At 34.8% G+C, this 243,793-nt stretch overlaps 1 protein-coding gene across 2 annotated transcripts; it reads right to left on the minus strand.

Annotated features, from left to right (window-relative positions):
* Positions 1–58,306: 58,306 nt before the first annotated feature.
* Hap40 (Huntingtin-associated protein 40 kDa) lies at positions 58,307–239,984 on the minus strand. 2 transcript variants are annotated; one of them, XM_090404771.1, is made up of 11 exons: positions 239,914–239,984; positions 209,949–209,995; positions 206,214–206,286; positions 175,673–175,964; positions 167,968–168,025; positions 135,390–135,449; positions 102,855–102,943; positions 95,374–95,455; positions 90,377–90,423; positions 81,395–81,450; positions 58,307–58,902 (listed from the first exon to the last, which is right to left on the minus strand). In XM_090404771.1, the coding sequence occupies exons 1-11, from the start codon at positions 239,973–239,975 to the stop codon at positions 58,830–58,832; spliced, it is 939 nt and encodes a 312-aa protein (XP_090260897.1). In that variant the 5' UTR covers positions 239,976–239,984; the 3' UTR covers positions 58,307–58,829. The 2 variants fall into 2 exon arrangements, with proteins under 2 accessions (XP_090260897.1, XP_090260906.1); XM_090404780.1 differs by lacking the exon at positions 58,307–58,902 and adding an exon at positions 61,165–61,397.
* Positions 239,985–243,793: the final 3,809 nt, after the last annotated feature.

Consider the following 243,793-nt stretch of genomic DNA (forward strand, 5'->3'; position numbering starts at 1 on the left):
CAAACGAATATCGGCAAGACTGGCTGCGATTGGTCGAACGTGATAATATTGACACTGCGTTAGATCGCAGTGTATTTGTTTCGTAATCTAAAGCGTTAGTCGTACAGTTCCAATTATTAACTATTCAATCAGTGTCGAAACATAAGATGTAACCTTTAACATGTTGTACTGCATTTATATAATGTTGTAAGCATTGTTATTATTTATAAACACAAACAAAATTTAAATTTTTCATTTTATCCTTGGGGGGGGGTGCTGCAGTGTCGCAGTACTTATGTACTACGGGCCGACACTGACTGGAATACTACGGAACAGTTAGCAGCGTACATTCATTCCCACTTTCTTGGAGGCCTGATTTAGCTTTAAAGAGTTCCACGTCTGCCTTTAGAGCAGGATTTCTAGATTACATGAATTATATGGAAATCTCAGTAATTACTGAAACCTTTTTTTTAAATCTCAGACCATTGGCAGCAATAATAGATGCTGCTCTCTTGGATAAACTTGCATTAAACTAAAGGATAATAAAAGGACACAGATATTCTCGCTTCGCCATGAAAGCTGCAGTCAAATTAGTTCTCTGTATAGGGAAGTTGGACTGGTTGTTATCATCCCCAAACGACGTAAAGGTTCAGATCAGGATGATCTTTTGCTGGCCAGTCTGCATTTCCATTTTTTTTCAAATTATATCACACATTCCTCGAAGTATTATGTGATCAATGATCATACTATTTTCATAGAACCAACATAGCGTGAATAACACAGATCTGTCTGGAATGTCAATATAATTTTCGGTGCTCATTTCTCCTGCACTTTGATAAGGGGGATTCTAGTCTACGCCACAGGAAGCATTTCCTACTAAAACAAGACAGAGAACTATCTAACAGATGGGAAGATACCTTTTGTTAAATAGCTTTCAAAAACATTATAGATTTTGAAACTATTCGTGTGTATGGTGTGATACATTTAAAAAAAACATCTCTTGATTTATATATTTCTATCATTTTTGTATCTTTTTGTCTTATGTTGGAGAAAAAAAATTGAGGTTCTGCATTTTTTAACATACAGTCAATAACGTGCAGAAAACAGGTTGAACCTTTATCGAAAATAACAGCGAGGGGGGGGGGTTAAAGTAGCAAATTTGAAGTTAGCATAGACTCACAGAGTTTTCTCTACTAACTCTGAAATGGGTTAAGAACGTTCTCTCTATTAACCAATTTAAAAATGCTCTTTTTAACAGCAAATTTGAGCTCCTTTATTCTTTTAATATCCTACTGCGATACGCAAAACTAGTTTCTTAAATTCCTAACTGTTGACTCCTTCAGGCTAAGCCGCTTTCTCTCATCCTCAGAACATCCTTAATACCTAGAATGGGCGATAACTCTCTCTCTCTCTCTCTCTCTCTCTCTCTCTCTCTCTCTCTCTCTCTGTTAGGAACTTACCATAACAAAACACAGCATGAAAAATATTCAACTTTTACGATGTAATTTTACCATTAAAAAAAAAAAAATCTATGTTTTTATGTAACTGCTGCATCTCTTTTGGGTAAACAAACCGTAGTTAAGAGAATTATTGATTACAACTATGTCAGGCCAACATAGCAACCACGTTACAATTTAAAAATGGTTGCTAAGTTACGCCAAAAATATGTCCATTCTTTATGGTCTATCATGAAAATTTCTCGGTTATGGCGAGCGTCTCCGTTTTAAGTCTTCACTACTCGATGTTTACGAAAAGGATTACAGAACTGGTAATCAAAGCTCAGTGATGGGCTTTTCCAATAATAAAAACTTTTTCTTGGGACTTCAATGTTGTCGATTTTGTTTTCGTAAAGGCTCTGAAATGACATGACAGGGATAGTTTTTCGACTGATAAATCACCAACATAGAAATCAGAACGAAAAGAACTGTTTCTTCATATTTATGGTGGCATAAAGTTTGCTATCATAAATGCGAAACTGGTGGTTTCGCTTTATATGAAATCTTTCTCAATGCTTACAAACATGAGTCATCCTATATCTACTACACTGGAGCCCAAACTCTTCTGAATGACAGCACTATGTTGTTACTACTCGATATGTTTCCTAGAAAATCCAATATCCGATGTGTTTGCTTAAAATGTTTTGTGTTACAACAGAATTTTTCCTACGACGATTTAGTCTCTTGACAGCTGTTATCACATAATTATTTTATCCTTTATAAGTATGCTTTCCGTAAGCAAAAAAATCTATCACATAACATAAGTATGTCTTCTATCCTTCCTCAAAACCATTTGAGCATATGAATCTATGAGTTTCATATTCTGTCACGGATCATCTTAATACCTTTATAAATTATCTCAACGCAATTTTAGAAACCGTTATGGAGATAATTCGTGGCATAAGAATTATTATTTTATATAGACTGGCTTACTTTCATCCATTAGTTATGGTCAGTTAGAGGACAGGCTAATGATGAGACGTTCGACCTATAACTGATTGTGTGTGTGTGTGTGTGTGTGTGTGTGTGTGTGTGTGTGTGTGTGTGTGTGTGTGTGTGTGTGTGTGTGTGTGTGTGTGTGTGTGTGTACAAAACGAAACGATTATGGTATGACCAAAAAAAATGGAAACAGTGACACTTTTCGATTAATATGGCGTTGGTCGTGGGTATCTAGTACAGTCTGTATTCTTCGAGAGAGATTCTGTCAGTGCTTTGAACTCAACAGGGGGGGGGGGGGGGATTTTACACCATTCTACTGTTGTGTAGTCCTCTGCCTATGATTTGATACCATTGGACGCGAGGACGTACGTTGATGGGAGTGATCAAATGCTTGTGTATGTACGGCTATGATATCCTACTCGGTTTAGTTCCCGTTTTTGTTGAAAGGGTTTCTCACGACCTGTGTTCAATTTCTCATACAATTGTTCAGTAGTAGCCCGCTTATTTTTCGTGGTACAGCGCACTAATGCTCGAACGTCCCTCTCTTGAAGTAAACACTTTCGTCCACTATTGCATTTCACTGATGATGTTTGTCCTGTCGATTGTCATGCTGACATAACCTTAGCGATTATTCCTCGACTAACATGTGTAATTTCAGCTATTCTGGTTGCAGATGCACCTGCCAGCCTGGCTCCAACAATCACGCCCCTTTCAAAGTCACTGAGGTCCTCTCTGGATTCCATTCTAACATACAATAAAGCAAGCTTCCGTTTTCCTTTATTCACACGTCCCTTGGAATGTCGGGAGTACATTTGCATATCAACTGCATCTGTGTTTGGTGCATCGTAGATGCTGCATTGCAAGTATCGATAACGCAACCCGATAGCTCAATGTTTCATATTAATCATGAACCGATTTGCGACTGCAGCACAATTAAAGCATTTGAGATCAACTGTGCTTAATATTAAACGATAGAAAAATGATGATGGTGAGAACTACATGAAAGTAGATGGAAAGGTATAGACGGGTTCATCAAAGAGTTGTGTAGCCTCCTAAGGATCGTCAGCCGATTTCTTCAACTAGTAGTCAAGAGCGTCTACAACTCTCCATAGGACTGTTACGTACAAGCCAAATCATCACGAACAAGACAGCGCAAAATATGTTCTGATTGGAAAGTAGGCTCGTCAAATAAATTGGACTTTTTTGTTTGATATACGGTGGCTAGTATCAGCACATGTCGTTCCATTTGTTATTTGTGACAGCTAATGTGATATTGTGATGTGCGTATGATTCTACTGATTTGGACTTAGATCCCTTGTTACAGTGATAAATGAACAACGAATGTCACATCAACATTCTACACAATTTAGTGTTCATTATGCTATGCTAGTCATATGCAACATTTTGGTTGATTAGTAATGTGATTATGCACCGAATCATAGTACAGCGACTGTGACATGGGTTCAGAAAATGGACATATTAAGGTTACTGGCCAGTACATTCCATTCTCAGCATATAACTCATGAAATGTTCTAACACGTGCAAGCACACACACACACACACACACACACACACACACACACACACACACACACACATGCACGCACGCAATTAACTGGCATAATATACTAGTGGGATAATTTTACCCCCAAAACACAAATTCTTTTGCATTTCTATAAAAGGAGCAACACTTTTTATTTCATCATTTACCTTTGTCTTCTTATAAGGTGCAATAACAAAATATATACGCATCATATCCGCTGAGAGGAATCTTTAATTTTTTTTTTTTGCGATAACACGCGCAACAGAATAAAATCACTTACTTTCATTAAATTCACCAGGCACTGCAAAGTGTTACGTATTTTATAGAATCGAATCAATATGAAATTTTATTTATCTGAAGCATGCCGCTATTACTATTGAATTAGATTGTGCATATTCAACGGAAGAAATTCTTATCCAAAATATTACTTCGTCCTGAGAATCAGGATGATTTTCTGAATAAATTTTCCTGTTTGATTTCATTTTTGTTGTAGTTATCGGTTTGTATACGAGGCCTCGTGTGGCGCTGCAGGAAGACACATGCCAATTGGGTTGGCAAGATCTAAGTTTGAATCGTAGGAAACATGATCTCTCTCTCTCTCTTTCTCTCTCTATGATCTTAGCGGTTTCAGCTTTAATACAACTTAACTTTTTTTTTTTAGAAACTATCTTGAATTAAATTAACCTTTATAAATAACATTCGCTTTTTTTTTGTTTTAAAGCAGAAAAATAAAATTTCAAAAGCTCCAAACAAAAAAAAAAAAAAGATATACTTTTAAAAGATTTACTTGACGCTTAAGTTATTTGTATATATTCCTGAAACTTGTAATCCAGGGAATAACAGTTATGTAAGAACTACGAGAACTACGAAGAACTAGTATTTAAAACGGGCTTTTATCAATTAGTATTTTTCACAGATAGAAAACAAGTTCAATATTGACATACTACACAAGTTGCTTTGAAGCCATATAGGTTGACAATACGTTACAACACTTTTGCCTTCCAGCAATCTAGTCACAGGAAAAAGTAGAAAGAGTGTGTGTGTGTGAGAGAGAGAGAGAGAGAGAGGGGGGGGGGGAAACCGTTGTCTGTTTTACGTGTAAAAAAATGAGTTTTTTTCCCCTCAAAAAAAGAGGGAACTCTCCAATCTCAGTATGAAACTAATTAATATTCATTTGTAAAAATTCCTCAGGTCCTAGATTCGAACACAGTTTTTTTTCTAAACAAAGAACATGAGCCATTCTTCCTTATTTGTAATGTAGAGACGCCGACCAGCATCTTACTTCTGCCAACTTACTTCCTCATACTACAGCCCAAAAGACTTAAATAGGATTTACGACGAACCATGAGGAAGAGGGGGGGGGAGAGTATTAAGTGCGATTGGTGTTATTTCATCATGCACCGAAATATACTTCTCGGTGTAATGTAATGATTTTTAGACTAATAGATTTTTAGCAAACTTATACTTAAAACACACTTTAATGACTCAGTTACAGACTCTGATTATACGAGTAAGGCACTAAAACAGTGTGAGCATTCTGTTTCAAAGAATACTAATCATCTTAGAAAGCGTTGCTGTTTTCAAGAATTCCAAAATTAAAATTAGCATTCTCTTCTACAAAGGTAGACCCTTAGATAATTTATTAAACGAATGTAAGTAGTCAGAAAAAGAAGCAAGATTTTTTTTTCTGAAATTTGATATTTTATGTTTTAATCTCACCTAGAAAGTTCTACATCAGCTTTTACATCCGTTCCGAATTCAACACTGGACACGTTCTTAATTGTAAGTGTGCTTCTAATGAAATTCTGGACCGCTTTTAGGAACCTCTATTATCAAGTAACTATTTCTTGTTGTCCATGTTCTCTTTCTCTACGTTATATGGCGAAGATGCAGAACATGTGTGTAGAGAAACAGAATACGACACTGGGGTTTCTACTCCATATCATATTTAGTGTTAGCAGGATAACCTGCTGTAGTTTGATGTGATGAAAAATTTAGAGAAAATTCACCGAAAAGGTATTTGTCCGCAGGTGCTTAACTATCGGGAGGATATTGATGTTCAACTGGGGTGTGAAGGTGACCTTTACCGGCTGTAAGTTTATTCTCTGAGCTTAACAGGTTGTCTTGGAAACGCAAGCGTGCCTGTATAAAGGGGAAGTTAATTCAACAGCTGATCGCGCTCTTTGTGTTTCGGTGAATTTTTAGCTGAATTCTCTACTATAGTGCGATTGACTGTATTTGATTACGTACAATGTAGAAGCGCTACTAAATAAAAGTTTTACTTTTCAAAAAAGATAAGATGGAAATGCAAAAGAGAGAATTCTCGATTGTCGCGAAGGGATTTTAGGATGGAATTTATTCAATACGAGGATAAATCGAAAATTGTGAACACCTCAGAATATCCAAATGAAAGATGAATCTTTAATGTGTTTTTCCTATTTTTCGACAGGTAGTGAAACTGCAAGAGTTGTTACTGCATTCTCGAAAATCGACTTTTGTATCCACGTCCATGCGAAAGAGACAACGAAGTATTATGTGATATTTGTGATGATCCCAGTATGTCTCACAACGTGACATTTATCGGCAGGTCCGTGTTTACAAAAAGATATGCTTGTTACTTTGGATACTAAACTAGGCGCTCGAGTAGTTCAAACTTGTACGGAAGGTAGTTGATCATATCTTTAAGATAAATGCATTTTAAAAACTGTAAAACAATGAAAGAAATGGCTCCATAAATTTGAAGATTTGCTGGGGGATGGGGAAGTTCCCTGTTGTGTATATTAGTTGTTCATTTTTGTAAATAAAGTTTTCAAAATCTGATACTTTTAAAATATTACATTAGGATTCACTTCAAAATTCAAATCCATGCCATTGTTCTGAGATATTTGAATTTTGTAGTTCCAGTTTTTCTCCTCAATTCATAGCCTTAACTGTCTAGGTGTAATTCAAAAACAACAAAAACAATCTAGTTGGAAAGGCTTAAAAAGAACGAGCATGAGAATGTTTCTTTATACTGCTTTTCGAAGTTTTATCTATCTTTCGAATCACATTACCAACAGGAAGTACTTAACTGAAATGAGGATACATATCGCACTCCCATGCAACTCTTCTAAGAATTGACTTTTTTTTTTTTTTTTTTTTTTTTTACAGTTTCGAGTTTTCAAGTGAGTCCTGACGAAGGTGTTGCATTCAGTTTAGAATCCATCAAGTTTATTTTTTAATTAAACGAGATGTATTACTGTTTTGAATAATTCTACTTGTAAAATAATTCATACCATCCTGAATTTTTTTCAGTTGACATTATGTTGATTATATAAAAAATTATATAAGAAAAAAAAAACAGAATAAAAAAAATTATTCTGTAGAATAAATAAGTAACTCAATGGTTCTCTGTGTATTCTGTTTCTGTGTGTGTAAAATAAAACGGCTTCATTGACTACGACGAATAACTAACATCCGTTTGACCAAAAACTGATGTTACGTCATTCTTCATATTGCCACCACAACAATGACACTATATTTCTGATGTCAGACTATTGCACTCACTTCTATGTTTCTGTGGTAAGTATAGTAGGTGGAAATATACATTATATACACTATGTTGACAAAAGTATTAGGACATCGTACGTGCCATGAAAATTTCGGATCCTACCACATGCAAATATTAAGGAGTGTCTGCGTCTCTCTCTGATCTTCCTTTTCAGCCGTTTCCGGCCGTAGGTGACTTTGTAGGCATTGCTCACAAAGTATTTCATGAAGAGATTTTTACAGGGTAGTTCACCATTGCTTCCCCCACCCCTCAATTTTATCCGAACTCGGGACCGGCATACGGCTGGGACGTATTCATGACTGTAATCCATGTGTGTTCACGGGGACCGGTTTGCCTATTCTGGGGACGAAAAACCCGAGTTTCCGGGTGGAAAAACCCTACCTCCGTAGGAGACCGACTAACTCACCTTTAGTCGAACCAGATAAAGGTTCCTCACGTCACTGACGGGAATCGAACCCGGGTCTTTCTGACCAAAGAGCTTCGTCTATACTGACTGAGCTACGGAGGCTCAGTGTCTGCGTAAGTCTGGTAATAAAAGGTGGGATGTGCTGCATGTTTTGCACTGTACTCGATGTCAAGATACCGAACTGACAGACTTCCAATGTGGGACGATAGTTGGGGTCACATCAGTGATCTTTCTGTCTATGACATTGCTATCCGTCTCAGTATATCGAAATCCACCGTTGCTTATATCATTTGTAGGTGGAACATTGATGGTGCTACCACGGCAGGAAAACGTCCTGGAGGCCACCGACCGAGATCGACGAACTCTGTCTCGGAATGTTCGAGCATCCCGCACGTCATCAGCAGCAGACCTCGCAGTCAACCTAGAAAATGCTGTAGGGATGTCTGTTAGCACTAGAACTGTCCGCAGAGAGTTGCATACCTTAGATTACTACTGCAGAACTGTCGCGAACTAGTCACACATGATCACCCCCTTCAACAGCAAACGAAGTTTGAGCTGGTGTTCTTCAGCCATTCCTGGACCGTAGATGATAAGAAAGAGTTCTGTGAAGGGACGAATCACGCTTCCAAATGTTTCACTCTGATGGTCGTGTTTGGACCTGAAGATTACCCGAGGAATGGTTCCGGTAGGATTGCATCATTCTAACTGGGAAGTTTGTTGGAGGCTTGGTACTGAGAGGGGTGTTTCAGTTGGATGGGATTTAGTCTATTGGTGGACGTGCCCAAACCATGATGTTGATGGCTACTTGGACATCCTGGACAACTTTATGCTTCCGACTCTGTGAAAGTACCCTTGCATGTTTCATCACAACAATGCTCCATGCCATGCTGCACTGCTTGTCCGAGACTGGTTTCCACAAAATAACATTGAAGTGTTGGACTGGCCAGCTGAAAGTCCAGACCTCACTCTATTAAATAACTTTAGAGTGAATTTTTGCACGAGGAATGGAAGAATATTCCTGTTGCATTGTATTCAGAAATTGTTGAAAGCATGCCTCGAAGGTGGTTGCTGTCCATTACGCTTCCAGTCCTACTCGGTAGTAGAAATGTAATTAAAACGCATTTTTTTACTACAAATAGGTGTCCAAATACTTTTTGTACAAAATGTATATGTCAGTTATATTTCTATTAGAAAAAATTCTTGATGTGGAATAAAGAAGTATTATAGAATATTTTATTTTAATTTATAGATCGTAAGAGCTTAAATAAAGTATACCGTCAATAAAGCAAGTATGACCTCCGAACTTTGTTGTCATTTGAATAGACGCCTTTCAAGTACCTTATTGTTCATAAGTACTTGAAAGGAAGAGACTTGTAAATGTGCATTCTTTCTGTGATCACATGAAACGCAAGCAAAGTTAGAGTTATTTGGACATCGACAAATCCTTAGATGTGCAAATCACGTAGAGCATTCATCCTACTGAATAAACATAAGATTTCCGTTTCAAGTATTTCATTATTCCATAATGTTTTCTACTATTTTTGATCTTTTTATCTCCTCCTATAATTCATGACACAGCTCCTAAATTGACTTTTCTTAATAAGATTTAAAAATTATAGTCACCCTAAAATGGTATCTTGCACAATAAATAAAAAAAAAAGAAGTTTAGTTTGTTGACAAAGAAGGATGGGATGTAATGCTTCCGTGAAATCTATAAGTAAAGTCTATATTTCCATAATATCTAAGTAATGGAATATACAAGTAAGAGAGGTTTGACGTAATACTTCTGTTTCCATAGTAACAACAGATTCTGCTTTTCATTTATATAGCGATGGAGTCGATGTATGTTTCATTAGCTTTGTGATAAAAATGGATATTTTATCACCAACAAAAAGTTCAAAATAAACTATATTTTAGCGCAGCATGCTGCGCTAAATAGTTTAATAATAATCATAATAAAGTAAACTCTTTAGGTTTAATTTGCAAACTTTTTAATTCTGAAAAAGGAAATGAAGTCTCAGTTAACAATAAATTAAACTAAATTCTGATTTTCAACAATATATGTATGCTTTATTTCTGAGTTCTGATTTAGGTTTTAATCTGAAATTACAGTAGACAGATTCCTGACTTGTCCAATATTTTGAGAATTAATGATTAAAATACTCTGTGAATCGATCGGGAAGGGTAGGCAGGAAAACGTCAACTTTTAAATGCGGCTATAATTTGATCCAATAGTGGACATTATTTCTTTAGCTAGAAGTTAATGAAAAGTTACCCAAACTGTTTAAAATAATGATCTTTATGTCGAATAAATGTTGTTTATTCGACATAAGGATCATTATATAATACAAAACAATTTAGTTTTCATCCGAGCATCAAATAAAGATTCAAGTGCGACTGATTTTCATCTTCTCAACAGCTGAGTCATGTGATCAGAACTGATGGGAAAAGATGATTACGTAGTAAATTAATTACTTCGAGAAGATTACTTTTGACAGATTTGCTTGTACAACAGGAACACTAATTCTCGAGGTGTTATGCAGAATTTACAGCTGACTTTGTTTAATGTAATTAAGAATTAATCGTTAAAGGACCTCCTTCAGCTGAAACGATTGAATTTTACATTAAGCGCCTCTTTCAGATTACACTGTTGAATTTTTCTAATAAGTTCGACCCAGTTAGTTAAATAAACATACGAGACAAGAAAATATAAATAAAGTTCCAGCAGGGGTTTTCAAAAAATGATCTGGGAATCTCTTACATAAAACAAATATATGGTTGTTTAGTTGTTTTTCGATAGTGGGGATAACTACGATCATCTCCCCCGACAACAAGATTTTAGTGGGTTCTTCTCACTCTAAATATATTTACCTGATTTACTAAGTCTATTCTTTCAATCATACGCTGTGTGATTCTTAACCGGTTAATTCCTCCACTGCATTTCGAGAAATTTTAACCCTCAAAAGTACTAATACAACCAAATTTTGTAAGTTCCCTGTTTGAATGTGGAAAGACAACGATTTATGTTAAGACTCCACCATTTTGTCTCTCGTGGGCAGTTTTAATCCCACCTCAAGTGAAGTTAAGAAGGACAATAGTGTTTTGGTTGATGTACGTTCAAATCCGGTCTACATCGTGAAGAGTCATAATATATATATATATTGAACAGTCAGTCATGCGCATCATCAGTCTGTATATATTGTTGTAAACGTTTAGATGATTTCTAGGCATAACAAAGGTCCTGTATGAAACCAAAGATAAGTCTTTAATTTGTGTATGTAACAACATCTGGTCTGCGCGGTTAGCCTAGTGGCTGTGCGCTTCGCAACCATATGCCTGCGGAAGGAGTATCCTAGGTTCGATTCTCGTCGGAGACGTGAGGAGTTTAAGGATCTTCCTCAGCCATAGCCGATCTTGGGCGTAGACAGCAGGGTTTTTCCCCCAGTTTATCCTGCAGTTTTTCATCCCGCAAACAGGCAAACCGGACCCGTGAACATACGGATACAGCCAGAGGACATATAGACGAAGACAGAAGAGGAGAGATGGGAGCCATCTGTCTTAATTCATCGCCCAGTAGACATTCATGGCTCAGCCATGAGTGACCCAACGGTCTATTAAGGACTATGAGAGGGGATAGGAATGACATCTGGGTTCGTTTTTCGTGCCATCAGTCACCTTAAACAACACAGACTGCTCATGATGTCTAATGATACGCATGATTGACTATTTAATATCCTTCAATTAAAAATAAATAAGTAAGTAAAATGAAGCGTTTAAATCGTTTTGTATATTCCTTGTAAATCTTCCTGAAGATGCTATTAGCTAAAGAAAGACAGCGAAACATGTAGAAGTAATATTTGTATTGAAAAAACCCTACACGTTCTAATGTTTATGGTTCTTGGAAATATATTTTCAAAGCATTCGTGGTTTGGTTTTCATTTTTTTTTTTAAATTTTGGGATTAATTAACTATCGCTGTTATCTGATATGATGTGTTTATTTTAATCTTAGGTGTAAGATAAAAATTACAATAAATTAATCTTCCATAGAAAGAAACAATATTACGAAAATGAATAGACAAACCCAGAATATCATAAAATCAGAAACCGAATCTCTTCCATCGTAGAGCAGCTTGCAACCCTCATGACATGTCTGTAACTCTACTAAGGGAGAGCTGAAAATAAATTGCTACAGACAAGAAAAAAACATTTAAGAAACGTTGAATCACAAACCTTAAGGAGCAAAAATAAAATAGTTAAGCCACAACGAACACTAATGACAGAGATAGAAAAAGACGGATGAAGGATGGTGACACTAACCGAAAGTAGTCACGGAGATTGAGGAAAGGGGCGGGGGATTAGGAAAAGGGGAAAAACAGAACCCATTACAACGATAACGCCAAAGCGTTGCCAATGGTTACAAAAATGGGGGTGTTAATGTTCTAAGACAGTATGAGCGATTTTTGCGGTAACGTAGTGTGATATTCGGTCTTGTCACAGTGCATGCATTGTTAAAGAAGACAGATGAGTTGCTGGCGGCAAGAAAAGGAGTATTTAAAATGTAAGTTAGTGCGGCTTCAGAGTGGAGTCGACACACTTCTCCTGAGTGTATTAACGTGTGGGTAGCACACAAGGGGGGTGAAGGAGGAAGAGAAGATGTATGGCTCTGTGGCTAGCACCAAATGCTATTCTAAATATCATAAGAAAACGAAATATTGTAAGAAGGAAAGATTTTTTTTTTTTGTGGTTTTAAAAGTTCGGTTTGCTTATGATTAATGAAACGATGTGCAACTAGAAGTCAAAACTATTCCTCAAAAATCCAGTATTGTTGAACAGTAATTAATTAATTGAGTGAAAGTTTAGATAAATCCTATTTAATATTCAAAGCAAATTAAATAGCTATCAGTTAAAATGAAACCTTTTTGATTTAAAAATTATATATATATATATATATATATATATTCATGAACGTAGCTAATGAATACCGTATACGAAGTAGCTTCAGTAATAGTAAAGAAATGTAGTCTGTATAATACTATATATTCAAATAAAACATGGCTTGGTTGAAATTCTCGAATCAGTTTTAAATCTCACATTTAACTGCTTTCTTACATACACAGATATGGTATTCATTTCTACATTCCAATCCTCCCGAAAAGCATACTTGCTTACCAAAATTATTCAAACCCATCTCCTGAGTTTTTATGCCCTATAGACTTTTTTATAATCCGGTGGCTTAATGTAACTCACAATTGAGGTATGATTTTGAAAAAATTGATGTATTCTTTTTAGAAAAGAATCGAAGATTTGTGAATTTTGTTTAATAAGTGGCGGATGGATATGTAGATATTATATTCAATGCTAAATATGTAAGATGAATTTGTGTTGGTAGTAAGAAGCATAAAGATATTTAACATGTGGAAAATGTTTAGGATCCAAATTATATCCTTGTGCATAATTGAAGATTTCCTCCTGGAAGCTTATATTTCGCAAAATTAGCATATTGGCCAAAAGAATACAGTTAACTGTAACAGACATAATGCAACTACTTCATAACCTTAGTTATTCTGTTGTAATTGTAAAGAACCCAATCCAACACCCTTGTGGATTTATTTAAATGAAGTGATGTTTTGAACAATATCTTCTTATTAAAACAATAAACAAAATTGATTGAGCGTTGAACTGCAAGATAATGTTTCTTTGCCCGGGTGTAGTTAGCTTCCATTTTAAAAGCCAAAGTTCCAAATGAAACTGGCTGGGTAGAAACGTTGTGCGTATCTATTGCAATGCGCAAAAAATGAAATCACTGTCTTGTCTTCCACCGTTGGAGAGACAGGATGTGATCAATCCTATCAGTGTTTGATGTCCAAGTATGGGTGCGTCGTCGAATTTTCTGGAAGCAGATATTGGTAATAACTAATCTGTTATCATGGACAAATTCCAAGTCTTTCATCACGGACCTGACGTCCTCCGAGACCAAACCTGCCACATTCAAGCCTAATTGATATATCCTTTCCCATTTTTCCACTGAAGTTCCTTAAGATGAAAAGAACATCTCCCCTTGGTGGGCAGTGCAAAGCAGCCTATAGGTATTCATAAAACTGTTCAGTCTGTCTTCATCAGGCCTATTTAAGTGGGATGAAAACAGTCCCGATTGACACACTGGTTATGATGCGCCTAAGTCTCATAAACATTTAATTGACTTATAACCAAGAAGAGTCCATGTCAGATCTTTCCTCAGTACCACAGCTATCCCATGATCTTTTCAATCACCTCCTGAATAAACGACTAACTTACCATCCTACTTTCTGAAATGACCTCCTCCATTCCATCTATCGTCAATAATTTCCAGGGTATTAAATCTATGCCTCTTCATCTCTCCCGCTCTCTTTCTCTCTCTCTCTCTGAACAATGTCAAGAGCTGCAACTCGTACATTTCATGTGCATATGTACAGTTCACCTCTAAGGCTAATCCCATGTCTTCTGTGTTATTTATTTAGTAACACTGACTTATGTGCGACTACAATATACTTCTCGAAGAGACCCTCTGCCTAAGCTCTAAACGCGGTTTTGATTATTCTGCGCGACAGTCGATGCAGCATAAGATTCGTCATAAGGCACAACCATATTAGGATTCTGGAGTGAAGTCACTCTAAGAAAAAGTGGTAGGGTTGCAGAGGCCCTTTCCACAGAAAGGGTAGAATACCCGCTGATCCCATCGGTCAGGCTTCTTATTTTTTATTTGAAGTAATCCTTTTAGGGCTACATCCTCCACCTGAGAGACACATCTGGTATGAGTGGGTCCTCCATCGAGGACAACGAAATACAGCATATGAAAATGATAGGGAACCTTAATTTTCATTCTTTAGTTAAAGTTAAAACACTCGTTGCATTAAGAAAATAATGACATTGATTATTCAAATAAAAGACCATCGATGTGCATGAGAGTTTTATTTCTATCTTTTACCTAATAAAAAAATTTTAAAAATTACTCTACAATAATGTCTTAAGACTGGACTTCGATACTATAGGATCCAGTCTTAGAATAAAACCATTCATAATTTTCAATAGTAACAGAAGTGCAGACACATCACAACAAACCGAAAATTAATTAGCTGTTTTATTTTGTTGAGAAATTCCAAAATGTCCAATAGACTTACACTTAAAACATTTCTGAGAACTAACAAGGCATGAGCAGCTGTTTCACTAGCGATGTTTCCTCAGAGAGCTGGCAGAAAACTCATGAGGAATTCCGGTCAGAAGTTTATTAACGTAATCATTGATGCGAGAATCCATCTGCAGGACTTTGAAATTTCTCAACAAAGTTTAACCAAAGGTGAATATATTTGAAAAATCTTGGTTAATGGCCTTTCTGACATCATTTATAGGAACGGAAGAAAGCTGATCTTACTAGTTTGACTTAGATAACTGTAAAGGTGGCTTTTACTTGCATTATTTTTCTGTAGATGACGTAAATTAAATCGATGTAACAGGTTATAACCTCAAAAGTCCATTCTTTTGTTTAATTTTAATTCAGAATGTCATATATAGTTCCCCGCATTTCTTGAGCATAGGAATTGGTGTTGACAGTGTATCGAACTTGCATCAAACTCGTCATGCAGGCACTCTAGTGAGGGAGAGGGGGGGAAGTAAATTATGACTTCCGTTCTTTTTCTAGTGCTACGAAGACCACCCTCCTCCCTTAAGAAATTCCCTTCCCGAGATCTCGATTAATTCATAGGTAAACTTTTCATTAAATATCTTTACTCAGGCTTGCCTTTTATTGGACATCTTTTAAATTAAACAGAAATCTTCTTGGCTGGAGGCTGCAAAGAAGCATCTGTTAGAAGGCAATACGGTTTGGCGTTTTCTCAGCTACTGAAACCGTTGTGTCGTATCGCCTTCTCTCATCAGTTTGTTATTTGCAGATCGATATATCAATATGCAGAGGTATAAGTAAGGTATGTGTGGGTGTGGCGCATGCGTACTGTTTTCCTTACCGCACATGGGCACTCTCACTTGTAAGTGAAAAGAGAATTAATCATTTTGAGTAAGAATACCTTGATTAATATCATTAACGTTACGGTTACATCGGTGGTTGTCAAGATAAACAAGATTTGTATGATGTTTAAGCAACTCCAGAAGCGACATTGAAAATGTTACGTTTTAATTAAAGTGTCTGATGACAACGTTTCAATTTTTATTGTGTATTTCTCACTATTATGAAGTTAAAATGTTTACGTAAACAAGAGAAGATGAAAATTCTTAATCCAATGCAGTAACTGAATTCGATTTTCTGCCAAAAAAAAATCAAAACATTTAAATTATTAAAAAATAAAGTTTGAACGAGTTAAAATAACGTGTTTTTTAAAATATTGCAAAATCGACTATCTTTCTTAAACAGGCACAAAACTACAACAACAATGCTCGCAATTTTTATTTTTATATTTAGTAAAGTCTTTGTTATTCTATTCCCAAATGTAGTAGCTGGTCATAGGAGGACGTTTTTTCAGAAACAAGCCGATGAACACACAATTGATACTATAATAGAGTGCACTTCTTTGCATTACTTTACTTGTCGCTATTTGTGAACAACCAAATGAAATCTCAAATTTTAATTGGATTCCTGAAAAATAATTTCTAAGAGAAACTCTTAAATTAATACTCTGCTATCTATACCATTCATTACTTTCACTATTTCTATTATTTCTGATAAAGACTGCGATATGTACGCATTTTGATGCAAGTGTATAACAGCAGATGTCCTTATTTGTCTACTAGGAGACTATAAATGGAACCGTCTGTGTATTTGAAAAAAAGTCATAAAAATATAACTAAAACTTTACGTTTATCGCATGGTCGTGTATTTTTAATGAAGAGCTTAATAATATAATGACAATAAATAATATATTTGAGTATCGATTCACAACAAGTACATTAATAGTGGACATGTAAATTAAAAATTGGCTTATTCAAAGATCACATCACCTTCTTTTTTTTTTGCTCTAAATCTTAGAATCTAAATCAATTAAAAACTATTAATTTGAGTCAAATATAGAATTATGGACACGGTTACTTCTTTTAAGTACTGCGATACGAAGGAAATATATCTATGAAACATTTCGAAATTTTTAAATTTCAGACGCTGTTAAAAATTACAGCTCTTCAGATCATTCACGTGGGATTTTTTTATTTGTCTTGGGACGATTAAAGGACCACTACAGATTTCTGTCTTTAATTTTCCACAGATTGTATGAGTTTATCACTTGAAGACTATAATCCCCCGCTCTCCGATTCCTACTTATCTGTTAAAAGAAGTAACGAAATGGAAAAGTTGGTAAAAGAGTCCAGAAAGGATTCCTTACGCATAGGGATCTGGATTTTACTTAGCAGATGAGTTCGCGCATCGACTAAGAAACGTTAATTCAAATTGTCCTTTAAAATAATGGAAATTCAGAAATACAACACGCTAGGTAAATGATTTTCATGGCCGTATTGAAATCCTCCTTACTGAAAGAAGTTTAAAATAATCTAAAGAATATGTTTAGTCTCTAGATTAACTTTCTCAGATTATTTAACCTTTACCACGTGTTACTACTTACACTTAATGGAACCCCCGTTTCTCAAATAAATAATTTTTTTGCCATTTGTATTTTTCTGCTTATCGTAAAGGATCGTTTGGCCACACACTGAGTTTACTATGCGCAATTTTGCCCGTATTTGACATACGGGAAAAATTACTGTCCCTATTTACGATCTTTAAAGGACCGAGGCAAAACAGAGTACAGTAAACCCCCATAAAAGACTAATAAAAACCCTCTCTCTATATAAAGTAGAACTGTTTCAAATCAAGGCCATAATGTAGGAGTAAAACACATTGCACTTTGGTAGAGAACAATGTTATAATTAAGTTTGATTTAATATCAAAATACTCCTAACACAATCTAATTTCGCCACTCCTACAATACATTCTATGGTGTAACAACATACTCCTTATCCACTCATTCTTTTTATAGTCTTGTTGTCCTCAAGTTGTATTGCCTACATAACTACCGCTTATAACAAGATGCAGAACTCACACCTGCAATTTGATGTTTATCACAATGATTTTCATACCGTAAAAAAAATGTTCTGCACCTTCCACTAAATTTTAGTATAAACAATAGACTTTGTTGTCCTCCCAGGAAGATGAAAACACCCTCTTGCACGACTTTCTCAGAAAAGGAGAGGCTCGCCTCTTAATAGAATTTCACCAAAACAGGTTCAACAACTTTGAAGTGATGTCGCCCTTCAGTGGAAATCATAAGACGACTATCTCGTATATTGCAAAACTCAGGACATCCGACGAAAGGATATCCTTAATTGAAACCCGATCTCTCTCTCTCTCTCTCTCTCTCTCTCTCTCTTTCAAAATTTAATGTTAGCTCATTTTACTGAACCCAGTAGGGGGAAAAAAAAACTTTATTTAACCCAATTATCTAGTTGCGCACGCAATGTAACCCTGACCGATGATCATCATCCATGACAAAGATTGCAAAGGCAGCCTTCATTTCTCTACTAAAGCAGAATTTAATAAAACAGTGTAAGAATTATGATTCATCTTACGGAATGCTGTCAAGCAGAAATTTATTAGTTATTTCAAGTACTCGCATAGCATGTGAGCGCTAGGCAAATATTGTTTGTCTTCTCCTTAAAGCAGCTGTGTTCCCTTCACTCTTGATAGCGCACTGCACCGTTATTACTCTGCAAGAAGAACCTAAGAGGCGCATGTTAAACCCTCAGTATTATATTCTCACTAGTTAAAAACCGTATGGTAATAATACCCTGAAAAAACAAGAAGTGTTTTATCTCTTGAAATATTAGACTCGATTTTTTAAAATCGAGTAATATATATATAATTATTTAAAACATTAAAGGAAAAGAAAAACTTAAATAATTTTACCCATTATTTCTCAGCATGCCTAAAACGATTCTTTATCGGATAAATAATGCATGAAACTGTTGTTATATAGATTTAATTTACAATTAACAGAAAGATGTAAACTGATTGTTAGCATATGATGCCAAGGTTTAGAACGAAATCACGCACCACTAATAACAGACCAGCACTATTATACGTTGAGCATAGATTTGAAATCTAGGTATTCTTCCCTTTACAATTTGAAAAGCGAATACTACAAGGGATTAACATTTTTATTCTTCAGTCATTCCAAACTAAATACCACAAGACCTGAATTCAGCCTCTAGCTTGATCACTTAGTTAATTAAATACAGGTGAAGTCAATAAACCAATAATTTTTACAATATCCTGTGACATGCAAATATTCAGGGAGTGTCTGCGTAAGTATGGTAATAAAAGGTGGGATGTGCTGCATGTTTTACCACTATACTCGATGTCAAGATACCACGTTCACCTGAACTGACAGACTTTCAACTTGGGATGGAAGCTGGGTGTCACATCAGTGGTCTTTCCGTCTTTGACATTGCTGTCCGTCTCAGTATACTGAAATCCACCGTTGCTTATGTCATTCGTAGATGGAAAGTTGATGGTGCTACCACAGTAGGAAAACGCCCTAGGAAACCACCGACGCTCACTGATTGAGATCGACAAGCTCTGTATTGGAATCTTTGCACGAGGAATAGAAGAATATTCCTGTCGCGATGTATCAGAAATTGGTTGAAAACATGTCCCGAAGGTTAGTTGCTGTTATTCAGACCAAAGATGGTTCTACTAAGTACTAGAAATGTAATTAAGACGCATTTTTGATAACAACTAGGTGTCCAAATACTTTTGACAATATAGTGTATATTGTTAGAGCTAAAAGAGGTGAGCTAACTTCATTTGAGAGTAAAAGACATTAGTGAATTTATTACTGTTTTAAATATTTAAATAGCAACACTAAACTGATCATAGATAATAATGAAAATAAATAGCTGAATGGCTCTGATAATGAATAACATCTCTCGTATATACGAGAATGCTACTGTAAATCGCACCTTTTTTATAATTGTCTCCGATCATTTCCTTACTTTGCGTTCGAAATAAAAATGACCAACATTTCTCCCATATCTGTAATAACATATACACAGCGAGCAATTAAAAATAAGTGTCCATCGCTATGAACACACACACACACACACACACACACACACACACACACACACACACACACACACACACACACACACACACACACACACACACACACACACAAATAAAGAAACAAACCCTCTGTTCTCCCTTATAACGTATGAACATATAAAGTCTCATAAAAGCATAAACTGTGAAAATCAAGTAAAGAGGAACCCTTCATTATGGAAGGTAGTGAATCTTTATTTCCTACACTATGGAGACTGCGAGGTGCTGCTTACAACTCGCTTCTAATCTTCACCACTTCCACTTTATAGGGCAATTGATATATGAAATTCACTAGCGTTGTCATTTTCTCCCCCTCTCCCTCATGTTGCCATCTTCACCAGTAAAGCGGATGGTGAGACAATGACGTACAATCGTATTATTGTCCTCATTCATGCTTTTTTTTCTTTAATAAATCGATAGTGAAAGTGGCAACTGTCTGGAAATGCTCCAATTTCTCCATCTCTTGGCCGGAAGAGCTTTCAGAAGGCATCTTTCAGCCATAGAAAAGAGCAATACTTACGTCGTGTTGTCACATTATTCAAGAAATGTGTGGTTTCTCTGATAACAGATCCATTGTAAGCACTATCCGACAAGACACTCCACGAGTTATGCTTTGGCGGTGTATCAAAAATCAAGTGTACTAAAAGAAAGGAACTCATGCGATAGCATAAAAAAAAAAGTTCATCGAAAAAATGCTAATGTTCAGTTAAATCTAAGAAGGGTGATCAAAAAATATTAGCAAAAAAGCCGGTTTTATTTTATTATTATTTAGAAGGAACTTAACAGTTTTTTTGCTCTACAGTTTTGTACATTGTCATCCAGCTCAGTGAATCCAACAAATTCTCTGTGTGCAAACCAAAAGAACAATACCCTCGTAGTCACAGGCAATGATTAAATTCCATTTCAAGTTGCTTGTTTCTCGCAAAATTATTTTTCAGTCATAGAGACACTTGATAGCGCAACTCGTGGTTTGATTTTTCAACGGCTTCGAAAAGTTAATTCCATGTCTTGCCTAAAGCCAAGCTGCGACATAAGAAAGCACAATTTTTCACTGTGATAGATCCAAGTGATTGTTTTCTATACCACTAAATAGCCCTCTCCTTTTTCACTTAAAGGTTACATGAATTACAATCAACTATTGCTGTGCAGTAGGACTAATACAAATGATACTACTGCTGCCATCTACAAGCCATAGAGACAGTTTCGGATTATGAGCATTAATAACGTACGAAAACGTTACAACTACTTTTACCTTAACCTTCGTATACAAGAAAATAAATCACGAATACCTTAATCCTCCATAAATGAAAGAACGTGTTTTTTTTTCTTATTTCGATATTATACGAGAGATATGAAAACCATAATTCAGGTTTAGCTGCGTGGACTTGGTGAAAATCAAATGTCAGTATTTTTAGATAAAAAGTGAGCATGCAAACTCAATAAGGTATTAATGGCGATAATACCACAACGGTTCCTCTTACAGATAATTATTATTAATCAAGCAAAGTTGGATGAAAAGATGACAACGAAAAGGAAACCCTCAGTATCATCTTTTCACAAAGTTTGTGTTTGATTGATAATAACTGTCTGTAAGAAGAGATACGTAGCTATCATCGCCAGTAATCTAAATTGTAATTCACCTTGAAATGTTGGATTATCGTTAACGCTGGGGAATTTTTGATCTATCTTTCTTACACTGAGAATATCTAAGAAAATACTTCCAAGAGAAACTACAGATTAGATGAAGTCTTTAAAAAAATCCTTATTGATAAAATTATCTGAATTATTCTGAACTATCTGTAAATTATAATTTCATTCTTGATTAGGTTTCCTTTTCCACTCTCCTGTTGTGTTATTTACCGATCCAAATACACTTGTGAAGATTTTGTTTTCTAAGATTTGCATGGTTTTTCCATCTTGGTCAGTTACGTTCCTTATAAAAATAGGTCTAATAAGACGTATGTTTCTATTTTAATTCGTTTGAAAGAATTTTAGAATATAATGAATGCTAAACTCTATTTGACCTATGAACTGGTGACTTCCCTCTTGGTTGCTATTTACCTAATTAATCCTAATTTTTCAGCGGTACTCTTAAAATTCCTGAAGGTGTCGTTCTAATGCTATCAGCACTTTCTCCATCTTAAGCAAATACTATCAGCATATCCAAATATTATTATTCTACCCATGTTTACATTACAGTTTCTTGAATAAATTTCTTCAAAGCTAAATAGGATTGGTGAAAGGGCTTCTTCTAAATTCCATCTTAGTGAAAGGTTCGGATCTAATTTCATTTGCCAATATCACTCTTGATTTCTCTGATGTAAATTTTGTTTAAATTTATTATCATATATGAAATATGTCGAGTTCATTTTAATAATACTCTCCAAAGGCTATAAAGGCTATCTATAATATATATATATATATATAATATATCCTCAAAGGCTATCTATACAGAATATAGATTTGATGTGATAGAGACGTTTGGGTTGGTGAAGGGATTTTATCCGATTAATTCAGAAGAGGTGATAAAAGTGTAGAGGGAGAAAGAGGACGAACCACAGGCCATCCCTGGAAGTTGTGTAAGAGTGTGGTGCAGAGAGGTGTGAGGAGTAGAATTTTTACATGGAGAATTGTGGCTGAATGGAACGCTTACCGGAATATGTTGTTAATGCAGAGAGTGTTAAAGCTTTTAAGATTCAGTATGAAAAATTTATCAACTAAATAAATCTCCTACAATGAGTCTGCCGACTCCATGGAGGTTGTAATGCTACTATTACTACTACTACTACTACTACTACTAAGATTCATTTAGTGTAATATTAGATAAAAGTTTTGTGACATGTGGACAAAGGATTTCTCCCTCTCTCTCTCTCTCACTCTGAAAGTTGTGTAATTTGAGATTATTTTTCTATTCTGAGAGTATTTCATTTTCCCGTATTAAATTTATCAGTATATTTGCTGTATTTCTAGAGTTAATTCCCAGCTTCTATCTTAAATAAGATCGGCAACTGCTCCATTGTTACTTGATGCTTTCTGTGACTTTGTGTAGCGAATGGCCTGAGTATTTCTAGGTGGTATGATCGGATATCTCTTCAAGTCTCAGAACAGACTCCACGGTTTTTCTTGTAACAAATGTTTTTCCATTGCTGTTGTTGATTACTTTTCGTATGTTGACCAGTTTTTTAGTATAAAATTTCAAAGAAAATTTTTCTTTGGTTATTTATCACAGAGTATTTTTGGATTTCTTCAAATCGCTCATGTAAATAATTTCTTTTTCGTTGTCTAATTATTTTGTTTTGAGCTTCAGTTGATTTTAATGGAGCTCTTTGGTTGGAAGACTTAGATTCGAATTTAATCTGTGACGTTAGGAGCCTTCATCAGGGTTTTTCAGTTAAAGGTGAGTTAGCCGATCTCACACGGAGTTGGAGGGTTTTATTCCCAAAAACTCGGGTTTTTCTTCCCTCGAATCAGCCAAATCGGGCCCGTGAATACAGACATAAAATATATGTCCTTGGAGAACAACTCGGCAGCATTAATTCCCTTACATCCCTAATTAAAGGATTCATCACGTCTCAGAAGAAAGAGACATGGATGAAGTGGTCGCTTTATTGGATTTTTTGCTGATCCCTTTGTATCTTTAATTAACATAAATATGAAATAGTTTATTAAGTCAACAATTTCCATCTTCCTTCTTTTTTTCTTTTTTCTTTACTGCTAATTCACATATTTCGTTAACCCAATTATTTCGCTCTCTTTTTGCTCTGGATTCCAATGCTCTGAATAAAGTAGAATATATTAATAAAATTCGGAGAATTAGCAATGCTGCCAATACCTATGAAATGGTTTATTAAGATCTATTCATTCACAAAAATAAAATAAATCTAGTAAAAGATTTGCTAAAAATCATTCTATAATTAAAAAAAAAAAACATTTACTGAAAATTAATTCCTTCGCATTTACTCGGTTTCACTTAAAAATCGGAATATTCTTTTCATAAGCGTTCGCTGCTTAATCAAAAACACAAGTCCAAAAAAATCAATCAATTTTACAAAGTCCATTTAAATTCAGATTGTAGATAGAAAAGGTAAACATAAGAAATGAATTGAGCAAAGATATAAGTTTAAAATTAAATCTGTTTGCTTCTATAAAGAATCCATGATTCTTTGAGATCAGAAATATTATAGAAAAACCGAAACATTTCCTATTTAAATCCATTTATAAATAGGAAAAAAAAAAAGATTGAAGATTTCTCTCTCTCCCTACTCACTCACACACACACACCCTCAGAGAGAAAGAGAGAGGAAATTCAACAACAGCGCTCTTTCCCCATCAATGTACACAGTTTATACTTGGTTAGAATTTCAGGTCGCTCGACTACATCATCAGTTAATGGCAGTTGAATTTCCGGAAGATAATTACTCAGTGACAAAAACAGAAGCCAGATTTCCAAATAAAGGTAACCTTCACTATCTCTATATTGAGAAAATGAAACTTATTAGCCTGCAAGATGGCAGTAAGTCAGTCAAGCAACAACAATTCTGCTGATGCATTAAAATAGATATTTCGCATTTTTTTCCATTATGGTAATTGTTCGTCTCTCTAAAAGTAAATAATTCAAGTGATGGTAATTTTATGATCATCAATCTGCCTGTCTAGGTGGCTGAGTTGCTAGCGTACCAGCTCTCCGACCAGCAGAGTGTGGGTTCGAATTCCACTGGTGGCATGGATGTTTGTAATTATCAGTCAAATTTACGTCACGCAGTGTGAGATTACAGTACAGCTTATTGGAGGCCTGAAGTGGCTAGAAAAAAAGTTCCATGTATGATCTCTAGAGAAGAATTTCCAGATTATGCAAAAATAAATAAAATATCTAAAAAAATAAGTTAAAAATAATTTAAAAAATCCTTAGTCCCCCCCAATTCAACTGTAGGTTAGAATCTTTGATGGAATAACATAAAAAAAATAATTTTATTATTTTTTTAATGTTTTTTTTTATTTATACTTTATCATCTTTCATCGGATTAAAACCAATTTTAATCCAATGAATTGCCTAAAAAGTGTGCATCTAACATTACTATTGGCGTGTGCATGCGTACGTTCTTCTTTATTATTTTCCCTTCCATATACATTACGTAGAAATCATGCGAATGCATTAGAATCTACAGTTACTTCTTTAGTTGTTTTTATGCTTTTCACAAAAAATGTGAATTTCGTAATATCAGTGACGTCATCCATTGTCACAAAAACAGAACGGTTCTTTCAATTGTGATAATGAATCCATCGAACAAAACTATGTCTGCATGTGTGTGTGTGTGTGTGTGTGTGTGTGTGTGTGTGTGTGTGTGTGTGTGTGTGTGTGTGTGTGTGTGTGTGTGTGTGTGTTTATAGACAATTGGTTTTGTCAGCTTTCCATTGAGTAGTCATTTGGGAAAAGTGACAAATAACATTCCTAATGGCATTTTTCTGTGCTTAAGAACGATTTTTTTCAATGGAGACTTTTGGATTGAACTATTCCCAAACTGTCTTATTACTAAGTCGCTTACAGGTAGATAAACATACAAATAAAGATACGATCCACGTCTTAAGTTAAGTTAGGTTGATTTAAAAATAATTACTTAACTTAAGATAATTATTTTTAATTATTCGCATACAAAATACTAAAACTAACGGATAGTTCGATAACATACTTTCTTCTTATAAGTATAAATGTTAAGAACGTTCAATAGGATTAATTTAACAGCATATAAGATCTTATAAGATCAATTTATTATAGATAAGCAAGCAGTACTGATGTGGGTATGCTATTTATGATCTTGTTTTGCTCAGGCGCAAAAGAAACGTACTGTTGACAGTGAGTGAGAAACAAGTTGCCGGGGGGGGGGGGATTTCACCAATCGGAAAGCAGACTTCATCGTGATCATATCAGAGAAATAGCTATAAACATAAGCGTATCTCATGAGAAACAATTCTTACACGCAATTTCAACTGTGACTCGCCAGTCAAGTTCGTCGTGTGAGGAATACAAAGAAATGCATCGAGAGAGAGAGAGAGAGAGTGGAAATTCCTCGAGATACTTCTTGTAGTCTGGGATCTTAAAGCACAATAAAATATAATGAAGTGATTTATTTATATGACATGAAAATGAATTCCAGTTATTCGCAATTTAAATTCTGATCTTGCGTCCAAAGAAAAAAAGAAAAAATCAATATTAAATATATTCAGTGATTGGGGCCTTAAAATGTTGCGCCAAGAGAGATTTTTAATTTGAACCGAGTTCGGTTCTAAGATCGGATATCAGGTGCGATATGATGCTCGATCCACACAAGACTTCTGGACAAGAAAATAAAATAATAACATAGAAGAGTCTTCACTCTTTTCATCTATTTTTTATAAAAGAATAAATACCTTAGTAAGGAAGAAATAATATAATTATGCAATCATTAAAATTACAACAAAAATATTAAATATAAATACAAATACAAAACCGCAAGAGGAATTTCCAGAAGCGATCATTATAATCGATGTGTGTGTGCGTGTGTATCTGTGTATTTCGTCCTAAATAAATTATCTTTTTTAAAAAATAAAAATAAATAAATAAATAAAAATCAGGTGCCATATTTCTTGTTCATATTCGAGTTATTCTAACGAATAAATTATTTTACAAAATTTGTTTTCTTAGAGAAAAGCCGAAAGCACTTTGTAGCGCAGCAGGGAGAATAATGTGATAGGCACCTTCTTCGATATAAAAAAGGCTGAATTTTAATCTCATCAGTGAAGAAATATTTATAGAAAACAAAGTTCTCCCAAATGAAGGTAAGCTTGCCTGTTTCAAAGGTAGCAGGATTTTTTCCCCTTCCTTCCAGGAAAGCAGGTTTTTCATCAGTAAAAAAGAAAGACTGACCTTGGACACAATGCATGTTGAGTCATAAATATGGGAATTACAATAGGACCACATTCCACTGTGGTCCCATTGTACCGAATGAAATTGTATTTATAAATTTATATATACAAATGCAAATGTATTTAACTTCGTAGATTACATTTATAAAGGCAACTGGGGGAAGAACTCAAATTTAAGACGGATAAAAGGGAAAACCCGAAGTTAAAAGGTACTAAACCAATCTGGTGCTTTAGGGAAGACGCTACATCAGCATCCCTTCCTTCCCATAGATTATCCAACTAACAACAAAGCCAAACGCAACTACTTAGACTAAGTACATATTTTCAGACAGTATCTAATAGTTTCAATACACGAACATGGATTATTTCAAAAAATGAATTTTTCAATTATTATTAAACTCGCTCTAAACCAGTTATAATTTATCCCAATAATGAACGAAACTGCAAGTTTCGGAGCATTCTCCAGTGAAATTATGTGCAGGGAAAACAAAGCTTTAATTATGAGAATAAATCGAATCATAGGATCGCTATTCTTTAAAGAATTTCTGGCAATATTTTTGAAGGAGGCGAAGAGCGTTTCAGTACAGCAGAGCGTTTCCATTACATTCTTTATCTCAATGAGGGAATCTAAAATCGAATAGTAAGAATAAAAGTAATAACTCTTTTTATGTAGTATATTAAATGCTTGCAATCAAATTTGTGTTATGCTGAATACGGAGAGACAGACAGAGTGAGAAAAAGAGAGATTACTAAAATGCACGCTGCAACAGAAAATCGTCTTTCTATCACTGCAGTCGACGATCCAGACTATCATAAAATTTAATTTTTTCCCATTTATTAGTTATTTTGTATTTATTTATTTCGTAAAGGATAACCTAGTTTCTTGAAAACAGCTTGCTACCAAGAAAATACTAGAGATTTAAGTAAATTCTTCTTATTCATATTAAATATAAAGTGTGTACTCTCCTATTTTAATATTTCTTACATAGCATTTAAAATAATCGAATATCATAGCGAACACTTTGTGACATTCACACCGATTATTTTATATGTTGTGTAAAACTATCAACTGAAATTTACTTCAGTAAATGTTTCATGGATTTCATCAGTATTTCTCCTGTAAATGTGTTTCCTCGGTAAATAGCAGCGTATTGTGGGAAAGCTACAATAGACTCTGAATGTCGAGAAGAACGTGTGCAACTTTCCCACAATACATTTGACTATAAAGAAGAAAGCATAATCTTCCTATTATTCACTCATTTCTCTTATAAAGCGAAAATCAACTTTGAACTTAATTATTCCCAAAAAAAAATAGAAAGAATTAAGTTCCTTGTTATAAAGATAACTCATGATATCGAGAACTATGAGACTGTGCTTACTGGGGAAAAGAAAATCAATACATTCTTCATCAGAAAACACCCTTGACTTTTCTCTTCAATATCAAGGCCATTTCGATTAAAAATCGACATAATCAGAGACATTAATCTGTAACTGATAGATATCAAATCTCTTTACTGACTATACATTCATAAATTTAAATGTACATTTATTCGCATTCATAAATTACTACTGTAATAGGTCATTTACAAATTACTGAAATGATAACATTTGTGGCTTGTAACGTACCCGCAGATGTAAGTTCTAATACAAATATACATATCGGTTGACTAAATGCGAGGTTAGTAATTATAAATGCAATTTCAGGTCGCTATTTATAACAAAACAAATCTCTATATATAAAAATTCAAATACAACCAAGAGAATAATTGCAATGATGAAAAAAACATCGATGTAAGGGTAAGGATGTCACTTTGCCTCTTTACAAAGCCTTGATACGACCACACCTGGACTATTGTGCACAGATTTAGTTTACTGGGTTCGGAGGAGATAAAGAAGAGTTTCTCTCTTTGTGTGTGTGGGGGGGGGGGGGTGCGCGCGCATCTTCACCGTGCATTCTCTCATAAACAACTCAGAATGTATAAGAATCAAATTAAATTATGAGAAATCTTATACTTACAAATAATTGCCCTTATAACGTACATCATGGAAAATATTCTCTAACTCAATGGAAAATTCAATACTCCGTTAAATACCTACTGCCTGGCTGCTAACAACAAGCGTAGATGTAATAGATATCTTAATTTACTGTAATTTATTGCTAATGAAATATAGTAGTTTTCCTCTTTCAGCTATTAGCCAAATCATTATTGACTAATGAAGACCAATAAAGGAGGATATGTTTACCATCCCCAGTTTTTTTCTGTATTTTAATTAAATGACTCCGTAAACACGTTTTTAATCACTGAATATATGATCATCTTTAGTTACAGAAAGAAAGCATTTATTTGATTAGTTCTGCAAGAAAAGTTGCGATTCCCTGACGTGAGTCTGATAAGGTACGCCGAGTATTTACTGTGTAAAGGCAGACGCAAAATTGATATTTTCTTTTAGTTTAAGCGACTAATAAAACCTTATCACGAGTGCCAGAGGCACGTGTCTAGACAAGTACTTCTGAAAGCTGGACTTGTTTAGAAGTGAAAGTCACGCGACACACGTGTGTGAAACATGCTGATATGGTTTGCTATCAATTGGATTTCGTGCAACTTGATGTTTTCTATTTGAGTTATTATAAGGAAATTTAAAAACGTAATATTAACGAGATTTGTGTGTGTGGGGGGGGGGAATTGGAACTCGCTACTCTGTTATTTTCTCTAGCATGTTAAAAAGGTATAAGTAAATACACACATTTATCGACTTAGTATTAATGACATGGGTCCAATTTATTTGGTTTATCAAATCGACCTCATGCAAGAAGTAATGCCAAATCAATTATGCACTGTTCTGCTCCATAATGGATTTAAATTTCCATTAATAAATGTGCGCTAATTCAACATTTAAACATTTTGTTTCATCACTTAAAAATTATTAACAGTAATAATTTATTAGCTTCTGGAAAACGATATTAAAAAGAAAACAAAAGTTAGTGTACAAATACCAGCAGCCAGAAGCAGTTACATAAATCCATTTAATTTATATATTACTTGCAATGTGACAATGTCAATAAAATACTACTGAATGCCTTTAATGATCGTCATATAAATAAATATTCTAATTCAAAATAATGAGAGAGATAGAATTCCACAAACTTGAGAACCACAGATCCAACTAAACATGTAATTAAACATTAATTAATGTCTCTCTGTATATTAAAAAATTCGTATGTTGTTGATTGATTGATATAAAATATTTCATATGAAATATATATCAAAATCACGCTTCTGTGAAATGATATTTATATTTATTTTTTTAAGTTTATTTTTATAATTATATATAATTATAAAACACAGTTATGCTTCCTGAAATATGCACATGAAATCACGCATCCATGAAATATGCATGTACGCATATGCTTCTGTGAAATATGCAAGTACAGTCGTGCTTTCATGAATATACAAATGACGTCATGCTTCTATGAAATATGCAAACTAAGTCATGCTTCAGTTAAATATGCAAATAAAATCATTCGTTTATGAAATATACTAATAAATTGCGCCATAAAGAACGAGCAATTGACTATGACATATTTTACAGCAATCTGTGTATTTTTCTTGACGATGCAATTAGATATTAGGATCATTTAGAGCGAGTTTCTTTTTTCTTGCAATTTTAAAAACAAACTCGCTTTGAAGGAGGAATAATTTTTACGAAATGTTTCGTATTAATTTTAACAGTCTAAGAGTGCACGAAGTGTATCAAAATTCAATTTGACATGCATACGCACTTCATCTAATATATAAGAAAGTATACGATAAAGTGAACGGAAAAAATTGTTAGAATTTGCACACTTTCATGAGAAAAAAATTGAAAAAAAAAATAATAAAATCAGCCATAATGGTTTTACTTTGCTGAGTAGTTTACATGCATTCCTTTAGTGTTGAAGTCATAGTGTTGAAGGGGGTTTTGCCATTATGACTAATGTTTGCTTTCCAAGTGACGTCTCATTCTCGGCAGTCAGAATGGCTTCTGTATGCCCTGAACTTTTATCTGTAATTATTATTGAAGGCATTCTCTGTTTTCACAATAATCGTTGTGTACTCATTGGTTTTTATTTTCGAATAGCATTTTACCCATGAATATTTGTTCTTATTCAACCTTTGTATGACCTTTTGATTACCTTAGGGGCAATGACTTAACAACCGAATACAGTAATATCTTGTGCATAAAGAAAGCGTTCGATTAACCGAAAAGATGAGTCTTTATTCTAATAGAAATACACTTTCCTAATAAAGTATTCTAATAAAAATTTATTTTGAATGGATAAATACCAATAATGTATGAGCAGGTGATTCTACGTACCAAAGATGTTGGGTTTTATCCATTGAAATTAAATTTTTATAGCTAAATTTTAAATTTAAATTTTAATCGATTAAACTATTTACCAGAAAGGTAACTTATTGCACGTGACTACATCGAACTACGTTAAAAGGAGGGAGGAGGAGGGAGAGGGAGAATTCTGTAGTAAATGGGTTCATTGAAAACGTGTTTTCCTTTGTACTTCTGGCACGAAGCCATGTGATAGTGTTAGAACGCGCTCTCTTTATAACACAAATGATAAATAACGAATACGTATATGAAAAGGCAAAAAAGGTTCAATAAAACACACTTCAGGTTCTGAATAGCGGGAACTTTAAACAGTATGAAAAACTATGAAATAGCACTTGAAAATCTCGACTTTTTCTCAACTTTACATTTCAATTTCCTCTCCACTTCGTCTAGGTTCTCTATGTTTATTCATGCTCTTAACCTCTTTCACCTTAATTTTGTTCTCATCTTTTTTTATTTGATTTTTAATTTTCATTTATGTGCAAAAAATAATACCAACAAGTTCAACCGTTCTAATCCACTATAAAGAATTATCGATAGTGAACCATCACATAATGAATAATATTTCGTAAGATAATTCTTCTCAGGGAAAGTTGTAAACTTGTACATAATAAAGGACTGTTCAAAAATGTGATAAATACTCATATTAACCATCCTGAATCCCTACGGTATAATACTGATTATGAATAGACTAAATTCGTCGACATTAACATTTTACTGATTTCAAAATATATAAAAATTTATCTACGTATTATGTGATATTTTACCTTATTTTCATCCATAATATTTATCTATTTTATTCTTAAACTAACCGAATTGTCTGCATCAATAACCCGAGTTTTAGTAAGAGAACAGATAACCCACTTTTAGTTGAAAAGTCCTATAATGACTCTCCCTTCATAAAAAGATTCAAAATCCACGTTTTTTATCTAAAGACGCATATAATGTCGTCCTTTCGATCTACTCTACGAAGCCTCTATTATACGTATGTCCTCCCCCTCTAAGATTTTTGTTTCTCCAACCGCTAAATTCGGATGAGGTTTTATATGCGTGATTTAGTACATAAATGATTATTTGAAATGTTGCTAATGCTATAGTTGTTTATATCGAATACAAAAGTCATTGATAATTGGCACATATGCATTTTATATTATTAGATTCCTGGGTTTTAAGAATTTAATAACGATTGATAGTTATTATTTAATGTTTTAGTGACGTCCTTTCAAATGACGCAGTCTTCCAAAAGTCCAGTGACAACGTCGATCATTCCCACTTTTTTCATTAAGGACATCAACGGGTGTTGCTACAAATGTGTCTTCGTCCCAGGATTTGTGACATTTTTTTCTTTATCTGGGTGGAGCTCCATCACGGAATTAACTTCAAGTAACTCCAGGGGAAAGAAGAACAGATCTAGATTACGCCTGTCAAAAGGTTTGAAGACGCCTTAATTCAAATCGAAGAACCGACTAGTGGCGCCATCTCCCACCAAAAATATATACTAATGGAATATAAGCGATATTGATTGCTGAATGAATTCCTATATTCAGAGATGTACAAGGTATCTTTTAGGTTTGAAAGAATGTAATAAATACTGGTTCAGAATTCAAATTAGTTTGTCGATAATTAACGGATGTGTTTTTCTTTTCTTTTTTTTTTAAGAGAAATGAGTGAAAAGAAGCTTTATTAGTGGATAATAACTCTGCTCTATAAGGAATGAAACATCTCACACACCCCTTTTTTTTTTCTTTTCTGAGTTCACTTAGAAGACGTAAGTAGTCATTGCTATAAGGATACTAGTGATCAGTGAGAGAGATAATGACTGAAATAATGATGTAGAACTGAAAAAATTGCTGAGACTCCGTGCTACATTAACAAATGTCTGCCATTGCACTGTTATTGTGTTCATATTCTGCTAATGACTGGCGCTTCTCCAGATGATCGACGCCATTACATCTAGACTATACCGATCGTGCAAAATTCCTTTATAAAGCAAAAGGGAACGTTCACAAATGTAAAGGACTTTGCTATCTTAATGATCAATACACAAAAACCAATTTTAATATCGTTAAGAATCGCAGACTTAAAAATAATTTAAAATAAATGTTCTTATAGTTTTTGATGTAATTATATCAAACCACTGCTATCGCACTACAAACAGATTTAAAAAAAAAAAAAACGTAATAATCCTAATATAACGGGGTTTTTTTTATTATTATTTCAAAACAGCTTATATCAAGTTGTTATCAAATAAACTTTGCCAAAATATCGCTGATCCAAACAATGGAATAGCTCATTTTCCGATTCCGACTATGCGGATATTCATGTAATGATCGGAATCAATACCGTCGTGATTCTGTGAATAAGATCGCGTGTGTACAAGCAGTTACTCTTCAATAAGGTAAGTTATTACATAAAATATAGGCAGCGTTTTGACAAAGATAACTGCATTTTAACAGTAAACATTTTGTTTAATCTCTAAAGAGAGAGAGAGAAACAAATGATAGAGACAGAGACGTGGTAAAAGCGAAACTTTACATACGAACAGTGATTCTCCACCATATCAAATGACAGGAAAAGAAACCTTCAAGCCGCTAGTAAATATGACAATAATCTCAAATAAAACAAATAAATTCGTCTAAAGACTTTGATCAACATCCATTCCTGCAGAGGGATGTTGATCAAAGTTTTTGATCAACATCCCTCTGCAGGAATGTTGATCAAAGTCTTTGATCAACATCCCTCACAACACCAAGATTAGAAATGTTTCGTTATTTGTTCCATCTATTGTTTTCAATGAGGACAGTGCTTCCTTCCTAGTGGACAATAAAGCTTTTGGAAGGACCTTCAAATGATAGATATCAAGGATCTAGCACTAATTGAGAATTTAATTGGCGTTGCCTATCGTAGATTAATATAACATTAACATTATGGCAGCTAAACATTGTTATATAAAAATAATAATTATTACAACCCACTACTGTCCAAATAGTGTGATCCTCATTAGGTTTTCCAAACTTAGTGGAGAACCGAAAATGAGACAACTCTCCTTCGTTGTCAACTTGGAAGAAAGGCTCAGCAGGTATGCCAGATATATGTTTATTTTATTTAATGGTTCTGTGATATCTAACTATCGTATACGGAAGAGAAAAGAGATATTTCAAGAGTATTCAAATCTCTCTTTCTCCTCAATAATATGAAATATCGACTGTTTGAATGTTAGAAGCAAGTGTTGCAATTTATAATAATATTCGAAGAAGTATTTTATTCTATCATTCTCTACTTCTTTTGAAAAAAAGGTTTATGCTTTTCGTGTTTTGTTTTTCAGCCATCTTTACAGGCTGGGCAACAAGATAGTCAATAGTCAAAGCTGATATTTCAGCTTTGAGAACAACATTCCAAGAAGTTATTAGCAGGTCTAGTTTCTAAATGCTAGAAACAATATAAATTCCTCATACAGTGAAAGAGTGAATTTCCTCTAAAGATACCTGATAAAAAGTTTATTGATCAGGATACATTAAAAGAATAAAGTAATAGGTCTTGCTGAGTTTGAGCTTTGTCTCCGAGAAAGACAGGAAAATCCATTCTCCGACTGGATATTATCTCACTAATACATAAATGTGATTAACCGTCAAATCCAAAATTGAACTAACCTCTGTTGCTCGGATGAAGTAAGTTCGCAGTCACTACAACTACAATCCAGAGATTACTCACAAACCGAAATTCAGGCATTAAGTCATTAGAGCCACATCAGTTTTGCGGATTGACATTAGTGGAATGTCACTTGTCGGACTTGTTTAAACATGCTTGCAGACTTTTGTTCTTCTTGTATGTCTGATTAAATACTGCATTTGATGGAAATATCGTAGAAAAGAAGTCAGTCAGTAGTTAAAAGAGCACGTGATCATATAAGATGTATAATCACAAGGTTCAACTTAATAAACAGTTGATGTTTTGCTACTCAAAGCATTAAATCACGTGCAAGAGCGCCTGCGCGAAAGAATGTGTGGCCTACCTCATTAAACACATCAAACGTGAAGTACAAAAGCACGTCTCAAAGACTGTCTAGAATCGAAATTTGTTGGTGGTGAGAACCATGTAGAAAATTAAGCTTGCCTTTCTATTCCAAAAATGATGGACATGTCAGTTCTCCTTTTTAAAAGCAAAGGGTCGTCATCTGAGAAAACTCTACTCTACTCTTAGCTAGTTAGAAATGCCATATCACGGGATATAAACAACTGAAGATTATAACGTGGCTTACCTCATCGACTTGACATCAGACAGAACAAGTGTTTATAATGGACTTAGTTCGTGGTAGGAAAATACATCCATTTTGTAGCAGTCATAATTTTTGATTGTTGGGTATACAGTACATCAGTAAGATGAGACACTCGAGCAGTTTGAATTGTCGCCATAAACGATTGCACATGATTGTTCGTTTACGAATAGCCAAGCGCATAAATGAGGTGTGGATGATGGTCATAAAACATTATTTTTTCTACATCGCCCGTTTGCTTTTGTAAAATGTTTCGCCTTGGAGACACATCTGATCTTGGGTTCCTGGATCACCTTACAATTCGGAATATTATAGTGGGTAAAAGTACACGTTTAAGTGAATATCATCATATTCACTTAAACGTGTACTTTTACCCACTGTTATTTTTTTAATTATGCCTTTCTTTCTTTCTTTCCGGGCTGATATGACCGTTGAAACAGATCCTTGCATAGAAGAAAGTTTAAGTAGTTTGAATCTTCATAAAGATAATCGAGCCTCACTTGGTATGCATATTACAAAAAGTTTTCCTGCCGGCGAATACACGCAATTAACAGACACAATTATACTGGCCTCGTAGCCTTAGCTGCTTCGGTTATAAATGCAACTAACGTCAGCATTAATAGTATCTGGCGATTGACGAAAAACCTCGTTGTTTTCAAATAGTTGTATCCCCCCCCCCCTTTGTACTTATACTAATGCGAAATATGAAAAAAAGAAATGATCAAGAAAATTCGTTGCCTTTCTTGTTGGAAAACATTACAGCAATAACATTAATATATTTAAAAAAAAGTGTGATCTTCATATACGGTATAATGCTTTCTTTTTCTTTTTTTCATAGTACAACTTCGGACTGATTCAAATCGGTTACACCTACTGAGAAGTGATACTGGCCGACTGAAGAAATTTTGACATCATTTCAAAAACCGACATTGGAGATATATTCTTCAAAACTATCTATTACCATATGTAGAGTGCATAATTATGAATGATAAGCCTGATCATCGGAAACATACCTTTCCTAGAGCTTGACATTTAATCACAATATCTACAAGTTACGACATGTAAACCCATAAAACGTCTACTAGGCAAGTTACTATTTCTATTACAAAATGTGACTTTCCTTTTCTTTTATTATTTTATTTATTTTTATTATTATTTTATTTTTTTGAAGATTTTTTGCCGCCCGAAAAAGGTGGTGAATCACTTAGCTGTCTGTACCCAAGCTATTCATTCCTCATTTACGGACGAAGAGAAACAAGAGCACTTAGTGTACAAATTGGAATATTTCACAAATGTAAATGACAAATTACTTAAAAGGTAATCGCATACCAAAAACGGGAAGTACAGAAGGTTGAGGTTTTTTTTTTTTAACGTTTTTTTGTCACTATTTTCATATCTCATTTCCTTCGTCTGTCTTCTCTTCATCTCTGATTTGATCTTGAAATGACACAAAGATATGAAGATTGTTAAAAAAAAAAAATTCACGAGATGTGCGTCAAGCGAATGATGGCAGGAGGAGAAGGAAAAGAAAAAAAAAAGACGTGCTAGATGTCGGAAGAAAATTTACTTAAAGCATCATAAAATGTGCATATAAGTTGAGGAGATGTATTAAAAAAAGAAAATCTGACAGGTAATGTGTAGAGTTAGAATATGAAAATCAATATCAAAAGAATATTCAATCATTAGATTTTAATCAGTAGTCATGCAAACGATTATAGTAACGAAGAAATATCAGGATTTTCTTGTGTATTTTTAAAGCCTTTAAAATTTAAATGATCGGCTTTAGCAGCAGAGTAAAATAATAGAAGATTGTGTTGGAAATAAAGTAAAGGCTGTTCTTTGAATAAATAAGTATTATAATAATAAACAAACCAACTACTCCTGTACAACAACAACAACAAAAAAAAAACAATCAAGAAATGATCGGTGGTTTTTGAACCTTAAATAAAAAAAGAATATCATTCATTATAAACCATTCAAAAATTGAATTTTGAACAATGGATTATATTTGCTAATCTCCAGCTGTAAGAATACAGTATAGACTTAGTGGAATGGGTTGCCAGTGTGTTCTGGATGCCATGACTGTGAATGAGTTCAAAGCAAAGTATGGTAGATACTGCGCAAATGTTCGATAGTGTGCTTAGTATGATGATATTTAGGGCCTCCCTCTATCAGTCTAAGGACTCCATGGAGTTGTCAATAATAATAATAATAATAATTGCAATACATGCCAGTTACGATTATTTACTACTATTATTATTACGTGACGCCTCTTCGCGGGAGAACACGCCAACTAAGCTACCTTCCACACTACTCAATTCTCTATCTATCGCCCACAAATAGTTTTATCGGTAAATGCGTGTGTTCTGTGGCCGATTTTCTTATATGACGGATGAAAAACCCGTTTCATGGAGGAAAAAAAAACATTCACTTGACAAAATCCAAATAAAGATAGCTTTCGTTACGACGAAAATTGAACGCAGGTCTTTTTTTTTTTTTTTTCAATGGAAGGGAGAAATGTCCTATCATTCTTTCAACTGAGCTACAGAGGAGCAACAGTTCTAACGAAAATAATGCAAATTATCGAAGTATTATGTTTTTAAATCATTAAATAATACAATTATAAAATACTTAACAAGAAATTACAGTCTAATCCTAGACGTTTCTATAATGAAAATCAAATAGGCGAAATAAAAATAAAAGAGTTAATGAGTCAAGTTTCACGTTGTTTCATATTTAAAATTTGACAGATGGATCAAGCAATACGGCCAAAGTAGCATTAAAGCGACGCAATACTAAGTATGGAGAAATAATTTCTGGAATCCACATACACTAGAAGAACAAGCTATATAGCTTACTACTATTTCGCTATGTCATATTATAGTTTGTATATTTTTGATCAGTTAAATCACAATGACTTGCTTCGTTCATAAGGTATCTGCTATTTGTAATTTTCTTTAATCAAAAGATACTCTCATTGTGGAGGTGTATTTTTCTCTTTTTTTTTTTTTTTTTCCGATTGACCAGATACTAAGCTGTGGGAAAAACTTTTTTTTTTATTTTATTGCTTTGTCTTTTGTTGTCGTTTTCTAAATTTTATTATAAAAATACTTCCCCCCCCCCCCTTAAAATTAGAAAATTCGTGCAAAAAAAACACTGCATTCGAGTTTAAAAATTAGGCTGATTTGAGATGCTGCAGATGGTATTTAATAGCGAAGCAAAACCGCCTTAAATACTTTGTCTGAAATTTTACAAATGAATTGAGTAGATAATCTTTCTCTCCAATTTATTCCTAGCAAATATGCTTCACACAAATATTTTTAGAAAATTTTTCTATGTCTTTATTCTTTAATTTTGCCATACCAATTCTTCTGTCTTTTTATCTTTCTCTTTCTGTAAATATTGCAGTAATCAGCGTGTTTTATTACAAGCCTATGGCAAGTGGATTTCTCAATATAGACATGTATAAAGCGGGAATTCTTCTACACAATCCCTTGTACATACATGAAAAATGAATGTGAAATTATTGTAAACGAAATCCCGCACTGGCTCATAAGTAGATCAGTAACCTTTGGAATGATGTCGCGGTGTTTTTATTTTAACCCTAATAGTTGTTGGACAAAACACTATCACACTGGATGGGAAATGACAAAAAGGGGGACATTTACTTACTAAATTATAATTCGCGTTCTTCGCATAGCAATTCCAATAATTCTAGATTATTTAAGTATTTTTAGTTTTATTATGTTCCGCCCTATTAGTATTCATGGTTAGAATGCGTCAGTGAAAGAATGCATGCGCAGTAGTGGCTTTCCGTCGTTTGCATCTTTGGCACGTGTATAAAAATGTCATTGGTATGTTTTTCTCTAGTTTCGTGCGAGGAGCCCGTGTATCGTTCGTTCATTGGTAAAATTATCTCCCTGTTTACGTATACATTTTGTCTAATTTTCTAAGCTTAGATGTTGGTAGTCGTCTTATCAAACTGGCGTCCATTGAATTTCGTTTTCAATTTCAAAAAATAAAATAAATAGATAAGTCCGCAGGTGCCAAATCGTTGAACAAAGCAAGTTTTCGAATCCTGTGGTAGATTTGGAAGCGAGAAACTGTTTCCCGTTTAAAATGAGTACTAACACCGTCTCCCTTAAACAGCGTCTACGCAAAACCTAATGAAGTTGCAATGCGCATGTGCATATTTGTAAAAGCACATTTTAGGGGCAAGCTAAAATTATATACTATTTTGTTCAATTTTATTTACAGCATACTCGTATAAAAAAAAGTCTCTCATAATTAAGAGACAGACTAAAAAAAAGTCTTATTTACAATGACTGTGTGCGTGTGTGTGTATTCGTGGTCTGAAGAAAATTTACTATATGCAGCAGAAGAAAGTAAAATTAAAAAGGTAAATGCCCAATGAAAATGAAGATTAAGCAATTAATCTTTTTAAAAAAGATTACGTCTATCCTCATCTGTCTTAAGAATGAAAATATCCTTGTAGCCTATATTCAGAAAGTAGTGTATTAACTAACAGCAAAATCTATTCATCATTTATTCTGTACAAGAAACAATAGTGCATCGATTTTAGAAATAGCTTAAACAGTACGCTATTGTTGGTTGCAATTATTGATGTCGTTTAAGCCTATAGAAGACAAGGAATTTCCACTGTATGGGACATAATCTATGAATCTACATTAATTTATGATACATTTAAAGAATGATTTTTTTAAATAGCTTTCTTAATGCTTTTTCATTTCACACATATTTCTGTTGCGCGTTTAAAGTTTCAGCTGTTTCCTCGTGTTTTTAATGCTGTTAGTTGGTTAATGTTTCTTAGATCTTTATTTTTTCCATACTGTTTAATTTAGGCAGAAACCTAAATAAAGCAAAAACTTATGCCTAATTGAAGCAGGTCTTATACTGTAGTAAATGATTATGCACCTACAGTGTTCACTTATCATGAATTTAACTTTTTGACATAGGATTGCTAAGGTTATTCGGAGTTTTTGCGCTATTTAGTTACCTGATGAGAACCAACTGTTCAAAGCAGCTGCCAGGCGAGTGAAACCTAATTTAAGTACTAATATGCGGGCTTCTGAGCAGAGCTTTCTTTGAAGCAGCTCAAACCCCATTCGAGCTCTGATAAATTTCAGAACTTATCTATATTTGGATATAAGATATGGATGGATCCATAATATCTTACATTTTAATAATAAAAGTTCTGTAACTCATTTTATTACCAAAGAGAGTAGATGAAGTTCTTTCAGTCCTAAGTTGTGAAAATCTAAGACAGCCCTTCTCACCAAAAGCTGAGTCCATGACCATCAATTATTTTACAGCTATATTTTAATTCTAATGATTTTAAATCTGATGCGGGTTAAGAATCTGAACTTCCAGGAGAAAAATAAAACTACTTGCCTGTGCCAGAGATTGGCTCTCTCTCTTTCTCTCTAGGCGAGTTTACCTGTTTTGGAGAATGAAACATCCAGTTTCTTGACAGAGAGAAAACCCATGCTATCCTCGTATGAAACTGGATATCCCATTTTTAGATGGGGGGGGGGGGGAGATTCTTATAAAGGTTTTACGCTTACATGGAATTTAAACCCAGGATTTTCAAACCCAAGGACATCGTCAAGACTCATGAAAAACAAAATGGGCTTTGTTATACATACTGAAACAACTGCAGGAGGTAATTATCTTGCAAAATATCAACAAGAATTGTAAAAAAAAAAAAAAAAACTTTTTTCAAGAATCAAAAATAGGAGATGCTCAAACTATTAAGCGATTTGCAAAATCTTGGAAAGCTCTGGATAAACTTGCAGTTCTAGTGAGTTTATTGCAGGATAGCTTTACAAGTTTGGAATGAATTCACATGTTTAACAACTAGTACGATTCTATGAAAGAATAAGATTCTTTCAGAGACTGCAATGAAGTCTCGCATAAACTCAATTACGTCTCTGAAATAGTTGATATCAAGATTCGCAGTTTGTAGAACAGCGTGGTAAAACTGTGTAAATCTAGTTTGCCTTTGAAATAAGTTTAAGGCTTCATATGAGAAAAGATTTCTAATAAAACCGAACGAACTCTGAAGTTGTGCTTTAAAACTTTAAACTTGGATTGGAAGGGCAAATTACAGTCCGTAAACATGCAGAAAAGGAAACTGAATTGGAGCAAATAAAGACAAACTCTATAAGTAGCAGCCACAGATTTAAAAAAAAAAAAAAAGAAAGAAAAAGCTAACTTGTCAGATAGAAAAAAAAAATTGCAAACTGAATAGGCAGAAAGAAAAAAGAATAAAGAGAGAAAATCTAGTAGTGAACAGTGATTCGACGCAATAAGTGAAATAGTGGTAGGATAAGGTAACAGATTTAATTTATCACTGAATTGGAAAAAATATTACTGAGAGGAAATTTGTCTTTGCTTAGCTTAGTGTTACACTAAAGTCAAGGAGGATGCACTTAAAAAACTGATAATCACGTAGAAAGAAATTGCATGGGTTTTAAGTTATGCTACTTAAGCTCGTTTTGAGAACATTAACAGTGGGCTATTCAGAGAGAGAGATCAGTAAGTGCTAGAAATTGTGTTTAAATACAGTTTAAAAATAAACTGCAGATGCAATGAGAAAAATGTAAGGTAATGTAACATGAGACGAAACTTCAAGAGCAGTAACTGATTTTTTAAAGCTAGTTTAATTTAAGTGCTCGAGTTAAATATTTTATTAACTTAATTTGTACCAATATCGGTAAGTTTGTATAAGCATATTAAGTGGATTATAACGACATTGTGGATAAATGAAATTAGACATTTTCTTTTGAAAATAAAATAGTGAAATATTCCTTATGTTAATTTTTTACAGCATAAGAATGTGCTTTATTTTATTTAAGTTAGCTTGAAAATTGGAAACAAAATTCCACACAAGAGCTACCACATACAGGACTGATGAAAGGGGGTTAAGGTTCAGATGGAAAAAAAAAAAATTCACTGCTTCTCTTGGCTACCAAGAAAGATAAAGGTGTGCAGAAGAGTCATGCCCCAGTAACATATATCTGCTTACCCATTGCTCTCATTAACCCTGATCATATGGCACCAGGAGAACATCAGCTAACATAGATAGTCAAACTCATTTCATGATGATTTGCTGACTTTTGTTAATGTTCTGTTCTGCCAGAGTACACTGAATTTAAGACTGAGAGGTTTGTTTTTGCTCATTTTTTCTTTTTCAGAAAAAAAACGTAATTCTGCACTTGACAAAAATATTTTATTTAATAATAGTATTATTATGAAATAGAATAAAAATAAATATCCCAAAAAAGTTAACTCTGTATTTTTTCCAGTTGGTTCTTGATTATTATTATTATTATTATTTTTTTTTTTTTTGTTACCAGGAACTCAGGTTTTTAACTCCAAAACTTAGAAAAAATCAACTATAGACCTCATGCTATTTCAGACAGTATGAGTTAGGATAACATATCTGTGTGCATCAGAGAATTTTTTATGATTAATAATGCTAGACCATTAGTCAGATTCTAAGCCCTTTTTTTTCCAGTCAGTTCCAGAGGTATTTTTTTTTCCTCGATTTTTACGGGTAAAAAAATGGTATAACTTTGAAAAATCGACTGCTTCATCACATGCTGTTCAATTAAAATTTAAAATTGTAGTGTTGTATGAAAGCAAAAATTAGTTTCACATAAACTAATTTACAACTTCTTCCCTTTTTCTTTTTTTTTCCCCATAACACAATCAGGCATTAAACAAATACCTGATTTTTTTTTATCAATTCTGATCAATGCCATACTCAGTCTCCTAGAGACCCTTATCTAATTTATGCACATAATATTTCCAGATCACACGTTCCCTGACTTACAAAAAAAAAATAATAAAATATATATATATATATATATATATATATATATATATATATATATATATATATAACTGTACATAACAAAATATTCTGCATTCAGTATATATATCTTTATCTATTTAAATATATCCTGCTTGGGTATTTAATTTTAAAAAAATGGCTGGGTAATTTAGCATAGCATTTTTTCTTTTCAAGCCTCTGTAGTTCAGTCGGTATAGACGAAGCCTTTTGGTTGGAAAGACCTGGGTTCGATTTCCATCCATGACGTGAGGAACCTTTATCTGGTCTCTTTCGACTAAAGATGAGTTAGCCAATCTCATATGGAGGTTGAGGATTTTTTCGCCTGGAAACTCTGGTTTTTCGTTCCCCAGAACAGGCAAACCAGCCTCATGAATAAATGCATCTACAGACATAGGACATGCTGGGAGGCATAAGGCTAACCACCTTATCCTCGGGTTACAGTTGTGGTTACGAGGTAAGAATACTTACCTCGACGAGTAAAGTAATAAAGTGATTTTTTTCTTTTCTAATGGCTTGAATATGCATGCATTACTGATTTTTTTAAATGGAAAAGAAGGAGAAAAAAAATATGAACAGCGAGTATAATATGGGCATTTTTTTTTTTTTTTATTTCAAAGCTAAATCATGACAATGGGATAAAGGCTTTTTTTTTTTGTTCCCTTAATGGCATGTATGCAGTGATTCAAAAATCACAATTCATACATTGAATTCCAGTTATTTCTGTTAAATAAGTGAACAAAAGAAGAACAGTATCTTAAAAATCCATTCGATCAGATTCAAAAAGACATGTTATGCCGCTAAAATTTATAAATTTCTCATTTTCCCTTACATATTAGGTTCAATGGTCTGTCATGGCCAACTTGGCTTCTTTGAAACCTAATCAATGTGCAGATAATTCTAATTGCATAGTGTATCATGGCCATTTACTGTGTTCTTCCAGCCAGTTTGCCTGTTTTGCAGTGAAAAAGCTGAATTTCTGGGAGAAAAATTCCTGCTTCTTTTATAAGTGACTGGTCTGGTTAAGTCACCTTCAGGTGAAAAATCCAGATAACAGTTCATGTCTTAAACACGATATCTTGTTTAGGACATGAAATTATGTGAAATAATATAACTATTAAGAAATTATACACATTTTCATTGTACTTTACCTAGCTAGCATAAAAAGCAGAGTAATGAAAGTTTCCATAATAAACATTTTCACAAACCATTTTTCAGAGAAACCGGTGAAAACCAAAATGTCATTTCTTGCTAAGTATAACATATTATTTGATAAAGAAAAACGGTTTTTTTTTCATAAATTCAAGTTCAAAAATAAGTACTTTTAGTTCAAGTTTATGAAACAATAATTCTTATTGTTTCATTATGGATACGTAAGCATTTTCAAATTTCAGTTATTTTTTATGGATGATTGGCCGTTTTTTTTTTTTTTTGGATAGGTTTAGCAAAACTTCATTTGTTTCTTAAGTATTTTGGATTCAAATTAGATTAACAAATAACTTTTGTTTTCTATTTCCTTCTGATATACCAACTAGCATGCTGAATGAGTCTGGATTTCTCATTTCAAAGGAATCTGATATAGGCTTTATGGTCTCAGTTTAAATTTGGCTTCTTTATTTGGTAGATGAAGGGCACTTTTTATAAATTCATTAGTAGCATCAATGTTTTCAGAATAAGTCTCTCATCAATTCTTTATGTATATTATTGCCATACAAAAAGTGCTTTGTCTTGTTTACTCCATAATTTTCATTACGTTTTATGATTTTAATAACATCACCTATTTTTTTTTTTTAAATGGAAATAAATATATGGATAACTGATAATTGATTGTGCAGTGGCTGCTGTTAAATTAGCCTCTTCCATTTTAGATATCAGATGGAATTTTGGAATGTCATTTAAGTGTTATTAAATTATGTGCTCTTCTGAGAAAATGAAGTTTTCAGTTTTCAGAAAGTGTTTGAAAATACCCGCTTATGCACGTAGCTGAATTAGGCAATCAATGAATCCAAGTATCAAATAATGGCAAACTCTTACAGCTAAAGTAATGAATGCCAATGTGTTTAGTAAAAGTATTCTCCATTTGTCAAAAGCTTTAAAATAACTAAAAACAAGTAACAAGCAACAAACTGTTTTACAATTTTCTATTACTAGGGTTGTGAATCAGTTTATCAAATTGCTCACATGTCAATTCTTAACATTCTTCTGATCCATTAACACCTCTAATGATCCAAATTATGCAAACAGATTTGAATATACATAACCACTGAATGTAACATACATTCAGCTAGAAGTAACTAGCAAATGTAACATACAGATTTGCCCACATATCTGGTTGAACTGCAAAATGTTTGTGAGCAAATCTGTATGTAACATCTTCCAAAACAAAATCCTTTCATTTTAATGCCTCTTCAAATTGAAGTGAGCAGAGAAATGATCCCAGCATCATATGAAAGTACATATCGTGCTTAATGTAATTGTTTATCCAGATCTTATTAAGACTAATGAGTTAATCTCACACTGAAGTGGAAGCATCATGACAAATGGAATGTGGGAGTGATGTCAACCAAAACAGATCAAAGGATAGTTCTTCATTTGCTTCCAGCAGACTGTAGGTTCAACTCCACTGTGATATCGATGCTTGCAAGTGCATTCGGACAGCAGATGATTTTGGTCAACTGATATGGGAATACCACTTTTTGCTTATTGCAGGTCTGAAGAGGAGTTTAGAAAAACTGTTTGATCCCTTTAGCATTCGACTGTTATCTAACCTCTATCATCAGGGTATAATGCTAGATTTACAGGATTTTTTTTTGGTAGATTTTTATTTATTATAACTTTTCATAATATGGATATTTACTAATAAAAAACATCACACATTAATTTTTACTAAAATAAAGAGCCAAAAGGCTTCACTTTGGCAATGCAAATGTATATAAATTAAGTAGATATTAAATCCAACATCATTTCAAAGCCGAATACAAAAACTATAAAAGTTTCATGTGAAAATTGACAAGAGCGCTTGCGGGAATACAGTCGTCGCCATACTATGAGTTGCCCTAGCTGAACCTCATAATAGACATGAACGTTGGCCCAAGTGCCCATATATTCACCTCCTATTGGTCCATTTTGATAAGGCTTTACTGTCCTAACAGCTGTTTCAAACTCATTCGTTTTCGTCAGAGAACTCTCGGTCAGTGTGTAAAGTATTTACTAAAATAAAGAGCCAAAAGGCTTCACTTCAGCAATGCAAAATTATAATAAAAAAAAATAAAAAACACGAAACTTTTATAGTTTCTGTATTCAGCTTTGGAATGATGTTGGATTTAATATCCACTTAATTTAAATAATTTTGCATTGCCAAAGTGAAGCCTTTTGGCTCTTTATTTTAGTAAATACTTTATGCACGACCAAGAGTTCGGTTATGGAAAATACATCACTCTGACCTTCAAGTTCCTTAGTACTGAGAGTTTTTGCTCTCTTAGGTTTCTGCCTGGTCTCTGATGAAAAGAATGAGTTTGAAACAGCTATCAGACCAGTGAAACTTATCAAAATGGACCAATGGGAGGCGAATATACAGGAGCTTGGGCTAGCGTTCGTGTCTCCTATAAGGTTTGGCTAGGGCAACTCATAGTATGATGGCGAGTGTATTCCCGCAAGCTCTCTGGTCAATTTTCGCATGAAACTTTTATAGTTTCTGTATTCGGCTTTGAAATGATGTTGGATTTAATATCCACTTAATTATATAATTACACATTAATACTATCTTCAATTACTGCAAATTTCCTGGGTAACACTATGTAACTTAATTGCCAGAGTTATTTTTATGTGAATCATGCTCATGTAAAGTTGCAACATACAGTACATTAGTATTAGTAGTGTGTGAAAGCAAGGTGTTAGATATTTTGAAAACCCTGCTTAAGATCAAATGTGGAATTTTTCAAGCCAGTTCAAGGCCTCCAAATAAACATCACTTACTGGAGGCTGTGGCACTGAAATTCATCTACTACTTAAAGATATTTACAAACATCCATTTCCATGGAGAGGATTAAAACCCAAAGATTGGAGAGTGGGCATACTATCCATTTAGCTAACAAAGCTGGTGAAAACAATAGTATGATTTCAACAATACTGCAGCTTGTTTACTAAACTGCATCTGCTTAATATAATTTTGTGTCAACTCATATAGTACTGTGGCATTTTCTCACATTTTAAATCATTTGGCAATAAAAATTTTATTGTAAGGTATTAAAGATTACTTCTAATATGTTTACTAAAAAACAAATCTGCATTGTCTGATCACCTGAAAACATAAATGGTGGATAAATTAAGCAACAAATTGCAATGACACATAATAATCAATAATTATAATGGTGGCATAATTATAAATATCTTATGGTCTATAAGTAGAAAAGCAGAGTGTGCTGCATCATATTTGAAGGAATATTATGATAAACATTATACAAGCAAATTTCCTACTGTCTTTTTTTTTTTCTTTCTCTCTTCCTCCTTCCCTCCATTAATGGCAGCTGTTATACAGAAATGTCTGGAATACAATGACAACTAGATTCAATGGAGAAGATTGTGATGGAATATGTTTAAAAGCATAAGCACAAAGTGGAAATGTGAAAAATTAGTGTAGTGTGCTGCATAAGACTAATAAAATGAATAAACTAAGAGCAAAATTAATAACAATAAATGATACTGTGAAAGAAACACAAGTATGAAGTGGAGGCACACGTCAGTTTTAGTGTATAGATTAATCCACACAAACTACTTAAATACAAAACACCTACAGTAGCAAACAAATTAATTCAAATACTCACATTTTAAAGAAAAATCTTAATTTTGCAAGAAAATAAGTACAAAAATTAACCTTTACTTAATAATTTATATGTGTTCCTCTGTTCCCAATAAGTTCATTAATTCACTTAGGCATGCACTCTACCAACGTAGAACACGTTTTTCTTATTTCTGCATCTCGAAACCATATTTTTATAATGGATTGTATTAAGGTATCCTTTGTATCACACTTTAATTTGCCAAGTCTCTTTTTCACTATGACCCACAAATTCTCTATTGGATTAATGTTAGGAGAATTGCTTTGCCACAAGGAATTGGATGTTGTGATTTTTTGAGGAACTCTTTCACTTTTTTTTTTTTTTTTGAAGTGTGGCATAGAGCAAGATCTTGTTGGAAGACGAGTTATTTGTCTTTCTGGATCTGTGGGACCTCTCTTGTCTCCCATATTTTTATGTATTGGTCACTTTTTATCATACTGTCAACAGGCACAAGTGATCCTGAACCATCATATATAAAAACAACCCCTAGCTGCTGATTTGCATAGGGTACTTCACTCACTTTGGACAAAGAAATGGCTCTCATCTCAGAATATGACCTTTCACTTCTCAACAGTCCAATCTGTACACTTTTTCCCACTGCAGCCTCGTTTTTTACATAGCCTTTGTCAACTGTTGTCTTATTTTGGGCAGTCCTCCCTGCTTCCAACAATCTTTGATGGACTGTCATATCAGAAACATTAATACCACTAGCTGCCAAGTCTCTATTTAAGTCTACAGCAGACAACTTGGATTCATTTTGCTTTTCCTAACTGGAAAATGATCTTGAGTAAGTATAGTTTTCCTTTTAAGCCCACATTTTCCTTTTCTGTCAAGAGAAAAGTAGCCATCATCCTAAACCTCTTTAAAATTGCATGAAGAGTACCCAAACCAACACTACACTAATTGGCCATGCTGAATAAGAGTACATATTTTTGAACGCTTTCTTGGAGATGTTCCCATTTTATAGCTAAACAAAATGAATAAAACATTACGAATGTCAACTTGTTTACAACATTAAAAACACACAACTCTATTAATAAACATCGTAGAGACAGTTAAAACACGCAGCACTCAACCAAAATAGTGAACTAAAACTGAAAATAGTAAACCAAAATTATTGTGAAGTGAAACCAAAACTAAAAACTTCATGAAAATTCAGCTTGCTCAGATTAATTTGTTCACTACTGTACATGCAAGCTAATTTTGTATTCTTCATTTTAAAATTAACTAAAGATATACACAACATTAGCATCAGGTGAAGACATCATATCGGGGTAACTAAATACTTAAGGAATTGACAGCGTAAACTAGAAATATAAATTAAATCAACTTTAATATATATACTTTCTGATATTTCGGCAACGTCACGTTGCCATCGTCATGGGAACTTAAGATAAAGACAAGTGCATGCAAGTACTACATAACAGCAAATGAGAAACGAAGCAAGGAAGCTACCGTTTTCCACATGGTGCCCCCTGGCGGGCTATATTAGGTGTTCTTGGCCTTTGGGCTGAAGTTCTTCTGATATATGTTTCCCAAATTTGGGGCAGTCTCCAACCAAATTTATTGAGGTTTGGCATGTTCCTAAGGGCTGAGGCTGATTCCATGAATAGTCTTTCATATTTGAACTTGCTGCGGTGTATTACTGTGGTTTTTCTTCCACCTTATTCTGTGGCGAGTATCCAGAGCATGGTCTGCAAGCCCAGAGTGGCTGTACTGGTGAAATCAGATGTAGTCCTTGTGTTCTGATATTTGCTGTCCTGCCTTTTTGGCCAAAGTAGGACAATTTACAGCTGCAAGGGATCTGGTATACACCAGGTAGGTCTAGGGGAAGTGGTTGGTCTTTAGTGGAGCAGATAAGGGATGCCAATTTTCTATATCTGACAAGAGGTCAAGTGTTTTTTTTTAAGATTTTGTTGATTTTTTCCAAGGTGCCTCGGATGTAGGGAATGGTGATGGATTTAGAATAATCTTTTTTGTGAAGTAGGAGGAGGTGTGTTGTGGCTAACTGGTTTTAGTATTTTTTGGATTTTTTTTTGGGGGGGGGAGAGCCACTGGTTGAGAAAATGTTAAGGATGTGATTTAGTTCAGTGGTGTGGGCTTGGTCATTTGAACAGATTAGTTTGCCCTGTTCAATAGTGTCTTAATAACTCCATATTGTTGTGAGAGAGAGAGTGGTGGGATTGTCAAATATCAGAATCTCAGAACACAAGGACTACATCCGATTTCGCCAGTACAGCCACTCTGGGCTTGCAGACCATGCTCTGGATACTTGCCACAGAATAAGGTGGAAGAAAAACCACAGTAATACACTGCAGCAAGTTCAAATATGGAAGGGAATCAGCCTCAGCCCTTAGGAACATGCCAAACCTCCATAAATTTGAATGCATGAGACTGCCCCAAATTTGGGAAACATATATCAAAAGAACTTCAGCCCAAAAGCCAAGAACACCTAATATAGCCTGCCAGGGAGCACCATCAGGACTATAGGAACATGGTAGCTTCCTCGCTTCGTTTCTCGTTTGCTATTATGTAGTACTTGCGTGCACTTGTCTTTATCTTAAGTTCACATGAAGATGGCAACGTGATGTTGCCGAAATATCAGAAAGCATATATTAAAGTTGATTTAATTTATATTTCTAGTTTACGCTATCAATTCCTTAAGTATTTAGTTATCATATTTAACCAACATATAAGCCTTTCTACAAGAATTATTATCATCCATGGAGATTTCATCGCACGCAAGGCACGCCATTACGGCAAACTGAAGCTGAAGTTATCTAAACAACTGAATAGTCTGACCTTCCTAAAACGCTGCCGGAATAATTAGGTAATAATATCAAATTGTGTAAAATTTAAGCACCGTTTCGTTTCACAGAAACCTCTCTTTTTTCTACAACTGAGCAAGCCAGGCTTTACTTCGGGAGCAAATTAACGCTACATGTGGTTCCCTAGCTGACGTAAACAGAGCTATTTTAGTGCTAGAGAATGAGCTTTCAAATACGCTAAATCACGAACTTTGGTCAATTCTACATGACGTCTCGTGCACTGCGGCAAATAAAGAATTCAAACGAATATGGAGTCGACATATCAACAAGTTTGATAAATTAAAAAAGAACTCAACGTCCAAACCAAAACTACAAACCAACACTGAAGTTAACCTTTCTTCAGTTATCTTGAAGCCTGAAGCACTCAACGCTCTGTCATGTGGTCACAACTTTGCAATTGCTCCTAGGAAATTACCAGCCGAGGAATTAATGCTCCAGATTGAACGTGGGATTCGCCACCTTCCAAACCACATCACCAACGATATTAGATTGGATGTAGCCTGTGTTCTCACAAAAGCAAAACCACCAAAAATCAACATATCCATTAGTGAATACAAGTCTCTACAGGAATTGAAGAAAAACAAAGATATAGTTATCACCAAAGCAGATAAGGGGAACGCCACTGTGGTACTCAATCACAATGACTACACAGGTAAGCTTAGGGCTTTACTATTAGATCAAGCTACTTACCTCCCCATTGAATACAATCCTACCAACTCACAAATTAGAAAATTCCATAGGCTCCTTAAGGTCACTTCTTGGCCTGTGGAGATTACTAACAGACTAAAACCATATAACTCTAGACCCCCACCCCCACGTATATATGGGCTCCCAAAAATACATAAAGAAAATGTGCCATTACGTTCCATAGTGGATGGTACTGATTCCCCCATTTACAAACTAGCTAAATATTTAGCCAAAGCACTCTCACACTATGCTGGCAACACACATAAAAAAACTCAGCCCACTTCAAAGCCAGTATGTTGAAAGTTTATTTTTCACTTGGTTAGAGTATAATAAATTTAGTTTAATCCTTTATCCAAGTGTGAGCAAACAAAGTTTGCACCTGAAAGTATCTTCAGGACTATGGTAAGGTGGTACAACACTAGGCACTCCTTGCAAAGGTGGAGCAAGCTACCAACACCTTACCCTAGTCCTGAAGATACTTTCAGGTACAAACTCTGTTTGCTCACATTTGGATAAAGAATTAAACTAAATTTATTATACTCTAACCAAGTGAAAAATAAACTTTCAACATCTTTCTCTAAATCCAGAGTAATTTATTAAAAAAGGGTGGCACACCATTTGGCAACTCCTATAGGTAGAGATGACCTGCTAATGCTTCTGCCTGGTATCTCCACTTGGGCCTGGCTCCCACTGAAGAGACCTCAATAAAGGTCGAAACTAGTCTGGGTTGTCGCCCTTCCCTTAATGCATAACATTAGACATATCCGCAAGGAGATGTGTTTTGCATTATGGGAGATACTGAGATAGGAGTGTTGGTAGCTTGCTCCACCTTTGCAAGGAGTGTCCTGGTGTTGTACCACCTTACCATAGTCCTGAAGATACTTTCAGGCGCAAACTTTGTTTGCTCACACTTGGATAAAGGATTAAACTAAATTTATTATCAAAGCCAGTATAGAAAACCTTGCACTCCAACATAATGACATAATGGTCAGTTTCGATGTCTCCTCCTTATTCACAAATGTCCCCCTCAAAGAAACCTTAGAGCTAATCCAAGCTAAATTTCCTCCCGATATCTCAGTCCTATTTCAGTTCAATGAACTCAGGCCATTTCATTTTGCAGGAAAAATTCTACAAACAGATAGAGGGGCTAGCCATGGGTTCACCACTTTCCCCACCCTTGGCCAACTTCTTTATGGAGACTTTTGAAGAGAAAGCCTTAAACTCTACCCCACAAAAACCAACCATATGGCTTCGCTACGTTGATGACGTGTTCGCTATTTGGCCACATGGCCGGATACGATACACTCCTCTCCAAAAAATTCAAATCAGCCACAACCCACCTCCTCCTACTTCACAAAAAAGATTACTCTAAATCCATCACCATTCCCTACATCCGAGGCACCTTGGAAAAAATCAACAAAATCTTAAAAAAACATCACTTGACCTCTTGTTACAGACCATATAGAAAATTGGCATCCCTTATCCCTCCACTAAAGACCAACCACTTCCCCTAGACCTACCTGGTGTATACCAGATCCCTTGCAGCTGTAAATTGTCCTACTTTGGCCAAAAAGGCAGGACAGCAAATATCAGAATCTCAGAACACAAGGACTACATCCGATTTCACCAGTACAGCCACTCTGGGCTTGCAGACCATGCTCTGGATACTCGCCACAGAATAAGGTGGAAGAAAGCCACAGTAATACATCGCAGCAAGTTCAAATATGAAAGACTATTCATGGAATCAGCCTCAGCCTTTAGGAACATGCCAAACTTCAACAAATTTGGATGGAGACTGCCCCAAATTTGGGAAACATATATCAGAAGAACTTCAGCCGAAAGGCCAAGAACACCTAATATAGCCTGCCAGGGAGCACCATCAGGACTTTCCTTGCTTCGTTTCTCATTTGCTGTTATGTAGTACTTGCGTGCACTTGTCTTTATCTTAAGTTCCCATGAAGATGGCAATGTGACGTTGCCAAAATATCGGAAAGTATATATTAAAGTTGATTTAATTTATATTTCTAGTTTATGCTGTCAATTTCTTAAGTATTTAGTTATCATGTTTAACCAGCATATAAGCCTTTCTACATATCTGGGTAAGTTCCAAGCATTCTCCTTTCCCTTTAATCTGGGATTTGTCATTCTGTCAAAGTTAAATGTCATTTTAAATCAGGAATTCATTTTATTTCTTTTCAGATTATATCACTTCAGAATCAAGCACTACATAATAAGACCACATGATTATTAGCTTCAAATTTTCTTCTAAATTGTTATTTAGAAAATACTTCCAAATGTTATTTGTCAGTCTCCAATACTGTTTGATCTAACGTGCACTTGTCTTTATCTTAAGTTCCCATGAAGATGGCAACGTGACGTTGCCAAAATATCGGAAAGTATATATTAAAGTTGATTTAATTTATATTTCTAGTTTATGCTGTCAATTTCTTAAGTATTTAGTTATCATGTTTAACCAGCATATAAGCCTTTCTACATATCTGGGTAAGTTCCAAGCATTCTCCTTTCCCTTTAATCTGGGATTTGTCATTCTGTCAAAGTTAAATGTCATTTTAAATCAGGAATTCATTTTATTTCTTTTCAGATTATATCACTTCAGAATCAAGCACTACATAATAAGACCACATGATTATTAGCTTCAAATTTTCTTCTAAATTGTTATTTAGAAAATACTTCCAAATGTTATTTGTCAGTCTCCAATACTGTTTGATCTAACATGTCCTCTTAGGTATTAAGTCTATCAATTCACTTATATCTCAGTCTTTACCTGGATCTTTTTCCTGATGATGCCTGGAATCTTGCCATCCTGGCATCAAACATTTGCTATGCTAAAACCTCTCCCATTCTATTTTGACAGTACCATCTAAAATCTAAAATTCATTCTTGAATGCAAATGATGTTTGGTTATTTTTAATATAATTCTGCACTGATACCATCTATTCCCTCCCCTAACTGTCCTTAGAGCACTCACATTTATGGGTTTTTTTCTTGCTGTAGTTTCTGACTTATTTCTAATCCAAGTTACAAATTGTTAAGATAAAATTGGTTACAGTCCTGTGTACTGCTAGTTTAGCTTCTGGATAATTTCTATTTCATAAATTTATTCTACTAGCTTATAATTATATGTCCATTTCCATATTATCTATTATCCATTTCACCTGATTTTGTCTTTTTGTTATCAATTTTCATATCAATTTTGTTATGGTAATTGTTCAAGTCAGTTAAAGTCCCGTAGATTTGTACCAGATATACCAGTATAACAAGAATTAAGCAAACAAGTAGGAGCGAAATAGATGAAAAGTGAAATCAAGCAAGTAGTAATGGAAAATATGTTATAAAGAGGGTACAAGGTAGTCAGGAGTGATTTGTTATATGAGGAATATAAAGTGCAGACTTTATATAACACCCTAACTGGGTGTTAGGCCAAAAATAACTGAAGAGAATTCTTTCACTATATGGTAAGCAAGAGGAAGAATAATTATGGGATAACACTTGTGGATAGTAATGGTAGCAGAGTACCCATGGCAAGGGAGTTATTTAATGAGCACTTAATTGATATATATATATATAATACTGGTGTAAAGGATGCTGTGCAAACATGTAGAAATGAGGCAAATATTAGGGGAATCAGATGTGAAATCAGAGTTATATCAAGTGTTGTTTGGGTTAGATGTTAAGGCTGTGGGAATGGATGACATCCTATCATGTATTGTTAAGGAATGTGCAATACAGTTAGCTATGCCCTACCTGGTTATTCAATAAAAGACTTGCAGTGAGCAAAATAATACCATACTCCAGAAACATAGTTCTAGAGCAGACAATTCCAAATACAGATCACTCTGAATATCTACAGTTATGGTCAAGGTAATGGAGAAGTTGATTAGGAATAGAATACAGGGCTGGAGTAATGGATGGGAATGGATAATAGATTGCATAGATGGATTGCAGATTGGCTCTCTAAACAATAGAGTAGTGTCTCAAAAAAAGGGAAGTAACTAGGACCTAAGAGCAGGGAATTAGAAAGGAGCACTGCTGATATTAATTCACTTCAGGAAGATTTGAATACATAATTTTCATTTGAACAAGTAAGCGGGGTTGTAGTGTTAATACTAATAACTGCAAAGCATAGGCCTCATCTCTACACCCTAAAAGGGTTATACTCTGGAGAGCAGAAATATAAGACTGTGTACTGTTGTTGGAGGAACTGTGTTGTAGAAGTAGATCAGATTCAACATCTGGGGTAGTGGTTGACAGTGAATGGAAATTTAGAAGGCAAACTGCCCCACACTGCTGCTAGGATAAAGAATACATTGACAAGTAGAGATAAAGAAGCATTTGTGCCACTGTATAAAGCAGTGGTCAGACCATACTTGGACTATTTTGCTCAGATTGGTCACCCAGTTTTCAATGTTATGTGGAAACATTGGAAAGGGTGCAAAAAGGAATGACAAAAACAATATCAAGACTTTGGAATGTTGGTTATGGAGAGGTAAAAAGAATGTAAATTGCAAAATTTGGTAAATAGGTGGAAAACAGGTGATTTTTTTTTGTGTGGGAACACATGAAAGGCAGAAGAGTCATTTAAGTCAGTGAGGTGATTTTACTATATTAATACAAAGGGAATTATATAAAAAAGATGAGAAGGAGAGAGAGGAAGAACAAGAGGCTATCCCACAAAATGGTAAAAAGTGTAGTGAAAAAGTATGCAAACAGTAATTTTTTTACACAGAGAATTGTGGGTAAGTGGAACACAATTACCAGAATGTATTTTGAAGCTGAGAGTGGTAAGGATTTTAAGATTCAATATGATAAATGTTGTTGTTTCTTGAGTGAACCTCCCACGATGAGTCCTCTGGCTGCATGGAGGTTGATGTAATAATAATATCATCTACATAAAGAAAAAAAGTCAAGGTTAATATCTCCAATTCTGATATCCAGTTTAATGCACTTTCCTTCATAATTTGATCTATACAAATGATGAATAACCATGAGAGAGCATGCATCTTCTCTTACACCTGATTTTACATCAAACATTTTCCTGTATTTCATTTAATTATAACTGCTAAATTACAACTTAGCAGTCTTCGTAGCTTAGTCAGTTTTGACAATGCTCTTTGGTTGGAATGACTTTGATTTGAGTGCATCTAGGACATGAAGAACCTATATAAGGATTTTTCAATTAAAAGTGAATTAGCTGGTCTAATTAAAGAGACACAGGGTTTTTTTCTTCCCAGAAATTATGGTTTTTCATCCTGAAAAAACAGACACATCTGATAACCAGAATACACTATGCAGGTAGGATTAACCACTCTATCAACAACATCAAAGTTTCAAAGGAAGTTACTTGGCTTTCTCTTGTATATTTGACCAATGAGTCTAATATACATGGGAAAATGAGATATAGACTATGTGGTGATCTGTATAATGTCTTGTTTATCTCCTGTATAAGAGTAGCATTGAGCAGTTTTTCTCTTGGCACATTGTCCAAATCTACAAAACTTAAATGTGGGTCACTGTTAAATTCCCTTGATTCCTTGACTATTTGCATCAAACAGATGGTCATCTAAACATCAAACAGAAAGTTACTAAATGTAAAAGTAACTTACTCTGAACTTTCCTTAACTTACTCTGAAGAGTAACTGTATTGCTAAGTTACCTATGAAAACATTCCTTTTAGGAACAGAGATTAGTTATCTATTCAGATATTTCAGAAACTGCAATGCTTCCATTTGCCAAAAGACATTGAGATATCAAAGACCATATTCATTTCCATTAGCAAAGCAACTGTAATTTTATTACATAGTGCTGTCCTAATACTGAATATATATTCTCGATCTGATTTTAAAACATAATTATGTTCTGCAACTCTAAATGTTAATAATGGATTGTAATTCCATAAATTTTTCACAGTTCTTATATATTATTAGTAGTGTAGAATATAAAAGATATCTTATTTAATCTTTCTTACCAATGAAATCAGAAAATTAGCATCCTCCTTATTATACCACTTCCTTCCCACAAATTTGAGTGTCCCTCCCATTATGAATGAGTGATCTTCATATCTTTTGTTTTCTGAGGAGCAAATCTTAAAATGGGATCTTTGATGTAAAGTCTCAGATGGATGTCGTTTAAATACTTTGCTTTTTAAGTATTCAAAATTAACACAATTGCCTACCAGATATGGTATTTGTCTTATATCGTTCACTTTTCTGTTTTTTTTTTAATTGCATAATTATATGCTTTTTAATTTCATGTGTTAATCATGTCCAGCTGTCCTTAGCTGGTCCTTGAAAGTTTCTTTGAGGAATCACTAAATTTCTAAGTGAGCAGAAGCAGACTTTTCTTAAAATTTTTTTCTCAATCTATTATGATTGCAATTTATATGCTTGGTGTGTTTAATTTAAGAATTGAAATCAGCTGTGTCACTTACCAACTAATAAATCTGCACCTGTACTACTTGCAATGAATACATTTATTTGAAATATCTCTTGAAGGCATATATTATAAATAACGCCTATAACAACTTTTTATTTTTCCACAGGAGTAGATACTCTTTTTGTCCTAACCATTTGAGAATCAGCAGACAATTAGTCTTGAGGCCTATCCATTACTGTTTTGCTAATGGATCTGAAATTACTTAATACAGCATTATTTTAAAAGGCATCTACTGATTTTTTCTGATTCTCTACTTTAATAAGTATATTAAATTATTTACAGCAATAAATATCAAACAAAATTATTATTTAAAGAGGTGAAAAGACACAATCAGGAAAAATAGGTAATATATAAACAACAGCAAAATCACTATTCACAATAGTAATCCTATCATAATTATAAAGAATGCATCACAATCTCACATATTTAACCGAGTCTTCATAAAGGGAAAAAAATCATGTTTTCAGAAAATTCAATTCATTCAAGTTTGCTTCACTCAAAATTTTAAATTATCATTTACAGTTGCAGCTATTCACATATTTTAAACAACAGTATCACACATTTCTCCAACTACCCTATGCAGCAAGTCATTTTGTTGGGCAGTAAGCAATGGCCTAGAAGCAACAGAAAAATAAATCCATGTTAATCAAAGTATCAAAAACATTTTGAATGAAGTTTATTGTTAGAGAGGTCATCACAGTATGAATATGCTATATAGCATATTATGTATATGCTAATTTAAATTAAAAACATATAATAATTATAATAACATTTAAACACAATCACTCACTTTTCACATGTAAAATAGAATACAGGTAACCCTCGATTAACACGGTTAATTAATCCCTCGATGTTACCGCGTATAACAAAATTATGTCAATCAAGTCTAATAATCAATGGTAAAAATTACAATTCGTCCATGATCGATTACTGTATTAATAATTCATTTTATATAGTACTCTTTTAGGAAAGATAAAAAAAATGAATGCAAAGTTTAATAAATACTTCTACCTACATTATTTACTGCAATTTTTTTTATCAAAAGAAGTGATCAAGAGTCATTTGAACAGTTTTAGTTTTTTCTTATCGGCATAAATTCTACAATAACAAGCAAAATGACTCTCCAGACCTTGGCAAACAAGCAATAAAACAAAGAAAAAACACTGCAAATATAATACATGATGGTACAAATTAAGTGGATATTGAATCCAACATTATTTCACAGCCAAATATAGAAACTACAAGAGTTTCGTGCCGAATATATAGAAACTAAAAGTTTCGGCGGATGCAAGCATAAGCAACCTTATGGGCAACTCGTAGTAAAGGTGAAATAAGCTCCAGATCACTTTCCTTAGTATTTTCCATAATGCAAAGTACATCTCCTAGAGGACATGTACAGGGTGTTCGGGATAAATTTGACATATTTATAATTAATTATATTTTTCCGTAAGTTACATGTATTAACACACACTTCTCTTCATTTAAAAGTTTGGACCCTTCTTCATTCATATACAAGATGTCAGAAAGGATGGATAGCTGGAACCCACCTGAATCATGGAAGAGAATAACTTGTATCATGATGATTCGTGCCCGCCATCAAAATAAGGATATTACGACTGCTGCCCAATGCTCCCTGAATACAGTAAAAACAATCAGGCATGAACTAGAGACTTGCAATGGTGACTACGAGGATGTAGCAAGAAGAAAGATCCCTAGCAGACGATCTGATTGCGTTCGTACAGCAGAATTCCTCGCAAATCTGCAGGAACAGGTGTTGAAGAACCCTGGCATTGGAATTCGGGCTTTGTTCGTGGAGTTGCTAACTGTAGTCAAGCCCTGGATAACAAGGGTAGCCAATGGTAGGCCGTGTGTATGGCAGCAGGATTCGGCCCCTTGCCACACCTCTGGGAAAAGTCAAAAATGGTTGTCTGAAAATTTCTACGACTTCACCAGTCCAAATGTTTGGCCTCCAAACTCCCCAGACCTTAACCCCATGGATTATTTTGTATGGGGCGCAGTTGAAAAAGACACCAATCGCACTTCCAGTAATACAAAAGCCCAGTTAATGGATAAAATTAAAACAGTTTTTGCGGCCCTTCCCAGGGAGACTGTAGCATCAGCTTGTTCGAGGTTCCAAAGCAGAATTGAAGCTGTGATCGATGCTAATGGTGGTTATTTTGAGTAAATCTTGTTGATAGTATTGTAATTAACTCTGCCTGTAATGTTTTTTTGTCAATTCATTAAATTTAATAGATACAAAGAAGATTTTCTTTTTCCTTACGAAACTGTCAAATTTATCCCGAACACCCTGTATGATAAATAAGCCTTTGGCTCTCTATTTCAGTAATACATGATGGTTTATTTATTTTCAATTACAATCGAGAAATTATTGAACAAAGAATAAAAAATAAAAAAATAAAAAAAACTAAACCATACTATACTGACATCGGAGGTCGCAGTATCTCTCAGATACAATTTACAGTCAAATATCACAAACCTTTACATAACTCTAGCTACTCACTAATAAGACCTCGATGAAGGTCGAAAACGGTCTGGGTAGTGACCTCCAACCATAATGTATAACATCATACATCTCCTAGGAGATGTGTTTTACATCATGGGAAATACTAAGAATAGTGATCAGAGCTTAACCCACCTTTGCTACGAGTTGTCCTAGTTTGTGCTACGTATTTTGGACTATGTGATTTAGCTTATGCTAGTAGTCGCCGATACTTTTATAGTTTATTATATATTTGGCACGAAACTCTTTGATTCCATTCTTTAAATTTCCAATTCGGTTTTGAAACAATGTGGGATTTAATATCCCCTTAATTTAAATATTGTTTACATAACATGTGTTAAACCAAACTGACAGCAAAAAACAGTGCGGAATATCACTACATATGAATGCACAGCTACTCATGACCTCCAAGCTATACACTGAATTGTGTAAGAATATTTATATTAAACATTTTGCATGTATCTGTCAGATCAGCTGCGAGCTCCGCAGGGTTAAAGGTGCATTAATCAAAACTCTTGCTGCATATATCAAGGGATTGCCGCAATTAATTTTGCCGCATTAAGCAAAACCGCGTTAAGCAAGGGATACCTGTAATTATAAAAAAAATCAATAATACAAAATTAACTGAAAATGAAGTGGCATATGCCAGCCAAATGAAGGTCAATCATTAGCTACCATATAAAAAAAATGTGGCATGCTGAACTCTTTAAGAGATACTTAACTAATAAGCAATAAATATGCTATGCACATACAAATGAGCAAAAATAATATATAGAATTATTTTGATAAAATAAGTTCTAAACTGAGATTGATTTGAAATTTTATTTATATCAAAACTTTCTCAAAAGATCCTTAAAGTGTTGTACAGAATGTGATGACAGCTGTGTTAGGTATTTAATTTTGTGAGCAATTACTTTTTTCTATCTTCTAAAGGAATTCTAAACTGCATCATTCCATCTCTATGTGGTAATTTTCTTCTCAGGCAGCCTACTTGCTAACTATTTACCTCTCAATCTATTTAAATTGTCAGCTCCATCTTACTAAGCACACATTATCCCCAGTTTGTGAGAATTTTATTTCAACGTCAGCTCTCAGATTCATACATTAAAACTGATTTAAACACTTTAGTTAGGATTTCTGAGTATCAGCTATTTTTCTGTTTTGGGACTCAAGACATCCGGGGGGGGGGGGGGATGTCTTGAGTCCCAAAACAGTCCCCCCGGATGTCTTGAGTTCCCCCCCCCCCCAAAGTCCTGGGAATTCCAGAGACTACACAATTTTGATCATAAACAAATTTTTAAGCATATTTGTTATTTATTATATTTTTATAAAATCATCAATAACTGCTAAATAAATGGCATGATTAAGGCAGAGCAAATTTTTAACCAGGTTTCCCATTCATCACTCCATCTGTCATTATAGCCAAAATATGTTATTTTTTTCAAAATTATTCTAAATTCTAGCACTCATGAGTCCACAATATTTTGAATATCAGTTGATAAACATTTTTCCAGGTACAGGAACTAATTCTAAATTAAAAAATCTTTGCTTTATCTGAATAAACAATACTGAAATACCTTTTATTTCCAATACCAGTCCAATCAGCCAAAGTAAAACTAAAACAGTGATCGGATTCTATTAATTCTTTAATTTTTCATATTTGCTTTTGTTTTTTGTTTTTTTTTCCTGTTCACAGAAAGCAAAAATTAAATTTCAGATATCTGACTGCTTCCTTGGTAATCCATCATACTTGCTCTGAAATTAATTCCCATATAAAATAACTATTGGCAGTTGCTCAAATTGAGATTCCATCTTCGGCAGTCAATCTAGATATAATTTCACTTAAATTTCTTGTTTTACAAAAGTTTAAAATTGACTGCTTAATTTTTTTGAGCTACTTGAAGGCTCCATATTCCCTTTAACACGTCTTCTTTTAAAATGTGATTCATGCATATGTTCTAAATGCCTCATCAGTCCACTAGTGTCCAAACTATAATGTGAAATCTGCTTTGGACAATAATTGCACTGCTCTGCTTCGTCATTTTTATATTTCTTAAAGTGTTTCTAAACTTTGGATTGATTTCTTTTCATTTTGAAACTAAGTGTAAACATTAAAATTATAAAATTACTAAAAATTAAAATTATAAATAATTTTTATCTTATCAAATGTGATCCAAATGTAAAAGTAAATCTTTAAATCTACTTAAAAATAAACTGCTGAAGTTATAAAAAATAATACTTTCAGGAACAGCATGAATGTCCACTGGCTACTGGTAGTGAGCTTTTGTTTTTATTTAACTAACAAATGCCTGATAAAAGGGGTAATTCTATGGAAACTAACTTGGGGCAGCAAGTGTAATAAAAATATCTATTTACATGTGGCTGTTTCATTGCACTTGATTCATAATCATATATTGAAATTATTGAATTATATTTTTAAAAAAACATAAACAGATGTAGAAAATAACAAATAACATTGTATTCACTGCAGTCGATACATAATTTAATCTGTAATGAAATTTTAACCATTGTCTACAATCCTTATGATACAATATTCATGTTATGTTACTAAAATTTAAAATATAATAAATTTGACTCTTTTCTATTAAGTTAGCCGACCTGGCTGGCCGAGTGGTTAGCATATCAGCTCTCCAGCCAAAAGGCTGCGGGTTCAAATCCTGCATGGGCATGGATGTCTGTGGGAAAACTAGTGGTGGTGGTCGGCAGGGGATGGCATTGAGGTAGTTGTGGTCAGTTGGTGGATAATTAGTGAATGAGTGGTGGAGACAGTTGTAGAGCAGGTGCCCTCCCTTGATGAGTCTTTGGACTCCCTGGAAGTGTCATATAATAATAATAATAATAAAGTTTTGTAAATATAAATTTATGAAATGCCTAGAGTCTCCAGCTGTTTTTCCTGGGATTCAGTACCAGAAAAATTGGAAAATTTCCTGAATTCCATCCTGGGACAGAAACTCTAACTCTAGTCTAGTCCGATGTTTTGGCTGACTTCCCTCTTGTTCCATATATATAAATACGTTTACATGATAAACTGACATTTGAATTCCAGATGTTATGAGATATTTTTAGCAAAATTTTTCATCCTTGTATTACGACCAACTTCGGTGTCAGCAGGAAAGGTTTATAGTAAAACATAGGAAAAGAGTCATCACCATCATCATGTCATCTCCACAGCGGTTGAAGACTCACTGTGGAGTCTTCAAACTCTGGTCAGTAATTTGCTACCCCAGTTTTAAAGCTTCTTTTATGCAATGGAAGTATTTACTCCTCTTTCCACTACCTTGGGACTAACCCAGAGCTATGACTTAAATTAAACAATGTAGTCAAAAGGACTGCTAATTCCATAGCACCTTCTCATAAAACTTGAGCTGGTGTACCATCTAATCTCATTTCTGTATTCACATCAAGGTTCTGTAACATCACCTCTAGTTAATTTATCTCTATTTTCATATAAGTCCTGCCCACTCTTGTTACTACAATATCTCTACCTAGATGATATCCCCATGCAAAGTGTAAGTGTTCACTCAGTAATTCAACTATTTCATCTGATTGTTACCTCCCTATCAGCATTCATTAAAATTATTCTGCCATAAACATTCTTCCCTTTACTTGCAACATACCGAAAAAACTCACTGGGATTACCTTTGGCCTACTGCTAATTTCCTTTCATACACTGGATGAATTACACTTAAACTGATTTGAAGTTAAGTACTTGGAGAAACTGTTGTTCAGTCAAAGAGTGAATATAAATAGTCAGGGAAACCAGATATGTCAGGGTGGCTGCTGATCCTAAAATGGCAGGGCAGGGTTAGTTTTATTAGACAAGAAAATTATTAATGCTACAGTGAGACAGGAAGAATGTATTTGAGGAATCATCTGACTACTTATATGAAATTGCCAGGTTTGAAGACTTACTCTGAATACCCACTAGCCTGGTGAATGGCTTTCATGCCTGTTAGCCACCTAAGTATCAGGCTGCTGTTTGACAGAAGAGGATATCCTTAAAGAATACAAGTACAATCTTCAGGAAAAACAGACAGTTTAGGAAGGGTAGGTACAAACTGTAGATGAATTAAATCCAAGAAGAGCAGAAATCTTAAATGGGTTTGAAGCTGTTTGGTGTGAGATACAGGGTTAACAAGACAAAATACAGTGTTGGATGCTGATATACACTTGGATCATCTGAAGTGGACTTGAATTGCATAGATAGATAAGCCTCTTGGCTAGCAAGAGGACTCTCATTATGAGTGATTTGGAAAGAGGAGGAAGCATGCAAGACAAGGCACAGAGAATTTAGTTACTGTGGGATAACACTTTGACCAGCATGAGGAAAGGGAGACTAGCTGAGAATACTGGATCTAGCAACAGCATCTGAGAATCTCTCTTGAATGTTATCCCTCCAACTGGTGAGAGCATGATTATGTGATTGAAACCTAGAAGGTGACAAATGAAGTTGTTCTTGGGCATGAGAAACTGCATAGAAGAGGAATTAGCAGCACATGGAAAGTTGTCGAAGGATTCCTGAAAGAAGCTATATCTGCCCCAGAGGTAGAAGAGTAATTTCATGGGAATTAATGGCAGGAAAGAAGAAAAAAAATTAAAAGCAAAGCTGCATAAAAATAAAATGTGGACCCAATATCAGGAGAAAGGTGAAGCTCAGGATCAGTAGAAAAGTAGGCTAGGAGAGTAGCAGCCATTGTGAGGAAAATGAAATCAAACTATGAAAAGAGTTAACTGAATGGCCAAGGGAAATCAAAAGAATTTTTTACTTTATGGCAAGTGAGAGGAAGAATGACTACGGAAGAACAGCCTTTTCTGAATATAGATATCAGGAAAGTATTGAATGCATTAGAAACAGATGAATTGTTGGGTAATCATTTTAGTAAGGCACAGATTCCAAGAAGACCCATTAGCTCTTTGGATACTGAGGGTCAAATGAACAGTGGTAGATGAGTTAGTTATCAAAGCTATTAATAGCAAGAGTTGGTTTAAACACAGCAGTGGGATTGGATAAGATATTCTGAAGTGCTTATGGAATGTGCCAAGAGAAATTCTGACCTAACTCTTCAAATATGAGAAGGATTACTAATGAGTGAAAGGAGAGAAAGATAATTCCATTACACAAGGACAGAGCTAAAATTGAAAAAACCAATTATAGACCAATTGGTATCTCTGGAGTGACATTAAGTTACTGGAAATAGCTAATAAGGACTTCATCCTGGGGAGAATGGATAGGTACCACTTTCATCCTCTACGAGGACAGAATGTTTTTTTTTTAAGTCTTGCTTTTGCAATTTGCTCATATGCAGCATCAAAAGAATCAGTTGGTGGAATGGATATATCATGCTACTTCCTAGATTTTGCAAAGGCACAGGCATCACAAAGTGCTGTATGGAAGTACTAAATCTAAGAGGCCAACCAGTGAGGTACCTCAGGCTTTTATAATTGGACATTTGTTGTTTAAACAGTATATTAAGGATAGTGAAGATGGTCTACAGCAGGGGTGTCAAACTGGTGACCCGCAAAGCAATTTCTTGCGGCCTGCAACACCTCAAGAAAGATACAAAAAAAGGATGGTTGCTTTTATAATAAAACACAAATATCAATTTAAACATTCAATTTGTTCGTTTTCCTACAACATTTATAGTTACAATATGGATGCAATGACCTGTATATAACTATAATATAACTGCAATAATAAAAATTTATATTTCAATTTATATCGCAATGCTAGATCTGATCCGAATCAATCATAAACTATATTTATGCTTTCATTGTTAATTTATAGCACGTTGTGGATAGCACACTGAAAAAACTGAATTCTATTGGCTAGCAGCTGTTCATGTGACCAAAGTGATGTGGATATTCACATGGATGTGTATCCATGCAAATCCAGGCTGTGTGAGTTTATAATTGCCTGCTACAATCAGTGATATCTGAATCACACGTCAGTGCATCAAATACGATCCAATGACATGAACAACATAATCTAGCTTTGAGAGAATCCCCCCCCACCTTTTTTTTTTTTTTTTTTTGCAATAGTATCATGAACTGGCCTACAGTTTTGCGCATTTTTATTCAACAGATTTAGTTTTAATAATGTAAGTAATTATATAAATACATTTTTATAAAAATTGCTATTAATAATATTTATTTACCCAGACAATGTTGCTTTCTAAGACAACAAGAAAAAGAAAATTGCTGATGAGGAGAGAAAATTCCAAGAAAAATGGGAATTGAATTACTTCTGCACTGAAACAAAGGACAAAATTGTGTGCATTATTTGTAATGAAACAATTAGTGTCACCAAAAAATATAATATAAAAGAGGCACTACGATAAAATTCACAAAGAACTGTATTCATGCTTTGAGTGTAAACTGAGAAAAGAAAAATTAAAAAGTATGAAGAATTCACTTCAAATTCAACAAGTATTTTCAAAAATTATGAACGACAATGAAACAGCAGCGAGAGCCAGTTATGAAATCAGCTATTTATTGGTGAAACATTCCAAACATTTTAGTGACAGTTCTTTGATTAAGGAGTCTATGATAAAAGCAGACGAAAAAGTCTGTCCCAAAAATGTGCAAGTATTTCGTGCTATTTCTTTGTCCAGAAATACTGTGATCGAACGAATAACCAAAATGGCAGATAATCTGTGTGACCAGTTGCAAGAAATATCCACAAATGTACAGTACTTTTCAATTGCACTTGACAAAAGTTTCAATAATCACGACGTGGCTCAAGATGCTGTTTCTTTAGGCTTGTGACGACAATATGAATATTACTGAAGAGTTCTTGGAAATGATTCCCATCCATTGAGCCACTACAGGGGGAGATATTTTTGACACCATGTGGAGCATTTTGGAAAAATACCAAGTTCCTCTGAACAGGCTCGTAGCTGTGACAACTGATGGTACTCTAGCAATGACAGGCAAAAATAAAAGCTTTGTATCAAAACTTGCAGCAAAGTTAAAGAAAATGTATCTGGACATTCCAAAACTGCAATCTTTTCACTGTGTTATTTAACAGCAGGTCCTGTGCTCCAAAGTATTGGAAATGAGCAGCGTACTCAAGACTGTGAACTTCATCCAGGAGCCTCAATCACTGCCAGTTTACACAATTTCTTAAAGAATTGGAGACTGAATTTGAAGGAGAAAATGAAGAAGGAGACTACCTTATTACAAGATTCAGTGGTTATCTTGTCATAAGATTCTAAAAAGCTTTTTTTTTTTTTACTTTTAGAGGAGATAAAATTGTTCCTAGAAATGAAAAATTGTGGTGGTGTATTTCTTAATGATCATGGGTACAAGATCTAGCATTCTTAGTTGATATTAGAGGACATTTGAATGATTTAAATATCAAACTTCAGGGGAAAGATCAGTTAATAACACGCATGTATGATGCACTGGCAAGTTTTAGGTGTAAATTGGTTTTGTTTCAAAATCATTTAAGAGATAATATTCTAAATTGCTTTCCTATGTGTGAACAGGTGAACAATAAGAATTGAAGTTTTACCTTTTCTCAATATTGTCCCAAACTAGAAAAGATTAAAGAAGAATTTGATAGGCAGTTTAAAGATATGAAGGAGCAAGAAGAAGTCTTCCGGCCTGGTTAGTGTATCTGCTCTCCAGCCAAAAGACTGTGGGTTCGAGTCCCACCGTGGGCATGGATATTTGCGATTATCTGGGAAAATATTAGTGGTGGTGGTGGGAAGTAGATCACGTTGGTGTAGATGATGATGGTAGTTGTGGTTCATTGTAGTTGGTGGAGACAGAGTTGTAGAGTAGGTGCCCTCCCTTGATGAGTCTTTGCACTTCCTGGAGGTGTCACATAATAATAATACTCATTTTTTCCCTTTAATTTCGAAAAAGACTTGTATTCAAATGGAACTTATTGATTTCCAAAATGATTCTATTCTAAAAGAGAAATACCAAGAAGTCAGTATTCCAAAAATATAAACTTATTTAGGTCAAAAATATCTGGAAATAAAAAAGTTTGCAACAAATATTATTATTTTAACATATTTTATTGCAACAAATACAAATCTTATTTATGCGAACAATTATTCTCATGTATAAAAGGTAACGAAACGGCCCAGATCAAGACTAACCGAACTTCAATCTTTCTGCCATAATGAAGGTCATATGTTCTCAATCTTTGAGTCCAAATTTTGGCAAGCTGGTTAATAATAAACATTGTCCAGTGCCGGGAAAAAAATAAAACACTACAATTAAATTATTAAAAATGGTCACTTATATGGTCATTTAAACAGAATGGGCAAGGAAAGATTAGCAAAACAAGTGTTCTCTGCCAGGTTGGCAGGAAAACAACCCAGAGGAAGACCAAGATATAGGTGAATTGATATGGTACAAACTGTCTTAGACGATAGAAATATAAGATCTGATAATGTTGGAGTCTTGACAAGCATCAGACTGATTCGGAGGAAAACTGTAGATAGGAAGTTAGTAGCAAATTTTTCATGCAGTACTATCATATTCTGTATACCCCTTGAGGATACATGGCAGGAATTTGATGATGATTATGAATTATTAAAAATACTACAATTAAATAATATAAAAAATTCCTCAAAATACACACATTTCCCCCAAAAAATAGAAGTATTTTATTTCAACACAAACAATTTCAAACTAATAGGAGGCTCTGTAAATTTCTGCAATGGTTATTAATAAGACTTTATACTTTTTTAGACTGTATAAATATTTGATTTGTTCAAATAATATTTTAATTTCCGTTTAGTTTGGTTTAAATGCTATATATTATAAATATTAATATAATAAAAATATAAATATTCTTACTTAAATATAAAGAGCCAATAGGCTTCATTTCAGCGATATAAACATTATTTAAATTAAGGGGATATTAAATCCCACATTGTTTTAAAACCAAATAAGAAACTCAAAGATTGGAATCAGAGAGTTTCATGACGAATATAGTAAACTATAAAAGTATCGGCGATTACTAGCGTGAGCTAATGCAAGTGATCCTAGTACGCAGTACAATACTTAATGGGTGCACCTGTTTGACAACTCGTATAGCAGAGTATATAAGTTCTTTTCGCTATACCCTTTGGTATTAATTTGGTCTAGTTACTCACTGATGAAGCCTCAAAAAAGGCTGAAACTGTTCTGGGTAGTGACCTCCCACCATAATGTAATAACAGCATACATTTCCTAGGAAATGTGTTTTTACATTATGGAAAATACCTAAGAATAGCGATCAGAACTTTACCACCTTTACTGCGAGTTGCCCGGTATTGTACTACGTACTAGGATCACTTGCATTAGCTCACGCTAGTAATCGCCAATACTTTTATAGTTTACTATATTCGGTATGAAACTCTCTGATTCCAATCTTTGAGTTTCTTATTCGGTTTTAAAAAACAATGTAGGATTTAATATCCCTTAATTTAAATAATAAATATTCTTTATTTTTTTGAGTTGTCATAATCATTATACTATTATTTTATGTCATTTAAAATAAATTAAATTTTCATTATTAATTTCCCAATTTATTTGTGCTCATTCTTTCACTTCCCTTCAATTCTAACTAGTGCAGCTTAAAAAAGCTGTCGAAAATGTTGAAAAATTTTTTGCAGCCCACTCGAGATGCACTTTTATGGCAAATAGCTCGTGGTCCAATTGAGTTTGACATTTCTGGGCTAGAGGATAATATTCAGTTATTTGCTGATGATGAAAAGCTGGGTATAGTAATAAGGGACATAAGAATCTCTGAAGAAGAATTCAAATGGATAGGTTTCTATGGGCAAGTGATAATGAGAATGAATGTTGAAAGTTTATTTTCCACTTGGTTAGAGTATAATAAATTTAGTTTAATCCTTTATCCAAGTGTGAGCAAACAAAGTTTGCGCCTGAAAGTATCTTCAGGACTGGGTTAAGGTGGTACACACCAGGGCAACTCGTTGCAAAGGTGGAGCAAGCTACCAACACTCCTATCCTAGTATCTCCTATAATGCAAAACACATCTCCTTGCGGATATGTCTATTGTTATGCATTAAGGGAAGGGCCACTACCCAGACCGGTTTCGACCTTTATTGAGGTCTCTTCAGTGGGAGCCAGGCCCAAGTCGAGATATCAGGCAGAAGCATTTGCAGGTCAAATCACACTTGGATAAAGGATTAAACTAAATTTATTATAATGAGAATGAATGTTATGCATCTTAGACTGAAGACACTGCAGTCACAGAAATATATTAATGAACATTTGTTGCAAACCAGTTATCACAATGGGCAACAACAATGGTGAAAAGAACACTAATTTGTAAGAAGAAAGAAGTTATTATCCACTTTACAATGCTTTGATAAAGCCACATCTGGACTACTGTACTCAGATATGGTCACCTAGGTTCTGTGGAAATATATACTACAAGTGACATTTCGCAGGTCATGGCAGGTGGGTTCAGAACTCTGGAAGCTGAGTAAGGGTGTTAGGAAACGTGAGATGCAGGTTCTTTTCACAGTCTGTAGTAAGTGTGTGGACAAGAGGTACCATTGGATGTTGTGAATGCATTCAAGGAGAGAGAGAGAGAGATGAAGATAGAGTGACACAGAAGAGGACTGTCACTCAATGAATCCATAACTCCAGCAGAGTTATGGATGATGATGATAATCATCTATTCTAAATTTTGTGATACACAATATTGTTATTCATTATATTATCAATGCTTAAAAAAATAACGTCATTATTTAACACAGCATATCATTCACATCAATGACATTTCAGAGTCATTAAAAAACTACAACAACCTTAACAACAAAAATTTTTAATGTCCACATTAAGAGTATAATAATATTAACTGATTAGTTGTCCTAAAGATAACATGATTTGTGTGTTATAAGTTAAAGGGCAATTGTGATTCCTACAATGCATGCATGCACAAAGATCCATGCAAATTAAGACTAAATATACCATATAAATACATTACAATTCTGGGAGATTAGTTCTGAAAAGGCATAAGCATAAGTAGTCACCAACATAATAAATTTTCAGCTTTAAAAAATAAATAAATAAATAAATTTCAGCTTATTTTGTTCAAGAGTTAAAACAGAATCTATTTTATAATTAACATATTTATATTAAAAATACATGCAACCTACACATTAAAAAAAAAAACTCAGCTCAGCTATCAGCTAACGCCTTTTTATTCCGGTATACGGGAGTAGGCGAGGCCATTTAGCCCTATCTAACTTTTGGAGACTGAGTGGGCAGTTCAATCTCCACTGGTACCCAATCAGAGACAGATGGCCCAAGGCTATCACTAATTAAGCGGTACGCAGTGAAGAGAGACGGCTCAAATGTGCCGCCATCTCGTGGTCCCTAACCCTAACACAATATATTTAATGTCTGAAATAATGTGGGTTCTACGGTCGATTTTCTTGAGTTTACAGGACGAAAAACCCGAGTTTTCCGGGAGGAAAAACCTGCTTGCCCGTGCCAGAGATCGACTAACTCGGGAACCGGTCGAAAAAAGGCTTAGAAAAATTTCCTCTAGTCGCCGACTAGACTCGAAACTAAGTCTTCCTTCGTGCGGCCAAGCACGGTGGTGTGCAAATGCCACATCCACTGAGATACACAGGCTCTACTGACACATTACTGACAAGCAATGATGCACCATAACTGCGCATGCATAAAAAACACATCCGTTTATAAGAAGCATCATAAGATGCACCAGTTCATAAGACGTATTCAGCTTAGGATGCATCCTAATTTTCAGATAAATTTTAGGTACAAAAAATGTGTATCATGTATGATATATTACACAAAAAATGTGTTATGAATTTTGTACAAATTAAATTGCAATACATTTTTGGCAAGAGTTACAAATTTCCTAAGGATGTCAGTAAGGAATTAATGTCTAGTGCTTACAGAAAACTAGGGGCAGAGAGACATTTCATTATGGAATATATTCACCCTGAACTGTGATGCAGTTCTCACAACAGTGTACCATGTTAGCACCAAGGGATTCAGGAGTTCTTGAGACAAACTGACCAACTCCACCTTCAGAACAAGGATAAGGCCTTGTTTCTTTGTTTTCTGCAGGGGAATTTCAAGCAGCAAGAGCGTGCCTCCCAAACATGTTCTATGGGGGTTGAGATCTGGGAAGCATGCTGGCTTCTTGATTTAATTAATATCTTTGATCTCCAGAAGTATCTCCACTGCTTGTGTACAATGTGATGTGGTGTGGCATTGTCATCCATAAAAATGAATTCTCCTACAACACCACAGAACAATCGAACATCACATCAAAGAACTTCATTGCCATATCGTTCGCCAGTCATAGTCTCTTTTTCCAGCAGTTGTAGCTCGATGTATCCATTAAGCATAATGCTCCCCCACACCATGACAATAGTACTGTGTATTTATCCCTTTCAAGAACATTCTTGCAATGGTAAGCAGTACCACTTTCATTACCACATTCTAGGCGACAGATCAAGTGTCACCTAGAATCGGATGAAAGATTAAAACAATTCTCATTTGTAGAGAGTATATTAGCCTATTGGTGTCTTGTATGGATACAACACTGCTAAAAACATGCCATTTGATAAGCTGTGAATAAAGGATGCAGACTACAGGCCTTCGGGTGTATAGGCTTATTTGTCACAGTTTGCTGAGATCTGCATACCTGTGCTTGAATGGAGCTGACTTGTAAACTGACCTGCCATGCTGCATCTACTATGTTTTTTGTCTTCGTGGAGCATGAAGACAAAAATCTGTCTTCATGCTCCATGATAGAGCAAGGGCAACCTCTTAGCAAATGTCTGGGACATATTCCATTAGTTTGAAATACTGCCCAGAGACTGGACAAACACTATGTGAGATTCCAATATCAATAATTCTGTGACCTTCTTCAACTATTCTAATAATTCTTCCCTGCATGATGCCTTTGACTAAGCTTGCAACTTTATTCCTTCACAAAAAGAGCTTCCTTTAAACACAATTCACTTAGTGCAGCCTTCTGTCGTTTATCATGTTGAATGATACCACCAGGTGACCTCTTTGCAATTGGAAAATTTGAATATGTATCTGCTTTCTACTCAAAATCGTCAGTTATACAAATTGCCACAACCTGATTCATCTTAATTTGCAGTTATAATCATCAGAAATAGTGTTCATCCTTAGGTTTTGAACACTAGTGTACATGTTATGAGCAGTGTATGATTTCATTTAACAATGATTTCACATTCGTTTTCTATGTATTCTAAAAATTGAAGCACTGGAAATGTTTCAATTCTTTTTGAGGACACCATTTTTATTACACTGTTGTCATTAATTTTTAATGACACCAATGTAATTTAGGAGTGTGTGTTTTGGTTTAGAAGATGGAACCTTTTGGTTTCTGTTGAGGAATTAAGACTATTCAGATATATTTTGTTTGAAAGTTAAAACAGACTTTACCATCACGTTGCATCTCTGAACAACACTAGTTTGCCTCATAATGAAATCTGTTAGGACTTGGATGTTCAAGTTTTCAAAATGTCTAATTTTTAGACAGGATAGTGATACAAAGTGGCATGTATGCACCTACCAGTATGCATGGGTTACTTTAAAATGAACTGAACATGTGAAATTACCATTCATCTCTCCCCTTTTCATGAAGGAAGCAGTTGAAGTTCTATAAAGCACTTTTAACTGCAGAACTATAACTTAACTGTAACTTTAAATGTGGGTGACGTGCTTTAACTTTTCTTCATCACAGCAACATTAACAACAGAAAACTACCATGATCACATATCTAAAATGAAGTACATGGCTTTGTTTGTTTTAAGTTATTTCAGATTGTCATATCTTTTAAGTGCCTAGAATAATGAAAGCTGGAGGTAGTAAAATACTGGCTAGTAAACTAGGTGGTAGCTTTAGTAATTAAGTATTTCAATCCTATTTCCAGAAATACAGTTGTTGTTGCCCCCCCTCAGTAAACTCTAACATAAATGCTATTAACAACTATTACAACATGAATACAAAAAAGTTCCCTAACAAGATTCTATTTGTAGTTGTGAGGCTACTTTTAATTATATATACATTATATTCAAAATGTCTATATTTAGAATTTATCTGTGAGTAATCATTTCTATCTTTTACATAATAGGCTTTTTAAAATTCTGAATTCAAGTTTCAAAGAACTAATACAAGAAAATTCATAGATTTAAGTACTCAATTCCATAGTAATTACAAATGAAATTTACTACCAGGTACAATGTACAATATGCAGTATTACATTTTCATAAATTTATCTTATATAGAATTTTATATTTTCTAATTCAGGATTAATGCAAAAATCTGTATGTTATTTCTTGATAATGTAAAGAAAATCAACACAGTCATTTTTATCTTTAATCTAAAATGAAATTATTACCCATTATTTTAAAGCTTAACTGTAAGCTTTAAAATAATGTGGTATGTATGTTGTGGTATGTACCCTCAAAAGGTGCATTATAAATCATCATCTCTTGATCAGGGCTTTTCAACTGAAAGTGAGTTAACCAATCTCATACAGAGATGCAGGGTTTTTACTTCCAGAAATATCAGTTTTTCATCCTGCAAACATGCAAATCAACCTGCTGAACACACAGACACAAGATACTTACCCATAGAGGGAAGCAGCAGAGAAATGGCAAGCTGTCTGCATTAAAACCCTTAATCAAGAGAATCAACCCATCTTGGATAGTGGAGAATTGAATGGCTGAATGGATATCATCACATTCTTGACATGTACCCTTGAAGGAGTGTACAGGATGATAGTAATAATGTAAATTGCTTATTTATTACTATCTGTTAAGAATTTTCGTGTAAATTACTCTATCCATCGGAATGGTACACTTTCAGCATACATAACTGCTTTTGAAGTTCTCCAGCAAATTCTCCTTTAGAACTCTAAGCAATGATTTCAAAATATGATTTCCAAGAAATAACATTAAGGGTCAAAGCTGTATAACTGAGAGGAGACCTCCACATAGCCTTTAAAGGAATGCGGAGAACCGACCAGGGCTTCTGACCTAATGTCCAATCCTCACCTTCTCGTGGTGCACCCTGTTGGGTATCTACTTTGATACTGAACGAACGAGGATGGGCTGGCAATTTGGGATTTAGCCGACCAAATTGTATTCTTATTGGTTAAACCAAAATAAAAAATGATGGTACAACATGACAAAATTTCATGCCGGCTGGGGCGTTGCCCGGTTAAACAAGGCCCCCGTTGTTTTCGCCAGGGAACCAGGGCGAACAGCGAAAAGTCAGCTACTGGAACAAATCTGGAAACAGACCCCAACTCAACATCACCAGAGTTAAAAGATCGGTACTATCAACATGAGAAGCCTGAATGGCAAAGAAATGGAGCTAGCTGAGGAATTAGATAAGTACCAGATCGACATAATAGGGGTGACTGAAACAAAAAAGACCAAAACTGGGGAGATCTTTCTGAGCAATAAATACAAAATGTTATATTCAGGCAATGACAATCAAGGAAAAGAAGAAGTAGCCATAGTATTCAACACAAAATACGAGGCTAATCTTCTTGAATGGCAGTCAGTCTCAAGTAGAGTAATGTGGGCAAATATGAGAATGGGGAACTGGACAATGAGACTTATTTGTGCCTATGGTCCCACAGAAGGTTCTACTAAGGTAGAAGTGGAGGAATTTTTTGAGGCATTAGAAAAAGCAACTAACACAATGAAAAAGGAAAAGTTGGTCCTTGTTGGGGATCTAAATAGTAGAGTAGGAAATGATTGTGAGACATACAAAAATATTTTGGGAAAATTTGGAGTAAAGAGCAAAGCTAATAATAATGACAATATCTGTTGGATTTCTGCTCAGGACATGGACTGGTTATTACTAACACCATGTTCCAACATAAAAATGTGCACAAATTCACATGGAGAGAAGAGGCTAGGAATAAGAAAAGTCTCATTGACTATGTTATTGTTGATAGTGATGTTTTCTCCCTGGTGCAGGACACCAGAGTGTACAGAGGATTTGAAATTGGAAGTGATCACTATTTAGTCTTGAGCAGGATAAAATTGAATTTCATATTGAAAAGAATAACATGTAAGAAAGTTTTAAAGCGAATAAAAGTTGAGCAGCTCTCAGATGTGAACTGTAGACTAAAATACAGAAATATTATTGAAAAGAAAATGAAAGAGTTTGAGAACAGGAATCAAACCTTGGAGATTCAGTGGCAAACTCTGAAGGAAACATTGATTCTGCCAGAGAGGCATGTGGTGAGGTTGTCTGCAAGGATAAAAAAATCAGAACTCCCTGGTGGACACAGGAAGTTAAAGAGGCAGTGAAGGAAAAGAAGAAAGCATATCAAAAGTTCCTGGCAAATAAGTCAGCTTTTACTCTTACAGAATACAGAGACAAATGTAAGAAAGCTAAACAGTGTGTAAAACTAGCTAAACAAAAGTCATGGGAGGACTTTGGCAAGAATATAGAAAATAAATATCAAGAAGGTGGCAAAATATTCTGGAGGTTGTTGAAGAAGCTTAGGAATGGAGGAAAGAGTGCTGTAAAAGGAATTAGAGATGATAAAGGTGAAATGAAAACAGGAGAAAAAGATATCCTTGAAGTATGGAGTAATTACTTTGAAAAACTGCTAAATGAAACAAGCAGTGATGACAGCACAGTGATAAAAAACACTGACCAGGCATGCAGTCAGGAATACATATCCATACTTGAAGTAGAAAAAGCCATCAAAGGCTTGAAATGTGGAAAGGCAGCAGGAGTAGATGATATTCGACCAGAAATGCTGAAGTATGGTGGTATAAGAGTCTTACAGTGGCTGCACTGCATAGTTCAGAAAGCCTGGACAGAGGGACGAATTCCCGATGATTGGAGTAGAGCTCTCATAGTACCCATATATAAAAAGGGAAATAAAACTGAATGTGAGAATTACAGAGGTATTTCCCTACTGAGTGTTCCTGGCAAGATCTATCCAAGTATACTTGAGAAACGGTTGAGAAGAATTGTGGAAGAAAAGCTTGGTGAAGAACAAGCTGGATTCAGGCCAAATAGAGGCTGTCAGGATCAGATCTTCACTTTACGACAAATAGTCGAGAAAGCATGGGAATATAACAAAGATCTGTATTTAAGTTTTGTCGATTTGGAAAAGGCATATGACAAGGTGCCAAGAGAGAAGCTATTCAATACGCTGCAGTTATATGGTGTCAATGGGGCATTATATCAAGCAATACTTAGTTTTTATTTGAGTTGTGAGTCAGCAGTTAGAATTGAAGGAAGTACAGGAAGATGGTTTAATGTTCAATCTGGTGTGAGACAAGGATGTACATTATCCCCTCTGTTATTCATTATCTATATGGATCACATTATGAAGGAATGCGGTATTAAACCTGATATCAAAATTGGAGATGTTAATGTCAGCTCTTTGCTTTATGCGGATGATGTTATACTTCTAAATAAATCCGCTACAAGTCTGCAAGATTCTCTGACTAAATTGAATAGCTGTTGTAATAGATATGGTATGAAGGTAAGCAATAAAAAGACAAAGACAATGAAAATAGGCAGAATCATTGAAAATGTCAACTGTGTTGTGAATGGAGAACCTGTGGAACAAGTAAAACATTTTAGCTACTTAGGCACAATTTTTACTGAAGATGGTAAAGTAAATATAGAAATAGACAACAGAATCAGCAAAGCTGGTATCGTGGCAAGTCAATTGAATAAATCCATATGGAATAAGAAAGAAATAGTCGGAACACTAAATTAGCTGTATACAAGACTGTGTTCAAACCAATTTTAACTTATGGATCTGAGAGCTGGGTCAGAAGTAAAACACTTGACCAAAGACTAGAGACCGCAGATATGAGAGTCCTGAGAAAGATTAGAGGCGTGAACAGATGGCATCAATGGCAATATCATATTAAAAATGAGGATATTAGGAAAGAACTTGACATTGTCAGCATCCAGGAATGCGTTAGCAGAGCTAATCTCAGATGGTATGGTCACTTAAATAGAATGGGAGAGGAAAGATTAGCAAAACAAGTGTTCTCTGCCAGGTTGGCAGGAAAACGACCCAGAGGAAGACCAAGATATAGGTGGATTGATACGGTACAAAGTGCCTTAGACGATAGAAATATAAGATCTGATAATGTTGGAGTCTTGACAAGTAACAGACTGATTTGGAGGAAAATTGTAGATAGGAAGTTAGTAATGATGTAATTTTTTCATGTAGTACTGTCATATCCTGTACACCCTTTGAGGGTACATGGCAGGAATTTGATGATGATGAGAAATAACATGACTAACTCTTTGATGAAGTAAGGTTTTTCTTTCTTTTTTTTTAGCAGAGGTCAGGCCAGTAGTGTTAACAGTTGACCAAATTAGTGTGACCTTAGCATAGTATATAGACTGACACAGCTTATTTCTTGTAAATATGTGTATACTCCAGATGACCTTGATATGAAGGTTGAAATGTTGACTGATGATTTTAGTTTATATTAAACTGAAGTGATGGTTGCCTCTGCTAGAGACTTCTCACAGCATCTGTCTTCATGAGATATTTGAAAAAAATAAATTTAAAAAATCCATTTAGCTAACCAATGTCAGTTACAAATTATCAGCACATTTTTCTGGAAAGGACGTTACTGACTGTGACATTTTAAGTTCTTCACGACTGTAACATTTTAATTAACCTAGTAAAATTTGTCCTCAGAATTGATAGTTTTATTATTAGAAAAAAAAAAGAACACTGTCTGTGTGTGTGTCCCAGATTGGAATGAACTTATGAACAAGTAAGCACACTCATTGCATTAAATATGTCCTAATTTCTTTTTTCATATTGTTTGATTTTTTCTGTCATATTTATTGAATCCTATTTGATATGATCAAAGTTAATATGAAATATGATTTTCTTACTTTAGTGTATGTAGTAAGGGAATATACTGTTTCATAAAATTTTTGTTTTAGTTTAGTATGTGTGTGTGCACACACACTGGGTTGTTAAAATGTTTTTTATTGTAGCTCACAGTCAAAAAAAAGTTTGAAAAACACTGTTTTAAGGCACTTACTTATAACTGCATGAATCCACATCCTCCTCTGGGTCATTTTCTTGCCATCAAGCACCAATTTTGCTAACTTTTTCTCTTCCATTTAAAGTAACCATACAATACTACACTACTTGAGATTAGCTTTGCTTTCACATTTCTGAATGCAGTCATGCCAACTTCATTCCTAATATCTTCATTTTTAATATGATTCTGCCATGCATATCATTCTATTCACTGCTCTAATTTTTCTAACAATATAACTGATATCTCATATCCATGATCTTCATTCTTTGATAACTGTTTTATTTTCAACATTTTAACATTTAACTATGTAAAAGTATACGTATTTCAACTCTGCTCTTAGATCTATAAGCTAAAATTGTTTTGAAAACTATTTCATATACAGCTAGTTTAGTGTCTTTTGACTAATTTCTCTCTATTCCATATAAATTTATTCATTTGACTCCATACCAGCTTTGCTTATTCTGTTTGTTGATTTCATATTCAATTTCCCATCTTCACTAAAAACTGTGCCTAAACAGATGAAACGTTTTACTTGTTCTAAAGGTTCTCCATTCAGGATTCAAGCTAATGTTTTCAACGTTCCTGCCTATTTTCATAAACTGTCTTTTATTGCTGATTTGCATACCAAATGTATAAAGAAAAGAATCTCCAATTCTGATTTTATTTCATCATTATCCTCTCTGATTCTAATTACAGTATTCTTTCCTTCATTTTTTTTCAATTACCTCCAGAATATTTGCATCTTCATGATATTCATTTTCCCTATTCTTAAAAGTCTTCCCATAACTTCTATTTAGTTACTTATAAACATACCCTTATGTTTATAAGTGGCTAAATAGAAGTTATGGGAATCACTCTACTTGAAAGATATAACCACTTATTACTATAGCCTCTACTAGTTTTCCATGTCCACAGGCACAAATAAGTTTCATTGTCCAATTTTGCATTTGAAATTTGTTCCTATCACTCTACTTGAAATTTACTGACATTTAAAAAATTTATTTTTATGTTCAGTGCTAAATGATTACTTTATCATTTCATCTGCAATAATCAAATTATAACTCTAAAAATGTAAAATTGCATGTTTAAATCTATATAAACATACAACTTTAATAACAGAAACAAGAAGATATGAAAAACTAGAATATTATAACAAGTAAAACCGTTAAATTGGCAACTAGTTACCTCAATCCATCTATATAGAAATGGATACTAATTTAATTAAATTGAGAATTAAAAATGATGAGTCGGAGAACGGATTTGTAACAAATGTGTCCTCTCCCACCTAGTTGAATCCATCATGATTCAGCTAAGACCATAAATATGTATACTTTTACATAGTTATATAATAGTTTTAGATAATTCATTATCTACTATCTACTGTGCTTATTATAAGAATGTTATGTACAGCTATAAGTCATACAAAGGAAGAGCTGAATACCAAGCAACAAAGTGAAAAAATGAAACATTACAAATAAGTATCCAAAATATTCATTAGGAACTTACCATAAATCTCTTTGCAATATTTTGAGTGCATCAACATCATTAGACTGGCATGCCATCTAGTTTAGAAAGTTTAAATAGGAAAATGTTTATATCCATAACTTCAAGATACTTTTCATTATTAGCACAGTAACTGATATATGAGATATAACCACTTAATATCTAACTTATATTACAGGCTGGTCTCACATATTATCTGTAATATGTGAGACCAGCTCATCAATAGTGTGACTACTCAAATCAATATCTATTGGAACCTAGCACCTAACGAAAAGAAGAATATCTAGATAATATAAACCTCCAAAGCAATACTAATCAGAAAAGGATTCAGAGATAACTTTAAGAATCAGAATCAGCTGCTTATTTTCCCATCCATATAAAAAGCAGGCTGGAACATACTAGTAAAAGGCATTAACAGAGAACAAGTAGAATTCAGAAAAGGTTTCTCCATTAATAAACATATTCAAGTCATCACCCAGATGCAGAGCATGCAGAATACGTTTGTGTTTTGTTAAACTAAAAAAACTTTCAACACAACAGAACATAACATACTCCAATAGGCACTGCACAAATAATGCACAGAACTTACACCCACTGATGTAATAGAGAAATACCAACTACTTAAATCAGCCTCTTTGAATAACCTATCACTAATAATATACAATGAGAAGTAATCATTTTACCACAACATTTTTAAGCATCCTTTAAAGCACACTAGAAGAATGGAGCTAAAAGGAGAAACATACACTTAAAGTGAAACCTTGTTGGCTGAGTAGTTAGAGTATCTGCTATTCAGCCAAAAGGCTGCGGGTTCAAATCCTGCCATGGGCATGCATGTTTGTACTTGTCTGTGAAAATAACAGTGGTACTGGTCAACAGTAGATGCCGCTGGTGTAGATGATGAAAGTAGTAGTAGTTAGTGAACTGAGTGGTGGAGAGTTGTAGAGTAGGTGCCCTCCCTCGATGAGTCTTTGGACTCCCTGGAGGTGTCATGTAATAATAATTAATAATAATAACCTTCCCAATACTCATGTTTGCTGATAAGAGTTTCCCCCTCCTTCTTTTGCTCTCTCTCTGTAACACAACCCTAGCATAATAAAAATAAAACCCATGATACAACACAAGCTAATGTTACTATAGCAAGCCATAAAACTTCCTTAGACAACTTGTGTGGGTGGGGGGGGGGGGTAAATAAAAATAAAAATTAAAAAAATTCTCTCCTAATGATACATTTAATTTCATAATAAGCATCTACCATAAAATAAGGTGAGTCCTGCTGTTACTTGGGCCAGACTATTAAAATGGACAACAATATTACACAATATGACAAGAGATGATATTGATAAGAAGGAAACTGGAAGCACAACTCTCCTACAATCATACTGAATCTCACCACTGCATGCACAAAAAAAAAAAAATACACATCAGAATAAGAGCAACCCTTTTTGATAACAATATTCTCACATCCCTGACATGGTTCTGTGACATGGATTACAGTAAAAAGATGAAAACCATCTCAGAATATTGTAATGTGCTAGAACTACAATATCAAAATAACATACAATGAAAACCATGAGTATAAAATTCAGAGGCATTAAACAAAAAGTGGAGCAGACACACAGAAGTAAAAAGGCTATAAAAAAAATGGATGTACAGGATAACTAAATAGTAACCTAGAGATATGTCACTAGGATTCTAATGCAGTAATTGCAGAAGGAAATTGCAAAGAAGACAAAAATGGTATGTTGGTACATGAAATAAAATAAAAAAAAAAACAAAGGTAAAAAAATTAGAATTTTGCAAACAAAGAAATCTAGTCATTAATAACACTTTTAGTTGAGTTCATGCAAGAAAACAGATGCACATGGAAAACGCCAGGAGATTTAAAAAAGATACCAAACTGGCTACATAATAAATAAGCAAAGATTTCAAAACCAAGTTAAATTGTAAAAACTTACACAGGAGCAAATGTTGACAGCAATCATAATTTAGTCATGGCTAAGTGTAATCTCAGATTAAAATAGTAAACTAAAACCTCATAAATGAATGTTTATTTTATCATAAACTAAAAATTACAACTATAAAAAATGAATATAGAACTTTTGGAGATGATGAAATCATGCAGAATAAAAATTTCTGGAAAAAACATAGGGATTAAGGACACAAAAGACCAAATAGCACAGAAATGTCTGGACAAAGTAAGAAGGAAACCTAGAAAATCTTTGATAATAAATAAAGAGATAAAAATGATAGAAGAACAAAATAAAATGGTAGGAAAACATCAAGTGGAATGATTTGAGAAAGATGTAAGATTAAGGGACAAAAGAACTATTTCAGAGTGCAGAAGACTGAAGGAAAAGTGGATGCATAAAGATGCCAGGAGACTGAAAATGTGATGAAAAAAAGGAAAAATAGACTGCATATACATAAATAAAGGAAATGCAATACTGTGGGAATATCAGAAGTACTGTGATTAAAGATCAAAATGCAAAATGATAAGTTCTTAAGATCCAAAATATATTATTATTATTATTATTACATGACACCTCCAGGGAGTCCAAAGATTCATTGAGGAAGAGTACCTACTACTACAACTCTGTCTCCACCATCAATTCACCAACTACAACTACAATCATCATCTACACCAATGCTATCTATCACCTACCACCACCACTAGTATTTTCACAATCACAAACATCCATGCCCACGGCAGGAGAGCAGATATGCTAACCACTGAGCCAAGCAGGCCAGCAATGAACCACAACTACACCAATGCAATCTAGTGCCCACCACCACCACCACTAGTGTTTTCACAGACAATCACAAACATCCATGCCCACAGCCGAATTTGAACTTGCATCCTTTTGGCTGGAAAGCGAATACACTAATCACTCAGCCAACCAGGCCGAAAAATGCATTTAAAATATAAAAAAGGAATGAAGAGAGGCTTGGAGAAAATATACAATGGACAGGATTTACATATGAATGTATTAGCCAAGAAAGATGATTCAAGCAAAGATAGAGAACCTAATATTCAATTTCTCTATCTGTGTGGCTAAACAATGGAAAAGCACATGCAGGTCAAGATCATATCAAGATGATATAAGAGCAGAACTGATAAAGGAAATAGGTGACATGATAAAATTTGAATTGTTTGAACTTAAAGTTACAGAAAAGAGGAAACAAACTACAAACACAGTATTGTGATCCTAATACCAAAGAAGGATAATGCTATAGATTGCAAACTTAGAGAAAGGATTGCTTCCTTTGGGAAGCGATTGTTATCCCTAAGGCAAATCACAGAAAAGAAAATGAAGATAGTGAAAGACACATACTTTGGATTCTTTGGATTTGTAGAAGGCATTGTGTGAGCCAAGACTGTAAAAATTGTTTATAAAGGAAAGACATAGCATGAACTGAAGGGGGGGGGGAGAAGAGAAAGAGGCTATATATGACATACTCAGAAAAAACAGATAGATCTGAAAGCTAAAATACAGAGAAGTCAGATGAGAATCCTCATAAATGACTTGTACTCTGAATCAGACATATAGATGACATTGCAGCTATTGCTGATTCAGAAATGGAACTACAAAATGTTTTGAAGATTATGGAGAGAATTTAAAAAAAAAAAAAAAAGACTGTAATACCAGTAAAACCAAAGTCCCAGCTCACAAGTGAAAATCCACTAGTTACTGCTAAGATCTCAGTGAAAAGTGAAACAATACCTCAAGTTTTAAATATTTAGGGAACACGATAACAGAGAATGGTTGAAGCGAAAGAGACATGACTTAGAACGCAATGGCAAAAAAAAAAAAAAAAAACCTTATGGCAAAGGAAGTCTCAACAAAGATGAAATATCTATTCTTCTCCAAAATAAATTTAGAACTTTGAAAAAATATTCATATAAGCACATGTCTAGAGGTATTGTTCATTATGAAAGTAAAGCATAAACCTTCTCATAAAACACTAGTGTCTTATTGATGTCAGTGCATAAGAGTCTTACTAGTGTTTTAAATCCTTACATTCTCTTAGTGTCTCAAAAACACTAAGAGAATGAAGAGAATATTTTACAGTATTTATCTAAACTGAATGGCTGCTGTAACAAATCTAGCATGAAAATCAGAAACTAAGAACACTGGCAGGAACATTAAAAACATCAACTGTATTCTCAATGGAGAACTACCTAAAGAACAAGTAAAATATATTCAGATATTTAGGCATGAATTTTAGTGAAGACATCAAATTAAACATACAAATAAAAATTGAATAAGCAAAGACAATTTTTATTGGGAGCAATGAATAAATTTCCATGAAATAAGAGTAAAATTAAACACAACTACATAGACAATATTCAAATAAATTTTAACTTACAAATCTGAGAGCTGAGTTAAAAACAAAAGATCTGATATTAAGAAGGAACCTGACATTCTTGGCATCCAACATTGACATTCTTTTTCCTTCATTTGGAAAAGACCAAAAAGAAATCCTAGACTAAGTGGATTGGTGCAGTTGGAGTCCCAACATTTAAGACTAATCGTGCACACCCCTGCAGGTGCAATATCAGGAATTTGATGATGATAGAAATTAGGCTCTTCTTTACTGCTGCACATCTTGTAAAGTTAATGTGCCTCTATGAAATTGCAGAAAGGGCTAATCTATGATTTGGGGGGGGGGGTTGGAAATGCTTTGCAGAAAACTAAAAAAATTATACAACAGATTGTACTCTTTCATTTATCCAAATACATTAATACTATTGTATTAATGTATTTGGATATCTTGTGGAAAACACTTCAGACGATACTCAAAATATGATAAGAGATCAGTGCCTCACTAATTAGATCATCTGGCACATATTCTATCATTGCCATGAAATAATGAAATGATAAATAAATTTAGTTTAATCTTTTTTCCAAGTGTAAGCAAACAAAGTTTGTGCCTGAAAATATCTTCAGGACTGAGGTAAGGTGGTGCAACACCAGGCAACCCCGAGCAAAGGTGGACCAAGCTCTCATCACTCCTTGTCTCAGTATCTCCCATAATGCAAAGCACATCTCCTTGCAGACATGTATATACTGCTATGCATTAAGGGAAGGGCCACTACCCAGAACCGGTTTCGACCTTTATTGAGGTCTCATCAGTGGGAAGCAGACCCCAACGTGGAGATACTAAGGCAGAAGCAATAGGAGAGGTCATATTTACCTATACAGTTGTCTCAGTATCTCCCATAATGCAAAGCACATCTCCTTGCAGACATGTATATACTGCTATGCATTAAGGGAAGGGCCACTACCCAGAACCGGTTTCGACCTTTATTGAGGTCTCATCAGTGGGAAGCAGACCCCAACGTGGAGATACTAAGGCAGAAGCAATAGGAGAGGTCATATTTACCTATACAGTTGCCAACAGGCGTACCACCTTATTATTGAATTACTCTGGATTTAGTTGTGTTGCACCTCCTTACCTCAGTCTTGAAGATATTTTCAGATGCAAACTTTGTTTGCTTACACTTGGATAAAGGATTAAAATAAATTTATTATAGTCTAACCAAGTGCAAAATAAACTTCCAACATCTTTCTCTAAATCCAGAGTAATTCAATAACATGGCGGTACACCTGTTGGCAACTTGTATAGATAAATATGACCTCTCCTATTGCTTCTGCCTTAGTATCTCCACGTTTGGGTCTGCCTCCCACTGACGAGACCTCAATAAAGGTTGAAACCGGTCTGGGTAGTGGCCCTTCCCTTAATGCATAGCAGTATACATGTCAGTAAGGAGATGTGCTTTGCATTATGGGAGATACTGAGACAAGGAGTGATGAGAGCTTGGTCCACCTTTGCTCAGAGTTGCCTGGTGTTGCACCACCTTACCTGAAGATATTTTCAGGTGCAAACTTTGTTTGCTTACACTTGGATAAAGAATTAAACTAAATTTATTATAGCCTAACCAAGTGCAAAATAAACTTCCAATGAAATTATAAACTTTCTGCCTCTAGAATGAATAGGAAGTCTTCATTATCATATAAAATTAAATGATTCTGATATAAATAGAAATTTATCTAAATACTAGTTTGAACCACTTAGACTTCACCTTCAGCAGCAAAACTGTTGGCTTCAGGAATAAAAATTTCTTCTTTTAGAAACAGAAACAAAATTCTAGCTTCATATTTTGAAATAAAGAAAGGAAATTGTTATTACTGCAGTAATGACATGATTTTTTCCCAGAGAAATGGACTTTGTGAGCCAAAAGATTAGGATTCCTCTCTGACTCTTTCCAAAATGCATCTTTCTTCCATAATAGTAATGAGAGGCTTTTGATACCTCTTGTATGTGCAGACTTTTAAAAGATAAGTCCAAGATGATGAAAGTAATAAGATACAAGGGCAAACACTGGATATTTATGTTAACTGCCAAAGTAATTACCATGCAACTGGGTATGCAAGGATTTACAGAACACTGCTGTTTTTTGTGCTTATGTAACAGCAGAGCAGCAATGACAGAACATTATGTCAAGAAAATATAACTTTCCTGAAAAGATTTTACATCAGGAAAAAAGAACATAAAAAATACCCCCCCCCCCTTGTTGAAATATTTTCTTAGGGAAAATATTTCTATCACCATTGCATATTAATATAACTAGGTCTCATGAGAAACTTTTGCAGACTCGGTGAACAAACACTGACTTCAATCCCAGTACCTAACTGCAGGATTTCAAAAAATTTCAAAGGCCAAAGAAAGACATATTTGTTGGTCCTAAAATTAGCTAGTTCAAAGATGAATTAAAAAATGTCTCATTAAAATAGAATCGTTCAGAGATGTTGTTGAAGTCTTTGGGTAAAAATGAAAATTATAAAGAATTAAATAATTAGCTTATAACAAAAGAACCACAAAATGTAGGATAGGATTCATTTTCACCTAGACTTCATTTCTGAAAATCCTGGTGGAGAAAAGTGATAAGATATGAACAGTTCATTTGCACATCATAGTAATATTGAGGTAAAAGTCCACCCAGTTAGCCTAGTGACTTTGCGCTTTGCAACCATATGCCTGGGGAAGGAGTGTCCCAGGTTCGATTCCCATCAGCGACGTGAGGAATTTGAGGATCTTCCTCAGGCATAGCCAAGTTAGCCGGTCTTGGGCGCAGGCGGTAGGGTTTTTTCTGCCAGTTTATCTGGTATTTTTCATCCCGCAAGCAGGCAAACTGGCCCAGTGAGCATACGCTTCTACAGTCAAAAATATATAACCCCCCCCCCCCCAAGCAGCAGACCAGGCGACAGGGAGTGGTACTAACAAGAAGTTGCATCTAAGTAACACGTGGACCCTGCATAGGAAGCAGGAATAATGCGTAGTGAAAGAAAGAAGTAATAGTGAGGTAAAAATAGAATGCTAGTATGACAGGAAAGTACTGTCATACTAGCATTCTGTTTATTTCTTCAAAGAGAGTCATGTAAAGTTAAACAAGAAGAAACAAAACACTTATAATAATTTCTAAATGCAACATATTTTTAACATTTTTATTTTAAATTTTATTTTTTTACTTATTGTAAATATAGTCTGAGGAAACACTCCAAAAGTAATGGGCACTGTACTCTTAGAGTGTGTGAGTAGCCTCGAAATGTGTCCATGACAGTTTAGTATACGGTGGCATACGATCAAAGTTGCATTTCTCTTGTGATAACAAGAGAAATGCAACTGCATTGTTAATCAACAAAACTAACTAGCCACCAATTATTATGAAGTTTTTATGGTAACGCAACATTAGATAAGAGTACTATACATCGATGGACACAAAATCAAGAAACAGCAACGACAAAGTTGACATTAATGACACTAAGTGAACAGCCAAAAATATCAACTGTAGATTTCCATTAGCTGAAAATCTGCAAATAAGTGAGAGATCATAAAATAAGCATGAGTCAATGAAGTCATTACAGAATGACTACAATAAAGTGTGGATATCATGTCTATTGAACTAATGAAATGAAAGTGAGACTAAACGTTTGTCACCAATTGCTTCAATGTTACCAAAGGGAATGTACATCACAAAACTGTGACTCGAGGATGAAAGTTGGTTCAATCATTGCAATAAAAAAAAATAAAAATTCAATACATGGAATACTGCAACCCTACTAAATGCAAAATTTTACCATCTACTGGAAATTACAAGGCGACTTTCATTCAAGACAACAAAGGTGTCACTCAGCATGATAATAAGTGAAAGAGACAACAATAGATTTGCAAAGTTATGTGAACACCTTGGGAAACTGGAAACAAAGATTAATCAACGCTTGTGCAAAGCAGTAGCTGTTGCTTTTGCAACATCCTTTCCACAATCTGGCCTTGGCTCCATGTGACTTGGTTATTTCTTGAATTGAAATGAAAATGGTTCTGTAAACAATCCCCTGGGATTTTCCTATGATTTGGAGAAACTTGTTATATACTGAAGAAACGGTACTTGAGAGAGAGAGATTATGTCAGAAAATAGTGTATGAAAATAAAGTAGACTTAACTACTTTTTATTTTCATTTATTTCACAGACATCTCTTTTGGGTGGGGAGTTCTCACGAATGAGGCTTTACTTTTTGGAATGTTATAAAATATTCAAGACTTCAATATTAGCATTTGATATTCATTTCACAAATTTCTTAAAATTTTTTGAAAATTGTATTTCTTTTTATTCTTTTTACTTTTTATGGCTAAACAATTCTTAACAATTCAAACAATTTTTATCACTAAAAAATACAAGTGTATGTTTTGGCATTTGAAACAAAGAACTGTGACATACTGCGAGGAAAGGGATTTTTAAATTTTGCATACAATACATAGAATTCTTGTTAACCAGTATTACAGATATTTTCCAATTTGTTTCTTCTGGACTTCTCAGTGGTAGAGAAAATTATTTATTATTTACAGAAAACAGAAAAAAATAATTATTTAACTATTAATTATTTAAATAAAAGAAAAACTGATAATCAAAAATAAACTCACAACAACTGACTGAAGTAGTAGAAACAAATCTTCTGAAAGAAAATTCACTGAAAAAAAATAAATAAAAATAAATAAATATATATATATATATATATATATATATATATATATATATCATAAATGAAATATCTGTGGATATAATAGATAAATTCTTAATTTACAAAAGGAAAAAAAAAAAAAGATGATTTTAAATATTAGAGATACTATTTTCCTATCATTTTCTAGTATTTTCTTTTCTCTATTATAGTATCATGGCACCATCTCTATTATAACATCATGGTTTTAGTATATCTGCTCTCCAACCAACAGGATGCAGGTTTGAATCCCCACTGTGGACAGACAGGGTCCAACAAATATGCTAACCAGTAGTGAGTGGATTTTGCTAGCTGGCAAGTAGCTGTAGGATGAACAAAATAGAATATTTTTTATTTAATAAAAAATAAATAATTTCTTCAAACAGATTACAGTACTATTAATCATTCAATGGAACTCCTGCTTGCTTATTGAGGATGTCATTAAAATATTGGGTGATCTTGGGCAAGTAAATTTTTTTTGTGGCAAGTAGAGTTTTACATAATTTGTTAACCCTCTAGGCATGGATGTTTGTGATTGTCTTTAAGTGGGAGACCACCACCCAGCTTATTGGAGGTCTAAAGTAGCTTGAAAAAGTACCATATTTAGCCTCTAAAGCAGGGTTTCCAGACTATGTAAAAAAAAAGAAGAAGAAATTCTCTACTAATCTTCAGCAATGTATCTAAATAGCTTGGAAGATATATGAAAGTTTGTATTTTCATTATACACAGTCACTACCTATGCAGACAAAACAAAACATTACATTCATCAGATGAATAATGGTGTTAATATAGATCATCCACATACAAATTTACTTGACAAATTTATGCACACAAACATGCTTGAAAGTGCCTAGTACTACACTTGACTAAGCATTATCACATATACAGCAATGGGATGGCAAATTCAGGTATACATAAATGCATGTGTGGATCCTGATATAAATATACATATCTGAATTGAAATATGTATTCCAGATATAAATAGTTTATTTTTATTCACTATTTATATCTGGGATAACTATTTATAAACAGCAAAAACAATTCCATAGATTTCTACTCTTTTCTAGTAGCAAAAATATCAATATTTCGCCACTTCAATTTCCTAAAACTGACCATGTTCATTGAGCGACTTGACCTTTTCTAATGTCTTCACAAATAACAGGCTTATATCATGAGTGCTAGAGCATCACACCATTGCTCAGGAATAACACATGAGGTTGAAAGTTTTTTCACTTGGTTATACTAAAAATTAAAGATACCAAGAAATTATATTCTTAGTTTCATCCTTTATCTAAGTGTATGCAAGCAAAGGTTTGCATGTGAAGTAGCTTCACAACTGGGCTACTTGTATATAGAGACAAATGACTTCACATCAATTGCCTTAGTATCCCATAATGCAATGCACATATACCAAACCTTTATTGAGGTCTCATCAGTGGAGCTAAACCCAGCAGTCCAAGGTTGAGATAATGCAGAAGTCATTTTTCCCTATACAAGGGGTCAAAAGGTGTCATACCTTATTACTAAACTACTCTGGATTAGAGACAGATGTTGAAAGTTTTTTCACTTGGTTATACTACAAATTAAAGATAACAAGAAATGATATAAGACATGATAGCATATCTGCTCTAGCCAAAAGGCTGCGGTTCGAATCCCACTGTGGGCATGGATGTTTGTGATTGTCAGTGAGAATACTAGTGATGGTGAGCAGTAGATGGCATTAGTGTGGTTGCATTTTCGTTGTAGTTGGGGGATTGAGTGGTAGAGACAGCTGTAGAGTAGGTGCCCCTCTCGATGAGTCTTTGGTCTTTCTTGAGGTGTCACGCAATAATAATAATAAAAAAAAATAATATTCTTGGTTTCATCCTTTATTCAAGTAACAGGCTTATATCACAAGTGCTAGAGCAACATCACTGTCCAGGAATATACACATAAGGTCACATAATGTTCAGAGTTTATTCACTTGGTTATACTATAAATTAAAGATGCCAAGAAATTATATTGCACATTAAGTAACTTCACGACTGGGCTACTTGTATATAGAAGCTAATGACTTTACATCAGTTGCCTTAGTATCCCATAATGCAATGCATACATCCTTACAGACATGTATAATACTATGCATTATGGGAAGGACCACTACCCAGACCACTTTCAACCTTTATTGAGGTATACAGTTTGGAAAATTATGGAGACAACTACCATGTTTGAGTAAAACTTTAGTTTAATATAAACCAAAATCAACACTCAACGTTTCGACCTTCATATCAAGGTCATCTTCTGGAGCATATACACTATATACAGAGAAACAAACTACACTACAATCATGGTTTGCTGTTACTGACCAACTGTTGGTCAGTAACTTTGGCAAACCATGATTGTAGTGCAGCTGATCACCGTGTAAGCCTAAAAGAAAGGTTTATTGAGGTATGTTAAAGTGCAGGGATATCTCTCCAAAAAACTCAAAAGTGATTTACACGACCACTCAACCTCACTGAGTGACTCTAAAGGATCACTACTAAAGTCAGGAGCAATGAGTTTAGTAGTGATCCTTTAGGTTCTGAATCACTCCAGGACAGGAAACTCAGTAGTGGCTCCACTCAGAGAGAAGAAAAACCTGCCATCAAGCAGAGTCTCTCTACTCCCCAGGAAGCAAGCAAATCCCAAGACAAACATTATGAAATGCCATCAATACCAAGATTGAAGTAATGCAGAAGTCATTCTTCCATATTCAAGTAGTCAAAAGATGCCACTCATTATTACTAAACTACTCTGGATTAGAGATAGATAATGAAATTTTTTCACTTGGTTATACTACAAATTAAAGATGCCAAGAAATTATATTCTTGATTTTGTCCTTCATCCAAGTGTAAGCAAACAAAGTTTGTGCATGAAGTAACTTCACAACTGAGCTACTTGTATACAGAGGCTAATGACTTCACATCAGTTGCCTTAGTACCCCATAATGCAACACACATCCTTATGGACAAGTAGCCCAGTCACGAAGTTACTTCATGTGCAAACTTCGTTTGCTTACACTTGGATAAAGGATGAAACGAAGAATAACCAAGTGAAAAAACTTTCAATATCTATCTCTAATCCAGAGTATTTTAGTAATAAGTTTGACACCTTTTGACTGCTTATATATGGAAAAATGATTTCCGAGTTACTTCAACCTTGGTATCACTGCTGGGTCTGGCACCCACTGATGAGACCTCAATAAAGGTTGAAATCAGTCTGAGTAGTGGTCCTTCCCATAATGCATAACATTATACATGTCCATAAGGATATGTGCATTGCATTATGGAATACTAAGGCAACTGATGTGAAGTCATTTGTCTGTGTATACAAATAGCCCAGTCCTGAAGTTACTTCACGCGCAAACTTTGTTTGCTAATACTTGGATAAAGGATGAAACCAAGAATATCATTTCTTGGCATCTTTAATTTATAAGGTCACACGATTCTTCTCATAAAGCTCATCAAAAAAGAAATTTTTTTTATGTTTAGAACTTCAATGATTAATGAATGAAGGAAACTTAATTTTTTTTTCTCCTTGCATAAATAAGACAAAAATTCAAAGCATTTTATTAATGATATTCTAAAACACTCCTCTCGAGTTTCTTACTCTAATACAACAGGGAAAGAATTCCTGCATCTCTAGAAGTAATCATTAATTATTAATGGTATAAAAAAAATAAAGAACACATTAAAATATATTTTAATTTTTCAGAGAGAACCATTTCTAAAAATTCTTAATAATAATCACTACTAATGTTAAAAAACTTTTAATTTTCTTGACCAAAAAGCTCTGGAAAGACTTTTAATGGGATTATATTGATCAAGTGCATATAATAAACAACTAAGTTATACCAACTAGTTTCATCAACTAAGGCTGTTGGCATCTTCAGGGTACATAACTGATGTAAGGCACTAAAAAGTAAAAAACTGTTACAAACTATAATCAACCGATTCTAATTATATTAAACAAAGAACAGAGCACGTACAATACATTCATAGAGCGTGGATGATATCACTTGTTGTTATTTAGGAACGTTCTATAGTTGGCACTATAATGCAGTTCTGGTGAGTTGAAGGATCTGATAAGGGTCTTCCAGATCATGGACAAGATTAGTCCTTGGTTCCACTTAGTATACAGCGGGCAACTGTTGTGGCCTCCTTAAAAATTCAGGAGTGGAAGTCCACCTCCATGTAAGGAATGTAAGGAATTGTGCTTCTATCCCACTCTATTGTATGGTTCATTCTTGAGAAATGAAAACCTAACCCCGATTTTTCTTCTCTGTTATTATTGATGTCAATTATGTGTTCTTTTTGCCTAATTTCAAGGCTCCTTGAAATTAGGCAAATCCTGAATTTTTAAGGAGGCCACAACAGTTGCCCGCTGTATACAAAACCTTAAGAGGAACCAAGGTTAATCTTGTCTGTGATCTGGAAGACCCTTATCAGATCCTTTAACTCACCAGAACTGAATTATAGTGCCAACTATAGAACGTTCCTAAATAACAACAAGTGATATCATCCACGCTCTATGAATGTATTGTACGCGCTCTGTTCTTTGTTTAATATAATTGGAATCGGTTGATTATAGTTTGTAACAGTTTTTTACTTTTTAGCGCCTTACATCAGTTATGTACCCTGAAGATGCCAACAGCCTTAGTTGATGAAACTAGTTGGTATAACTTAGTTGTTTATTATATGCACTTGATCAATATAGTCCCATTAAAAGTCTTTCCAATAATCACTACTTTCTGGTAGGTTTCTGTACTAATATTGAATTTTTTTAAATTAAAATTGGAGCACAAATTCACCTATAATATTAACTCCATCAAACAATAAATCTGGTAAAATGACTTGCTATTATGTCATCATAAAACTGATTTATACATAAAATAATTATATTTACCTGGTGTATCACTCCCTGGTGTCTCCCATGCATATTTTTCCAATGTTTGGGCATGTTCAGCTCGAAGTCTCTGAGGGGCTGGCTAATAATAAAAATTTATGAATTATCAAATACCACTCTCTCCACACCAAATGAATGCAATAAATGTTCATTATCAGGGCTCAAATACAGCTTAAATCTACTAGCTACAAAAAAAATTTTACTTGCCCAAAGTATCAGTCTCCTTTACATAAATATTGTTATAAGTGATGTTTTAAAAAACTAAATGTTATGATAACAAAATAAAGCAATACATTCTTTAATTCTTAATTCTTCACACATTACACTACTATTATACATTATTACACACATAATTATAGAGAAATATCCTTTCTTTTCAATGTGGGTTTTAAATGTATGCCCACTAATACTTACTTCATCAACATGTCTTCCAGTATGTCTTTTCATTCACATGATGAAATACTTTCTGGTATAATGGCTACAACTTCAAGCAGTTTTGAGAGAAATGGAAACCTGTTCTTAATAATTCTTATTACTCATTGTTCTGACATAAAGATATTGTATGTTAAACAATCGTATGTTAAAACAGATGAAGAAAAACTTCATTTGTTTTTCTCACAACTTTGTGAATTCATCACTAATCCACTAAATTTACTGAAACTATTTCTTCATTATCATCAAAATATTTGCTGAAATATTTACCAAAAATCTTAACTTTTTTTTTCTTTCTCCAAATCTTCCGAAACTTCAAGGCCAGATACTCATACTGGCCTCTGAATTAGAAACTTTATTGCAGATGTGCACAAACATCGCTTACACAGCATATAATTTATAACACTTACACGTGCATGCATCACCACATTCTAGGCAACTATTAGAATTATTACATTAAGAATGATGCTAGTCAGTAATCATCAACAGTGTTGATCATGATGGAAAAACAAAGGATCTTTCAGTATTCAATAAAGGGCTGTTTGGCTGGAGTCATGATTTTGAAAACAGTACAGCTGACTGATTTCTCAAAACATGAGATATCCCGGGTGTTTAATTAGTGGAAAAATAGTCGGCATTGCTTGTCTAAGAGATGTATCTCTGGACCTGAGATCGCTGTCATCTGAAAAGCCTTGTGTGGATAAACAGAACTTCCTGTGTGCAGCAATTGACTGAAGCATTTAATGAAGGTTGTTCCTGATCCATATCTCACCGAACTATTGTGCAGAGAATTGAAGAAGATCAGTAATGGTAGTCACATGCCTGTATGGAAACCACTTTCCATACAGGCATGTTCATCTACAGTGTTAAGGAAACACTGTAGATGAACCAGAAAGTTCATCTACAGTGGTGTTAAGAACACCATGGCTGAACTGGAAAACAGTCATGTGGTCCAACAAGTCCCTGTGAACCTTGTTCTGCACCAACGGTAGGCAGAGAGTTTGGCGGGAGCCCCATGAAGCAACGAATCCAGCTTGCCTTGTAAACACAACCCAAGGTTCTGGATGTAGTGTCATGGTCTGGGGCATGTTTTGTTGGTACAGAATGGATCCCCTGATATTGCTGGAAGATTGGGTAGTGTCCTCCAAGGAATATCTTAATACTGTGGCCAATCAAGTCCATCCTACAATGTTGACTTTTTATCCAGAAGGTGACAGTTGTTTCATGGATGATAATGCTACTGTCTGCTACACAAGAATTGTTCAGTGAGCATGACAACGACTTCCACCATCTTTCCTGGCTACCACAAAACCTGGATCTAAACCCCACTGAGAATGTAACATGTTAGAAAAGTAGTTCTGGGAGCAAAGTCCTCTTCTGTCAAATCAATTAAAGGACTGTGCGGTGAATGCCCGGCATGTAGTAGACATAGATGCAATCCAACACTTTGTGGAATCTATGCCAAACTGCATATGTGCTGTAATTTGGGCTAAAGATGGTCCAACACGGTATTAAATAAAGTTTCTAAATCAGTGGCCAGTATATGTATAACTTCATCTATTAGATTTTTGGTTCAATATTGGAATAGCTCTCTGTATGCATTATCTGAATACCATTGTATGTTTTTAATTTTCTTTCTTTAACAAGCCTTTTGATATTACAGCATCATTCCCTTTTCCACTGGTTATTTCATCCAAATGCACTGCCAATCCAGAGTAATTGTTAACCACGCTACTGGCCAAGGTTATCATGGATGCGAAGTGCATATTAAAACTGTAATACCACTGATATTACATTGAAATATATGATGGATACAAAGCATATGAGGATGCGTATTTGATCCATAATAGGGTAAGGTAGTTAACAAGTGCCCTGCTCTATTAGACACCCATCTTTATGAATGTCAATTCTTGAACATAAGGATTTTTGTAACAAGTAACATGGCTGCTAATTTTTCCAATATGTTCCATCTTTTTTGGTGAATTCTGGTAAAAGGTATATAATTTTTACTACTGTTCCAGTTTCAGCAACAAAGAGAAAATCGTCAATTTTCTCAGCAAATTATGTGCAATATAATGTGTTGGTATAAGATCTGGCATGTCTCTAATTTTGTCACTAGCCAATTATTTATTCCCAGCACGTTACCTGTTCCATCTATTCCAATGCCTACTAACCAATTACAAGTTCTTCATAAGCAAACAAATTTTCTGTGTAAAGCAACTTCATGACTAGGCTAACTGTATATAGAAACTGTTGAATTCACATAAATTGCCTCACATCAGTAGTAGTCTAGTTTTCAACATACTTCATATGCAGACTTTGTTTCCTGGTATGAGCTGTGCATTATGGGCTACTGAGGCACAGATAGCTTGCAGAGGAATAACAGTAATAAATGTCTCTTTCAGTTTCCATTTTTATCTATGTATCCCATATAATGGACAAGTTATCTTCATTTGAAATATTTGTAGAAGCATCTAGAGCAAGCCTAACTCTATTGGAGTCTTTGATTTCCTTAACCAATTCTTGTTTAATAACATCAGCAATAGCTGACACATCACTTTGGCACTGGCTAAATTAAATTAACAGCTTAATTTCTTCATAATTACGTAAGATTCTATCTCCTGGTTGGAAATCTTTAATGAATTCATTGGAAATCACTCCTGATCAAATAACTTGATATTTTAAACTAAAAAAAAAAAGTGTAAATTATGCAAAGAAAAGAATATATTTTGAACTAATTTAGAACTAGGCTGAAAATTCACTCTCCACTTGTCTCTGTGGACTGACTGGGGATCTTCACTTGTTTGCTGATAATCCAAAGAACTATAAGTAGCACTGTTGATGTTTATTCCCCTTCAAGAAAATTTGAATAGACTCTTGACTTGGACAAAGGAGTGGGGTTATAGTTTTAATACTAATAAATGCAAGGTGTTGCATTTTGGGCAGAAATATAAGCTGTGTACTATACTGACAGTGCTGTAGTGCAGGAAATGGATGAGATTCAAGATTTGGGAGTGATAGTTGATAGTAGACCGAAGGTTATAGGGCATACTGCAAGTGTTGCAAAGACTGCACATCATAGTGCTCTTATGATAAGAAGTACTCTAACATGTAGGGATAAGGAAATGGTTTTGCCACTGTATAAAGCACTGGTCAGACAACACTTGAACTATTATGCTCAAATTTGGTTACCTGGTTTACAGTGTGATGTGAAAACATTGGAGACAGTCCAGACATGAGCAACTAAGACAATATCAGGACTTTGAAATGTTGGTTATGGAGAGAAAGATTGAAGAAATGTGGATTGGTGGATAGGAGGAAAAGAGGTGATATGATAGAGACATTTAAGTTAGAGAGGATTTTATCAGATTAATCCAGATGGGATTATAAAAAGAGTAGAAGGCAAAAGGGGAAAAACCAGAGGCCATCCCTGGAGGTTATGTAAGAATGTGTGGTGAAGAAGGTGTGAGGAGTAGATTTTTTTTTAGATAAAAAATTGTCAGTGAATGGAACACATTACCAGAATGTGTTGTTAATGAAGAGAATTAAGGATTTTAAGATTTGGTATAATAAATATGTTGTCAGTTAAATGAGTCTCCCACGATGAATCTGCTGACTCCATCGAGGGTGCAATAGTGGTGTGCAAGCAAGTAGCTTTCTGGAGCCCTGTTAATTACTATCCATAGAGTTCTTTAGATGTACACTACATTATGCTCTGTAACTTATCAATATGAAGTCTGTAAAAAATATCACAGCAGTGATTTTGAAAACTGTCATATCATATTCATATTACTCATTTACATAAAACATCACATTTAATCATATATAATGATATCATCAGCATCACTCTGTCCATCTGTAAGGAAATAAAGTACAGGTAACCCTCATATAATGCGGATGTTAGGTTCCATAGAAATGCCACGTTATGTAAATCGCATTACGTGAGACTCAGATCACATAGAAAAAGTAGGGTTATGTTCCGAAATCGTTTTTTTTTTTTTAAATTATATAAACAACAACTACATATCCAACAAAAAATATTTTTATTTAATTCAGGTAATTCATGTAAGTTAAGAAAACATATAAACTATGAAACAAAATACATAGTGTAAACTTATAAAAATATAAATTGTACATAAACTTCATGGCCTATAACGCATAAATGTTTTAGGCAAAATAAAATAAAGTGCATAATTTAATCATCATCACTGTCTCTGAAACGAACATTTCGCAAATGTTCTTTATTTACAAGTGACTGGACATCGTCACCACTTGAAATCTCTTGGACATCATTTGTATAATTCTCATTGCATACTTCAGCTGGTTTAGTTATGAAGAAGTCAGTAATAAGACCTTGCTTACCACTATGATGCAATTTTTTATTAAGTTCATAATACGGAGCTAAACAAATATCCAATTGTCTCATGAAATTTCAGGAGTGCTCCATTGAGTGATCATTATCCATAAAATAACTTTCTTGCTGAGTTCAATCCTTCTGCTAATTTCTTTAAACTGAATTCTTTAACAGATTCATCAGAATCTTTGGCAGAACTTTCCACGCCATTTGGTTCGATGTCATCTGTTAATTGTACTGGTTCCTCCTAATTTAAATCTATTTCCACATCAATTAATTTACTAATTTCGTTTTCAACCATATCGCAAAAGCGCTCTAAGTGGCCATTACTATAAAAATAAAATGTTTACATAAAAAAATGCATTACATATTGTATGTAACTCACCAGAAAATAAACTGCTCAGTTTGAGATTAACACACTTATGACTTTTAATGCGCTTTCCTGGCAGAAAACGAAGACAATTTTCAACAATAAACACTTTATACCGAAATTGACAATAATGCGTGGTAAAGGGTATTTCCCCTAACATAAATTCGCTACTTATAACTTGCTCAATACGGGCAGACACAAATTTAACAACAATAAAAGTTAATTTTTAAGGAGCGCAGTAAAAAAAAATATGAAAAGGTTAGTACAATTTGTAGATCGTGTTTTTATCAAAACCGTGTTGTATAAGTACCGCGTTGAACAAGGGTTACTACAATTTTCAGACTGCATTATATCAAAACAGTTGTATAAGTACCACATTATACGAGGGTTACCTGTATTCTGAGCAGGAGAGATTCTGATGAAATTTGACATTATTATATTCAAAATTTATAAACAGTTTTTAAAGTGAACAGTGTAAAATACCATGACCAAACATTACATAAATCAATTAGTTTAGCAATTGCTAAGAACATTCAACAGTGGTGATAATCATTTGTGTCATTATGAAGCAATGCTAACATTTTCTCTAAGTGCTTATCCTACTTTGCACTTAGCATATTATAAATAAAGCATGATTTGTCTATGTATAACATTGAGCAGTTTTAGTGAAAATAAATATTATTAAATGGACATCTCCATGGATGTCAGAAGAGTCATCACAGAACACTCACGCTAGCTTTTATGCACACACTACCTATCATACCTTTTCTCACCTTAAGGGCAGTCAAGCAATCCATTTCACTCATTCATCACTCTACAAGCAAAAAAAAAAAATTTTAAATTAAAAAATAAATAAAAAAGTAGTTCGCAGACTCACTAAACATGTTCTTACATAATTTCCAGGGGTGAACCCTAGTTCTCTCTCTATTCATCATGTACTGAAAAATTTCTTTTGTGAATCAATCTTATAGATTATAAATCAATCTTATAGCACCCCTTTAATAAGTTTTTATTGTGTTTCCCTCTATAAAAAAAAAAAAAACATTAAAAGATCTGGCATCCAAGTTGGAAGAAACTGTATATCATTTATGTTTACCATGTTTGAATACAATACACTGAAATATGAATTAATTATAAATTACTTAAATAAAAGTATTCATTTTGTTTCATAGCACAATTTGTAGATTACATCTTCTTCTTCTTGATAATAATGATATTTGAAATCTTATATTATAAAACACATTACATTACAAACATTTAATGCAAGTTATGCAGTAGGGATGGGATCTTTGATGGGACCCATGTGGCATGAATAGACAGTAACCTGAAAATACTGCAAAATGGAAGCAGCATTGGTCACCAATGATCTAAGTAGTGTGAATAGACAATCACCTAAAAATACTGCAGCACAGTGTTAAAAATGAAGATATTAAATGGAAACTTGACATTATTGTTATTTAAGAATGTTTGAATAGGGATAATCTTAGATAGTATATTCACTTAAAGAGAATGGGATAAGAATGGTTAGCAAGACAGTGTTTGATGCCAAGTGGTTTGGAAAAATCTCAGAGGATCTAACAAAATCTTGGTGGATTGATACAGTTAGTTGACGTAGTTACTCTAGAAAAGTGAAAGGAAAAAATCTAGCAGTGCTGAAGACCTAAGAATGAAAAACGTAGAAGAAACATAGGAAGGGTATAATAATGTAAACTTAATATGTAGTACTATCACAGTATTCTGCAATTGCAATGTGTGAAAAATACACATACCGGCCACTGAATTAGAAACTTTTATTTTACATATAGGCATGCAACTGCCAGTACCGATCCTCTTCAATTTCCTGCACATAGTTTAGTGAGATATAGGTGAGGAACAGACTTCATTAAATGCTTTGGTCAATTGCTGCACACAGGAAGTTCTGTTTGTCCATACGAGCCTTCTCAGATGACAACGATTTTGTTCCTGACAGACTGTCCTAGGACCACAGTTACACCTCTTAGACAAGTAATGTGGGTTATTTTTCCACTGTTTAAACAACCAGAACATCTCACCCTTTGAGAAACCAGTCAGCTCTGCTGTTTTCAAAATCGTGACTCTTTCAAATAAGCCCTTTAACAAACTCTGAAAGATCCTTCCTTTTTCCCACTGTGATCAACACTATTAACAATTACTGCCCAGCAGCATTTTTAAATAGCTACCTAGAATGACCAAATATTTTGCATATGCACTGCACAAGTGATGTTTACATACATCTGCATAAAGGTTTCTAATTCAAGGCTGATATATGTATTACTTGCATGATCTTTCATAGAGGTTCAGACTTACTTGAAGCAGCAGTAATAGCAATACCCTTGTAACTTCGGATTGAGCAAGAATAGAAAGAAACACACCTATCGGCTTACCACTGGCAATACCTACACACAAAAAAAAAAATTAATAATAATAAAATAAAAATAAAAGAAATAGTTTATCATAACATCTCATTAAAATAGTACCTAACCTTTCAGATGGCTGATGCATTCAGATCATTTCAAACTTTCATGTTTATTTAAGTGACAAATTTACATTCTGTAGAGATCAAATTAAAGCCTTTTAATTTCTCATAGGTCATTAGAGATATTTATTTGAAATATGATCCCAAATATTTATATGAGATGAGGGACTAAAACAAGTCTTTATTGTATTTATTTTTTTGGAGGCTGAAAGTCACATAACTTTCTACATGTAGCAAACTATCATTTATCTGGTCACTTAAACATTGGACTATGCTCCTGGACTTCAAGTGGTTCTAAAATGAATTAACAAGTCCAATGATAAGTTCTAGAATAACACATTTTCACACAGCACATGCTTTCGTGTGGATTAGATTCAAAGTTCAGTACTACTAATATTTTATATTAAATATCTACTTTATATCAGTAGTGTAACTGTAAACATGTAATGTAACAAGAAATGAATAAACACAATAAAATGAAAGAGAGAAAAAAGCATGATTCTGTTCATAAAAACAATTATGACACTTTCAAAAACATTTCCGTCACTTTCTTTAAAATTACATTGATAATTAGGTGCTGATACATGTGATGTTCATAATAGGTTTTTAACTAGTATGAATGTGAATTTAAGGAAGCCTATGAAATTCTGATCAATCATCCTAATTTAAACAATAATGGTGGCCTAAAAATCCCAGGAATATGGATTTCACACATTTAGCCCACATAACTTCAGTTTCAAGTTCTCTAATTAACCCTCGCTTCAAGACTAAGCAATAATTTTAGCTCTCATTTCATATTTCATACTGGCCACCACCAATAATTTTCAATTTGTCTGTTAATAATCTCTAGCCAAACAGATAACAGGACTCCAGCTTTGATGTAGTTTTTTTTTTTTTTTTTAAACCAGAAGTCAAGCCAGTTGTGTTAATGGTTGACCAAATTAGTGTTAATTTACTCTTTTTAAAAAAATTATATTATACGAGGGCTGTTCAATAATTCCATGCAAAAATGAAGAAAACAATTTATTTGGGACAAACATTTTTTATTTTTCAACATAGTTTCCTTCGAGGTCTATACAAGTAGTTCAACAATACTTGGGTTTTTTGATCCCGTCCATATAGTATGATTTATCCAACTCTTCAAAATAGGCAGTTGTTTCGGCAATCACCTCATCACTTGATGAAAATCTCTTTTCTGCCAGCCATTTTTTCATGTTTGGAAACAAACAGTAGTCCGAGGGAGCCAAATCTGGAGAGTGGGGGGGGGGATGTGAAAGGATTTCGTAGCGTAAATCAAACAATTTTGCAATCACAATTCCAGAAGAGTGAGCGGGTGCTGTTGTCGTGGCGAAAAACATCCACTGTGATTCATCCACTGTTACGGAACAACGCAAAAATTCTTCTGGATTCCGTTGAAACAGCTTCAAGCTGTCCTTGCAACAACACTTCATTCACACGTTGACGCTTCTGATCCAGTGCGAGTAAACGCGGCACCCATCTTGCTGACAGTTTTCTCACATGTAAATATTCATGTAAAATATTATGTACGCAGTCATTTGAGATGCCCACAGCCTTAGCAATTTCATGCACCTTCAAAAGAGTGAGCGATTTCATGCACCTTCAGAAGAGTGAGCCACCATATCATGGATTTTTTTCAATAATTTCTGGAGTAGTGACTTCAACTACTCAGCATCACTTATGCTCATATGGCCACTTCAGAAGTTATTAAACCACTTATAAACCATTCTAATCAGGGGCAAATACTGGTCTTGAAATTCACGCTTGCTCTTGTTATCATTCAGGGAGTGAGAGTTGTGATTTAAGTCTGATTAGTGGAATAATGAATTACTGGCCATTTACAACTATATATTTAGAAATTTATGTACATTTAATCATACAAATACAACATTTATTTTTATTTTTCAATTTAGCTACTTGAATAAATATTCTACCCCACTCTTTATGAACTGGTCAATAACATAAAAAGTTGGATGTAACTTAATTTTCCCAAGCAACATGCACCCTTGTAAAGACTGGCTGAAACTCACTGGCTAGAGCTGCATTGACTGCATATGGCCTTATGTTTAAGACGACGTGAAGGAAGCGGATATGGCTATGGCGTGCATGAAATCACAGTGCTGCAGCGAGGACCTGGAAGCTCCTACAACTGAGCAAGCCAAGGTAGCTTTGACTAGACGCAAGCATCAGCCTTCGATACACAATGCAAAGCTCAATTATTGCCACGCAAGCTAAAGACGTCTTCTGTCTACAAAAATAAAAGCCTAAATGGAATGCTTATAAATGTATGCATTTATTAACAAATAAATATTACTTCTTTCTCAATTAATGAGCTTGCGCAGCAAGCATGTAGAATTCGCCACTGATTCATCGAAGGTGCAGACTCACCATAATATTTATCAAGCTTAGCTTTGGTTTCCTGAGCCATCTTGCCTTTCAAAAAGTAATGTTTAATCACTACACGAAATTCTTTCTCATCATTTTTCACAAATCACGGTACTTGATCGATTCAAATGAACACCAAACACAGTGTAATAGATCTATTTGATGATATATGACAAAATAAGTGGATTTAAAATATTACATAACATTTTTTTTTCTTGTTTTACAGAACTCAAATTTTCTGGCATTTTTTCTAATACAATTTATAACTGCTGAATTTGCACAGGAAGCAATAACAGTATGGCCTGGATAATTTTTTTCCTTCTCTCTTTTATAATTAAGCGTGTGTGATTTGCCTCTTAATGAATTTTAGTCTATGTTTAGAGTTAAATTTTCTGTTTGATTTGCCTGTTTCATAGGATGAAAAACTCAAAAACTGTGTCTTCACCATATGAGACACATCGGGAAATGCTGATGATAATAAATTAGAGCATCTTAAATGAAGTTTATCAATAATGATTGACTGGTTATCTGCATGGTCATTTGTTTTTGTTTTAACATTATTGCTATCAGAAGGCTAAAAATATCAATTACTGTATTTTCATGAATAGTGATTTTTTAAAAAAAAATTTTTTTTTTTTAAAGACACCAAAAATTATGGAGTGCTGAAGGAATGATATAGAGTTTGTGGAACTACAGCCTAAGTTCGATGGATGGAAAGATATTTGTACAATACTGATGGACTGCACTTAAATAGATTCAGAGTTAGGTGTCTGGAGAGAGAAAGAGAGAGCTTTGTTCACTGAGAGTGTGGAAGCACAAAGTCAGGTAAACTAAAGCAATTAGGACATGCAAATGAGTGTGTGAAGGTAGCAATGAAGCAATAAGTATGAGAATGATCAACAAATGCAGAATCTAGTCTCTCAAGCAAAAATATTGAATAAGATAGTCAATTCAGGAAGTAAAGGTGGTTGGGGCCTAAAAGGATGATGCAGTTTCTATATATTAATGCCAGAAGTATCAGGAACAGGAGGAAAGAGTTTGGGGCATTGGTTACTACAACCTCACCAAACATTATAGGCATTAATGAGACCTTGGCTAACAGCAGATGATGAAATTACAGGAATAAAATAGAATGGATTTAATATTTTCAGGAAGGATAGATAGACAAGATGTGGGTGAGGTAATGTTGATGATAGCAGATGAACTGCAGCAACAAGATTCAGAGTCAGTCTGGAAGCTGACAGTTCTTTTGAGTCAATCTAGTATAAGATCGAGGCCAACAGGACAAAATATAAAATTGGTTGCTGCTATAGGTCGGGGGGGGGGGGGGGGAGTCTAGAGATGATATGGAAGATAGGCATCAGCAGATTAGTGCAAGCTGAGTAATTATTATGGGGGACTTCAACTTTGAAGACCTAGATTGGGAGGAGGAAAGATCACATGGCAGGAAGGAAATGGAATTTATACACTTACTGAGAGATAATTACTTGAAGCAGAATGTGACGGAAGAGACTCTGGGTATGAGAGAGTGTTGAATCTTGTTATAGGATCAAAAGACCTGTCCATAACTAAGGCAGCTGCAGTTCCCCCAATTGGAGAAATTGATTATGTGATCTTGACTTGGGAAGTAGCAAAACATGTGGAATTTCCAGTTAAGAAAAGGTACATATGGAACTATAAGGTAGGTGGTTATGAAAAGCTTCAGAGACATCTTGAAGCAGTACCATGGCATAAAGATCTACAAAGAAAGGATGTTCACAGTGCATGGTAAATACTCAAGGGATGTCTGGAGGAAGCAATATCATGCTGTATACCAAAGCTCAGGAGGGTAAATCGGGTAGGAGTTAGATGGATGAGTAGTATCATTAAGCATGAGCTGTTTCCTAAGTGTGTCAAACCTTATTTTTTCATTATGTGGCAAGTAGGAGGAAGAATGACTATGGGACGATAATTTTAATGAGTGCAGATGGTAGAGAGGTAACAGGCAGACAAAACTGTCGAGTTACTGAGTGATCATTTTGCAAGAGTATATCATCCAAGTGAAGATATGGTTATGACAGAGATGACAGGGACTGATGTGAGAACAGTGGTTGATAAAGTGGAGGTACTTAATATATTGTAGAATCTGAATGCAAATACAGATGAGGGATTGGATGAGATATCGGCTTGCATTTTAAAAGAACATGCAGGGGAACTGCTGATGCCTTTGATTAGGCTATTTAATTTAAGTCTCAGCTCTGGCAAGGTCCCAAGATAATGGAAGGAGGGAAAAATAATTCCTTTGTATAAAGGAGGATCTAAGTCTGTGGTAGAAAATTATAAACCAATCAGTATCTCAGGAGTTGTGGTAAAAATACTGGAAAAGTTGGTTAGAAGAGAATTCAGGAGCAGCATGGCTTTGTGAATGGTACGTCATGCCTTAGTAATCTATTAACTTTTTATAATAGGGTAACAGCTGAGTTGGATAAAGGGAATGGCTACACAACAATACTGCTGGATTTCACAAAGCATTTGACAGGATACCACATGGAACTCTATTATGCAAATTGAAACAAATGGAGATGGATATGAAACTGGTGATATGGATAAAAAGGAAGGTGATGGACAGATATCAAAAAATAGTATATATATGGAGGAGCAGAATCTAGGGCTGCAGGGCTCAGTGTTTGGACAACTGCTATTTAATTTGTACATAAATGATGTAGTAAATCATTTGTAGAGAGCTTGCAGGGTGATGTAAATCGGTTGACTGTATGGGCAAAACATAATGGATGTCAATTTAATATGGAAAAGTATAAATTTATGCATTTTGGGATACAAAGATCACAAGCTGTGCACCACATTCAGGGAACTGTATTCCAGGAAACTGATGAAGCCAGGGATTTCGGAGTAGTAGTAGATAGACAGCTGAAGCAGAGGACATATTGCTAAAGCAGCCAGAGCAACTCGCAGGATTACTTGTTATTGAAGAGAACACACTAAAAAGCAGAAATAAGGAAGCCAGGAATTATGAAGAGGAATGATAAAGACTTAATATGACCACATCTGAATTACTGTGCTCAAGTCGGTCACCTGGGTTTCTTAGGAATGAGGAAGTGGTGGAGAGGGTCCAGAGGTGAGTGATCAAGATGGTAAGTGGTCTGTGGAATACCCCCTATGAAAGTTTGTGGATTGCAAAAGTTGGTTGGTAGGCAAAAAAAAAAAGGGGGGGGGGAGGGATATGATAGACACATTTAAGTTACTTAAAGGATTTTATAGGATTGATGCTGGGAATGTTTCAGCACTTGGCTAGAAGAAGTAGAAAAGAGGTCATCCCTGGAAGTTGGATAAGAGTACAGTTAGCATGGGCATGAGGACTAGATTTTTCACTCGGAGAGTGGTGAACGAATGGAATGGGCTGCCTGAGTGAGTTGTAAGTGCTTTTTCTGTTAATGGTTTCAAGAAGAGGTACAATAGATATTGTGTTGATATTTTGGGTCTCCTATAATGAGTTTTAGGACTCCATGGAGGTGCACATACAATAATAATATCCATGCATTTTTTTTTCATGGTCATGCCAGTAGAATAACTTGTGATCAAATCATCGTTTCTTTAGCTTATTGTGTGTAATGTAACTCAGCTTGTACTTATATATACTCCAGATGATGATCTTAATTTATTTCATTTAGTGTATGATGTACAGGTCTCAGGATAATACATACAAATTATATAAAACAGCATAAAAACAATTGTAAAAATCATATTAAAAGGCGTACACTAGGTTGAAATGATTAAACATCAAAATTAAGAATCAGGAGCCAGAGCTTAATCCTTAAATCTGGATCCACTCCAGGGATTCTGCGGTCAGTTTAAAAAAGTCGTCTTTAGAACCTGAGAATGAGTAGATAGGGCACTCAAGCACAATATGATTGAGGATCTGGATTCCTCTTCCGCATTCACAGTTTGGAGTATTGGACCAGCTCCATTTATGTAAGTCCTGTTCATCCCATGTCCTGTTCTGATCTGATTTAAAGTGGTCCAGATATGTCTAGGGAGATTGAAGCCCTCCAGACAAGATGTCGGATTTGAAATGGGAATTTGAAAACTGGAAGGTTAGGAAAGGTTTTGAAACCAATACTCTCCCCATGACTCGCATAGATCGAAGTTTTGGTCGTTTATTTGTATTGCACTCCTCCAGGCAGGGTGCCTGGATTTCAGTCTTTGTGAAGTATGGAAGGAAATGTCGTGGTGGATAGGTAAGAAACTATTTCCAATTATTTTTGTCCATAATTTGCTTAAGGCTTGGGTCCTGCAGAGCGAGGGAGGGAGGGGCTATATTACTGAGAGTTGGGAGTCAGTAGCTAGGAGTAGATCTTAAAGCTCCAGAAATTATCCTCATAGTTTGATTCAGCTGGACATCGACTAAAGAAACGTGTGCTGTTCAGCCACACAAGAGCACAACATTCTGCTGTAGAATAGACCAAAGACAGTGCGGTAGTACGCAGTATGTTGGCATCAGCACCCTAAGAAGTACCAGCAAGTTTATGCATTATATTATTACGAGTTTTTAATTTTCCAGCAATATTTCCTAAATGATATTTAAATGTCTTAATATGATGATAATAAAATGATCTTAATATGAAGATCAAAACGTCAGGAAATTAAAATAGTTATTTATAACATGGTTGTAAAGTCCATAATTTCTAAAATGAATGCTGATCACCGTGTAACACTAAAAGAAAGAATAATATCCATGCCTTTCACTTTTTGCTTAATCATGTGCTGTTATCGCCACTTCCTTCCATCTCCTATGCACTGAATGAAGGTACATGGAACATTAATCTGTGAGTGGACATTAATCTGCAGGGCTTTGTGTACTTTATCTGTTTAGCACATCTACTGTTGGGATGCACTGAATTTACAATCCTTCTGTTCATGAAAAACTGAAGATAATTAACCTCCCTACTAGCTATGTCAGGTATATCCATCGACCACATATTAAGTTCAGAACCTCAAAATGTTTAATTGCATTAAACTCACATTCACATATGCATCATCTAAATACCAGCGTTGTTGAAAGCAGGAAACATGTAGTTACTTACAATATGTTGGAGAGCTGTAATTTAGGCAAGACTCATTAGCCTGACTAAATACATACAGTATTTTATATTTCTAATTATTTTATCATTTCTTTTATGTGAGCTCTCCAACTCAATCTACAAGGCCATTAACAAAACTGAATTATATTGTGTCAACAACAACAGAACAAAATGAAATGGTGTTTGTGTGAAGTAAACAATGGAATTTGCTTCCAAAGAACTAGATTGCCAGAAGAAAGACCAATATAGATTCGATTCTAGTTGCCAACTAGAACTTTTTCTAGGCATTTATTTTGACTAGTTCTAAGTCAGTCAATCTTTGGCACAGGAAAGTAGCATTTATTATATCAAAAATTAGGATTTAATAATCATGTAACAAACTGAAAAAAACTGCCCACTGAACTCATGCTATTACAGACAGGATATGAAGCCACAAGATTGCAGTACTTGTAATTTGCTATAATCTACTCCCTGAAAGTCTTCATCCACTGATAACCTTGAACTCAGATGTTGATGGCTAAATGGCTATTCAATGATCTTCAAAAAGTTAGTTAAGCCTAAAGGAGCGCCACCTGCTGACTTCTTTTGGAAATAAAAATTATTTGTTTTTTTTTATGAAAAAGTTAGCCATGATGGGTAATGTAGCAATTGTAATCATTTACTGCACAAAAATATTCTATTAGCTTATAAAAGCAATGTTAGAATCAATTTTTTAGTGTTATTTTCCTTAATTATGCTTAACTGAGAGAACATTTCTGGTTCTCAAAGATTACTTTAAAGAAATGGTTATGTTATAAACAGAAAAACCTTAGAAAGCATTTTGCCAAATATACACAACATAGCCAGACAGATTACTTTATGATCATATTGTAGACAGAATTGAGCAAAATAATACAGCCAGGCCACACTTAACATGAGCTCGATTAACACATTTTTCAGTTATTGCAATTTGAAAAAAATTAAACCACTTTTACTTTACTAAATGCAAATTTCCAGTTAATGCAAATTTTTTTTTAATGCGGTAGTTGAAAAAGATCTGAATCATTTACTAAGCTCACTGCACATCAGGTGGGCAATAAACAAGTGTTTGCTTAATCACTGGAAGAAGGAAGCAGATGTTTTGCTAAAGCCTAGAGAAACTTGTCTACAATTGAAAATTGTACTGGAAAAAAGGAAAGCCAATACTGTCCAATAGACTGTGTTCAAATATTTCCATAACAAATAGTTTCTTCACTGTGTATTTTATGCAATAAACATTTAATTCTATAGTTAGTGGATTTTCATTATCTTTTACATAGTATAGTTAAAAGGTTATTCACAAAAGATATTTTTAAAATTCTTTATGGTCATTCCTGAAGATCACAGACCAGTTATAATTTTTCCTATTGATTATTATATTTGATTAACACATTTCTGTTTTGCACAATCTGCTCACATGACGAATTAATCATGTCACTATATAATTTCAATTGTATATCATTTTAACTGATACAGTGTGTTCTTTCCAATGAGCACATGCACATTGCAACAGTTTCATTAGTCCATGTAGAAAATGAATAAGACAAAGCTAGTGCCTTGTATCGAAAATGGAACAAATGTTGATAAAATTTTACTTTAAACTATGCAAATCTGCCTCAAAAACATTTAATGATCTTAACATGGTGTACAGGTGTGACTTTCTATCACATGCAAGAGTTTTTGAGTGGTTCACACAATGTTGAGATGGTCTCAAGTGAAAACAATGCTGACTGTTTTCTTCAACATTCATGGAACTAGTCATAAGGAATTTATTCCAGAGAGAAATGGTTAACAGTCCTATCTCAATGTCATGCAACATTCTGAATGAATGCATGAAACAAGTGAGAGGGGAGCAATAAAAAACAAATTGCTGGATATCATTGCACAACAATTCATCTGCACATTGTGAATTAAATGTGAATCACTTTCTTGCTTCAAACATCCACCATGTTTGCTGGATTGGCACTGGCTGGATCTGGCAGAACGTTTCTTTTGTTTATGAAATGGAAATTTAAAGGATGTCAGTTTGGCTCAGTGGAGGAAGTCATGCAGAAGAGAGTGAGTGATTAGCCAAGACTATACCTTTGGATGCCTATCAGTGGTGTTTTGAAAATCAGTAACAATGTAAAAACATCGTATTGAGTTAATGGAAAATTTTAGTGAAAATGAACAAATGACTCAGCTTCCTATGGTTGCTCTTTATTTTTACAAAAATTTTGTCCCATTATTTAATGGACATACTGTGTGTACAATTTCTTCACTTCTACAATATTTTGTTCAGGAAACAAAACACAAATCTTTATGCATTCTTTGTAATATACTTTTTATGTGAAATTTATAATAAAGCAATTCAAAGATCAAAAATCAAGCATTTCAAAGATTTAGGAACATTATGGCCTGTTCCTCAGAAGACATTGGCAAATCTTTCTATTTGCATTCTTTTAACATGACAAAGCTGGTATATTATACACCTTTAATGTAGTTTGTCTTTGCACTGGGTTAGATTTAAGCACATAATTTATTTTATATCTATTACTTTTAGATATTTGATAATTTTCATATTTATGTTCTTTTCATCTTCATATGAAATCACATATCCTAAATAAGTAAAAGAATTTAACTTGTTCCAAAATTTTGGTATTTATTACATTTTTGAAAATTATGGAGACAACTACTGTGTTTGAGTAAAACTTTAGTTTAATATAACTAAACTCTACATTCAACGTTTTGACCTTTATATCAAGGTCATCTTCTGGAGCATATGTACTATATATACAGAGAACAAGCTACACTACAATCTATCTGGTTTGTTAAAGTTACTGACCACCGTTACAACAATTGTTGGCCTGACCTCTAGTGGAAAAAAAAAAAAAAATATATATATATATATATATATAGGGACTTCATTTACAAACAAAACCAAGGCCTAGCAATGGGCAACCCTTTATCCCCAGTTCTAGCAAACAAATTTCAGAGCAAAATATTTGGATAATTAAATATCTTTCTTGTGTTTACGTACTTGAAAAAGAAATTCTCTCCACAATCTCCCCTAGACCACCTATATGGTGGAGATATGTAGATGATATTTTCATTATATGGCAAGACAGCTTAAAATCGTTTGTGAATAAACTCAACTCAATACATGACAAGATAAAATTCACTCTGGAAGTGGAAAACAACAGCCAACTGCATTTTTTAGGCATCTTGATAAAGAGACAAACAAATAGTGTCAAATTATCTATTTACAGAAAGCCTACAGACACTGGAAGATATCTTCATTACACTTCAAACCATCACAGGACACACAAACTGAGCATTATCCACATGTTGAAAAATAGAGCTCGAAAGTTTATATCAGAAGAGGAGGATACACAGACTGAACTCTCACTAATAGCCAACACATTATCACAAGATGGATATCCTCCGAACATCATCAAAAAATATCTATACGGTGACAACCCCAGACAAGAAGAATCAAGCTCCCAGCACATTTCTACTATAGTGATCCCTTTCATCGAGTCAATTTCTTATCAAACAGCCAGAATACTAAGAGCCTGCAGCATCAGAGTGGTCTTCAAACCAACCATCAGCATCAGACAGGTTTTAGGATCCCCAAAAGATGGGGTACCATTCTACAAATATCCAGGAGTATATTACATTCCTTGCTCCTGTGGTCTTGCCTACATCGGACAAACTTCACGGAGTTTAGAGATCAGACAACAGGAACATGTTGGTGATGTAAACTACAACAGAAGTATTTCTTCCGGCTTAGCACATCATTTCTGTACGTCTAACCACACGATAGAGTGGCAAAACAGCTCCATGCCATATTTGGATGATGACTACAGACATCGTTTATTCAAGGAAGCCACGATAGTGTTAATAACTGGCGGAAACCTCAACAGAAATCAGGATACTATTCTAAACAGTTCATGGAAAAACTGATCCTCTCTCTAAATCCATCTGAACTACAGCTAGCCCGTAATCACGTTACGCATTTACAACAAACACGCATGCATGATAATGAATAAGAACAATAAGTCCTTTCAGTCTCTGTCACGTGAACATGTAACCTTAGCTACTAGATTGTTCACAATGTTTTTTATGTTCCTTTCAATTTGCATTTACTATTTTTTTATGCTTTTCTGTCAAGGCCTTGATAAAGCTAGACAGTTTGCTAGCGAAACTGGTTGGCAAAGAATGTAAGATGTTTGTACGCATTACAATATGGTCAATATTAAAACAATAAATTTGTATGTTTAATTATCAAACGACCAAATATGTTTAATTTAAATTTTTATTAGTCGTCATCATTTTGTAAAAATTTAGAAATTCTGTTAAGTTCACTGCTTATATTTATCATTTCTCTAAAATTTATACTTGGATGCCCCAAAATTTTACATGCAGAACTATTTTATGTTTATCATGTTCTAAATTATAAACTAATCTGTTCCATGATTGTGCATGCCTTTTTATGACATCTTTAATAAGGCTCTTGCTCTTTAGCATTCCATTTTTTCTTAAACCTTCTTATCTTTAACTGCTTAACCATGTCAGGTAGGATTCTTTAATTTCACTTTTTTTTTTTTAAACAAACTTTTTGTGTTTACTAGACTTTCGTTTGCTACTGTATTTAGCAGTGTTTTTATATTATGCCATTCCTTTTCTAATTCTTCATATTTTTCTATTTCATCTAAGCATTTGTTAATTTTTTGTTCATATGGTGCTGTATACCTGTATCATTTAATAATCTAGTTTTATAATGAGATGTGTCATACTTTTTTCTGGCTTCTTCATTAAATGCAGCCATTTAAGTGGTGATCTTATTTTTATTTTATTAAGGAAGTTAGTGCATATTATAATTCAAAAACAGTTTTTATTTGCAGCTTTCTCCCCACCATGACATCAAACTTATATAATAATAATTTTAAAAGAAAGTGTTGTTTATTATTATTATCATTAAGAGAGACCTCCAGAGTCAGAGACTCATCGAGGGAGGCCACATACTACACACACTAGCTATCATACTTATTCTTGAATTCATTCACACTGCTTGCACTCACATCATCCAATAGTAATCCATTCCAATCATCCCCCCCCCCCCCTCTGAGAGAAAAATCTAGCCCTCATCCCCTTCTTAGTGGCTTTCATTCTCAGGTTCCAAGGCTGCCCTCCTGTCCTTTCCCCATTCTCCATAAATTGAAAAATTCCATCAATTGAAATCCTGTATGACCCTTTCACAAGTTTGTAAGTCTCAATAATATCATCCCTCTTTCTCCTGTTTGCTAGTGTCTGCAGTCTACAAATTCTCAATTGTCTTCATAATCAGTATTCGACAATGCTGATATCATTTTTACCACTCTCCTTTTACTCTCTCCAATATATCAGAATCACAATAGAAACCAGGAGACCAAACCTGTGCACAATATAGTCCAAGTGAGGTCTTATCAAGGCCTTGTAGAGAAGCAAAATAACATCCTTATCTTTACATGTGAACATTCATTTCAACATTGCAATTATCTTTTGAGTTGTATTTTCAATCTTTGCCACAGGGCCATGTGGCAACTTTCTATCTATTAACACTCCAAGATCCCTAGCTTCATCGGTTTCTTCTAGCCTTATCCCACCAATATAATACGATATGGAATATCTAATCATGCCGAAGTGAATGACTTTACATTTACTGACATTGAACTGACACCCATTTTCCTATGCCCACAATTATAGCCTATTCAAATCATTCTGCAAGTACTGCAATATCAGCAGCATTCCTGATTACCCTGCCTATATTTGCATCATCAGAAAATAGCTGTCTGTCGCTTGTCAAATCCTTCCAAATATCATCAATGTATAGACTGAATAACAGTGGACCAAGCACTGATCCTTGTGGTGCACCACTTGTTACTTTAAATCTTGCAGGCTCACATTCCCTATATACCATTTTTTGATATCTGTCAGTCAGCCATCCTCTTATTCATGCTAATATTCTAATAAACCCATTTTATCCAATTTAAGAAACAGTCTACCATGCTGTATTCTGTCAAAAGCCTTAGCAAAATCCAAAAGTATCATAGTGTATCCATTTCCCTTGTCTAGTTCAATAGTAACATTGTTATAGAATGTGAGCAAGTTGCTAAAACATGACCTTCCCTTAGTAAACCCATGTTGTTCATTGCAAAAGAGAGATTCACTGTCAACCCATTTCTGAATGTGAGCCCCTAACCAATTTTTCCAAAATCTTCACCACCACTCCTGATATTTAGTATCTCAGGAGTGGTGGTGAATATTATGCTTCTAATTATTTTGTAATCAATGTTCAGTTTGCATAAACAGCAAGAAAACAATCTCTGTGCACTCTGTTTTGAAAATAATAAAAGAACATTGTGAATACTTTTGTATAATGAATAACTGAATAATTGCGAATATTCTGCAAAAGACAATATTGCATATTTCACGAGAAATACATTCACCTAGTATTGAGAATACATCAATATTCATATTTTTATACCATTATTGCATCTTTATATACTTGACACATATACTTTCATACATCAATAATTTCAGTTATTTCATTTTTTTTTTTATTTCTTCAACACTGGGTTATGCAACTTATTTACAGATGCTAGTATTTGACAAAATATAGTACATGTGACCAAAATCAAAATAACATGAGGAGAATTTATATTCAATTAATGAATGAATATAAATTGTAAAAAGGATACCCGCTTAAAAATCACATGATAATTTGGATTCGGAATAACCATGTGTCAATCTTCTTTCATTTTTGAAATTATGGATTCTACAGCCGTGTTAAAATAACTCTCTATAAAAAAAAAAGTTATTTTAACACAGTTGTAGAATCCATTATTTCAACGAGGAACACCCCCCAGGATCGAGTAAAAAATTCCACAAATTTTAATCGTAAAAGTGATTGAGATATGTAACCTTCCCCTTGACCATGGGATGCTTTTTCTGTCTTAAAATTTTATTATGGGTTGGCCTGTTTCAGCCTACAGCAGGGTAACCATAGAACATCTTTTATTGTAGCAATAAAGCACGTGTTCCTGTTTTTGGTTCATCTTTTTCTGATTTGTGAAAAAAATGTTCATTACTATTGTGAGCAGCAACCAGTGTTCATTGGCCCTCTGTGTCTAGTGAATCACTGAGTGAAGTGTGAATTGTAAATTTATAGTGAAACAAATTTAAACCAAAAAATACATTTTTAAAAGCTAAGTGTATGTAATTTAATATTATTTTACTTGCTAGTTTTATGATTTTTTTGCTTTTAAACTGAAATAATTTGATTTAGGGATTAATTAATTAGTTGATTTTTAATAAAATATGCCAGTCAATTTTATATATATATATATATATGTGAAATTTTGCTAAAAACTGTATTAATTCCGAATACTTTTTTTTCCCAAGAATTAAAGATCATTAAAATCTGTGTAAAATGAAAATAATGTATTTATGGTTTACATTGACAAATAATTACATCAAAGAATGCTAAAAGATGTTTATTGATGTAATTATTTAATTACATCAATAATTATAAAAATTTATTGATGTAATTATTTGTCTCCAAGCTCCCCCCCCCCCCAGAAAAATTTCTGCAGGCACCCATGCATACAGTCAAATTGATAGTGCGGGTTGCATAACCCACAGGACAGCACACCCAACCGAAATGGGCATGCAACGCCACTGATATATATATATATATACAGTAAAACCCCTTTTTTACACTTTTCAGGGGACTGATGGAAAAAAGTGTAAATAGCAGGAAATGTAAAAAAACATAAAAAAAAAAAAGGCTAAAAGATGACTTACTGCTAGTATGTGAATCTACATACCAGATTACAAATTTAATAATTGAAAATAAATGAATTTAGAATTACGTACATTTATCTATTTAAAAATCTTTAATTGTTCATTGTTTTTGCTTTTTCTGCACTTTTATAAGTTCCACCTGCCTCTCCACAGTGTATAAGGCATTAAATGCCCCATCGTCTCCTGATGCACTTGCAATATACCGCCTCAAAACAGAGAGCTTCCATTGCTTCTTTACTAGTAGGGACAGGAGGGTCTTGATCACAGTCTTCTTCAACCACTTGTTTCTCTTCTTCTTCACCAAGGTGGCTGGAAAGGATGTCTTCCACATTTGTTACCATTGATCTATCACACCAGCATCAACATAGTCTTGAAATGAGGAAGCCTCATCCATCACATACCAGTTGTTGGGCTCTGACATATCTTCTTCTTCTTCTTCTTTCTCCTATAGTTGTTCCTCCCCATTCCACAAACGTAACTCCTGCCTTCCGAAAACAGTTGGTTATGGTTTCAGTAGTAACATGCAACCACGCTTTGGCCACATAATGCATGGCATCAAGGATTGATATGGTGATTTGTTTTGGGTCCATATCATTATCATGCATAAACACAGCTTTTTCAACAATTTCCATTTAAATGTATGGATGATGCCCAGATCTAATGGCTGAAGCTCACTTGTACAATTAGGGGGAAAGAACACTAATCTAATATTTCTGAGCTGTAGATCTTTAGGGTGTGCAGGACATTTGTCTAGCAGTAGTAATATTTTGCAGTGATTTTCCCCCATTTTAGCATCCAGAGCATGCATGGTGGATGTGAAGATGCTGCTGGTCATACATGCTGTGATTTTGGCATCATACATAATAGGCAGATTTTTCACGTTCTTAAAACACCTTGGCTTTTTAAATTTACCAATTACCAGTGGAAATAATTTTTCTGATCCATCAGCATTGACCATGAGCAAAACAGTTACCCTCTGCTTGCTGAGTTTTCCACCGTGACACTTCTCTCCTTTAAAACACAATGTTTTACTTGGCAGAATGTTATAAAAGAGCCCAGTTTCATCAACATTGAAAATATTTTTCGGTTCATAGTCCTGAATAATAGTCTTTAGTTCATGTTTCCACTGGTTTAGTTCGCCCTGCAACACTATTACTTTCTCCACGCACTTGATTATACACAATATTGTGAGTCTTGAAACGATCGATCCATCCATTTGACGCAATAAAACCATTAATCCCTAACCTTGCAGCAAATTCAAGGGCTTTCGCTCGGAGTATAGTACCATCGACTGGAATACCCGACGCTCTCGTAGAAACAAACCACTCCGCCACAAGTTTATCCAATTCATCATATGTCGATGAATTGGATAAACTTGTGGATATACTGTATTTTCGTGTTTTTTTTTGACATAGCGCCAGATTGCCTTGTATTGAGTTCAATGCTCGACCTGTTTTTTATTATCATGTTCAAGGTGGGCACAGAGAGTCCAAGATCTTTTGCTAAATGCACACATGTTCCGGCATGTCAATCTACACATCACAGAATAGCCATGTTTTCTTCTACTGAAATACATTTTCTGTCTTTTTTCTCCATGTCACTAACATGGATAATCCACCACAACTTGAAAGCAACTTTTACATGCTAAATTACGTAGCATGAATTCTGTAATATCAATTTGTACTGTGATTGAAAAATCACAGTATCATTGATCACTACTGCAAGTCACCGTGATGGCAGAAACGAAATTACAGCCAAAAGCAATGCCATCTGGAAACAGAAAAGTGCACATTTCCGCAGAAATCGATTTGAATGAGAGGAAATCTATTCGAAAATCAGTATTGCCACCAGAGAAAAAAACGTAAATCATGGGAAATAAAGTCCACATCAAGTTGTTAATGGCAGGAAAATAATATAGCTTAAAAATAGGCCTTAAGACGTGACCAACAGAAAATGACATAAATGGCAGGAAAACGTACATTGCTGTACGTTTTCCTGCTATTACATTTATATACAGTAAAACTCCGTACAGGGTTTTACTGTATATAGAAGAAAATATAGGATAGGAAGGTAGTGATTAAAGTTTTTAATTAATATTCTAGCATACGTTGTCATTTCCTGAAAAATTAAAAGCTATGTATAATCAATGTATAAACTTATCTACGAACTGAGAACTCCATGAAAATAATAACACCACAACTAAAACAAAAGTTTGGTTTTCATCCTATTTTAACATCTGAAAGAAATTATCCCATTTCTGTATTTTCAGATTGAAGTTTCTTTCAAAGAGACCATTCATTATCTGACATATAAATTACTTATTAGAAATTTTTCTCACACTGAGTCACATATATTTGTTAACAAGTTTGAATTCCTCTCTATCACATACTCCACCAGGTTGTGCATAGAGGGAGAGTCTGAATAGTGGTATATGGAAGGTAACTGTTGAGGCCATGATATGGCAAGGATACTCACTTTATTGGTGTCATGTGCAAAAGTAACTCCTCTCATTGAATATCCCCTACTCTATTTACCAAAATAACACATACAATGACATTACGATCAAAACAAATCTCCTGCAAAAATGAATTCCAAGAAATAAACCAAACCAAGCACAATATACAAAAACATGCCATAATCCTTATTTAAAAAAAAAACTCACATTCACTTAACCAAAATCTGTGGCATAAACTCAGACATAAATGCCACAGATCATCACTTACAGACAGCCATACCTGGCTTTCTACTTTTGATAGAAACCCAAATTACAGCTACATCAATCACAGATCAATTACAGTCCACCTTCAATGTCCAAAAATTACACACTTCATGATTTCTTTCATCACAAGGGTAACACTTATGTCTTTGTGAGATCCAGCAATGCCTGCCAGAGAATGCTTAATTTAGAATTCCCTGCTTTTAACCTCTTCTAGCTCAATGTTTCCTTGCTCCATTCAGCAACAGTCACCTGCTGCATTTACTGTTCTCCAAATTCTAAAACCACTCTGACCTTCTTATTCATCAAGCTCACCATTCTACAATCCAGCTATCCAAACAGTGAAGTCAGCTTCCTAGTTGACCTTCATATCCACAGCTCCAACTAGATCCCAACACCACTGACCAAGCTGGATATGATGTCGAAATTTTTTGCAATAAGCGATGACCTAACAAAAATTGCACATCTATTTACCTGAATTCCACTACAACTCTCCCAATGCCCAATCTTTTTTTTTAAATCAGCTCTCCTTCCCTATCAATAACCCAGATCATAATCCTGTGCAAGTTTTCTTTCACACAGAATGCCCTCCTTCGAACTATTCCCAAACTCGTCCTTTGGATGCGACCTCCAGAACTTCTACTCTTCCTTTCATGGTCTGACTATGACCCCACAGAAATTATTCTCACTCTCATGAAGGCCTTCTTCCTAAATTCTACAAAAATTCTCATCCACTTTCAAAGCTATAGTTTAACAATAGATATAACCAATGCTGTTGAAGTTGAAAAAAATCAGCTTACTGAAGGCAGCTTGCAAAAGAACACTAGCTTCACACTTAGCCTATATGCTGAAGTACACAATAAATGTAAAAACAACCATCAACTAATCCACTGACTTTGTAAAAGAGCCAATAGCAGAAAACCTGACTCCTGTCCAAATGGAAGCCATGCCTTTTGGTCCCTTGCAGAAGCTATTGGAAGCAACTTTTGTTCACCTGTGTCCATCTATCTCTCTCTTTCTCATCTATTCCTGCTGACCAAGGGACATTGCCTCTTATTATATGAATAGATCAGCATCACATATGCCTCCATTTTTGTTTTTTTTATTTCTTTTTTTTCCAGCCTGTAACTTTTCCCCACTGCTGGGGTAAAGGCCTCTCCCATTGCAAGGAGGGTTGGAGTGGGTCACCATGGGAGAAGTACATTCACTTGTATGAATGAAGGTGGAAGACAATCACAAACATCCATGCCTAGGTGCGATTTGAACCCACAGCCTCTTGACTGAAGAGCAGCTGCCTGAATGGAGGATTTTCTAAGAAGTTGTTCATTCAGAATCTAACATGAAAATTTTAACTAATTTGAGATAATACCTGCACACAAGCAGAAAATAATAAAGACCTTGTTTGTTGTATATGAGAATGTGCATTAATATGTGTAATGTATTAGAAATATTTGTAGTCAAAACGGAAAACTAAAATAGAGAATTATGTCAAATTAGTGATTATATGTAAAGGAAACATTGGCTTAAATTTGTGTCCTATTAAGCTATCTAAAATAACGTAAATTGCCAGACAGTAATGAGTAACAGTGCAAAGGTCGCGTCTGAAACTCGCGTATTAGTCATAACGCCGGAGGCTATGTACACAGAAAATAACGTAAGCGCGCTTTCCTCGAAGACAGCACCTAACAGCAATAGGGAGAGTAAGGATCATCTTAATGGCATTAAAACTAAGGATTGTGTGAAAAGGAATACGAATACAGCAAAAAGAGGGTGCTAGAACACAGAACATAAGGCAATGCACATCATATTGCAGAGCTTTTTCGTTTTGTTCCGGATTTCATCTCGAGGATTCTTGACCGGTGGTTGGACAAAGGACGAACAAGAGATCTATGATGTCGGACAGCGGGCCATTTTCTTGATTATGCTGAAGAAAATACCACACAAAACCGTACACGAATCATCAGCTTATGCAGAATCATGCTGGTCGGTGGATGTCCCATCGGAAAGGAGCGGAGATAGCCCTCAGTCACAGAAGAAAATAGTTCGAGTCCGGTAACAGTAGAAATGACAACACAGCCATAAGCCAAGTGCCGAAATAGCCAATCGAAGGATGACCAGAACAACACGTGGTAGTTAACAGACCTTCGGAAAGAACTGGGTAACGTAGAGATCTTTGTTATTTGTTACAGAAGTGATAGAAGATAGAAATTTGTGTTTGATTAAGTTATGTGGACAATCCTTAGAGAATTTTGATAAGATTTCGTATTTTGAGACAGCAAATTCTGTTGGACAAGGAATTGTCAGGAATGAATCTAATTGCATGTGACTGAAGTAATAAATGTATTTTGTTTAGTAGATAACCTTAACTGAGATAACAAGTTGTGTGATATGCCTTTATGAATTGCATGCATGAGAGGATCTTAATTTATTGTAATATTGTCATTGCTTTCTATTGTTTTCTGTGATTAACATTTTGATCTATCTGAGTGCATTTGATTAATTTAGAATTGTTTAACTATCTTAGCATGAGATTTTAACTTTGCTAGAGATTTAGAAGTTTTAGCATTTTGATTCAATTTAGTGGGTCAACGCTGTATAACTGAGAGGTAACTTCCACATAGCCTTTAAAGGAATGCAGAGAACTGACCAGGGCTTCTGACCTAATGTCCAATCCTCACCTTCTTGTGGTGCACCCTGTTGGGTATCTACTTTGATACTGAACAAATGAGGATGGGCGGCAATTTGGGATTTAGCCGACCAAATTGTATTCTTATTGGTTAAGCCAAAATAAAAAATGATGGTACAACATGACAAAATTTCATACCGGCTGGGGCGTCGCCTGGTTAAACAAGACCCCCGTTGTTTTCACCAGGGAACCAGGGTGAACAGCAAAAAGTCAGCTACTGGAACAAATCAAAAACACACCCCAACTCAACATAACCAGAGTTAAAGATTAGTACTATCAACATAAGAAGCCTGAATGGTAAAGAAATGGAGCTAGCTGAGGAATTAGATAAGTACCAGATCGACATAATAGGGGTGACTGAAACAAAAAAGACAAAAACTAGTGAGATCTTTCTGAGCAATAAATACAAACTGTTATATTCAGGCAATGATAATCAAGGAAAAGAAGGAGTAGCCATAGTATTCAACACAAAATACGAGGCTAAGCTTCTTGAATGGCAGGCAGTCTCAAGTAGAGTGATGTGGACAAATATGAGAATGGGGAATTGGACAATGAGACTTATTTCTGCCTATGGTCCCACAGAAGGTTCTACTGGTAGAAGTGGAGGAATTTTTTGATGCTTTAAACAACTGACACAATGAAAAAGGAAAAGTTGGTCCTTGTTGGGGATCTAAATAGCAAAGTAGGAAATGATTGCGAGACATACAAAAATATTTTGGGAAAATTTGGAGAAAAGAGCAAAGCTAATAATAATGGCAAATATCTGTTGGAATTTCTGCTCAGGACATGGACTGGTTATTACTAACCACCATGTTCCAACATAAAAATGTGCACAAATTCACATGGAGAGAAGAGGCAAGGAATAAGAAAAGTCTCATTGACTATGTTATTGTTGATAGTGATGTTTTCTCCCTGGTGCAGGACACCAGAGTGTACAGAGGATTTGAAATTGGAAGTGATCACTATGTAGTCTTAAGCAGGATAAAATTGAATTTCATATTGAAAAGAATAACATGTAAGAAAGTTTAAAGCGAATGAAAGTTCAGCAGCTCTCAGATGTGAACTGTAAACTAAAATACACAAAGATTATTGAAGAAAAAATGAAAGAGTTTGAGAACAGGAATCAAACCTTGGAGATTCATTGGCAAGCCTTGAAGAAAGCCCTGATTGACTCAGCTAGAGAGGCATGTGGTGAAGTTGTCTGCAAGGATAGAAAAATTAGAACTCCATGGTGGACAAAGGAAATTAAAGAGGCAGTGAAGGAAAAGAAGAAAACATATCAAAAGTTCCTGGCAAATAAGTCAGCTTGTGCTCTTAGAGAATACAGAGACAAATGTAAGAATGCTAAACACTGTGTAAAACTATCTAAACAAAAGTCATGGGAGGACTTTGGCAAATATCAAGAAGGTGGCAAAATATTCTGGAGATTGTTGACGAAGCTTAGGAATGGAGGAAAGAGTGCTGTAAAAGGAGTTAGAGATGATAAAGGTGACATGAAAACAGGAGAAAAAGATATCCTTGAAGTATGGAGTAATTACTTTGAAAAACTGCTAAATGAAACAAGCAGTGATGACAGCACAGTAGTAAAAAACACTGACCGGGCATGCAGTCAGGAATATATATATCCATACTTGAAGTAGAAAAAGCCATGAAAGGCTTAAAATGTGGAAAGGCAGCATGAGTAGATGATATTCGACTAGAAATGCTGAAGTATGGTGATATAAAAGTCTTACAGTTGCTGCACTGCATAGTTCAGAAAGCCTGGACAGAGGGACGAATTCCTGATGACTGGAGTAGAGCTTTCATAGTACCCATATATAAAAAGGGAAATAAAACTGAATGTGAGAATTACAGAGGTATCTCTCTATTGAGTGTTCCTGGCAAGATCTATGCAAGCATACTTGAGAAACGGTTGAGAAGAATTGTGGAAGAAAAGCTTGGTGAAGAACAAGCTGGATCAGGCAAAATAGAGGCTGTTAGGATCAGATTTTCACAATACGACAAATAGTTGAGAAAGCATGGGAATATAACAAAGATCTGTATTTAAGTTTTGTCGATCTGGAAAACACATGACAAGGTATCAAGAGAGAAGCTATTCAATATGCTCTACAGTTATATGGTGTCAATGGGGCATTATATCAAGCAATATTTAGTCTGTATTTGAGTTGTAAGTCAGCAGTTAGAATTGAAGTAAGTACAGGAAGATGGTTTAATGTTAAATCTGGTGTGAGACAAGGATGTACATTATCCCCTCTGTTATTCATTATCTATATGGATCACATTATGAAGGAAAGTGGTATTAAACATGATATCAAAATTGGAGATGTTAATGTCAGCTCTTTGCTTTATGCAGATGATGTTATACTTCTAAATAAATCCGTTATAAGTCTGCAAGATTCTCTAACTAAATTGAATAACTGTTGCAATAGATATGGTATGAAGGTCAGCAATAAAAAGACAAAGACAATGAAAATAGGCAGAATCATTGAAAATGTCAACTGTGTTGTGAATGTAGAACCTGTGGAACAAGTAAAACATTTCAGCTACTTAGGCACGATTTTTACTGAAGATGGTAAATTAAATATAGAAATAGACAACAGAATCAGCAAAGCTGGTATAGTAGGAAGTCAATTGAATAAATTCATATGCTATAAGAGAGAAATTAGTCTGAACACTAAATTAGCTGTATACAAGACAGCGTTCAAACCAGTTTTAACTTATGGATCTGAGAGCTGGGTCAGAAGTAAAACACTTGACCAAAGACTAGAGACTGCAGATATGAGAGTCCTGAGAAAGATTAGAGGCATGAACAGATGGCATCAATGGCAATATCATATTAAAACCGAGGATATTAGGAAAGAACTTGACATTGTCAGCCTTCAGGAATGCATTAGCAGAGCTAATCTTAGGTGGTATGGTCACTTAAACAGAATGGGCAAAGAAAGATTAGCAAAACAAGTGTTCTCAGCCAGGTTGGCAGCAAAACGACCCAGAGGAAGACCAAGATATAGGTGGATTGATATGGTACAAAGTGCCTTAGACGATAGAAATATAAGATCTGATAATGTTAGAGTAACAGACTGATTTGGAGGAAAATTGTAGATAGGAAGTTGATGAAGCTAATGATGTAATTTTTTCATGTAGTACTATCATATCCTGTACACTCCTTGAGGGTACATGGTAGGAATTTGATGATGATGATTGTCATTTAGTTCCAATACACTTGTTTTATTGCATATGCCTGAATTCGAGATATCAAATTACCACTTATGAAATTAGAACAACAGCAGGAGAAATTCATCCATCCTAAATAGATTCTACCTAGGGATATTTCCTTTTCAGATACTGGCAAATTTATATTTATACTGCACCAGCCAGTATCCTATAACCGGAATTTATTCAAGTTCAGGGAAATATTCCTAAATTCAGTGGCATTCACTCTAGCACACACTTAAATTGATATCGGAACTATCCCTAGGTAGAATCTATTTAGGCTACACATAAGAAAAGATAATAGAGGTTAAAGAAGTATATAAGTTAAGAAATAGAGAGAAAACAACGATATTTAACAATGGATAGGAGGAAAAGAGGTGATATAATAGAAATGTTCAAGTTAGTGAGGGGATTTTATTGGTTTAATCCAGAGAAGATTATAAAAAGAGTAGAAGATGAGAGGGGAAGATCCAGAGGCCGTCTCTGGAAGTTGTGTAAGAGTGTGGGATGGGGAGGATGTGAGGAGTAGATTTTTTACATGGAGAATTGGCAGTGAATGGAATGCATTACCAGAATATGTTGCTAATGCAGGGAGTGTTAAGGATTTTAAAATTCAGTATGATAGATATGTTGTCAGTTGAATGAATCTTCCATGATGAGTCTGCCGACTCTATGGAGGGTGTAATAATTATAATAAAGTCTGTCGTCAACTATTGTACAATCATCATCACTTAAATCATCTCCAAAATAGCAGAGAAAGTCATCAACAGCCAACTTCTCCACTGCCTAGACACCCACCAGTTCAACAGTGACCACCTGTATGGATTCTGCCGATCTAGATCTTTAGATGACCTCTTAGCCTTCATTACCCACCATTAAATAAATGCTATGGAAAGGTTCAGAAAAACATGTGTTGTTGCTCTTGACATTTACAGGGCTCCTGTTTGGCTTTGAGGCCTATTAAGCAAACTGCCATTCTTTGGTTTAACTGCTCCCCCTCTGTAATTCACCCTCCCCCCCTCTCTCTCTCTAGTCATCCAATGTGTGTGTGTGTGTGTATGCGTCATGGTGGAAAGCATCCTCTCTGTGAACTTCACCACCAACAATGAAGTGCTTCATGGCTCTGCCTATCACTTACTTTCAATCACCACTAATCCTATCAAACTATTTACTGATAACAACACAATCCATTCATCCTACTCCTTCAACAAACCACATAGTGCTCAGACATATCAAGTTTCAAGATCATCTGCAACTGATGTCATCAACACTGATATTCATACACCCTTCAATGCAGCAAGGATAAAATGTCACTTTTTCTCTTATAAAAGGGATCTTAGTTCCCCTTTAATTACCTTCACTAATACTCAATTCACGATCTCTCCCCAGACTAATATTTACCTCCAGCCTCTCCTGGCATAAACACATCACATCAATAACTTCCTTGGCCTATAAAAAACTGGCTTTATTTTCCATTCAAGATGCTCTTTTTTGCACACTCAGCTGCTAAGTCTATGTGAATCCCAAATCCATCCATCCTTAAAATACTGTTCACAATTTTGGGATGATGTACCTAAAATCTCCCTGAAACTTCTCTGTGAGGTTCCAGAGGAGAGTCATTCAGCTCACAGATGATCTCTTCACCTCACAGACTCACTTTAACCTCTATCTCAAAGACATGATTTCAGCAATGTTTTTTCTACAGGTTCTTCCATGGTCACTGCTCTACTGAATGGTTGCAAACCATTCCTCCATTGTTTAGCTGCTTTTATAGATTACTTTGCTTTCTTACATTTTTCTCTGTATCACAGCATATGCTAACTTACTTGCTAGGAACTTTTAATATGCTTGTTATTCTTCCATGACTGCCTCTTTAACTATGTAAGTTCAATTAATTTCACTATTTAACAATGAAGGTACTTTGACTGAATTGGCTTTGATTTTGAAAAATGAATATATTTCTTGTCTCTGTTTTTAAATCCACTTCTAATTCTCCAAGATAATCATTTACCATTTCTTAGTTTGTATTAATTTCTGTTTCAAACTCTTCTACTGAATTATACTTTTCTTTGAAAATTTGTTCTGTGATCGCTTTTGCAGGTGGTATAATTTCAGTTTTATTTGCCATACTACAACAATCCTTATTTTCCTCATTTAAACAATTAGTGATACTAAGACTTGATCTCTTTGTCAGTTTAAAGAATTGCTGTTTAGTTCCTTTTAAAAGCTTCTTACTCAAAACAGACTTTTGTTTTTCCAAATTATGAAAGAGAAAAATGTAAAAATTGCTTTACCTGTCAGTAACTGATGTGAATTATGATTGCTTAGAGCTTCAACTGAAACTCTTATGAGTTTTAGACAATTTAACATATTTTCGGCAATTGTATTCCAACATATTTTGCAGTCAAAAAAGACTTGAAACTATTTTTTCACTCTTTATTATTTCTTTTTTACAAAATAGAATTTCTTGTTTGAGAGTGTACAAACAATTTAACAATTTTTCTTATACTATTTTTTCTTGCCATGCCATTAATATGTTTGAGATGACAATGAAATCCACTTCTTGATTATGCTTTGCACTGCAATGTTTTTGAACACCTTTGATAATGAAATGTCTGATTTTTTCCATTTTTTTTTAAAAATACTGCAACCATTCCTCATGCATGTTACTCATTGTTAGGGATGACTACAATAAAATAAATGAAATTAGTATTTATTCAAAAATAATTATTAATGATTAAATAATTATAATTATTTTATTAACCTTGAAGCATACATGAAGGAACCGAGATTATGGTGAACTTGGGGAATACTCCAATTATTTGATTTCTTATGCAGCAAGCATGGAGAATTTCAGATTTTAAAAAATCTCAAATTTCTCCGGAAATATTTCTACTATTCTGGTAATCGGAAATTTTAAATTTACAAAATTTTTCTGGGAATCCTTGAGAAGAAATCCTAATCACTATCAACAACAACATAATCATTGAGACTTTTCTTATTTCTTTTGTCTTCTCCCCATGTGAATTTGTGCACATCTTTTATGCAGGAACATGGTATTAGTAATCATGTTCTCTAAAGAAATCCAGCAGGTGCTTACCACGGTTATTAGCTATATTCTTTTCTCCAGATTTTCCCAAAACATTTATCGTTTCGATTCAAACTTAAAGTATTAACACAACTATCATTTACATGCTTAAAAATCTGATCTGTTATTTCTCATAGAACCCTAACTGTCCACCTGATAATCCAAATTTTATTTTGCAGATTCCTAATCCTACCATAAGAAAGGCAATATATGGGCATTTCATAGATCTGCTATACTATGCTAGAGATTACCAAACTTAGAATCCTCTCTTTATGATCTCCTTTGGCTCAAAGTTTCCTTGCCAAATTTTGTTGTTTTCACCTGTTTCCTTTACTACTCTAATTCTGACAACTCTGATCTCCTTTATTATTTATTTCTGAAAATTGATTTTCTACAGCTAAATTATCCAAACAGTGAGCTCCACTTCATTGGAGACATCAATGTTCATAATTCAAACTGGCTTCCCATCTCTAACACAGATCAGGCTGGAAGAGATGCTGAAGTATTTGCTCTTAGATCATCTTAGATAATCTAACACAAATTGTCCAACCTCTAATGAGTATAATGGGTGGACAATTTGTGTTCCAGCTAATGAGTATAATGTCCGTGCAGTTAGCTTAGTGCTTCGCAATGTGCTTCTATGTGCTTCGCAACCATATGCCTGGGGAAGGAGTATCGTGGGTTCAATTCCCATCGCCAACGTGAGAAGCTTAAGGATCTTCCTCGGTCATAGCCAAGTTAGCTGGTCTTGGGCATGGACAGCAGGCCCCCCCCCCAGTTTATCTGGGATTTTTCATCCTGCAAGCAGGCAAACTGACCCCCTGAACATATGGATCTACAGCCATAAATACTTAACCCCCCATGAGGGGGCTCAACTCACCCCAATAGAGACGGGGGAGAAAAGGGAGGAAATTACATATGAATAAATAAATGAGTATAATCAGATAATCCTTATCATTCTCCCAATGTAATGGAAACTTTCAAGAGGAAACCTGTAAAAGTAAGGTTTCCTCTTGAAAACTCTCTGATACTGCCTACTTTTTTAAAGATCAATCTTCACCTATCTGATCTCAGTCTGTATTCTCTAATATTCAATGATGCCAAACAGGATATCTCTGTGATTTCTACTTCTCTTTTCTGTGGTGTCACTATTGTTTCCATACACACACCTGATCCAAACACTGTTCTAATTGAATAACTGAAATAATTCTTGCTGGGTTAGTGCAATTATTCAATTAACATACCCTGGTTCTTCAACAAGAGTGTAAAGCAATTCGTGATATATAAAAAAAAAAAAAACTCAGCATATATCAAATGGCTAAAATTAAAATCCCCTGCTTCACACTCAGCATACAACTAGAGCCCACAACAATTTAAAAAATAAAATTAAAAAAAAAAATATTAAAAAAACACTTGTCTCCTATTCAAATGCAGATGTGACACTAATTTGTAGGGGATAATCAATTTCTTCAATTACTAATCACAAATATATTCCATAGCTGAGTTAGTATAATGATGTCCAAGATGAAAAGACTAAGATTTGAATCTCATCTTTGCGTAAAGAACTTATATCTATATAAAGACTTTTAAATGGAAAGTGAGTTAGCTGGTCTCATACAGAAGAAGTGGCAGAGCTTTTCCTCCTACAAAGCCAGACAAACTGGTCAGAAAATACACAAAACAGACAGACTATGCAGATAGGATTAACTATCCTCCTACAAAGCCTGACAAACTGGTCAGAAAATACACAAAACTGAGAGACTATGCAGATAGGATTAATTACTCTACAGTATTAATTAGATTTCGGTGAAGTTACTTGGCCAAGGAAGATCACTACACTACAGTATTAATCAGATTTCAATGAAGTTACTTAGCCAAGGCAGATCACTGAGCCTAACACATAAATGGAATATGAGATATCAGCTGCAATTAGTCTGAGATTTATCTTTGGGCATCCAATGTATCATGGAAAGAGAAAACTAAAAGTTTTTCTTTGCAGAATTTCAGTTGGTTTGGAGATGATGCTTTACTAATTCAGTTAAGACAGCTGTGATTCAGTGGGATCTGAATCTATAACACAAATACTTATGATGACATTCACAAAAAATGGCTTAATTGAATTACTTGACAAAGTCATCTTTTGAAATTGTAAAAAAATTTTAACCCCACACACAACAGTTTATGAATATATGAGCTGTCCTTGGAATCTTAGGTTTTGTGAATAAACTAAAAATGCCACTGGGATTTGTATTCGAAGTGACTGACTGTTGTACCTACAAATTAGTTGAAGATTTAGTCCTTATTAAGTCAGTGAAACATGGACTCTGACTAAAAAAAGAATGACCAACAAGTTGAGGATAACCCAGAGGAAAATGGAAAGATCATTACTCGGTATTACTATTCTAGATAGAAAGTGTAATACTTGGATCAGAGCTCAGACCAGGATGAGAGACAATATCTCAGCCATTGAAAGATCCAAATGGCAACATGCAAGTCATAAGTAGTAACTCAAAACTGGACAAAAGTGATCTCTGAATGGTATCCCAGAGATGGAAAGAGAGCTACAAAAAGACCAAAGAAATGGTGGGAGGATGAGATTAAACAGATGGCCAGAACTCAGTGGCATAGAAAGGCTTAAGACAAGATTGAATTTGAGTTTGGGGAAGGTCTTCATCCAGTAGTGAAAAGAAAATAGCTGAAGAAGTCAGTGACCATATCCCTTCTCCATGTTAAAAAAATATTCTGCACTTGAAAAACTAAAAGCCTTTGAAAGTATCACTGTTTATGAATGTACCTTTAAAATAACTTGAAACTCCCCAACAGGATTTTGCTCTTTACAAACAAAAATAAAGGTATGGGCAATGGCTGTCATATGGATTATGTTTTCTCATTTTCACAAAATCAGAAACAAACATTGTCAGCAATCAAAATAACATATACCCCGGAAATAATTTACAACTAAAAGAGAATAATAAGTCTCCAATTCCTTGAAACTTTATTAACAATTTCTCCATCCCAACCACCACTACCCTCCATCTGTCATATCTTTTTAGTTAATGGCAATCCTCCCACAAAAATCCTAAATAATGAAGCTTGCAACCCCCTCAACAACCCACATTCACCCCATATATTTGAGAAACTTCAAAAAACATAGAATTTAAAAAATATGGCAATCACACAACATACAACCATAATAAATTAAAACCTTATTTGCTCTCCTAAAGACCTCTTTCCATCCTTGAATTATTCCTGGGTGAAGTAGACGAATATTACATGCATAGAACACAAAATATGTCAAGTACTACCACAATTAACATAACCTATCTCTGGTATTGCAGAACATGTCTTACATTCTCTATATGAGATATCATGGAAAAACCTCACTAATATACAGAAGCAAATACAGGGCGGCCAAAAAGTCAAAAATTGAAGGCATTTACATGATACAGTTTTTCATAACTAATAAAAAAAATATGGTGATGTTAAAAAAACTTATGCAGTTGCTTCAGCAGGATGGGCCTTTCCTATGGCATGTTCCATGACTTATGGGCCACCCTATACAAATATGAAAGACCTTTCCTAGAATCAACCTCAGATCTGAAACAAATTCCAAATTTATACATATATGGTTGTCTCAGACTACCAAATATTTGAGAAATTGTAATCCTGAAGACCTTCCTCTTAGAAATAATTACTGTTGTCACTATAGTCATTCCTATGAGCTGCCCCTCACTCCTCTTCTTTTCTTAATACTGCTGTGCCTACCTAGCCTTAGCCATGGCCTTAGTACATAAAAATGTTCAGTAGAGTATTAAGTTATCTTTGTAATTTGGTATTACAATGAAATGTTATAATAAAAACTCTTCCCTGTTAAAATGCATAAATCACTCATTTACATACAAATGTATCATTTTGTGTAATGTATGCAGATGGAATCTGCATATCTTTCATGCAAGTGGGTGCTATGCACTTCATTTAAAGAATAGCTACTGCTAAACAAGGGGAGTTAGTGACTATTAGTGGTTGTGATATAGTCAGACAGCCTAAACCAGGATTAGATATAAAGATAGTATTTAGGAAATAGCATGAATATATTTGGAACGTGACCTTGTCTTTTAAAAACAAATCATTTCCTTGATATGCTCATGCAGTTTTGGTAACTCCAGTATTTGATTAGAGGTCACTTTCTTCATGCTGCCTACAATTATCGCAGTTCCAAATGGTGGCAAGTTACTCTTTTGTTAGTATTTCTTCATAAGCATGTAGAATTATTTCCATTTCTTAATAAAACTGGTTCAGATAATCTACAAGATCTTTCTTTTATGTATCAACTCTAAACATTAGTGCCATTAACCATGAAGAGAGATTCCAGACTCCATTCTCATTTTAGTGTGAGTGATAATTTGTTTTATTTTGATAATTTAAACTTGACAAGAATAAGGAAAGACAGATATATTAGTAAGGCTACAAAAGTTAGAACCGTTAAAGCATGGTATTTCCACTAGTGATGTATAAATGTGAAAGCCAGATCATTAAGAATAAAGAAAGCAAACTGATTCATTTGAATTATGAACTGCAAAAATGATTAATAAGAAGGTTTTAGAAAATATAAGTACAGAATGCTCTCTGGAGGGAATGACTAGAGCATTCTCTGGAGGTAGTCACTGCTCCCAGAGAATGCTCAAAAAAAAGTCCAAACTACAAATAACCTTTAATGTACTTTGGATATATTATGCAAACAGATGAAGAATTGGAAAAGGTAATTATGTTGGAGAAGACTGAGGGCATGAGAATAAAAGGAAAACAATGAAAAGTTGGATGGACAACATAAATGAACTTCCTAATATGCCGAGTGAAATGGAGAATCTATGTTCACAAGATCGCAAAAGTCAGACACAACTAGATAGTATAACACTGATTATTGATCTTATCTAGCATTTTTCTCAAGGGATATGCTAGCAATCCCTCGTCATTCAGCAGAGTTTATAACAACTTCTGGCACACAACTAGAAAGCATACAGAATACTTCTTGGGCAGAGATTTATAATGGTTTGAACAAAAATTGCCAAAGGAAATGTTATATTATAGCAATAACACATTAAAAGGAACAGTGATTTTATTCATACCTAAAAAGATCTATTAGACAACAACACATTGCTATGTGTTTTTATTACAGAATGGATCTAACAAAATATTAACATGTAGAGCAGCTCTGCTCCACAAATACATCACAATCATATTAAGTGCAAAAACTTTTCAGTTTAGATAAAATTAGCTGTATAGTATAATCAAATGAAATATTCAGCTTCTTTATGAACTTTTCTTTTAAAACTATACCTTTATCTTCTGCTATAAGTGCCACTTCAGTTAAAACATTTAAAGCTCCATCATAATCTCCTGCAATACACAATATCACTATTAGAATTTGACAGTAAAAGATGCAAACAGTAAGCTAACCTTTCTATCTAAAAAAATAAATAAATAAAAATGGGAGGGGCTTCATTAAAGATTTTTTAAATAATTTAATTTTTAAAATCAGTTCATGATGTAGTTAGTGCTTGCACTTTTAAGAAACAATTCACTCTCTTTAATGAAAGAGAATGAATGATTTGTTTATATAATTTAAAGTTGATAAATCTTATTATAACTGTAACAGAAAACTTACTATTATGATAGGATATTCAGCCTATTTGTGTATAAGTAATAATTACAAAATCAAACTGTGAAATACATGGAACTACTATTTATCTGCATCTGGTTTTATTATTATCCAGAATTATTGTATGTTGGCTCTTATCTTAAACTATATAAATTTCAGTTGACCACCACTGTTTTAAATGATGATTTTTCCTATTTTCAATACTACCAAAACTTCTTTCAAGAATGAGTTTATTTCACCTACCCTTGCCTTTGATAAAATCTCTAAACGAGATCAGCTTTCTCTTCTTGAGATGCATTCATAGCTTCTTCAAACTGTTCATTTTTCATTTAATACATTACACTTCTTATATATGCAAATGCTAACACTATGTAAATCCCAAATATGTACTAACCTTGGAATACTGGCCATGTATTCCAAGGTTAGAATTGGAGTGACTTTTGTCACTCCAATTCCTTTCTTAACCCTCCAACTGGCCATGACGTCCAGCTAAATCTGGATATGATTCTGTAACACCCACTAAATATCATGGATAAGAAGTGCAATTTGGTCTCACTATTTCATCCACCTTGGCCAGTAGGGAGATTAAAGAAATTCCTCCACAATGTTCAGCATATTTATTTATTTAGCAAATAGATTTTTCATACATACTGAGAGCAAGGAATAAACTATGAAATGCACAAAATTACAATAAATGTTATATAAATACATAAATGATAAAAATAAAGTGAGATATATTTTGCATAATAATCATGAGATTTTATTTACAGTACTATATCAAGAACATTTAACCACTTCAAAACAAAGGCAGAGAGCTTCCAAAAATCACTAACTGGACCAGTATATTCTCTCAGCGAGCTTATTCTTATCCTCTCATCATGACAAAAATCAAACTTCCAAACTTGCATATTTTCCAATCAAAAGGTACGATGTCTCATCATTCTTCTAAGTGTACTACGGAAATACTTAATATGGCTAGCATTTTGGCATGGAAAGCCACAATCACTTGCTGGTCAATCAGAAAAGCCCATTTATACATTAAATCAGCATATCATCCATCACCAATTTTTAATCTATTTAATTTATCATCATATATGATGAGGAAAATTAAAACCTGTAGTCATTTCTATAAAATTAACACTAACTGTTGGTTGTTGTAGTGTCTTTCATTCCATTATAATTACTGTAGATTTATAATAAATTTATAGCCAATGATTAGGAAGCTATGCCTTTTTGATCTTTGTCAAACTGAGTTTACAATATCTTCATGTACTGGTAGATTTGAACATAAATTTGTTGTATTCTTTTAGCAATACAGCTGAGCAGTGAATTCTGCAAGTGCAATGATGCATAAGACTGGTAACCAACAACAGATAGATGAAGATTTAACAGTTCCTGTTATGTCTCATATTTGTATTTAGTTGTCTATACTTTTATTACAATAAATTTAGCTTAATCCTTTATCCAAGTGTGAGAAACAACGTTTGCGCCTGAATGTATCTTCAGGACTGGGGTAAGGTGAACAACACCACGCAACTTGCTGCAAAGGTCCCCCCCCTCCCCCAGCTACCATATTTGTATTTATGGATGACCATTACCAGATAGTAACAAGTTGTATAAAATGTCTTTAAGAGTAGCATACATAAGAGAATTGATTTAGAGTAATATCGTCATTTAGTTCTATTGTTTTGTGTGATTAGCATTGTGATCTGAGTGTATTTTGATTAATTTAGCATTGTTAACTAGCTTAGCATGAGATATTAACAGAGTAAGAGATTTGGAAGTCTTAGTATTTTAATCCAATTTTGTTGTAATTGTAATTAGTTCCAATAAACATGTTTTGTTGCATATACCTGACTCATGCCTGAATTCAAGAATTCAAATTACCACTTATAAAAATTAGAACCATAGCGGGAGGGATTTTGATGAATATGTTTAAGTGATAGAACATTGGCCACAATTGCAATTAGCACCGATATCTATTTAGTGTGTGTAAGAGTGAATGCCTATCAATCTAGAAATATTCCCTGAACCTGAATTAACTCATGTTATAGGATACTGGCTGGCATTCACTCAATAAAGGTTGAAACTAGTCTGGGTAGTGGCCCTTTCCTTAATGCATAACATTATACATATCTGCAAGGAGATGTGTTTTGCATTATGGGAGATACTGAGATAGGAGTAATGTTAGCTTGCTCCACCTTTGCAGCGAGTTGCCCAGTGTTGTACCACCTTACCCCCCAGTCCTGAAGATACTTTCAGGTGCAAACATTGTTTGCTCACACTTGGATAAGGATTAAACTTTTATTACATATGTACTATTCAGCCAAATCTATGAACAGTATTCTGCACTAAGTTAAAATTGTCATTCAGAGGATGTTTCCAGAGATGTTCTCAAGTTATTCCAATTAGCTATATTTACAGTGTTTTTGTGTTCTTATCTTACTGTCAATTTTGCTTAGATACCTTTCCATATAAAAATATCAATTCAGTGTTATACCCAAATATAAGGTGGCCATAAATTAACTTTCCCTCTTTAGAGATATCTGTAGCTAAAACTAATGCATGGAATGAGACCACATTTTATATTGAGACTTTTGAAGGCATGGGGAAATGAATTCTGGAAAAAAAAAAAAAAAAAAAGTACCAAAAGTAGCCGATAGGGAAATTTTTGGCGCTGGCAGAGCAGAAAGCAGTCAAATAATTGCACTAAACGCAAAACGCAAGTAAATAGGATTATGCAAATTTTACTGTGCACACATGACAACAGCACCACCAATTCCACTTAAAAAGGGATTGGGAACATTCAGGCAGTTATTCGAATAACTGATGAATTGTGCTCAATATGCGTCCTATCTTGCCTCAGCGTGCTTTACTTGTTAAGTTGTTTTACCTTAAACAGTGCAATGCTGTAGCATCCCTCCAGGAATTTAGAAGGCTTCATAACCTGCGTACAGGTCCTATGTCAGCTGTAGCACTGAGAGCTATGATTAAGTGCTGTGTTTGATGACACAGGGACCAGTACTGGCCCAAGCGCTCGTGTGCCATAGCTCGCAAACTTGATATGGCTTATGGTACAGTCTGGAAAATTTTACGGAAAATGCTTTACTTCTATCCGTATAAGTTCAGTCGTGTGCAAGCACTAACTACCGCAGATTATGATAAGTGCATGACCTTCGTGCTAACATTTCTTGCCCGAATGGAGGTCGACAATGACTGGCCTTGGAGAATATTGTGGGGTGATGAGGCTCATTTTTATCTGAATGAGTTGGTCAACACTCACAACTGCAGAATTTGAGCATCTGAACATCCCCAAGCGATCCAGCAAGTACCACTGCATTCTCCAAAAGTAACCGTGTGGTGTGGCTTCACAGCCAATTTCATAATAGGACCATACTTTTTTGAGCGTATTACCCCCACAGGTCCTGTAACATGCTCCATTACTGGAGACATTTATCAACGAATGCTGGAAAATTTTGTCATTCCTGCATTGCAGCAAAGACAATGTTTGGACTCCATAATTTTTATGCAGGATGGAGCACAGCCACACATTGAATGTTCAGTACATCACCTTTTATGCCAGTATTTCAGTAACGAGAGGGTTATCAGTCAGTTCTTTCCGACGGCATGGCTGCCTTGATCCCCGGACATCATTACATGTGACTTTTGGCTGTGGGGGGGGGGGTATTTGAAATCCGTTGTGTATGTTGGCAGCATTCCCAATTTGCATGGCTTGAAAGAGAACATAAAATGGGCTGTTATGAACATCCAATCCGACTCCTTATGCTTAGCTGTAGAGCATGTCACACACCGGATGCAATTTGTTGTACACAAGAAAGATCAGTACATTGAAAATCGTGTATGTGGTCCAGGAGATCCTGATTCTGATGAATAAAACATTATTTCCTGCGAGTTCAATCACTACATTAATTTCTGTCTCTCGCAAGTTGTTGTTTTAGTTTAATTATTATTATTCTTATCATTGTAATGCACCACATATCCAGCTGGAATGAGTGACATGGCTGTCGCTTACTGTTGAAATGTTATTATTCCATTTTATCTGCCTTTAATGTAATTATCCACTTGTTTTCGGCTCCACTAGCGCCAAAATTTCCCCTATTGGTGACTTTTGATACTAAATCTTTTTTCGTGGAAATCATCTCCCCATGCCTTCAAAAGTCTCAATATAAAATTTGGTCTCATTCCGTTTATTGGTTTTAGCTACAGATGCCTTCAAAGAGGGAAAGTTATTTTATGGCCACCCTGTACTTAGACTGCAGGTTATGTTGCAGTTCTACACCATTAAAATGAACAAAGTCTCACATTTGGCATTCTAGAATTCAAATGGAAACAAGCTTCTATTTTGGTAGCATTAGGGCATAGTCTCAATGTTTGCTACAGCCATATTATCTACATACATACTTTTCTTAAAACTAGTTTGTGGCAAATCATAAATGTAAATTAAATGAGTAGAAAGCAAGCAACGAATCCTATGGAAGTGTATTATTCAGTTTTCTAACTGTGCTATGAATAATTGTTCATAAATATCCAATATATTATTATTTTGTTTATAATTTGAACTGTCTCTCTTACAGGGAATTATTCTCAATAGTTTCTCAATGAGTCCATGTCTCCACACCTTATCGCAGGCTACCAAGAGCTGGATAAAAGCCACAGATGTTTTCAAAGTACACTGGAAGACTGCTTCAGCATGAGTTATGAGGAAAAACATTTGGCTGGTACAGTTACTACCACTACAAAAGCCTGCTTGTTCAATTGATATGATACCTTATTTATCCTATTCTATTGTCTGGAAAATTGCTAGTTTTTCTTGGTAGGGCCTCCTGCAGCAGACAAGCAGTGATCCCTAAGGCAAATGTACCCCACAAACACAAAAGAAGAAGGCAATGGCAAACCACTTATGAATATAGTTTGTCAAGAAAATCTTATGAACAAAGACTTAAGAAGTTTGAGATATGGTGCATATCTCAATAATTTAAGATCCAAGTAGGAAGGCATCAAAATGGCTACTGGGAAAGAACAGAGAGGAACCTCAAATGAAATTAACAAGAATGATGAAGTTGGATCAAAGCCTTCAGGAAGTTCATCTTCTGATAGTTAAGAAGACATAGAATGACTATGATTGACATAGAATATCAATATGGAATGTAAGAAGTATGTATCAAGGAAAACTGGAGCTAGTAAAGAGAGAAATGAGAAAAAATGGAGTAAGATTTTAGGAATTGTGAACTTAGGAGTTAGACATGAATGGGTACTTTGATACTAATAATTTCAGAATTTATTACTCTGGACATGAAAGTTTTAGAAGAAATGGGGTGGTAGCAATCCGAGTTAGAAGAGAATATGGAAAATATGTTTGGGGTTACAGCTCAATGCCTGACAGAATATACTATGTCACACTCATACAGATGTATACACTCACTACAGATACAAGTGAAGATGAGGTAGAAGAATTTTACAGTACATTGCAACAAGTAATGTTAACAGTATTGATAAGACGGATACCACTGATATTAGACGACCAGAATGCAAAAGTGGTTGAAAAAGAAAAACGAGCATCACTGGAACATTTGGTTTAGGACTAAGAAAAGAAGTAGGAGAAAGGATGGCATTTTGTGTAGAGAACAAGTTCTTTATTGCAAATATTTACTTTCCACAACAAAAAATGAAGACTTTATATGTTGACTTCACCTAACAGCAAATTCAGAAATCAGATAGATTACACTGTTGCCAACAGAAGGTGGAGTAGTGCTATCAAAGCAGCAAAAACACTACCTGGTGTGGACATTAGAACAGATCAGGAATTACTGATAGCTGAATTTAAACTAAATTATGGGCCAAAAAGAAGAAGAAAAAGAAACAAAAGGGCTGTATTAAATTTGATTTAAATCATATTAAATTTGATTTAAATCATATAAATCATCATCATCAAATTCCTGATATGCACTCTCAAGGAGTGTACAGGATATGATGATAGACTACACAAAAAGTTACACCATTATTGACTCTCAATTAACAATTTTCCTCCAAATTAATCTGTTATCTATCAAGATTCCAACATCATCAGATCTTATATTTCTGTCTTCTAAGGCACTTTTTACTGCCTACAACTTGGTCGTCTTCTGGGTCTTTTTCCTGCCAACCTGGCAAAGAATGCTTGTTTTGCTAATCTTTCTTTTCCTATTCTGTTTAAATGACCATACCACCTGAGATTAACTCTGCTAACACATTCCTGAATATTAATAATGGCAAGTTCATTCCTAATATCCTCAATTTTTAATATGATGCTGTCGTTGATGCTATCTGATAACTCCACTAATCTTCCTTAGAACTCTCATATCTGTGATCTCCAGTCTTTGATCAGTGTTTTATTTCTAACCCAGCTCTCAGATCCATAAGTTAAAATTGGTTTGAACATTGTCTTGTATACAGCTAGTATAGTATTTTAGCTAATTTCACTCTTATTCCATATAAATTTAATGTAATTCATAAAATGATATAAAATGTAATGGCAAAATCATATTAAATAGAAGTTGGAAAGAAATTAAATCAATAAGAAAAACTGTAAATGACTGTCAGAAGAAGCAGCTATTGAAATAGCAGAAGAAAGAAGAAAAATTAAATTTCAGGGAAACACAGAAAGGTTAGACAGTTGAATGCAGATTTTTAAAGACAGGCTAGGAGAGACAAAGAAAAACATCTAGATAAAAAGGTGGAGAAAAGTTGAAGAAAATTACATTAGGTAGAACAAGAGATCTGTTTAGTAAAAACAGATCAAGTTACAGGGAAGTTTAGCCATAGATTACGACTAGTAAAAAGTAATTTAGAAAAAAGTTTGATGGGAGAAAAAGGTCATTGGTCATCAAGGAGAAAAAGGTCATCAAGGAAATGAATGAATTCGCTGATGCATCCTCCATGCAACTAATGTTCCTTTACTTGAAGGGAAAGTATTTTGATATCTTAATTGAAACACTATGCACCTCTATTTTGAGAAGAATAAAAAAGGTGGAAAGGGTGTAGAGGATTTGTACAAGAAAGATATTAATACCGCAGGAGAATTTGTAGAGGAATCTATGATAATGAAAAGTGAAGTGATGTGGACAATGGAACAGCTATCAAAAGGAAAAGTTCTTGGAGTTAAATTACAGTGGAATTATTGAGAGCAGTCAGGAATGAAGTAGGAATATATTAACTGAAATTTGTCAACAGGTCTGAAAGAAAAGTATTTATCCCAATTTTAGAAAAAAACAAAAAACAAAACAGAGATTATGAAAACCACAGAATCATTGCTCTAATTTTTACATGCAAATAATGTTGAATGTGATCCAAAACTGGAACTATATGGTAATAGAGAAATGCCAGAAGAACAGACAGATTTTAGGGAGAGAGAGAGAGAAAAACTAGCGACCAGATAGCAAATATGAGATGGATTATGGAAAGAACAAGAGAATTTTACAATGAAGTATTCATCAGTTTTACTGATTATAAAATAGTTTGTGAAAGTATTTTCATAACACTATGGAATGTGATGAGAGCAATGGGAATACCTGAGCATCTAATTATCTTAATCAGAGAACTGTATGACAACCAAGCAGCTTCAATAAAAAGTCTTTGAAGAGACGGACAATGACCAAGTGGAAAAAGTGTCGTGGTAGGGTTGCATATTGTCTTCTTATTTTTTAATATTTATAGCAAATATATTATGAGAATGGTCGACTTAGACAAAGATCCAGAAGAAATTAAGACTGGCAACAGAAAAATGAATAATTTAAGATATGCAGATGATACAACTCTCATAGCAGAAGAAAGATGTACAGTGAATGATTCTGTTAGCTAAGAAGAAAAGCAAAAAAAAGCAGAGATTAATTTCAACATCAGCAAAAGTAATGGCTTCTGGCAATTTGGTTGAATTTATTACTGAGGGAGATAAAAGGTGGTTGATAGTTATGACTGGAATTTACCGGGATCAAAAATTAGAAATGATGGTCAATATGAAGATGAAATTAAAAGAGGGAGAGGATTTGGGGAAAAAAGCTATGTAAAAAATTGGCAAAAGTTATGAAACATAGAGATATTAATAAGGCCACAAAAGTTAGAATTATTAAAGCAATGGTATTTCCAGTAGTGATGTACAGATGAGAAATCTAGATCATTAATTTTTTTTATTTTATGTGATGGATCATAGTGAGGCTGAATGAACGTATCTACCAGTAAAGGAAGTTTAAGATAAACTGAAAATTGGATAAAGCCTGTAGAAGAGTTGATGGGAAAGTGTCTAGAAAGGGAAGACTCCAGTCAAATTCATATTTGATAGTGAACTTACAATGGAGTTGAAGTTTATTTTATCCAGAAACTGTAATAATTCTGTTTTATGAACATATCTAAGAAGCAAAGCAAATTAACTCACCTCTCACCATAGCAAACTTCTAGGGACCACAGGCTAACTTGCTATAGAACTAGTCAATAATTTGCTATACCGAGTTTCTTTTAGTACAGCACTGGACCTATGGGACCATGGTTGGGACTTTTCAGTAGCTTGTTACAGTGAGTTTATCATAGCAGTGTATGCTATAGTGAGAGTCAACTGTATGAGGTCGATCAATAATTCGGTATGGATGCTTAGATGTTAATTATCACTCATGATCATGTTTGGTGGAGAAAATCACATGTCTAAAAATACTTAACTAAATTTATTTTGCTAATTAAATCACTAAGCCAATATTTTTCATTGGTCACCAAGGTTTCTTCTTCATGGACACAAAGAAATATGCTAAACACATGCACACAGGCAGCAGAAAGGCAAACACAAACTGATCATAAAAGGCAGGCTCTTATTATCCTAACAGGCACCTTCTATGGATGCATTGATCAAATCATGCTGAAAGTCTCAAAATGATGGTATCCCATATTTAAGTATATTTTTTTGGCCACTAACTTAATTAAGTTAGTGGCCAAAACTACTCACCACATTTCTCAAAAACTTAGCATCATACACATGCTCAAAAATAGAGCCACCAGCATCATATCAGAAGAAAAAGACCTCCAGGACGAATTAACTCATATATCACAGACTCATATATACCCCACACAACAACAATCTGCCAAGACTCAATATAAATCCCCAATTGCCATCCCTTATGCAGGAACAGTGTCAAAAAAAAGATTGCAACACTCTTCACACCTTTTAAAATTAGAGTAACTTTCAAACCAATCAAGACGATCTGAAACATGTTAAGGTTCACCAAAAGACAGCAATGACTTCTTCTTCAAATACGCTGGAGTATACAACATCCCTTGCTCTTGTGGTCTAAACTACATAGGTCATCAAGAAGTCTTGAAATAAGAAAAAAGGAACACATAGGGGATGTTAAAAACAACAGAATAGATAGTTCCAAATTACCCTCCACTTCATCAACGCCACTGAATGGAACAAAAGTTCCATGCCTTATCTAGAAGAAAATTTCCGGTGTCACAATTTCAAAGAAGCCACAGTGGTTCTCCGTTCTGAAAGCGCCTAAACAGAAATCAAGGAACGATCCTGCCTGACATATGGAAAGCCCTAATAAGATCGCTAAGCTTGCCAGAATTTAATTTTGCTGCAAACTACAGAGCGTGCACACACAACAATAACTAATGAAAAACACACACTCCATGCGTATGATGTTATGTGTCTTTTTAATTTTGTTATATTTTATATGTATGTTCTATGTACTAGCGAGTTTGAGTTGTCTTTATCGTTTGTATGCCCTGAAGAAGCCAAACAGCCCAGTTGGTGAAACTTGTTGGTATAATTTATCATTAAATTTAAAAATAAAAAATAAAAATAGTGTAATCTTATTCAAAAAGGTATCCCATATTTTTGGTAAAGCGATGCAGTCACATTTCTTTAGTTCTCGAGCATGATGTAGTGCTGTAGCAGCTTAACAAACTGGAAGAATTGTTAATATCTATCTAGAAGAGCACAGAAACTATGTCCATCATCACTACAGCCATTCTGGGATGGAAGACTGTGCCACAGAAATAGTTCAATGGATCCAATACAGAAGCAGATATAAATCATCGAGAGACTTTCTGGAATCTACCACAGCATTGTAACATTCTCCAAAATTAAACTAATTTGGCTGCATCATATTAAAAAAATCTGGAAAACATTTTCAGATCTTTGACATGATTTTATTACCATACCCATAGAAGACGCCAGTTAGAACTGTAGGAACTTGCCTTTCATAATCAGTCTGTGTTTGCCTTCCTGCTGGTGTGCCTATATAGACTTGCTTATATTTTGTAAGCCCATGAAGTAGTTGAATAGTTTTAATGGAACATCTGCACTAGACATATTTAAAAAAATTTCATAGTTTACACATATAGCAAAAAATATATAGAATTTTATTCAAAAACTACAACATGTTTCATTCAACATTATGTGCAGTTTTTGAATAAAATTCTATATAATTTTTTGTTACAAGTGTAAGCTGTGAAAGATTTTTTAAATATAATCATGAAGCCTTTGTGACTAAAGCGAAATATTGGCCTAGTAATCTAATTAAAATAAATTTAGTTCCTTAATTATTTTCTTAAGATGCTTGTTTTCTCCACTAAACATCAAAATGAGTGTATGAGGTTGAAAAAAAAAATGATACTTTTTAAGTGTGAGCTTCCCAACTGCTCCATAATATTCAGCCGAAGTTAGTAAGATAAGTCTGGCAATAGCAGTTCCCTCAATTTTCCTGTACAACTCAGAAACAGCCTGTATTTATAGTGAATTTAAATAAGTTAACAATATCTTTAGGGAAATTATTATTATTAATATTAAGAGAGACCTCCAGGGAGTCAAGAACTCTTCAAGGGAGGCCACATACGAGGGAGGTCTGAAAAGTTCTCGGCCTAACAATGAAAAAACCAATTTATAATTTCAAAATTATTTTTATTTTTCGATATAATCTCCCTTAAGACTAATATATTTATTCCAGCGATGCTCCAGCCATTATCTTGTCCCTGTAGTGGTTCTCAGTAAGATCTGCTAAATATCCTTCTACAGCTGCAATCACCTCTTGATTTGAAGAAAAATGCTGACAAGCGAGGAAGAGTTTTAGTTTTGGGAAGAGACAGAAGTCAGAAGGAGCCAAATCTGGGGAATAGGGTGGATGTTCCAACAATTCATAGTGCAGATCCCTTAATTTTCCCATTGTCAAAACACCTTTGTGGGCAGGTGCATTGCCTTGATGAAAGATGATTTTTTCTTCTGCAAACCGGGTCTTTTCTCACGAATTTTTTCGTCTAGTCGGGTTAAAAGATCAGATTAATATTCTCCAGTTATTGTTATACCCTTTTCAAGATAATTAATTTTAAAAAATGCCTTTAGCACGGCACAAGTACACCAAAGACAGAAACACCTAACCGACATGACATAGCATTAACTTCCGGAGACGACGGTTGTCGAAATGGCTCACCCCATCACTCCCACCCCTGACTTTTTTCCTTAAATCCTTCCTCTTCCACACAAAAAAATTTCTATCTTCAGATTCTTCTCTCATCCCCCCAAATGCTCTCTACCCACCCTTAATAATAATAATATTATTATACAATACATATATTAAAAATCCAGGTTTTTTTCAAATAATTCCCCCCACATTACTTTACTCCCCCTCCCAAAAAAAATCCTTTAACAGCTTAACAGCATATGAAGGCACATCGCCGGAATAAGGAGACAGAAAACAACATCCAAAAAGATATGTCCAAAATTTCTCCTATTTTTATTCTTTATATATTAGTTTTATAGCGCTTCAGTAATGCCCTAGATTTTGGTTAAAGAGCCAAAGACATTGTATAAAAAAAAAGGGCACTCCTAAATGAAAGTAGGCTATATTAGCCATTAAAATAACCAGATATCATACTTATTCTGGAATTCATTCATACTGCTTTGCACATGCAGTATCTAATGGCAATCCATTCCAATCATGCACTACCCTAAGAGAAAAAAAATCTAGCCATCACCCGCTTCTTAGCAGCATTCATTCTCAGCTTCGAAGAATGTCCTCTTATACTTTCCTCCACCCTCCATAAAATGAAAAATTCCATGAACTGAAATCCTGTATGACCCTTTCAGAAGTTGGTAAGTCTCAATCATATCACCCCTCTTTCTCCTGTTTGCTAGTATCTGCAGTCTACAAATTCTCAACCTGTCTTCATAATCAGTAACTCACAATCCTAATATCATTTTTAACACACTCCTTTGTACTCTCTCCACTGTATCAGAATTACAACAGAAACCAGGAGACCAGACCTGTGCACAATAGTCCAAGTGAGGTCTTATCAAGAGGCAAAATGACATCCCTATCTTTACATGTGAAAGTCCGTTTCAGCATTGCAATTATCCTCTGAGTTGTATTTGCCACATGGCCCTGAACTTCAACTTCCTATCTACTAATACTCCAAGATCCCTAGCCTCATCAGTTTCTTCTAGCATAATCCCACCAATATAATATGACACTGGATATCTAATCACATGCAAGTGCATGACTTTGCATTTAGTGACATCCATTTTCCCATGCCCACAATTCCAGCCTATTCAAATCATTCTGCAAGTACTTCATATCAGCAGCATTCCTGATTCCTCTACCTATCTTTGCATCATCAGCAAATAGCTGTTATGTCACCTGTTAAATCCTTCCCAATATCATTAATATACAGAACCGAATAACAGTGGTCCAAGGACTAAAATCTTTATGGTAAGCTACTAGTTAATCTTAAATCTTGCAGACTCTAATCTCCCGTATACAACTTTTTGATATCGGTCAGTCAGCCTTCCTTTTATCTACGCTAATATTTTATAATCCAAACACATATTCTACAATTTATGCAACAGTCTTCCATGCTGTATCCAAAAATTGGTTAGGATTTGCATTCAGAAATGGGTTGACAGTGAATCTCTACTTTGCAATGAACAGCATGGGCTATTCATTGTCAAGTAGAGATTCACTGTCAACCCATTTCTGAATGCAAGCCCTAACCAATTTTTCCAAAATCTTCACCATCACTCTTGAGATACTGTTTGGTCGATAGTTGGATACATCGGTCTTTGCACCACCTTGTGCAACGAGATTACCATACATTCTTTCCATTCCAGAAGAATCTTCCCTGTTCTGAGACTCATATTAAACAGCCTGGTCAAAGGAATAGCCAGTTCAGCTGAACACTCTTTAAGCACCTGTACTGATATCCCATCAGTTCCTATTGCTGAATTCTTATTCAGTTTGTGCAACAGCTGTAATACCTCCTCTTGATACACCTGAGTTTCTTCATTCAGTGAAGAGTTAGTAGTGAACACTCAATATTGCATACACCAGATTGATAGCTTTTAGCAAGATGGACACTCATTAGTTGAACAACCTCTTCTGCATCCATCTGTGTCACCCTCGCACCATCTGCATTCAGCAGAGTTATTCTTTCATATTCATTCTTTCTTTTACTTGCAGCATATTGATATAATTCTTGTGGGTTGTCTTTAGCTTGCAGAGCTAGTTTCTATTGAATTAGTTTTCCATACAACATTTATGACTATTCTAGCCTACAGCTTATAATTTTCATAATGGACATCATCCTCATGCACACAGTATCCTTGCTTAATAAGATTACACATCCATTTGACTCCTACCCTATTTATTCTTCGAACTCTCGGGACACATTGTGATGTTGCATCATTTAAGTATTTTTTAAATACTTCCCATGCACTGTCAATATTCTTCCCAATCCAGCACTGATACCATTCCACTGAGCTCAATATACTTCTCAGTTGGTAATAATTTCCTGCTTTGTAGTTCAGCACATAACCTTTTCTGAATGGAACATTCATAAACTTAGTCACATTCCAAGTGAGTACTGCATGATCCCTGTCACCAACCGGAGGCAGAATAGCTACGTCTTTATCCATGTGTTGAGGCTAAAGTGCTCGGAGGACATCATGTTGGAGGTTGAGATCAGACTCAAAGCCAAATAAACAAATACATTATTGGATTAAATAAATTCTTGGAATACGTCTGCTATTTGGATTGTGATCATCCTCCATGTATCTATAGTCTTTCCAAAGTGTATAAAGGAAGTTATTGACTACATTCTATAGCTGATCATACTAACCCTTTCCCCTCCCCCCCATCTTACTAAATATCTTTCTAGTCTGCTTTGAAACTTTTCCTAGCCACAACAGTTCTTATATTAAAAAGAGCACTGATTTCAAAGATTAAATTAAAGATCTATATTTGCTGGACAACGAAACAGTGATATCTTCTGAAGTAGTCTTTTAATTTAACATTTAATTACAATATATATAACATATAATAATATATGACAATTGGAAGAATGACAATACATTGCACCCTTCGACTGGAAAAGGTGTAAGTTCGATTCTCGTCATCACGAGAGGAATCTTTATATGAGTTTTTTCAACTCAAGGTGAGTTAACCAATCTCATACAGAGGTAGCAGGGTTGTCCTCCTGGAAACTCTGATTTTTCATCCTGCATAGACACAAATCAGCCTTGAGAACACACATAATTTACAGACAAAAAATACTAGTGGTGGGCAGTAGATACCATTGGTGTAGGTAACGATGGTAATGACAGTTCACCATAATTGGCAGAGATGGAGAGCTGTAGAGTAGGTTCTCTCCCTAAATGAGTCTCTGGACTCCTTGGAGGTGTTACATAATAATAATAATAATTATATAATTCCTAGAAACTCTTACAGGCTGATTTTCCTGAGGATATTGTTAGCTTATTTAAATTAACCATAAATACAGCTATTTCATGTGGAAAAATAATTTGTACAAGAAAATTGATGGAAATAACATGAGCAGACCTATCTCACTTGCTTTGGCTAACTATTTTAAAGAACATTTGAAAACCCAACTCTTCAGTACAATTTTTCCTTAACCTCATATTTGGCTCAGTTTCGTAAAAAATATCTTTGCAGTTTGGTCATACTCAGAAGCAGAACTACCAATTTCTGGATAAACTAAACACCTGTCAATTCCCTATTGAACATGTATCTGACAAAAGTATTCCTTTTCTTTCTTTAATAATTTACACCTCTACTGGCAGTATTCAATTTTTAGTTTATCTAAAACTTCCTTTACTGGCATAACATCCATCCATCCTCACCCTATCATCCATCACACAGACAAGTATTATCAAAAATCTTATATGCTGAGCTCGCTCCATATGTTCTACTGATGGAGTGAGCTTTTAACACCTCTGCTGGAAGAATTAAATAAAATAAAAATCACTATGAATACTAATGGATATAACATCAATGCTACCATCCAAAAAATTAAAAAAATTATCAATAAATATCATCAAGCCATTTTGGAAACTGTTTTCTTTTTCTGTTGTCCAATGAGAATAAATTACCATCTCTATCCTTGCTAGGTACTAATTAAGTACCTTAGTTGTTTTGACTGTTATTTTTGAAAGGCAGAATATTCTTCTAATTAGAATCCCAGAACATCAGGATTACATCAAATTCTTCAGTCTGATAGGTTTGAATTTGCTTCCCTTGTCAGTGACGACAGTTTTTTTTAGTTTTTTTTTTTTTTTAAATCAAACTAAGGCTTTGCACTAAAACAGATTTAAATTTGATCATCTGTTCAATAAAAGTTGTGAATGTTTATAGTACTGTCAGAATTTGAAATTCTAACAGATTCATCACCACCACCATTAAATTTCTGATATCTTAACCTTCAGTGGACATACAGGATATTATGATGTATACACAAAAAAGTTTGTTATTACTAACTCCCTGCTGACAATCTTTCTACAAATTAATCTGTTATCTGTCAGGACTAAAATATTGTTAGCTCTTATATTTCAGCTTTCGCAGACACTTCTTACTGTATCAATCATCTTTGTCTTCCTTTGTGTCTTTTTTCCTTCCATCCTGGAAAAAAACACTTGTTTTGCTAACCTTTCCTTTCTCATTTTGTTTAAGTGACTCATACCATACCATGTGAGATTAGCTCTACTCACCCTCCTGAATGCTAACAATATCAAGTTCCTGACAGATAACACATTAATTTGGAGAAAGATTGTCAACAGGAAGTTAGTAATAATATAAACTTTTTTAATACAAGGTGTGTTCAAAAAAAGACCGAACTTTTACTATAATGACTTTATTGCTCATTTTACAACGTTTTAAGCACTTCCATTTCAAAGTAGTCCCATCTACTAGCAATACACTGCTCCCAACATTTCTTCCATTGTTGGAATGCTTCCTGGAATGCACTTTCTGTGATGATGCGCAGTTCTCTTATCACATTTTCCTGAATCTCCTCTTTTTTTTTTTGAATCTATGGTTTGGAAACTACATGATTTAAAAGTGGTTTTAAGTTTGGGAAACAGGAAAAATGTTTGCTGGGGCTAAGTCCGAAGAATAGGGTGGATGGGGCACAATGGATGTCTAATGTTTTGCTATATAACTGCAGATGAGGAGCGATGCGCCGATGAGCGGGGCAATCCAAATCTGGTTTTCCCACAATTCAAGCCTCTAGCCTTTTCCTGAGCACATCATCCCTCAAACGTGCTAAAACTTCCTGGTACAACTCTTTGTTTACCATCTGACCACGTGGTACAAATTCATAATGGACAATGCCTTTCCAATCAAAAAAACACAATCATTGATCTTTGACCGACTCATCCATCAATGCTTAAACCATTCATAGCAGTGTGTTTGGCTCATACAGTCCTCCCTGTATGCTTGGTTAAGCAACTGAAATGTCTGTAAAATTTTTACCAAGTTCGCAGCAAAACTTGGTAAAAGTGAAGAACACACGTTTGTTCTTCAAGCTCTTTCATTGTCACTTTGTCACTAAATCCGATGAACAGCTTGTGCCCCTGCTCACTTCAGCATATGTAACTCAATGACTAACATGTTTCCCCATTCTCATAACAGAATGGGGAAAATGGCAGTTTGTTCTCGAAACCTGCCATCCGGCACAAAGAGCATGCTCTCTGTGCCAGCTGGTGCGCTATTTAAAAAGCTCGGTTTTTTTTTGAACACGCCTTCTATGAATCCTGCTACTGATGTCATTTGTCACTTATCTTTCCAAGAACTCTCCTATCTGTGGTCTCCAGTTATTGATCAAGTGTTTTATATAATGAAAACTGTGAATTCATCACTAAAAACATACATATAACCACAGTGATTAGTTTTAATATGTGAATATTTCATCCCAAGTATCTCGGGACATCATCAGTACAGTAATTCAAACAATACCGGCAAAGATTGGTCAAATGGTAGAGCCTCTGCTACTAATGGCTCAGTTAAGTAAGTTTGAGCGCAGTTAGTAGTTGGAAGGGGTTCAATCGTTCGATGCTGTTGGCACACTCTCCCTCGATGAGTCTTTGGATTCCCTGGAGGTGTCAAATAATAATAAAAGAAATAATAAAAAGAAAAAAGAATACTAGGAATAACATACAGTTAGGGTGCATGATTACAATGGAATCTCAATATGCTTCCAGTAACGTGTTATAGAAGTAAATTAAAATATAACTGAAAAAAAAAAAAATATATATATATATATAAAGAGACTATACTGTGATGACTATGTCCCAAGATACTTGGGATGAAATATCCACATATTAAAACTAATCACTGTGGTTATACGTGTGTTTTTAGTGACAAGTGTTTTATTTCTAACCCAGAAAGATTCATAAGATACAACTGGTGTGAATACTGTCTTATATACAGCTACTATGCGTGGATAGGCTTATGTGTTCGTCACACATGTTGAACTGGATTTAAATGGTATTGATGCGAACACAGATTGATAAGAAAATAACTATTTATTAACTTAAAAGCTAATATTTCACTGGTATTATATCCAGCATCTTCAGAGCACACAAACAAAGTTTGTTACAAATGTGAGACAACCACAATTCGGTGTAACAGTGAGGCTAGTATAAGTAATTGCAGCATGCAACACAAGACTAAAGTCCTAATATGGTGCCATCTAAGTAATAAAAAAATAAAATAATAAAATAAAAAAATAAAAAAACAGTAGTCCAAAGTTTTGAAAAAAATATAGTAGTCCAAATAGTAGTATACATCCGCCTCAGTGAACACAAAAAATATATCCAGCACTTTCGTTATGGCAAGTTGGGTCTAGCAGACCATGCTTTGGATACCCCAGCACACAGGATCGATTGGAAAAAAACAAAAGTACTGCACAGAAGCTTCCACAAGTCAACAGAAGCCTTAAAACATACTCCAAACCTTAACAAGTATGGCTGTATAAATCTATCAAAGATTTGGGAGACAGTCATCCTAAGACCGAATTAATATTTATTTTAATTTTATTTTTTTCAAACTTTGGACTACTATTTTTCAAAAGTTTCAAGGACTACTATATTTTTTTCAAAACTTTGGACTACTGTTTTTTTTTAATAACTTAGATGGTGCCGTATTAGGACTTTAGTCTTGTGTTGCATGCTGCAATTACTTATACTAGCCCCACTGTTACACCGGATTGTGGTTGTCTCACATTTGTAACAAACTTTGTTTGTGTGCTCAGAAGATGCTGGATATAATACCAGCAAAATATTAGCTTTTAAGTTAATAAACAGTTATTTTCTTATCAATCTGTGTTCGCATCAATACCGTTTAAATCCAATTCAACATGTATACAGTTATTTATTCCAAATAAATTTATTCATTTGACTTCCTATCATACCACTTAATTCTGTTCTCAGTTTCCATATTTAATTTCCCATCTTCACTAAAAAAAAAAAAGTGTGCAAGAAACTGATGTGTTTTACATGTTCTATAGATTCCCCATTAGGATTCAGTTGATGTTTTCCATGTTTCTGCATATTTTCATGGTCTTTGCCTTTTTATTGTTGATTTTCATACCAAATTTATTACAGAAAGTATTCAATTTAGTTTGAGAATTGTGCAGATTTATACTGGATTTATTTAGATGTATAACATCATTTGCATAAAGGAGCTGGGATTAACATCTCTAATTTTGATATCAGGTTTAATACCACTTTCCTTCATAATGTCATCCATATAGATGATGAATAACAATGGATATAATGTGCACCATTATATTTTGATATCAAACCATCTTCCTGTACCTACTTCAATTCTAACTGCTAACTTAGAACTCATATACAACTATGTATTGCTTGATATAATGCATCATTTACATCATATAATCATAGCATTTCTAATAGGTTTTCTCTCGGCACCTTGTCATATGCCTTTTTCAGATCTATCAATTAAATTAAATACAGATTCCAGTTATATTCCCATGATTTCTGAACTATTTGTCTTAAAGTGAAAATCTGAATCCTGACAACTTCTATTTTGTCTGAACTCGCTTGATCTTCTTCAACATTTCCTTTCAGAATTTTCTCAGCCCTAAGTATGCTTGCATAGATCTTACCAAAAATATTCAGGAAAAAAATTCCTCTGTAATTCTCATGATCAGTTGTATTTCTCTTTTTTATAGATGAATACAATAAGGGTGCTACTCCAATCACCTAGAATTTATCCATGTGACCAAGTTATAAGAATTATGCGGTATAGCCAGTGTAAACCTTTCATACCCTCCATATTTGAGCATTATAATAAATTTAGTTTAATCCTTTATCCAAGTGTAAGCAAACGAAGTTTGCACCTGAAGTATCTTCAGGACTGAGGCAACTCGTGGTAAAGGTGAACTAAGCTCTCATCACTCCTTGTCTTAGTATCTCCCATAATGCAAAGCACATCTCCTTGCCGACAAATATAATGCTATGCATTAAGAGAAGGGCCACTACCCAGACTGGTTTCAACCTTTATTGAGGTCTCGTCAGTGGTGGAAGCAATGGAAAAGTCTTCTTTATCTATACGAGTTGCCAAAAGGTCATCATCATCATCATCATCAAATTCCTGCCATGTACCCTCAAGGGGTGTACAGGATATGACAGTACTACATGAAAAAATTACATCATTACTAACTTCCTATCTACAATTTTCCTCCAAATCAGTCTGTTACTTGTCAAGACTCCAACATTATCAGATCTTATGTTTCTATCGTCTAAGGCACTTTGTACCGTATCAATCCACCTATATCTTGGTCTTCCTCTGGGTCGTTTTCCTGCCAACCTGGAAGAGAACACTTGTTTTGCTAATCTTTCCTCTCCCATTCTATTTAAGTGACCATACCATCTGAGATTAGCTCTGCTAACGCATTCCTGGATGCTGACAATGTCAAGTTCTTTCCTAATATCCTCATTTTTAATATGATATTGCCATTGATGCCATCTGTTCACGCCTCTAATCTTTCTCAGGACTCTCATATCTGCGGTCTCTAGTCTTTGGTCAAGTGTTTTACTTCTGACCCAGCTCTCAGATCCATAAGTTAAAATTGGTTTGAACACAGTCTTGTATACAGCTAATTTAGTGTTCCGACTAATTTCTTTCTTATTCCATATGAATTTATTCAACTGACTTCCCACGATACCAGCTTTGCTGATTCTGTTGTCTATTTCTATATTTAGTTTACCATCTTCAGTAAAAATTGTGCCTAAGTAGCTGAAATGTTTTACTTGTTCCACAGGTTCTCCATTCACAACACAGTTGACATTTTCAATGATTCTGCCTATTTTCATTGTCTTTGTCTTTTTATTGCTGACCTTCATACCATATCTATTACAACAGCTATTCAATTTAGTCAGAGAATCTTGCAGACTTGTAGCGGATTTATTAAGAAGTATAACATCATCCGCATAAAGCAAAGAGCTGACATTAACATCTCCAATTTTGATATCAGGTTTAATACCACATTCCTTCATAATGTGATCCATATAGATAATGAATAACAGAGGGGATAATGTACATCCTTGTCTCACACCAGATTTAACATTAAACCATCTTCCTGTACTTCCTTCAATTCTAACTGCTGACTCACAACTCAAATAAAGACTAAGTATTGCTTGATATAATGCCCCATTGACACCATATAACTGCAGCGTATTGAATAGCTTCTCTCTTGGCACCTTGTCATATGCCTTTTCCAAATCGACAAAACTTAAATACAGATCTTTGTTATATTCCCATGCTTTCTCGACTATTTGTCGTAAAGTGAAGATCTGATCCTGACAGCCTCTATTTGGCCTGAATCCAGCTTGTTCTTCACCAAGCTTTTCTTCCACAATTCTTCTCAACCGTTTCTCAAGTATACTTGCATAGATCTTGCCAGGAACACTCAGTAGGGAAATACCTCTGTAATTCTCACATTCAGTTTTATTTCCCTTTTTATATATGGGTACTATGAGAGCTCTACTCCAATCATCGGGAATTCGTCCCTCTGTCCAGGCTTTCTGAACTATGCAGTGCAGCCACTGTAAGACTCTTATACCACCATACTTCAGCATTTCTGGTCGAATATCATCTACTCCTGCTGCCTTTCCACATTTCAAGCCTTTGATGGCTTTTTCTACTTCAAGTATGGATATGTATTCCTGACTGCATGCCTGGTCAGTGTTTTTTATCACTGTGCTGTCATCACTGCTTGTTTCATTTAGCAGTTTTTCAAAGTAATTACTCCATACTTCAAGGATATCTTTTTCTCCTGTTTTCATTTCACCTTTATCATCTCTAATTCCTTTTACAGCACTCTTTCCTCCATTCCTAAGCTTCTTCAACAACCTCCAGAATATTTTGCCACCTTCTTGATATATATTTTCTATATTCTTGCCAAAGTCCTCCCATGACTTTTGTTTAGCTAGTTTTACACACTGTTTAGCTTTCTTACATTTGTCTCTGTATTCTGTAAGAGTAAAAGCTGACTTATTTGCCAGGAACTTTTGATATGCTTTCTTCTTTTCCTTCACTGCCTCTTTAACTTCCTGTGTCCACCAGGGAGTTCTGATTTTTTTATCTTTGCACACAACCTCACCACATGCCTCTCTGGCAGAATCAATCAATGTTTCCTTCAGAGTTTGCCACTGAATCTCCAAGGTTTGATTCCTGTTCTCAAACTCTTTCATTTTCTTTTCAATAATATTTCTGTATTTTAGTCTACAGTTTACATCTGAGAGCTGCTCAACTTTTATTCGCTTTAAAACTTTCTTACATGTTATTCTTTTCAATATGAAATTCAATTTTATCCTGCTCAAGACTAAATAGTGATCACTTCCAATTTCAAATCCTCTGTACACTCTGGTGTCCTGCACCAGGGAGAAAACATCACTATCAACAATAACATAGTCAATGAGACTTTTCTTATTCCTAGCCTCTTCTCTCCATGTGAATTTGTGCACATTTTTATGTTGGAACATGGTGTTAGTAATAACCAGTCCATGTCCTGAGCAGAAATCCAACAGATATTTGCCATTATTATTAGCTTTGCTCTTTTCTCCAAATTTTCCCAAAATATTTTTGTATGTCTCACAATCATTTCCTACTCTACTATTTAGATCCCCAACAAGGACCAACTTTTCCTTTTTCATTGTGTCAGTTGCTTTTTCTAAAGCCTCAAAAAATTCCTCCACTTCTACCTTAGTAGAACCTTCTGTGGGACCATAGGCACAAATAAGTCTCATTGTCCAGTTCCCCATTCTCATATTTGCCCACATTACTCTACTTGAGACTGACTGCCATTCAAGAAGATTAGCCTCGTATTTTGTGTTGAATACTATGGCTACTCCTTCTTTTCCTTGATTGTTATTGCCTGAATATAACATTTTGTATTTATTGCTCAGAAAGATCTCACCAGTTTTGGTCTTTCTTGTTTCAGTCACCCCTATTATGTCGATCTGGTACTTATCTAATTCCTCAGCTAGCTCCATTTCTTTGCCATTCAGGCTTCTTACGTTGATAGTACCGATCTTTAACTCTGGTGATGTTGAGTTGGGGTTTGTTTTCAGATTTGTTCCAGTAGCTGACTTTTCGCTGTTCGCCCTGGTTCCCTGGCGAAAACAACGGGGGCCTTGTTTAACCGGGCGACGCCCCAGCCGGCATGAAATTTTGTCATGTTGTACCATCATTTTTTATTTTGGTTTAACCAATAAGAATACAATTTGGTCGGCTAAATCCCAAATTGCCAGCCCATCCTCGTTCGTTCAGTATCAAAGTAGATACCCAACAGGGTGCACCACGAGAAGGTGAGGATTGGACATTAGGTCAGAAGCCCTGGTCGGTTCTCCGCATTCCTTTAAAGGCTATGTGGAGGTCTCCTCTCAGTTATACAGCTTTGACCCTTAAGCACCCCGTTGCCAAAAGGTGTCTCACCTTATTATTAAATTACTCTGGATTTGGAGAAAGATGTTGAAAAAAAAAAAAAATACTCCCCCCCCCACCCCCCAACTTGGTTAGACTATAATAAATTTACAGTCCTGAAGATACTTCAGGTTGCTGTTGTTGTCTTGTCCTTTGAAGAGTCTTAGATGTTTCCATGTGCTCTTTGTACTGCTTTGGCTATGTCTGTGATTTTGTTTGTATAGAGCTGTTGTTCAGGATTAGGATCTATTTCTTGCAAGGCTGCTGTAATTGCTGGACAGGTAAAGATGTGAGTGGGTGTCAGTTCAGCATTGGGGCAGTTGTTGCAGTTTCTATATGTTCTCGTATCATCTGTATTGATCTTCATTCCTCTATAGTGTCCTGTTCGTAGTCTTGCTATCGTGGTGGAGGTCCTTCTGTCAGCAATGATCTCGGGAATTTGATGTTGTATCACTGATTTCAATGGAATTAGTTTAGCTTTTGCTAGTGCATTGGCATCAGCAAGAGTTATCATATGAGTATATTCACATGAGTTATCATATGAGTATATTATCATATGATCATATGATACTTCAGGTTCAAACTTCATTTGCTTACACTTGGATAAAGGATTAAACTAAATTTATTATAGTCTAACCAAGTGAGAAAAAAAACAAAAAAACTTCCATCATATTTGAGCATTTTTGGTCAAATATCATCCTAATATTTATTTTCTATATTCTTCCCATTGTGTCTCTTGTTTAGCTAGTTTTACACTGCGTTACCTTTGTTAGATATTTTTCTGTATTTTCTCAGAGCACATGCCAACTTACTTGCCAGGAGCTCTCAATATGCTTCCTTCTTTTTCTTGATTGCATCTTAAACTTCCTAGTTCCACCAAGTTCTGATTTTTCTATCCATCCTTGTAGACTTCACTACATGCCTATCTAGCTAAATCAGTCAATATTTACTTCAGGGCCTACCAGCAAATCTCCAAGGTTTGGTTCTTGTTTTCAAACTCTTATTTTTTTTTTAAATAATGTGTATTGAGTCTATACAGTTCACCTATGAAAGCTGCTCAATTTTGATTCTTTTGTAAAACTTTTTTACACAGGTTTCTTTTTAGTATGATAGTCAATTTTATCTTGCTCAATGCTAAATGATTTCTTCTTATATCAAAAACCTGTATACTCTCATGTCCTGAACTAGCATGTAGATATTGCTCTCAATAATAGCATGGTAAATGACTTTTTTCTTCTTTCTTGTCTTCTCTCTATGTGAATTTGTGCACATCTTTATGTTGAAACAGGATGTTAGCAATGACTAGTCCATATCTGAATAGAAATCCAGCAGGCACCTACCATTATTCTTAGCTTTGCTCTTTCATCCAAATTTTTCCAAACCAATTCTATATTGATTGGTAATCATTTCCTATTTTGATGTTTAGGACTAAAATTTTACTTTTTCCTCATGTTAGCTGCTTTTCTCTAATGCCTGAAAAAAATTCCTCCACTTGTTCTTTATTAGAACTTTCTGTAATGCCAAAATACAAATAAGTCTCATTGTCTCCAATTCAGAAAAAGAATTCTTATATTTGCCCACGTCACTATCTGATATTACCTGCCATTTGAGAAATTATGCTCATATTTAGTGCTGAATACTATAAATACTCCCTCACACTGGCCAGTACTATCTGAATATAACATCTTGTATTTGTTATCTTAGAAGAATCTCAAACTGTTTTGGTATTCTTTGTTTCAGTAACACCTATTAAGATGATTTGGTACTCATCCAATTCTTCTGCTAGTTCCATTCCTTTTCCATTGACGATTCTTATGTTGATGGTGCTATTCTTGAACTCTGATTAAGCTGAGTTAGAGAACAGCATACTTTTCGCTGTTCGCCTTGGTTCTCTGATAAAAACAGCAGGAGCATTCTTTAACAAAGTAAAGTGCTAGCTGGCATGAAATTCCATCATGTTGTACCATCATTTTATTTCGATTTATGCTGATAAGAATGCAATGTTATATTCTTTACAGTGCTATAAAGTGCAATTCTGATACTGCAAAAATCTTTTTTTTATGCTTTTTTTTTTTATAATAATGAATAAGTATTATTAACTAACCCTGTATATCAATTATATAATCTAACCAGTGCTTTGTTTGAACTCTAATAGTGCATATTCATTAATTGTGTGCATTCTCCTGATTACTTCGCTTTGATCAAGACACAAGCAAATAAATCCATTATATAATTCATGTATATTTTGAATGCTGTGATCCTCTCTCTGATGGTGTTTATATAAAAACGAAAATATACATATCAACTAATAAATTATATTTTCTTTACTTGAAAGAAAATTGTTATTTGTTATTAACTGCATAGTATGAGAACTTTACACAAATCATCAGGACTATAACATCTGAATTATGCAGTATACTCACTGTAAAAAATTTATACTTCCTTCCTCTTTAAATCATTCCTCAGAAGAAATTATTTCTCTTTAATAATTTCTACTGTCACTCTTTTTTTTAACGATATTTCAAGTACAGGAATACCTCGATTATCGCGATTCTCGATTTATCGTGGTTTATAATTTGATACCAAAATTCCAATTATTGCGCTCCAAATTAGAATTATTGCGGCCGTGAGATGTAGCCCACTACATATGCAACCAGTTCGAGTCGCATGGAGAGTGGCGACCAGTTCGAGTATTGCTGTCTTGTAGCGCTTCATTTTTATTCGACGGCACCTTCTCACCACTTACCAGTAACTATCCGCCCTTGCCTGAAGTACATGTGGATATTTATTTCTCTTGTTATTTACCCCTACAATGAATGCTAAAAGAATCAATGATGATTTCAAGTCTACAGCTATCAAGAAGAAACATAGAGTGATCAGCTTAGAAGATAAGTTGCATATGATAAATAAGTATGAAGCAGGCATAACCAAAGCCAAAATTGCAAGAGAGTACAGTCTAAATGAATCAACTGTTCGCCATATTTTAGACCATGCTGCAAACTCTAGGGCTTCGATCTAGGACTAAAAGAAATTGAAAAAGGTGATGTTCAGGATCTGCTTCAGTCACATGATAAGGAGCTGGATGATGAAGACCTAATTAACCTGAAGAGAGAATGTGCTTATGATGCTCAAATCGATGATAATGACAAACAAATTGACTTGGCACCGAAGGAATTTACCCTCAAAGAAATGGATGAAATGTTTAGAATTGCTAAAAATTTTAAAGAAAAAAAATCTTGAACAGCGATCCTAATCTCGAGCGATCACTGAAAGTTTGTCAGGAAATTGAAAATTCCATCTGTTGCTACCTAATTTTATACGAAGAAAAAAGAAAGAAAAAATCCCACCAGACAACTCTACAACAATTTTTATTCAAGAAAGAATAACTGTATGTACTTCTTATATATAAATAAAGATTAAAGAATAATCTTGTTTTTCTTAATGAACCTTCATTTTTTACTTAACACGTTTAGCACAATTCTTTTTTACTTGATATATAAAATTTAATTAATAGATTTGAAAAATCCTTGGCATTGATCACCCAATTCACACGCATTATTTATCCCAATTATAGCAGATTCGATTATTGTGGTATTTTTCGTGGCAACCATAACCGCGATAATCGAGGTATTCCTGTAATATAATTCTTATGCTTTGGGTTTTTAATTTGGTGATTAAAGAAAGATACAAATTTGAAAGAAACCGACTAGTTTCACCACAGATTACTTGTGGCTTTTCAGGGTAAAAACATATAAATGTATGGTAATCCAAAACATGAATTAACAAGAAATGCTGGTAGGAACTGTTGTAATAATAAATAGTAGAAAAACACACAGTCAGTGAAGGGTGGCATGTCATTCATTTTCTAGCAAGGATTGCAGATAATTTAAAATTTGGCATATGAAGAGCTCTAATAAAATATTTTCAAATGTCACTCAGAATCAGTCTATGATCTTGTTGAGCAAGCCATATGAAAAAATAGCAATAGTGGATTCTTTTATTTGATGAGAGAGGAAGTTTTTCTCTAGATAAGGAATGAATTCCAATGGATGTCATGATGTGTGTGGAAAGAACAATAAACTAAACCCGATCTTTCTTCTCTATCATGAATCACATCACTGAGGTATTTCCTTTTTCTAATTTCAAAAGTTTTAAGTCCGATATGTAGGAAAGGCCAAAGAAATAAGGACTTCTGTAAACAACCCCAGGATGTTTGTAGAAGAAGGCTATTGTCTTTGGGAGAGTGAAGGCCTTGGACTTGTAAGGTGATAGTTTGAATGACACTCTAATGTTATGAGATTTGAAGATATTGAAAGACTACCAATGTAAGGAATTGAAACTGAGTCACTTCAGCACATATCAGACTGAAGAGTAGAACTGGAGAATGGTATGTTTGGGAGCAATTTCCTTGAATATCTATTTAGGATGAACTGGTCAAGCAGAAGTTGTAATTTTATTTCTCCTGTCTTCATCTTTTCAGATACAGATGGCACATTTTTTTTGAGAGAATGAGCAATTCCTATATTTCGTGAGGGATGGTAAAGAGCAGATGAATGGAGATAATGTCCAGCATGAGTCAGGTTATGGCAAATGTCTGGTGAAAACATTTTTCCGATGTTTTTGAAATAAAGTAACTCAAAATGGGTAATTTTCTTTCATTTTCAACTTCCAAACTAAATTTTATTTTTTGGTAGAATGAACTGAGAGATTAGAAATTGATTTAAATCAGCATTGCCTCATCATCCAGATGATGAGGATGTCATCCACGTATTTCTATCCAGATGAACATCTTTATGTAAAACACAGTAATTACTAATCCATTATGAATACAATAGGTTTGCTTTTTCTCCAAATTTCCCAAACATTTCTGATATTAATTTCTTATTTTATTTAGATCTTCAATTATGGCCTCAGTGTCCAATTCCTATTTTGATATTTGTCCACATCACTCTACTTGAAACTGCCTGTCATTCAAGATGGCATCTAACCATCAAGTTTAGTGTTGAATACCACAGCCATTTCGTTCTTTCTTTCCCTGATCATTATTAAATTATATAATGTATACGAGTTATTTCTTGGCAATATCTTTTAGTCTTCATTGCTTCACATTGCGTTTAGTCTTCTTTGTCTCCCTAACACCAATTTTGTCAGCAAGTAATTGCCTAATTTCTCTGGCAGTCCCACTTCTTTACTGTTGAAACTTCTCTTAGCTGTTCACTTCAATAAAACAGAAGGAATTTTGCTTAACCAGGCCATGCTAGCATAAGTGGTTAATGTACCCACTGTCCAACCCAGCCTGGCTGGCCGTGTGGTTAGTGTATCCAGTCTCCAGCCAAAAGGCTGTGGGTTCGAATCCTGCCATGGATGTTTGTGATAGTCTGCGAAAATACTAGTGGTGGTGGTGGTGGGCGGTAGATGGCGTTGGTGTATGCAGTTCGTTAGTGGCTCTGAATGGTGGAAACAGAGAACTGTAGAGTAGGTTCCCTCCCCTGGTGAGTCTTTGGACTCCCTGGAGGTGTCAGGTAATGATAATAATAAGAGATAATAATAATAATTTGATCCTACCTCTAGGATCAAATCCTGTCATTTGCTGAAGGCCTGAAGTGACTTGAAAGAGTTCCATGTTTAGTCTCCAGAGTGGGGGCTAGGTAGTTTCTAAACTAGGTAAAGAAATAACTTAAAAATATTTTTAATAAAAAATCCTCAACCCACCCACAGTGATAATGTAGTGCGGAAGCAGGCCAAGGTGGGGGGGGGGGGGGTAAAAGTTTAGAAACTTTCATGGGCAACGGAAAAACATTCAAACCCATGGATACAACTTGGCTGGCTAAGTCCAAAACTGCCAGCCTATCCTCATTCATTCAGTAACCTGATAAGTAACATATATCGATCACTGAATTAGAAACTCTTATTTAATATCACGTTGGACCTCCTTCAGCTCAAATAACAGCACATATGGTTTGGAACAGATTCCATAAAGTGTGGAATTGCATTTACATTTACAACATACCAGGTGCTCACCGGAGAGTCCTTTAACTGGCTCAGATTGGACAGAAGAGGACTTTGCTCCCAGATCTTTTTTTCTAACATGTCCTATATATATATTCTCAATGGGATTCAGATCCAATCTTTGTGGTAGCCAGAAAAGATGGCAGAAGTCGTCATCATGCTCACTGAACAATTCTTCTGAAATGGACAGTAGCATTGTCATCCATGAAACAACCATCAGCTGTTGAATAAAAAAGTCAGCATTGTAGAATGATGAGGATCGGCAACAACGTTCAGATATTCCTTGGAGGACACCCAACCTTCAGGGTGTCAGAGAGATTGAATGACTATACTCTTTTAAGATAAGGAGATATCTAGTGTAGACTTATTTTAGAAAGCCTTGGATCCAGTTATTTTTGTACTTATGTATGTAAATTTTATTTAAATGTATATAATATTTTAGTTTTATTAAATTTATACAGTAAACCCTCAATTTAACGGACAAAATTTCCAGTCCATATGTCACGTGAAAATTAACACCCTGTTAATTTTAAAATGCTTAAACCAAGATTTGCTTATAATTAAATTAATAGGTTATTTTTTGTTATTAATTTCCTGTTATTTTTAACAAATTTTGGCAAATAGTTCATATGTTGGAAAAACACTAGTAATTTAGCCGACATAAATGAGTCACCGCTCATAAAGCATGTTCAGTGAATGATTAGGACGTGATCACACCAATCGCACTGTAATTGGTTCTTTTGTCGCGTGGCATGACTTTCTGCGGCAGTTTTATTACACACATTTTCGCAATTTTAGGGAGTTAATTATATAAAAAAAGCAGAATTCAAAAGTTCTAAAATAACTTAGTTTTTCAAAGCAGGATTACCTAAACCAAGCGCCTCAACATCGAACATTAACTTCATATTAACTTATCTAAAAGTGTGAAAATTGTGTTAAAAATTGTGTGTAAAACAATTTTTTTGTTATTATAGTGCTAATATTGATAAAATTGCAGTATAACGTTACATATATTTTTAATTTAAAAAATTCGCGATTTAACGGACTTTCAATATAACAGACATTCCTTAGCCCCTATTAGTCCATTAAATTGAGGCTTTACTGTATAATTTTTATTTGGTCTTGAATCAGTGATTTTCTGAATTCTAAAAGAAATGGAGTTAAAGTCATTGCACCAATTGGAATGAACTCTTGTGTAATCACTTAACACTCAGAGTAAAACAATCTCTTTACAGAGATGAATAATGAAAAATGATAAATAAATAGCAATGGCACAGCTGACAGATTTTTTTAAAATAACTGGAACAGCTGATTACATAGAAGAATAAAAATAAACAGTGAGTTATGGATCATGAACAGCCTTCATTAAATGCTTTTGTCAACTGCTGCACTCAGAAAGTTCTGTTTACCCATACAAGACTTTTCAAACGACAGTGATCTCGTTCCTGACAGGCTGTCTTAGGAACAGAGTTATGCCTCTTAGACAAGCAATGTGGGTTATTTTTCCAATGATTAAAAACCCAGGATATCTCACCTTTTGAGAAACCAGTCAACTCTATTGTTTTCACAATCTCCAGCCAGACAGGCACTCACAATAAGCCCTTTATCAAACTCTGAAAGATCCTTTGATTTTCCTATTGTGATCAACACGACCAGCAGTATTCTTAAATAGTTGCTTAGAACAAGTGGTAATGAACATGACTGAGTATTTTGCTTATACGCTACATAAGTAACATTTATATACATCTGCATAAAGGTTTCTAATTCAGTGGTCAGTACATGTAGATACCTACTAACAGGGTATACCATGAGAAGATGAGAACTGGGTATTTTGTCAAAAGCCCTGGTTGGTTCTCTATATTTCTTAAATGCTATTGGCAGGTCTCCTCTCGGTTATCTAATTTTGACCCTTAAGTGACCCCATAACAAGCATTTTATTTTCTAAAATTTTTTGAATTTGTTTAAATAAATTTAATTGGAGGATATACAAGTCAGGGACAGCAAAAGAAATGATGGAATGAGATGGGACAGGCCACTGAGCCTAAATTCCTGAAAGAATGATGATGACATAATGATAGCTATTGCCGACATGGTTGGCTGATTAATAGTACTTCTTACTATTCAATCAACAGGATGCGAGTTCAAAACTAAGCGTAGACAGTGATATTTATCTTTACGGTGGTAGACGAATTTTAATGCATACAGTGAGACCACAACCCTTCTTACTAGAAGTCTGAAGTAGCTCGAAAAAGCTCCATGTTTGATCTGTAAAGCAAAGTTAATAGATTTTCTCTCTCTTTCCTTTGATCTACTCAATGAAGTAATGCACACAATAGCCATCAACTTTTTGTGGGTAGGATTTGCATAAAAACAAAAACAAGTAGAATACCCAAAATTTTGGGTATTTCTAATTATTATTTCTAATATTTAAATATTAGAAAATATTTTTAAATATTATTTCTAATGCATGATAGTGAGTGGGAAGAGAGAAATAACCATCTTTGATTACTTCGATAATTACCTAAATTATACTTGCAAGAAATTATATTCTTGTTTAATATTTTACCTAAGTTTAAGCAAAAATAAAATTTAAATAACCATCTTGAGTGCTCGTTTTTTGCTGATAGGGAATAATTTATGTTAAATGGCCATAGAATGATACAACTTCTTGTACAAAGTGATCTCATTAGCTGAGTGCATACAATCTATGATGGTCACAATCAATTACAATTTTAACGTCATTATTGATAGATTTTGAATAGAAACATATCATCCCCACAATGCCAAAATTTTAATAACAGATTATGAGATGCAACTGAGTGGAGGATCAGAAAGAGACCATGTTCAGCTACTTCAATCATTTGCTTGTAGATACCCTAACGTAGACTGGTGAAGGAAACTTAATAATCACACCTATCCTTCTGACCCTCTCTCCTCCCCAAGATACATAGCATTGTAAAATTTTTACCTGTTTCTATCTTGCAAGAGGTAACAAGATCCAAAGCATTCAAATAATCCAATGTACACTGCAAAAAATAAGAAAATCTTATTATCATTTTAAAATTTTCTTAATGAAACACACAGTAATACGATCGAATGATTCTTAAGTAACACCATGCATATCACTAAGAATATATATTCTAAAATTGTAATATAAATAAATAAAAATAAAGAAAAATTGTATTATAAATATATTCGATATTTTCCTTGTATGAATCCAGATTTTGTAATGCCTTCAAAATATCATTAATTTGACTTCACCACTTAATTTAATATTTTGAAGTCTAAGTTTCAAGGGTTTCTTTGCTAAAAACTTTCTAAATTATTAATTCAAATTAAACAAACACATGTAAAATACAAATCAGTGCATTATGCATATCACTTAATCAGCCTACTGGTCATCAATGTGTGTGTGTATACGCATGCACACACACATACACACATAATGCCTAAAAATTAAAACAATGGACTTTATCTGGTAAGTCATATGTTATGACTTTCTCAATTATTTTTCAATATTTCATTGTGGTTCTTGTTCTGATGCTCCAGTGATAAAACAGGAGAAGGGGAGGATAGATGAAATATTAAACAAAATAAATATCAGTGATTCTAGCAGGAAAGAGGATGAGCATACATTTTTTAATAATATCAATTATTGTGCATATCAGTGATTTTGGCAGAAAAGAGGAGGAACATACATTTTTTAATAATATCAATTATTCTAAAGTGTACATTGCAGTGACAGAACAGTAAAGGGTGGGTGAGATGAAACAATATCAGTGATTCTTGAAGAAAGAGGCTGATATATAATTGTTTTTACTTCATATTCTTCTTATCAAGGATTATGCATTTGCCTGTTCTGATTTCATTAGTCTTTCTATCTTGCAAGAAGTCTTCCTCTCTCTCATTTTCCTTCTGGTTTACATTTATCCACTTCGTTTGGTCACCAACATCTTTCCATCTCCCTATATAAATTTATGCTTCCATTTCACTCTATAATTCTTGATCTTTTCATTAACAAGATCCTATAAATACCTAGTTCTCTGATGTCTTCATTATTTATAATGATCCAATTTCTTCCATCTGTTAAATATTCTTAAAATCTCATTGCTGATGCCGGTATTCTACTTTGATTTTTTTTTAACAGTCCATATTTCTGAACCATATAACACAGTGGGACATAGCCATTACTTTATAAAATTTAAGTTGGGTTTCTCATCTTTTTTTTTTCTTTTTTTATTGTTTCCTTTTAACTGTTCCACCAATTTTCTGAAATATATTTATTTTGTCATCTATATCTTTGTCTTTTAGATATGTTATTAAGCAATGTATGTAATTAAATTACATCATCTGTTCTATCTTGTGATATTTTATCTTCTAGGACTATTTTAGATCTAGGACTGCCTTTAAACGTGATTTTTACTATTATCAATATTTATTTTTATCTTCTAGAATAGTCCTAGAAGAATATTTTTATCTTCTAGGACTGCCTTTAAATGCCATGATTTTAACTATTATCAATTATGGTTAGTAAACATTTATTTTTATCTTCTAGAATAGTCCTAGAAGAATATTTTTATCTTCTAGGACTGCCTTTAAATGCTATGATTTTTACTATTATCAATTACGGTTCAGTAAACATTTTGTAATACGACAATAATAATAAGAAAATATACTGACTACTATAAATTATTTTTGTATACATAACACAAATATCAGTAAGTAACTATATCCATCACAGAGAAAACACACCTTTTTTTTTTCTTACAAGTTAGAAGAAACATTCTTTTTTTCTGTTGGGTAAATAAGTTGAAATTTAAAAAATATTTCCATATAAAGGGTGACCTAGAAGATTTCAGACTTTTACTTTATATAACATTTCCACCATCATCATAAATTCTTGATATGGTTCTTCAAAAGTGCATAGGATATTGTGTTTGTACCGCATAATAAGTCTACATTATTATTAGGTTTCAATCAACAATCTTTTTCCAAATCAATCTTATCTGGAAGGTCTCCAATGCTGTCATATCTTCTATTCTGGCCTTCTAATGCATAACTAACTGCATCAATCTGCCATGTTCTTCTTCTGGATTTTTTCCATACACAAGCCACAAACTCTCAATTTGATAAGCTTAAAACTGCTGACAATAGAGGAGAAGCTAAGATCTTTTAACAAAGATATTGTATGTCAAATGCTAAATATTTCCATGAGAGCAATCTAAATGCTTACTTCTTCAGCTACTTAAATACTGCAGTTTATAAACAAATTATGTCAAGTTCTAGAATAGGAAATTCTATGCCTAAACCCAATAGAAAATGCAATCCCCATTTCCATAACTTTAACTGGCTGTCTGCCCAGACAGTATACACTCTAAACAAAAATGTCTTTGCAACCTGCTGCTGTCAGCATCATTTTGTTCACATGGCATGGAATAAAAGTAACTAATTAAATTGTATTAAGTTGAAATGAGTTAGAATAATTGGAGTGGAGACATTAGAAAAATTACTAAATAAGTGTGATTTGTCATATAATTTGTTTTTATAGTACATTCAAAAATTGACTGTAAATAATAACCTCCCTATCTTTACTTGTCAATGTGCTCTTCAACATCCAAGTAATCCTCTGAGCTATTTTGGCAACTCTTGCAATATATCCTCTGAATTTCAAATCTATCCCCCCCCCCAGATCTCTCATCATCATCAAATTCCTGACATGTACCCTTAAGGGGTGTACAGGATATGATAGTACTACATGAAAAACTTACATCATTACTAACTTCTTATCTACAATTTTCCTCCAAATCAGTCTGTTACTTGTCAAGACTCCAACATTATCAGATCTTATATTTCTATCGTCTAAGGCACTTTGTACCGTATCAATCCACCTATATCTTGGTCTTCCTCTGGGTCATTTTCCTTCCAACCTGGCAGAGAACACTTGTTTTGCTAATCTTTCCTCTCCCATTCTATTTAAGTGACCATACCACCTGAGATTAACTCTGCTAACGCATTCCTGGATGCTGACAATGTCAAGTTCTTTCCTAATATCCTTGTTTTTAATATGATATTGCCATTGATGCCATCTATTCATGCCTCTAATCTTTCTCAGGACTCTCATATCTGTGATCTCTAGTCTTTGGTCAAGTGTTTTACTTCTGACCCAGCTCTCAAAAGATGAATCATAGAAGATAAAACCACAACTCTACTGTTGGTGGACTGCAACAAGAACCTGAGCTTTATACTCAGGCTATTTTGAAGATCACAACAGATGCAAAACCACCATCTGCAAATCCAAATCTGACCTTTTAAGGACCATTAACTGAAAACTTCTCCAAATGAAGTCATGCCATCTAGTCATTTGATCACTGGATGCAAATTATACTTACCTTTGCTTCAACCTCTCTATCATACAAATGGCAAAACGTTTACAGCATCTAAAGATAAAGCTGATCTCCTAGCATCCCTCTTTTCTTCCAACTCCTGCAGAGATGACCAAAGTAAACTGTATCATATCATACCAGAAACTGAGCACCATGTCTCCAGTGGCTTTTTTTGGCAAAACGACATCAGAATAGCATCTCACCAACTGTATTCAAATGCTATGCTCCTGAGCTAGCACCTGTCCTATATCATCTCTACAATCTTACTGACAGTGAGTTTTATCTACCTTTTATGGAAAAGGTTAGGCAATGCTTGCTTCCATGCCCTGGGATAAATACCAGCTGAATATCAGATTGTAGAGATGATATAGAACAGGTGCTAGTTCAAGAGCACAGTATTTGAATACATTTGGTGAGATGCTATTCTGATGTCTTTTTGGCATAAAAGTCACAGGAGACTTGGTACCCAGTTTCTGGTATGGTATGATGAAGTTTACTTTGGTCATCTCTGCAGGAGTTGGAAGAAAAGAGGGATGCCAGGAGATCAGTTTTTATCTTTAGATGCTGTAAAAGTTTTGCCATTTGTATGATAGAGAGAGAAGTGGAAGCAAAGGTAAGTATAATTTGCATCCAGCGATCAAATGACCAGAAGGCATCATTGACTGATCATCACCACCAGTCAATTTTCTTCACAAAAAGACATCAGAATAGCATCTCACAGTTGGCTGATGTCTTTTTGGCACAAAAGCCACAGGAGACTTGGTGCTCAGTTTCTGGTATGGTATGATGAAGTTTACTTTGGTCATCTCTGCAGGAGTTGGAAGAAAAGAGGGATGCCAGGAGATTTGTATGATAGAGAGAAGTGGAAGCAAAGGTAAGTATAATTTGCATCCAGCGATCAAATGACCAGAAGGCATCATCGACTGATAATTACCACCAGAATCCTCTCTAAAATAATGGAGAAAGTCATCAACAGTCAATTTTCTTCACTACTAGATAGTTATCAGTTCATCATTGACCACCAAGTATAGATTCCAAAAATTTAGATCAATGGCTGATCTATTAGCCTACAATCTTAAACCAATAGAAAGGTTCAGAGAAACATGCAGTTCATGCATGCTCATGACATTTCTAGAGCTTTTGATCGTATCTGTTTTGAGGCATGCTTAGTTGCATCCTTTTAGTCTACTTGCCACCTTCTATAAATGGGTAGCCTCCTTGGTCATTCACTTTGCACTATTCACCATGGTAGGATGTTCCTCTCTCTTCGAGCCTTCACCACCAACACAGGAGTACCTCTGTTCTAGCACCTACCCTCTTTCCCCTATAAGGGGAAAAAGAGTAGGTGCTAGAATAGAGGACTCTCCATCACCACTAATCCTACCTACAGCTTTGTTGATGATAGTACACTCCTTGTTCATCCTATTCAATTGATAATTTCTCTTGCAAAAAGCAAGATAAAGGTATCTCCAGTTCTTCTCCTGGCATATGACATCAAATGTTTTCTCAGCCACTAATAAACTAGGCATTCTTTTCTGGAGACAACCCATTTTCACTCATCCAGCTAGTAATCCATACAAATCTAAAATCTGTCCATCCTTAAAATACTGTTCACATTTGGGGTGGTACATATACATCTCATGAAAAATCCTTGATATGTCCCTGAAGAGAGCTTTTCAGCTCATAGATGATCGCATGCTCTCTGACTCATTTCACCTTCTAAAAGATGACTGTTTCAGCTCTCTATATTTTCTACGAGTATGTTTTATGGACCCAGGCCTGCTGAACTGACATTAATCATTCTTCTACTTTCTGTTGCATTTGTTACAGCAAAAGCAACAGCTGTCCAACGTCACTTTTCAGTCCAATTACAAACACATCAAACCTGCTCCTACTTTTATTCTTTATCCCATCTACTTCTGGAACAGTCTTTTTCATGAAGTGTTTCTTAATAACTATGAACTCTTGAATAAAAATGTCAACAAACTGTTTTCCCAACTCTCACCTATATTTCAACAACCCTTTTTTCCTAACTCCCACACACACAGCACTGATACATGAGGCATGCTTAGTTGCATTCTTTTAGTCTACTTGCCACCTTCTATAAATGGGTAGCCTCCTTGGTCATTCAATGCATACTTGATAAAAGACATTAAAAATAAATAAAAAGAAGACATCAAATACCAGAGAAAGGTGGCTGCAATAGATGATATTTGACCAGAATGCTCAAATATGGAAGTATAAAGTTTTATTGTAGCTGCACTGCATAATTCAGAAGGTATAGTCAGAATGCCAAATCCCAGATGAATGGAGGAAAGCGCTCAAAAAATAAAAAATAAACTGATCATGAGAATTAAAGAATAAGTTCTCTAGTGAGTGTCCTAGATAAGATTTATGCAAGTGTATCTAAGAGGAGGCTAAGAAAAATTATGGAAGAAAAACTTAGAGAAGTATCAAGATTCATATTTAAGTCTTACGTCTAGCTCTCTGGAAAAGGCATGTGATAATGTTATATAATAGGTGTTTTGTTCACAAAACACCTATTATATAGTGTAAATGGGACATTATACCACACAACATATAGTCTATATTTGAGTAGTAAATAAGCAATTAGAATTGAAGGAAATACAAGAAAATAATTTGATGTAAAATGAGATGTAAGATAAGGGTGCACACTATTTCCACTATTATTCTTCATCAATATATGGATCACATTATGAAGGAAGGTGGCATTAGGCCTGATATCAAAATTGGATATGTTAATCTCAGCTCTTTATTTTATGGATATGATGTTATATGTTTAAATAAAACTAAAATATAAATCTCCAGGATTCCATTCCTTAAGTAGACTAAATAACTGCTGTAACAAATGTGGTATAAAAATCAGCAATAAAATGAAAAAGACTATGACAATATGCATTAATACTGAAGACATCAACTGCATCCTGAACGGAGAAGCTACAGGACAAGTGAAACATTTTATCTATTTAAACACAATTTTTAGTGAACACGGCATATTTAACATGAAATAATTGAATGAAATAATTATTTAATATTGAAATATAAGCAAAGCTGGTAATGGGGAAGATCATATTAAAAATGAAGATATTAGGAATGAACTTAATGCTGTTAGTGATGAGTAATGTGTGTGAGCAGAGCTATTTGAGATGGTGTGATCACTAAAACAAAATGAAGAAAGAAAGGTCAACAAAACAGATGTTTGATATCAGGATACCTCAGAAAAAGACTAGAGGAAGACCAAGATCTAGATGGACTGATGCAGTAAGATATGCCTCAGAAAAATGAAATATAATACGATCTGACAATACTGATGTCTGACAGGAGGAAAGTTGATAGAAAGCACACCACATGAAGGTATACATATCATGAATTTGATGACACACATATGAAACACTAGCATGTTTGTGACTGAAGAATATTCTGAAATTAGTGATAAATAAAATGACAGATGTTAATATATGTGGTCAAAACAAAATGCTATCACATGTCGACTTGAGTACAGTTTACTGCTTGAACATGTTTTATTTGTTTGAAAGTTTATTTTTCACTTGGTTAGACTATAATAAATAAACTTTCAACATCTTTTTCTAAATCCAGAGTAATTTAATAAAAAAGTGGCACACCGTTTGGCAACTCCTATAGGTAAAGATGACCTGCCATTGCTTCTGCCTGGTATCTCCACCTCTGGGCCTGGCTCCCATTGAAGAGACCTCAATAAAGGTCGAAACTAGTCTAGGTAGTGGCCCTTCCCTTAATGCATAACATTATACATATCTGTAAGGATATGTGTTTTGCATTATGGGAGATACTGAGATAGGAGTGATGTTAGCTTGCTCCACCTTTGCTGCGAGTTTCCCGGTGTTGTACTACCTTACCCCAGTCCTGAAGATATTTTCAGATGCAAACTTTGTTTGCTCACACTTGGATAAAGGATTAAACTAAATTTATTATTATGTTTTATTTTTGTGTTTAAAACATTTAAATGTTTTTTCAACAGCTTACATAAATAGTTTAGACATATTTTGTTATATCTGGTAAATTCGTTGTGTAAAGAGGTTTGTGAAAAATCCTTATGATCAAAAAATTGGATATAATTTTTTTTTTTTTTTTTTTAAATCTGCTTAGCAAACTTGGGCATAGCAAGTTATTTGAATGCAAACTCATTCGAGAAGTTTCAATTGGTAGATCTGTTATTATTTATGTTCTTATTCAAATATTCATATCACTAATTAATAAACTTGATAAATGATCTAAATTACACACACAGACCTGATTTTGCAATTCAGCAGCTCTCTGAAAATGAGGAATAGCTTCAGCTGTTTTTCCTAAGCTTCGCAGAGCCTGTCCTACTTCCAAACATAGGGCTGCTGCAAGAGAAGGTTGTTTTTGTTCAAGATATACTTTAACAGCATGATTGTAGCAACTAATTGAAGCATTTAAGTGCTCATTGAAGCCTGGACAGTGCAACTGGTGATTCAATTTTTCTGCTTCCAGGAACAGCTGTGCTGCTTGCACCAATGCTTGTGTTTCTCCAACTGAGTTTCCTAGGTTATGTTCACATCTAGAATAGGATACAAAAACTATGAGCAAATAAATTAAAATTAAAATACTCTTCAGTTTATTCTTAAAAACTAAGCATTATTTTATTGGAGGCAACAGCCAAAAATTATACAGCCTAAAATGCAAAATTACAGTTAGAACCAAAATAAACAGCACTGGGAGAGGGGGACAGGGAAAAGAGGAAAAAGGAGTACCAGTTCATGCTCAAGGAACAATCTCCAGAAGAGAAAATATCTGATGTTATGCACTATCACAAATGCAACCAGTCAGTAACTTACAAGTGTCGAAGAGAAAAAATTTAAAAAAAAGAGGGAGAAAAAGGTAATGAAAGCTAGTAGTTCCAATTATAGACCAGTCGTGGAAACATATAATAAATTTAGTTTAATCCTTTATCCAAGTGTAAGCAAACAAAGTTTGCACCTAAAGTATCTTCAGGACTGAGGCAACTCGTTGTAAAGGTGAACTAAGCTCTCATCACTCCTTGTCTTAGTATCTCCCATAATGCAAAGCACATCTCCTTGCAAACATGTATAATGCTATGCATTAAGGGAAGGGCCACTACCCAAACCGGTTTTGACCTTTATTGAGGTCTTGTCAGTAGAAGCCAGACCCAGAGGTGGTGATACTAAGGTGGAAGTAATGGAGAAGTCATATTTACCTATACGAGTTGCCAAAAGGTATCTCACCTTATTATGAAATTACTCTGGATTAGAGAAAGATGTTGGAAGTTTTTTCCCACTTGGTTAGACTACAATAAATTTAGTTTAATCCTTTATCCAAGTGTAAGCAAACAAAGTTTGCACCTGAAGTATCTTCAGGACTGAGGCAACTCATGGTAAAGGTGGACTAAGCTAAGAAAACCGGTCTGGGTAGTGGCCCTTCCCTTAATGCATAGCATTATACATGTCTGCAAGGAGATGTGCTTTGCATTATGGGAGATACAAGTGATGAGAGCTTAGTTCACCTTTACCATGAATTACCTCAGTCCTGAAGATACTTCAGGCGCAAACTTTGTTTGCTTACACTTGGATAAAGGATTAAACTAAATTTATTGTAGTCTAACCAAGTGGGGAAAAACTTCCAAGTCATGGAAACGGTTCATTAAAAGCAATGTTTACCTCTCTCTCTCTCTCTCTCTGATAAAACGGTACTTTATCAATAAAGTACTGTTTTCTGGTAACTGCTAACAATGTCTCTCCACCACCACCACTGCAAACACATTCTGATTGCCATGTTATTTTATGTGAAGCAGAGTGAAAAAAAGAATCACATTTGTTTTAATCATTTTAATAAAGCAATTAACAAAAATATATTATGGGAGAAAGCTTTTTGGGGGGTTTGGGGAGATCAAAAATGAATATTGAATAAAATATACCATCAGCATAGAGCATCAGTTCCCAACTGGCGGTATGCGTACCCCCGAGGTACGTGCTGTTTCATTCAGGGCTACACGAAAAATAATCAGTAGTGGCAGAAAAACCACATTTCCACTATTTTAAAACAAGGGTACAATTTATAGAAATAGGTTTAAAAGGGATACACAAGTGGAAAAAGGTTGGAAACCACTGGCATAGAGGATAACTGTAAATTATTGGCTTCTCCAGAGAGTAAAAGGACTTATCAACAAAGAGTGTGCTTTTAGTCACTCAGAGCTAAATATCTTCTCTCTCTCTCTCTCTCTCTCTGAATACATTAACAGAAAATACACTCACAACATCTTCTCATAGTATGTGATGAGTTTGTTCAATATCCTGCTACTGAACAAACTCATCATATGCCATGAGAAGATCATCCTTCCTGGCCACACCATTAGTCAGTCAGCTTCCACAGGTGACCCTGAATTTCACTCTCTCCCTGTTATACGCTGCAAAATCACACTTGTATCTGTACAGTCCTTTACTGTTGACTTGTATGTTTCAATGTATTATCACCTCTCCTGTCTATTCCTCAAACTCTGAAGACTACATTCCTTCAGTTTCTACTCATATGTGCAATTCCATAGGCCAGTTATCATCTTGATTACTCAGATGGAACATTTCAACTGCTTCCCTATCTCTTTGGAACTGAGGTAACCATATCTGCTAAGCAGTTCAACTGCAGTCAGTTAACATGTCATTTATCTGATGCCATGGGTTAACCACCTTAGCAATATGGCCCCTAAACTTTATTCATTCTCTATCCACTGTAACCCATAAGTCTCTAATTTCACTTACTAAATTAAATCCAATAATTAAGAATGGAGGATACTTAAGTGAAAATTTTATTTTATACAATTTTAGATCAAGTATTAAGTGCACTGCCAGTGTGAAATTCAAATTAAACAAGTACAAGTAACTAAACAGTTCTAATTCAACAATGAGAATACATGCGCTACATGTAAATGACAGAGAGAGAGAGAGAGATACACTCTCGAGTACTTTTAAGGTGCTAATGACTTTTTTAAATAAGTTATATATAAAACTATTGACTATGGCATGAAGGAAGAAGAACAAATTCTCATAAGAGGAATAACTTTAGTCAATCATTTCTACTCAGATTGGGCTGATGAAGTAAGGTTTTTTCCAGCACAATCATTTTATAAGACTGTATAGAACAGCTTTTGTGGGACACAAGTCTGTTCAAAGAGATCCAAAGTGGTGAAGATGGGACTGTTCACAATAAGTACAGATTATTTCAGCTCATGGAACCTAAGACAGTCAAAATATTCATCACAATGAACAGCTGCAGACCTGTCAGTGTGGTCAAAATAAGAACGCTGGCCACAATAGGGTAGGTTGAAGGCAGAAGTTTATTCTCTATAGAGTCTAGAAAGGAAGAAAGTTTACTATGAGTCCATCAGACCAATGGAAGTTGGGGGATTCTGTCAGAAACATCCTTGACATAAGGAACAGCAATGCAGATACTGACTTCCTGAAGGGAGATGACAGGAAACTCCATAACCATTAATGACCCTTGTTAACAAATGACTTGGATGAAGCTGTAAGGCAATAAGATGGTTTTAATAAAATTAATTCTCATTCTTTGATTCTATATGCATGATTTTTCATATTTTGGAGACATTTAATGTCTCCAAAATCAGATGGATCTTGCAATCAATAGCATCTTGTAAAAAAAAAAAAAAAAAAAAAAAAAAAAAAAAAAAAAAAAAACATTGTGAAAGGAAGGAACTTTGTTGGAGGTTATGTAGCTTTGAACAAATGCTGCTTAACCTCTAGAACTATGAGATTCAATTAAGTTAAAAATTAAAGTATGAGTTGTGTCAAAACAGGAAAGCCACATGAAACCACTGTGTTCTTCGATATGCCTTGAAATTATAATGTCACTGTTAAAGAGATCGAGATCACGCACAGTTAAGAAAAGCAATCTATCACTGTCATGTTATATATATAATAAGGAATTGTCAAAAGTTGTCTCCATATTTAATTTTTCACTGGAAAATGATCCCTAAGAATGAGATCATCCCCAAAAATGTTGGCACACATACACAAAAAAATGGATGGATTACAGCTGAGCCAATGCAAACTTAGCTAGAGGTCATTGAACAGATGTCCAGGATCTCATGTAACCTACCTGGTAAATCATTCTTGATACATTTGGCAGATGTTTATTCAGGCAGTTAAATAAACTCATTAAAAAGCATTGTAACCTCCTGGTTGTTACTCCTGGTAACATGTAAACTGCAATCCCTGAACATTTCTATCAACAAACCATTTTAAGAATCATTTGAGGAAGGAATATGATCCTATAGTTGTAAAAAAACATTCATTTGACACTTAGTAAGATAAAGAAAGTGCCTACATTAAAACTTGCAGATTGGGTGTCAGCTGCTTGAAAAGATCAAAAACATTAGTGAAGCATTCATTAATAAATGCTGTATCAGCACGTAACAGATGGCACAGAGGGCAATGTTTTGTGGGTAAATGTAGGCATCAACAAATCCGAGTGGAAAAGTAATTCAGAAGAATCAGACCTCTGAATGCAAATTTTGAACCTTCAATAGTGATACTATAGAAAAACATAGTATTATATGTAAGTATATTGTGGATGGGGAGCTATTTTTTACTTTTCTTTCTTATGCACGCAATCCTATCAGTTACCTTTAGTAAATCACTTCCTCACTTCTGAGTGGTCTAAATTTTAACTCAAAATAAACTCACCTGAAATTAAACTACAAATCTGACATGTATACAGATTCATATCCCAGGATATTGCATAAATAAATAAATAAATAAATAAATAAAAATAAAACTTCTAATGCCTTTCATTCTCCAAAGGAAGCAGATGAGGTCATTTTAGCCCTCATTTTTGGAGACCGAGGAGAGACAATCTCTGCCCTCAACCAATCAGAGATAGCTGGCCCAAACTATCAATGATATTAAATGGCACCTGGTGAAGAGAATATAAGAAACACCTACAGCCATCTTGTGGTCCATAATCCTAACACAATATATTACTGCCTGAAACAGCATGGGTTCTATGGTCAATTTTCTTGAGTTGATGGGATAAAAAACCCACTTGCCTGTACCAGAGATAGACTAATTCAGAAACCAGTCAAAGAAAGCCTTAGAAAAAGTTCCTCTAGTTGGTGACAGGGCTACACATATAACTTATCTTCTAAATTAACCCATTAATCATTTAACTCATTAAGAGGCTATGTCTTCAGATACATCCTTATTACCAAAAGACAAAATATTTCTGATGTCACCAAGCATTCAGCTCTTCAGAAGAAAGAAACAAAACACAGCTGGACTCCAGTCTTCAATATATGAAGATTCGATTGAAGATTAGAAAAATTAGAGAACATCTCTCCTTTAAATGAGAGATTAGTATGAAGTTTATTGTAGTTATTAATCCAAATAGGATTTATTTAATGAAAACTGCAAGGAAGTTTATTGCTCTCTAATTCAAATGGGGCCAGTAATGTTTTAATGTTTTATTTAGGCCTCTCAGTCTGAAAAAGCAATTTCAAGCTGTTGATATAGTTTAGTTATTTCTTCAGTGAAGTATGAAACTTTCATATAAAATGTAAATTTGGAGCAGATGAAACTGTTGATATGGTTTTAGTAATTTCAGTGAAGTATGCCTTGACTTTCACACAGAAAGTGAATTAAGTTGAACTGTTCTGAATGACGATATATTAATATCTCTGTAATGAGAATTTACCAATTTGCTTATTCCGTTAAAGAGACTGTTTTTACACTTAGTGTTAAGTAAATTTTACAAGCGTTCAATTCAGTTAGTGCAATCACTTTTAAGCTTCATTCCTTTGAGAATCCAAGGAATGATTGATCAAGACCAAATAAATAAAATAATATATATATTTAATGAAACTAAAAACTATATACATGTTAATATAATTAAATTAATATCTCTAAAACTATTTAGATCAAAGGCCTTTGAAATAAAAACTCTACTTTTTCAGATCTTTATTTTTAGTGGATAAATTCATTCTCTCATTGACTCATTCTATTAATGCTTTGTTTAACAAGTACACTCAGGTCTCTTTTTATGCGGATTTGAAGTTACGCACTGCATAACTTCAAAACTTATGTATAGTACGCTCACAGATACGAGACCTTTCAACACTTCTGTGCATGTCAACAGAAGGAGAACCCATTCCGATAATAGGGTAATCCAGTGTTTCCTAAACTTTTCCTATGATGGAACACTTCACAAATCCTGAAATTTTCATGGAACACCTTGCTTATTTTGTAATGTATCAATTAATAATTATTTGTTAATTTAGCTGATTTTTTATTAATAATTAATAACTGATCAGTAATTGTTAATTAATAATTAATTAAATTTGGTCCAAAGGAGGGAAAAAACCACCAAAGAAAAGCAATTTCTTTGGAAATGAAAATTGCAATTTTAGATCACTTAGCAAAAGGAGAGGGATCTAGGGCAATTGGTAAACATTTTAATTTAGGCGAATGTACTATAAGAGCAATTAAAAAGAATGAAGTCACAATAAGAAAATCTGTCATTTCTGGCACAAAACTAAGTGCCAAATTATCACCGTACTCAAGAGATGCTTTATTAGAGTGCTTGTAATTTGGATTAAGAATTAACTCAAAGAAGAATTCTATAAGTGGTTATTTAATTAAACAAAAAGATCTTCGGTTTTATGAACAGATAAAGCAACTGGCGCTGTCTACTTCCGCTTCCCAGGCTGAGAAAGAATTTTTGACTAGCAAAGGATGGTTAACCGGGAAATTCTTTTAAAAAGGAATGCACTTCATAACGTGAAGATTACAGGCGAGGTTGCAGCAGCAGCTGAAGCAGCCGCCAAAAATTTTCAAGAGAAGTTAGCCAAAATTATTGAAGATGGTGGATATTGTCCCGATCAAGGATAATTAACGCTGACAAAACAGGATTATTTTGGAAGAAAATGACTAGTCGAACTTACATCGCAAAGTCCGAGAAAAAAGCAAGTGGATTTAAAGCAAGCAAAGATCGAGTAACGTTGTTACTTTGTAGCAATGCATCAGGAGATCGAATGTTGAAACCCCTCCTAATAAATCGATTTCTAAGACCACATGCTCTAAAAGTCAAAGATCTAAAACAGCTGCCAGTACATTGATGGCTAATACAAAGGCCTGGGTAACAACTGCTGTATTTACTGAATGGTTCAATAATTGCTTTGTACCAGAAGTGGAAATATATATGAAGCATAAAGCTCTCGATTTTAAAGTTTTATTAATTGTTGACAATGCACCAAGTCATCCGCATTTAGAACAATCAAATGTGCAGGTAGTGTTTTTTTTTTTTTATATCCAATACAACAAGCATTATTCAGCCATTACATCAAAGCATAATTGCTACTTTTAAAAAATATTATGTTAAGCAGACTTTTCAATTTATATTGGATAAACTAGAAAATGAATCATTAACAGTAACTGAGGTTTGGAAAAACAATTCTATTTTGGACTGCTTAAATCATGTTGCATCTGCTATCACTGAAATAAGACCACAAACTTTAAATGCCTGCTGGAAAGCTGCTTGGCCTGGATGTGTTGCAAACAGTGCAACCATGCAAAAATCTACATTATCAGCTGAAATCAGTATTTTGGCACAGGAAATTGGTGAATAAGGTTTTGATACATTTAGCCAGAACGATGTAGACGAATTGCTTGTGGATAATGCCTTGAGTAACGATGATATTATTGGATATCGATTAACTTTAGATATCGTCGAAGATCCAGAAAACGATAGTGAAGCGGAAGAAAAACCAGCCCCACTCACTACAAATATAATTCGAGAAGGTCTTGAACTATGCAATAAATTGGAAAATCATTTTCTTGTAAATGACACAAATTCTGAACGAGTCTTTAAATTCTAATGTGAGCTGAAGAACTGTATGTCTGGATATTGCGAGCTGAATAAAAAAATTAGTGAAATCATCATCGCAAAGTTTAATCACTGATTATATATGTCAGAAGAAAAAAATCAGCACAGAACGAAGGTGAAGCTAATTCTATTTGTGAAGAACCATTGCTTTACCATACAGATCTGATGTGCTGACTATCTCTTCTGTTGACGAAAGTGATTTTGCACCAGTTTGCAAACATTGCCAAATATTGTCTAATAGCGATGATAATCCTGATGACAAAATGTTAAAAAAAAAAGTTACTTTTCAATAAAATTAAATGAATAAAGCTTTAAAACAAACTTAGGCATTCTAATTTTTTCTGAATTTTCATAAACTTTTTTTAATGTGATTTTAGGTTTATTTTAATTCATTGCTTCTGTTTTATGCGGTTTTAGAAAATTATGGAACGTATCCCTAATTTTTCAATGTAAGTTAGGCCTTTTTTTGTGTGATTTTTTATATGCAGTTTTCTGTGGAATGTATCTAACGCATAAAAAGCGACCCGACTGTACTTAATCAGTCTACTGGACTGAACATTTTGTTTTTTGTAACAAATTTCTACAAAAAATAAATGTTTATTTAGAGTCATTTCTTTATCAGGCCTATTCTCAAAATATAAAACTTCTTAACTTCCATGGGACTATGCAATGTTTCCTTATTTGGCATATGTTGTTCCATTCCTCCTGACTGTTTCACTGAGTATAAATATTCTTACTGCAGGTAGTTTAATTACAAGGAGCACAAATCATAAATTCTTTTCCAGAGGGGACTTCAAACAAACAAACAAAAAAAAAAAAAACAGTATCTTTTACTACTTTACAAACAAACACGTATCAGAATCGAGTTTTTCGTTAAAGCCACTTTACAGTTTCAAATATTTCTGATTATATTACTTCCAATAAAATAATTAAATATCACTAGTGTCCTTGAGACAGAAGACGAAATTTTCCATTTTTGTGTTTTCTCGAATGTTGACATAGAACATCTACTTATATTTCCTTTCATTTACTATTCAGTTGTTTGCAGTCTAACTTTTCTGGTCAAAGGACTCACTTTACTAAGATTCCCATTTTGAAATCCTCTATTAACCATGCAACTGGCCAAGACGTCTATAGACGTTAAAGTTATCATGAATGCGAAGTGCATATTAAAATTGTAATACCATTTTAAGTGATCAGTATACACTTTTTGCATAGTGACACGTGCAGAAATTTCTAATGATTTGGAATTAGCCACCCACCCTTTGCAAATCCTAACTTCATTCCATTTTTTTTTTTTCAACGGCTCTTCTATTGTATCAATATATTTCATGTATTCTAGCATTTTATTGGAGATTGGATGCAGAGTTTTTAATGGATTAAATAATCAAAGTGGATATTAGATCCATCATTATTTCAAAGCCGAATGTACAAACTATGAAAGTTTCATAAGGTAAGTTGATCAGAGAGCTTACAAAAATACGCTCCCTGACATTCACCACGAGTTGCCTTAGCGTGGACTACTTAAGACATAGGCACCACCCAAGTGTCTATGCAAGTCTTACGTAGTCCATACTAAGGCAACTCGTGGTGAATTTGAAGGAATGCAGAGAACCGACCAGGGCTTCTGATCTAATGTCCAATCCTCACCGTCTCATGGTGCACCCTGTTGGGTATCTACCTGGATACTGAACGAACGAGGATGGGCTGGCAATTTGGGATTTAGCCGAGCAAATTGTATTCTTATTGGTTAAGCCAAAATAAAAAATGATGGTACAACATGATAAAATTTCATGCTGGCTGGGGCGTGGCCCGGTTAAACAAGGTCCCCATTGTTTTCGCCAGGGAACCAGGGTGAACAGCGAAAAGTCAGTTACTAGAACAAATCTGGAAACAGACCCCAAGACATCTGGTTTCAACATTACATCTGAAGCAGCAATAAAGTTCTTTTCATAGTACAGAAAATTACTTAATTATAATTTCAAAATAGAAGTAGTGGAAATTATAACAATTCTTCATTTCAGAAAATTTAAATACTAAGGTAAGTTCACTTAATTACTTCCACATGAATTACAGCGGTAACTTTTGCATCTCTCATGAGATGCAAAAATTCATAAATTCTTCTTAACCTTATTTTTTTTTTTATTTGTGAAATTGAATTTTAATACAGATTGAGTTGAAAAGCCTTTGAATATATACAACTTTTGGATTGTGACAATGATACGATACTATAAAAAAGAGTGTAATATATAAATATATAATATGTACTTAATACGTATATAATGTATGTGTATGGACTGTAATATGTATATGGTTAAAGTTTTTCCTATTGTTCAGATTTACTGTCAATAAATTGTATTTCATTGTAATTTTTTTTTCTGTTAATAATACTGAAAGAAATACAGCATTTCTTGCATCAATATCACTCAGCAGAGCATAACGAGCAGCTAAATGGATGATAATTCTTAATGGTGCCTAATCTGTAAAAGAATGGTGAAGTGACTGAAAATGGATATGAAAGTTCAGTGTGAGTTTTTACACTTTGAGAAGACAAAAAATAAAAAATAAATTTAAAAAAAAATTAAAGGCTCCCATGCTGACAAAGAATAGAGAAGTCTAATAAAAAAATATGATGATGATACTTTTCTACTTCCATTAATCTTTGTGATGAAATCTTGAGTTCAGAAAGGGAAACCTGTCATGCCACAAAAATATCAACCACAAACATATACTATAAGGAAGGCCTAAAGCCTAGGATGGAGATGTTATCAAGCAATCACTGTTCAAATGATTCCATAAATTAGTTCAAAAAAGTAGGAGGAGGAGGACTACTCATAGCAGTATCCTCAATTTGTTAAAATTGTTTTGTAACAAGTAACCCAAATGGAAGACAAAGTAAACGAGATGAAGAATATCTGCATAAACTTGTAAGAGCAATTCTATTTCATCCAGAAGAACATTTATGAAGAGAAACACAATATCCAGGGTGATTAAGAGATCATGAAGGTGAAAACAAATCTCCAGGATTTTGCACCAATCCAACATGTATATCAGAAACTTGTTTAATTTATATATTTTTCATAGATAGATTCTAAACAAAAAAAGCTGATATTTCTTTTGTTGGTCATTACATTTTTGTCAAAATTAATTCTGCCTAATTCTCCCAAAGACCAAATCATTTCTTATTTATAATGATCACAGCTTCAATGACATTATCGAAAAATTACACATCATCTGATATAACACTTTCTGGGAGGGGGGAGCTATGCTACAAAGTCATTTACTTGTGGGGAGGGGGGGGATTAATTGATAATTCAAACTACAGATACTTCTGATTATAGCTTATTTTCAAAATGGTCAGAAGAGAATTAACAATGTATTTCACATTTTTTTCCCATGTAAAACAACAGTAAAAGTTACCTCAAAAATGTTACAGCTACATAATATAAAAAAACTAGCAGTAACTGTATTTCTTTTCAAATATGCAATATTTTCTTCTTTAATAGAATACAATTTATTCAGAACTAAATTTTTTTCACAACATTTATTTATATGTGGGTGAGTAAGAGACTGCTGAAGATTCTCCATTTGCTATTTTTGTGTCAGCTAAGCATTGAAAATAATGACAAGCATTACATTATTGTTACTTGCATCCTATGCAACATTTATCAAATCCCTTACACTTCTGGGTTATCTTACTTGGGCCAAAATAACAAGTGACTGTTCATCACAATGAACACTGATTCTATGAGTCAGTACAATCCAAATCCTTTAGTAAAAGACTAGGTGCTATACAAAAGCTAATTTCCTACAGAACAAATGCACAAAGAAAGCTGTGAAACCTTACTTCATCACTCCAATCTGAATAGAAAACATAGACTAATTGAACTGTGCATCTCTACGTCAATTACATGTAGCTTACACATTCTCATTATTGATAATAAAATTCTCACTTGGATCATAAGGATCAGATTTTCACTTTAAGACAAATAGTTAAGAAATCAGACAATGTGCCAAGAGAAAAGCTGTTCAAAATGCTACAGTTGCATAATGTAAATAGGACATTATATCAAGCTATTTATATAATCTATATCTGAGTTGTAATTTTAGCAGTTAGAATTGAAGGATATATAGGAAGATGGTTTGATGTTAAATCAGGTGTGAAACAAGGGGCACATTATCTCTACTGTTATTCATCACTTACTAGCTAGCCTGCTTGGCCGAGTGGTTAACATGCCTGCTGTTCAACAAACAGACAGTGGATTCGAATCATGCTGTGGGTATGTATGATCGTGATTGTCATTAGGTGGGAGATGAATTTCACCACTCAATGTGAGACCACTGCCCCACTTATTGGGAGGATGACATGGCTTTAAAAAGTTCCATATTTGGTCTCTAAATCAGGATTTCTGGAATATGTAAAAAATAAAAATACAAACACACACATATATATATATTTGTATTTGTATTTTTATAAAAATAGAAAAAAAAACCCTTAGTTTGCCCACAGTACAAATGTGTTATAGGTTTGTAAATAACCTTATTAATAGTCTTTCATAGGTGGGAGCAAAAAAAAAAAAGTAGCATTACAAGGGTTATTTGAAAAGTTTGGTAAAAAAATAACCTTTATTTCTCAACACAGTTTCCATCAAGGTCTACACATTTGGTCCAGCGAGTTTCCAATTTTTTCATCCCATCTAAAAAGTAGGATTTGTCAAATTGTGAATAGTCATTGACAGCCTTGATAACATCCTCGTTTGAAGAAAATTTTTTCCCAACAAGCCAAATTTTTAAGTTTAGGAACAAGAAGAAGTCACACAGGGCCAGGTCCGGAGAATACAGTGGAGGTTGAAACAATTAGAACCTCAATTCATGCAATTTTGCCATTACAATGGCTGATGTGTGGGACAGTGCATTGACTTGAAAGAGCACGTTTTTGTACGCCAATCTCGATGGTTTTTCTTCAGTTCTTCTTTTAAAGAATTCAACAATAACGCATAACAGACTCCTGTTACTGTCTTACACTTTTCCAAATAGTCTATCATTCCTTGGGAATCCCAAAAAACAATGGCCATCACTTTCCCAGCTGATAAAAGGACCTTCGCCAGGTGCTGTCCACTGTTTTGACTGCTGATTGGACTCAGGTGTGTAGTGGTAGATCCAAGTTTCATCTACAGTCACAAATCGATGCAAAAATTCCTGCGAATTGCAATTAAACATAGTCAAACACTGTGTTGAAATGTATTTTCGCATGCATTTTTGATCGCCAGTCAACAATCGTAGCACTCATCATGCACAAAGCTTTTTCACGTGCAATTTTTCATGCAGATATTATTACACCTGTTCAGTTGAGATTCCTACAATCTCAGCAATCTCATGCACTTTCACTCAGTGGTCTCCCACAATGATACCATGGATTTTTATTATTATTATTATTATTATTATTATTATTATTATTATTATTATTATTATTATTATTATTATTTCGGCTACTCCAAGGAGTCAACAGACTCATCGAGAGAGGCCCTAACTTCATGTCAAGAACAACTATTCGACATTCGCACAGTACATATCATGCCTCGCCTTGAACGCATTCACAGTAATAGCACCAACAATAGACTCTGGCAGCTTATTCCACTCATTCACCATTCTCCAAGTAAAAAACCTAGCTCTAACACACTTGCTAACCATATTCTTGCCAGGCTTCCATGTATGGCCCTTAATCCTCCCACCACCAGTCCTATTCTCAAAAATATCTTCTGAATTAATTTTATAGAAACCCTTCAGTAATTTGAATGTCTCAATCATATCACCCCTTTTCCACCTATCAACTAATTTTTGCAACCCACAAATCTTCAACCTGTTCTCATAAGGTTCATTCCATAGACCTGCTATTATCTTTGTCACTCTCTTCTGGATACTCTCAACCTTCTCCCCATCAAGAAGAAACCTAGGTGACCAAATCTGGGCACAGTAGTCTAGATGGGGTCTTATCAAGGCTAGATACAAAGGAACAATAACTTGTTTGTCTCTGCTTCTTAAAGTATTTTTCAGCAACCAAAGTGATTTGATGAGCTGATTTAGCCACTTTTGCGATGTGCCCCCCTAAACTTCAACTCCCTATCCACTAACACTCCCAAATCCCTGGCCTCATCAATCTTCTGGAGGACAGTTCCACCAATGTGATATACTGCTGCTAATCTTTTCATCCCAAAATGCATACATAACCTTACACTTGGCCAGATTAAATCGACATCCATTTTCCTTAGCCCAGTCCTCCAAACTATCCAAATCATCTTGCAAAATTTTGACATCCTGTGCACTCCCTATTGCTCTACCCAACTTTGCATATCAGCAAACAAGTGAACACCTCCTCTCAGATCCTTCCTATATCGTTAATGAACAAATTGAAAAGTAATGGTCCAAGAACAGAACCCTGCAGCACACCACTAGTCATCACAAGCCGTCTTTTGGACTCTACTCCTGAATAAACCACACTCTGATATCTCTCCATCAATCACTCTCATATCCATCTCACCAACCCTGTATCCATCCCCATATGCTGCAGTTTACTGATTAGAATTCCATGTGGTATCCTGTCAAAGGCCTTAGCAAGGTCCAGTAGAATCACTGTAAACCCATTACCCTTATCTAGTTCAGCCATCACTGTGTTATTAAACGTGAGGCATGATCTACCATTCACAAAATTCACAAAACCATGGTGTCCCCTTACAGTATCCCATTTTCATCTATCCAATCCTGTATTTTTCTCTTGACTAATTTCTCCAAGACCTTGACAACGATTCCTGATATGCTAATCGGTCGGTAATTTATAACAGCAGTCTTGGAACCTCCTTTATGCAGTGGAACTATTTTCCCCTCTTCCCACCCCCCTTGGGACTAACTCAGACCCGAGACTCAAATTAAACAAGATGGTCAAGGGCACTGACAATTCTTTAGCCACTTCACGTACGACACGAGCTGGTATACCATCCAATCCCACACATGTATTGCCATTGAGGTTTTGTAATAGACTACTCACCTCCACTTCATTCACAACAATTCCCGTATAATCTATTGGTTCATTCATTCCTACAATGTCACCACCTGAATGATATATTCTTGCAATGTGCTCACTCAGTAATTCAACTATATCAACTGATTCGGTTACCTCCCTACCATCAGCCTTTAAAATCATTCTGCCATATACATTTTTTCTTTTACTTGCAACATATCGAAAAAACTGTTTGGGATTCTTTTAGCCTGCATGGCTAATGTTCTTTCATAATCCGTTTTTGCTTTTCTTACCACACTCGTTACCCTTCTGGTCTGCGCTTTATACTGTTCATGTGCCTGCCAGTCACCTTTCTCCTTAAATTCCCTCCATTGTTGTTTCTTTTTTTGCATCTCAAAACTTAATGGTGTTATTCATCCATTTAACCCCTACTTGATTTATTATTCGGACTCTAGGTATACAGTCAGCCATTGCCTCATGCAAACACTTCCTAACCGCCTCCCATGCACTATCAACATCTAGCCCTTGCAGTTTTACATGCCATGGCACTGAACCAATCAAACTCCTAAGCTTGTCATACTTACCAGCCCGATAATTCCACATGTACCCTGTCTTAATTGTAAATGCAACACCTTTAGCCACCTCCCGACTCTATGTTCACTCTCATCAATTGGTGGCAATGTGGTCATATTCGTTACTGCCAAATTCTCAGATGCAATTACTAGGTCAAGCACTCTCTGACCCCTATTCCATTACATGCTGTCGCAGATAGTTATCCTTTAATAATCGCATAAAATCCAATTCCTTCCTCCCATGTGTCCTCTCCTCCTTCCAATCAATGTTACCATAGTTGAAATCACCCATAATAATTACCCTCCTTCCACTCATTTCTTCTATTTGCTTATGCATACTATCTCTACCATCTATTCCATCACCTGGTCTATAGCAGCACCCAACAGTATATTTTGTTCTGCTAGTTTCAATCTCACACCAAATAGCCTCAAATGTGCTATTTTCTCTATCCTGCAGTTCCACTTCTATTCTCCTTGGCTGTAGCTCATCAGCTATCATCAATAACCCCCCCCCCCTATTTTATTCTCCCTGTCACTCCTGAACACACCATACTCCCCTCACATTCAATCCCACTAGCTATATCATCTTTTGTCAGCCATGTTTCACTAATGCCGATAACCTGTGGCCTGGAAGTGCCAACCAAGTCCAAAAATTCTTCCTTCTTGTTCCTAATACTTCTGGCATTAGTATACACGAATTGCAGAAGCCCATTTATCCCATCCCTATTTTGATGCCTTATACTAACTATTCCTTTCTGATTCGTAGTCTTTCGTACTTGCTTGGGCATATTACACACATTCATACACTCAAAACTGTCTCCCTAAAGTCTGCATATCTACTCCCCCCCCCCAATAACTAGTTGCCCTGATTCTGCACATCCACTTCCACTACATTCAACAACACCTTTTCAAGTCTCCGTAAACCAAATCCATTCAAATGTAAACCATCCATCTTATATAAATCCTTTTGCCCATCGAACTCACTCCACACATCCACCACAAATTCCACACCACTCGTCCTGCATAATTCACGCATAGTCATTTGCAATCATGGCCCTCCTTCTACACTCTTCACTGTCATACCGTGGCAACAGACTCACCATCCTAACTCTCTCACTCTTCTCTTTTGCTACCTCAAGCAATTCCTTCACATCCTCACTCATAGCCATTTTGTCTCCTTTCAAATCATTTGTACCTGCTATCACTATCAATTCTTTCACCTGCTGCTTTTGCATTCTAATTGACTCGCTTACATCCTTAACGTTTGCACCAGGTTGGTACTATTTTGTTAAACTCTCAACTAACACATCTCTTACTAAGGAATCTCCATACAACACACGCTCTTTCATTTTGTTTACACTCACTATCATACTCTTATTTTTTCTATCATACTTTTTCCGTTTATCAGTCGCTACGCTCGGTAAACATTTTTGCCAACGGTCCAGCTGCCGATTTGCCCTGTGTATCGCTCGGCGTAATCAATCGATCTCACTCATTGCATTAGTCTCATCATTTTTATTCTCTGATAATTCATTCATTTGTTCTATATGTTTACCTTCATTCTCACTTTCAACGCCACTCTCATAGCTATCTGGTACTACCTCGCAAATATCACTATTTTCTAGATTCTCACTTTCGACAATGATATCACTCTCACGACTTGAAACACTCTCTAAATCCTCACATTCTTTATACTTTCTGCACACATTCACTCCACTATTGTTGTTTAACCAGACTCCAACCACTTTCCTCAATGCATACATTTCGCAAACAGTACACTGAATCAAATCCTTTAAATTAAAATTTTTAGACAAAGATGGCGACTTGGATGCCATCTTTGTTGTATTCTTCTTTATGGGGGCCATATGCATGATAATCGTATCTATCAATTTACTATTTAAAATACTCAGAAAACACCCAAAAACACCCAGACACGCTAAAATATGAAAAGTAAACAATACTATGTAAATACTATGCAAATTCACCAATCATTACTCAAAATGACACTTATCTATTCAGGAGCTCTCTACAAACACTACACATCATGTAGCTCTCTAGTGGCCAATCGATTTTGTCAATCATTTTCTTCGTAGTGACCTCAGTTATGCATCCAGAGGACGCTTCATCTTCGATGGACTTACGGCCACATTTTAACTCATTTATCCAAAACTATATAGTCTTTATTGCTGGTGCAGAGTCCCCATGAACTACATCTAAGTCAGCTTTGATCTGCGCAGCCATCTACTTCTTCAAATAAAAGTATTTTATCACTGCACGAAACTCGCTTTCTCCATTTTTGAAAAAATGTGAACACGGTCATTTTAAATGTTTGCCAAAAGAGAACTACGCGTCGTCACACGTGGCTAAAATTTTGCCAGTGGTCATGAAAAAGCTAATACGTGATAACACTGGTATGAATGAACAAATTGTGTCACTGTCTATTGGAAATTTACCACACTTTTCAAACAACCATCATAAACCTGATATCAAAATTGGATCAACTCTTTATTTTATGCAGATTATGTAATACTCCCAAATAAATCCAATACAAGTTTGCAGAATTCTCTGACTAAATTGAATAACTTCTGTAATAAATATAGTATGGAAATAGGCAAAAACAGTGAAAACATCAACTGCATCCTCAAAGGAGGACTATTACTTTTGCCAATATCCTTCTCAGTGATTGCGATCAATTTTCTCTTTTTGGGTTGACTTTCACGTATAGTGATGATGTGCAAGATCACAAGCATCACTATATCATCTTGCACTTGCATCATGCTTGTGCCCTTGTACAAGCACATCAAATCCACAGCCTCTTCTGCCTCCATGAAGCTTTCTTTCTTTTTTGTTCTAAGCAGTACCTTCCTCCTTCTCAAGTATAGAGTTTTTGTTGTTTGAAATTAATATCATCATCTTACTTACTGGAGGCTTAATGTCGATATAAAAATTACTGTGTTAGGTGTCTAGAGTAGGATTCTGCTAATTTTTCTTTTGCAATACATTAAAGAAAACAGCGTTAGTTCTGCATGTTTGTGGTTTTCCAGCAGAAATAATTGAAATTTGATAGTGCTTATTAGTGACAACTATGTACATAGAAATAAGAGCTCAGATTTCATGAGGTGTTCTCATATTACATTCTCATTAATGAAATGTTAGAAACTTCTACCACATTAGTAGATAAATCTAACATTTCATTAATGAGAATGTAATATGAGAACACCTCATGAATTCTGAGCTCTTATTTCTATGTACATACTTGTCACTAATAAGCACTATCAAATTTCAATTATTTTTGCTAGAAAACCACAAACATGGAGAACTAACACTGTTTTCTTTAATGTATTGCAAAAGAAAAATTAGCATAATGCAGATATCAATATAGGCAATATCACTATACATCATCTATACAAGATGATGTATAGTGATACTGAAGTTGAAGGAAAAATGATTTCAAGAATGTGAGAGGCGAAAATGTGAAGGGCAGAAGTTGCAATCTATAGTCTTGGTGAGGGACCAGAAGGCTCAACTGCCATTTGTACAGAGGAAAAGCTTAATGCATTTGAACATTACAAAGTTAGATTTGATAATTTTTTGCAGTAACTACTAACTGAGTGAGAAGATGGAGTGTTCAGCTTGAACTAATGGACATAAGCTGAATTTTTTGGCTTCGACTGCCTTGGCACAACCGTTAGATAGCATCATCATCAAATTCCTAAATATGTACAGGATATGATAGTACTACATGAAACACTTATATCGTTAGATATATGAAGAGCCAAAGGCTTCAATTCGGCGACATATGACTTGTTTAAATTAAGGAATATTACATCCCATATCGTTTCTTAGCAGAATAAGAAACTCAAAGCGTTTCATGCCGAATATAGTAGAAACTATATAAAATTCGGCGATTCCAAGCGTAAGCAAATACCTGGATACTGCAGCAACTGACCCTTAAGGTAGTGCAAGCTGAGGCAACTCATGTCAAAGGTGGAGCAAGCTCCAATCACTATTCTTGATATTTACCCATAATGTGAACTTAGCTCCTAGGAGCTGTATTACTGTTCTACATTATGAGAGAAGGTCACTACCCAGACCGGTTTCAATCTTTATTGAGGTCTCATCAGTGAGTAGGTAGACCTAGTTAATACCAAGTTTGTAGCGAACAGAACTCACAACCCTTCTATGAGTATATATATATGAGCACTTATATCATTACTGACTTCCTATCTACAATTTTCCTCCAAATCAATCTGTTATCTATCAAGACTCCGATATTATCAGATCTTATATTTCTTTTCTAAGGCACTTTTTATTGCATCAATCCACCTACAATCTTGGTCTTCCTCTGAGTCTTTTTCCTTCCAACCTAGCTGAGAATACTTGTTTTGTTAATCTTTCCTCTCTCATTCTGTTTAAGTGACCATACCACCTGAGATTAGCTCTGCTAACATATTCCTGGATGCTAATAATATCAGGTTCTTTCCTAATAACCTCATTTTTAATATGATATTGCCATTGATGACATCTGTTCACACCTCTATTCTTTCTCAGGACTCTAATATTTTCGGTCTCTAGTCTTTGGTCAAGTGTTTTACTTCTGACCCAGCTCTCAGATCCATAAGTTAAAACTGGTTTGAACACTGTCTTGTATACAGCTAATTTAGTTTTCCGACTAATTTCTCTCTTAATCCATATGAATTTATTCAATTGACTTCCTACCATACCAGCTTTGTTGATTCTGTTGTCTATTTCCATATTTAATTTACCATCTTCACTAAAAATTGTGCCTAAGTAGCTAAAATGTTTTACTTGTTCCACAGGTTCCCCGTTCACAACACAGTTGATATTTTCAACAATGCTGCCTATTTTCATTGTCTTTGTCTTTTTAATGCTCACCTTCATACCATATCTATTACAACAGTTATTCAATTTAGTCAGGGACTCTTGCAAACTTGTAGCGGATTTATTTAGAAGTATAACATCGTCCGCATAAAGCAAAGAGCTGACATTAACATCTCAAATGCTGATATCATGTTTAATACCACTTTCCTTCATAATGTGATCCATATAGATAATGAATAACAGAGGGGATAATGTACATCCTTGTCTGACACCAGATTTAACATCAAACCATCTTCCTGTACTTCCTTCAATTCTAACTGCCGACTTACAACTCAAATACAGACTACGTATGGCTTGATATAATGCCCCATTGACACCATATAACTGTATTAAATAGCTTGAATTGAATTGAATAGCTTCTCTCATGGCACCTTGTCATATGCCTTTTCCAGATCGACAAAACTTAAATACAGATCTTTGTTATGTTCCCATGCTTTCTCGACTATTTGTCGTAAAGTGAAGATCTGATCCTGACAGCCTCTATTTGGCCTGAATCCAGCTTGTTCTTCACCAAGCTTTTCTTCCACAATTCTTCTCAACCGTTTCTCAAGTATGCTTGCATAAATCTTGCCAGGAACACTCAGTAGGGAAATACCTCTGTAATTCTTACATTCAGTTTTATTTCCCTTTTTATATATGGGTACTATTAGAGCTCTACTCCAATCATTGGGAATTCGTTCCTATGTCCAGGCTTTCTGAACTATGCAGTGCAGCCACTGTAAGACTTTTATACCACCATATTTCAGCATTTCTGGTCAAATATCATCTACTCCTGCTGCCTTTCCACATTTCAAGCCTTTGATGGCTTTTTCTACTTTAAGTATGGATATGTATTCCTGACTGTATGCCTGTTGTGTGTTTTTTACCACTGTGCTATCACTGCTTGTTTCATTTAGCAAATTTTCAAAGTAATTACTCCATACTTCAAGGATATCTCCCGTTTTCATGTCACCTTTATCATCTCTAACTCCTTTTACAGCACTCTTTCCTCCATTTCTTCAACAACCTGCAGAATATCTTACCACCTTCTTGTTCTTGTTATTTATTTTCTATGTTCTTGCCAAAGTCCTCCCATGACTTTTGTTTAGCTAGTTTTACACACTGTTTAGCTTTCTTACATCATCATCATCATCATCATCAAATTCCTGCCATGTACCCTCAAGGGGTGTACAGGATATGACAGTACTACATGAAAAAATTACATCATTACTAACTTCCTACAGAGACAAATGTAAGAAAGCTAAACAGTGTGTAAAACTAGCTAAACAAAAGTCATGGGAGGACTTTGGCAAGAATATAGAAAATAAATATCAAGAAGGTGGCAAAATATTCTGGAGGTTGTTGAAGAAGCTTAGGAATGGAGGAAAGAGTGCTGTAAAAGGAGTTAGAGATGATAAAGGTGACATGAAAACAGGAGAAAAAGATATCCTTGAAGTATGGAGTAATTACTTTGAAAAACTGCTAAATGAAACAAGCAGTGATGACAGCACAGTGATAAAAAACACTGACCAGGCATGCAGTCAGGAATACATATCCATACTTGAAGTAGAAAAAGCCATCAAAGGCTTGAAATGTGGAAAGGCAGCAGGAGTAGATGATATTCGACCAGAAATGCTGAAGTATGGTGGTATAAGAGTCTTACAGTGGCTGCACTGCATAGTTCAGAAAGCCTGGACAGAGGGACGAATTCCCGATGATTGGAGTAGAGCTCTCATAGTACCCATATATAAAAAGGGAAATAAAACTGAATGTGAGAATTACAGAGGTATTTCCCTACTGAGTGTTCCTGGCAAGATCTATGCAAGTATACTTGAGAAACGGTTGAGAAGAATTGTGGAAGAAAAGCTTGGTGAAGAACAAGCTGGATTCAGGCCAAATAGAGGCTGTCAGGATCAGATCTTCACTTTACGACAAATAGTCGAGAAAGCATGGGAATATAACAAAGATCTGTATTTAAGTTTTGTCGATTTGGAAAAGGCATATGACAAGGTGCCAAGAGAGAAGCTATTCAATACGCTGCAGTTATATGGTGTCAATGGGGCATTATATCAAGCAATACTTAGTCTTTATTTGAGTTGTGAGTCAGCAGTTAGAATTGAAGGAAGTACAGGAAGATGGTTTAATATTAAATCTGGTGTGAGACAAGGATGTACATTATCCCCTCTGTTATTCATTATCTATATGGATCACATCATGAAGGAATGTGGTATTAAACCTGATATCAAAATTGGAGATGTTAATGTCAGCTCTTTGCTTTATGCGGATGATGTTATACTTCTAAATAAATCCGCTACAAGTCTGCAAGATTCTCTGACTAAATTGAATAGCTGTTGTAATAGATATGGTATGAAGGTCAGCAATAAAAAGACAAAGACAATGAAAATAGGCAGAATCATTGAAAATGTCAACTGTGTTGTGAATGGAGAACCTGTGGAACAAGTAAAACATTTCAGCTACTTAGGCACAATTTTTACTGAAGACGGTAAACTAAATATAGAAATAGACAACAGAATCAGCAAAGCTGGTATCGTGGGAAGTCAATTGAATAAATTCATATGGAATAAGAAAGAAATTAGTCGGAACACTAAATTAGCTGTATACAAGACTGTGTTCAAACCAATTTTAACTTATGGATCTGAGAGCTGGGTCAGAAGTAAAACACTTGACCAAAGACTAGAGACTGCAGATATGAGAGTCCTGAGAAAGATTAGAGGCGTGAACAGATGGCATCAATGGCAATATCATATTAAAAATGAGGATATTAGGAAAGAACTTGACATTGTCAGCATCCAGGAATGCGTTAGCAGAGCTAATCTCAGATGGTATGGTCACTTAAATAGAATGGGAGAGGAAAGATTAGCAAAACAAGTGTTCTCTGCCAGGTTGGCAGGAAAACGACCCAGAGGAAGACCAAGATATAGGTGGATTGATACGATACAAAGTGCCTTAGACGATAGAAATATAAGATCTGATAATGTTGGAGTCTTGACAAGTAACAGACTGATTTGGAGGAAAATTGTAGATAGGAAGTTAGTAATGATGTAATTTTTTCATGTAGTACTGTCATATCCTGTACACCCCTTGAGGGTACATGGCAGGAATTTGATGATGATGATGATGATGATGATATTTCTATCGTCTAAGGCACTTTGTACTGTATCAATCCACCTATATCTTGGTCTTCCTCTGGGTCGTTTTCCTGCCAACCTGGCAGAGAACACTTGTTTTGCTAATCTTTCCTCTCCCATTCTATTTAAGTGACCATACCATCTGAGATTAGCTCTGCTAACGCATTCCTGGATGCTGACAATGTCAAGTTCCTAATATCCTCATTTTTAATATGATATTGCCATTGATGCCATCTGTTCACGCCTCTAATCTTTCTCAGGACTCTCATATCTGCGGTCTCTAGTCTTTGGTCAAGTGTTTTACTTCTGACCCAGCTCTCAGATCCATAAGTTAAAATTGGTTTGAACACAGTCTTGTATACAGCTAATTTAGTGTTCCGACTAATTTCTTTCTTATTCCATATGAATTTATTCAATTGACTTCCCACGATACCAGCTTTGGTGATTCTGTTGTCTATTTCTATATTTAGTTTACCATCTTCAGTAAAAATTGTGCCTAAGTAGCTGAAATGTTTTACTTGTTCCACAGGTTCTCCATTCACAACACAGTTGATATTTTCAATGATTCTGCCTATTTTCATTGTCTTTGTCTTTTTATTGCTGACCTTCATACCATATCTATTACAACAGCTATTCAATTTAGTCAGAGAATCTTGCAGACTTGTAGCGGATTTATTTAGAAGTATAACATCATCCGCATAAAGCAAAGAGCTGACATTAACATCTCCAATTTTGATATCAGGTTTAATACCACATTCCTTCATAATGTGATCCATATAGATAATGAATAACAGAGGGGATAATGTACATCCTTGTCTCACACCAGATTTAACATTAAACCATCTTCCTGTACTTCCTTCAATTCTAACTGCTGACTCACAACTCAAATAAAGACTAAGTATTGCTTGATATAATGCCCCATTGACACCATATAACTGCAGCGTATTGAATAGCTTCTCTCTTGGCACCTTGTCATATGCCTTTTCCAAATCGACAAAACTTAAATACAGATCTTTGTTAAATTCCCATGCTTTCTCGACTATTTGTCGTAAAGTGAAGATCTGATCCTGACAGCCTCTATTTGGCCTGAATCCAGCTTGTTCTTCACCAAGCTTTTCTTCCACAATTCTTCTCAACCGTTTCTCAAGTATACTTGCATAGATCTTGCCAGGAACACTCAGTAGGGAAATACCTCTGTAATTCTCACATTCAGTTTTATTTCCCTTTTTATATATGGGTACTATGAGAGCTCTATTCCAATCATCGGGAATTCGTCCCTCTGTCCAGGCTTTCTGAACTATGCAGTGCAGCCACTGTAAGACTCTTATACCACCATACTTCAGCATTTCTGGTCGAATATCATCTACTCCTGCTGCCTTTCCACATTTCAAGCCTTTGATAGCTTTTTCTACTTCAAGTATGGATATGTATTCCTGACTGCATGCCTGGTCAGTGTTTTTTATCACTGTGCTGTCATCACTGCTTGTTTCATTTAGCAGTTTTTCAAAGTAATTACTCCATACTTCAAGGATATCTTTTTCTCCTGTTTTCATTTCACCTTTATCATCTCTAATTTCTTTTACAGCACTCTTTCCTCCATTCCTAAGCTTCTTCAACAACCTCCAGAATATTTTGCCACCTTCTTGATATTTATTTTCTATATTCTTGCCAAAGTCCTCCCATGACTTTTGTTTAGCTAGTTTTACACACTGTTTAGCTTTCTTACATTTGTCTCTGTATTCTGTAAGAGTAAAAGCTGACTTATTTGCCAGAAACTTTTGATATGCTTTCTTCTTTTCCTTCACTGCCTCTTTAACTTCCTGTGTCCACCAGGGAGTTCTGATTTTTTTATCTTTGCACACAACCTCACCACATGCCTCTCTGGCAGAATCAATCAATGTTTCCTTCAGAGTTTGCCACTGAATCTCCAAGGTTTGATTCCTGTTCTCAAACTCTTTCATTTTCTTTTCAATAATATTTCTGTATTTTAGTCTACAGTTTACATCTGAGAGCTGCTCAACTTTTATTCGCTTTAAAACTTTCTTACATGTTATTCTTTTCAATATGAAATTCAATTTTATCTTGCGTAAGACTAAATAGTGATCACTTCCAATTTCAAATCCTCTGTACACTCTGGTGTCCTGCACCAGGGAGAAAACATCACTATCAACAATAACATAGTCAATGAGACTTTTCTTATTCCTAGCCTCTTCTCTCCATGTGAATTTGTGCACATTTTTATGTTGGAACATGGTGTTAGTAATAACCAGTCCATGTCCTGAGCAGAAATCCAACAGATATTTGCCATTATTATTAGCTTTGCTCTTTTCTCCAAATTTTCCCAAAATATTTTTGTATGTCTCACAATCATTTCCTACTCTACTATTTAGATCCCCAACAAGGACCAACCAACTTTTCCTTTTTCATTGTGTCAGTTGCTTTTTCTAAAGCCTCAAAAAATTCCTCCACTTCTACCTTAGTAGAACCTTCTGTGGGACCATAGGCACAAATAAGTCTTTCTTACATTTGTCTCTGTATTCTCTAAGAGCACAATCTAACTTATTTGCCAGAAACTTTTGATATGCTTTCTTCTTTTCCTTCACTGCCTCTTTAACTTCCTGTGTCTACCATGGAGTTCTAATTTTTCTATCCTCGCAGACAACGTCACCACATGCCTCTCTGGCTGAATCAATCAGGGTTTTCTTCAAGGCTTGTCACTGAATCTCCAAAGTTTGGTTTCTGTTCTCAAACTCTTTCATTTTTTCTTCAATAATCTTTGCATATTTTAGTCTACAGTTCACATCTGAGAGCTGCTCAACTTTTATTCGCTTTAAAACTTTCTTACATGTTATTCTTTTCAATATGAAATTCAATTTTATCCTGCTCAAGACTAAATAGTGATCGCTTCCAATTTCAAATTCTCTGTACACTCTGGTGTCCTGCACCAGGGAGAGAACATCACTATCAACAATAACATAGTCAATGAGACTTTTCTTATTCCTTGCCTCTTCTCTCCATGTGAATTTGTGGACATTTTTATGTAGGTACATGGTGTTAGTAATAACCAATCCATGATCTGAGCAGAAATCCAACAGGTATTTGCCATTATTATTGGCTTTGCTCTTTTCTCCAAATTTTCCCAAAATATTTTTGTATGTCTGATAATCATTTCCTACTCTGCTATTTAGATCCCCAACAAGGACCAACTTTTCCTTTTTCATTGTGTCAGTTGCTTTTTCTAAAGCATCAAAAAATTCTTCCACTTCTACCAGTAGAACCTTCTGGGACCATAGGCACAAATAAGTCTCATTGTCCAATTCCCCAATCTGATATTTGCCCACATCACTCTACTTGAGACTGCCTACCATTCAAGAAGATTAGCCTCGTATTTTGTGATGAATACTATGGCTACTTCTTCTTTTCCTTGATTGTCATTTCCTTATAACATTTTGTATTTATTGTTCAGAAAGATCTCACCAGTTTTTGTCTTTTTTGTTTCGGTCACCCCTATTATGTTGATCTGGTACTTATCTAATTCCTCAGTTAGCTCCATTTCTTTGCCATTCAGGCTTCTTATGTTGATAGTACCAATCTTTAACTCTGGTGATGTTGAGTTGGGGTGTGCTTTCAGATTTGTTCCAGTAGCTGACTTTTCGCTGTTCGCCCTGGTTCCCTGGCGAAAACAACGGGGGCCTTGTTTAACCAGCCGGCATGACATTTTGTCATGTTGTACCATCATTTTATATATTAGTTTAAGCCAATAAGAATACACTACAAGCCAACCCATCCTCGTTCATTCAGTATCCATTCTGACCTAATGTCCAATCCTCACCTTCTCGTGGTGCACCCAACAGGGTGCACCACGAGAAGGTGAGGATTGGACATTAGGTCAGAAGCCCTGGTCGGTTCTCCGCATTCCTTTAAAGGCTATGTGGAGGTCTCCTCTCAGTTATACAGCTTTGACCCTTAAGCACCCCTAGTTGGAGACATTATCCTCTAATTTAATATAGTGGAGAGCATGAATATGAAGACTCATATCTGCATTCTATATAGGAAAGGAAAGAAGGGGGCAACTAGAAACCCTACTCTAGAAATGAAACATGACAATGCCCACATCACGTATCAATAAGCAAGGTAGTGGTGTTTCATCCTATGATGAAAAACATTTCCTCCAACTAGGGAAAGTATGCTTTTAAGGTGTCATATTCACCTTGCCAAAGCCCCATTTCTAAAAACAGGCAATTATCGTGGGAATGACTTGGCTGGGAGAGGTTATACATTGCATGATCAATGGCCCAAATACAGCAACAGATATGAATGAATTAGGTATTCAACATCAGTAATGCTATAATTATTATAAATTATAGCATTACTGATGTTGAATTTAAAAAAAAAATAATAATAAATACTGAAAGTGATGTATGTCAGCAATAGAAAAGGCATTTGAATATTATACACTTTTAGTGCTAATAAAAATACCAAAGGTATGCATGTTACACATGTATTTGGCAAATGTAAACCAAACATGAACTTAATAATAACGAAGTTAAAATTTCTACAGGAAAAATTTTAACTATAATATTAATCTAAACTTATATGTGAGTATTTAGAGATCAATAAAGAGCAATAAATTATATTTAACAGACTAATTTCATGAGCAAGAGCAATTTTACTAACATTATCAGAAGCACTAAAAAAACTGTACATACAAGAAAATAGTAGTTTAAACAAACTGCAGATAGCATAGCACACAGTCGAAACATTTTGGAAATCGGTACAAAAAACATTTAAAATGATAAGCCATTTAATATTGAAGATCATGAAAATAATTTTTGTCCATCAGGCTAGATGTGTGATCTGATGTGTAACTTTTTTTTTATTGCTCCCAACATGAATAACGGACTAGATTCAAAAACGGGATGATGTCAGGAAAAAGAATATGCATACATATATAATATACACTGCTTGTAAAAAGTCAATGACGCTATAGCGTAAGGAACAAACAGCCATGGCCACCCACCTTAATAAGATTTAGGACGTCCTTTCAGATCTTGCAGATGACTGCAGCAATCCATGGGATTGCTGCAGTCATCGCAGTGAAAGGAGGAATTTTCAATGAGAATTTTGAACTATTCTTCTTGTAGGCATGTAAATGAGGGCCTGGAGTGTTGTGGAATGGATGTCCCTTGACCTTACTGGATGATCCAGTTCATCCTACAGATGTTTGATAGGATTGAGATCAGGGCTCTGTGGAGGCCTGTCAAGTGGGGTAATGTTCATGTCCACAAACTACGCAGTCAACAGCAGCACCTTATGACACAGTACAATCTCTTGATGAACAATGGTCACTTCTGTAGAAACACCACAAAGTAGGAGATATTGCATCATTCAGAATGTTCAGATAACTCTCGGAGTTCAATTCGTGGCACCACAAACCGAGGCCAAATCAGAAACCACAACCAACTGGGGTTACACAATGTGGTAAGAGATTTTCACCAGGCACCCACAACAACCATCCATCTACTCAGTAGAGGATGTAGAGGATGCAGCATGTCCCACTGACAATGCTGCACATTGGTTCAGGTAATATGGGGCTTGCATATTGAGGTCCAACCAAAGAAACCCGCTTTGTGATCTTCAGATCTAAGTATTTTTGTGCAGATTTGTGTTTCAGTCAGTGCTCAGAACTCTGTATTTCAACTTGGTGGCTGACAAATGGTAGTTTTTACATATCATACTTGTAGTACTCTATGGTCATGTTCAGTGAATGTGGTAGATCATCCACTGTGGTAGCACTTGCAGTTGCCTCCTTGCACTTCCATCTCAGTATGGTATCCCTGATTGTTGACCTAGGATGGCCCAATTTGTCAACAATTTGCTAGATAGGCCTGCAACATGGCATCCTATGACAACACCTCTTTAAAATTCTGTCAGTTCCATTCTCACAGCCATTTCACCAGGACACAGTTGCACTGACTTACTTGGGAGCATCATATTCCTTCAATTTATACTGGCTACAAACATGTGACTCGTTACATGGCATGATGCACCTTGTCCATGGGGGAGGGGGTGTCTCTGTTAACTTCTTTCCAAGCAGTACAAATGTTTGAAATATGCATACTTTTAAATAATATTTATGTCTGTATTTTATAAGTATATAAAATTGACCACACATAATATTAATGTGTTATAGGTATTGCAGCTTCTTGTGTTTGGAGTTAATATAGATTAAAAAATAACACTATGGATGAATTAATGCTCTTTTCAGTAATAGTGATCTTTTATGTAAAAAATTAGGACAAACAGTTGTTTTATGCTGGAATATTAATCCTAAATTAAATTAGAATAAATGGTCTTTTTTACCTAAAAATATTTTAAAAATTTATATAATAAATTTATAATAAATATAAAGCCTTAATACAGTCTCACTTGGACTACTGTGTGCAGATCTGGTCCTCTGGTTTCCATGGTGATGCTGATATAGTGGAGATGAATTTAGAAATCAAATACATTACAAAGTTATTTTTTATATAAAACAAAAACACCAGTAACATTTAAAGCCAGAGTGTAATAATTTATCTTATTCCAAGTAGACTTATTCAAAATACTAAACTAGCAGTATACAAGACCGTGTTCATACTAATTTTTAACTTATGCTAATGATGATAGTGTTAAACATGATATCAGGATTGTGGAACACAGTTGCACTGACTTACTTGGGAGCACCATATTCCTCCAATTTATACTGGCTACAAACATGTGACTCATTACATGGATGATGCACCTTGTCCATGGGGGGGGGGGGGGGATCTGTTAACTTCTTTCCAAGATTGAGAATTTGTGGACTGTAGACAGTGGCAAATAAGAGAAAGAAAGGATGAAAAGAATGATGTGATTAAGACTTAAAAACTTGTGAAAGGAATTTTCATTTTATGGAGTGTAGGGAGAGGATGAGAAGCCATTCATGAAAGTTGAGTATGAATGCAGTGAAGAAGGCAGTGAGAGCTAGATTTTTTTTCCCTCATAGAGTGGCACATGAGTGGAATGGATTGCCTTTGGAGGTGGTGAGTGCAGGTAATGTGTGAATAAATTCAAGAAAAGATGTATATGGTCTTCCCTTGATGAGTCCCTGACTTCCTGGAAGTCTCTCTTAATAATAACAACATAATCATGTAAAGAGACTAATGAATAACTGATATTCATTACCTAAAAATAAAATATTAAAAAATTTATATAATAAAAATATAGTCATTAAATGCATGCCATGTTGGAAACAAACTTACCGAGCAACAGCTAAACAACAAAAAGCAGCATAATGAGGACATTCTTGTTGTTGCAATTCTTTGGACAAAATGTCTGAAAATAAATCAATAAATCTATGTATTATAGAAATTCTGTTGAAAGAAAGCATTTTGTATGTTATTTAAAAAAATGTCAAAATTGGGATATAAGTGGAATTCAGACTGAAAATAAAAGCTTTGAAGACAATATTGACAAAAAAAAACAAGAAAAGAATTTTGAACATCAGAAGTGTTGGAACTAGAAAGTGTTGAAGAGTTACTTTTAAACTCCAGCTTAAAATCGTTTGGACATGTAGTGTGAACATCTAAAGAGAATAAATTCAGAAAAAAATACCAAGAATATATAAAATACAAGTTTAGGGGGGAAAAGTAAAACAATGGAAAAGTGAAGAACCAAGATTTAGAAAGAAAATAATTAACTGGAACAATGTTCAGGAAAACAGAATACAGGAATGACAGTTAAAAAAAAAAAAAAAAAAAAAAAAAAAAAAAAAAAAAAAAAGTAGGCATTGATCTGTCTGATCTGACAGTTTCTGCTGGTTTCTAGATGATAAAATGCAGGAAAAAATGGGCTTTATTCCTCAAAACAAAGAGAATATCAAATACATTAAAAACTTTTTTTTTCTTATAAAGCAAAAAATACCTGTAGCACTTATACCAGACTGTAATAATTTATCTTATTCCAAATAAAAGTATCCAATAGACTAAACTAGCAATATACACTTTTAACTTATGAGTCCGAAAGTTGGATTAGAAATTAAACAGTTGATCAAAAGAACAAGAATCACAGTTACAAGAATTCTGAGAAAAATCATGAAAGTTATAGTAAAATCATATTAAAACGTATGATGTCATCAATTTACTCATATGTATCCTCAAAGGATGTTCAGACTGCTATGACAACACTACATGATTAATTTTACATTATTATTATTAATCTCCTATCAACAATTTCCTCTAAATTAGTTTATTACTTATCAGCACTCCAATATTGTTGTATCTAACATTTCATGCTTCTAAGGCACTTCTGACTGAATCAATCCAGCTAGACCTTGATCTTCTTCTGGGTCTCTTTCCTGCAATCTTAGCATCAAACGCCTGTTTAGCTAACCTTTCCTCATCCATTCTATTTAAGTGTCCATACCACCTAGATTAGCTCTGCAGACACATTCTTGAATGCTAACAACATGGCACTGATTTTTCTCAGAACTCACATCTGGTCTCTGGTCTTTGATCAAGAACTATATTTCTAACCCAACTCTCAAATCATAACTTAAAACTGTTTTGAACACTCTTGTACTGATAGTTTGGTGTTTGGGCTAAGTTCTCTTATGAATTCTACTTATTCCATATAAATTTATTCAACTAGCTTCCCACCATACCAGCTTTGCTTATTCCCTTGTCTATTTCCAAATTTAATTTGCCATCTTCACTAAAAACTGTCTCTAAGCTGAAATATTTTACTTGTTCTAAAGTTTCTTATGTTCCTACCTATTTTCATAGTTTTGGTCTTTCTAGTGCTGAGTTTCATCCTAATTTGTTACAGCTATTTTCAATTTAGTTAGAGAATCCTAGAGACTTGCACTAAATGTTTTTAGGAGTATATCATCATTTGCATCAAGTAAAGAGCTGAGTTTGACATCTCCAATTCTAATATTAGGCCTAATGTGGCTTTCTTTAATAATATGATCCATATGAATGATGAATAAGAGTGGCAATAATGTGCATCTTTGTCTTATCCTGGATTTTACATCAAATCATCTCCCTGTATTTCCATCAATTCTAACTGCTGACTGACAACTTAAATACAGACTATATATTGCTCTGTATAATATTCCGTTTACTCATATAATTGTAATGTTCTGAAAAGCTTTTCTCTGGGCACCTTATCATATGCCTTTTCCAGATCTACAAAACTAAAGTACAGATCCTTGTCATATTCCCATGATTTTTCAACTATTAGTTGCAAAGTGAAAATCTGATCTTGACAACTTATATTTGGCCTAGACCCAGCTTGATCTCGCCAAGTTTCTCTTTCACAATTTTTCTCATCTTCTTAATAAGTATGCTTGATAAATCTTACCTGGAACATTTAGTAGAGAAATTCTTCTATAATTTTCACATTCAGCTTTATTCCCTTTTTTATACATGGGAAACATAAGTTGCTCTAATCCAATCTTCTGGAATTCTACTTTTTGACCAGGCCCTCTAACTTATATAGTGAAGTTACTGCAGGACTGTTATACCTCCATATTTAAGCATTTCTGGTCGAATATCATCTACTCCAACTACTTTTCCATACTTCAAGTTTCTGATAGCTTTTTCTCTAAAGTATATGTAATGCTGTTTGCATTCCTCTTGAAAATTTTCTACTATTGGTCACTGCATGTTTTGTTAAACAGTCTTTCAAAGTAATTATTCCAGACATGCAGGATATCCTTATCTTCAGTTTTCATGTTGTCTTTATCATCATAAGTCTTTTGACTCCATGCAGGTTTAATAATATTTTTTTATATTTTATATTTATATTGCAAATAAAAAAAAATTAAAAATAAGAAATACAAAATCAGTATTAATATGATCTCATCCATCTAAGATTTTTTTCTAAAATGAAACAAGCAGTGGACTTGTAATAAACTTTTTTTATCTTTCATAATGCAACCCACTATCAAATGAAAAAACTTGTAGGTTCAAATCCTATAGTGGAATGGATATTTATAATCACAATGAATTTTATTCTCTAGTGAGAGGGCATTGCCCTGTTTACTGGAGACCGGAAGTGGCTTGAAAAAGTTCCACGTTTGATCTCTAGAGCAGGGGTTCCAGATTTTTAAAAAAAAATTTATTATTGTTTACATAATGATTAAAAAAATCATTAGAATGCCCACGGTTCTAATGTACTGTGGATTTACAACCATTCATGCTGTGGAAATCACAACTTTTTTTTTTCCCCAACACTGATCAATGATTTTTTAATTCATGATGCATTTTCTTTTTTTTTTTTAATTTCTTAACTATGGTTGGCATTTTCAGCATGTACTGATGTGACACATGCAAATCATCTGTATAGCAGATATTTTGCATATCAAACATTCAACAGTGAAATTATCAATATTCATGAATCATATATAGGGATGCCCTATCATATATAGGGCATTCATTTATAAATGCCCTATATATTCATTTATAAATACGCATAAACTTACAATTTTGTCATGTTAGCTAAAAGATGTAAAAACTATCTTGTCCTAATATATCCTCTTCAAGACCTTTGTGGTCTTTAAATGTTTGAAAACAATTATATTGAGCTGGAAGGACAGTTTCTTATGCTTTTTCATGATTTTCAAATATTCTGTAATATTTCTTTGTTGATATTCAAAGTTTAATATTTGTCATTACAAAAATATTAAACATGCATATAGCATGATGCATTTACATAAAAAATCATCATACCAGATCGATTTTTTTTCAAAGTTTTCGAAGTATTGCATGTTTTAGCTAACAATATTTTTTAAATATAATAAAAAAATCATTAGCCTGGTTTATAGGGAGTCAAAAAAATAAAAGTCCATATAAATTTTTACAGGTCACTTGTATGCCCTATATCATGCAATTTATAAAAGTAAAAACTAAATAAATAAATTACTGAAAATAGAACTTGAATGGATATATTATGTCCTTTATATGGATAAATATAATAAAAAACACCTTACTCACTGAATTGCTCACTTGCTTCTGCTACATTTGGTTTTCGAAGAAACCTCCTATATAATAAAGTGTATTATATCAAGATAAATATGTGGTATATAAATAAATGTATGTAAAATATTTAAAACTGCTCAAATAAATATCAATTATTTAAAAGAAATGCAGTAGAATACTCCATAAGACCAGTTCTTCACTATTTCAAAGAAGAAGTTGTATTTATCAGGTATACATCATAAGTAACACAACTAAAAAAGATGGCATCCCCAAATGCAAAGGCATTTTTTGTATTTTGATATTTCGCAACAATATCACTGTTGCTGGCTTGAGTTTTTTAATAGTGGGCAGCATGATAAGAGCATAATGTGTAAATCCAAAGTTAAAAAGCAAATAAATAAACAGGTTAATAAATACATTGAGGAAATAAGTAATAAAAAAAAAGTTGGATTGATAAAGTGGGTATCACTGTTCTAACACATTGGTAGATTACCAGTTCTTGAAAAGGATGTATATTATCAGGTTTGATCAATTCCTGTTGGAATCAAGCAAGAACTACTTCCTATCTATAAATTCTCACACAGATTAGAATGTAAAGTGTAAAACAGGCTTTATCTAAACAGTTTGCTAATAACCTCATTAGCATTATATCAGATCAATCATATCAGAGTAGATACTATTCATCAGAAATAATTAGATATGGAGGTATAAAAGTTTTACAGTGGCTGCAAGGCATAATTCAGAAGGCATGGCTGAAGGGCAAATTTCAGAAGGCATGGCTGAAGGGCAAATTTCAGATGACTGGAGTATAGCTCTTATCCATAGTGCTCATTTGTTTAAAAAAAAAAAAAAAGGCAAATAAAACTTAATGAGAATTATACGGGATTTCACCCGGATGTTTTATGTAAGATTTATGTAACTACTTTTGTTTTTCCCATAAATTGGTAAATGTGTTCCTAAAAATCACTGCATTATAGAATTGTGTGCAAGAAAAATAACAAGGATTATGGAAAAATAGGGCAGAACACTCAAACCTGTATAATCTTGTAAGTTATACTGTACACTAAACAGAAAATAACAAACCCAATAAAAAATGTTTCCATAGTTTTAAGCATATTTAATTGCTAATAAATACGGAAATACTGTATTTCTGATTAAGTTTCTTTTAAATTAAAATGGAAGATATTGTGGATCTATCTGTATCTTATAGCCAAATATAGAAAGAAAATTAACAGTTTCAAAATTTACCAGAGAACTTATAAGAAGGTTACTTTTGGCATTGGAGCTGCCTCGATATACAGTACTTAAAAAGACATCAACTTTGCTCAAGGGGGCCCATATGTTCACCTTTCATGTGCTTAAAATTAGGTTGCAATGGCCTGATAGCTGTTGGTTCTCATCAGAGAGCAGGGAAAAACCAGGAATTGAACAGGAGCAAAGGCTCTCTGTTGAATACCTTGGCAATACTATGAATATATCATTCTTATGTAGCAATCCTTAGAAATCAAAAATAGGAATGTATCTACAATATCCTCTATTTTAATATCTTACTTATGCCAAATTGAAACCTTTCAGCTCTACATTTCAGTAATTGATTATGCACCTACTAAGAGTTCATTTATGATGAACATAATTTTCAACATAAGACTGCTAAGGCAATGAACAAAGGTTTTGCTCTCTTTAGGTTTCTGCCTAGTCTCTGATGAGAACCAACAGCTATTGGGCCAGTGAAACCTAATTTTAAGTACTAATAAAAGATGAACACACACAGGCTCCTAGTCAGAGCTCATGTTTTTTTAACTAGTGAATATTGAGGCAACTCCAATGCCAAAGGTTATTTTCTCTCTGGTAAATTTCAAAACTTTTAAGTTATGGATGGACCCATAATATCTTCCATTTTAATATTTCACTTTCTGGCTCTACATTTCAATGAGTTTCTTTATTTTTGATGGTACACAATGTGGATTCCTTTAAGCATACTGTGCTCATGATATCTTGTTTCCTCTCAAAATTCTGTATTATTTTCCTCAATACTTAAGGCTTTCGTTCACTATTTGGATTCTTATAGCCAGTATGGTTATTCACAGTTGGTATGCTATATTAAACACCTTTATCAAGGAAAGACAAACACAGAAGAGTGTGATTACTCATAGGACAATACAGTATACTGCAGTATATGTGGGTATGTCGTAGTAAGAGAACAAAAGAGAGAGAGAGAGAAAGAGATTGAGGTGTGTGGGTGTGTTTTGTTTATTCCTCTGCAGGTCATCTATGTTCAGCAAGGCAGCATTTTTTGCGTTCACCTGTTGTTACTTGGTAGTGCAAAATATAGTCACCCAGTGAAAAAACGCATATGAGTTTAACAAAATTTCATGTTTTGGTGATTTTATTCTCCTATTTATCTATCATGTATGAACAAATTCACACATACAAGCATACATATGAAAAACAACAGCATACTTGAGAATAGGTTAAGAAAACTTGTGAAATAGAAACTTGGAGCAAATAGATTCAAGCCAAATAGGAGTTGTCAGGATCAGATTTCCACTTTAAGACATACTTGAGAAATTATGGGAATATAACAAAGATCTTATTTAAGTTTTATAGATCTGGAAAGGACATAAAATGTGCAAAGAAAGAAGTAGTTTAAAATGCTCATATAAGTCAGCAGTCAGAATTGAAGGGGGTACAGGAAGATCAGTTGAGGTAGATGTAAAATCAGATGGGATAGAAAAGATTAACAAAACAAGTGTTCTTTGCCAAGTTGGCAGGAAAAAGACACAGAGGAAGACCAAGTAAAATACACAGAAATAGTAAAAACTGCCTTAAAAGACAGAAATATATGATCTGATAATGTTGGAGTCTTGACAGATTGTTGATCAGAAGTTAGTAATGGTGTAACTTTTTCATGTAGTACCTATTATAATATAATACAGGCAGTCCCTGAGTTATGGACAACCAAACTTACAGCGTTCTGTACTTAAAAACAGACTCCCAAGGCTCCCCATAAGGATAATTATTAATTAAATTAATAATTCACAAACTAGCTTCTTTTGCGCATGTAAACAAACCTGCACTTCACCGCATTATTAAAGCAGCTCTTCCCATTATTGGAAGTCAAATTTAAGGGCCTGGGTCACACTTGCCAATGTTTGAAGATTGGTTCTTGGAACTGTTTTTATTATTTTATTTTATATAAAGTAGAATTTATTAAAATTATATAAATTTTAATATATAATAAATTTTATATATTTCTTTATTATTATTACCATGTATGTGCTGTTCATTAGGGATCCGAGTTACATACAAATCCAACTTAAAGACGTTTATGGGAACATATCTTGTTCGTAACCCGGGGACTATCATAAGTACCTTCGTAGTGCAATTGGAAGAACAATGCCACGTTGCACTCTTCGATTGGAAAAGGCCTAAATTCAATTTTCTTAATGGCAGAAGGAATCTTTATACGGATTTTTTCAATTGAAAGGTTTTTTCCTCCAGGAAACTCGGGTTTTTCATCCCGCATACAGACAAATCAGCCTTTCAGAACACACACAATTTACAGACAAACAATATTAGTGGTGGTGAGCAGAGATGGCATTGATGTAGATCAGGGTTTCCCAAATTGTGTTCCGCAGAAAGTGAATAAGTGTTCTGTGAAAAATTATCAAAATTAATATTAATATGAGCCTGGAATGGTTTTAAATGCTGCGACTCTAACCAAGGTATTCCATTAAAATTTCAGGATTTGTGAAGTGTTCCGCTGTAGGAAAAATTTGGGAAACACTGATGTAGATGATGGTAGTAGAGGTGTGATATAATGGTGGAGACTTAGATTTGTAGAGTAGGGTGTCCTCCCTCGACGAGTCTTTGGACTCCTTGGAGATGCCGCAAAATAATAATGATAATAATAGACCTCAAAAATCGGATATTATTTCCACGCTAGGAGCAAGAGCCTGCTGACCCATCACTGACAAGGATGAACTAATGAACTAAGCAAAGAACTTCAACATTTAAGAAACACTCTGCTTCAAAACTGGCTATAATGACCACATCATCTCCAGACTACTCAACAGACCCATGAGACCAGAGAAATTTCTAATGAAAAAGAAAACAGAGGATTCATCACACTTCCGTAAAACTAGCTAAGAAATATAAAATCAAAGTAGTATTTACCACCCTTTATCACTACTCTGATTCACAAAACCTCGACATAGCCCACTTCAATATCTGTGTGTTTATCAGCTGCAGTGAAATTGCTGGTCATCTTACTATGGACAGAGAGAAAAATCAACTGAACAATGTATTGAAGAACACATTTGAGATATTGAACACCATAGGAGTGAAGCCTCAGCTTTGTCATTATATGCTCTCTTCAGCTACCCACAAGACACTTCACAAATGAGACATAAGTTTTAAGGGATAAACTGGAACTATTACACCATTGCTATAATACAACAGAGAGAAAAATCTGGGAATTTGTGGAAATGGCATTAGATCCTAACATCTAAATATTAACTCAATATCTCAATAGCCTTCATTGGCCAAGCACATTCAGTGAATACGTAAACACACACACAACATTCTGAACAATTAGAAATATTTTAAAATACCATTAGCCTCTTCTATAACTGCATAACAGTTGTCACCTTTGTTAGTCCTTACTGACTTGTCTACTAGTTTATATGTTTATACCCAAAGACATCCTTAGGATGAAACAATTGAATTATCAATTAAAATAAATGTTATCTTATTCCAGTGTTCTGTGTTATAGTCTTATTATATTATATTACAGACCTGTTTGTATAATTGTAGTTGTGGTTAAGGTGTTGTTGGAGAGATTGGTTAGGAATAGAATACAGGATTGGGTTGATGGAATAGAATTCTTTATGATGATCAGCATGTATTTGTAAAGAGTAGGTCCTGTTTCAGCAATAAAGATAGTGTAACAAGTGTTAGATAAGGGAGAATTATGTAGAGCGATATTCTTGGACTTTGCAAAAGTATTCGATAGATTACCACAAATTCTATTAAAAGTGTTTGATAAGTTGGTGTACAAGTTGCAGAAGATAGAAATAGATAGTATATTGGTTAAATGGATCGGAGGTTGGATCTCTGAACAATACTAGCAAGTTGTGTATGATGGAACAATGTCTCAAAAAAGGAGGGTAACCTTTGTTCTTAGGCCTGTGCTATTTAACTTGTTTGCAAATGATATAGCATGTGGAGTGACTGGGAATCTTCAGTTGTTTGCTGATGATGCAAAGATGAGGAGAATTATAAGTAGCACTGCTGATATTAATTCTCTCCAAGAAGATTTGAATAGACTATTGACTTGGACAAAGGAGTGATGTTGTAGTTTTAATATTAATAAGTGCAAATTGTTGCATTTTGAAGTGCAGAAATATAAGGTTGTGTACTATATTGATGGTGCCGTTCCGAAGAAAATGGTTGAGATTTGAAATTTGTGAGTGATGGTTGACAGCAAATTGAAGTTTAGAGAGCATATAGCAAGTGGTGCAAAGGCTGCACATCGCAGTGCTACTATGATAAGAAGTACTTTAACATGTAGGGATAAGGAAGTGGTTGTGCCACTGTATAAAGCACTAGTCAGACCATACTTGAACTATTGTGCTCAAATTTGGTCACTCAATATCTCAACATTGGAGAGAGTCCAGAGACGAGTGACTAAGACAATATCAGGACTTTGGAATGCTGGCTATGGAAAGAGGTTGAAGACATGTGGATTGCACTGGTTAATCCAGAGGGGGATTATAAAAAGAGTAGAAGGCAAGAGGAGAAAAACCAGAGGTCATCCCTGGAAGTTATGTAAGGGTGTGGTGAAGAGGGGTGTGAGGAGTAGATTTTTTTACATGGAGAATTATCAGTGAATGGAATGCATTACCAGAATGTGGGGTAACACCTCTGCCTGCTCAGCAGTCGCATCAAAATACTTGATGGCTGGGTGGAATTGGTTCCCACTGCTCATGCAACTCTCACTTATGGCTCCAAGTAGCTGGTAGAGTGCACCAGTGGCCACACCCTGGGTTACCGTGCCTCGAATGGCATGCAAAACTAAGTGAGGGTATCAGCATTTTATGCTGTAGTGAAGGAGAGTGTCTCCTCCTTCTTGCACTTGAAGATTGGAATGGCAGAGTTAATAGATGACCAAAATTTAATTTGACAATGGTCACAATGGCATGAATGGCATAGTTAATAGATGACAAAACTTAATTTGACAGTGGTCATGATGGCATGACAGCAAACTATGTGACATAGTCCAGGCACACTCCAAGATAAAACAGAGATGTAGCCAGTCACCCTGGAAGAGACAAGAACCTCACCAATGTAACTTTCCATAGTAAACTATGAAACAGAGAACCATGTAGGATTTAAGCAATAGAAACAAGGTTGGACCCTCTTGGAAACATTAAAGGAAGAAGAGAAAGAAATTGGGGAATGTAAGACAGATACTATGAAAATAGCATATGAAGAAGATACCTTAAACCCTCCAGGGAAGGTATCTCCTGATCCTTCAAGTCTGAAAACCAAGAATCTTCTCTTAAGGCTTTGCAACTTGGAATGTAAGGACCTTACATAAAACTGGGAAGTTAGATAACCTTATACAAGAACTTGAAGCAATGAAAACTGACATTGCTGATACTAGCAATGTCAATGAAAACTGACATTGCTGGTATCAGTGAAATCAAATGGACTAATAGTGGAAAAGTGAACACAAAGGATCATTCAATTATAGTCATGTGGAGACAGTCATAGGAAGTGAGTAGCATTTGTACTAAAAAATAAGATTATCCAATCCTTACTTAGATTTTTGCCCAGAAGTGACAGAGCAACTGCATTAAAAATTTACAGCTCAACCTTTTAATATTTTTATCATCCAGATGAAGATGTAGAACATTTCTATGAAGGCATTCAAAATGCACTTAACAATGCAAAATCAGATGACATAACTATCATTATGGGAGATCTAAATGTTAAAATAGGCTCAGAAAAGATTTCTTCCTGCATGGGAAACCAAGGCCTGGAACATAGAAATCCAAGAGGAAAAAGATTAATACAGTTCCGTGAAGAAAATGATCTGGTAATAACAAATACTTTATTTAGCCAAGCTCCTAGAAGACTTTACACATGGGAAAAGTCCCGGAGACAGCTATAGGAACCAGATTGACTATATAGTGATTAAAAAGAAAAGATTCCAGAATAACATCTTTACAAGCCAAAACATATCCAGGGGCTAATATTAAATCAGACCACAACCCTGTGGTCATTAAAGCAATAATAAAATTAAATAAAACAACGAAACCTATAAACATAGAAAAATATAATCTTGGCTTCCTTAAAAATCAAGAAATACAAAATAAATTTTTAAAGAAACTGGCATAATCCACTGCTGTTGGCGTTCCAGATTCCACCGAGTATTCTTATCCTAAAGATGAGATTGAGGATAGACAGCAGAAATTTAAAGAGGGCATAAAAAAGAGTAAAACAAACAATTCCCAAATTTGAGAAGATGAGTAAACCCTGAATGAATGACAAGATACTGAAAACGATGGGGGAAAGAAACACAAAAATCATCCTGAATACAAGAACTTAAACAAGGAGATCAGGAAAGAATGTAGGATTACAAAACAACTATGGTTCAACAACAAATGCAAGGAAATTGAACTTTTGGACAAAAAGCACAAAACCAGAGTACTTCATGAAAAAGTTAGGGAGCTAACCAGCAAATCTTGGAAAAGGGTAGGCTCTCATTGCATTGAAGATGCCAGTGGAAATATCCTAATGGAAAAAGATAAAATAAGGGATAGACAAGTAGAGTATTCAAAGGAACTCTACAATCATGATAGAATAGATAAGTCGTTGCAAGAAAATTTGGAGGGGCCTACTATTCTTACCTGGGAAGTAACAAATGCCATTAGGAAATTGAAACCAGGAAAAGCTCCAGGAATGGATGGAATTATGGCAGAATATCTGAAGGCTTTAAATGATAAGGCTATACATTTGATAAGGCTATGCCAAAAGACAATCAAATGTGAAGAGTACAAAACAATCAGTTGGATCAGTCAGATAGCAAAAGTTATGTTATTTATCATCCTAGAAAGAAATAAACATAAAATCAAATTGGAAATTAATGAAACACAATCTGGTTTTCAGGAAAATAAAGGAACTAGAGAAGGACTCTTCAACATTAGAACTATTATAGAAAGATATCTGGAGAAGCAGAAAGAAGTCTATTGCACGTCCACACTTCGTAAAACTGACCTTGGCTTTGTGCCAAGAATAGTCAATTCATGCTGAAAGGAAGAAAGAAATAAAGGATGTATGAATTGGCCACCAATACGCGAAGTCACATGCTTTATACATACATTTTCTAATTGTTGTACAAGCAAAATAGTTACCACTTTAAGAACTAGAATTTTCATAAAAGAAAAGCTAATTTTCCGACGTACAATAATAAACACTCATCCCACGAAACGCATTGATTACCCTAATATCTGAATGGATTCTTCTTCTTTTGACATGTGCAGAAGTATCGAAGGGTCTTACATCTTGGGTACTTGGGTGTACAGTACTTATGTTTTATAAACTACATAAAGGCCTTTAACAATACACAGTATGAACAACTAATAGAATGAAACAAAAAATCAGGAGTAGATGGTAAAGATACTAGATTACTGATAAATCTATATTGGGAGCAAACTGCCTCAATAAAAATATCAGGAGAAACCTCAGAGGAATTCCCAGTAAAGAAGGGTGTCAGACAAGGCTGTGTTCATTCTTCTATACTGTTTATCCTTTGTAATGAAAATATCTTCCAGCAATTAGAAGAATTTAAAGGAGTCAGCATAGGAGGCAGAAATATAAACAACTTAAGATATGCAGACGATACATTACTGCTAGTTGAAAATAAAAAAGGTCTTCAAAACCCAGTAGAAGAGATGCTGAAGCTAAGTGAAAAATATGGACTTAATTTCAACTTAAAAAAAAAACATGCTGGCAACAAGAGAAAAAGAAAAAATACCTGATATAAATATTAAAGTCAGAGGAAATGCCTTAGATCAAGTCGAGAGTTATATATATTTGAGTCAACTAATTACAGAGAATGGAAAGTGATAAGGAAATATTAAGGATAGAAATTGTTAGATCAACCTTCATTATTAGCATGAAAAACGTTCTGACCTGAAGTGAAATTCACATAAAAAAAAAGAATTAGGCTGTCCAAATGCTACATATGGAGCAGTGTTTTCATCACATGTAGAAACCTGGACAATATTAAAATATTGAAAATAAACTAAAAGCCTTTGAAATGTGGATCCTCAGAAGAATCCTGAGAGTCCCATGGACTGCCAAAAAAACTAATTTAGAGATATTAGAGATGATTGGAGTAGATGGGACTCTGTTGAAAACCATTAAGAAAAGGAAAACCACCTAAAATACAGTACTACCTGTCACATACTAAGGGATGAATCCCTACAAATAACACTTCTAGAAGAAATTATACAAGGAAAAAGAGAAGAAGAAGACAAAGAACAGATTGGATGGGAAATATTAAGGACTGGACCTTTTGTCTTATGAAGAATGTAAAAGAGAAGCACAAAACTATACATGGTGGAAGCTCAAGGTAGTCAACCTACTAGAAGAAGATGACAATTGACAAGATAAGCACTGCTGCAATTTGTAATGACAATATCCTTTGGTTGAAATCATTAGAGTTCAAATCCCATCTGGGATATAAGGAATGTTATTATAAGAACTTTTCAAATGAAGGAGAGTTAGCCACTCTAACATGAAAACAGTATCATGATTGTTTTCTTGTAAAAACTCCAAGTTTCTTTGCCCCTTTCTGTCCTGTCTAGAAATAATCATCTTCATAAAAGCCAATGTTACTTTGCTGCAACAAGCCTTACGTCTTAATATTAAAAAATGAAGTAGTGTCCAAATAAGTAGTTAAGTGTTTAACTACTTATTTGGACTACTTAACTACTTAATAAGTGTTTTGCAGAACTCCCAGCTATGAAATACATGTTGTTAGATAATGTCTAAAGAGCAACAATACTTCAAACTTGTAAGTCTACAGTCTGCAAGAAACTTGCCATGCTGTCTTGCATTAATTAATTTACAAAAATACAGTACTACTTAAAATTATAGCTGTGCTCATCTAATTAGCATGTTTACACCAGTGAATATCTGCACATTTCCACCACCAGCAAAACTCAATTTATGTGTCATGTCTGGCAGGCTCATTTTCACAAAATTTATTTGGCATGCTAGTTGCAACTTTTTTTTTTAATTTTATTTGTAAAATTAATATTTATGATCTACCTTAATTATACTGCAAATCTCATATGCAATTCAAACTGATTTCAAGTCTATTTATATATACACACACACTCACCCACCCAACCCATCTTTATTTCCTTTAAATAAATCATTTGTTTTCTGCACTCAGTGACTGCATTATAAAGTGGTCTGCACGTATTTTCTGCAACTAAAAATTTGAAAGATGATATTAGGACAAACATATTTAGTTAGATACTATGTTTGGTGTTACAATCTGTTTTTCTTTCATGCATGCAGCATAGTGTCTGTGGGATATGTTTTTCATTATGATGTATTATTCCATTTTTTTTATTTACACACACACATGTATGTGATTCCCACTCACAAAAAGTTGTAATCTTATGGTACATTAGTGCCCACGAGTGGGCTAAGGATTTTTTTTCCCCTATTTTTATTTATTTTTTTACATAGTCCAGAAACCTACTTTGGAGACAAAACATGGAACTTTTTTCAAGCCTCTTCAGGCTTCTAATAAACAGGGTTGGGATCTCACATGAGGAAATGAAATTCATCTCCCACCTAAAGACAATCACATTCCGCCCATGGCAAGATTTGAACCCACGATCTATTGGTTGGATACTCTAACCACTCAGCTGTCTGTAATCATACTAACTGTTGCAAACTTTTGAGGGGATGGAAAGAGATTTGATTGCCAAATAGAAACAATTGAACAGTAATAAAGCAGCTGTATACATTTGATAGCTCAATAAATAACTATTCAAAAGTACTAATCCAATGAACTAATAATATTGATAAGGTGATTAATCTAGGCATGGCAGAAATACCATTTGGATTGATAGAGCAGCAAATCATCTTGTATAGTTTGGTGTGTTGTTTTTATTTGTTTTATTTATATTTTGGTTGGTTTTCTAAGATTTTTCTTTTACTCATTGTGATCAGTATACACTTTTCCAATACATAGTTTATATTTAAGTTGTAAGTCAGCAGTTAGAATTGAAGGAAATAAGGAAGATAGTTTGATGTAAAATTAGGGGTAAGATGAGCATGCGTATTCATCATATATATGGATTGCATTATAAAGAAAGTGGCATTAAACCTCAGATTAGAGTCGAAGATATCAAATCTAGATATTTGTTTTATGTATGATGTATGCCTAAATCCATCCAGTGAGTCTCACGGATTCTCTAACTAAATTGAATAACAGCTGTAACAAATTTAGCATGAAAATCAGTAACAGAAAAGACCAAATATGAAAATAGGCAGGAATATAAATCAGCTGCATTCTTAATGGAGAACCTATAGATCTCTGTTCTGTATTTAGTGATACAATAAAACTACTTGTTTTTCTTGCTTCTGCAGTATAGCATCTGTTGAGTGAGGATAAAATATTTTTCATAGTGCAGGAACATTTTTATTCATCTTTGGAAAGAATAGATGTAGTGAGTAAAAAGTAATTTATTCCTGAAGAAAAATAAGTCATGCTAGGATGGCACTCCTATCGACCTTTTCATTATACATTAAACTATGTATAATGAAAAGCGAACTGCATCTGTTGATTACCAACAAAATACTAGTATACATGAGATATCTATTATTGATAAGACAGAAGAGACAATGAAAAAATAAAAAAAAGTTATGTAATGAAGATAGGATTCACAAAAGGGTGGATAATTCCAGTGATGATAAATTACTATGGAAAAAGTGTATACTGATCACAGTGAGTAAAAGAAAAATCTTAGAAAACCAACCAAAATATAAATAAAACAGAAATAAATACAACACACCAAACTATCCAAGATGATCTGCTGCTCCATCAACCCAAATGGTATTCCTGCCATGCCTAGATGAATCACCTTATCAACATTATTATTAGACATTATTAGTTCATTGGATTAGTCCCTCTGAATAGTTATTTACTGAGCTATCAAATGTATACAGCTGCTTTATTACTGGTCAATTGTTTCTATTTGGCAAACAAATCTCTTTCCAACCCTCAAAAGTTTTTTTTTTTAATTATGCTCATCATAAATGCAAATATGCATGTCTATAGTTGATGAGATTATGTTATTTGCTCCACCCAACAACTTATAGGCCACACACATAATATCACAAAAGTAAATTATTAATCATTCATTTGCCAGTAATGAAAGTATTTTTATTTACAGTCACATATTCACTTTTAGTAATTTACATTTTAAACCAAATATAGCATTCTCCTTAATTATTGTTCTCTAAGCTTAATATCCTAAAACAAGCACATTCGTTTCTCTCCCATCTCCCTGCAGATTTAGTTACAATTGAAGAACCCGCCATGATGTGGCATCAAATGATATGCAAACATGAAATTATGGTGGGGTGGGGTGTTTTCTCTTGCTCTGCCAAATAGTTAAGGTGGCAGCAAGAGACTTCTGAATACCCTGACAAGAATGTGTTAGTTTATCCATTAAAGGCAAGTAACAAAATTCATTCAGGGAAATCAAGTAAGTGAAATGACAAATTTTTGCCTATACCTCACTAATAGTATAAAGTCTGTTATACTGATTAAAGTAAGCTAGTGCATACTTAAACTTTATTATTTCAGATGTTGAACACCTACATGGAGGGTTCAAGAGATATGCTCGCATGTGGCTAGTAAATTTTGCAAGCTGGCAAGTAGTTGCAGACCAGACAAAAGCAAATACATCTGGTTTAATAAAAGACAATTTTTTAACTTATGTATAGTATAAGGGATCATTATAACTCACATATCATATCCAATTAAGGTACCAATATACTAACTAGTTCATTCACTCAGGAGACTAATATATTAACATGTACATCAAATCAAACCGTGTAAGGTGAGCCCTCATAGATACTGTCACTGAACTCGCAGTGACTGTTTCGAACTAAATTAATTCTCTAGTAACCAGTATGGCTATGGCCTTTGGTTACACAAACTAACTTACTTTATCACTAAACGTGTGGACAGACATTTATCACTATACTTTATCACTGAAACCAGTAACTTATTATAAACTACGAAAACTATCCGAAATGTATTTTACTCTATTTGTATATATATATATATATATATATATATATAAGGAAACATTTATTAACTGTAACAAAATAATAGCCAAAAATAAGTGTAATTACCAACAGAAAATGTATCATACGTATCATATATACAATGAATTGTGCAACTTGAATTGTATTGTATAATAGTGTACATTGAATTGTACAACTTGATTTGTATTATATAATACTGTTCACTGAATTGTACAACTTGAATTATATAATATAAATATCTTGTATACGTGATGGGAATGATAATAAACTGTTAAAAAAAAAAAAAACTTCAAGAAAACAATGATGCAGCACCACTAATCATTTATTGGCACTCCTATTAACTTTTATTATTATATAAGCATCTCAATGGAATCAGAAGATTCATTGTTGCGAATCTTCTGACAAAAAAAATTGTGATATTTTAAGGATTAATTATAATTCAATAAAGTTCCATCGAAAAATAAATTCTAGATCAGAACTCTCATTCAGATACCTCAGATTATGAAATATGTGGTTTATCAATATGTCCAACTTAAAACCAAATACAAAAGCATTCAAGTTTGCAACTTTATTCCTTCCTTCAATCACTTTAAGGAATAAAGTGATTGAATAAATATGCAAACTTGGATATCTCCTAATTCCCAAAAAACCAAGTGACCAAACCTATGCATAGTAATCAAGCTAAGAATGGTAACAATGTCATGTATAGCAGTGAGTCTGAGGCTATCTGGTGTGAAGTGGAGATTAACAGATAAAGACATGGTGTGGTGTTGCTACAGAATTAATGGTTCAGATGCCAGAGATGAAGAAATTTCATTGCCAAATTACCATGATGGTACTAAAACAGTAATTATTATTAGTAACAATTATGTGAATAATGACTGTGTAACAGAGAAAACTCATGATAAAAATAAAGAAGAATTTATTGAGATGTTGCATGACAACTTTCTCAAGCAGGATGTGAAAGACGCAACTCAAGGACAAAGATTGTTAGATTTGATCATGGTGTCAGAAAGTGTCTCAGTTAAGGATGCGAGTATTATGTCACCAATTGATGACAGTGATCATGTCATACTGACCTGGGAAATAGCCAACTATATGTATATTCCAATCAGAACAGGTTACATTCTAAACTATAAAGCTGGAAATTATGACAAACTCAGGAGAATATCATAAATTTAGTTTAATCCTTTATCCAAGTGTGAGCAAACAAAGCCTGCACCTGAAAGTATCCTCAGGACTGGGGTAAGGTGGTGCAACACCAGGGAGCCTCCTTGCAAAGGTGGAGCAAGCTACTAACACTCCTATCTCGGTATCTACCATAATGCAAAACACATCTCCTTGCGGATATGTCTAATGTTATGCAAGTCCTGAGGATACTTTCTGGCGCAGGCTTTGCTCACACTTGGATAAAGGATTAAACTAAATTTATTATATTCTAACCAAGTGAAAAATAAACTTTCAACATCAGGAGACTATCACCTTTGGTCTGAGATCAGTTTCTGAATATGAAAGATATCAGCAGTGTGTGTGTGTGTATGGGGGGGGGAGCCTTGAAAAGATGCTTAACCCTACAGTGGTAGTGGTCGAAAAAATTACAGATTAGGCCGCATGTATCAGAGAGATACATTCATTACTAGTATGTGCTAAAATGTGAAAGAACTTAAAAAAAAAAAAAAAAACACTGCAAATATAATACATGATGGTTTATTTTCAGTTACAATCTAGAAATTATTGAACAAAGAAACATAAAGAAAAAAAATTTAGCCGATTGTTGCAACGTAAACCAGCTAGATATAAGAGGCCTAAAAATGCTTTCAATTCTGTTTTGTCTATTTGTTTAGCATGTCTTTCTCTTGAATACTGGTTCGAAATAGAATCGATGCATTTATTTGTATATAATAAGATTAGATCTAAAATATCATCTGTGATAAAGCAATTCCAAGTTCTGTCTTGGCATTTTTTTGCGTTTGGCTGAACTAATGGAAGTTGACACAAAATATTCTGCGGATGTCTTCTAATTTGTCTTCTTATCGGATTTTTCTTCCATTTTGATTCTTTATCCTTTCCAAGAAAATACTCTTCATTCATGTCTAATTCATCTTCACTTTCTTCACTAGAAATATTTTGTTCGGTATCCAAATCTTCTCAATGAACTTTCACATAATCATCTTCTAAATCACTTGCATCTTTACATTCGACTCTATCAAGGGCACTAGTGTCCTTGGTGAATGTGGCGGTCGTGTTCAGTTAGGCTAGAAAACGTATTTTTAAATTTATGTATAGTGTGGCTTTTTGTCTCAAATTGTGCTGCAGATGTGCATCGGTTAGATACAAGTGTCCTACAGTGGTGTTATTGTTTGAAACAGTGTTGTATATACTGTGTTTTCGCTGCCTTTTGTTTCACTACTTCAACATGTAATGATGCCGTCCAACAAGAAATGTATGTCAGCGGCACGCAGGACTTCTACTTCTACACGAAAGGCTGGTTCAGTGTTAGATTTTTCACAACAGATGCGTTGTGGAAACTGCTACATGTATGCACCAAAGAATGTGAAGGATCTGTGGCTGGTCTGGCTAAATGAGAAGAATGAAAATATCGACGTATGTGAGAAGTGTTGGGATAGGCTGGAACATTTAGGAATGGAGGCTGACATGAGGACCGTAGTGGAAGAACTTCGGCGGGAGTTCATGAAAATGACCTTCATCTTCTGCATGAAGAATTGGAAGTGCTCAGTAAGGAGATACTGGAAGTTAAAACTAAGTTTAATGTGTTAAACAGAGAAATTAGGCCTATAGCGATTACTTTAGCTGAAGTAACTAGAACAGAATTACGTATGGGTGAGTCTTTGGTGAATGATGAAGTAATAAATAGTATGGGAGTGATTGAGAGTCAACAAAATAAAACCACAAGAGGTCTAGAAGAAACGAGATATCGTGAGTGGGGGTAATAATGAAACTGGGAGAGTCATGCTGAATAGCATAGAAAATGAGTCCATGAGTGACGCTTGTGTGGACTTGAATGAAGTTAAGAGTGGTAAGATATATGGTGATTCTATGATTAAGGGTATGGAGAGCGGTATGCCTGATGAGTGCTTGGCTGGTGGGACAATAGAAAGAGTGGCTTTAGCAATAAAGAGAGGGTATGATGCAGACAAGATGATAGTTATGGTGGGTACAAATGATCTGAGTGGTGGTATAAATCAGGTAGCAAGAGATTTAAGATCATTGTTAGATATTGTGAAGAGGAAAAGTGTCAATGGGAAGATAGTGTATGTGCTGCCTCGTTTTGACAATTACGAGTTAAGTAGACGAGTGATGATAATGAATGCTATGATTGCAAGAATGTGCAAAAAAAAAAGAGGTCTGGAATTTGTTGATGTCTGGAGTGTGTTTGAAGGAAAAAGACAGTTGTATGCTAGAGATGGGCTGCATCTGAACATGGAAGGACATAAGTGATTGAAGTCGTTTTTCTGAACAAGTTGAAGTAATTGGGCAGGGAAACTAATATTGAAAAGGTTGAGTGTAAGAGAGAGAAACTTTAGCAGTGATTGAATATTTATTGATCCTTATTTGCAGAATAAATTGCAGAAGAGAGGGGATAAAAATCAGCATGGGCCTACTGAAATTAGTGACTTTTATATCAGTTCTAGAGCTAGTACAAGAACTAGAGGGAATCTGCAATTTTTGTATACCAATGCAAGAAGCATTCGAAATAAGAGAGAAGAATTTTTGGCATTAGTCAGTGCAATCTCACCAAAAGTTGTAGGCATTAGTGAAACTTGGCTGTCAGCAGAAGATGTGGTCACTGGAATTGAATGTGATGGGTACAGTATTTTCAGGGAGGATAGAGAAGATAGAACAGGGGGAGGAGTACTGTTGATGATAGCTGATGTGTTGCAGCCAAAGAAAGTAGATATCAAGATGATAGACATGTGAATGAGAATTCATTTGAGGTGGTCTGGTGTGAAATAGTGACCAATGCAACCAAATATACAGTTGGATGCTGCTATAGGCCAGGGGGCACAGGTGAAGATATTGTATTCATGCATCAGCAAATTAGGGCAATGAGTGTAGGTTTAGTGATTATTATGGGGGATTTTAATTATGGTGATATCAATTGGAAGGGGGTAATATCACGTAGCAAAAAAGAAATGGAGTTCATACATCTTCTATGAGATAATTACTTGAAACAGCACATAACTGAAGGGACGTGGTGTGAAAGTGTTGGACCTGGTTATTGGTTCAGAGCATATATGCATAAGTAAGGTGTCCTCGTTACCTCCAACTGGTGAAAGCAATCATTGGTATTGACCTGGGAGGTTACAAAATCTGTGGATTTCTCTCTTAAGAAGGGAATATATGTGGAACTACAGGTTAGGTGATTATAACAAGCTTCGGAGTGAGCTTGCAGCAGTCCCATGGCAGAACATATTGCAGGGGAAAAATGTTAGCAGTGCATGGGATAAAATCAGCAGGTATCTAAGGAAAGCAATAACAGATTGTGTCCTCATGGTCAGGAAGACAAACAAGGTAGGCGTTAGATGGATGAGCAGTAGTATCAAGCTTGATCTGCAAAAAAAGAAAATGTTATGGAGAATGTACAAGGAGAAATGCAATCAGTACACCCATGAGCAGTGCAAGGCACAAGCTAGGAAGGTTACCAGCATAGTAAGAAAAGCTAAATCAGATTATGAGAAGACCTTAGCCAATGAGATCAAGGGTAATCCCATAGAGTTCTTCCGCTATGTGGCAAGTAAAAGGAAGAATGACTTCGGAAGGATAACTTTAGTGGGTGCTGATGGTATTGAGGTGACAAAATCAGATGTAATAGTCAAGTTACTGAGTGATCACTTTTCAAAAGTCTATCACCCAAGTGAGGATATCTTTGTACCTGTAGCAATAACTAATGTGAGAATCGAAGTTATGAAATCAGAGGTATTTAATATGTTGCAAAATTTAAATGCAAACACTGCTGTAGGTTTAGATGGAATATCAGCTCGGGTGTTGCGTGAATGTGCAAAGGAATTGTCAACCCCTCTTACTTGGATATTTAACTTAAGTTTGAACTCTGGTATGATCCCTAGGGAGTGGAAGTTAAGCAAAGTGGTTCCTTTGCATAAAGGTGGCTCTAAAACTGCGGTAGTTAATTACAGACCAATCACCATCTCAGGAGTAGTGGTAAAAGTATTGAAAAAGTTGGTTAAAGACAAAATTCAAGAATGGATGGATCAGGATTATGATACTGTATAGATGCCAACATGGTTTTGTTAAAGGTAGATCCTGCCTTAGCAATCTATTAACTTTTTATAACAGAATGACATCTGAGTTGGACAAAGGAACTGGCTACACAGTGGTACTTCTGGATTTTGCTAAGGCCTTTGACAGGATACCCCAAGGAACACTGTTGCGCAAATTGAAGCAGAATGGGAATGGATACTAAATTGGTGATATGGATAGGAGAATGGCTCAGGGAGAGATACCAGAAGGTGGTGTATGGAGGAGCCGAGTCCAGGATGAGGCAGGTGACCAGTGGTGTGCCTCAGGGCTCTGTGCTTGGGCCATTGTTGTTTAATTTGTATATAACTGATACAGGAAATGCCTTAAAGGGAGATATTCAATTGTTTGCTGATGATGCAAAGTTGGGTAGCGCAATAAAAAATCAAGCTGATGTTGAAAGTTTGTAGGATGATTTAAATAAGCTGGTAGAATGGGCAAAAGGTAATGGATGTCAGTTCAATGTGGAAAAGTGTAAAGTTATGCATTTTGGGATTAAAAGATTACCAGCTGTGTACTACATTGATGGAACAATACTCCAAGAGATTGATGAGGCTAGGGACTTAGGGGTGTTGGTAGATAGGAAGATGAAGTTCAGGGGAGGACACTTTGCTAAGGTGTCCAAGATTGCACATAGGATTACTTGGTTGTTGAGGAACACACTGACATCCAGAGATAAAGAGGTTATTATTCCCCTTTATAAAGTGTTGATACTTCCACATTTGATTACTGTGCTCAGGTCTGGTCACCTGGATTCCTTGGAGATGAGGAGGCTGTGGAGAGGGTTCAGAGAAGAGTGACTAAGTTTTTGAGTGATGTAAAAAATGCTCCCTACATTGATAGATTGAGAGCTTGTGGATTGCAGAGGTTGGTTGATAGGTGGAGAAGAGAGGATATGATAGAAACATTTAAATTACTGAAGGGATTTTATAGGATTGATGCAGGGGAAATGTTTCAGCTGTGTGATAGTGATGGAAGAACAAGAGATCATCCCTGGAAATTAAAGAAGAGTGTGGTTAACAAGGGTGTGAGAAAAAAACCAGAATTCTTCTTGAATTCATTTACAGACGAAGAACTCCAACTAAGTCAGGCAACGAATTCCACTCGTTCACCACCCTCCAGCAAAAAACCAAAAGGTTTTTTTGCCTGTAAATGAATTTTCGTCTGTAAATGAATTCAAGAAGAGATATGACAGATATTGTTTTACTAGTTTGGGTCTCCTGCGATGAGTCTACTGACTCCATGGAGATAGCCATAATAATAATAATCATTCTCATCATCAGCCTTGAGTAACATTCGCTGAATCTCTTCAGCATCTGATGGATTATCCAATAGATATATTTTTCCAGCCATTTTCAACGGTAAATAAATAAAAAAAACTAAACCAATACTGTACTGACATCGGAGTTCGTGGTATCTCTCAGATACAATTTACTATCAAATATCACAAACCTTTACATAACATGTGTTAAACCAAAACTGACCACATAAACAGTGTGGAATATCACTCGTAATATATGCATGCGCAGCTAGTCATGACTTCCAAGCTATACACTGGATATGTGTAAGAATATTTATATTAAACAATTTGTTTGTATCTGTTAGATCAGCCGCGACCTCCGCAAGGTTAAATAATGCAATATTTGAATGTGTACTTAGAGTTCAAAGAACAAATAGGATGGGAGTGAAATATATGTTCAATCTTATTAAACAAGAGATCCACAAGAAGAAAAAGACGTGAAAGGAATGTCATGAGAGGAGTGATGAAATATATGAAGTTAGGGCCAGAGAAAAGTTATGGTATTGTATAGAACACAAAGTTAGATTATGAAAAAAAAAGTATCCTTGTGTCAAAAGCATATGCAATAGTTCAAATAATGTGTGATCACTTCACTAAGATTATATAACATGGTGTATAACATAGTTGGATGAAGAGATAGAGCTATTGAATAATCTGGATAAAAATTCTGCAAGTGGGATAGATGGGATATCAGCACATATGCTAAAGAACTGTTCAGCTGAACTGGCTGGGCTTTCACATCTTTGTATAATCTGAGTCAGCTAAGGTAAACTCCCACAGGAATGGAGAGAACGTATGATAATACCATTGTACAAAGGTAGTGCAAAGACTGATATATGTAACTGATAGGTTAGTATACAGAAATGAGTGGTCAAACAAGGTATACCTATGCAAGGAACACCAAAGGTTTACTAAAGGGAGGTTGTCTTAGCCATTTGCTCATATTTCATAATAATGTTATGGCTACGTTGGATAAAGGAATAGATTAACTGATACTGTTGGACTTTGGTAAGTCCAACATGAAAGGCTGTTGTATAAACTGGAGAATATGAGATTGGAATATAAGCTACTGGGGTAGCTTAACTGGGTCACTGACAGACAAGTATCAGAAAGTGGTAAATGGAGGAGGTGAATTTGCCAGATTTAAGGTGACCAGTAGTTTTCCCATAGAAAGAGGGGTGATATAATAGAGGTCTGTAAACTTCTGAGAGGGTGTTATATCAGTTGATAAAATTTTTCATCATAAATTTTCATTAATAAAATTTTTCATTATCAAGAATTTTCATTCATTGTTCTACTCACAGAACTATTTGCCTGTTGAAGTAGTGAGTGCATCTAGTGTGAAAGAGTTTAAGAGGAATATGACAGCTAGCATGGGTGATGTACAGAGTCCTTGACTCCCTGGAAGTCTAATAATAACTTCCCCATCTCTACTTGTCAAGGTGTTCTTCAACATTCAAGTAAGCCTCTGAACTATTCTGCTAACTTTTGCAATATGACTTCTGAACTTCAACTCTCTGTCAACCATCATCCCCAAATTCCACGCCTCAATTTGCTGCAATCTAATATCATCAATGTAATCTTTTCATCCTAAAGTGCATAACCTTACATTCTGCAACATTAAATTGACTTCCTTCAGTCATACTGCCAAATTAATTAAATCATCCTGCAAGATGTCTGCATCATCCTACTTAAATCATTCCCTATATCATTAAAATTCAAATTAAACTGACCCTAGGACAGAGCCCTGAGACATTTCATTACTCACCCTAATTCTTTTATTGTCTACTCCATCATATATACTCCCTATCCATAAAAAAAGAACACAAACACCATATTAAATTTAACATTGGTTATGCATTACTAAATCACTTAAGGAATTGAACAACATAGCTACGAATATAAATTAAATTACACTTTAATAAATATTTCCGATATTTCGGCAATGTCACGTTGCCATCTTCAAAAGGAACTTACAAAAAAAGGCACATGCACATAGGGAATACAACACAGTAACTGAGAATGAAGAGATGAAGCTATTGTTCTCCTAAAAGTCCTGATGATGCCCTCTAGCAGGCTAAGTAGGTGTTCTTGGCCGTTGGGCTGAAGGTCTGCTGATGTAAGCCTCCCAAATTTGGGGCAGTCACATACAACCAAATTTGTTGAGGTTTGTCGAGTTTCTTACGGCTGAGGCTGATTCCATAAATAAATAGTCTTTCGAATTTGTATTTGCTATAGTGTATTACTGTAGCTTTCTTCCACCGTATTCTGTGGCGTGTATCCAGAGCATGGTCTGCAAGACCAGAATGGCTGTACTTGTGAAAACGGTTGTAGTCCTTGTGTTCAGAAATTCTGATATTCGCTGTCCTGCCTGTTTGGCCGAAGTAAGACAGTTTACAACTGCAAGGGACTTGGTATACACCAGGTAGGTCTAGGGGAAGTGGTTGGTCTTTAGTGGAGCGGATAAGGGATGCCAATTTTCTGTAAGGCCTGTAACAGGAGGTCAGGTCATGTTTTTTTAAGATTTTGGTAATTTTTTCCGAGGTGCCTCGGATGTAGGGAATGGTGATGGATTTAGAGTAATCCTTGTTGTGGAGGGGGCTACGGTTTGTAGGTTTTAATATTTTTTGGATTTTTTGGGGGGTAGCCATTGGCTGAGAAAGTGTTGAGGATGTGATTTAGTTCAATGTTTAGGGCCATGTCATTAGAACAGATTAGTTTAGCCCTGTTGTATAGTGTTTTCACTACTCCATATTGTTGTGAAGGGGGGGGGATTGTTGGTGAATGTATCTGCCTGTATGGGTGGGGTTTTCTATAAACCAAGAAAACCAAGGTTCCATCAGGCTGGCGGGTGACTAGTGTGTCTAGGAAAGGGAGGCTGTTGTTTTCCTCTTTTTCCAGGGTGAACTTGATTCTGGGGTGTTGGTTGTTTAAGTGTATTAAGAAGGAGAGAAGTGTTTCAGAGCCATGTGGCCAAATAGCAAACACATCATCAACATAGCAAAGCCATATGGTTGGTTTTTGTGGGGCAGAGGCTAAGGCTTTTTCTTCAAAAGTCTCCATAAAGAAATTGGCCAAGGGTAGGGAGAGTGGTGAACCGATGGCTGTCCCCTCTATTTGTTTGTAGAATTTTCCCTGCCAAACGAAAACCAAGAGAAAACCAAGGTTCCATCAGGCTGGCAGGTGACTAGTGTGTCTAGGAAAGGGAGGCTGTTGTTTTCCTCTTTTTCCAGGGTGAACTTGATTCTGGGGTGTTGGTTGTTTAAGCGTATTAAGAAGGAGAGAAGTGTTTCAGAGCCATGTGGCCAAATAGCAAACACATCATCAACATAGCAAAGCCATATGGTTGGTTTTTGTGGGGCAGAGGCTAAGGCTTTTTCTTCAAAAGTCTCCATAAAGAAATTGACCAAGGGTAGGGAGAGTGGTGAACCCATGGCTGTCCCCTCTATTTGTTTGTAGAATTTTCCCTGCCAAACGAAATAGCCTGAGTTCATTGTGAACTGAAATAGGGCTGAGATATCGGGAGAAAATTTAGCTTGGATTAGCTCTAAAGTTTCCTTGAGTGGGACATTTGTGAATAAGGAGGAGAAGTCAAAGCTGACCATTATGTCAGTATGTTGGAGTGTAAGGTTTTCTATGCTGGCTTTGAAGTGGGCCGAGTTTTTTGTGTGTGATGGTGTGTTGCCAGTATAGTGTCTGAGCTCTTTGGCCAAATGTTTAGCTAATTTGTATGTGGGGGAATCAATGCCATCCACTATGGGACATAATAGCACGTTTTCTTTATATATTTTTGGGAGTCCTTAAATACGGGGGGGGGGGGTATAGAGTAAAACAGCTTTAATCTGTAATCTGTTGGTAACTTCTACAGGCCAAGAAGTGACTTTCTTAAGGAGCCTGTGAAGTTTTCTAATTTGTGAGTTGGTGGGATTGTATTCGATAGGGAGGTAAGTAGCCCGATCTAATAGAAGAGCATTAAGCTCTCCAAATCTCAACAAATTTGGTTGTATGCAAATGCTCCAAGTTTGGGAGGCTTACATCAGCAGACCTTCAGCCCAACGGCCAAGAACACCTACATAGCACACTAGAGGGTGCCATCAGGACTTTCAGGAGAACAATAGCTTCATCTCTTCATTCTCAGTTACTGTGTTGTATTGCCTACATGCACATGCCTTTTTTTTGTAAGTTCCCTTTGAAGATGGCAACGTGACGTTGCCGAAATATCGGAAATATTTATTAAAGTGTAATTTAATTTATATATTCGTAGCTACGTTGTTCAATTCCTTAAGTGATTTAGTAATTAAATTTAACAATTTTGATGAAGCAGGGCTCTCAGATTATGCTCTTAACACCTACACCAAATTGATTGAAAAAGTACTTGTTCTTTGCATCATACAAAAACCTGGTATGAACAGAAATTTAAAGAACTTGTGAAATTTTAATTAACCACCCTAACCTTAACCATAATGGTGGCATAAAAATCCCAAGAATTTGGAATGGCACATTCAGCCCACTTAGTTTCCAGCAAACCCAGACTATAGGACTCTAAGCAATTTTTCAGCTTTTATTGGCCACAATCCATACCAGTTGGTTGTAATTTATATGTATACTTATATAAATAATTTTTTAATTACTTATATAAATAATTTTTTATTAAATATTTTTTCATATTGTTTATTTAATTTTTTTCCCTTTTTTGTAAACAAGTTGCTCTCCAGCTTAATTTAATTTTGTAACCTAATAGATAATAATAGGACTCTAGCTTTGATGTAGTAAGGTTTTTTTTTCCACCAGAGGTCAGGCCAATAGTTGTAATGGTTGGTCAGTAACTTTAGCATGCCATGTAGATTGTAGTGCAGCTTGTTTCTTTGTATATATGTGTATACTCCATATTATTATTATTATTACACGACACCTCCAGGGAGTCCAAAGACTCATCGAGAGAGGGCACCTGCTCAACAACTCTGTTCTCAACCACTCATCAGCCAACTGACTGCAACTACAATAACGCCATCTACCACCGACCACCACCACTAGTATTTCCATGGACAATCACAAACATCCATGCCCACGGCAGGATTCGAATCCGCAGCCTTTTGGCTGGAGAGCAGATATGCTAACTATATATGATGAGCTTAATGTGAAGGTCGAAACATCAAGTGTTTATTATATTAAACAAAAGTTTCACTCTAACACGGTAGTTGTTTCCATAATTTTCATGATGTATATATACCCTCTGGTATATTTGTCACTTATATATAACATAATGGGGAGGAAAGGTCTTGAGTGACTCTCCCTTTATTTTTTTGCAAGGTGAGTAGCATAATTTGTCAAGCACTGCCTAAAGGCATGAATGAACTAAAAGTTTGATAATCTAGGAACTGCACTCTAGAGATTAAACATATTTTAGAGGCTTTTTCCAATTCCTTCCAAGTCCTAACTGTCACAATAGAGATGTCACACAAGTCAATTAAAAATCATTACAACAAGCTTTACATTATGAATACATTTTGAAGAAAGCCCTCAAAAGAAAATGGACATGGAGAAGTCCAAATGGAGAAATAAAAAATGAAATAATTATATACTGTGTAATAATTAAAAAAATAGTTCAAGAAACCTTAGTACTAAATCAAATAAAAACAGGAAGTGATCACTGACTGGTGAGAGCCAAAATTAAAATAAATCCCAAATTGGAAAGAATAAAATGCTAAACAACAAAAAATCAAGAAGTTTTGACTTAAAACCTACTGAAAACAAGAAGGAGGATTACGAAGAAAAACTCAATCAAAAAGTAGACTTAATAAATAATTTGAAGAAGACATAAATAAAATAAGTAAAAACCTAATGGAAGTAATAATCGCAGCAGCCAACAAATTCAAAAGCAACAAACAACAAAAAGCCCATAAACTTTCAGAGGAAATCTTACAACTTCCAAAAAAAGAGACAAAATATGAAACAAGAATATGCAGAAAGGACTATGCAAAATAATAAGGAAAAGGATGAGAAATGAAATAAGATCTTATAACACTACAAAAATAAAAGAAACAATTGAAAACAATAAAAATATGAAAATACTAAGAAAACATTTATCAGTTGGCAAAGTCAAATACCTGCAATAAAAGATAAGAATGGAACTACAATAAGGAACCTAGAACAAATCCTAAGCAGGCTAGAAGAATTTTATAAAGAGCTCTATAGTGATTCTTCAATAGATAAATCAAATATAAATAACTTTTCTTCATCGCATATGGAATTCATCACCCCATTCACTTCAGATGAAATAAAACAAGCATTAAAACAAATGAAAAATATCCTGGTGAACACCTAAGTCACATAGAATTAAATGGGGAGGAAACAACATAATGCACCATGTCATAAACTTACTAAATCTATACCCAGAAGAGGGGGAAGATACCAGAAAACTGGTAAAATGCTATTCTGATAATGTTATTTAAAAAGGGGACAAAGAAGAAGTAAAGGGCTATAGACTAATTAGTATTCTCTCTAATCTGTAACAAAAGCACAAAATTCTCACAAAAGTAATAACAAAGAGGTTAACCCCTCTTCTAGACTCAAATCAACCAGTAGAACAAGTAGGATTCCATAAAGGCTTTAACACAATTGATCATATTCATGCAGTAAAACAAATAATAGAAAAACCAGAAGAAAACCAGTTGTCTCTCTGTTTAGCCTTTATTGATTATCAAAAAGTATTTGACTCCATTAAAACTAATGCAATTATCAAAGCACTCCAGAATCAGGGAGTTCCTGGAGAATATGTGGACCTCCTCCTCCTCCAGGAAATATACCACACTGCAACAGCAACAATCCAACTTCACATGAGTAGCAATAAAATATCAATTGAAAAGATGTCCAACAAGGAAACTATCACTCAAAATCTTTACAGAAGTATTTCAAGAAATATTTAATAATATAAACTAGACAAACCTCAGTATAAAAATTAATAACAGAAACTTAACCCACCTAAGATATGCAGATGATATAATTTTTGCAAACACTCCAGAAGAAGACCTTAATATAATGATAGAAGACCTATATTATGAAAGCAGAAAAGTCGGTCTAAATAAACAGAGAGAAAAAAAGTGTTTAATCATTTTATAACGCAAAAACATAACAGAAAATAATTTCTTGGAAAGAGTCCCTTCATATACATACTTAAGTCATCTCATTGATCTAAACTATGGACTCCAAAAGCAAATAAATAGGAGAGTTCAACACTTGCCTGGAGTGCATTCAGAAAATTGAAAAGCATTTTTCAAAACAATGATGTCCCATTCGGTTTATTAGTAGATTTCATCCCGAATACATTTAACCAGTGTACTTCCAGTCATCACATATGACTGTGAAACTTGGTCTCTAACAAAAGCACTGGTAAATAAACTAGCAACAACTCAAAGAAAAATGGAGAAGTTGATGCTAGGCATCACATTAAAAGATAAGAAGCCAGACTCATATTACTGACTTCATTCTTCATCATAAGCGACTAAAATAGAAATAAGCCAAACATTTATCCAGAAGAGAAGATGAGCGATGAACCACCATACTAACAAACTGGATTCTAAAAGAAGGGAAACGAGGAGGAGGACATCCTGAAAGAAGGTGGAATGATGAATTGTCAAATTTTGTTGGGGAAAATTGGTCAACCATTGCCAAGAACAGAGAAAGGTGAAAAGAACTGGAGGAGGCCTTTATCCAGTGGACAGAAAATGGCTGAAAAGAAAAAAAGAACCTATTAATTAAGCGGCAAGTACCACTACTCAGATTATTATTATTATAATGGTATCCTGATAGAGTCAGAAGACTCATTACAGGAGATCCTACATTGGCACACTAGCCATCATTCACACAATACTTATCACTTATCATTAAGCGCCTCCGTAGCGCAATCGGAAGAACGATGGTACACTGCACCCTTCGATTGGAATAGGCCAAAGTTCGATTTTCGTCGTGACGGGAGGAATCTTTATGTGAACTTTTTTAATCGAAGGTGAGTCAGCTGATCTCATATGGAGGTAGAAGGTTTTTCTCCTGGAAACTCTGGTTTTTCATCCCGCACACAGTCAAATTGGCCTTTCAGAACACACTCAATTTACAGACAAAAAATACTAGTTGTGGTGGTAGATGGAGATGATTGACAGAGAGGTTCGGTGTAGTGGTGGAGACAGTTGTATAGTGGGCGTCCTCCCATGATGAGTCTTCAGACTCCTTCAAGGTGTCACAAATAATAATAATACCTCCTCAAACTCATTCACAGATTCAGCACTCACAACTACCCTCTGGCAATGCATTCAACACATTAACCACCCTCCAAGCAAAAAATATTCACTCTTACACAATCGGGTTCAATTCTCATTGTGGCAAGAGGAATCTCCTTATTTGGGCATTTTCTATTGAAGGTGAGTTAGCTAACCTCATATGGAAGTAAGAGATTTTTTTTTATCCCGCATACTGACAAATCGGCCTTCAAAAACACACAATTTACAGACAAAAAGTAGTGTTATTGGTGATGATGGGTGGTAGATAGCATTGAGGGTAGTAGTATCATAGTAGGAGAACTAAATATTAGTGAAGAGGACGAGATGTATTTAGAGAAGTCAAGTGTCCTCCCACGGTGAGTCCTTAAACTCCCTGGAGGTGTCACATAATGATAATTTCCAAGGTTGATCGCTCCATCTCTCCCTTCCTGCACCATATAGAAAACTCATCAGTATCCATCCTATAAAACCTCTTTAGGTTTCTATTACATTTGAGTCATTCCTCTTTAAATGCGAAACGTAGCATATCAGGCAATTTCTTACCTTTCAATGATAACAGCGCAATTCATAGAAATTGGCGCTAGTTATTATTTGTTTTTGAATGAATCCATTTCCAAAATCGGACTCTTTCCCTTCCAACGGACAGTTCGTTAACATGGTAGTCTACGGGAGACTGTAGCAGACACATTTTTATGTGAGAGGTACCCCGTGTACGTTCACAACGGGATGTGACGTCACCAGAAGGGGGATGAAACCAGAGGTTACGCTAAGTTGACATCGCCATGACATGCAGTACGAGAACTTGTGACAAACCGTTGGTTAGGTTAGGCTACGTTCCAGCGAGATGCTTTGCTCCTCCTCCTAACCTAACTGAATCAAATGCAATTTATCTACTCAACTGTAATCGATGGTTAGGTTAGGTTAGGAGGAGGAGGAAAGCATCTCGCTGGAACGTAACCTAACCTAACCAACGGTCTGCCACAAGTTCCTGTACTACTGCACGTCACGGCAACGTCAACTTGGCATAACTTCTGGTTTCATTCCCCCTTCTGGTGACGTCACATCTGATTGCAAACGAACACGGAGTATCTCTGACATAAAAATGCGTCCGCTCCAGTCTCCCATAGACTGCCATGCTAACAAACTGCCCGCTGGAAGGGAAAGAGTCCGATTTTGGAAATGGATTCATTCAAAAACAAATAATAACGAGCGCCAATTTCTATGAATTGCGCTGTTATCATTGAAAGGTAAGAAATTGCCTGATATGCTACGTTTCGCATTTAAAGAGGAATGACTCAAATGTAATAGAAACCCTTCTTTAATAAGGTATTTGCTTCTAACAATCTGTAAGACCTGTAACAATCCTTATCACCAGCCCTGGTCCCTCTCCATAACTTCATCACCAAGGAATCTATAACATTCGTTTAATAACGGGAGGAAGTAAACAGAAACTTTGGAAGTCTGCAATTCAAGTAGTTAGCCTTTAAACACTGAACTGTTCAACATGTGAGGTCATCCAATGCTAATGCTCAAATTAAAGGCCGAATTCTAAACAGACTGTGTCACACAACCCGCTTTCCTTTGATAGGTTTCGCGCTATGGAACTTGTGCCAATGATAACTCACACCTATCGTTGTAAAAGGATCAGAACCATATAATTTACAATGTGTACAGGTATGTCGTAGAATATATATATATATGCGCAAAATATTGGCAAAAATAGACATATACAAAAAACACAACTCATACTACCACACACTTTTTTAATTTACTGGAGATAGCTTTATAATGCGCCAAAAAGTCATTTCGGCCACAATCCATTACTGTTGACTGGAGACACATGCCCTCTAGTGATATAAAATAGCAACACAATGATTAAAGAAAAAAAGTTGACAGAATATATTCTTTTTATCCCCTTAATTTAATTAACTTCGCCAGAAAAAATAGCCGTTTGGCTATTTTTTCTGGCGAAGTTAATTCTTAGTTATAGAATTTCATCTTAGTTATAGAATATATTCTTTTTAGCACACTGGTGCAAAAAGATACCAACGCATGTGTTACTAAACGGAATTGTGCAATTAGAGTACAACAAAGAACATTTTATTAAAATCCTGATTCAGAAATATGTAATTCAAAAATATTACATATAATTTGAAAATGTACTAAGAAATAATCTGCCAATTCCATTCAAACATACACGACGCGACCGAGTTCATATTGTGGTGGTGGTCGGCGATAGATGGCGTTGATGAATTGCGGTCAGTTGGTGGATTGTGAGTGATGATGGAGAGAGTTTTAGAGTAGATATCCTCCATCGATGAGTCTTTGGACTCCGTGGAGGTGACAAATAATAATAATATTATTATTATTATAATCTGAATTTACACACCAGCGAGTGAAACAATGAATTTTTTTTCGCCTCGGCAAGAAACTGTCAGTGAAGACACCATGAAAGGTTTAGATTGGATTTACTCGCTTTCAAAAACTCGAAAACTTATCTAAAACACTAAGCATGTTCGTAAGAAATCATAGAGCGCATAACTATATAAATCAAGTGGAAACTATGAAAGTAGCATGATCGCTTTCCAAAGCGTCCATATATTCGCATTCTATTGGTCAACTTTGATAAGGTTTGACTAACCTGCAGTGGCGTTGCTAGGGGAAGGGGGGAGCCCTCCCCGGGCAGCACTTTGAACCTTACCTTATATGTCGTTTTGACTCTTTTGCATTATTTTTGTGTATTGAGAGGGGGTGGCAAACTCGGATTCTCCGGGCGGCAAAAGTTCTAGCAACGCCACTGCTGACCTAAAAGTGTTTCGAACTGGTTGGTTCTCCTCAGAAATCTTAAGAAAGGAAAAACTCTCGTTGAGTACTAAGGAACTCGAAGTGTCGGAAAGGTGTATTTTTAATAAAAAATAAAGAGCCAAAGGCTTCATTTCGGTGATGCAAAACTATATAAATCAAGTCGATATTAAATCCAGCAGTATTTCAAAGCCGAATGTAGAAACAATGAAAGTTTCGTACGAAACTTTCGTATTTAATATCCACTTGATTTATATAGTTTTGCATCTCCGAAATGAAACCTTTTGTCTCTTTCTTTTAGTAAATACAGGGCATAATTTTATATGACTCTACATACAAAAAGTGACGAATCTACAACTGCATTATCACAATAGGAAAAAGTTAATAATAAAGTAAATAAATCCGCTAACGACTTTTATCACCGTAAATGGCCGAATTGGCACCAATAATAAAAGGCCGAATTGGTACCAATCTACCTTTTGGAGAGTGAGGGGGAATTTCAATCACACCCGTAACCAATCACACATATGGCTGGCCCAAGATGATCAGTAATATACACGGCATCCGGTGAAGAGAAGGACCTGACAAGTGTCGCATTATCGTGATCCCTAATCCTAGCAATATATTTATTGTCTAATATGTAGTGTGGGTTCTAGGTTAATTTTTTTTTTTTTTGAGTTTCTAGGAGAAAACAATCTAACACATGCCAGATCGACTAACTAAGGAGCTAATCGAAAAAAGGCTCAGAAAAAGCTCTCCTATTTTTGGTGACTAGAATTAAGCTTTTTGAATAGAAATGTCCTGGTACTATGAATGCACCCATCACTTCCACTGAGCTACACACGCTGTGTTAAAGTGTTACTTTTATTTTTTCTCATATTGGTTTTTATATATTTTAGTTATTTTTCTAATATTTAGAAACTATGAATCAGACAACAAATATTTGAATTTTTCGAACCACTTCAAGATTTTAACAAGTTTGTGGCAGTGTCGCAGCAGAAATTGAAATTAATCTTTCATCTAATGATCACTGGGATTTCTAACGTAGTCTATTGGAGACGGTAACACTAGCCACACTGCCAACTAATGCAAATCCATTCAAAGTTTTATTATTATTATTATTATAAAAAAAAAAAAAAATTATTATTATTATTATTATTATTACGGGCAACTCCAAGGAGTCCTTAAGACTCATTCAAGCTAGTTTACATGTAATTTATTTTTATTATTGTTTTTATTATCTTACACCTAAAAGGTGATAATGACAGTAGAGCATTATACTGCTAATAACCCTCGGTCTGTCTCTTTACTACTTAATCTGCTATCCACTCATACGCACACAACTGCATTCTATTTCATTAGACAAAATGCCGGTTACGGTCCATAAGTAGTAATTTGTAGTTGTTTTAAAATTACGTGTTCTCTGACCTGTTTGCTTGCATGCAGGGTGACAAACATGTTCATCCAGGTAAAATATTTTGCTACCACATATGATATGGGCTAACTCACTCTCATTTCAAAAAGTGACTATACGCATATTCATGGTATACAACACGATAGGTTCCAGGGCTACATCATATAGCAATTTCATATAGCAAATCACATCCCTTTATCTAACACTTATAGATACATGTAATGGTTTAATAACGTTTCAAGTGATCATATACTGTGCATTGATGACGTACACAAAGCAAAGTACGTTTTAATTTTTATCAGTTTTACAAAAGAATAATTTAGACTACTTTCCACAAACAAAGATATGTTATTTTGAATAGCTTGATTTAATAAGCTAACCAGTTCTGGTCACCATATTAAATTTTCCCCTTTTTGGCAGTAAGACTGTTACAGTTACGAAAAACTGTAGCATTGACTAGTACAGAAGTCTTCACCTTTCACTTTATCTTTTCTTTTGAACAACTGTAACAACCATGTTAAGAGGTAGGTTTACCCAGCTGCTTAGCTTATTGTTCGATACATCATCATAATAAATTTAATATTATTATATCAGTCGAATTTAATAGGTATATGCGGTTCTTTACACTGCAAATAACAGCATCCTTCCACTAAATTTTATCTGCCATTATAAAAAAAAAAACAATAATAAGAAGGTAATGCCTTTTATCCCTTACAGGAAGTAGGCGATGCCTTTAAACACTATAAAGCTTTTGGAAGCTGATGGGCATTTCAATCTTTACCGGCACCAAACCAGAGATAGCTGACCCATGTCTATCACTAATTATAGGCAGCCACCAATGAAGAGACCAGCAAACAGATGCCATCTCTTGTATTTCAATCTTTACTAGCACCCAACCAGAGATAGCTGGCCCATGTCTATCACTAATTATGGGCAGCCACCAATGAAGAGACCAGCAAACAGATGCCATCTCTTGGTACCTAACCCTAAAAACAGGGTATGTTACTGTCTGAAATAATGTGGTTTCCTGGGTCGATTTTCTTGAGTTAACGGGATGAAAAATCCACGTTTCCGGGATAAAAAAACCCGCTTTCCCGTGCCAGACATCGATCAACTCGGGAACCGGTCGAAGAAAGGTTTAGAAAAAGTTCCTTCAGTCGGTGACTAGACTAGAACAATAAGTCTATCTTCGTGCGGCCTAGCGCAGAGAGTGCAAGCGCAGCATTTCAACTGAGCTACACAGACCTGCAATATATATACATATATATTTTCAAAATTCATTTTTACTCGGTTGGAATATTTTAAAAAAAGGTTTAATGACTATTACCGAGAGAAAATGTGACAAGATATATTTAACAAGATACTACTAGTTTACTAGTTTCGTTACATGAACATCCTCAGGTATCATAATCAAAGAAGTATA

Source organism: Typopeltis vanoorti, chromosome 2, assembly GCF_054136105.1.
Source record: "Typopeltis vanoorti isolate ZY-2024b chromosome 2, IOZ_Tvanoo_1.0, whole genome shotgun sequence".
NCBI lineage: Eukaryota > Metazoa > Arthropoda > Arachnida > Uropygi > Thelyphonidae > Typopeltis > Typopeltis vanoorti.

Coding starts and splice junctions, on each gene's coding strand:
- Hap40 (XM_090404771.1), bottom strand. CDS start 239,975: ATGGATTGTGGCCGAAATGACTTTTTGGCGCATTATAAAGCTATCTCC. Junction 168,026..175,672: donor CTGCTGAATTGCAAAATCAG/GTCTGTGTGTGT, acceptor TATTTTTTGCAG/TGTACATTGGATTATTTGAA. Junction 95,456..102,854: donor TGCTATTACTGCTGCTTCAA/GTAAGTCTGAAC, acceptor TTTTATTATTAG/CCAGCCCCTCAGAGACTTCG.